Here is a 273,976-nt window from a genome sequence, read left to right on the forward strand (position 1 = left end):
GGGCACAATTTGTATTTAATTATCAGACATCTAAACTTTTATGTGATAATTACTTTCTGCTTTCTGCCCAAAGTTTACAGAAGGGGAAAACTTAAGTTTTCTGTTTCATTCATGTGATGCTGAGAAACCAAGATGGAGGCTCTTGCCTTGTCCTCAGAACCTGTGTAAAGCTAAGGATCAGGGCACTGGTTAGATCCCACACAAAAGGCTCTCAAATGTTCTGAGATGTAACCAGAAAAATACCCTGTTAACATTTTTTGACTGCCCAGATGGCCTGGAAAAGGAATGGGTTCCTAAGTTAACAACCCCTTTGTGTTCCAACGATTTTCTAAAAGATCTGGAAACCTGTCTGTCCCAAGCCTCCAGAGGACAGACACTCCAGTTTTGTTTTCCTTTTTGCAGTTTGGCTAATTACTAGAGGAGAACTAAATGCTCCAGGAGAAACTAGGTATAGATTTGGACTTAAAGGGCAATTAATGGGAATAGTTTGTCCTTCCTACTCGGCAGTCAGGCCCGTTTTTCTTTTTCCTAAGTTGGTGCAGGAGAGGAAAAGCAACCAGGAAATGGGAAAGAACTAAAAATGTTTATACAATCAAAACAATGTAGAATGTGATGCAGCATGTAGACTACTGTCCTAGTTCCTGTTCTGCCATGGGCTTGCTGAGTAACTCCTGCAAGTTACTTCTCTGAGTTTCAGTTTCTTCTTTTGTAAATTCAACAGTTTGGATGATATCATCTTCCAATTTTACCAGTACACACTCCTTCTTGAAGCTTATGCTATACACTTATTCAAAGCCTAGTGCTAGGAGCTGTATTTCTTCATTCAAATTACACTCGGTTATTTCAGGCACAACATATAAATCAATTACTTGGATTTAATAACAGGGTTAAAGCAAATACACTACAACTTTTATTTGTCCTTTTGGAATGTTTCATCTTCACATGCCCCTAGTGGTTAAACAATTGATTTGGCCTGTTAAGGAAATACCAGTTTCTCAACTTTGTAAGGCTGACAACTTGGCTTCTGATGTGAGGTTACTCGAACTAAATAAAATGTCATTCTTAAACACTAACAATTTTCCACTCACTCCTCCTTCCTTCACCCCTGAGGTTACTGGGAATGTTTTTCATTAACGTGACAATCATTAGTCAACCCATCTAATCAAATACGAATCAGTCTTAAAAACAATGGACTTAAATAGGTTCATTATGGAAAACGAAATTCAATGACAAATATCCTTATGAAGAACTTTGTAAAGCTCACAGGACCAAACACCTAGATCTCGGAGTGTGTGTGTGTGTGTGTGTGTGTGTGTGAGGGGGTTGGATAATTGGACTAAAACCAAAGAATGAAGCACTTGGCCCCGTCAGTGGGAAGCGGGGTTGGAAAACACAGAAAAGCTGGCGTCCAGAGCAGGCAACTGCGTTGGATTTTAAGTTGTACCCCTTACCCAAACCCAGGCTCTGCCTCTCGACACCATGCGACGCTTCTCCACACCCCTCCGACTTGCCAGTGTATCTGAGACTATTCTAGACAGAGATTAAGTTCGTCCTTGGCCCCTAACGTGCTGGAAACAAGTCGGTCAGGCCAGGTGTCGAGTTGGGAAGCGGCCCAAGTCGTGGGAGCTCTGGGTGTCAGGGCTGGTGAAGGTTTATGGGGCGCCTCGGCAAAGACGCGGGAACAGAGTGTTGTGTCGTGTGGCTCTACTTTAGCGAAGATTCCTCGAGCTGACTTCTAGGAGGCGGACACTCCTCCATGCCTTCCCACTTAGCCTGGCCGCAGGCATGGACTGCAGGTGCCCGCAGCACAAAGGCCCAGAGCTAAGAACGGACGATGCAGATTCTGAAGCACTGCTGGGACCCGCATCAGAACTCAACCCAAGCTCTACCAAGTCTGGTGGCGAGATAATTACTGCACTGTTGGTGGTGACATTACACTTGGAATGTTTCACATAAGTCCTTAGGGCCTCTCTGGTTCTGGGCCTCTTCCACTCCAGAGGCTCCAGTTTCAAGGAAAGCTCCTCTACGAAACTGGAAACTCACTGGTAAGTAGAAGAAACGCGGCGGGACTGCAATCCCCACAAGCCGTGGCGGGACCTCAGCATCCGGGACACCGACTGCAAGGATCCCTGGGTATTGTGGTCCATTCCTTTGGCAGCAACCCTCTGCCGACGGTAAAATTCCAGCCGAACCGAGGACCACAACTCCCAGCAACCCTTGCTGCCGTGCGGGGGGTCTTCACGTTCTCGTGGCGCGGCGCAGGCGCACTCGGTCTTCGGCGCGGACCGCGCAGACTGAATAATAAAAGGGGAGCGGCGAAGAGGCAGGAAGACAGGACCATGTCGAAGGGCCCCGGGCCCGGCGGCTCCGCAGCTTCCTCGGCGCCCCCGGCCGCTACCGCTCAGGTGCTGCAGGCACAGCCCGAGAAACCGCAGCACTACACGTACGTAGAGCCCCCCCCCGCCGCGCGCGCACGCCTGACGTCAGCGGCCAGCGTGAGTCACGCGCGCAGGGAGAGCGCGAGGCGGCCTCTCCCTCCCCCCTTCCTCCTCCGGCCCGGCCCAGACCGGTTCCAACCTGCTGGGGCCGGTCCCAACTGCCTCCCAACTGCCACCAACCCCTGGCCGGGCCGTGGGGCGGGAAAGCCGGGCCCGGCCGCTGAGTGGGGAAGGCGGGAGCGCGAGCGTGCGGAGAGCGCACATCTCAGGCCAGGCCTGTGAGGCCTAACTGTTCCTCAGACCGTGAAAACCACAGTATCAGGCCCTGGCGGGGCGATAAGCGGCCCCGGCGCGCAGCCGGGATGAGTGCCTCGGGGGCCTGCCCTCGAGCCGCCGCGAAGTCCTGTCAGGCCCCCCCGCGCTCCGAGCCCGGGAGCCCTTTTGTGTCCCCGAAGCCCCGTATGTCGGTGGAGGCCCCCCTCTGGCTGGGAACTTGCTGGGACAGCGGGCCCGGCCTGAGTCGGGGACCCCGAGGGCGATGGGGTCCGCGGGGGTCCCGTAGACGGAAACGCCCTCCCCGGGACTCCGCGCGCGTCGGAGTGCGGGTCCCCGGCGCCGCCGCCTCGTGTTCTCTGGAGGCGCGTTAAGGGACCACCTAGCGCTGGGGCCCTGGGGGGGGCGGCAGGCTCAGAGGCCTGCCCTCCTCCTCAGCAGTGTTGGTCCCCGTCCCGCCCCCACCCCCCACGCTCTTCGAGCGCCTCGCGTCCGCTCGGGGCTCCCAGGTGCTGTGCGTGTTTAGAAGGAACCCCAGGTGGACCTGAGGCTTGCCCCCCGGTCCTGCCGCCCGGTGAGCCGAGAGCAGGAAGCCTCCTCTGGTGGAGTAGAAGGAACTAAAACTAGACAGGAGGAGCTCCCGGTTGTCACTCACCGAAGTAAGCCCCGTTGGGAAGCTGTTCTGGGATTGGGGGACACGGCTTTTAGGAAGCGCATTGGTTTCTTTGTGAGATTCCCTGCCATTGGTTGAAGGAACTTGAAGCTTTTTTTCTGGGCTACAGCCTGCCTCGTGTTAACTATTCCTCTTCTATTGTGGCCACTGCTTTGCGGGTCCTTTTCTCACCTGAAGGTCTTTCTGCCATCCTTCCCTCGGTTTTGGTGAAATGATCTCACCTCAGAGGACACTGTGAGGAGTCCCGTCAGTTGCACGATGTGGTGAAGCAGCAGTATGGGTTTTGATGGGAAAGTCTGCCAACTGCCCGTAATTGGGACTTCTTTATGATCTCTGGTTGCTCAGCTCATATTTTTCACAGTGAGATACGTAGAACACTTTGGCTCATGTGTCAGCGACCTCTGTATGTCGTGCTGTCATCGAGTAGACCGTGGAATCTGTATGAGAAGGGTTCTCTTGCCATTTCGAACTGACAGATGAAGCAAGTCGACATCCATGTAAATGTTAAAATCTGAGTTTTTGTGCTGTTGATGCTCATTTGTTCAAAATCTGTCTTTCCATTGCTTGTGGGGTAAGTGCAGAGTAATCAGTCTTGGCTCTGGAGGTGGCTTAGTAATCAACAGAAGTAGAGGGAATGAATGCCCAAGCTTGATTGGGTGATTGGAGGTTGTAGGTGTTCCCATCTTTTTATTTCCTGTTAAGTGTTCATTTGCGTATATGTTTGTTTTTATCCAAAAATCAGAGATAGGCATCCGTTATCTTCCTTGGTAGATTTATGGGCATTCGGAAGCTGTGATGTTTTTGGAAAACTTTATTCCCTGGTCATCCCTGCTCTTAGGAACAGGGAGTTTGAAGATACAGATGATGGCACCTGTATACTTAATGGCACTTTTTTTTTTTTTTAAGGTGAACTCATTTGTTACCTTTGGGGGTTAGACCACAGGAATATTTTTATTTTGATTTTAATATTTACTTTAAAATTTTGAGCTGGTTAGCATTTTTAAAAATTCTCCCTTCTGAATTTCCAGAATTTGTACCAGTCTGAATATGGCTTTATATTTTGCATTGATCCCATTGTGAAATACAGATATGGACCCCCCTCTTTTTTTAATGTCTGTATTTTTTTTATCTGTTATTATTTTTTTTACTTTTTAAGATTTGTATATAAATCACATTTTGTGTATTTTTGGGGCCTGATATTATTTGAGATTATGAGATATGCAGTAATCTTTGCCATAATCCAAAAATCTGTTAAAATTGAGTGCCACTCGGGGCACCTGGCTGGCTCAGTCAGAAGAACATCTGACTCTTGATCTTGAGGTTATGAGTTTGAGCCCCACGTATGCTGTAGAGATTACTTAAACAGGAATTTTTAAAATTGGATGGCACTCATCATAATGGCAGACAATCCACCAAAAACAAATAATTGCCTTTCCATAAGCTTGCCTTCTTGCCCCACAAATAAAGTCCTAGAGTTTGAGCTCTTTTTTTTCTTAAACCAAGAGGATTATTCATAACATAGCTTGAAGGATATTTTTTTTTCTAAACTCATGAATAATCTTGCTTTAAGAAAAACTTTGAAATAATCCTTTCAGCAAATTGGTGTAGTAGACACTTGTGCTAGACCTGAGGAATCCCAACTGTTTAGAAAATGGCTATATTCAAATTTCTTCTGTTGTTCAGCTCCAAGTATTTGATTAGCATGTAGTAAAATGATAATATGCATGTATTAGTCCTCCTCCAGTACAAGAACCACCTGACATCTTGCTAGGTAATTTGTCCTTTTATTTGACAAAGATAGAAATTAATCCACTTGTAAGTCCATCCACTTATAAGTCCATCTTATATATCGTATTAGAAGAGTTTTAGAAAAACAGACTTAAGAACAGGAAATTTTGGAGTAATTACATTCAAAAATGTATGTACGAATTTAGCTGATTGGACTTTTTACTATATAACAATTATTTTGTTAAAAATATATAGTTGAAAGGTCACCAAAAAAACCTAGTTTCTGCCTCATTATTTTGATCCTATAAGAGGATGTAAGCCTTAAAGACGTCAGATCATTTTTGGATTCCTTCGCCTGCAGTTGATTCTCAGACTTCTTAATGCTCTTGAGGTAAAGGAAAATGAATTCCAGTTTAGTGAAGGTTTTTTGGAGTTTTCTGGCCACTGGGTGATTTCTTATGGGTAGACAGAGAATAAGTGTTTTATAGCCTCATCTAGCCAAGTGTCATTTTTTAAAATTTAGGTCTGTTCCCTGGGCTTCTCTAAACAGGGATATTGTAGCAATTCTTCCATAGACAACTATTTGGAGGCAAGTTTGTTAATTTGTACATTGTATAAATGTCATGAACTTTACTTGATTGCATCTGACTGTGTTTTGGAAAATCCAGGAAATTAAACTGTATTTAAGTCATTATTGCAAATTGCAATAAAATTGTAAATACGTTATTAGAGTACAACTTGTTGCACAACAGAAGTCACTGGAAGTGTTGCTAAGCAACCTCAACAAGCATGAGTTAAATTACCAATAAATATTTCTAGATCTTGTTTACTTGTTTATCAAGTAGAACTAATTTCTTACAGCACAAAAATTAAGAGCTCGTGGTCTTCAGTCAAGCCCACAAAATCCCCATTAATAATTAAGTGCCCATGCTAAAGGTAGAGTCAAGCATAGCACCTAGTTGATATTTGCTATGAAAGTAATGATTAAAGTGAAGATTTGCTTAATGGTTAAGTTTTTTTGTTTTAATCCAGCTATGTTAGATACTAAAGAAGGCTTCCCCACAATCCATTTGCATCTGCTTTGACTGGTGGTTTCTATCAACCTACAAAGACTGACTTATTGGTGAGGGCAGCTGGACAACTCTGAGAGCAACTTAGAGAAATCCATCTTGGGCACACTCTATAAAGGAGCTCCTTCTCTGGAAATAGCACCCCAGATAAGTGCACAAAAGCAAGACACCCTCGTGGACCTACTTCCTCCCGCTTTCAACACCCTGATGCCTGAAGGTGAGGTCTCCTTCCTGTGTGTCTTAGAAGCCATGAGCTCACTTAGGTAATGAGAGCCCTGCAGCAGCCTGAGCACTACACATCTGCAGGCTTTCCTGCCAGACCTTTGCTTAAAGGTTATTTTTCTTGTTAGGAGAGGGTCTAGGTCACAAGAATGATAAAAGTTACATTACTTTAAATACTGGACTGGTGTAGGGATTGTTTTCCCAAATGGGGCAATATTTACTTAATGATTAAGTTTTTCATTTTGTTGTTGTTGTTTTTTTTTTTTAATCCAGCTATGCTTGATACTAAAGGAGGTTTTCCCACATTTGCATCTTCTATATTTTGAAATTGCAACTATGGAAAGTTATGGCTAATCCTAGTAGATTGTCTTCCCTTCTTTTAACATCTTGGATGAATTTGGGGCACACTAATGTGTTAAGTGAAGATGGATATTGAATGTAAGTTTCTCTGCCATTCTTAGCCAATATAAAAAAATTACATTAGTGTAATTGCTAAAATGCCAAGAATTTGGATTCAGTATCCTTCTGGACAATGTAGCTTTCTTGTTTTCTTACCATATAGATACTGTGTAGATTCACCCCAGCCAGCCATCTTAAAATACCTGCATGGGCCACAGAGATATCTGCGGAGAAAGTATGGGTAAAATCAGTGCATATGATAATAGGTATGGGGTTTATTTTTGGGGTGATGGAAATGTTCTGGAATTAGATAGTGGTGATAATTCTACAACATTGGTGAATATACTAAGAACCACTGAGACGTACACTTTAAAATGGTGAAATTTTTATGTTGTGTAAATTACATCTTGATTATTTTTTTAAAAGCATTAAAAAAATCAGTGTATAACAGTCTATCAGACTCATGTGGCCTTTCAGGGATTGGCAGCATCATTTGGTTATGGGAAAGCCTACAGTTTGTGAAAAGCTCATTGGTGCCGCTTTTCTAGCCTTCTCAATGGCTTGGTCCCTGTGTATCCATTCTAGGTGAATACCCCCATGTTCTAGGTCTGTGGAGATGCTTTTGAGATAAGAACTGAATACTCAGCAAGTTTGAGATTCCCTAGTTGTTGGTAGTTGTACTTCAAATAGTCTCTGAATTGACAGCCATTATAAGGAACAAGCACATTTTTTCCCAGTGCCTTTGTAAAATTGAATTGAGCTTCCTAGGGTGGGTGGGGGATAGAGGGTTGCTGTTCTGCTGAAATGTAATGAATCCCATTCTCAGTTATTTTATGGTGGTTTTAATGTTCACATTGGCATTTCTTTAAGGACAGGCCATGTGTTTTAGGCATTTTAAATTATATCAATGGCTATAATATTTTAGTACAAGTAATCACAAATTTTTTATTTCTATACAATCCCTCAACTTTCACCCCTTTTTTCTTTGCCAGTGTGTAGAATTTGACAGCAGTATCAAGAGCTGATGAGGAAGAGAAGATGGAAAGGAGTCTAGCGACTTAAAAATCTCATAGCGTTCTCTGTGAGGTGACCTTTTTCCTGTTGGGGGCTCAACTTATTTAGGAGATAAAGAAGATATTCAGGCCTGTGATAGTGTCATTATGTCATATCTGAGCTTATTGAAATGTTTCATCCCTTATATAACAGTTTGCTTTTTGTGTTAAGTCGACTCATTTGTTTCCTACTAGTATTTGAAACACATGTGGCCACAGTAAGTCTTGACAAGTTGACTTCTAATGAGGAGGGGAACGGCCGGTGTGCCCACTTTCCTGTGAAATTTTAGCCTTGTCACAAAACTACCCCCACTGAGGAGAGGTAGTTATGTTTAGGAAAGAAGAGGTTGGGAAAAAACCTTTGGCCTGGTGTTTTGAGACTTAACAGTTTAAATATAGTTTTTATATGTAAGTTTTTATTAATTCTGGTAAGAACATTATATTTTTGACATTTACTGCTTAGAGGTACCAAGTATTTGGTAGCCCACCACATTAGGATTTGTGTAAATCAATCTATCCAAATATAACATAAATTAGAAGCCTATACTTGTATTTTTTATTTTAAAAAACTCCAAAACTTAAATTTTATAATTGAACTAAGAGTATTTCATAATGAATATTAAATTTTCAGTAAAGCATGTTAAAGTTAACATTTCTGTTTTTTATTTTTAGTAACTCATTTTGTGGTTGTTGTAATTATGGCCTGTTAAAAACTCCCTGACATATCTTGAACAGCTTTTAGAGAGTCACGTATGCTTATTTGCTATTCCTCTTGTTTTTCTTTTTAGCTCAATTAAGAAAAGCATAGTTAACAGTCAGCATGATGTTTAAGAGTACTGACTCCAGGGCCAGACTGATTGAGTTTGAAGCCCAGCTCTGCCACTTACTAGCTGTGGGACCTTAGGCAAGTGACTTTACTCTTTGTATGTCAGTTTCCTCAGGATACCCATGGTACCTGCCCTGTGGAGTTGTTATGAGGTCTAAATGAGTTAGTATCTGTAAAGTGCTTAAAATAGTGCATGGTATTTAGTACAGTGTAAGTACCACTCTTACCAATATCTGAATAAGGCCCACTTACTGCTTTCAGTTTCATTGCTGCCCTCCTTCAACAGCTTTAACCAGATGCCTTCCTTAGCTACGTCTGTACTAAAGCAGATTTTTCAGTTCCAAGGCACATGTGGGTCAGTGTTGTCTGCAGAGAGCATATTCCTCTCCTCCATATCCATTCAAATTTTACTTCAGTTGCCATTCTTCTAGTAGTCTCTGTCAGACTACCTGTATCTTACATGATGGATAAGTTCTAAATGGAACAGATCTGCTTTTATGGGGCCAAAGACTCTGTTTTACAGAAAACCATATACAAAGTAACACATCAGTTCAAACTTACATACTAAAACATTCCTCAAATTGTTTTTTTTTTTTTCAAGCCAGCTGTTTATAGGAAAACTGAATCAAGTCAAGGTGTTACCTAATTTAGGGAAGAATGAACCAGGGTTTTCAGTGCTTGTCACATATATTCTCCACAATTGTGATGTGAGTGAACCTTCCATGAATTTTTTCTCCTGTTTAACTAGTTCCAGAATTCTTAGGGCAAGGGTGTGATCCTGGAAAAAAGGAATCAGGGGGACATGTAGGACTAGCTGCCAATATTGTATCATTGGCTCTTGTTAATTCTCCTGGCTGGGATGGAGTCAGACCTTGCCCAGTAGAGTGGGCTCCAATCATTTACCCATCAGGGCTCCTCTCCCTGAAAGCATTTGCTCTCAAAGTGCCTGTAGGACTTACACACTGTGAGTTCCTATGTATGTTTCTGTGTGTTAGAACAGTTTTATTGAATCCAGGAGGTTCATACTGGCTGTAAAATCCTACTGTATGTGCTCTGGCTAAAAGTCAGTTATAGGGATCCCTGGGTGGCGCGGCGGTTTGGCGCCTGCCTTTGGCCCGGGGCGCGATCCTGGAGACCCGGGATCGAGTCCCACGTCGGGCTCCCGGTGCATGGAGCCTGCTTCTCCCTCTGCCTGTGTCTCTGCCTCTCTCTATCTCTCTGTGACTATCATAAATAAATAAAAATTGGAAAAAAAATAAAAATAAAAAAAAAATAAAAGTCAGTTATAGAATCAAAGTCTGCCTTAAATGTTCAGACACACTCAAATCCATTAGACACTTTAATGCATAATACTGAATAATACTATGAATAATACTATCTGAGCTTGCTTTTTTGCCAGAGAGAATGTCATAAGTCAGGATCAATTGAAATTTGAGAACCAAATCTCCATAGCTCTATGGTGCTTTTTCAGAATTGTTCAAATATTTGCTAACAAATTTTAGCTTTATTTGGTTTTGTTTTTTATTTTTTTTATTTTTTATTATTTATTTATTTATTTATTTATTTTTTTGGTTTTGTTTTTTAAAAGACATTTTCTGTAAATAAAAATTTTAAGAGGGAGTAGATTGCCTTAGTAGCTCAGTCAGTTGAGTGTCAGACTCTTGGTTTCAGCTCAGGTTGTGATCTCAAGATCATGAGATCAAGCCCAGCATTGGGCTCCACCCTCAGCACGGAGTCTGCTTTTTCTAGTTTACATGAGTCTCTCTCTCCCTCCCCCTCTACTCCTCTCCCTCCTCTCTTTTTCTCAAATAAATAAAACCTTAAAAGCCATTTTCTAGTAACTCTCACTAATGTGGTTACTGTTACACAGTTGTATGGTTTCTGGGTTATGTTTGGTATCAAAACAGAATGTGTATTTATATCGTTATATAAAATCTAGAACTAATAATTTGTATTTGTTCTTCAAAAATTAGGAAAGATTTTCAGCAAATTGTAAGAAGTATATATATATATATTTAAAGTATATATAAATATATATATATATTTTAAGAGTTTATTCATGAGAGAGAGGCAGAGACACAGATAGAGGGAGAAGCAGGCTTCATCCAGGGAGCCTGATGTGGGACTCCATCTCAGGACTCCAGGATCATGCCCTGGGCAAAAGGCAGGCGCTAAACTGCAGAGCTACATAGGGATCCCCTTAAAAATGATTTTGAAAAGCCATAATCTATGATTTCTGTGGCTCAGTTTTTTTCTAGGAGTTGTATATGGGTAGATTAAATATATATATATATATATATTTTTAAGATTTATTTATTTATTCGTGAGAAACATAGAGGCAGAGAGAGAAGCAGGCTCCATGCAGGGAGCCCGATGTGGGACTCGATTCTGGGACTCCAGGATCAGTGCCAGCTGAAGGCAGGCACTCAACTGCTGAACTGCCCAGGCATCCCATGTATGGGTAGGTTATTTTATTTTATTTTTTTTAAGATTTTATTTATTCATGAGAGACAGAGAGAGGCAGGGACAGGCAGAGGGAGGAAAAGCAGGCCCCGCGCAGGGACTCTGGGATCATGTCCTGAGCTGAAGGCAGGCGCTCAACTGCTGAGCCACCCAGGTGTCCCAGCATGACTCTTGATGTTGGAGTCCTGAGATCAAGCCCCACATTAGGAATAGAGCTTACTTTATTTTTTTTTTAAGATTTTATTTATTTATTCATAGAGACAGAGACAGAGAGAGAGAGAGAGAGAGAGAGAGAGAGAGAGGCAGAGACACAGGCAGAGGGAGAAGCAGGCTCCATGCAGAGAGCCTGACGTGGGACTCGATGCTGGGTCTCCAGGATCATGCCCTGGGCTGCAGGCGGCGCTAAACCGCTGCGCCACCGGGGCTGCCCTAGAGCTTACTTTATTATTATTTTTTTTTAAATTTTTTTTTATTTATTTATGATAGAGAGAGGCAGAGACACAGGCAGAGGGAGAAGCAGGCTCCATGCACCGGGAGCCCGACGTGGGATTCGATCCCGGGTCTCCAGGATTGCGCCCTGGGCCAAAGGCAGGCGCCAAACCACTGCGCCACCCAGGGATCCCTAGAGCTTACTTTAAAAAAAAAAAAAATTGGAAAAAAAAAAAAAATTGGAAGAACAAGACCTTTTTTTTTTTTTTTTCATTTTAATTCTGTATTCTGTTTCCATGGTAAAGCTTATACATTGCTTGAAAAAGATGAAATTCGGTTTTTATGAGACTAGCTGTAATAAAGATGAATATTTGTGACTTATTAGAGATGCAGACATATCACATTTTCCTTGTGCAGCTTGTGAACAGTGATTTGACTGGCCAGGAGAAGCAGCAGGCTCCCCAGGAGCAGGTGCTTCCTCGCGGCCTTCCAGGGTCATGGTCTCCGTGTTGGGGGGGAAGAGGGTATCTGAGTTTCTTCAGTTGGCTCAGTCTCTTGCCTATTGTCCCCTTTTGTTGGGCTCACATGTTGCTGTTCACTTTGTGTGTTGGGATTCATCACATCTTTAACAAATCTGGTGTTGCAGCACCATCTCTTCTGTTGTTTTTCCAGAGGCCGTCACTGTATTGCTTATTTGCCTGTTTACTCTAACCATTCTGCATATGTGTCCAAATGAGGTTTTACAAATCATAAACTGGATGACATTCTAATAGTTATGAACTTTAAAAAAATATTTACCACAGTTCACTTAACTTTAAAGGAACTCTTTTGGCTTATTAACATCTTTAATTTTGCATCAGTATAGATACCCTGTCAAATTGTCATTAATATTGTGGATTTCTTTCCCAATAAAAATTTTTTAACTCTAAAAGTAATCACAATTCAGTAAAGAAAAGTCTAGATAACCTCTAAAATCAATCATATTAAAAAAATAATAAAATCAATCATATTAGATGTATTTTCTCTTATAGTTTTTTTCCCCCTCTCCATTTATAGTCTGGTGACATGCATCCATGATTTTTCTTGATAAATCCTTAGTTTGTACTCAGTTTTTGCCAAATAGTCATCATAATACACCTTAGTTTTTGGAAGAAACAGAAAAAGGAATTTAATACATTTCTAGCAATCTGTATACATTCCCAGGAATGATAGAGCAAGCCTGGTTGTTTTTCTAGTCTGTGTGTGAGTCTGATCTCAAAATTAGTGTTCAGGGTGAGGAACAAGGCTGGGCAGACATTATGGGGAAGATAGCTAGAGAAGCTACTGGATTATTAATTGCCAGGAGAAGCATGTAAATCAGAGGTTGGAATTGTTTCTCTGTTTTGCTGGATTAGTTTTCAATTAGCAATATTTGCGCCTCGGATAAACCTCATTGGCTACGATACTGCCACTGCGCAAAGCTGTTTTGCTGGATTAGTATATAGCTGCTATGGACCGGATTTGTACCACTTGTGACGCTTTATGCCTTTGCTTTTTCTTGTACAGACCTATTTTGAATACCTGCTATGAGCCTGTTCTTGCAGAGGTACAGAAATGTGTAGAGATGGCTACATACAAAGCAGTTGAAATCAACTGCGGTAGGGACTCTCTGGGCTGTATTTATATCTTGTAGTGGAAACATGGAAGGAGGGTGATTAACACCAGTGGGCTGGGACGGGGAATCCTCATGCAGAGAAGCCAAAAGGGGGAAAAAAAAAGCCAAAAGGGTGATCCAGACACCAGGAGCAATATGATCAAAAGTGTAGAGATGTGAGGGGAGGATTATGGTATGTTGTGGAATACCAGCTTTTCAGAGCAAAATGCAGCCTGCCTGCCTTTGTATGGCCTGTAAGCTAAGAATGGCTTTTACTTTTTTTTTTTTTTTTGCTTTTACATTTTTATTAGTTGAAAAAGAATCAGTAATATTTGATGACACATGAAAATTATATGAAATTCACATTTCAGCATCTATAAATAAAACTTTAATGGACCCCTTTCCTCGTTGGTTTACATATTTTCTGTAGCTGTTTTTGCACTATAACTGTAGGATTCTGTAGTTGTGACAGAGACCATATGTGGCATTCTCCTCACTCGGCATTGCTGTTCAATGTACTACAAATGGCAAGGACACCGTACAACGTGACGGTGTTTCCAGTGCTGTGTGGGTCAGCATATCATAATGTTTTATTTATTATTTTATTATCAGTGCCTACTGATCATGTCAGAACAAGTGAGGAAGAGGAAAAATGGACTTAGAATGTCATGTTTTTAGGGCACAGTAGAGTGTGCATTCTTTTGTTATCAAATTAGTTGGCAAAGCTATCCTTAGTAAGAGCTGTGCTGAGAGGACCCATCGACATTACCAGACTAAATAGTTGCCACGATAGTCCCAGCACATAGGAAGGGAAGTCTTAAAGGGACTGTTTCATCACAGCAGAATTTCTTCACAAAAAGGAAAATGAGGCTACTACTGGAGTAAGTTTCCCAAGTGGCTCATCAATTAGCTGAACAAGGAAAGCTTTTTACTGATACAATGCCGAAGAAATGTGTCGAGAGCAAACAAACTTGTTTAAAAGTGTTAGCCTTTTGGCAAGAACAACTTCTCAAAATGTAGAAGTCCTTGGGAGGAATAGCAGTAGTCAAAACACTAGGCAGATGAATTCATGTGGTTTTCCTTGGCTCTTGATGAGTCAACAGATGCCAGTGTTACTGTTGGTTTCTTCACAGAATCAATCCCTCGTTTGAAGTGACTGAAGAATTAGCATTAACGAATAGTCTACTTAAAACAATGACAGCTGAGAATGTTTTCAAAAACGTTTAAGAAAAGATCAGTACAGGGATCCCTGGGTGGCGCAGCGGTTTGGCCTGCCTTTGGCCCAGGGCGGGATCCTGGAGACCCGAGATCGGATCCCACATCGGGCTCCCGATGCATGGAGCCTGCTTCTCCCTCTGCCTGTGTCTCTGCCTCTCTCTCTCTCTCTCTCTCTCTGTGTGTGACTATCATAAATAAATTTTAAAAAAATCAGTACAACCTGAAGTGTGATCTGCTAATATCTGTTACAGGTGATGGTGGTAAGAATATATATGGAACAGAAAAAATTTAACTGGACAAATTTATAAAGCTTGTGAAAATGTAAGGTATTTAAAGCCTGTGGTTATTCATTATATCCTTCATCAGCAGGTACTTTGCAGAAAAATATTTGAATCTATCATGTTACTGAACTGTTAGAATCAGCACTGAACTTCACTCCCTCTTGTGGACTTCACGATGATAATCAATTCCAAGAATTTTTGTTAGAGAAGCTGAATATTCTGGCATGCCCTAGTACATAATAATTTGACAACTTACCGGTGATAAAGTTTTCTTGTAATTTTCTGAGTTTAGGACTGATGTTGAAATTTTTCTGAACGAGAAGAATCATCATTCTCAACCACTATTACTGAATGCTGAATAGCTTTGGAAATTGGCCTTTGCTGCAGGCTTGATAAAGTTTCTTAATGACTTTAGCCTAAAATTACAAGGCAGACAGCTTCTTTGCAAACCTTAAATTGTAGTAAAGTCATTTTGACAACTGATGTTTGAATCATAAGTCATGTCAAGCTATCTTATGTACTTCTTTTTGTACTGTCAAAAGTTAAAGACAAAATCTCCATTCCTACACAAAGTTACTGTGGATATGATCTCTAAATACAGACTATGGTTCTAGCAGTGATACTGCTGTTTGATGTGAATGGAAAAGAAATTTCCTTATTTCAAAATCCATTTGTGCAACTAAGGAGTTTACACCAAACCTTTGATTGGAAGTGATTAAAAGGCAACTATCAAGACTCTAATAGAATTGTATAAATGTCTTCTAAGAGAAGAATGTGTTCAATTAAAATCATGCTTGTGGAATGATAACAGTATTTGGCGCAGTACCTATCTATGTGAAAAGATGTTTTCAGAGATGAAATATGTAAAATCTTATTACAGAATCTGCATATTAACAGGTGAACATTTGTAACCAATTTGATGAAAGGGACCTTACTTTGCAAATGTGATCCCACCCCCTAAATCTGATCTAATCTATTAGTAGAACCTCTACAAAAAATGTAGCTAATTACCAGATTTTGAATTTCATCAATTGAAAAATGTGGAAGTTTGTTTTCTCTCTTGTTATATAAGTACATATTCTCAATTTGGCCTCTTAGCCCTGAAAGTCTAAAATACTTATTGACTGGTCCTTTACAGGAAGTCTGGTTGTTGTGGGAGGGAGCAGGTTAGTGACAACAGGGCAGGTAGAGTCAGAGTAGAGGCACTGGGGGTCTAGATGTGGATTAGAACACCAGCTCTCTTCTCCCCATTGCCTCTAAACTTACATAGTTCTTCTGTCACCTCTGATACTTTTCTGTTTATTGAGTTTTGTTTAAATTCTCCTCACACTTCTCCCTGGAAGAGAGTGAAACACCCAAACTGATAGGTCTATTAAGTGAGACAACTTGGAATAGGATTTAAAGTTTAGCTGGAAATTGAACTGGTAGCAGTTTAGCATGTGATTTAACACCTCCTTTGGGGTGATGTAACTTACTGAATTTATTGTTAATCTCTTATATACTCTCACAATTAGTGGGGCAGCTAATTTAATTTAGATTTCCAATAGCTTGCTTTTTGCTGTTAGGATTTTAGAAAATATTTGGGCATCTGGGTGGTTAAGCGTCTGCCTTCGGCTCAAGTCACAAGCCTGGGGTCCTGGGATCAAGCCCCACAGCCTGCTTCTCCCTTTGCTGCTCCCCCCTGTGCTCTCTCTTTCTCGAATAAATTCTTTAAAAAAAATTGGAAAATAAAAATAATCCAGTAAATATTGAAAGTATCATTTGATTTTTTAAAAAATGGTTGCATATATTTGATTCTAAGTTTTTAGAGAAAAGTATTAATAGTCGTGTAAGTGGCTTAGCAACATGATACATTATATCTGTGTAAAAATACCAAGAAAATTTACCGAAGGCTAACATTATTAGTGATGGGATTAAGAGTAATTTTGCTCTTTTCTCCATTTTCCAAGATTTTTACAAGTGGGATCGTGACTTTTATAATAATCTTTTACATTTATAAATAAACCATTGCTAGGATAATTAATGTGATGTCCTGAAAAGGAGTGAAAGGTAGCTTTGACTTAAGCTTAGCAGTGGGGCAGACATGGAGGCGCTGCTTAGTTAAAGGTGAAGCTCTGAGCAGTTGTGTGTCCCTCTAGGTTTTGTCATCCTTCTATAGGTTGAAGGCGTGGCTTTCTTTGACAGAGCTCTTATCTAGGGCTTGTGTGGTTTCTGGACTCATTCTGGCCATAGTAACTCACTGAGGCCTCACAGTTTGAAACTTGCATGTTACTGGGTTTTACCCTTGAGTGCCGGTATTCCTGGGAGATGAGAGTGTGAAGAATTTAGCTGTGTGGCCCTTGTGCCCTCCCAGAGCTTAGAGCGGGGAGTGAGCAATTGGTATGTCTTCCCTCCTTGGTTAGATCCCACCTGAGAGTTTGGTTGAATTAAAGAGTGAGTTTCAACCTATTTAATTTCATAGATCTTGTACTTTGAAAGCCTTAAGATGAAGAGAGGGGATCCCTGGGTGGCTCAGTGGTTTAGCGCCTGCCTTTGGCCCAGAGCACGATCCTGGAGTCCCGGGATCGAGTCCCACATCAGGCTCCCTGCATGGGGCCTGCTTCTCCCTCTGCCTGTGTCTCTGCCTCTTTCTCTCTGTGCATCTGTCATGAATAAATAAATAAAATCTTAAAAAAAAAAAAAAAAAGATGAAGAGATGGATTGGAGCTTAACAGTGACAGTTGTGTATTTCCACTGAAAATGTTTTATTTCAATTCATGAAAAAATAAAAGTGATTTCTAAGTGGTTTTCTCCTTGCCTCCTGGGCACTGCATTGCCTTTTAGCATAGGGTCAAAATTGGAGAGGGAGAATGGAACATTCTGAACAAACATTTTGGTTCCTAGGAAGCAGATGGTACAGTTCCATTCATGACTTTAGCAAAAGGTTAGAAATTTCTCTCCTCTGATTGTAGTTGATTGGAAGTGGGCTCTCTGTGTAAATTTGGTCACTCAGCCCCTTCTCTTATGAGGCTTTTCTGCAGGACATTCTGCCCTATCTCCTAAATTACAGGTTTCCAATAGTGTAGTACTTTTCACAAGGGAATAGGGATTAGCTTTCACCTCTCAATGCTCTGCCTGCTGGTGGCATCATGAAGCTGTTGGTATTGCTTTGTGGGTTTTGCCTTTTCTGTGACTTCATTTCTTATATTCATTCAAACTGTACTTGATTCTTGCTTGCTGTCAAGGATTATATAATCTAGTAGAGAAAGTAGAGGAAAATGTACAGATTATTAACATGCATTGCAGGGTAGTAAAGGCTAAAAAAATATCTAGAGAATGTGCTGGCAAAACTTAGAGATTACAACTTTTAGCTGGGGACAAGGCCAGAACGGGGAGGGTAGGTGGAAGTCAAGGAAGGCAACATGGAGGTGATGGCATTAGATTTATTACCATTGAATTCCGCCTTGAAAGATTTCTACAGGTAAGGAAGGGGACATAAAGAGATGGAAGTTAAAGATCTTTTTGCAAGACACCAAGGACTCCGGTTTTAGTAGCTGGAATGGAGAGTAATCAAGGGAAATAAAGCTGGAAGAAATCTATTGGGCCAGATGTATAGGGCCTGGCTTCATGCCAGGCTGGAGAGTTGTTTATCTGGAGCCACTGGGGGAAGCTAAAGACTTTAAAGAAAGTGAGAATTAAATTTGGGCTTAAGGAAGAATAATGAGTGCTGTTAGGATAAGTTGGACAGGGGAGAGGCTGGAAGCAAAGAGACTGGTTTATTAAAAGATACCAAGTCCCTGGCCTACAACTTAAAATGAGATAATTTGTTGCCTTGTGTCTGTCTTCTGTGGCATTCCTGCCAGCCAGAGCCCTTCTGGAGCCCTGGTATTTGCGTGTGGCACTGGGGACATGGCTGCCCCAAGCCAGCAGGCCAAGAGGATAGACTATGCCCAAAGTCAGGGTGACCGTGTCTTAGAGCTCTTCCTCTGGCTGCCTCCTGGTTTTTCACTGAGGCACTGATACCAAGCAGACAGGTACCACTCAGGGTTGGCAGATTTAGCAAACAAAAATGGTGCCAGTTAGATTGGGATTTCAAATAATTGGATACATTTTTATTATCATTATGCCCCATGAAATATTGGTTTATCCGAAATTCCAGTTTAACTAGGTGTCTGTCCCATGTTTATTTTTTTTTTAAAGAATTCTTTTTTTTTATTTTTTATTTTTTATTTATGTTAGTCACAGAGAGAGAGAGAGAGAGAGAGAGAGAGAGAGAGGCAGAGACACAGGCAGAGGGAGAAGCAGGCTCCGTGCACCGGGAGCCTGATGTGGGATTCGATCCCGGGTCTCCAGGATCACGCCCTGGGCCAAAGGCAGGCGCCAAACCGCTGTACCACCCAGGGATCCCCTCTGTCCCATGTTTAATCTGACAATCCTAACCACTCTTCTCAGCTCCTGGCCCTGGATTCTGCTTTTTCCTCTCCCATATTCCACCTCTTACTTCCTGAGTTAATCTCCTATTGTGGAGTATGGAGTATGGATAGAGTATGGCACTGCCCAGGAGGGATCAGCCTAGTAGTTGGGAGGATGGGTGTCCCAACTGAGTGCCAGGGTTTGGGACATGTGTGCAACATGAGGTACAGCTTTCTGTCTAACCAGACAGGAATAAAGACTTGCTATTCTGGTGCCAAAAGGGACAAGAGAACATCAGGCCCTCGGGAGACTTCCAGGTTTCTCTCCAGTGTCTCAGAATGTACCTGGGACTCAGTCCCTGCAATTTGGCTCCTCCTGCACCTCACCTTATCCTCATTTCCCGTTTCTAATTCCTTTCCGCCCCACTCATATCCCGCAAAGGTACTTGGAGCTCTTGGACGCAGACATACTCTTTCAAAGCTCATACTTAGTCCTTTGCCTAAAAACATCCTTCCCACATTCTTCACTCACCAGCACCTCCCCGTTTCCCTTCCTCTGTCCCAGCCTGGGCCCCCTGCTCTGGGTTCCCAAGGAACTCTCAGCAAACCTCCCTTGTAACCTTTTCCACACTTGGTTGATTATGCCTGTTATTTCTATGTTTCTCCCATGAAAATATGGACTTCCAAGGGCAAGGACCTGCTTCATTAGGGTCCTCAGTGCCTACTACCACCACGCCTTCACCTAGAAGGTGCTCAAATACGTGCTGAATGAACAGATTCTGTTCGGAAGTTTATTGCCCCTTAAACCGTTACTTGTGTTCCTCAGGGAGCACCCAGCTCCAGCTTCCTCTGGCCCATTACGTACACCTGGATACTTCTCTACACTTCAAGGTGGAGAGGATTCTTCAGCACTTTTTTATTAGCATTAAAGAAAACCTGTCTGGAAAGTATTAGCCCTCAACCTACCTATCCCTATACCTTCCATATGCTCAGACTAATAAGGCCTCAAGTATCCTGGCATGAGCCAGATCTTCTCACCTTTGTCTCATGCCTTCTAGCTTCAGGTGCTGCTCCAAGCCGGGACAGTTACTTCAGGTCAGGTGGTAGTTCTCTCCCTGTCCCCTTCTGTACACAATCTTCTGTGACTTCTGGAACCATCCTCATTCCTGGCATCAAATGTCCTCTGTCAAGCCATTTTTCCCTGCATTGTTAGGGCTTAAGGGAATGAGTAAAGAAAACTGCTGCCTGCCTGTCCCCACTGTGCAGGGGCTCCCAAGTCTAGGATACCCTTCACCTGGATACGTAGAGTGAGCAAAAACACAGATGGTGTGTTCTTTAAGGGGGTAAGTGGGTCTTGGGCCCTCCCCTGGGTGGTGCATGGGAGAGTGCTGTGTTGGAGTGTCTTGGATATTAAATGCAGAGGAGAGGGACAAAGGTTGGGAGGAAGCCAAAAGCACAGTGCCCCCAAATCCCCAGGTTAGCCAGGACATAAACAGCCCCAGCTTTTGCAGGTATGCAGTTGCAGGTACGCAGAGACTGCTGGGGGCAGGCAAGGCTGGGAAGGAGAGTCTCTTCAGATGCTTCTGTAAAAGGAGCTCCTTTCTAAGAAAGGCACTAACCTGTGTAGTGCTAGGAAGTGTCTCTGAGAGGAGGTAAGCAGACAAGATAACGGTATTCTGATTAGTAGTTTAGAGGAACACCTTGTGACTTGGGCTTTCAGTTCCAAAGCAGTAGCCTCTCTAGCCCTCAGCCTGGAGCCCCAACCCTGCTTCTGGGACAGGTGAGACCCCTAGGGGATTGGCAGGCAAACCTGGGCAGCAGAGGACCCCACAGGGAGCTTGGGAGAGGCTCCTCATGCTCTTGTTTGCAGCCCTTTGTCTGCAATCAGTGGTTTGGTGTGGGAAACCACAAAGCGGGCTCAGAGAACTAAGCCACTGGTTAAGCCCTCCAACGGCTGCCATGGCAGACAGCTGACTGCTGTGGTCTGTGGTTCCTGCTCTTCAGGCTGGCTTGGGATCTGGGTACTAGGAAGGGTCTGGACGCTAAGGTCTATCCTTAGCTCTGGGCCTCTTCTGTCCTAATGGAACTGGCACCCCAGAGTAGGGCCCTCAGAAGACTTGGTGCCTAACTTCTTGCTAAGAAGCAAGGGGCTTAAGTCTCTGCTCCTGGCCCACCCTACGTGGGGGCTCTCCCTGCAGGTACCTGAAGGAATTCCGCACGGAGCAGTGCCCCCTCTTTGTACAACACAAATGCACTCAGCACCGGCCCTACACCTGCTTCCACTGGCATTTCGTGAACCAGCGACGTCGCCGGTCCATCCGCCGTCGGGACGGCACCTTCAACTACAGCCCCGACGTCTACTGCACCAAGTACGACGAGGCCACAGGCCTCTGCCCGGAGGGCGACGAGTGAGTGCCCTGCCCCTCAGTCTACCCTCAGAGGAGCCTCCTATCTTCTGGGTCAGATGCTCTCAGAATAGGCTGGGTAGATTCTAACAAGCTAGCTAAAAGCTACTTTCAGGGGCAACTGCTACAGCCTGGCCTGCTTTCCTGTGGCCTGGACTTGGGCTCAGACCCCACCATCCTCGAGAGTTGGGGGGGGGGGGCTTCTTTACCCACTTTGGGGAAACTCTGCACAGGATTTTCTTCTAAATAGAAAAGAAAAGGCAAACCTGGGGACATCGTTGGGAGGGAGCATTTGCTGACCCTGCTTGTTTGAACTGTGCAGAGGTGGTAATGGGAAACCCTGCTAGAGGCCTGTGGGTATAGCTCACTGAGCCATCTCTGCATGTGCACTTCTCCCAGACGTCCAAGACTTGTCGTCCCCACTGCCCCAGCCTGATAAATACGCCAGGGGCGTGAGGGGGTACCCATGCTTTGAGCAGGCCCTTGCTCTGTGGACCTCTGCAGATCCAGGCAGCACTTGCTCTCTCAGAAGTGTGCTCCCTCTGGAGCTTCAAGTCAGCCCAGGGCCCTGGCCAGGTAGCCTTTGAGAGGACTTGCTGAGCAGGCTGAAGTAGGAATCCTGGCCCCTGTTGGGCTCCCGTCCAGCCACAGCATCCAACAGATGGTGGGAGGGTGGTTTTGTTCCCACAGCAGGGCCCTTCGCTGCTGGCCTTAGCGCACTATCCACGCACTGTCCCAGTCCTGGAGAAAGCCTTCAATGGGGAGGGCAGGGCAGGGGCTGATTGCCCAGGCTACAGGAGCAAGGTGAGTGACCCCTCCCTCATCCCAATGTTTCAGGTGCCCATTCCTGCACAGGACCACAGGGGACACTGAGCGCAGGTACCACCTGCGCTACTACAAAACTGGAATCTGTATCCATGAGACAGACTCAAAAGGCAACTGCACCAAAAACGGCCTGCACTGCGCTTTTGCCCACGGGCCCCATGACCTCCGTTCCCCTGTCTACGACATCAGGTGGGCTGATGGCTGTGGGCCAGGTGGGGACCTGGCTGCTGACACGGTGACTGCCATAGATGGGGTGCAGGGGCTGGTACTCTGCTTCTCACCTCATGCCCCGGCCCCACTTTCTGTCCTCTCCTATCCTCTCAGAGAGCTCCAGGCGATGGAGGCCTTGCAGAACGGCCAGACCACAGTAGAGGGCAGCATAGAGGGCCAGACGGCTGGGGCTGCAAGCCACGCCATGATAGAAAAAATCCTCAGTGAGGAGCCACGGTGGCAAGGTAAAGGTGGCCCCACAAATGGCCATGCTTCCCTCCTGCTAGCTGTGTCCTCTCTCCACTCCTGCCCATAGCTACCCTAAGGATTTGGCTCACCACCACCTACTGCATTCTCTAGCCAGAGCCACCACTTCTTCATCCCAGCTTTCTTCCAACCACAGCCCTTTCGTCTGGGGGCACTTCTGGCAAGTTTCCCCAGACACACCTTGCCCTGCTCTGATCAGTCCAGGTGCTCCCCAACTTCCTCAGGGGGCTTTCCCACAAGCGTACTTAGGTATGTTTATATACACCTGCGCTTGACCCTCCTGAGTTGCCCTGTGTTACCCTGTGAGCCTAGTGAGGGACAGTGTTTTGATTCTCTTGGGTCTCAGTCTTGGTGTTGGCACGTGAGGAGGTGGCCTGAGCTCCTGGACTCCTTCCTAAGTGGCTTCTTCTGCCCTACCTGCCTGACCCTTGCCTCTGACCCCTCTGTGTAGAGACCGCTTATGTGCTGGGGAACTATAAGACGGAGCCATGCAAGAAGCCCCCGAGGTTGTGCCGCCAGGGCTATGCCTGTCCCTACTACCACAACAGCAAGGACCGGCGGCGGAGCCCCCGGAAACACAAATACAGGTCCTTTGGCCCAGGCAGGCCAGTCATGGGAGGGAGGGGTGGGAAGGAATGGATCATGGTGGGGGCTGCTTCTAGTGTGCTCGCAGGGAGGCAGGGAAGCCAGCCCTGGGGATTATAGGGTTGTAGGGCCCAGGTACAAAGGGAGGGGATGGTCAGCATAGCTGAATGACGGGGAGTCCTCTGGGATCCTCCCCTGGCATGAAATGAGGATCTTGGGTCAGATGATTTCTAAGGCCCCTCCAGTTCTGATCCTCAGGGGTGACTGCTGGGGCAAGCCATTGTACGGGAAGTATGGTTTGGCTGTTGTGGGGCTGCAAAGTGCTTGGTGTGAGGACCTGGTGGAAGGGGACAGAATGTGTTCTTGCTGATACAGCCACGCTGCTCCACAGAAGCAGAGTCTAGCTTCTGGCCCCAGTAAGGCTCTCGCTCAGCAGCTCATCTTTTCTCTTTGTGAGCCTGGCCCTGTGAAGCAGGGAGACCAAAGAGGGCCCTGTACAGGCACCTAGTTGGCATTTCCCAGCTCCTACTCTCTCCCTCTCCTATATCCCTCTGACCCCACCATGTAATTGGACCAGGTCATCTCCGTGTCCCAACGTAAAACATGGGGATGAGTGGGGAGACCCTGGCAAGTGTGAGAACGGAGATGCCTGCCAGTACTGTCACACCCGCACGGAGCAGCAGTTCCACCCAGAGGTGGGTGTTGGAGCAGGGGCTGGGGCCCTATGAGTTCTGTGGGTGGCTTAACATGCCCTTTTTGGGAAGCAAGGAAGAAGTAAAGGAAGGCCTGGGCAGATGTGGGCAGAACTGACATTGACACTGTTCTGGAAGAGGCCCCCACCCAGGCAGTGCCTAAAGAAGCCCTGTACCCTAATTTGGTCACTTGCCTGGTTCTGAGCCCATAGTCATTGAGCAGCCCCCTGCTCCCAATTTTGTATCTCCCTGGCCTCCTGACAGGGAAGATATGGACTGGGCATAGTGACCTGGCCATTCTGGGCTTTGTAAAGCACACTCATGGTGCTTACAATCCAGTGACCTCAGGATTTAAAAAATAAGAGAGCCCTTTTTTTGTGTTTCAGATCAGAGTTGATGGTACCTGCAACCTCTCTATTGTATTTTCCCAGCCCACTGGCCCTATGCTGTAGCCTTGGGCCACGTCAGTGATCTAAGATCTGGTATAGGGTATAAAGAGACACATGCTGTCCTGACCTATGGGACCATGGAGGCTAGGACATCTTGAGATAGACATATGGACAGAGGTCACCTTATGTGGGTTACAGATAGCAGGATGGAAAGTTAGACATAGATCCCAACCCAAGGTGCCCCCTGGTGGGTGGGTGCTGCCTGTGATCTTGACTTTCTTAATGCCCAAAGGGGCATTTAGAGGTCATAGCCCTGGACAAGACCCTGAGTGGAGTAACAGCATCGAAAAGATCCCTTGTGAGGGCCAAAGGACTGGTTGAATCTGTGACTCCAGAAGGGAGGGTGTCCTTGGCATGGGGGTGGCCCTATCTGCTTCAGGAGTTTGAATAAGAAGTGAATACATAGAGACTTAGGGAAATGATGTGGAATTGGGAGGAGAAATAGTTACTAAACTCATCCTTTCATGTTGAAGGCCTGCCTGTCCCTCTCTGCCTAAGCTTGACCTGCCTCTGTTCTGCCCTCCAGATCTATAAATCCACCAAGTGCAACGACATGCAGCAGTCAGGCAGCTGTCCCCGAGGACCTTTCTGCGCCTTCGCCCACGTAGAACGTATGCTATTTCCATTGCCCTCTCCACCCTCCTCCCCTCACCCTCTGCTCAGGCTCAGTCAGAGGAGTGACCTCTCATTTGCCAGCCAGCAGCAGGCTCTGTCCTCACTGGAAGTTCCAGTCCCCCCCTGCATATACCCCCTGGAACTGGCCTCAAAGCCCTGGAGCTTCCAAGGTCCTGAGACAGAGAGCAGGACCCTAGTCAGGCACTCACAGGCCCAGGCAGGGTGAGGCACCCTCCCAGAGCCAAGTAGGCAGATCTCAGCAGCCACACCATGCTACATCCATGACCGACATCACTAATAGAACACGGTGTTCCATCCTGCTGAGAGCAGAGCTGTTCCATGAAAATGTACTGCAGCCCTCCTTATGTCATTTTTTTTTTTTTAAAGATTGTATCTATTTATTCATGAGAGAGAAAGAGAGAGGCAGAGACACAGGCAGAGAGAGAAGCAGGCTCTATGCAGGGAGCCCAACGTGGCACTCGATCCCGGGTCTCTAGGATCACGCCCTGGGCCGAAGGTGGTGCTAAACCGCTGAGCCACCCGGGCTGCCCTCCTTATGTCATTTTAGACTTTATAGTAACCATGTATAGTAAGTAACCATGTTAAAAAAGGCTAAATTTTTACAGTATATTTTTAGTTAATTCAGTATAAAATATCATTTCAAAAATAGTATAAAAATCTATATTTTACTTTTTTATCCCCCCAGACTAAGTCTTTGAAATTTGTTGTACACTTGAATTAGGTACAGCACGTTTCAGTTCCAACCAGCCCCTCGTAGCTGCATGTGGCTCATAGCTGCTGTGTCAGACAGCGTGGCTGTCAGTGCTTCCACTGCACTCCAGACCACCACTGCCCATCTCAGAGATGGGGATCGAGTTAAAACCTGTGGCCACCACAAGCCACTGCTCTGATTGTCCTTCACCTCTTTTCAGGGCCAGGCCTTACCTCTGAGATTAGAGTGAAAAGTACACTGAGGGCCCTTAGAGTGGGGAGTGTATTCTTGGCACGGAGGTCATCCCCAGCCAGGGGCAGCTGGGCCACATGGAGGAGTAATTAATGGCTCAGGCTTTGGAGTAGTTCAGATCCCAGGTCTCCTGTTTCCTAGCTCCAACACCTAGGGAGACTAACCTTACCTCTCTGAGCCCCAGTTTCCTTACCAGTAGAATGTAGACTACAATATTTTGTATCTTCTAGTCATTGTGAAGATTCACAGTTAATATAAATTGCCTGGCACAAAGTAAGTGCACAGTATGTAATATTAACAAAAGGAAGGTAGGAGCCTTCCCTTTGTGCACGGGGGGTGCATGCTCTCCTTAGAAAAAGACCCAGATGTGTTTTTGGAGGGATAGAGCTGACACAGGAGCCTGCTGACACCCTGACCCTGTCTCTTGCAGAGCCACCCCTCAGTGACGATCTACAGCCTTCCTCAACCGTGTCAAGCCCCACTCAGCCGGGTCCTGTCTTGTACATGCCATCTGCTGCCGGAGACTCGGTGCCCGTGAGCCCTTCCAGCCCGCATGCCCCTGACCTCAGCACTGTACGTGCCCGTCCAGGGAGTGGGTGGGCTCCAGCTAGCCAGGAGTTCAGTGCCTGCCTCTGAGTCCCCCAGTTCCCTCACAGCCAGTGCTTGGGCCCTCATATTTTGCTTCAGGCCAAAGGGTTCTGCCCTTTCTGCCTCCGGGTTTTTCTGTCAAAATCTGCTTGGGGCGGGTTGGGGAGTAAACCCAGAGCCTGCATTGGTCAGCCTGGGTACAGCTGGTAGAAGGGACACGAGCCTTCTGCCACACACCCCCCCCCCCCCCCCCCCGGTCATTTCCTCATGAGGTTCGGGGTCTCTGCATGGTAGTTGCTGCCCATTGGCAGATGAAAATAGAACTGAGCCCTGTTGAAGACTTTTCCTGAGGAAGGGATGGAGGATGGGCTGTGCCGCAGCCCACATTTTGCACACCAAGCTACTCCCTTTCTTTTCTGCAGCTCCTCTGTAGAAACAGCAATCTAGGAAGCCCATCTAATCTCTGCGGCTCCCCCCCGGGCTCCATCAGGAAGCCCCCAAACCTGGAAGGCATTGTCTTCCCTGGGGAGTCTGGCCTCGCCCCTGGCAGCTATAAGAAGGCTCCTGGCTTTGAGAGGGAAGACCAGGTGGGAGCTGAGTACCTGAAAAATTTTAAATGCCAGGTAAGGGCTGCAAGGGGAACCTCAGTGAGGTTAGCCTTCTCCCTGCATGGGACAGGAGGAGCCCTGGAGGGCAATCTTGCCCCAGCTTTGGGGAGGGAACATGATTGGGAGCTAGGAAGCCCTGTCATAGCCTCTTCGACACTAAGCAGAGTGAGTGAGGCTATCCGGATTTTACAAATGAAGACAGGAAGGTTAGCATGGCCAGGCACCTCTGTCACAGAGACTATCTCAGTCTTCTGACGCCATAGCCAGTCTTTTCCCTGCCCTATGCTGCCTTGATGGAGTGACAGGGCCTTGGGGAGCAGGACAGAGAATCTCTAATTGTACTTACCTGAGGCTTGGAGTCCCCAGTGGGGAGAGAACGGCTCCCTTGGTTCCTAGGGTAGGTAAAGGAGTAGGGGTGGAGAGGGAGTCCAGTGTGTGTGTTTGGAGGGGAATCGTGGGACACATGCCTTCAGCCTCAGTGGGCCATGGCAGGTGGGTGGTTTGGGAGGACTCCTGGACTCCCAAGCATCACATTGATTTTTTGCTCCCTGACTTCTCTTTCTCTCAGGCCAAGTTAAAACCCCACTCACTAGAGCCCAGGAGTCAAGAGCAGCCTCTCCTTCAGCCCAAACAGGTATACAGCTCTCAGCCCCCTTCCTTCCCTTCTGGTACTAGCTATGGACAGGATAGGCCCAGAATCTCAGGCTTCAGGGAGTGGGGCCACTGCTTTCCCCACAAACTGAGGGCAGGACTAAAGTGTGGTCCCAGCTCCAAATCCAGAGAGAGTGGGGTCAGGCCCTGGAACCCCTTACCTCCTGGACTCAGTCATCAGTCAAAAAATATATATTTCTTGAGCACCTATACTCTGCTCAGCACTGGACTGACTTCTCCCTTCCCTACTGCAGGACTTCAGGGTGAGTGGGCCCTGCAGCCTGCAAGCCACAGCTCTCCAACTCCAGCCTCTCAACAAGGTGTCAAGAGGGTGGGGTCCTGTCTGGGGATGGGGTTATCTGTATGAGAGCTGGGATGCACCATTTCCCTCTGCCCCTCCTCCCAGCCTCCATCTCCAGCTGCTGGCCATGGCCTCCATAAGCAGGCATCCCATTGCCTCTCCTCCTCTCTCGTTGCAGGACATGCTGGGCATCCTTCCCGTGGGCAGCCCCCTGACCTCAAGCATCTCTTCTAGTATCACCTCCAGCCTGGCAGCTACTCCTCCTAGCCCTGCCGGCACCAGCAGCGTCCCTGGCATGAATGCAAATGCTCTGCCCTTCTATCCCACCAGCGATACGGTAGAGTCAGTCATAGGTAATTAGGCCATTTCTGTTGCCAAGTCCAGGACTGGACCTGTAGTTAGAGAAACTAGGTCTCTGGAGTGAGATTCAAACCAGTGTACTTATCACCTGTCAGTTTATCTTGGGAGAGTCAGAGGGTGGGCACTCTGAGCCCTTTGAGCTAAAGGGAAAATGAGCCCAAAGTGTAGCGCCAGGATTACCCCTTATAGCAAAGTAGCCCTCCAGTTTGCTCTGTTGTGCAAATTAGAAAGAGATCCCTCTTCCTCTGGACAAGTGTAGTCTCATTCCATGGCATAGGTCATTCAGGCCTCACTCATTCTCTCAAGTGAACAACCTGCCCAACTGTCCTCAAGAGTTCCTGGTTATTAGAAGCCACTGTCTCTTTCAGCGGCCATTTATGGGTGCCACTTCGTGCCAGATTGTGTTTTAAGCACTGGGATATTAAGAGATGGAGACAGAGTGTTCCTGCCCTCAGGGAGGGACTTTGTTCCCAATCTCGCAGTCTAGTTCAGCAGAGGGCAGTGGATATTTGTTGAGCACCTACTACGTACACTACCCCCTGAGGGCTGAGAGACTTGCTTTTCCCTAGAGAACTCGGGGATGAGACATGAGCTGTAACAAAAGGAGACAAGATAAGATCTCCATCAGATTCAGAGACCCTGCATTGGGTCCCCCGGAAGTATCAGTGAAGGCTTCGGAAAAGAGAGCCATTTGAGCTGGACTTGGCAAGGCAGACAGTGCAGGGCATCTGTGTTGGCAGAGGAGCAGCCCAACAGGCAGAGGCTTGAGAGCATGGGTCTAGTGGGACTGAGCATGAAGAGGAGGCAGTAGAGGGCAGGTGGGTCCTGGAGGCAAGACCTGGAACCTCAGGTTTGTGTGGTCCCTTGGGAGGCAAGGAGGCTCATACCCCAATCTCTCTATCCTCAGAGTCTGCCTTGGATGACTTGGACCTGAACGAGTTTGGGGTGGCTGCCCTAGAGAAGACTTTCGATAACAGCACGGTGCCCCACCCAGGCAGCATCACAATTGGTACTGGGCAGTGGGCGGGCAGTGCATGAGGGCGGGCTCCTAGGGGTCCAGCCTGGCCGGGGGAGGTGGGTGGTGGTGGTGGTGGTGGTACAGATGAGCTGTCCCCTGCCCCGTGTAGCTTGCCCTGCCCTCACTGGGCCCTCTGGGGCCTCTCTTACAGGTGGCAGTTTGCTGCAGAGCTCTGCACCCGTGAACATCCCTGGCTCCTTGGGCAGTTCTGCTTCCTTCCACTCAGCATCCCCATCCCCTCCTGTCAGCCTGTCCTCACATTTCCTGCAGCAGCCCCAGGGCCACCTGAGCCAGTCGGAAAACACATTTTTGGGGACCTCAGCATCACATGGATCTTTGGGTAAGAGGGGTTTTATGTCTCTGAGATCTGGGGCAAAATCTGGGCTTTTCGAAAGTGCATCTGGCCATAGCCAGATGCAATGCAGAGTAGAAGCTGAAGTAAGGGGCTCATGGCTTAGAGGTGGGTCGGGCTCTCTCTCAGGTTTCCCTTAGCTGGGTAAGCCTAGACAAGCAATTTAGCCTCTCTTAGTTTTCTCTGCTTGAAGTTTGTGTAATGGCAGCATCCTCTTTGTAAGACAGTGGTGAGGCTTAAACGGAGTGACAAGAGTGAAGTGTTGGGCACAGGGGCCAGTGTGTAGTGGCCTCAGGCACAGGGGCCTAGGTGCCAGTTCTTCCTGTCACCTTGAACTCTGCACGGGGGACTCAAAACAGCCAGCTTCACAAGAGGTGAAAGGAAGGATCTGAACAGGCTCAGGGTTGCCCAGCTGTAACTCCAAAGGCTGTTTGCTGTACACAGAGTTAGAATGGTGTGGATTGTGGGTTCCAGAGGGCACATCAAATCCTAGTTAGAAGCAGGGTGTGGAGAGCCACAGGCTCCACCAGCTCAGGCAGGGTACCCTCTCATGGGCGGCCACTGTGAATATTCACTGACGTAACACTTGGGCCCAGCCTGCCACCTCTCAAACAGCAGCTGCTCTGCTTAGTCCATCCCCCAACCAGAAGCTGTTGGGAGGAGGTCAGGAGTAACCTCCCCCCAGGGTTCTGGGGTTCCTGGTCACACTGAGCCTAAGCCTCTGAGCCTTTGACATTCTGACCAGGTTTGGGAGCTCCCTAATCTCACTCGAGATTTCTTAGCATCTTTCCAGTTTTGAAGGTGGCCATTGCCTTTTTATGTTGATTTTTGTCAGCTTCAGATGCTTTCTGTTACATTTGTCTGACTTGCTCATGTTCTGGAAGCGTCTTGACCCTAGACCTTCTTACTGACCCCACATTCATTCCTTCTCTATGTAGTTACTGAGCAGAAGCTTTTAGATACACTGTGAGTTCAACAGGTCCAGCTGGCAGGGAGGGAGGCAGAGGTGCACAGACATTAGAGCATACTTAGGGACTGTCACTCTTGTGTGGAGTCAGAGGCCTGGGTTTGTGATTCAGAATAATAGAGGTCATCTGACCTGGAGATGATCAGGAGAGGAAGTGGCTCTCTTCCAAGAGAGGAAATGCCACCTGAATTGTGGAGGAGAGGTCCATGGGAAGAGCTTGTTGCTGGGATGGTGTTATATTGGTTCTGAATTCCCATCTCTGAGACCGGGCTTGTAGGCTCATAGATAGCGCACATCTCAGGCTCTCCACACAGGATGACGTCTCTCATACTTCAGGTGCACTTGTATTGCTTGGAAGGTTCTGGAATATCCTGGCTGGATTAGTTGGGAAGGGAATGAGAAAGAAATTATTAGAATAATAAGTGTGGGGCAGCAGTTCAGTGCCGCCTTCAGCCCAGGGTGTGATCCTGGAGACCCAGGATCGAGTCCCACATCGGGCTCCCTATGTGGAGCCTGCTTCTCCCACTGCCATGTCTCTGTCTCTCTCTGTGTGTGTCTCATGAATAAATAAGTAAAATATTTAAAAAAAGAAAGACTGAGCAAGTGCATGGTTGGAGGAGCATGCAGCTTAGCTCATCAAAAAGTGTAAGCCCTTGGAGTCAGATATCCTGACTGTATATTGGCTCCACTATTTACTGTTTGTGTGATTTTTTTTTTTTTAAGATTTATTTATTTATTAGAGAGAGAGAGAGCGCATGCATGTGAGTGAGTGTGTGGAGAAGGGGCAGAGGGAGAAACTCAAGCCGCCTGACATAGGGCTCGATTCACATGACCCTGAGATCACGACCTGAGCCAAAACCAAGAGTTGGAACCCCAACCGACTGAGCCACCCAGGCGCCCCTACTGTTTGTGTGATTCTTAGCAACACGTTTTATCTGTTTCCTTAGCATAAAACAAGGGGAATGAACCCAGGGCTCCCTGAACTCCTCTTGTTCCAGCTGTACCTCCATCTGAAGCTCTAGCCTGCATTTTGCCCCTGACTCTCCTCCCAAGCCTTACAGCAGGTGCAAGAAGGTGCTCCTCCCTCTAGGCTGAAAGTTAGCTCATAGTCACAAATTGCTCTCTCTACAGATTGCTTTCCTGCAGTACTTCTGAAGCCCCTGAATCACCCTGTGAGGCAAGTGATGGCAACCTCACTTTTCAGATGAGGATGCTAAGCCTCAGAAGCTAAGTGCCAAATTTAAAAAAAAATATTTTTTGTTAAGATTTATTTATTTATTCATGAGAGAGAGAGGCAGAGACCTAGGCAGAAAGAGAAGCAGGCTTCCTGCAGGAAGTCCAATGGGGGACTTGATCCCCAGATCTGAGCCAAAGGCAGATGCTCAGCCGCTGAGCCACCCAGCCATCCCTAAGTGCCAAATGTTGAGTGGCAGGTCGTGCTTGGGTAGGTCTGATGCATCTTTGGGCCCTACATACCTGGGAGAGGCCCCAGCCTGACATGGCAGAAGCCTTACACAGCTAGCCCCTTGAAGCCGCCAAACAAAAGTGGACAGGACCATGGCCTGGGCCCAGGCCTGAAAGCCCTCCAGAGCTCTCACATTCCTCCCTTTCCTGAGGCAGGTCTGAACGGGATGAATAGCAGCATCTGGGAGCATTTTGCCTCTGGTAGCTTCTCCCCAGGCACTTCCCCTGCCTTCCTGTCAGGGCCAGGGGCTGCTGAGCTGGCCCGGCTGCGGCAAGAGCTCGAAGAAGCTAATGGCACCATCAAGCAGTGGGAGGAGTCCTGGAAGCAAGCTAAGCAGGTACTGGGTCGCCATAGCCACTCGCCTTCCCAGGGTCTGGGTGGCATGCAGCCTGAGCCTGTCTCAGACAGAGCAGGCACAGGGGTGCAAGGGTGGGGGGGTCCTAGAGGACAGAGCAGAAACTCTCACTCTCTTCTCCTGTGGAAACACTCGCTTTGCCAGTCATGACCCTGGGGAGCCTAGTGTCCCCAGCCCAGAATTCCCACTGAGTTGCTTATTTGATTTGGTTCCACAGCACTGCTGGCCTTTCCTCAGAAGCCCTGACTCTCCAGGGCTCCAGGTCCAAGGTTCTAGGTTCTGAGATGGCTCCTCTGGCCAGGTGCAGCCTGGCTGCTCCTGCAGGTGCTGGCCAGCAGCACATGCAGCTCTGCCAGGTGCTGCCCTGCTGTGTTGGGCTCAGCCCTATTCCCTGCCTAGAGAGTCTCTGGCAGGTCCTGAAATCTCTCTTCTCTGCAGGCAGTGTCCGCCTCCTCCCTCCCCAGGCAGCTGACCCAGCTCCCGAGCAGCCCCTGCAGCCACAAGTGGCCCACACAGGCTCCCAGAGAGGCACTTGCAGGGGGGACCGGGGGCAGGGGGCCATCACGATGAGGTGCTGTGTGTTGGGCCCACAGGCTTGTGATGCCTGGAAGAAGGAGGCAGAGGAGGCCGGTGAGCGGGCCAGTGCAGCAGGTGCCGAGTGCGAGCTGGCCCGGGAGCAGCGGGATGCACTGGAGGGTCAGGTTAAGAAGCTACAGGAAGAGCTGGAGCGGCTTCACTCGGGTCCGGACCCGCAGGCCCTACCCACCTTCTCTGACCTGGAGGCCCTCTCGCTCTCTACCCTTTACTCCCTCCAGAAGCAGCTGCGGGCCCACCTGGAGCAAGTGGACAAGGTCAGCCTGGGAGGTTAAGGGAGTGCTGGGTGGGGGTATAGAGTAGCCTCAGCCAGTACTTGGGCTCTGCTGGGTCCATACTGCTCCAGGGACAGCCACCCTCCTGAGAGCCTCTACCTACCTGCTGGACTGACACAAGATCCTGCCCTCCTAGAGGTGGGCATAGTGGAGATGGAGAGGCGTCAGTGCCCCCTGCCCCCCACAGTTCTGGGTTGGGCTGACCCAAGCTGCATCACTAGGCCTGGGCCTTCAGTGGCATCGAAGTGCTTCTCCTCTGAGCTCTGCACATACCAGTAGGCATTCCAGAACAGTTAGGTCCCCAGGGCTACTTTGTCTGCATTCTTAGGTGCCCGGCTGGATGTCTGGGGAGCATGGCACAGTAGAAAGTGCGTTCTTTCCTTCACTGGGCATTTGCAGCCAGGCCCCACTGTTCTCTTTTGGGGACCAAGGGACACTGTTAGATCAAATGAAGCAGGGGCAGAGGCTTTGTGAGAGGAAGAGTCTGTCAGGGTAGGAGCCTGTGGAGTCACCCTGGCCCTCTGTTCTCCCCAGGGGGGCCAGAAGCAGACCTTGAGAGTCTTGAGGGCAACAGCCTGAACTCCAGCTCTCACTTGCTTGCCTGGGTCCTGCGAGCATGCTGCTGAACTCTGTGCCTTAGTTTTCTCATGCCAGGGGGACTGAAGTGAATGTTGAGAGAGCTGCTGGCTCCAGTGCTGGGCCAGGCCAGTGATCACGGTATCCCCTCCCACCGCAGGCCGTGTTCCACATGCAGTCGGTGAAATGCCTTAAGTGTCAGGAGCAGAACCGAGCGGTGCTGCCGTGCCAACACGCCGTGCTGTGTGAGCTCTGTGCCGAGGGCAGCGAGTGCCCCGTCTGCCAGCCCAGCCGGGCCCACACCCTCCAGTCGTGACCCTGCAGGCCCGGCCCCGGCCTGGCTCAGATCTTCTTACCTAGGACTTTTTAAAGTATATATATATATGTATGTATGTATGTATGTATGTATGTATATGTATATGATTCTGTATATGTATACATTTCTGTACGTGTGCAGGTATGCGTGGGCAGCAGTGTGTGAACAGTGTCTGTGTGTATATCTGTACATAGATATAGACACACACTTTAAAACAGACTTACCAAGCACTTTTTAAAAGAAACTATTTTGCAGCCCTCCCCTTGCCCACTCTCTCCTTTTCCATTGCAGAGACAAAGTCCCTTCATTGCCCACCGGCCTTTTGGCAGGGGATGTGTTTCTGTCTCTTTTTAATGTAGGAAAACTAACTAGTTTTAACTTCTTCCTGGGGCCCAAGCAGAAAGCTGGAAGGGGCCAAGGGGAGGGACCCAGCCTTCAGGGCAGGCCCTGTTCACTGCACCTCCCCAGGCCAGGGTGAGAGCCAGGGATGTGGACATCCCGGGAACAGACCTGCTTCCCAGTTGTGAGGCTTGAGGAGGTGGCTGTGCTGGGGTCTAAGCTGGCCTAGCTCCTAGGTTTACCAAATGTATATTTAGTCTGGGGCTGGCAGGCCAAAGCTGCAGAGGCCAGCCCCACTCCCAACCCTGGGCCCTTGAAGCTCCTGGAGGGGGCAAGGCCTGGGTGTTCTACCCCTCAGGTTCCTGAGGCCAGGGGTCCGCCTCAGTCCCCTCCCTCCGGGCCCCCAGAGCAGCCTCCCTGGCCCCAGGACCCCCAACCAGACTGGCACTGCCCTCTTCCTAACCCCCCAGCTGCTGTCAGCTTCCCCCCTTTCCCCTCCCTCCCTCTGGCAGCTAGCAAGGCAATGGGTGGGGAGGAGCTGCAGACTGAGGACCAAGGTGGGGCTTAAGCCCTGCCCTCCTCATGGGAGGGGCTCCGTATGCATTCCTTGGTGCTCTCTGAGTGCAGCTGACGTCCTGCCCTTTGGAGCGGACGCCTGTATACATGTGTGTGCGTGCCTGTCCAATGTATATTGTGTCTTAGCTTCCATTTTAAAAATTGTTCTGTACAGAAAGATGCAGCGGGGGCGGGAGGGCAGAGCAGGTGGAGGGAAGCCACCCTGCTCCCAGCGCTGGGGGTCTGGGGATGGGAGCAAGAGGGCTGTGAAGGGTCTGGCCTGGCCCAGGCTCCCCCTTGGGCTCAGCACGAAAGGGCTTTCAATGAATTAAGTGAAAACTTTTTTTTACAAAAATGCAAAAATCAACAAAGCTCCAAACCTATTGGAAATAAAATATGAACTTACAGTGGTAGCCTGTTTACATGGGGGGTGAGGGAGAATAGGGCTCCAAGTAAGGGCCTCTGAAAGACTTGGGTGAGCCAGCTTGGCCCTCCCAGCCTAGGCCCCAGCCCACCTGGGCCATGGAAAGAGCTTGTGTCCCCACCCAAGCTGTGGCTAGGCGGCTAAAGCCACCTTCAAGCCCCCAGGTGGCTCCAGGCCCCTACACAGAGCTCAAGTGCTCTCTGACTCAGGCCTGCTGGCACCTTTAGTCTTGGACACAGACCTCCTAGGGCTTGGGACTCTGCTGGGACCCATTTACTTGTTTTTCCAAAGTTGTTTCCCAGAGAAACAGACTTACTGCCCTCTCATAAAGGCACTAGAAGGAAGGAGGAAGGTCTCCACCTTTGAGCCACCTCCTTCAGCTGCTCTTACCCGGCTTAATAGGTAGCTGTGAGAAAATGCCCCGAGTGGGCTCTGTATGGGGCTCAGGTTCAGAAACTGAAAGGAGCCTTGGAGATGATCTCGTCTGACGCCTTCCCCTGTCGCACTTGGGCAGGCTCAGAGGGCCAGCTAGAATGACAACCTGGCCTTGGGCTCTGTGACTCTCAATACAGGGGTCACCCCCCCCCCCCCCCCCCGCCAATCCAGGCAAGGCCGGGACCCTGCTCCTTTAAGCCTTAGAACAGCCACTCAGCCTGCACTCCTGGGAGACCCACACTCCTGGTGTTCCCCCCTTGGAGTGCCAGGCAACACCCACAAACTGCCATGCCTAGAAATGTTTGAAGCCCTGCTTGTGCATCAGTTACACACCACCTGCTTTGTAACATGGGGAGATGACGGGGGGGGGGGGGGGGGCAGGCCACAGGTGGGGGCAGCTCAAGGTCTCCCGGGGGCTGAGGAGGCAGTTGGCATGGCCTGATTGTGATCTTCTGGGCCCTGATGCAGGCCAACAGTACAGTTCCTTACAGGACACTGACATGTTTTTGGTTTTTTATTTTTGTTAAGAAAGTTCCTAAGTGGCAGGTACTGTCCCAGGGAGGAGGTGTCCTCAGTAGACATGGCTGGCCAAGCTGTCTTTTCTGCTTCTGCCCCTCCATGCCAGCCGCATTCCCTGCCAGCTTTCACCTCTTCAGAGCCAGAAGGTCCTTGGCTCTAGGCTCCTTAGCCAGGGTACTGGCAGCTGCCCCAGGAGAGGAGCCAGGCTCCCTTCATTAGAGCTGCCGCCCTCCCCACCAGGGCAGCTGTAGCCTCGTCTTTGGCAGGGTCCCCTCCCTCCCCCAGGAGGCTTTGTGCTGTAGCCCTAGCCCCAGTGAACCAAGGTAGGGGTGCTAAAGGATAGGCCCAAGGGAGCCGAGCCCCCACCCCAGTGACTGGAATAGATATGCCGGAAACAGATGGCTGAGAGGTCTCTGCCAGAGCAGCTTCTAGAGGGAAGCAGGGGTGAGAGCTGCAGACAGCTGCCCCCTCCACCTGGTGCTGGGGTTTGGTAGAGAATGCTGAGGGCAGAAAGGAGGGAATATAAATACTAATGGGGCCCCTGCACCAGCACCACGGGCCCCTGCTCTGGCAGGAGGGCCAGAGATGATCTTTGTGCTGGGCCTTCCACACACTGGGGTTCCCCAGACTTGTGGGGTCCTTCTGGGCTACGCTATGGTGGAGAGAACCCAGAGCTCTCAGGAAAGCCCGTCCCTACTGGGCACCCAACCCCAACCCCATCTTTAACCTCCACTGCTACCGCCCTGGCCTTGGGGCATGCTGGGAGGCCTGCTTGGCTCGCTGCCGCCGCAGCCTCACAAACACCTGGGCCTCCCGATCACCCTTTCGGCTCTCCAACAGCTGCAGGATGGGATCCCCTGTGAAGAGAGGCGTGTTGGGGGGTCAGGCTGCAGCAGGAGGAGACAGTGCCCCATTCTCCAGCCATCCTGGAAACTGGAAACGAGTGGACACACACCAGCCAAGCTCACAAGACAGCCTGACGGTTAAGACAAGACACCTCACTGTCTTTGGCATGACTGCTCTGGCACAGACACTGACCCCATTTGCACTGGAAGAGGCTGAGGCGCATCTCAGGTTGCAACCATTACCTAGACCTGAGACTAGCTAGTTAACCTCATTGTGCCTCAGTTTACTCATCTGTAAGATAGGAATAATAGTACCTGCCATGGTTGGTGGTTGTAGGATTGGGAGTTAACGTGTCAAGTGTTTAAGAGTGGCCTTGGATAAGTACTCAGACATGTGACCTATTATTATCCGGCCCAGAGAATGTTTGGCCTGTGCCCCCCAGGCGGAGACCCAGTCTCTCCCCAGGTAAACTGGTGACCTGCCCCCCACTGAAGAGAGCCACACCACACATGGCCTAACAAATTTCACTGGTCTCTGCATTAGACTGAGATCTACTCAGCAACACAAGCCACCACACTGACTCCACTGGCTTCTGCATCCAAGAAGGGATTTCTCTGATCTCAACTTCATTCACTTCCCTAGGGGCCACCGGCTTTCGTGGGCTGCCCCTTCCCTGCACCCCAGTGCTGGGCCAGGCCCTGCACCCGAAGCCCCACTGCCCTGGGGCTCAGGCCTACCGTTGAGTGCGGGGTAGGTGAGGGGCAGGCGGATCTGAGGCACCTCGCCAGGCTCCTTGGTCCCAGTCAGGCCTGGCACCGAGCATAGGGGCAGAAAGGCCTCCCCTTCCAAGTCGTCAGCCCCCAGCGTGTCATGGTCCAGCACCGTGAGCAGGAGGCACGCTCCGTCCTTCTGGCACGGCTCAGCAGGCACCAGGCTGAGGGGGACAGAGTGGGGCTCAGCTGCCTGCCCCCTACATGGTCACTGTCACCCACCCCCATGCACGGTTCACTGCTGGTCCTAGAGGACGGGCCACGGCTGATGGCAGGTGGGGATTAGGATCGCCGTCAGTGCTCAGTGGGCATGTGCTACGTCGGACGCCTCCTCTGACTGGCCTGCTACTTTAAACCAAGACCCTCCTGTCTTGGGGAACAGAGGACCTCGGGAACAGGCTCGTTCCTGGAAGCAAGCCTCTAAGTCCTACAGGTGGACTTCCTGTCCCCGGTCCTACTCCTCCTCCTGGGTCCCTGCAAGCCCCTGTTCCAGGTGCCCCTTGGCCTCAGGTGGGAGGAGCAGGTCTGAAGGAAGTCCAGGGCTGGGGAAGGGTGGCAAGGGTAGGCACCCACTCACAATTCAAACGTCTCATCAAACAGAGGGTGAAGCTCCTTCTTGTGCCTCTGGGTCTCCCGGGGGGCCAGCTCGGGGAACTCGTGCCTGGGCTCCAAGGTCAGCTGGACGAAGGGGTCGCTGGAGCCTGGCAAGTGGGCAGGTGACGGGGCCAAGGCTCTCCCAGCTCCCGGCCCCTAGTTCCCGGCGCCTGCGGCTGTGCCCTGCTGGCAGCACCGCCCCCTCCTGGCAGCGTGAGGGAAGCGCAGCCTGCGCTCCAGGGAGGGGGCGGCCTGCACTCACCATTGGAGTCCAGGGGCAGCAGGCTGGAGGCGCTGAGCAGTTCCACCCGCAGCTTCTGCTCCGAGGCGCGGTAGGAGGCCTTGACCGTGACAGCCCCCAGCTCCTCGGAGGCGGTTTCTGCCTGCGGGGGGTGGGGGGCGCACGTGGGCAGTGTGGGGCAGGGTGGGGGGCTCCAGGGGCGCCCGGAGTGACTGCGGGGAAGGGGCCTCACCTGCTGCTGGATGCGGCTGCAGTAGTACTTCTGGATGAGCTCCCGGCTGGAAGCTGCCTGCAGCTCCAGGTCCCTCTGCAGAGCCTGCGAACAGGCATAGCCGAGCAGTCCCGCGAACTGCCGTTCTCCACCGCAGCCCGGGGCCGCCCTTCCCCTTCGGGAACACGCAGCCCAGAGGGTTTGATTCAGCCAACAGCAATTTGATACAGAAAGCACCGGGTGCCCCGGATGCTCACCTGGGGAACGCACCCTCAGGACGGCAGGCCTGCCCCGGCACGGACGCGATGGCCCTCGAGGGTGGCCACCCTTACCATGGCACGGCCACCCCCTCACCGTGCCTGAAGAGCCTTATGTTTGGTTTAATGCTCTGCCGTTGCTGTCTTTAAATTTTTAATAATTTTTGGAAAAGGGGCCCACATTTTCTTTTTGTGCTGGGCCCTGTAAATTATGTAGCTAATACGGGACACAGGACACAGAAAGGCGGGCTCCCCCCACCCCACCAGCTCACCAAAGACCCCCACCTGGAAGGTGACTGTGTGCAGCGCCGCAGGTGGCAGGCCGCAGCCCTCCGCATAGAAGCAGATCTCCAGATTCTAGGGGATGAGACATCCAAGGTGACCCCACCGGGGTTATTATTTGTCATCTCCCACTAGGGTTTTTATTTGTTGTCACTGCTCTTATTACCTGCAACGCAATCTTCAGTCTGCTAGAGGCAAGGGGGCAGCTCCGCTGGGAGGCAGCCACATCCACCAGCACGGTGAGCGTGTGGGTCCAGAGCAGGGTCAGAAGGCTGGGGTGAGGGCAGAGGGATGCCAGTCACAGGACAGGAGGATGGAAGAGGAGGAAGCAGAGACACTCCTGAGAAAGGGGCCCAGCCCCACCCCCAGGTCCTCCCTACCCCACCCTCCACTTCCACCTGTTACTCAGGTAAGGCTGGGACCAGGGCTGTAGGCAGGAGTGTAGGGAGGGAGGGCTGGTCTCCTGAAGGAAGCAGGACAAGGAGGGGGGCAGATGGGGCCAGTCCCAAGCAATGTGTCTCACAACCTAGCAAAGAATCTTCCTCAGTAGGATTATCAAACCCCAACAAACAAGGTGCGGTGGGGAGGCTGGTCCCCCAGTGACCGAATCCTGATTCAATATGGGATTGGCCAGAAGGAATAGGATTTCAACATGGATAAGCACCTACTCTCCTGGGGAGAAAAAGGTAGCGACCTACTACCTGAAATAACTGAAATTTCACATGTCAAAGTAGAGTCAGGCAGTTAAGTACAAAAAGAAAAAAAAACAGCTGAATTGTGTAAGTAAGAATAAGGAAGGTCATTCGAAAGGTAGTTCATGTGTTCAGCATATCTGAGTGCTGATTACGCACCAGGCAATATTCTAACGCCTTTTGAGACAGCAGTGAGTCGAGTCCCTATAATGGAGGTTTAACTGTGTTAGCTGAACAAACGGCATGTTGTGGCCTGAGAAATAAGGACGCTGGGCTCCCTCGGGCCCCGCTGCGCCCCTGGGAGTGGACCTCCAGGGGGAGGGGCAGCAGCCTCAGAGCCCAGATCCCCGGGGAGGACCCACGGTCATCATTCTGCCGCTTGTCACCGACCACTTCCTTTGCACAGGCGCTGGGCTCGGCACCCCATGTGACTCACTTGGTCCTCGTAAGAGGTCAGAACAATGATCATCTGCATGGAAAACTTGAGTAATCTGCTCCATCGGCCCACCGAGCAGCAGCAAAGCTACAGTCTGAATCCAGGTGGGCCAAAGCCCACACCTTTGAGTTCTAGTCCTGCGCCCGGTGTGCTGGGCCCCTGCTTTAAGAGAGAGCCTAACTAGAAGTTCCTTTGGGTCCTGAGACAGGAACACCAGTGGCCTGTGATGTTAGGAGAGTAGAACTGCAGTCGGCAAAGCCCCACAGATAGCCCAGGGCTAAGGGAGAAAGGATTGGCAGCTTTCTGCTCAGCCTAAAGGGAAATGGGCAGGTGTGTGAGGTAGTGAGCTCCCCGTCCCTAGGAGTGAGCATTTAAGCAGAGGCCGGTTGCCTCCTCCCCTGAAAATGGATGCTGAGGCCGGGAAGGAGGGGCAGGTGGAAGGGAAGGGCGCCACAGGGCAGGAGGCTGCTGCAGACCTGCTGAAGTTCTCCTGCACCAAGTTGGTATTCATGTAGCAGAGCTTCACCTCCAGAAACTTCATCAGAGGCAGAATGGCCTGCGGAGAGCGGTGGGCGGCAGTCTGGCTCTGGCCCCTTCCCATGGCCCCACCCGGAAGAGGAGACAGGGCCGGAGCTTTTGCCTGCTCCCTTCAGAACGTGTGCCAGAGCTGAGCCCTGCCTGTGGTCGGCCCCGGCCTCCCGGCTCCTCCGTAGCCCCCACTGCCAGGCCCCTGCTGTGCGCCCCCCTAGAAATCCTCAGGGCTCCTCTCTGGCTCCCTTTAGGTCTCGTCTCAGCGGTCACCCTCCGGGGAAGGCCTTCGCTAGCCACTATCTAAAACTATCTTAAAAAAAAAACTACAGGGATGCCTGGGTGACTCAGTGATTGAGCGTCTTCCTTCGGCTCAGGGCGTGATCCCGGTTAGGGGTTCGAGTCCCACATCGGGTTCTCTGTGAGGAGCCTGCTTCTCTCTCTGTCTATGTCTCTGCCTCTCTCTCTCTGTGTCTCTCGTGAATAAATAAATAAATAAATCTTAAAAAAAATACAATAGATACAAATATTTTCATTTTCTCTGGTTCTTACTACCTAGCATGCGCCTGGGCGCACACACAGGTGGAGTGGTCCTCACGCTATGGTTCTAGCTCTCCGCCTCCCCTGCCAGCACGTAAGCTCTAGGAAGGCAGGGGGTTCTGTGAGTTTCGCTGGTTGATCCATACACCCCAGGCCAAGCCCTCCCCCACCGCAGTCCCTTCGGCTGCTGGGAGAGCCAGGGGAATGGCCCACGCTGCCCCCTTGCGTCCAAGGAGGAAACTGAGGTTCAGGAGGGGACATTTCCTGCTGAGTCTGGGAGACTTATCTCTGCCACCCTAAGCCCCTTTGGCAAAAGTGAGCAGGGAGGGCCACTCACATCCTCAGGCAGGACAGACTCCTTGACGTCCACGAGTTTCTGGATGTGCTTGGCAATGCCCGCCTCCAGCTGGGGACACAAAACAGTGTGGGGGATGGCCAGGGCATGAGTCCCAGGGACAGGGTGAGGTCACCTGGAGGCTGATTTAGGTTCAGGAAGGGGCAGGGGCTGGACATCAGCCCAGGTCCTGCTGAGGATGCTTCAGACCGAAGATGGGGGGCAGGGGGAGGTCACTGTGAATTGCACAAGGTACCTGCTTAGCCAGAGTGCGGACGCCAGTGCGGATCTCATGGCCCAGCCCAGCCAGCGCGCCCTGCAGCTGGGCGTGCAGCGTGTTCTGCAGCTGCCCCTGCTCCAGCACAGCCCCTACTCGCTGCTCCACGGCCTCCCACGCCAGCTGGGTGGGCAGCCTGCCGATCACCAGCCGCAGCTGCTCCATGTCATTCACCACCACGCACAGCTGAAGGCAGGCATGGGCACAGGGACGCAGAGTGTCATGAGCTTGCCGGGACTGGCCCTCCCTGTGCCCACTCAGGCCCAACATCCAGGTCTGGCCCTTACCATGTTGGCGGCCTGGCCCTGGTCCTTCTGGCCTGCGGAGAGCTCACGGGCCCGGGCCTTTATAAGGCTGCAGTACACCAGAGCCAGCCGGCAGGTATCCTGGGGTGGGGAGAGGATGATCAAGGTGGGGGGAGCCCCAGGGGAGGCTGATGCGGGGAGCCACGGAAATCTCAGTGACTTGGGGGTTTAAGACCTAGGCCTTTGGAGGTTGCTAGGGCAAGAGCTTGGGAGAAAAAGGGTAAGTCAAATGAAGCTGTCCTGGAAAGGTGGGGGAAGACCCATGAAGACCCTGCACCTCCACAAACTTGACAGTGATCATGAAGGCCTCCTCCGGGTCGGGCCAGTCCAGCTGCCGGGCAGTGTGGCTGATCTGGGCGAAGCAGGTGGACAGGTCCACGGCTGACGTGCTGTGCTTGGTCAGCTCACCCAGGGGCACCAGCTAGGGCATGGGGGAGCATGCGGATAGGAGGCCTCAGGGCTTGCCAATTAGTCTCCTCCCTCCCCAACTTCCTTCCGCAGGCATTCAGAGCTACCACCAGCAAGTGGGGGTGGGCAGGGGACTCAAGGGGTACACGCAAGGCTCCACCCAGCCCCCCAGGCTGCAAAGATCAGAGTCTGTAAAGGAAAGCCACAGTCTAAACCAAGGATATCAGGAGGCAGTGTTTTACACACAACGGGCCTCAAGGGCTGGTCACCAGCATTGGTGAGTCCTAGAGGTGCAAACAGAGCCCCGAACCCCGCCCCGTCTCAGGCCCCGCCCCCACCTCGTCCATCTGCACGGCGCGCTGCACCCTCGCCAAGGCCACATTGTAAGTCTTCTGCAACCAGGAGGGGATGGCGGGCTGGAACCAGCGGTGAAAGCCATCCAGGGCCTGGACACCATCTCTGGAGAGAGTGGGGGCTCAGCCTGGGGGGTGCCGGGGCCAGCACAGACCCTCCGTGCCCCCTTCTCTCGAGCTGAAGGCCCACTGCCCACCTCTCTGCGGGGGCCGGACCCAGCTGGCAGAGCTCCTTGAGGCTGACATAGAGCTGGAATAGACTCTCGCCCATCTCTGGGGACACAGGGTTGCCCGCCACCACCGCCGTGTGGTCCTGCACCCTCTTGGCCACCTGCAGGGGGAAGGCGTGGGGACAGGGTTCCAGAGCCAGGGGAGAGGGCAAAGGCCCAGGGAGAGACTCACCAGCCACTGCAGCTCCAGGAAAGCCATGGAGAAGAGGTCGACCTTGAGGGTACTGGAAGGAAGGCAACGGGTGTGACCTGGTGGCCCACACAGGGGTCCTTCTGGTCCCGTTCTGAGCCCCTGCCGTGACCTCCCAACCCTGCCACCTGCTCACTTCTGGAAGATCTTGTTCCATGTGTGCTGGCACTGGCGTAGGTCGACTATGATGTCCTGCACCAGGCTCAGCAGGGCCTGGCCTGCCTCCAGCATGCCCTGGCAGGGACAGAGGGGCACTGAGCAGGGCTGCAGGGAGCAAGCACCCCGCCCCCCGTGCTGCCCAAGCCCCCTCACCTGCACCATGGGCTGGTGGTGCTGCTGCTTCAGGTGGAACCACTCGACGGTGCCAGTCTGCAGGCAGAGGGGCGTGAGCAGGGAGCGCTGCCAGGCTCAGGCACCTGCCCTCCTCGTCCCCCCCCCACCCCTGGGTGAGTCCCGTACCTTCAGCGCTTCGGTCACCAGGTGGGGCAGTGGGGCGCTGTCCTGGCACAGTTCTCCAAAGGCCTTCATCTTGCACATCTGTACGAGGACCCTGTGGAGACAGACAGCTGTGTCCAGGATGCCTCTACTCCTGGCCCTGGCAGGTGCCCCGGTTGTTCCCTGACCCCACCGAGGAAGGGGGAGGGCTAGTCGCCAACCTGAGAAGAGACTGCAGCCGGGCTGGGGAGTCGGACACAGACAGGGGGAAAACAGACCGGAACCTCCGGATGAGGGAGAGGCCGTAGGCCAGCAGGTTGCTGAACGAGGTGGCCAGCTCCTCCAGCTGCGGGCCGGACAGAGTGGGGAGCAGCGTGAGGGGCCCCGCGCGGCCTTCCTGCTCCCCGAGCCCCGCCCGCCCAACACCGCTCCTCACTCCGCAGCCCGCTGCCCACCTGTTCCGCCTTGAGCCGGCCCTGGATCCACTGGTACTCGATGCTGGTGATGGGGTGCAGGAGGCAGCTGCTCGGGAACTCCAGGCTCTGGTACAGACGACTGTAGGCCAGCCACTGCCTGCGGCACACGGGGGGCCCTCAGCCCAGCCCGGTGGGGCCTCTCCCTTCCCGCTAGCTCACCGGTCCTGGGGGGGACAGCAAGACGCCCCGCCCCGCAGGCCGCCCGTGGACCCCCATCACCCTCGTCAAGGTGCTTTTCAGACATGTAAATGAATCATCTACCTCTCAAATTGGGGGATATTTGTGATTTGAAAATTTAGGATTTCTTGCTCCTTTTGAAAAATCAGATGTGCAGACTGGAGCCTTCAAGCGCACGGGCAAACATCCACTGGGACTCCCCTTTAGACAGTTCAGGGGACATTTGAAGATGGTGACGACCAAGAGGAGATGAGACCCGAGTGGGACCATGACGGAGGACGGGGGAGAGAGCAGCCTGGCTGCCCCTGGCACATGGCAGTGGGCCCTCACTGTGGGTACCTGCTCCTGCGTCCAGCACTTCCCCCTCCCCCCAACAATCTGGGGACACCCACCTGCCCATGGTCCTACAGGCCTCGTCCTCCCAGCCTCTGTCCACCCCCCACTCAATGCCAAGTGTCAGCCGTGGCCCAGGGCAGCGTCTGCTCTCATTCCACCTGGTATGACCCCAGCTGTGTGCCCCTCACCTGAGACACATCCCCACAACCTATTACAGCCCTGGGGACATGACGGGCCCTCGACACAGGTTTGCTAATGCGGCACACTAATCTGTTGACCCCACAGCAATGGAGCTGAGGAGGAAGGCTGCCGTCTGGTCTGCGGCAGGGGTAGCAAGTTCAGAGGCACAGGAGGTCTCAGAGGGTGTCGGGGGGGGCCTCTGAGCCCATGGCAGCTGTGAGGGGCTGGGGAGGCCATGCGCTCTGCCGTGACCAGCTGCAGCCCAGCAAAACGACAGCGCTTAGGGTACACGGGAAGCTGGGGGTGCGAGTCTGTATGGACAATCTCCAGATTTTTAAAAGTTGGCAACTGACTCAAAACTTAAAACACACAGTTAGGGCCAAACAGAAATCTCTCAAGGGTTAGGGGGTTTGGCGTGCCAGCTTCTAGGAGGACAGGCAGGGAGGGAGAGGCTAGAGCCCCCCCAAACCCCCCACGACCCAGGCAACCCTCCCAGGGGCACTCACGCCATGGACTGGTGGAAGTCGGACAGGTCCTTCTGCGTTGCGTGGAGAAAGAGGATGGTGGCAGCCTGGGGACTCAGCGACCCATCCCAGGAGGTACTCCCTGCCTGAGGGGGCAGGAAGAAGGGTGTCAGGACCTGGCAGGCAGGCCCTGTGCCCCCTCCCCACCCCCCAGCCCTGGGAGGCCAGTACCTGGTGCTGGGTGACCTCATGGGACACAAGCTGCTGGAGCAGGTGAAGATGCACCGAGTAGCTGGGCTGGGAGCGGCTGGCCACAGTGGCTCTCTGTGACAGGGCCAGCGTGGCCGTGAGGAGACGACCCCATCCCCGGCATGGCCCATCCACCTGGCCCAGGCAGGCCGCTGGAAGACCCCTGGTCCTGGGCCCAGGCCTACCCGCTTGTGGATGAGCTGGAACTGGAGGTGGCACTGGCCCCGGTCTGGGTAGGTTTCCGTGCGCGGCTCCAGAGGGTACCACTGATCCTCCCGGCAGCGCAGATCCTGGCAGGCCAGGAGGGCAGAGAGGCAATGGGAGGCAGACCCCAGGCTCTGCTTGGTGTGGACCCAAAACCCCTCCCTTGAGCCCCTCACGAACCCGTTTCCTGACCCCACTCACCTGTAGCCTCACAACCACATTCCCCAGAAAATCGTCCTGGCCTTTGTCCTTCCGCGCCTCCTTAAAGATCCTGTTCAGGGCAGGGGCCGTGAGACGGATGGGGCAAGGCACGGGGGTCAGGCTGGGGTCTGTCCCCTTCCCACGGCCCTGGGGCCTGGCCAGAGCCTGCAGCCCAGCAAGCGACCCGCAGGCATGGGAAGGGCAGGAAGCGCCCACGTTCACCTCCGCAGCCCATGCAGGTCTGTGAGCTCCCCGAGCTTCTGTCTGACGGACTCCACGGTGTCCAGGTCCCTGGGGGCGTGGGGGGGCAAGGTTGGAGCAGGAGATGGAGAGGGGGTCCTGGGCGCCCTCGGCGGGGGAGGATCTGCCAGGCTCCGCTCCCCCCTTCTCTCTCTGGCCCCAACGGGTAGGGCAGGCCCCTCACCACATGTCCAGATGGAAGCTCGAGTTGCTTATGTTCTCAAACTCCCTACAGGGAGAAAAGGACGTGGCTGTGACCAGAGCCTGTCCCCTGTCCCCCAAAGCTCCCGCCCCCACTAATCCACTGTCCAGTCTGAGCCCCTCCTTGCAAACTCCCCTCCCTCCCCTTAGGTAAGGCTTGGGCCCACCGCCCACCATCAACCCAGCCGTGCCCAACCCTCCACCGCCTGCCAGCACAGGGTGTTTGTGCCACGGCTCTGTCCCGTCTGGCCTCCTCTGTGTCCCTGGCCTAGTGAGCAGGCCCCTCCTCCGGTCCCCTGAGCCAGGAAGTCCCGTTGAGCTCATGGAAGGGACAGGGGCTGGGGCAAGGGCCACGTACAGAATGAAGGTCTCCTCCCAGACGGGGTTGAGGGTCTGGGTGATGACCTGGGTGCGGTGGGTCTGCTCCTCGGGGATCGTGTGCCTCACCACAGCCTTCTGCCGATGCCGGGACCCAGGGCTGCCCTCTGGCGCACCCACCCCCTGCTCAATTCCCAGCAGGCAGTAGGGGTCACTGAATCCTGAGGAGGAGGGGAAGGACAAGCCTCAGGGTGTAGGCTGGGCTCCCTCATCACCCCAGTCTCAGGGGCAGAGACCCTCCCCAACCCAGACTCGAAGGGCCTGGGACCAGCTGCACCAGGGTGAGCCCCAGGGGACATCTGGGAGATGGGAGTCCCAGCTGAATTCTGGACAGACTAACGGAGGGAAGGAGGACTGGGAAGAAGGCTCTCGGGGCCCCTGCCCCCCCATACTCACCACTGACATCTTTGCCCAGAATGCCCTTGGCTTGTTTCACTGTTGCCTTCAGACAAAATATTGGCTTCTAGAAGGATGGAAGGGTCAACCTGAGTCCCAGAGGGAGCTGGGCTTCTCAGCCCCTGTCCTAGCCTAGGATGGTCCCGGACCAGGGTTACCTCAAGTTTCTGGACCTGCTGCAGCATCTGCTGGTGCTCCTCGGGTCCCATATGGAAGGCCTGGGGGGTAGGAGTAGAGAAGCTGGGGGCACAGGGCAGGGGTGACTGGGCGGGCAAGAGAGAGAGGACTCCCGGGTCCGGGCTGCAGGACGGCGGGCGGAGGGCGGGCTGGACTCACCTCCTGCAGGTACTGCAGCAGCTCGGAGGCCTCCCGCACATGGTTGGGCTCAGGCTGCCCCAGGCGGTGCAGGATGGTGTAGAGAGTTTCCTCATAGAGCAGGGCCCGCTGAGACACAGCAGGAGCAGGGTCACCTCAGGAAGCCCTGTCTGCCCACAGCAAGGGGAGCCCCACTGGCCACCCCAGCACCAACACTGCACACCCAAAGCTGGGACGAGGCGCCCGCAATGTGCAGGGGGTGCAGGGTTTAAGACCCGGATGTGCCCCCCCCGCTGCTGCTGCCATCAGCCTTGGCCAGTAGCCCAGGAGTGTGTCCCTGTGCCCCCCCGCCGCTCCCATTCTTACCTCCTCCGGGGAGAGGTGATGGGATGGCGGCTCGATCTGGGGAGAAAGGTGAAAAGACAAGGTGTCCCCGAGGCCTGGAGCAGGCCTCAGGCCGCAGAAACGGCTCCTCACGGAGCAGGCCACGCCGGGGCGCGGGGCCCCCTACTTCCCGGCCCCCCAGCCCCCAGTGCTGCGCACCTGTTCCCACAGCAGGCCTCCTGGGAGTCCAGCCCCCGGGCCGCCTTGCCCGTGCCCTGGCCCGCCGTGGCTGAGGTCCATGGGCGCTCAGCGGCCCCAGCAGCCTGAGCTCTCGACACCCGCGGCCCCAACCTCCCTTCCTTCCCCAGAGGAAGCAGCGCTGCTTATCGGGCCGCCACGCTCCGCACCCCAGCGGAAGTGAGGCCCAGCAGTGGAGGTGGGAGACGGGGGGTCATGCCAAGCCGGCCTGGGGGCTGCTCGGCCGACCCCAGGCAGCGCAGCGGCGGGGACACTCGCAGGCTGATGGAGCCAGCGCCCCTGGGGCCGGAAGACCGGAGGGCAGGAGGCCCCTCCACAGGGGGCTCAGAGAGGCTGGGACCCCAGCCCTGAGACCCCGAAGGGCCCCGAGCTCACGTGGCCGACCTCGGCCTGCCAGCCAGGAGGCCCTGCCGGGAGCGGCCCGGGTCCTCCAGCCCAGCGCGCCCCGAGCCGCGGAGCCGCGCAGCCCCACCCTGGCCGCTCTCTCCTCGCCGAGGTCACTCCTACCTCCTGAGCGGGTCGGCCCAGGGGATCCTGCAGATCTCTGACCCTGCGGCGCCTTATCTTGATGGCCTGGCGTAAGAGGGGAGGGCGCCGCTGGGGGTGGGAGAGGAGTGTCGCCATGGTGGCCGCTCTGCCCTGCCCTGCCCTGCCCTGCCGGAGCTGCCTCGGGGGAAGATAGCGAAGCCACAGGATTATGCAAAGAGCACCGGTGCCACCCTGCGCCGGCGAGGGGTGGGGGCGGGCAGGTGGGGGGTTCCGGTCAGGGTTTCACCACCCCGAGGCCTGCACCTTCCTCCCTCCCTGGCTGGGATCCTGGGAGGAACTAAACCGGGCTGGAGGCAGGTGGACACAGTGGGCGGGCCCGGCCCCTCCACACCCTCCCCCAGAGGCCCGGGGTGGGGTGGGGTGTGTGTGGGGGGTGTCTGGTGCTCCCCAGCAGGGGGCGTCAGGGCCAGCCGGGCTGCCACCCTGCCCCATTGTGTGCACCCAGCTGGGCCAGGGACTGAGGGGGCCGCCCTGGGTGTGTGTGGGGCCTCTCACCCAGACTTCCCTGAATGGACCCCAGACCTAGGATGGAGGTGGGCAGGGCACAGGGTGGGGCTCCAGAGAGGCATCTCCCTAGCAGGCAGCCGGCTGCTCAGCCGGCTCCACCCCACGGGTGACATTCCACCAAGGTGACGGGGCCAAGCCACGCTGGGCTGGGTGGAGCCGGCCCCGCGGCCCCCGCCCCCACAAGGACGGTCAGGAGGTGCTCCCTTCAAGTGCCCTTGTAGGGGGCTGGCCAAGGCCAAGGGCTCCTGGGAGGGGCTGGCAGCCAGGACAGGAGAGGGACCCAGTCCAGCGCTTTCTCAGAGCCCCAGGCCCACTGAGGCCAGGCCCAGGCTCTCCTTCAGGCCAGGGCCCAGGGAGTGCAGGCCTGGGCATGGGCTCTGGCGGTTTCGTGGAGGTTCACAGGAGCAGCCACGCGCTGGAGGGACTGCCTGGCACGTTCCTCCTGCAGACACTGGGCCAGGGCCGCTCTTCCCCGGGGTGGGGAGCACAGCAGCCCAGCAGCCCGGCGCCTGCCTCCAGGGTCTCCCGCCCAGGGCAGCTGGTTGCTGCTGCCGCCCAGGCTCCAGGGGACCCCATGGGTGGGCCAAACTGCTGAGTCATCAGCACAGACTAGAGCCACGAGCCGCGGGAGGCCTTAGTGTGGGAACCAGGGGCCTCTCCAGCTCCTCCATTTGTCCCTAAGGGGCCCCCCTCAGGGCCCTTAGCAGTGAGACCTTTTTCCCCAGAGTTCACATTGGTCACCACACAGAGGCAAAAAGGGTCCAGTCACTTCGTTTTTACTACTTCACATTTTCAGCAAACAAATAAAGGTGCAAACAGGGTTTATTTCACATTAATATATTAACTGTTTTTTTTTTTTTTTTTTTTCAAATAAATAGGGAATTCTCTTTTAAATAACCATCTCCTCCCTTCTCGGCCAGTCCAGAAGCAAATGAAAGCAAATTTTAGTGCATCCAGGGGGCATATCACCAATTATGCATGAAGCTTAAATGGACAAGGGCAGGGGGAGGGGCTGGTGAGGAGGTCACGGACAGCACACACAGGCTCAGGCCAGGCCCCAGGGGTCAGCACCCAGCAGCCCCAACACAGCATGATGGAATGAACATGCATTCTCCAGTTCCAGTCTGAGAAGCCCCTTCTAGAGGGAGAAGAGAGAAGGCCAAGGGAAACAAAAACCAAAAATGGAGGGAAGCAGTGGGCTCCCTCCCCATCACAGCAGTCTGGCTGGATGCCGCCCACCTTCTAGAAGCTCAAGTTAAAGCTCCAAAAGTCAAAGTGGTGGCAACAGAGGACCAAGGACAGAACAGGGAGGGGAAGGTGAGTGTGACCGGGCTGGAAGCTGGCTGGGATTGGAATGTGGGCCGAGAGTCCGATGAGAACGTGGCCTTCCACAGGTAGGTACAGACCAGAGTGGAGGGAAGGTGAGAGGGGCCCCACAGGGCCCCCAGGAAGACACAAGGCTGGTCTGAGGGAGTTCACAAGGCTGAGTATAAAGTGGATTCCAAAACGAGGGAGCTGGACTGTGGTAGAGGAGGTGGCCAGAGAGTCCCTCCGTGGGCAGAAGCTACTAGAGCAGGACAGGAACGAGGTGGATGCCTGCGCTCCTGAGCAGAGCCCCGGAGATGGTGAGAGGAGAGCGCATCCGAGCGGCACCCTGGGCTCTGAGCTTGAAAAGCGGGAGGCACGGCTCCCAAGTCAAGGGGTGCCCCCCCTTCCCTCAACACCAGTCTCTGGGAAGTATTTTATAATCAGACCTGGAGGAAGAACAGGGCCCCATTCCATCACCCTTCTAGCCCCAGTGTCAGCCCCCAGGAGAAGGGAAGGGGAGAGTGATGAGGGGTGGGAGGCAGGGGCGGGAGGGGTCTACTGCGTCTTCTTATCTTCTGGGGGGTAGTAGGGAGGTGGTGGAGGCTGGTTCTGAGGAAGGAAAAAAGATCCCATTAGAAGGTTCACGACAAGACAAGGTCTCCCTGTCCCAAACCCCTGAGAGCTGTTGGCCCGCCCCCGGCCCGGCTCACCGTGGGCATGTAGACATTGTGTGGGTTGCCCGGGTTGTAATAGGCGCTGGCAGCCGCTTCTGCAGCCTTGGCTTCAGCTGTGAGAGCAAACACACTCGGGGTGAGCCCCAGCGACAAGCCCTCCCCTCTTCCAGCTGCCCCTGGAGCCGGTGCTACTGGGTCCCTTCCAGTTCCTTTACCCACTTCTCCCCACCTGATCCTCCGCACAATCCCACCATGTGGTACTGCCACTATCTGATCGTGGATGATGAGATGACATAGGGAGATCTTCTCCGCCCCAGGGCCCACAGCTAGTGGCAGGGGGAGGGGTGGGGGGGGAAGGACGACTGGAATCTAGATCTTCACCAGCAGCCACCACACTGCCAATCCCCTGGACTAGTCCAAGCCCAGGGGTCATTCACCATTCAGGGCTCCCGGCCAATCTCTAGCCATTTGCTGAGCTCTCCATGCAGCCATGGAGAGGAGAGAGCTGGCCCCCCAGGGCTGCTAGCAGCCCAGGGTCTCACCTGCTGGAGTGGAGGGGACATCAGGGCCGCTGACCGGAGGCTCCATGGGCCCAGGGTAGGGCGGCGGTGGAGGCTGCACATATCCCATGGCCCCATCCATCATGGGAGGTCCTGGATAGAACTCTGCTCCACAAGAGAGATAGACCCAGTGAGCAGCCTAGCCCCCAGCTCCCTCAGCTGGCACCTCCCGGGCCTCTCCAGCTCCTCCATTTGTCCTGAAGCAGCTCAAAGAACAAGTCTCCCCTCTACAAACCCCTGGCCTGGCCGGGGGTGGGGGTGGGGGGGTGGTAGGGGTAGGGGTGGTTAGTGGGAGGGGGGTAAAGGGGGCGGGCAGCAAAGGACACACTCACCAGGTGGGGGCGGTGGATAGGGGTAGCCAGGAGGGCAGGGGTACATTCCATTGGCGACTGGCGGGGGAAAGACATAGGCCCCGCTGGGCGTGTAAGAATACCCATAGGCTCCATTGGGGGCTTCACCTCGGGAGGCTATAAGTACAAGGGGAGAGAGAAGTGAGTGTCATCTACCGAGGGGAGCTGCAGGGTCCCGGGAATGTGCGCAGCAGACATGCCTTACTCCGTCCCATTCCATTCCCCACCCACGCTTGAGCCAGCCTCTTGAACAGAGAGGAAGTGAGGGATCTGGATGAGAAAAGAGGTCAGAGCCAGGGTAGGGTAGGGTAGGGCCAGGGCAGGGGAGGACAGATGGACAGAGAGAAAGAGGGGGGCTCAGGGACGGGGGACTAGGAGCTGGAGTAAGGCTGGGGACAACATGAGGATGTCTGCTGAACACAACCCTTGGTGATTTAAACTCCCTAATGGTTGCTTAACGGTTGGGTTTCTTGTTTGTTTTTATAAGGCCACAGTAAAACGTCTCGGAGTCCAAAGAGCTGTGTCAAGATGTCCTATCCAGGCTCCAGACAGGGTAACCCAGCCTCTGAGATACAGGCCACAGTGACAAGCTAAGGACAAGCTTCCTTCCCAATTCCCAGCCTCGGTCGGCCCGGGGCCCAGAGACTTAGCTTAGTAACAAAAAGTAAACAAACTCAAATGAACAAACTAAAACCCACAGGTTTCCAATATATGTTTTCACCCTGCACTTTCAGAGCCGGGATACCTTGAGATGCCACCTGTAGCATCCGCTGTCCAAACTCGATGGCGCCCCCTGCCGTAAAGGTCAACTTGTATGACGCAGCGCCTTCCCAGCCACCTGGGAGGGGAACAGGGCATTAACGGCTCAGGAAAAAACACAGATTACACCTGAAGAGATGGCTCTGTTCCCTACAGGTCTCCTTCCAGTGCCCGTGGGGAGAGGGCTGGCTCTGCAGTGCCTGCCTTCCCGCCGGGCTGCTTCTGGTGCGCCGCCCACACAGCATGTGCCCGCTGCCGGCTGGCCTGCCTTCTGCTCCTGCCTGCTTCACTCTCTGGAACAGGGGGCTTTTCTTTCTTGGAACTTGTTATCCCACCCCCAGCCGTATAAGTTCCTCAGCAAGAGCCTCCCACTCATCAATGAGGCAGCTTCCCCAGAGCAGGTTCCCTCAGCAACAAGTGACATTGAAGTTCAGAGCATCTCTCTCCTCCCCAGGGGCCTAAGGATGGGCCCCCCGCTCCTCCAGCCTGGCTTCTGCCAAAGGGAACCATGAGTCTCTAGAGAACAAGGCCACCTGGCTGGGTGGAAGGGGGAGGCCAAGTTTAACACAGAGGTCTCTGGCGTCTGCAGAAGAGCCTGCTGCCAAGCAGGGCCTCTCCAGGAGGCAGAGGGGCTACTGGCTCTTCCTGGCTCTAGAGAAGACCATTCCCAAGGGACTCCTGAGTGGCTCAGTGGTTGAGCGTCTGCCTTCGGCTCGGCGTGATCCCAGGGTCCCAGGATCGGGTCCGACATTCGTTTCCCCACACAGGGCCTGCTTCTCCCTCTGCCTGTGTCTCTGCCTCTCTCTCTGTATCTCTCATGAATAAATAAATCAAATCCTTTTTTTTTGTGTTTTATTTTAAAGATTTCATCTATTCATGAGAGACACAGAAAGAGAGAGAGGGAGAGGCAGAGACACAGGCAGAGGGAGAAACAGGCTCCATGCAGGGAGCCCGACATGGGACTCGATCCCAGGGCTCCGGGATCACGTCCTGAGCCAAAGACAAAATGCTCAACCGCTGAGCCACCCAGGCATCCCAAATAAATAAAATCTTAAAAAAAAAAAAAAAAGACCACTTCTGAGAACCTGACACAGTCATTTCCCATACCTAGAATGTGAACGTGCTCCCCGGTTACGGTAAGCATTTATTTTTCAGTCATTTGGCTGATTTCACTCTGAAAAGGTGACATGAGCTGCTTTTAATGTCAGGATTTCCTAGCTCTTGTCATCCAAAAACCCACCCCTGCTGACCAGCTCGCAGCCCAGGGTTGGGTCCTGGAAGCCAATCCAGAGCCAGGAGGAAGAGGATGTCTCCGAGACAGTAGAGGTGTGCCTCAGCACCTCCCTGGGAGCCCATCTGTGGCCCTGAGCCCCCTTCACCCACCTCCTGCTTCAGCTTTCACTGTTCCCTTGATGTAGTTTGCACCAAACACAGGCTGCTTGATCTCACAGTCCTTCATCAGATAAAATGGCATCATGAAGGACTGCATGGCATCCTTTCCTTTGGACAGAAAGATAACCTGCACGGAGACAGGAAGAGAGCCTTCAGTGGCCACACCACGGCCAGCCCGCTCAATTATCACTTCCCAGCAGCCCCAGGGCGCTCTCTGCACCAGACACTTCCGGAGAGCTCTGCAAGTGAGAGGGCCTACGTGCAGCCTGGCTGGAGAGGCTGAACGTGGGTATTCACGAGACAAACACGCCACTCACAGGTCACATGAGAGGGACAGGCTGCTCTGCCGTTTACGTGGTGGCTGTGGTACGCAAGTGAGGGGAGCTGTAAAGCTAGGGCAGAGGGGCAGGGAGGCAGGGTAGGGCAGTGCTGACTTCCAGAAGGGGGCGGGGAGGCATAGCCTGAGCTTCACAGAATAGAGTGAAGGAGAGTTAGGGGGTGTTGGGTCCCAGGAGAAGGGGGCTGCCCAAACTGCAAGTCTCCCAGCCTGCACTTGGAAAACTATGTTTTAAACCCTTCAATCTGTTGACTGAAGATGCCACCAGAAAAGGGGTTTTGAGGCTCCCTTGTCTCTAAGTTGCGGTGATGAAAACCTTAAAGATATGCCGCTCTCTTCCAACCATCTTTAAATCTAACTCTTGGGGCGTCTGGGTGGCTCAGTGGTGGAGCGTCTGCCTTCGGCTCAGGGTGTGATCCCGGGGTCCTGGGATCGAGTCCCATATGGGGCTCCCCGCAGGGAGCCTGCTTCTCCCTCTGCCTCTTTGTCTCTCATGAATAAATAAATAAAATCTTAAAAAAAAAAATCTAACTTTTGGTAGCTACAAGCAGTGAACCTTTTCTAAGAATGGCCATTTGTCTTTCTCTGGAAGACTCTCAGTCGGCCTGGCTCAGTCTCAGGCAAGGCCCATCCTGCAGTTGGGCACTTCTCGCTCTGCAGGGCTGTGCTGGGCTTTCCGCCCAGACTGGAGGCTCCGGCCATGCTACTGTGTCCTGTTTTCCGTACTTGTCACTCTGGATGTGTACAAAGGCCTTGTGGGCCCTTTCTGCTCTTACAGAAATCAAGGTACAACAGCCCCCTGCTGCTCCAGGCTCCAGTCACCCCAGCTGCTGCACACAACAACATAGATTTTACAGCAGTAGTTGCAGAATTTGCATGGATTCAATGCCCAGGGGTCGAGTCAGCTGCCCAGAGAGTCTGCTGATTCTAGAACCTGGGAGCACATGACAGAAACATGGGGAATGAGGAACTAATGTTCACCAGGTTCAGAGGCCACTGGACCCATAAGGCTGAGGCTGACATAAGACTCACATCGGCCTCCAGGAACCATGGGCTTGCAAACCCACCATCACTGTGCAACTCACCCGGTAAGGAGTAAGGTAGACGGTGCCTTTCTTGGTCCCTTTGAAGGCCTCAGGCACGTTCTTCATGTCATTGAATGTAAGTTCCACATGGTCATAGGACATCAGGATGCTGTGATGAGAAACGAGAACAGGCCGTGATGAGCCAGCTGGGAGCCATGACCTGCCTACACCAGGGACTAGACCCCCCATCCCCGAGATATGCAGGCGTCCAGCACGTCGTGTCTCAAAGTTGTTTTGATGTTGCTGCAAGGGAACTATTAATACGTCCTCAAAATAGAGGAGCAAGGCGGGGTCCTCAGAATTTCCCCAAGCCCCACATATACCCCCTCCTCTCAAGGGACAACAGCAGAAGAGCCCAGGCGGAGGGCTTTAAAGCCATTAACACCATAATCCCTCAAATCAGGTTAGATTACCTGGGTTGACTCTCCCATTTTCTTCTGAGTCCCTATAATGTGTGTCTGTTTTCATTGGCTTATTAGTACTGACCCATAAACCCTCTAAGATAGGACTCTACACATTACCAAAGGGCTCATTTCTCACTTCTTTAAACCGGGGCTTCCTGAACTGGGTCTACATGGGTGGGAGTCCATGAAATGATGGTGTACATGCGTTTTTCTGGAAGAATCTGTGGCTTTCGTCACTCTCATAGGGATTCATCACTTGAAAAGTAAGACTATCTTACACGTGAAATTTTAAACGCTAATTTAAACTCCAATCGCCATACAATTTTTTCCAGAAACAAGGCGGAAACATTTTCTAAAACAAGGCACACTATTATTTAGCAGCACAGAGCCCGAAGCCAGGTAGGCGGTCCACCAGGACAGATACATTCTTGTCCCACAAAGTCCCACTGAGAAAGAAAGAAAAATAGTCCCAGGAGATGTTACCAAATGGCATCGAAAGTGTTTTTCCAGGCCTAGGACTGGCTCGCACTCAAGAGACTACAAAATGGGAACAATGTGAGGTTTCTCCGATTAGAAGATAACAGAGTCCAAGTTCACATGGTTCCATTTGTCTTCCTCCTCCCAAATATCACAACTTTCTTCACTGGGGAGGGTAAGTGGGAAAGAGGACTGGTACCAGGGAAGAGAAGTACAGCTCAGAGGGGCACCAAGGTGGCTCAGCTGGTTAAGTGGCAGACCCTCGGTCTCTGCTCAGGTCATGATCTCAGGGTTCTTATGGGACTCTGAGCTCAGCCCCGAGCCTGCTTGTGGATTCCCTCTTTCTCTCCCCGTCTGATCCTCCGGCTGCGCTTGCACGGACTCTCTCTAAAATAAATAAACTTTGACAGAGAGCTCGCGCATAAATAGGCGGAGCAGCAGGCAGAGGGAGAGGGAGAAGGAGAAGCAGGCTCCCTGCTGAACAGGGAACCTGATCCGGCCTTGATCCCAGGACCTTGGATCATGACCTGAGCCCAATGCAGATGCTTAACTGACTGAGCCACCCAGGTGTCCCTAAAACAAATAAATCTTAAAAACAAATAGAGTTAAGAGGTACAGCTCAGAGAAAAAGAGCTCACTACCAGGAACAGGCTGGGCCGGCAGACCCTGAGCAGGGAAGATGGAGGGAACGTCAGCACTCTGAAGCCGGGGGCACCCCTGGCTTTCTCCTGACTCATCAAGCATTCCTGGGTGCTGGCTCTGGCAGCCTACAAGGCTCTGATCCCACTGAGTCTCTTCCAGGGACTCAGACTCCTCGTAAGCACCTCCCGCCTTCAAGAGAATTTCAGCGTCAGCCTAGCTGAACCGAGGCTGGATGGTCTAATTCCCGGCGCCCAAGGAGCAAGAGAGAAGCCACAGAGAAGTTCAGAGACCAGAGCAAAGAGGACAGAACTGACGGGCGGGGGGTGGAGGGAGGTGAGGGAGGGGGTGAGGGGTATGGAGAGAGGCCGGGAGACCTCTGCTCAGGGAAGTGAGCCAAGTCAACAGGCACTGGAGAGAAAGACGCAAGGACAGACATTGTGCCAGGAAATGTGTTCGCCATTTGACAAACATTATCTATCTAACTGCACCTCTGGGCCTCAGTTTCTCATCTGGAAACTCGGCAGTTCTGGAATATACCGGAAGGCTACGTACTGGTAGTCAAGCCTTTTGACTTTATTTATTTTAAACAGAATTAAGATTTTTCATGAGAGACACACAGAGAGAGAGAGGCAGAGACACAGGCAGAGGGAGAAGCAGGCTCGATGGGAGACTCGATCCCGGGACCCCAGGATCACGCCCTGGGCTGAAGGTGGCGCTAAACCGCTGAGCCACCGGGGCTGCCCGCCTTTTGACTTTAAAGACGCCTTTCCTGGAATCCCATCTGTGTCATATACATCCCTGTGATCTCCGGCAAGTCACCTAACCTCTCCGTGCCTCAGTTTCCCTGCATGTAAACCGTGCAGACCAGCATGGTCTAAGCGCTGCGCCGCACTTACACGTTAAGGCAGAAGAGCACAGCCTGGCGCGTAGGAACGTAGTAAACACTCAGTAAGTAGCAATTATTTTTGTCTAAGGCTCTTCCCGTCCCGTGAAGTCATCGACTCTGGGAAGGGGGCTCAAGAGCGACCCCGGGGCCCACCTGTCTGCCCAGCCGCCGCCCCCCCGCGCCAGCCCACAGCTAACCGCGACGTCCCAGCCGCTCCGCCGACCCACCCTCGGCCTCCGGCCCCGCCTCCAGCCGTTACCCCCCCCCCCCGCACCCCGTCAGTTTACCTTCACCGGTTCATCCCCGGCCGCCCACCGCCCACGCCCTCCCCCCCATCGTTTTTCCAGGATCCTTCCGCCGTGTTTTCACCTCTCGGTGTTGTTGACGATCACTCCGCCGCCCTCCGAGTGGTTCTTGTTGAGCGCCATAGTCTCTCGGAAAAGGGTCCCGAGACTCTCAACGCAGTGCGCCTGCGCCCCTCCACGGCCCGCCCCTAGTGGCGTCGTTCGTATTAGAGCCAGCCAATCACAGCTCTTGTGCGGAGCCTGGCCCAACCACCTGATCTCGAGCGTCACGTGGTAATAGTTTACTCACTCCCCCCTCCCCCCTCCCGTTTCGCCTGCATCACAAACAAGCTGAAGACTACAATTCCCAGAAGGCCATGCTCCCTCAATCGGCTTTTCTCTACGTTAGCGGAAGGATGCACTCTGGAACTTGTAGTCTTCCAGGCCGTAGGCCTGGATTGACCGCCCCAGTTGCATAACTAATCGGCCTGCGCGTTACGCACAGCCCTTCCTGTCTTCCAAGGGAACGGAATAAACAGTTGGACACGTCACAGGAGTATTACTCGGAAAGGCCTTGAGCACAAAAGTGCATACTCACAGAATGAGGGGGCGGCGGTGGGAATCTAAACCGGGTGTGGGGAATGCTGAGCAGTCACTTGCTAGCGCATCTTTATTTGTGAAACACTGAGTCTATACGACTTTGCCCCTGATCCGGGTGGTCACTGTAGCCGTGTAGATGAGCGCAAGACCCGGGTCCAGGATGGGGCGGGCTGCCAGAGCATCCCTGTCGTGAAGTCAGACTCGGACCCTCGGAGTTTGGGGGTGAGATTGTCCGGTGGCCCGACCTGACCCCTGCACCAAAGACCAGGGTCCGGTGGCGAGCGCCTCTACCTTCAGCCGCCTCCACCGCAGGCCTTGCGGTGGCGCTGCTCCCTCTAGAACGTTCTGGCTTCGGTCAGGCCCGCCCGGGAGCTTTCGGGCTGTAAGATGTCAAGACTCACAGTCATTGAAAGGACCTAGGAGCCCGGACAAGGCAAGTCCGGCAGCCGCATTATGTGGCTTATGAAATACAGCTGAGTCATTTCAGCTTGGGACCCAGCACTGGGCGGCGCCCTTGGGCAGCTGTAGTAATTATGTATCTCCACGTCCGAGGTAGTTCTTTTTTTATTATTTTTATTTTTTAATTTATTCATGAGAGACAGAGAGAGACAGGCAGGTTCCCTGCGGGGAGCCTGATACCGGGACTCGATCCCAGGACCCCGGGGATCAAGACCTGAGCCAAAGGCACATACTCAGCCACTGAACCACCCAGGAGCCCCTGAGGTGGATCTTTCAGGGGAGGAAAGAAGGTGTCACTCCCCACGTGGTGGTGCTGGTGCATCATTAATCTTAAAGGATCGAGTTTAAGCAGAACAGCTGATTCCCTGACACACGTGATGGCCAACCTGGGGACCCACCTGCCTGACTTCTCTTTTAGAGTTTCCTAAGTGAGGGATCAACACCCAGAAAAGATGAGACATGTAACAGCCTTCTGGGAAGTCTTAAGCACAAGCAGGTGGGACCTTGCAGGACGAGTGCAATAAATTACTGCACGATGGACGTGATCTGCTCCAGTAGTTAAATTAATTTTGGCTCCCAAAGTCTATGAGGCTTTTTTTTTTTTTAATGAAGGCAAATTCCATGTGCAGATACAGAAGGATTGCCAGTTAAGTTCAAACAGGTGTATAAATATGCTTCCGGGAAAAAAAAAAAAAAAAAAAAAAAAAAACTTTTGCCTAGGGGGCGCCTGGGTGGTGCAATTGGTTCAGGGTCTGCCTTCCGCTCCAGTCATGATCCCAGGACCTGGGTTCTAGCCCCACATCCAGCTCCCTGCTCAGCAGGCAGTCTTTCTCTCTCTCTCTGCCTCTGACTGCTGTTCCCCCTGCTTGGGCTCCCTGTGTCAATTTTTTTTTTTTAAAAGAAGAAACTTTGCTTGTATTAACATTAGGATCTAGATCTAGATCTAAAATTTCTAGAAAGAGCCACCAGGCATTGTTTTGGGCATTATCTCACTGAGGCATGTGTCTGGGAATTAGGGTGGGCTGGTGACTCTGTGTATTATATATTTCCTTGTACTGTTTGATTGTTTACTGTACACATGCTAAATATTAATAACACATTACAAAAGAAAGCGAAAATCCACCCAGTAAAGGTTATGCAAGAATAATTGCTTAGAGGACCATAAAAGGGAAGGTGGGGACTCAGTCCAGTCCCACCCCACCCCTTTGCAGAACTCTGTCGGTGGCAGAGGCAATTGAAGGTTTTGTGGGTCTTACAGCTTTTGGAGGCCTTGTTAAGAGCTAATATACACAATCATGAAAACACAGTATACACAGCTGTGGCCTGATGTAGGCCTCCTGACATGAGAGGAAATGTGTTGAAGAGGAAGTCAGAGTGAAGAGCTAGACGGCTTAGCTGGTTTCAGCTTCCATGTCTGACTTTTGCAAATTGAATAAAAACCTATGACTATGGAGACGCCTGGGTGGTCAGTGGTTGGGCACCTGCCTTTGGCTCAAGGCGTGATCCCCTGGTCCCAGGATTGAGTCCCACATCGGGCTCCCTGCATGGAGCCTGCTTCCCCCTCTGCCTGTGTCTCTGCCTCTCTCTGTATGTCTCCCATGAATGAATAAATAAAATCTTAAAAACAAACAAACAAAAGAAACCTATGACTATGGAGCACTTGGCTGGCTCAGTAGAGCATGCAACTCTTGGTCTCGAGGTTGTTGAGTTTGAGCCCCACGGTGGGTGTGGAGATTACTTAAAAATAAAATCTTTAAAAAGAAATGAAATATTTAAAAATAAATAAAAATTTAGGACCATGTGAACACATTGTTAGTCACTCCCAGCTGTGAAGGGGGCCAGGTGGTTTCCAGGACCCACACTGAGGGGCTCAAGGGCAGTTCCTTGGTGAACCCAGGCAGTGACAAAGTGCCCCAACTGAGCCCAGGTCTCAGACCTCAGACCCCAGGCCTTGGAGCTGCGCAGGCTCTGAGTGTTTCCAGAAATGATCACTTTTCGCTGAGCTGTAATCGTTCCTATTCTCCAGAGGGAAGCTTCTTGAGTGGTGCACTAAGCAGGAGCCAGAGTGTGCCTGAGATACTGCTCCCTTCACTGCAGGCCACCCAGGTGTGGTTGGGGTGACTGGGCCCCTGGCCCCTGGGCCCTGGACCAGTCACCTCTGAAGCCCCAGGAAGCATCATGTATTTTCCCCAGTGAGCAGAGCAAATATCATCTGTACCGAACAAATAATAATTTCCTATGTGTGCCACAACATTAAAAAGATTAGGAAGCAGTTTACCAGATGGTGGCTTTTTATTAACCTTGACCACAGTAAGAAATACATTTTATGTCAAGACTGGGTGTACCCAGGGGTGTATTTCTAAGTGCAACTGAAAAAAGGAAAGACCTGGGGTGCCTGGTGGCTCAGTTGGTTAGGTGACTGCCTTCCCCTCAGGTCATGATATGGGGTCCTGGGATTGAGCCCCACGGTGGGCTTCCTGCCCCTCACCCTGCTCATGCTCTCTCTGTGTCTCAAATAAATAAATAAAATCTACGGACGCCTGGGTGGCTCAGCAGTTGGGCATCTGCCTTTGGCTCTGGATATGATCCTGGGATCTGGGGTTGAGTCCCACGTCGGGCTCCTTGCAGGGAGCCTGCTTCTCGCTCTGCCTGTATCTCTGCCTCTCTGTGTGTGTCTCATGAATAATCAATAAAATATTTTGAAAAAAAATCTAAAAAAGGAAAGAAAGAAAACCCCTGTCCCAGAAGAAAGGCTGAGGGAGGGTGGGTGGGGGTGGGTGGGATGGGAGGAGGAGGGAAGGGAGCATAGGAGTTGAGGCTAGCACACTCCCCTCCCCTCCCCCAGCCCCGCCCTGGGAGTAGGGGGGGGGACACCTGCCTTCACCCAACTCCTGCAGCTGGTACCTGTCATGTTTAGGTTTCCCAGATCAGCCCCTGAAGGGCTGTATCTGTGCTTCCTGTGTGTGGCAGAGCCGTTGAGCAGGTACTACCCTTTCTCTGCCCTTCCCGAGGTGGCCGAGGTGGCCGCGGTGGCCGTGGTGGCCGAGGTGGCCGACTCAAAGACTGTGAGGCATCTTCCCATCTCTTAGCCAAGAGGGCAGGGGAGTCTTTGTTCCCAGGGCGGCCTCCGGGCTCCCTGTCCCCAGCGCGGCTGAGCCCACCGAGGGCGGCTGGGGCTGCGCGTGCTGGAGGCCTGGCCCGGTGCTTCCTGGAGCCGGGGGCAGGGGCAGGGTTTGGGGGATTCTCCTGCGGTAGCGCCCCTGCCCCACCCCCATGGAGCAATCCCAGGAGGTGGGGTGTGGCTGCTGGGAGTAGGGGGGCCGACGCCAAGAACTGTGGTTTGGGGTGCTGTGAAAGGGGCCAGTCAGGAGACCGAAACCACAGCAGCTCTGGGGCCAGGGAGCATTTACTGTAAGGAATTAAAATAGGTATAAAGCTACGGCAACAACGGAAAAGGTGAAATCTCCCCGAAGACTTCCAGTGATGGGGGGAGCGGGCAGACCCCCAGGCTGGGGCTCCTTCTCCTCCTCCGGCCCCGCGGGCCGTCTCCCACCGCTGCTGGTGGAGCCTGGCGGGGAGCAGCCGCCGAGCACAAGTGGGGCCCCTGGACCCCAGCATCCTGAAGCCACATGTAGAGGGTGAGTGTTACCGGTTGAATTATGTCCTCCCCCAATTCATATGTTGACATCTTAACCCCTAGTACCTCAGAACTGACCTGAAATGGTTGTGGGGTTGTAGATGTAACTAGTAGAGGTGAAGTCATCAGGGGGGCCCTATCCAATATGACTGATGTCCTTATAAAAAGGGGAGATTTGGGGCATCTGGGTGGCTCAGTGGTTGAGTGGCTGCCTTCGGCTCAGGTCGTGGGCCCGGGATCCTGGGATCGAGTCCTACATCGGGCTCCCTGCAGGGAGCCTGCTTCTCCCTCTGCTTTTTTCTGTGTGTCTCATGAATAAATAAATTTTTTAAAAGAGGAAATATGGACACAGGCCCACTGGGCGAAGGCCATGTGAAGATGAAGGCAGAGATCTACAAGCCAAGGATTGCCAAATGTCCTCAGCAAACCGCCAGAAGCTAAGGGGCTGGTACAGATTCTCCCCCACAGCCTCAGAAGGACATAAATCTGCCAAGACCTTCATTTCCAACTCTGGCTTTCAGAACCCCGAGACAATAGTTTCTGTTGCCTAAGCCACCTACTTTGCAGTCCTTCGTTATGACGGCTCTAGCGGACCACGACAGTGGGTTTGGGGCAGAAAGACAACAGTTTGGCGCGATCCCCAGACCCTGCTTGGCCCAGGGGAGAGAAGGCTCGCCATACAAGGACCACCTGCAGCTCAGACAATGGGCATCTCGGCAGCTGCCATTCTGGAAAGAAGATTCCCAACCCACGGAGCAGCTCTCCTGTCTGGTGGCACCGTGTAAACCCCAGATCACTGTCTACCAAGGAGAAGGACCACTGTCGCCCCCTCCGAACATGCCTGAGGTCAAATATCTTACCCTCCTGGCAAAGGGCAGCTCATAATCAAATTTTATTTGATTTAGGAAGAACAGCGACATTTTTTGTACCTGAGTGTTACAGAACACATTCATGCTTGACGACACCAGGTTTTTTCCAATCGGCGAGTTGTCCTCTTTCCAATAAGCCAGTGGAGAAAAGAAAACTCTTGGTGACTTTCACTTTTCGGCCATCTGCCTGGTCGGGTGGCCTGCGTCGTTGGAGTGGCAGATGCCACGTAAGGCGTCGGTGATGTGGACGTGAGCTATTTGGGGACAGGTCATTTTGACTGGGTATGTCGGTAACGGGTATTCCTTGCTTCTCCATCAGGAGGCTGAGCCAGGGCACGTCTGGGGCTATTTCTGGTTGCTATGGAGATGAGCCCCACCCCAGGTTCCCAGTCCAGACCTCCCAGTTCAATGTCCCCGGAGGCAGCTGCAATGGCCTGTTGTGAGCAATCCCTACTGCAGGAGTGTTTACGCAAACCTCCGCTGTCTGTTTCCATTTCTGTGCCTCCCAAACCCCAGAAAGCCAGAAAAACATGGGCGTCACCTCTGAAGGTATCCCTGGTCCAGCACTGAGAAGCCACACCTGGGGGCACCCCTCTGATGGGGGAGAACCCAGGGAGAAGAGAGACCAGGAGAGGCTGTCATGGATGTGGGCCCCCTCCCAGATTTTCTGGATGCTCCTTCCCAGCAGGGGGATGAGGTAGGGGGAGGGCTCCTTTCCTTCTTCCTGGAGAGATGCAAGTTGGGGCATCCTTAATCCTTCTCCCCTTTTCCCTCTTTTCACCTAAATTACAGAGTGACTTGAGACTTTCAGGTCCGCTTGTACTGTTTTCCCCATGTGACATCCTGCCATGGCTTCCCATTGCTCCGAGGAAAAGTCCAGAATCCTGACCAGCCTCTGCCCTGCCAGATCTGGCTCATTCACCCACTTCATGCTCTTCCCTACCCTCCCGCCTGGGATGGGAGTGCTCTGGCCTGGCTCACACCACCCTATTTGTCCTTGGCCAGCAGACTCAGCCTCCAGGAGGTCACCCTGGAAATGCCCCTCCCTGGTCCTAGTAGGGCGCCTTCTCCCAGCCACTGTCCTCTTCTTTTCTTTCTTTCTTTTTTTTTTCTTCTGACTCTGAAAATGTGGGTTTTGTCTTGTTTGGTTTGGTTAGAGGGGAGGGGAGGCAAAACTTTTCCTCTACTTTCTTGGGGTCTCTGTGGGACCTGAGAATTAAGTCAACCTAAGCAGACAGATTTTCCTTTCACATGTACCCAGGAGCCTTCACAGGAAAAAGAAGACCCCCCAAAACTTAGGCCTAAGTGCATCTACATGAGGCTGCACAGAGAGAGGAGTAATTGTGGAGAAGAAGGCTCACGGAAGTTGTTTTAAGGAGGCCCGTTTGTACAGATGTCTCTAGGCCTCAACATCCCCTCCCCGGTGATTAGAATGTTCTTTTCCTCTGAGTGCAGGGAGGCTATCTTTCACGTGGGAGTTTTATCTCCTCTCGTCAGGAAGCAAAGGGGAGGCCAGAACACCCTTCCTGCATCTGTTGTCTTTCAAAGTCTCTCTAGCACACATACTCTGAACCCCTCAGTGGTAAGAGCATAATGTAAAATGTACTGTTTTGGGGCACCTGGCTGGCTCAGAAGGTAGAGCATGTGACTTTTGATCTTGGGGTCGTGAGTTTGACCCCCACGTTGGGGATAGAGTTTACTTAAAAGAAATTTACTGTTTCAATATTTATTTGAGAGACACAGAGAGAGCAGGAGCAGAGGGAGAGGCAGAGGAAGACAGAGGAGCAGACTCCCCACTGAGCAGGGAGCCTGACTCGGGGGTCAGTCCCAGGACTGATCATGACCTGAGCTGAAGGCAGACGCTTCGCCGACTGAGCCCCCCAGGCACCCCCATTTAAGGATACAGTTTGGTGGCATTACGCACATTGTCGTGCAGCATCACCACCATCCATCTCCAGATCTTTGTCATCATCCCAAACTGACCCTCTGTCCCCGCTAAACGCTAACTCCCTACCTCCCTTCTTTCCCCAGCGGCTGGGACCCACCACCCTACTTCTGTCTCTGAATTTGCCTGGTGTGGGAACCTCATATAAGTAGAAGCAGGCAAAATTCCTTTTGAATTTGACTTATTTCACTTAGTGTAATGTCTTCCGGGACCATCCATGTGGTAGCAGGTGTCAGTGTTTCTTTCCTTTTGAAGGCTGCGTAATATTCCATTCTATCATAAATACCACCCTGAGTTTATCCATTTATCCATCGATGGACATTTGAGTTGCTTCTACCCTCTGGCTACTGTGAATAACTGAGAGGAACCTGGGTGTGGAAGGATCTGGTCAAGTCCCTGTGTTCCGTGCTTTGGGGTATCTCCTGAAGACGGAGTTGAGGCCCTTGTTTAGTGCCTCATTGCAGCAACAGTTATCGTGTAGCCCTTTGTGAGGTTCCCAAGAAGCCGGGGCATCCCTGTTTAGGTCACTCACCCCGTATCCCTAGCACTGAGCACAGCGCACCACACTGAACAAATATGGTAAAATGAGTGAGCCAAAGTTTCTAATCTTTGCAAGTGAGATGTAATGTAGTGTCCTGGCAAATGTGAAGTTTGGGCTCATCTTGGCGCCTGAAGAACATCTCTGGGGTTCCCTCAGAGGTTTGACAAATCTTCCAAGAGTATTGATTTTACTCAGTTATCCCAGGGAAGAATAATAGCAACAACACTTAATGAAGGCTTGCTCTGTGCCCGGACTTGTGCCAATGACTTTGCCTCAATTCTCTCCTTCCATCTTCAAAATAATGCTATGCAGGTCCGCTCTTATCCTGTTTTTTTTTTTTTTTTAAGATTTTATTTATTCATAGAGACAGAGAGAGGCAGAGGCACAGGCAGAGGGAGAAGCAGGCTCCATGCAGGGAGCCCGACGTGGGACTCGATCCCCGGTCTCCAGGATCAGGCCCTGGGCCAAAGGCAGTGCTAAACCGCTGAGCTACCGGGGCTGCCCTTATCCTGTTTTACAAGTGAGGAATCCCAGATTCCAAACCTGCCCAAAGCCTCTGGTTAGGAAATGGCAGAAGGAAAATTTTGAGCTAAAACTTTCTGATTCCAAAACTCATGCCCCAAAAACATTATCCACGCTGAAGCAGAAAAGCATTGCTTTTTTTTTTTTTTACTTTTTTTTTTTTTTTTTTTGCTTTTTATATTAAAGCAAAACAGGAGATCTTTTGGAGTAAAATTCAAAATTTGAATGTCTTTTCTTTATTTTTTTAAAGATTTTATTTCTTTATTCATGAGAGACAGAGGCAGAGATACAGGCAGAGGGAGAAGCAGGCTCCATGCAGGGAGCCCGACCTGGGACTCGATCCCAGGTCTCCAGGATCATGCCTTGGGCCGAAGGCGGCGCTAAACCGCTGAGCCCCCCGGGCCGCCCCTCTCCTGCAGTTTCTATGCATCTTCTGGAAGATGTGACTGTGTTGCCAGGAGGTGACCTCTGTTCTCCGTTTTGCATGGTAGCATTGAATGAATGTGTGTGCTGTGTGTGGGGCGGGATGGGACACACACCCGCAGCTAGATGCTCCATCTCCCCCGCTGCAGAAACCCTAGCACCAGCCCAGCAGGGACCATCTGCAAGCCTCAGCCCCTGTCTTCCTGGCCAGCCCTCCCACTTAGCTACAGTCTGGGACGAGGGGAGTGTGAAGGGAGGCACGCTGTGAGTGTGTGCCTTGGGAGGGGACAGCAGAGGAGGCTGAGGACAGGATGGTCAGCCTCTTTCCTCCTGGAGTGAGTGTGTGTGTGTGTGTGGGGGGGGTGCAAATGCAAACCCGTGAGGATACAGGACCCTGGCTGCCAAGACAGAGCAGTGCTTAAGGCCCTGCTCAGTCCCTTGTTTGGAACTCTGCAGCTCATTTTCCCACAGAAACAAAGCTCCAGTGGAGGTTGGCTCCCAGCCTGGCCCCAAGGAGCCAGATTCAGCTAATAGCAACAGCCTCAGAAGACCCTTCACACTCTCTGCTCTCCATCATTGTGGGTGAGCAGCGGGGGCTCTGGGGGGGGGGTGGTTCTGGCGAGGGCTTGGAGACCACAGGCCCTCGGAGCAGCTCTGCCAAGGGCTCTGGTGGCCGTGGGAACTGGGGTGGGGCCGAGGGCGGTTCTTACACTTGTATGCAACAGTGCTGGGAAGCAGGGTGTGTGTGTGTGTGTGTGTGTGTGTGTGTGTGTGTGTGTGTGTTAGACATTTCTAAGCACAGGGCATACCTAAGCCATGGAACATGGAGCTGGTATCCTGGACTGGGTGGCCTGGGGCAGCTCATGTCCATGTGCCTCAGTTTCTTCATCTGGAAATTATAGCGGTAGAAGGTTTGGACTAGACTGAGGGTTTTCTAACATTTTTTCTTATAAACAGTTTCTCTTTTTGCGAGCAATCTGGATGAAGCATGTACCATCTGCTCTGAGTAAAGTGTCGGTAGGGGCAGTGAAGGGCTGCCCCCCCCCCACAGCTGGTTGCTACTCCTGCTCTGCCCATCTGCCATGCCTCAGTGTACCTTCTTGATGCTTGAGATCTTCTCCGAGCCTCTCTCACACGTGCTCCCTCCCACTCCAGCATCATTCCAGAGTCACAGCGGAAGTGCAGGGCTGCAGATGACACTCCAGACTAGAGATAACACTGAAACCTGGAGTCGGGCCCAGACAGCCCCTCACTAGCTGTGCAGCCCGGCCGAGCCAGTCTCCTGCTCTGAGCAGTAAAGTTGTCAGTGCAGGGATTTGGCATGATGATGCATAAGGTTCCATGAGTTCTGGAAGATGGGCATCACTCTGCAAGTGGCAGGGACTGCTGGCTGCAGCCTTGGCGAGTTGGCCCAAATTCCACCCAGGCAGCACCAGTCCCATGCAGCAGTCCCTCCGTCTAGCTCACGTTCCGGGACAGGCCAGGGCCCTGCAGAGTCAGGGCCCCGAGAGTGAGCGAGTGTTCTTTGCAAAGGGAACATGTGGGGTGGGCTCCCTGAGTGGAGCCTGCTCCACTCAGGGAGCCCGACAGGGAGCCCGACAACTGCAAGTTGGAGGAGAAAGAGCTGAGCAGGGGGTGTAGTGGTGGCAAGGGCTCTGTGAAAGGTCGGAGGCTTGCAACAGGTGAGGGGGCTCTAGCAACCCCCATTGGTCCATGTTTCTGCTGATGACAGGAGCAGCCTTCCCCATTCTGGTGAGCTGGGGACCCTGGCTGCCAAGGAAACCGTGTTGAAAACACAAAGCACCAAGAGCAAAGAGGCCCCACCCGGAAAAACAACATCCTGGCTACTGGGCAAAAGCAGAGCTCCGAAGGAGGGGCTATTTTTAGCTGCTGAGCCAGGGCAGGACTTGTATGGCCTTGCTGTCTGGCTGCATAACTCACCCATTGTCCCGTCTGACCTTGGACTCCTGCCTGAGGAGCCTCTGTCTGTGCCAGTCTGGCGGGCATGGACCCTTTCTAGGGGGCACCTGGGCCCCAGAGAACCCAGGGAGGAGGGACTGGCCTGGAAACACGCTCCTGGTGTGGCCTCCCTGTGGGCGGTGGGCATCCTGGATTGGGCTGAGGGCTGTGGGGCAGTGGGGGGCCCTGGGCCTTCCTGGGAGAAAAGCAAAGGCTCTACTGGGGTGCAAGCCTGGGTCTCCCCAGAGTAGAGCTGTGTTCCAGCTGCAAGGCTGAGTGTGGGGGCACTGAAGGGGATTCTGGAGGAGGACACAGACCCCTTTATTGGAGGCATTCTTACCTCCAGCCACATCCTGGGGCCTTCTGGGCCGCAGCCCACCCCGACTGAGAAGGGGTGTGTGTGTGTGTATGAAAGCAGCTGTAGCTCTCAAACTTTCTTTCTTCTTTTTTAGATTTTATTTATTTATTCATGAGAGAGACACAGAGAGAGAGAGAGGCAGAGACATAGGCAGAGGGAGAAGCAGGCTCCACTCAGGGAGCCCAATGTGGGACTCGATCCCAGGACTCCAGGATCACGCCCTGGGCCGAAGGCAGGTGCCCAACCGCTGAGCCACCCAGGCATCCCATCTCTGAAACTTTCTTGCCCACACCCAGGAGTGGTGCCCTGCTCCTGGGGGGTATGTGCTCTGCATTTAGCCCTGGGCACAAACCCCAGAAGGCAGGTCTAGAACCGGGCTGTGGCATCAAGGATGAAAATAGCTCATGGGAACGGGCCACGAAACAAACACTCAAGCAGCCGGAAGGACTGGGGGGCTTGGCCCCCTCTGGAGAAGCCACCTCTAGCAGCCCCTGCCCAGAACCAGGAGAAGGGCTGCCCCAAAGGGCAGGCAGCTCTTTTCAGCCCCTCCTTCTGGGCCAGGGCTCCCCACCCCCCACTTTCCCCCCCAGGAATCCTGGGACCTCCTGCCTTTCAAGATCAGCTCTCCAAAGATGAGAATTCCTGATGGGTGGAGAGAAGGATAGAAAAAGGAGTTATTCATTCAACAAATATTTATTCAGCACCTACTATGTGCCAGGCACTGTCCCAGGAACCTGGGAAAGGAGGGACTGGGTAGCCTGGATCTGTCCCCGCTCTGGCTTTCTCTCCCAGAAATAAGGCCTACAGGGGGACAGGGTCTAAGGGGCATTTCAAGGGGTCTGGGGGACGCCCCTTGAGAGGTGGAAGGCCCAGGAGGCCTCCAGGAATGAGAAGCCTGGGGAGGTGGGGGACTCCACAGTGCCGTTCCCTGGGGTCAAGATGGGGGTGTGCAGAGAAGCTAGCTTCCCAGGAGCAGAAACACTGCAGGAGGCCCCATGCCCTCCGGCATCACCTCCTCTTCAGCACAGATATGCAGGACTTCTTGAGAGGCCCGATCTGCAGGTGGGCGTCCACACTCTCCAGGAAGAAAGCAGGCTTGAGCCTGCGAGTGAAGAGTCCTGCAAAATGGCCATCCAGGCGGCTCTGGAAGGGGTCGATGGAGGAGGCCAGGGTGCTGCTCCGGCGGGCCCTGGAGGCCTTCAACCTCCGAAGCAGGTTCATCTTGCCGTCCCGCACGGCGTAGAAGGCCAGGGCTCGGTCAGCATATTCTAGGCAGATCCCGACGGTGGGCGAGAAGGGCTGGGGCAGGGGCGCCTCGAGCCCGTGGAACCAGACGGAGAAGCTCCGTCCATTCCACTGCAGGCAGCAGGAATGGGCGTTGCGGCCCAGCCGGCCCCGATCGTAGGGCTCTTGCGGGGAGAAGTCTTCGGCCATGACCCCCACGCTGACCCAGCCGTCAATGATCTCTACCTCCCAGTAGTAGGTGCCCCGGTCCAGGGCGCCCTCACCCAGCACCTGCTCGCAGTGGGTGAAGCGGGTGGGTGACTCAGGGTAGTTGATGGGACACAGCACCCTCTTTACACCTTTGGTCCCAAACAGCTGCAAGTACTTGTCTGCCGTGTCGCTGTCCAGGTCCACGATGTAGGCGACTGCTCCGGGGGACAGGAGAGAGACATGGGGCTCAGGGTTGGGGGCAGGTGGGATAGCCTCTCCGCCAGATGACCACCTCCCTCAACACAGCCCCCCACCCCCCGCCTTCGTGACCAGCATGACTCAGCCCCCCTGGAGAGCACCCAGTGAGCTGACCCAGTTCCCCCCAGAAAGAATGGGGTGGGAGGGGAAGGAGGGAATCCAAGCCTTTGTGCAGTAGGGCCCAGCCCAGCAGCCTCTGGAGGGCCTGGTGCGGGCAGAGGGAGAGCCCAGGCGTCCACTTACACTTGAGGAAGTAATCCCTGGGAGCCTCACTCTCCACGTTGTTGGTGCTATCGGGGTCTTGGGACTCGGCATCTGCTGCAGAAGAGACAGGGGAGGGGTTCGCTCCAGCTGCCCGTGGCTGGGCAGGGATGCAAGGTGCTTCTCCCCTGAGCCTGTGACCAAAATCCCTCTCCTCCTGCATCCTCCCGGCCAATACCTGGGCACAGGCACACACCCAAATATGGGACTCCGTCCTCACATGCAAGCCTGGTCCTTGGGTTCTGCCCCTGCTCCACCCCCTCCCCGCCCAGCCCCTCTGAAACTCAAGGGCAGGGCAGGAGGGGCTCCCTTGACCCCCTGATCCTTTGGGCTGTGGCCGCAGGGGCCGGATCGGTGGCTTTGCTCGCCAGTAGGAGTTGGGGCCCACCCTGTGCCAGGCACACAGTTTCCATCTTCTACTCCTGAACGGGTGCCAGGCCTGGGGCCCTGTGTGGGGAGCCTGGGGAAGGGTGAGTCACTTGGGGGGCACCCACCTTCCGTGCCCAACTTCTGCAGCTCGTCTTCATCACCGCCCAACCCCCGCAGCTGCTCCCACTGGCTGGCACAGGCCGCCGTCAGCACATCTCTCACCGCTCGCACGGCTTGGGAGGATTTTGTGAAGCTGAGCTCCCTTGGGGGGCCGGGCCCAGGGCCGCACCCCTCCTCCAGGGCCAGCCTCAATGCCAGGAGCTCCTGTGCCAGAGAAATGACTAGTGAGGCCTTGCTGGTTCCAGCTCCTTGGGCTGCGGGGGGAGCCCTGTGGGACTATGGCACAGCCCTGGAGCCCAGGCAGCCCCGCCTGCCCTCCCCACTCCTTGCCTGACCCCCTCCCGTGCCCTCTCTGGCCCAGGAGAGCTGTTCTTACCTGCAGGAAGCTGACCGAGTCGGCCTCGGGGACCTGACTGAGGTTGTGGCGGGCCCGGCTCAGCCTACTGCGCTGTTCCTCCTGGCGCCGCAGGTCACCCTGGGAGCGGCCCAGCATGGTGGCCTCCCCCTCCTCGATGAAGCCCAGCACCTCTGTCTGGAAGCCCTGCAGGATGGCCGCAGCCTCGGTGAACAGTCGGCTCACCTTCTCCCGCTCTGCCAAGGCTGCGCTCTGCTCGGGACGACACAGGGGACAAGGATGAGGGCAAGAGCAGTGTGATTCTGGCCCCATCCTTCCCACCTTGCCCTCTTGCGGGGATAGAGGGACCAGCCCCGGCTGTCCTGGATCTATGTGCCAGGTCAGAGGAGCCGCTCATGCTCAGCGGGACCAGACAGTGCCCTGCGCACAGGCCTCTTTGGAGAGGACCATAGCGTGCTACCAGCTCATTGCCAGGAGCCTGCTGCAGGACTGCACGGGGACGGGGTCAGCGTGGGGTCCAACCTTGATGAGGGCCACCGTGCGCCGGGACAGTGCAATGCCAGCGCCCAGCTCATCCATGCGATCCTCCACGGCACTCAGGACTTTGGATTGGTCCGCCTGTGGGTGATACCCTTAATCAGCATGGGGCCTGGCAGTGGCCACAGCCCTACTCTGGGCTACCAGGCCTCACCAAGGGGGAGAAGAGGGATGACCCGGGAGTGGTATGTGTGCACAGGTGGGACTGGGAGTGGCCATGACATCCCATAATATGCCAGAGGTGCTTGGAGCCCAGGTGGGTGCCATTCCCAAATGTCTGGGGAGAGCACAGGCTGGGCAGGTTTGTGGGCTCTGTGCCTCGACTCTCTGACCAATGGGCAAGCACAGGGCCATCCCTGCTCCTCAATGTCGCTGAACTCGCTGGAGAACTTCCTTCAGTGAGGACGAGGCAGAGAGAGTGGGGTAGGTGCTACACAGAGGGCATTCAGCTGTCTCGGGGATCACTGTCCCCCAAGAGTCTGTATCCCCATTCCAGGCCTGAAAAATGGGGATTCCGGGCAAATCCCCTGGGTCTTATGAGTCACTGCTCCAGGCAGGAGAGACGGAAAATCCCAAGGCCAGAGGCGCCAAGACTGGGCTGGAGGCCAAAGGAAACTGGGGGTGGAGGTGGTTGACGGCCTGAGAGCACATGCTCCCTCCCCGGCCCCGGAACAGCTGGACAAGAGCGGTCTGTATGCTAGGTCCACCCTCTGCCACACTCCTGTCGCCTGCCACACCCATCTAAACCCGATGCCTCAGCCCAGGCCAAATGTGACCTGGGACCGCCAAGAACCCGGCCCAGCGCTAGGCGGAGGAGAGGCCAGAATCAGCAGGCGGGGACCCCGCCGGCCCGGACCCCCGCGGTCCTGACTGCTCCCTGTCACTGGACCGGGCTTCAGGCCCCTGCTTGCCCTTCCAGTCCTTCTCGCGTTCCCTCTGGGCTCCTCCAACCCCCATTCCCAACTCGAGCAGAACGTCCCACAGCGAGTGGATGGATGGGTGACATTGTCAGTATTGGAAAGGACGCCAAAGGGCCAGGTTAGAGGGCATTAGGGCCCTACCAGGGAAGGGCAGGGGGCTGGATCCATGGTCCCCCCACCCCCGCTCGGCCCTCGCCCGCCCTGGCACCCCCCGCCCGCCCCCGCTGCCTGCGCCCACCTCCTGGAGCGCGCGCTCCTGCTCCAGCGGCACGAGTTCGTGGCCCCGGTGCTCCTGGGCGGCGCAGGCCTCGCACAGGCACACGCGCTCGGCGCGGCAGTAGCGCTCGAGCGGCCGCAGGTGGCGCGGGCACAGGCTCTCCTCCAGCCGGCGCAGCGGCGGCACCAGGCGGTGTCCGCGCAGCGCGGGGCTGCGGTCGTGCGGGCCCAGGTGCGCGGGGCAGAAGGAGGCGAGGCAGGACAGGCAGGACAGCGCGGCGGGCAGGGCGGCGCCCTCGGGGCACGCGTCGCAGCGCACGGGCTCTTCGCCGCCGGGCCAGGGCTCGGGCGCGCAGGGAGCCGAGGGCTCCGGGGCGCTGGGCGGCGCGCTGGGCGGCGTGGGCTCCGGGGCCGGGGCCGGGCCGGGCCCGGGCGCGGAGCCCGAGCCCGAGCCCTGGCGGAGCTGCAGCAGCTCGGACAGCGTGTGGTTCTTGCGGAGCTGCAGGCCGTCGGGGAAGGGCTCCTGGCACAGCGGGCAGCGGGCCGCGCCTCCGGGCCCGCCGGTGCCACCCGCGCCGCGGTGCGGCCAGAGCGCGCCCAGGCAGGCCAGGCAGAAGTTGTGGCCGCAGGGCAGCGTCACCGGCTCCCGGAGCGGCTCCAGGCAGATGGGGCAGCCGAAGGGCCCGCTGCCGTCCATAGCTCCGCGGCCGCCCGGGCGCCGCCTGCTCTGCGCCCGCCCAGGGAGGGCCCCGGCCCGCGCGCTGCGGCCCCGCCCCCGGGACCCCGGCCAAGGGCCCAGCCCCCTTCCGTCCCCCGCTCGGCCCGCCCCCGGGGCCCGGGACACCGGCCCCAGCCCAGGCTGCGCGCGCGGCCCCGGCCCCGTGTGACCCCGAGGGGCCCCCGGACGACCGTGCCTCCCGGCCCAAGGGGAGGGCGGCACACGGGGAGTGCACCCCCCGGCACCCCCCCGGCACCCCTCATCCCCCCTCAAGGCCGCCCCCGGCTCCAGACCTCCCCGCCGCCCTTGTTAGCCAAGTTCCTGAGCTGTTGAGAATGAACCGCTGCTGTGCGCTTGTTTTTGCCCCTTAGCGACTCTATTTACCCCTGTGGGGAACTCGGGCTTTTCTAAACTTGAAACGGGAAGTCGATGTCACCCTCCCAGTCCCTTGTCTGAGATAATTCAGTTTCCCTCCAGGACCCCGGGGCGCAGGCACTTGTGTCTGGGGCTTGAGGTGTGGGGTTCCCGAGCGGAGGCATTTAAGGCTTGTCCAGCCATGCACTTAATAATGTTGTTTTTTAAAAAATGGCAACAAAATAAAGTAGTATTGGCTTATAACCCAAAGTATAAAATAAACACCCGTGAGTGCATACTGATGTAAATAAATGACTGGGTAAATAAACAAAGGAGCACAGAATCTCCCATTCAGAAGAATTCAAAGTAACTGTTATACATACTCCTAGATGGCCCAGTTTCCTACTTCTTAAACGTGGGCTGCGCACAGTGACTTTCTTCCAAAGGGAGCTAAAGAATCACTTTATAGGGATGCCTGCGTGGCTCAGCAGTTGAGTGTCGTGTGCCAGGATTGAGTCCCACATCGGGCTCTGGGCGGGGAGCCTGCTTCTCCCTCTGCCTCTCTCTCTGTGTCTCTCATGAATAAATAAATAAAATCTTAAAGAAAAAAAAAAAAAAAGAATCACTTTATAGTGGTGAAGCCTGGCAAGCAGGACCTCAGCCAAGTGATCAAGGTCACTGTCAATAGTGATAAGTCATGTTGACACTAAGCACCCTGTATAGGATGGTCTTCCTCTCCAAAACCCATAGCCCAGTCTAATCATGATTAAAACATCACACAAATCCCAGTGGAGGGACAGTCTACAAAATACCTGGCCAATACTCCTCAAAACCTTCAAAAAAAAAAAAAAAATGGCCACACACACACACACACACACACACACACACATACACACAAATAGTAGGGGGTCAAGTCTGAGAAACTGTCCCAGCCATGAAGAGCCTCAGTAGATGTGATGAGTAATGTTATATGTGTTCTGGATGCATTTCTGAGACAGAAAAGACATTAAGGAAAAACTAGTAGGGAGATTTGAATAAATTATGGACTGTAGTTAATGTATCAATACTGGCTCTTAATTGTGACAAATGCATCATAATTATGTAAGATGTTAACAAAAGAAGAAGTTAGGAGGGAGGTATCTGGGAACTCTGAGTTATCTTTGCAAATTTTTTGTACATTTACAATTATTCTAAAATTAAAAGTTCCTTAAAAAAAAGGTCCCCCCCCCAGACCTCCTGCTGGCAAGAGTCCAAAGAGGAAGGAATAAAAGGGTGAGGAGGGGTGTTCCATCCATAAGTGGGGCTTAACCTTTCTCATCACACCGGAGCTCCTCTCAAAGCCTGGTGCAGCCTTTTCCAAAGTTATGCTTTCAAATGTACAAAACAAAATGTGCAAGATTCCATGGAGACTGATTATACTGAAATACAGGTACAAAATATTAAGAAAATAAATTTGTGATAGAGTTGTATGTATTTATTTTTTTGAAAAAAAATTAAAAGACGGTATGTATTTATTTGACACAGAGAGAGAGAGAGAGAGAGAGCACAAGCAGGGGGAGGTGCAGGCAGAGGGAGAGGGAGAAGCAGGCTCGCTGATGAGCAGGGAGCTAGACAACATGGGGCTTGATCCCAGGACCCTGGGATCATGACCTGAGCCGGAGACAGATGCTTAATTGACTGAGCCACCTAGATGCCCCATATGTATTTCTTTAACCCAATAAATAACAAATACTGATGGAGGCTAATAATGTATTTTTGAAATAGTGATAAACATAAGTGATATTTGAGTTACTCTGTCGCCACATAACGTGCTATGAAAATATCTGTAATTTCTGTTGGTGACAAGTCACAGAATTGCTAACTCCTCCGTAGTGTGTTCTTTCCATTTGTAATAGAAAGAAATGTTAAATTTCAGTTTAGAGAACAGTGAAAATACAGAGAATTTTCTCATCAAGACCCCCAGCTTAAGAATGTTTAATTTAGGGGCACCTGGGTGGCTCAGTAGTTGAGCGTCTGCCTTTGGATCAGGTCCTGGGATCGAGTCCCACATCAGGCTCCCCGCTGGGAGCCTCCTTTTCCCTCTGCCTATGTCTCTGCCTCTCTCTCTGGGTCTCTCATGAATAAATACATAAAATCTTTAAAAAACTGTCTAATTTAGAAAGATGCTATGCAGAGCTGCCTTATGTCTTTCCTGGAAGGAGGGAAGAAAACTAAGGTCTGTGTAATATTAAATGAGGGGTGCAATCCTGGGGGACTCACGGGAAGGGAGGGCGGATCATGGAGGCCTGTGTGGAGGAGGTGGCATCTGAGCTGGGCTTTCATGCGTTGCTAGGACTCAGGCGTGCAGAAACTAAGGCGGGAACAGATCTTGCAGCAGAGGAGTAGCAGGGGTACCGGCCTGGGTGTGCCCAGTTTGGCAGGAAGACGGGTAATGAGTTCCATACGTTGGTTTCCACAGGGATCACTTCTTGATCATGACTGTCCCTTGTTTGCCAAGACCCAGGAACAGTTTGGAGGCTCAGACATCAGCACCACCCTGCTGCCCGGCTGCAAGCCAGGCTGCCCGGTCTTGCGGAGACCACAGACCAGCCTGGTTCTGGAGGGGTGAGGGGTGCCACTTGGGTTAGGGAGTGTTCATAGGTGCCGGCCGACCTTCTGCTCCCACCCCAGAGCACCCCAGGGTGCATGCTTAGGAAGAGCCGCTTCCCTAGGAAAGCTCAGAGATGTGATTTGTCAAGACAGTGGTGTTTTAATACTTCATTTCCATTATCAGAGCTTTAAGGTTGCCTGACATGTTAATTCTTTATGGAATGAATTGGCTCCTGAGGGGGAAAGGTAATGGGTGTTTTTGACGTCGGCAGGAACATGCTCACACCCGTATCTCACTCTGCCCCTGCAAGAACTATGTCATGAAGGATGGGAAATGGAATTCCAACCGGTTGTGCATTTTGCCAGAGGTCACACAGCTCATCCTGTGGAGGGGGGAGAATTTAAACCCAGAAAAGTGTGACCTGAGAATAATCCTAAATCTCATATATGAACTTGTCTACATGGCTGGAGTATTCATTGAAAGGGGAAAAAAAGAAAGGCAAAACTGAAACAAAAGTGGGGATCCCTGGGTGGCTCAGTGGTTTAGTGCCTGCCTTCAGTTCAGGGCGTGATCCTGGAGTCCCGGGATCGAGTCCCACATCCGGCTCCCGGCATGGAGCCTGCTTCTCCCTCTCCCTCTGCCTGTGTCTCTGCCTCTCTCTCTCTCTGTCTTTCATGAATAAATAAATAAAATCTTAAAAAAAAAACTGAAACAAAAGTAAGCAAAAGCAGTCCAGAAATGGGAGTAATGAGCAAGCCATTCCCAGCCTCGCTTACATCTATGAAATTGAAATGGGATCCAAGCCAGGTTCCACAGTAGCACTGAATGGTTTCGATATATATATATTTTTTATCTATTTTTTTTAGTAACCTCTACACCAAACGTGGGGCTAATGCATGACCCCAAGATCAAGAGTTGAATGCTCTTCTGACTAACCAGCCAGGCACCTCATTTTGACCTACTTAAAAGTTTTTTTTTTTATTTGTATTCATTTCAAAATAATTGAGTTTACAAAGTAAACAATTTAATGAGGTTTATAACAGAGCTGGCAGTTGCGTGTCCCACCTACTCATGAGGCCTGCTCCCGCGACCACCAGTTTCAACTCTTAACCATTTCTTTCTTTTTTAAAGATTTTATTTATTTATTCATGAGAGACAGAGGAGAGAGAGAGAGAGAGAGAGAGGGAGAGGAGAGAGGCAGAGACACAGGCAGAGGGAGAAGCAGCCTCCATGCAGGGAGACCGATGTGGGACTCAATCCCTGGTCTCCAGGATCATGCCCTGGGCTGAAGTTGGCACTAGACCACTGAGCCACCCAGGCTGCCTTCTTAACTATTTCTTTTGGCATTTACTTCCTCATCCGTAAACCCTGTGCTCATAAACCTTGAACATGTGTGGGGATGTTTATGCTGGAGTTTCTGGAGACTTCAATTCTCTATCACTTCTCTTCTGTGTTGATTACTTGTTGCTTGGGTCCCAGGTCTTCCTTCCCCTTCAATGAATTTACTTCTTTACTTTGGAAGAGCACATCTTCTGGGGGATTCCTGAGGATGGATGTGAAAATGCCCACAAAAGTAATTTTTCAGGCTCCAACACCAACTGGCAGTTGGGCTGGGTATGGAATTCTCGAATGAGAATCCCTTGCCTGGGATCCCTGGGTGGTGCAGCGGTTTGGGGCCTGCCTTTGGCCCAGGGCGTGATCCTGGAGACCCGGGATCGAATCCCACGTCGGGCTCCCGGTGCATGGAGCCTGCTTCTCCCTCTGCCTGTGTCTCTGCCTCTCTCTCTATCTCTCTGTGACTATCACAAGTAAATAAAAATTTAAAAAAATTAAAAAAAAAAAAAAAAGAGAATCCCTTGCCTTCAGGAAGCCTGACTCCACTGTCTTCTAGCTTCCAGGCCCATGGTACTTGAAGCCACACCTACAGCACCATGCTGCTCCCTCCATCCCTTCCTGCCTGGGGAACTCAAGCCTTCAACCCAACCCCCTCATCTCCCTGGACATCTAAGTCCCATATCTTTTAACATCTCTCTTGTCCCTCTGCCCTGCCTTATCCTGCCTGTGTGCCCATCGTCCTGATTCTGCCTCAGAGAAGCTCAGATCTAGAGCGGCGAGGCAGATATACCGGAAACACCTACAGGCTAATCTAGTGTCCTGCCCTTACAAATGTTACACCCCAAAGTCCATGCTCTTTTTCCCTCTTCCCAGTGTGTTTTTCCCACGGAGGAGACAGACTTCTGTCAGAGTCAGGTGGATCTGGGGCATTTCATTTGAAGCAGCTCTCCAACAGATTTGCAAAGGGTTGCCCCACACCTACTTGAAAAACAATCTACAAAAAGGGCAGTAGCATCTCACCACATGTAGATAAAGATGAAGGGTCACAATAAGGAACACTCCCACAGAACAACACGGAAAGGACTAACAATCTGATAAAAGGTAGTATCATAGAATAAAGACCCCAAACCTTTCCCACCACAGAAGCAGAAGGGGGCTGTTCTTCCTTTCTCTCCCCCTTTCAGAGCATGGGCACAGCCAATGGGACATGGACACGTATGGGGCTTTGGGATGGCAGGAGGTTGGTTGTGGTGGTGATGGTTAGACTCTACATGAGGACAGCCATCGATGCCAGCTGCTGGGCCAGCCCCATCCTGATTCCTCCCCTGCTGGGTCTCTCAGCAACTGTCAACCCACCTGCCCAGCAGTTCTCCCCATCTGGCTGTTTGGTGCCAGAGCCCCTGCCCCATGTTTGCAGAGTCCCCAACTTAGGAGTCTTCTTAGAAGCTCTTTGCCCAGGGTGTACTGGTCAGAGGCCTGGCCCCACCCTTGAACAGGGAGCTAGCTGGGGAGGTAGCTGCAGGATTGAATGTGGGGGGCTGGCACCAGGTTACAATATGGGAAAGAGATATATTTTTCACAAATACAAAAAAAATCTATATTTTAAAATATTTATTTATTTATTCATGAGAGACACACAGAGAAGCAGAGACACAGACAGAGGGAGAAACAGGCTCCATGCAGGGAGCCTGATGTGGGACCCGATCCTGGATCCCAGGATTATACCCTGAGCTGAAGGCAGACGCTACACGCAGGTGTCCCTACAAAAATATTTTGTGTTTTTCTGGAGTATGTGTTTTTGCATGTGTCATCCTTTAAAAAATTTGTTGTTTATGAAAACATAAAAAATAAAGAATTTATTGTAAAATAATTATTCCTGAGTATATAAAGCATATATGTACAGCATAAATAGTTATAAGGCCAACATCCTTGTAACCACCACCCAGGTCAAGAAGTTGAATCTTTTTAAAGATTTTATTTATTTATTCATGAGAGACGCAGAGAGAGAAACAGGCTCCATGCAGGGAGCCTGACCTGGGACTCGATCCCGGGTCTCCAGGATCACACCCTGGGCTGAAGGCAGTGCTAAACCACTGAGCCACTTGGGCTGCCCAAGAAGTGGAATGTTTTAAGTAACAAAATTACAGTTGCCTTAGGTCCCAGCAGCACCAGTTCCAGAAACACAAATGCCTGTCCAGGGATCTTCAGGAAAGTACCTCCTGAGTAGCAAAAACAAAGGAAGCCAGCACTGTCCTGGCACCTGCACTCATCACTGCATTTAATCCCCACACCCTGGGTAGGGGTGACAGGGGCTGAGGCTGTGTCCAGCTAAGCTGGCTGGTGGGGGTGGGGTGGGGAAGAGTCCGCCTGACTCAAGGTTGCTTCATTTTGGCCATTTGTATAAAAATAAAATCTTCAAGTGCTCATCATTATTATTTTTAAAGATTTTATTTATTTAAGGGGGTAGGGGCAGAGGGAGAGGAAGAGATCTTAAGCAGACCCCTCACTGAGCGTGGACCCCATAGGGCTCCATCTCATGACCCTGAGATCACGACCTGAGCAGAAACCAAGAGTCAGACGCTCAACCAACTGCACCACCCAGGTGCCCCTCATTTTTTTTCGGTTGAGGAACTCCGCTGGGAATTCCGCCTACATATGTAGCCATGGATATGGCCAAAGCTTCCTGCTCAAAAATATGCATTGCGGTGACATTTTTACAGCCCCAAATAAAACAACTGGAATGTTCGATATGAAATCTTTCATGAGCAAAAACAGCACACTGGGACGAGCATCTCTGGCTCTTCCAAAAGTTTGCGGCGCTGCCACTGTGCCTTACAAAAGACCTACAATCGTACCTCTTTTCATGAAGCAGAAGAAACTTGAAACCACACCAATATAGGTCTTTTATAAAAGCTAAGTGGCAGAACTTGAACTTTTGGAAAGTGGAAGATGCCCGTAGTGGGGAAATAAATTCTAACAGTCCTTGGGAAGACTGTTTATATTGCAGTGGTGCAGGAAAATATATTAATCCCGTGAGAAATGGCTATGCTAGATAACAGAATGCGAAAAACACAAGTGTTTATAAAATGCAATCACAAAGATGTATAAGAGACTAAGGTGTATCAAATTGTTAAGAAAAAAAAAGAGGGAGAAAAGAGATAAAGATCACTTTTCTCTAGGTTTCTTCCAGAATCGCTTGTGCTTTGGGCCCTCTCGCCTCCCGCCAAATGCCTATGATCTACGTCATCTGCATGGGAGGCAAGCGGCTGCGGGGTGTTTGCATGGCAGCGTGGGTGAGGCCCCAACTGCACAAGCTCTCCTGCAGCCCCAGGAGCCCACAGGCGCTGCACCCACCTCGAGGCCCAGGCAGCGCCGAGAAGTGCGCTCTCCTCAGGCAGGGTCCTCATTTTAGTCCCTTCCTAGTCCCCGTGCCCTTCCATGATGTTGGAAAAAGTGAACTCCATTTTGGGGGCATCCTCCCAATCTCTCTTTCCAAGTGGCCCGGCCTCCTTCTGAGTCAATCTTGTGGCCAAAAGCTGGTCCCATTATAGCTGTGGCCTCAGGCCCCCAAGCTAGGGGCTGGGCAGCTCTTGGTCACACAAGCACGGTGGCACCTGTTCCTGGCCCAGAGCTTCATCCTGTGCTTTCCTCCGCTGGGCTCGAGGCCTCTTCCTGGAGCTCTGGAGGGAGCTTGGCCTGAGGCCGATGGCACAGGGTCAGGGTTCTACCCTCCAGGAGCCAGAAGACAGGGTAGAGGGGCTGGGTGAAGATGGCATGGAAGGTATGCAGAGGCTGGGCCTTGGGTTCCAGGCTGTAGAAGGTGAGGCAGCCAGAGGCCAGGTCCAAATCCATGCCCAGGAGCCGCCCTGACACTCCTGGGAGGTGCTGGGCCTCCCCGTTATGCCAAGCCTGCACCCTGTCCTCCTGAACACAGAGCCCCCAGGAGCTTGGCCCACGCCCAATGTTGTCTGTGTGGGGACCCTGCTTGCGCCGCGTCAGTTCTGGATAGGCGACGCCCAGGGTCACTGAGTGGTTAGATGCATGCACCTCCCAGTAGTGTCGCCCGCTCTGGAAGCTCTGGGCACACTGCACCTGCCAGAGCTCGAAGCTGCTTGGCCCGGCCAGGTCCCGGGGCTTGTGGCGGTGCTTTACCTGCTGGTCCTGCCGAGACAAGTAGAGGTGGCGATTGGCGCTGTCTGGATCGAAGGTCAGATTTCGATAATCTGTCAGGACAGAGGGACGGAGGTGAGCAGGTGGACACCTGTGCATGTCCACCATCTTGCCCCCAGAGGGAGAGATAGCAACTGAAGCTCCAGCAGGGCCAAGCCACACACTTGGGTGTACAGCAAGCAGACCAAGCACCAGATGTCACCACAGCAGGTAGCCTGCAAGGGGGACCTCTTCCGTTTACCTCATTTCAAAGATGAAGAAACAGGCTTCCCAAAATAACCTAACTTCGTAACAAGTGGAAGAAGCATAAGCGATCCCAGGTTTTCGTGCCCAGAATCTCCTTACCCCCGTATCGGCTCCACGTGTAAGAGGCTTACATCTTGTGACAGATGTGCGGGGAGGGGGGGCCAGGCCAGATCCCAGGAAGGGCAGGACAGTCCCAGCACACGCCCCCCGCGCCCCCAGGTACACACAGAGAGCCACACAGACCTGTGCAAATGCTCACACGCACACATAGACACACGAACGCACAATGCACACATGCGTATGCGCACGCACACATGCCAGTCTTCTTACTCTGCCAGAGTTTCCTCCTCAGTGGACACACTGGGCTTGGGACTGGTGCCAGGGGACCTGGGGCCTCTAGGAGACAAAGAAGTCTTAGGGCAGTGATGGGGACCAGAGCTCATGGGGGCAGAGTCCTGATCCTGTTCCCATGGGCCGTGGGAGGGCCGGCTGGGCCCGAGGGGTAGGGAGGGATCGGGGTGAGCCTTACCCACGGGGCCCAAATTGGCGGCCTCTGCTGGTGCCCTGCGGGGGCCCCCCTCATCTAGCAGGAGGCCACACAGCCGGCTCAGAGACTCCTTCAGGCTGGCCAGCCGCTGCTCTCCGTCCCACCGCAGAGGAGTCAGAGGCCTGAGAGGCTCCGGGGGTGCCAGGAGCTGGGATTCCTGGGCCCCAGGGACAGCCACAGTGAGCTTTTGGGCAAGGTGCCGGGATGCCATCCCCCGACCTGCTGTCCTGGGGCCTGGTACCTGGAGGAAGGTCCGGTCATCCAAGTGTTCCAGGACGTGTCGGACCCTGTGGTCATAACGAGACAGGGCTTCCAGGTGGCCCCGCAGTTGTTGTTCTGTATCCTGGGCCTGCGCTAGGGCCTGTGTCTTGGCCGCCTTGATGTCCTCCAGGGCCAGGGCCTGTCGCATCTCCAGGGCCTGGAGCAGGCAGCTGAACTTGCCAGAGATGGCGGAGGCCAGGGTATGGGCTGAGCTCTGAGTGGGTGATGGAGTTGCCTCGGGTGGTCAGGGCCAAGGCTGCCCTTGGACTGAGGGGTGGGGATGTGGGGAGCAGGGGCCCCTGTGACCTTCCCCCCCAACTCTGCTCAGTCCATCTCTCCCTGCTGCCAGGAGGCATTTTCTTTTTTTCTTTTTTTTTTTTTTAATTTATTTATGATAGTCACACAGAGAGAGAGAGAGAGAGAGAGAGGCAGAGACACAGGCAGAGGGAGAAGCAGGCTCCATGCACCGGAAGCCCGACGTGGGACTCGATCCCGGGTCTCCAGGATCGCGCTCTGGGCCAAAGGTAGGCGCCAAACCGCTGCGCCACCCAGGGATCCCCCAGGAGGCATTTTCAAGGCAGCTCACACCTCCTACCCAGCGTCCCAGGGACCCACTGCTGGCTGCCTGAAGGACACAGCATGAGGATGTAGTGGGGGTCAAACAGGCCTCGTACCTGGATCTGGCTGCTTTGCCGCTGCAGTTCCTCTAGCTGGCTCTCGGCCTGGGTGGCCTGCTGCTGGGTGACCTCCAACATGGCTCTCAGCTGGGCCTGTGGTGCCCACCAGGGAACAAGTGACAAGAGGGGACTGGGAATGGCTGTGAAGTCCTCCCCTCCATCAACAAACACCTGCAGATGTGGGACATCCCCCTCCTTGTGCCACCCCAGGCAAAAGGCTGACCAGTGGACCAGCCCACAGAACAGTGGCCTTGGTCTGAGCCTCGGGGTGAACTGGGTCAGAGTCCCAGGGAGACCCAGACAAAGCCCATTCCTAACCTGGAGCAGGGCGGTACACAGGCAGAGCAGAGGCCTGGGGCTTTAAACCTGACCTCCAGTTCATCTTGCAGGCTGAAGAACCTGGGGCACAGCACCCACCATCTCTGGGCTATAAACCCACCCCAGGGCAGCCCCGGTGGCCAAGTGGTTTAGTGCCACCTTCAGCCGGGGGTGTGATCCTGGAGACCTGGGATTGAGACCCACATCGGGCTCCCTGCACAGAGCCTGCTTCTCCCTCTACCTGTCTCTCTCTGTCATGAATAAATAAAATTTTAAAAAAATCTTAAAAAAAAAACAAAACAACCCACCCCACACTACCCCCAGCCAATAAACGGTGGAAGCAGTACTTCTGGCTTAGGCAGCCTTGCAGCGAAGGGGCAACAACTCAAAGCACCAAAGCTATTTGACCAGCGGACAGTGTAGTACGTGTGTCTGCATGGGTGGGTTCTTCCAAATACCCAGTCAGGCCTCAGCCCCAGCTCTGGGCATGGGGTAGAAGAGGGCACCCATATTTGTGACTCCTCTGGTACCCATGAGGGTCACAATGTTGTGCTTTCATGGGAGCAGGGCAAAGCATCATTCCCTGCCCCTGGTCAAGAGCCTGCCTTGCTTCTGCTTCTTCCAGCTGCACTTGACAAGGAGATCAAGGGCCATCGTGATCCCCACTTTACAGATGAGAAAACAAGACAGAGAAACGGACAATCTGGCCAAAGGCATCAGATCTTCCAAAGCTCAATTCCTGTGTCTTTGCCCAGGACCCAAGGCCTCAGTGTTGTACAACGTGCCACACCCAGGACGCGCTCTGCTGGTTCCATCTGACTGTCCCCCAGGATGGCCAGGGGTCCTCTCACACCCCATAGAACTTCACCCCGCTCTAGGGGAACATGAGCTCCTTCGGTGTGCACGTGCCATCTGCCTGTGCCACCTGCCACTCCCTCCCTCCTGCTGCTGTCACCTGCGGGCCGGCACTGCACTTTCATGCTCAGCCTCAGCACTAACAACTCATCCTCAGTCTCTGACTTCTGAAGCCACGATGGTATCCTCCAACATTGGCTCCGGACTCCCTGACCTCCTCACCCGCAGAACCTTCACTCCATTTCAGCCACTCAGGCCTGGGGTCTCACCTTGGGCCTGTCACCAGCTCCGAAATCTCTACTCCAAGCACCTGTTTGTCCTCTTACTCGGGAATACAACAAACGTCCCAAAGCCTTCTCCTGCTTAAGCAGCCCGCCCCAGCCCAGGCGCCGAGAGACAGGGCGGGGCACCCCGGGTCACCTCGCGCTCCCGACGCTCGACGTCCAGCAGCGCCCGCTCGTGGAGGCGACACTCGTTCACGGTGCACGCGCTGCAAACGCAGAGACCCTCTGTGCGACAGAAGAGGTCGAGTGGCCGCCCATGTCGGGGGCAGCGCGCGCCCGGGCCGGGGCCAGGGGCCGGGGCGGCGCCGGGGGTCGCGGCAGGGTCGGAGCCGGGGGCCGGGACGGCCCGGGCGCGCATCACCTCGAGCACGGCGCTGAGCGCCACATTTCGGCGCAGCTCGGCGACGTCGGGGAAGGGCTCCCGGCACTCGGGGCACGCCTTGTCGCAGCGGCCCCCCCAGTCCCGGATGCAAGCCCTGCAGAAGTTGTGGCCGCAGGGCAGCGTCACCGGCTCCTGGAAGAGCCCCAGGCAGATGGAGCAGGTGAGCTTGTCCTCTAGCCCGTGCGCGGCCATGGCGGCAGCGGCACCTCAGGGCGCGCGGGGCGGGGCCTCCGAAGGTGGGCGGCGCGGGGCACGGCGCGGGGGCGGGGCCTGCGGGAGGAGGGGGCGGGGCGGGGCCTCCGAAGGTGGGCGGCGCGGGGCACGGCGCGGGGGCGGGGCCTGCGGGAGGAGGGCGGTGCAGGGGCGGTGCCTCTAAACGCGGGCGGGTCGCGACCTGCGGGAGAAGGCGGGGCGGGGCGCCTCCGGGAGCGGGCGGGGGCACGAGGCGTCGGGGTGGCGGGGAGCAGCGTGGGCCCGCCTAGCGGAGGAGAGCAGCTGTTGCCTCTCCCCCACCCGCGCCTGGGCCCTTGCCGCGCGTGCTTGCTCCCCTCTGCCCAGGCTCTGAGCCGTCTCATGCCACCCCAGGATGGGGGTTTGAGGTCCGGGTAGTCCCTGTGGCCCCGCTCTGGGAGCTCCATCCCGCTTCTCGAAACCCTCATTAAGCAGCTCCCTTGCAGGGGTGCGGCCCCCGCCTCCAGGGACGGGAACCTTTGGGAACCCCTTCTGGGCCCCTCATCCGTAACCTGGATAACAGGAGCTACTTCCCAGGGTTTGCGCCTGTCAGTAAGAGCACTGAGCACAGAGCTCATGTTCCCTATACGCTCCGGACCCGAGGTTCTCCGCTGCCCTTTTCTTGAGCTGTTTCAGGCATTTGCCATATTGGAGTGTTTCCTTTCTGTAGGCTACCAAATTTTGGTTCTTTTAAAGTAAGCTGTGTTCGGGGACGCCCGGGTGGCTCAGCAATTAAGCGTCTGCCTTTGGCTTAGGGAGCGATCCTGGAGTTCCCGGATCAAGTCCCACATCAGGCTTCCTGCATGGAGCCTTGCTTCTCCCTCTGTCTATGTCTCTGCCTCTCTCATGAATAAATAAAATCTTAAAAAAAAAAAAAAAAAACTAGAAAAAGCACATAAAAAAAAAAAAAGTAAACTGTTCTGGTCACCAACACAGAGACCAATCAACGGTTTTCATACCCCCCTTTACTGAAAGCCCAAAGCGACATTCAGCTGTTCTTGGAATCTTCTCCGTGTGGGCCCCCTGCTGGGGAGTTCCTTGTTTGCAGGAGGGAGCTCTTCTGGAAGCCCGGGATCCTCTGTCGCACCTGCCCTGGGGCAGTGTGCTCATCGGACTGAGCAGATGTAAGGCTAATTTTCCTAACCAACCTGTCCTAATTTTGAGGCAGAGTGCCCTCTCACTGCAATGCAGCATTCAGTCTTCTGTGTTGTAGTATGGGAAGCTCCTCTTCATGGGAAAGGAAGGTCTCCTTTTGACTGGTTAGGTAGAGGACAAATCAAACTCCTAGGATCCAGCAAGGGTGCAGGGGATTTCTGGGCCCCAAGGAGAGGTGTGCCCAGAGGTCTGAGACCTGCTTCTCATTCAAAGCATCCCAGCCAGATGCCAGGAGCCTGCCACCATGCTGTGAATTCCCAGTAAGGGGCCAATGCTCATGGGTGGCAAAAGCTCTTTCTAGAGACATATGGGAGCAGCCAAGCCCCACTGCCTTTCTTCTGTATCCATCTACAGCCATTTGATCCCAGGGCTCAATATTCTCTAGAGGCAGAACTGAGGTGGGAGGCAGGGTTCTTTCCATCCATGAAGCATTACAGATTCATCGTGGGGTTGGAGCATTTCCAGAACACAGACCCAGACCAGCTACAGAAAAAAATCTTTTTTTTTTTTTTTTTGAAAAAAATCATCTTTATTCACATGTCCCATCCCTGCCACTATCCTCAGAGAGCTCTCTTCATTTCCAAAGCCTGGGCCTGAGAAGGCCACAAAGGGGCTGCCTCAGGCAGGCGCTAGAGCCCAGAGCGTGGCCCAGTAGAGTAGTCTTTATTGTTCCTGCTGGTGGAGCCTGAGAGGCTCAGTCCACTTTGAGGTGGGTGGCACTCTGGCCACTCAGTAGATGCCGTAGGTGGGTTCGTGACTGTCCCTATACCGGTCCAGGTAGCGCAGGGGCTGCCGGTGGGGGAAGCGCTTCTGTTTGGGGTGGTAAGAGGGTGGCCGCACAAACTCAAACACGGGCTCCTGCATGTCTGTAGGAAGAGGGGGTATGGGTGTGAACTGCTGCTGGCCTGCGACTGCCCAGCCACCCACCCAAGGAATGGCATGCCTCCCAGGGGCACTTCTCCCTGGCACGTCAGGAGAGTTCTGTGAGCTCAGGCCAGCCGCCCCTGCCCTGTCTCCCAGCCCACTCTGGCCTTACCCAGAAGCTGGTGGAAGATGTGGGTCACTGAATCATCCCAGCGACACTGGAAAAAGGCCAGCCCAGCTGGTGTCATGGCTTCCTGGTGCTTCTTGTAGAAATCAAAAGTGCGGAAGGTCCGCTGGGCCAGCTGGTAGCTATAAGATGAGGACGTTTTAAGAGCAAAGAATGAGACATCAGAGCCCCACACCCCTCCTCCAGCCCCATAGGCAATCCTGAGAAGCCCCTTAGGATCTGCCTAGCATAACTCCCTCGGCCCGTCTCAAGCTGAAGTTAAGAGACAGGAGAACTGAGCACAACAGACCATTCCTGGGGAGGTGGCCTGAGAGGGCAGAGGAAATGTGTATGGGGGCTACAAGGCTGAGGGGGCATATATTACCAGGGTGAGGGCCGGGTGTCCTCAGAGAAGTCAATTGGCTTATCCTGCTTAAAGAGCAGGAAGGCAAAGCGGTGGAAGCCGGAACCTCGGGCAGGGAAAGGGGGCATGTAGGGACAAGTCTCCTGTCCTTCAGCCACACTGTTGCCTGGGATGTTCGTTCTGGTGGGAGGAAAAGTGTCCATGAATTATCACTCAAGGAAGGTGGCAGCAGAAACATTCCCATCCACATTTTCCCTAGATATTGATACCACTCCCTGGGAGGACAAACCCTAAAATGATCTTCATTCAATAGTCAAGCAGGAGGCATGGCTCTGTGAACCCTCGGATAGACTACAAACTTATGAAGGGAACAGTAGGGGCTCAGAGGCTGAGAATGGGGGTCCTAGAAATGGTCAGGAAGAGAGTAAGGTCTAGCAGCCTGTTTACCAGGCCATGGGGAGCTGGTGGGGTCACCACAGCTATTCAGGCTACAAAGCCATACCACTTGGGCTGCATCTCTCTTTACTGAAGGTTCTGGGGTCTGTCAAGGAGTGTTTGCCAATCCCCGACACTACGATGGCCACTGTACCTGCCCTAGATAGAACTCTCTGTGGGGGTCCTGCTGCACAGATTGCTAACTGCAGTTGACTAAAAATGATGGAAACCAACCTCCCAGTCACTGGCTCCAATTACCTAGAAGCTCTAAAGCTAGGGTTAGCTGCCTGACCTCTGCCCCCCTGGCTCCAGAGCCAAAGGCCACAGAGAAAACAAAAGTAGCCCAGCATGGGCAGTCCCAGCTGCTAGAGGCCTCCACCGTCCTTTTCCTATCTATACTGTCATAGAGCCCCTCAGGGTGGCTAAGGCATGGGGTGGCATCACCCTAGTTTTATAGATTAGGAAATGAATTTCCAGAGACCAAGAGGCCTGTGGGAACAGCTAAACCCTACTGCCTGGTTTTTCTTCCAGACCTGTCTTCAGCCAGTGGATCACAGGCCTCTTGACAGCATCAGGAAGCAGAGGTGAGGGGCTGCCCCCTGGGGTGGGAGGTTAATCAAAAGTTTCATAGTTAATCCACAGTGGAGCCGAGACTGAAATTCTGGTGCAGCCCTCTCCAGGATACCAAGGCCTCTTTTTTCTTTTCTTTTAAGGATTTTATTTATTTATTCATGAGAGAGAGAGAGAGAGAGAGAGGTGCAGAGACATAGGCAGAGGAAGAAGCAGGCTTCATGCAGGGAGCTCGACATGGTACTCAATCCCGGGTCTCGAGGATCACACCCTGGGCTGAAGGTGGCGCTAAACCGCTGGACCACTGGGGCTGCCCCCAAGGCCTCCTCACATGCCTCTGACCTCTTTCCCCATCCCAGGTACTTACACCAGCCAGTGGACGTATTCAGCATCTGGCTCCAGCAAGTGTCCATCTGCACACAAACAGACCCTAGTAACTGCCGGGCCCTGCTGCCCTTCCAGCCTGGCTCCACCCCTGGCTCCCCAGAGCCCTGGCTCCTGGGAGGTGAGGGAGGTAGGAGGCCTGGTGAGCCCTAGGTACCTACCCAAGTTGGTGAGCAGCAGTGTCCACATGGAGGCCTTGTCTGCCTCATAGGTCACCTCCGGGGCCTGGGCAGCCTGGTGGGGAAACAACATGAAAGGTGTCACCCCCATCAGGGACAGAAAAGCTGCTGGAAATAGGCCTTCTTTCTGGAGGACAGGAGTCTGAGGGAGCTTTGGAGAAGGGAGAACCCACCCTGATCCAAATGTCCCTGACAGTCCTTTGAGGGGCAGGTCAGCAAAAAGAAGCTTATAGAAAGATCTCTGCAGAGTTGCCTAGCCAGCTCTCTATCTGAACCATGAGGTGGCCCTCACATCAATGGACAGGGGCTAGGAGGGCACTCTGATTACAACGGGGTAGTGGCAGGAGTGTGCCAAGATGGAGCTTCTTTTCCCTTCCTCTCATATTCCTTCCTAATTATCATGGTGGAGTTTAGCAGGAAATCCAAAGGGAGAGAAGACAGAGAAGAACAAAACCCCAAATGAGCCTACATGGATGCCAGGCTTGTGCCCTTAACCACCATAAAAACCTCCTCTGTGTTTCAAGGAGTTGTCTGTGGTCCTGTGGTGGGATGTGTCTGTAAACACAGCGCAGGGAGGGGCTTGCATAAGCAGTTACCTCTGCTGGAGTGACCTCATTGCCGTGGTACACGGGCATCAAGTCATCCTCACCCACAGCATAGGCCACATGCAGGGGGACTCGGGGCACGAAGGTGGCACCATGGAACAGATCTCTATAGAGGCCGTAGTATTCAGCCAGACGCTGCTTGTGGTAGGGGCCACAGGTCTTTTCCCACTCGGCCCGCACAGCCTCCATCGGGATGCGTGCTGGTAAGGAATGATGCCCGTTAGGATGCTGGGGTGGGGCAAGGACACAGTAGGGGGGGGGGCCTCTGCCCTGGGAGGGCTTACCTGTGCCAAGGCGGGCAGCGCGTTCCTCCTCTGAGTTGGCCCGCAGCTCCCGAAGGACCCGTTTCCGCTCCAGCAGCTGTTGGGTCCGGCAGACCTTGGGTGGGGGCAGCCCAATGTCAACCTTGTCTTTGGGATCTGGGGAGGAAAGTTATGTTGGGAGAAAGTGGGATCAAGTCTCAGCTGCCTGTCCTTACTTAGTCCTTGCACTTGCCCAAGCTCTGCTGCTGGTAAAGCCTACCCTTCAATTCACAAAACTAGATCATACTATGCAGTCTGCTTCACAGTTGCTAAGCAAATTGGATTTGACTGGAGATTGCATTTTCTGATCCCTAAACCAGGCCACAATGTCTAGGTCATGGGAAATAGCTGAAGCTAGAAAGACTTAAAGAAGCACTTCTCATACTTTAATGGACACACCATGTAAATCACCTGGGAAATTTGTTAAAATTCAGATTCTGAATCAGCAGGTCAGTGTGGGGCCTGAGATTCTGCATTCCTAACAAGCTCCTAGGTAATGCCTGTGCTGCCAGTCTCAGAACACACTTTGAGTATCAAGGCCCACGAAGACTTTCGATCCGATACTTTTTTCCATTTACATCAGACAGTAATAATAAGTAAGGTGTGTGGAACCTTCATCAGAGATGGGATTTGCCTAAAAAAATCCAATGGACTGCGATCTTTAAAACAACAATTTTTTGACACAGACACAATTATTTTAATTTACACTGAGGAAACTGAAGCTTAGGCAAGTCACTCTGAGGGAAACTGGAGGACTTTGCTTTTTGCTCCTTTTCCTGCTGTGTGCGTGTTTTTAAATAAACTCTATGCCCAACATGGAGCTTGAAATCATAACCCTGATCCAGATCCCAAGTTGCATGTTCTGGGGATCCCTGGGTGGCTCAGTGGTTTAGCGCCTGCCTTCGGCCCAGGGCGTGATCCTGAAGACCCAGGATCGAGTCCCACGTCGGGCTCCCTGCATGGAACCTGCTTCTCCCTCTGCCTATGTCTCAGCCTCTCTCTCTCTGTGTCTCTCATGAACGAATAAATAAAAATCTTAAAAAAAAAAAAAAAAGAGTTGCATGTTCTAACAACTAAGCCAGTCACACACCCCTTTCTGTTAACTATTTTTTGCTAGGGCCCATACCCCCAACTTACAGATGCCTCTTAATATCCCTTCTAAGTAACAAGGAATTGATGACTCCTTTAGAATACAGAGCATCTAGGGAAGAAGCGGGTGAGAATGACTAGACGAAGCCACCCTATATGTGTTCCAGACCACCAGTTCTAGACACCTCAACGCCAAGATCCCTTGGCTCCAAGGAATAACATTTGGGCCCTCACCTTTGTTCTAACTTGTTTCTGGATGGCTGAGGACATGTGCACTGGGCCGCAATCCTCAGTATTTACTGAATACTGAATACTGAATTACTCAGGCCCCAAGCAAAGAGGAGACTCCCTCCTTTCCTTTCTGAATCTCCCAGACACTCTGTCCGTACCTGCACTCTTTCTATTCTTTTTTCTTTCTTTCTATACTTTCAAAAAACTCTGCTTTCATCTTCTGCTGGCTCAAGTTTGATTTTTATCCCTCTGAGCATTAGGGATCCTTGCCTAGGTGCCTGGACCTGGCCTGCCAGCGTCAACTCCTAAGATGCCCTGCCTGTGTCCTCAACGATCATAAAACTGCCTCCGTAAATGCTTTCCAGAAGGATGTACTTAGAAATAGGTTGCTCAAGGGCAGGATCCCCGAGTCCCTCTGCCCAGAGCTTTCAATTTCATTCAGGAAAGAACTGCACACCTACGCGCCAAGCACTACGTGGGGGCAAGGGTCAAACGGCGGTCCAGACAGGTAAGACCCCCGTCCTTAGGGATCCAATCTGGGGAGGGGGCCGGTGAAAAGTGAGTCAGGACAGGGTGTGGCCAGGGCTACACACGGCATTCGAGGAGCCCAGAGGGCCCTTCTAACACGGAGTGGGGGTAAGGGAGTGGGGAGAGGTCTGGAAGGGGTTTTAGGAGTATAGATAAGCTGGAACTCTAACAGCGGGGGAAGGGAGTCTTCCAAGTAGAAGAACCAAAAAGGTGTGAAAATCCCTGGTGGGGCTAAAGAGCCCAGGGCGCGCACGTGGGCGCCGGCGCCCCTCCCCCCGCCCCCGCCCCCGCCCCCGAGTCGCGAGGCCGCCGCCCACAGCGCCCGCCCCGGTCGCCCCGCACCTGACTCCTCCCGGAAATGCTCCCGGTAGGTCCGCCACCAGTGCGGGGCCCGCGCCTCCTGCTCCGCCCGGCGCCGGTAGCGGTCGAAGCTGCGGTATTTCTCCAGCCGCTCCAAATTGCTCACATCGATGTCCTCGTTGGGCATCGGCCCCAGAGGGGCGGTCCGGCGGCTCAGCGCGGCTGCGGGCAGACAGCAGGACGTGAGGCCCCGGGCGGACCCTGGGTCGAGCCCCGGGGTCGAGCCCCGGGGTCCGGGCCATACGGGGACCTCCAAGGCCCCCCCCGCCCTCACCCGAGGTGCTGAGGCCCCGCCACCTCCGGCTTCCATACAGCGCGGCTCGCCACCAGGGCGCCGCCATCTTCCCTCAGGACGGCTGCCCCTCCGCCGCGGCCGCCACCTAGGACCCCGCAGAGGTGGCCGCAGCAGCGCCTGAGCGCACTGCGGAGGCCCCGCCCCCAGATTTGCGTCCTACGCGCCCCGCCCCCACCCGGGCCCCAGATTCCTCCCTCCCGGGCGGCGAGAGGCGGAGGCAGCGGGCTCCGGAAGGCCGGGGGGTGGGGGGCCTGGCCGCCGCGGGCCCCCAGGGGGCGGCATACCCCACAGCCTGCCCCTCTGCGGCGACACGCAGGGCCTCGAGGCCCCGGCGGCAGGCTGGCCGATGACCTGGTGGCTCGGGTTTCTCCGATGTCCTTGCTTTTGAGAAGCGCTTGTTCTCTCACTGCCCTAGAACGCTCCAAGAACGGGCTCACTTGGAATTGGGCTGTTTGAGAGGCCTGGACGGATTCCAGCGTGTATCACGGAAGCAAATCCCGAGCACGGACGACCCACCAAGCGGACGTGATGCCCCCCCCACCCGTGCCTTTTCTCATTGGTACTTTCCGCCCATACTTCTCTCTGTACAGCTGAATTGAGCAATTGAGCATCTGGGTTGTGACCTTGACAAGTTTTTTTCTTATTTTGAAGGGAAAAGGAGCAGCAAACCAGCTGTAGCCCTGTCTGTGGCCTGGGGTCAAAGCTGACCTAAGGGGAGCAGTGAGCTCCTTGTCACACCTGAATGCCAGGGGGCAGTGATCGGGGCAGCTGTCGCACTGAGGAAAGTATCAGTGTAACCCCGCGGCTGTGGGGCGTCTCTCCCTGGCTGCTTCATAGGCACTGCTGTCCAGTCACACCACCCAGTTGCCCAGCCGGAAACCTGGGGTTCCCCTTCAACATGTCTCCCTTCCTGACCTTCCATGCCAGGCATCAGGTCCTGTGGGGTCACAGTCTCCTGACACCCCCCCGCCCCTAGTGCATTCACTCTGCAGCCACAGTGAGGCTTCTAAAGTGCAAACATGGGTGCCTGCCTGGTGGCTCAGCAGGTTAGGCATCTGCCTTGGGCTCAAGTCATGGGGTCCTGGGATAGAGCCCCGCATTGGGCTCCCTGCTCCAAGGGGTGTCTGCTTCTCCCTCTGCCCCTTCCCCCACTCGTTCTAATAAATAAAAATTTTTTTTAAGATTTTATTTATTCATGAGAGAGAGAGAGAGAGGCAGAGACACAGGCAGAGGGAGAAGCAGGCTCCCTGCAGGAAGCCCGATGTGGAACTTGATCCAGGGGCTCCAGGATCACACCCTGAGCTGAATGAAGGCAGACACTCAACCGGTGAGCCACCCAGGCGTCCCTAAATAAATAAAATCTTAAAAAAAATAAAGCACACACATAGTGTCTTACTGTGTAGAACAGTGAGTGCATACTCACTGCCCTGAAGGTGAGGCCCTACAGACCTGCTTTCTAATTCCACACTCATTTCTCTGTTTTGAAGGCCAAGCTCGCCCCTGTGGGTCTCCCTGCAGGCTGATCCTATCTATCAGGGGACTAAGTCAATGCCCGTGCTTACAGCTCTGCCGCTCTTTACACAGGTGACAAGTTATTTAGGTGTCTGTGGGGAGAAGGACCCAATTCTGAGCTTCATGAGGTTTCTCCCGGAATGGGACGTGGGACAATGAGACACTGATGCTTCCCTCCTCAGTGTAGGCACCATCCCGAGCAGCAGCTTGGAGATCTCGTACCTCATGATAGCACTTTGTGCAGCGTGCTCTTCTAGAAGGAGACAGTGGAATGAGGTGGCTGAGCGCCTAGGGCTTTGGAATCTGCTCAAGGAGAAGGCTCTGCTATTTGCTGTCACATAGGGCAGATGATTTAATCTCCCTGAGCCTCTGTCCCTTCCTGGGTGAGGTAGGGCTCGTCGTCATACCCTCCTCCTGGTTGTGAGACAGCCAGTGAGGGTATAGACTCAGGAAGGTCCCAGCACCAGCCAGCTTTAGAGCAAGTAACAGCGCTAGAGAGTGAACACTACTAAGAAATAAGTATAAACCCTCGGGAGTCATGGCAAATTGTAACAATTCAGTCATTAGGAATATAGCAGTTTAATGGGTCCAAGGTGAAGGCTAGAACTTGTTGGTAAATGAAGATCCTTCTAAAGGCTGTTCTGAAGGAGGAGAGAAACTGCGCCTGCTGATACCCTCTCAGCCTTGTCCTCCTCTGCCCTTTGTCCTCCAGTGGAAGGTAACCAGTCACTGGCTGAGGGAAGCCGCTTCAAGAGTAACCATGGTCATGCTAGTGGAGTCCATCTGTCTCGGGTTTGCTGGAACAAGCCTCCGCCCCCCTCCTGGCGCCCCTGCAGGGAAAAGTGCAAAGGTGCCTTCCTAGGGGTGGGCAGCCTGGATTAGGCCCCGTGGGGTTCCCCATACAGTCTACTCTCCTGGGGCAGGGGCCCTCACTCCCTTGTCTTTGTTCCCATCTGCTGTGGCCTCATATCAGGTGAACAGGACAGAGAGGCCTCTCTCTGGTCCCTCCCCACACCCTAAGTCAGTCTCAGTCCTGCCTCCAGGAAGCCCTAATCACAAGAAGTGACAGGCCAGTGTTCGTGCGGGGCTGGTCAGGGCCTCAGGCAGCTGGGAATGAGGCAGGGAGTTTATGCCAGTCAACCTGAGAGCACAAGATGGCACGGGAAAACCTGGCTGGGCACGGTGCCCTTCCTGCCCCCACCATACCGCCCGCCTCCTTGGTCAGGAGCATAGAAGGCACTTCAAAACATGTGCTGACTCTATGTCCCAGTTAGGGAGGAGAGCCTGTGCTGTCTCTCTTGGCCTCTCAGGATGGAGGGCAGGAGCAGCATCTCTCAAGAAGACCCCCTGCCTCAGAAGAGGCTCAGGTGAGAATATCCCCAAACCCTCTGCCTGCTGAGGAGGGGAGGGGTCCACAGGGCCATCAGACCCTCGGATCTGAGCTGGGAGTCTGGGGGATGGATCTGAGCTGGGATGTTGGAGAACGAAGCTGTGGCTGGTAGTTTCCTGGGGCTGAGACACTCTCAGCATCACATCTCCCCAGAGGCCACTGCTCCTTAGGCCCTAGAGGCTGGAGCATGCAGGAGGCACTTGCACCCTGTCCCCAGGAGGAACTGGAATCAGGCCCTGTGCGCTGTAGAGCTTTCCTCGGGCACCCCCTCCTCGGGGCCAGCAGCCAGTCGGCTGGTGGGAGAGCCTTGCAGGGTTGGAGGCCTCTGCTGAGGAGCCAGTGGCACCCTTCAGGCTGAATGGGATGTCATGTTGTAGGAGGCTTTTTTCAGGGTCTCCAGGAAGAACTGTTCATTCTCCAAGAAGTCACGGTCCTGGAAAGGCACACCTGGGTGAGCAGTCACCCCTGGCCCCCTCCTGTACCCACTTCTGTGAACAGGGATGCTGGCTCATAAGACCCCTTACTCTGGGCCCCCCTCTGCACTTACTCCTGCAATGAAGTGAGACCCCTATCGGCGCATGACTTCACCATAGCATTGGAGACCATACATTGGAGACCATAGCATTACCTGCCTATAGGGCTGGTGGGGGATTGGGGGGAGGCTGGCACCACACTGACAGCTTCCAGCACGGAGCCTGGAATGGAGCCTGGAATGCAGGAAGTGCTCCGTAAATGAAGCTATTATTTGGGTCGCAGGGCTACCGTGAGGTTCAGTCAAGATGGATGGGTGCAAGCTGCGGCCCACAGAACCAGGCCTGGAGGACAGGTCTCAGTTGGCTCACTGGGAAATCTGCACTATTATCCTGGGGTGGTCCTTCCTGCCTCCCGCCAGTGTGGGCAGAGGAGCCCGGGGCCCAGGCAGTGTGGGCGGCTCAGGCTGGGACTGGCTTCTGCTCGGGACACTCACCTGCTCTGCTGTGTGCTTTAGCAGCACCAGCTTGGCGTGGAGATGTGAGGGGCCCAGGCCGGTGGGTGGCTGGATGCCCTGGGGGACGGTGGGAGTGGGGGCCACGATGGCTGCAAAGGTCAAGGAGAAAGTCAGGGGCTGTGGCGTCAGTGGGACAGCAGAACAGCTGCAGCTTCCTCCCCACAGCCTTCTCACTACCATGGGTGGCAACCACTGTGCCGACCTTCTGGGCGCTTCCACCAACTCTTAAAAGCCTTTGAAAATGCTCATGGGATCTTACCTGGCAAGTCCAATTCTAGGAATTTATTCAAGGGAAATAATCAGGCACAGGTATAGGGGTGTATGTACCAACATTTCCACTGGGGTGTTTATCTTAGTGACAAAAAACCACTCAGTAGGGAATCAATAAAAGCATGGAACATAATGGACAATGATGCTGATTAAGAATTACGGTTAAATGCTTCGTTACAGATGGGAAAACCTGTTTGATACGTAAATTTCTGAATGAAAAAAATCAAGGTAGAAAACATGAGATGATCTCAGGTTTTTTTTTTTTTTAATCTCAGTTTTTTTTTTTTTTTTTTTAAATACACACGCTGCATAGAATGCTAAGCACCAACACGTTAAAAGTGGTTTTCTCTAGAGAGTGAGGTCGAGAGTGACACTTTACAAAGCAGCTTTCCTCTCCCTTATCTCTTAGTCGGGTTTCCCTAAGGAACACGCGTGACTCGGTGTAACAAGGGACCAGAGAGTAGACTCTCACAGCCCCTAACTGCAGTGGAGGGGAGCCACCCCTGGCACTGCCCCCATCAGGCCAGCCCGGCCCACATCCCATCCTTGTCCTTGGAAAGCTACTTACCACTCAGGCAGGAGGCTGCAGGGCCCTGGGCCTTGGGGAGGAGCACCATGGGGCTGGAGGGCAGGTCCTGTCGGATGCGGTCCAGCCGCAGCCTCTGGTGAGCCAGACTCAGATGCTCCTGTCCCCAACCCCAGAGAGGAGGATGTGGCTGTGGGGGCGGGCAACTGGGGGAGGTTGTGGGGGTGGCGGGAGCTGGGAAGAGCCTTGCCTGGTGCATGTGTTGCTCCTGCTGTCGTAGGTGCTCCTGCTGCTGCTGTACCAGCTGCAGTCGAGCCTGCTGCTGCTGCTGCACCTGCCGGGCCTCACACAAGGCCCGCTGCCCCTCCTCGAACTTCTCTGAGGCGACCTGCAGAGAGGTTGCAGTGTCAGCTGGGCTGGCTGGGGTGGGTGCCCGGTCATGTGTGCCCTCTGCCCCCCAAGCCGAGCTGCCTGGCACCTGGCTCATGCTCTCCACCTCCTCAGCGCGGAGCCTGGTGCGCAGGGCAGCAGTGCTGACCCTCTCCTTCTCCAGCCGCAGCTCCTGTCGCTCCCGCTCCAGGGCTTCCCTCTCGGCTGCCAGCTGCTCCTCCTTGGCTCGGAGCTCACTGGCCCTGATCTTTAGCTCAGCTTGCTCCTGGAGAGACAGCGAAGACTTGGCTGCAGTCTCCCCTCCAAAAGCAAACCACTCCCCCCTGCCTCAACTGGCCTACCCTGCCTTGGTTCCGTGGCTCCGATCCACCCTGACTCGGGGGGTGGGGGGAATGAGGCAAGGGGTCCAAGGATGGGTCAGGGAGTTGGGGACCGAGCCTCAGGGCTGCCCCTCACCCGACGCTCAACTCCTCTAAACCCCAGCTTCCTCATTTCTAGAATATCTAAGTCAGAGAATGTGATGACGATTGAATGAGAGCACGTGTATAAAGCACTAGGACAATCAAAGAAGTTATCATTATATGATTCTTGTTTTCATTTCTATACTCTTGTTATCTCTAGACTCTTTACTAAGCAAACGCATCGTGATGGAGGAGCAGCAAGAGCCAGGGAAGGAAAGGGCAGGGCTGCTGAACACCCCGCTGCCCTGGAGGCTCTGGGCCCTACCTTGGCCAGGCTGATGAGGGTGCCCTCCCGCTGGGTGTCCACCTGCAGTGCCCTCTCTGCCTCACGCTCGGCCCGTTCCTTACTCAGCTTTTGCTGTGCATAGAATTCGGCCCACTCGGCTGCAAGGCGCCGCCGCTCTTCCCCACACTTGTGCATGACAGACTTCTGCTCCTCCAGCAAGGCGCTCTGGGACAAGGAGGTGAGGTCACACAGTGAGCAGCTTTAGGCTTACGGCAGGGGTCACACGTGGCTGCACTCACCTTGGCCTTCTCCAGCTCCTCCCGCTCCATGGCGATCTGCTGGACCATGACCTTCCTCTGCTCTTCCAGAGCGCGCTGCGTGGACTCAACTCTGGACTGCTCGGCATTCACCCGCCATCGCTCCTGGGGGCCAGGTGAGGGCTAAGGATGCATGTGTCCTCGAAGCTCCACCTGCACCCTCTGCGCCCCGGTCAGGTCTGACTATGCCCTGGGGAGCTGGGCCAACCCGCCCGCCTCTCCCACACTGGGCCACAAAAGCCTCCAGAGAGGTACGGAAGGAGAGGTGCTGAGCAGGGCTGCCAGGGCCCAGCCACTGGGGAGGAAGTGCCTCAAGGTTCTAGTGGTGCAGAAATAGCCCTCACAGGGCCGGAGCACAGCCACGGACGGCCCCACTCCCCAGAGTGCCAGCTATTGCACTCTGCCTGCCTGTCTCCCGTCCACCAAGCAGGCAAGTGTGCCAGGGCAGGTGTGACACAGTGTATGCCAGGGGACTAGGGGACACACAAGCATGGCCCGAGACAGGGGCCTAAATAGTTACCAAATAACTGAGTATGTATGGTTCATGAAACAAACACACCAGGTCAGTATGTCTATGGGAGGGATGGGAGGTCCCCAGTGGCTATCTCTGGCTAGTGGGTAATTTTAATTTGCTCCTTTGTTGCTAATCATATTTTAATTTTTTCAATATAATGTATCACGTTATAATCTAGTACAAAGGAAAGAAAAGGAATGACTTTTTTAGAGAATGGTGCTTGCTCTTCTATACAAAAGATATACAGGACTTGAAACGTGCAGCTCTTAGAGCTCAGCAGACATTGGCTTCGGGGGATGGATGAACGTGACAGACCCAGGCAAGGTGGGGAGGACGCGTGGAAAGGAGAGCCCTGGCGGCACCCCTGGGGTGCTGGGGAGACAGGCCCTGCCGGCAGGAGGATGGCCCACCTGCTCCAGTAGCCGGCTCTGCTCGTTCAGGCGCGCCTCCATCTTCCCGATGACCTCCTGGAACCGGCTCCGCTCCTCCTCCATGTCCCGCTGCTGCTGGCCCAGCCTCTCCTGCAGCACTGGGGGGGCCATGGGGCACTCAGCACCCACCCACTGTTCTAGTGCGATGGGGGTGCAGGGGCAGGACCTGGGGCCCACCCGGTACCTCGGAGCTGCTGGTCATGTTGCCGGAGCCCGAGCTCCCGTTCCTGGGTGGTGGTGAGGTGCGAGGCCTCCACGCGGGAGGAGAGCTCGTGCAGGCTGCTGGAGAACTTCTCCATCTGCTCGATGATGCCGTTCAGGGATCTGGGTGGGTGCGGGTACTGGGTCAGCCTGGCCCTGGGCCGTGGGTCTGCCCCTCGGGTGGGCAGGGCCTGGATGCCGCACATACCGCGTGTGGGAGGTGGCGCTGGTGACCGCGTCGATCTCGCAGTCCTTCAGCAGCTTCATCCGCTGCAGCTGCTCCTCGTGGTCCTTGCGCATCTCCAGGATGGAGGCCCTGAGAGCAGTGGGGGGCGGCGCAGTGAGCATGTATGCAGAGCCGTGCCAGAGGGCTCAGCCATCAGCGCTCCTGGCGTCTCTCCTCCTCCTCCCTCTCTCCTCCAGGCACTGCCTCTGCTTCCTTGGCTCCTCATCCTTATGTGTCTTGGGGCCTCAATGTCACATCCACTCTAACGGGGAAACTCCTTCTGTTATTTAGCAAAGGATGTTTTACACAGTAGGAAAGACGGGTGTGTGGACAGCCTCTTCTGTCTGGCCAATCCGGGAAGTGTTAAAAAATCTGCTCTGCACACATCGACTGGCTCCCTTATGTACCTGTTCTTAGTTCCATTCTCATCTAGAAAGGCAATCAGATGGACTCACCAAGCGCAAAAGTGCAAACCCTTTCCAAGGTCGATCTAGTCACTAGACTGGAGAGCGTCAGTGGGTAAAGGACTTGACCTGTGTTGAGTTAGGTCCTTGAGATGCCGGGATTAACCTAAACAGCCAGGGACCCCTGCCCTGCTGTTGGAGGAGTATGGGCCCTCCACTCAAAGGGGGGTGGGTGGGTTAGTGTGCTTGGCCTTCGTCCTCACATGGAAGGGAAGGGGTCACGCCTCAGTTGCTGAGCCACGGCTTGGGGGGTCTCCGGGTAACGGACTTCCTCTGGCCATCCTCCAAACCAGCTCCCCCTGCCTGCCTGCCCTGGGGCTCGCCCTCACCGCTGCAGCTCCCGAAGCCGCTCCATCTCCTGGTCCTTCTCTTGCATGGCAGCCGCCAAGCGACGCTGGTGCTGGGCTGTGAGCTCGGCGTGGGCTTGCTCAGCTTCTTGGCAGTGAGACAGATACCGGGCTGACAGCTCCTCATGCTCCCTCCGTAGCCGCTCTTCCCGTTGCTGGTATGATGTTTCTAGCACCTTTATTCGGCTTCTGCCAACAAAACACAGTTGTAGGGCTCAGAGGGTGAGTGAGGTGAGATACCTAAAGAGCCTCTCGGAGCACGTTGGCTAGGGCAGGCCCTGAGGCCTGGGAAACCCAGATGGGAGGAGTTGGGGGGTACCTGTGAGCACTCTCGATGAGCTCTAGGTCAGCCTGGTGCCGCTGCTGCAAGCTCTCCAGCAGCAGCTGGTGCTGCGCCCGCTCTAGCTCAAGCTTCCGCACCTGGAGACGGTGGGAGGGTGGCAAGGGGGGCTCCCTGGGGAAGCCTTCGGGCCCTCAGAGGGAGACCTTCCCGTCTCAGCTTTGCACCCCAGCCCGGGGCTCCTCTGCCCTTCACCTGGGCCTCCAGCTCTGCCAGCCGGGCCTGACTCTGCAGAAGGTCAGCCTGGAGCTCAGTAGTGCCACTCTGAAGCTGCACCTGTGCGGCCAGGAGCTGTCTCTGGTATTCTGTGCCTGGCAACAGGCTCTGCACCAGGGCCTCCGGGAGCAGAGGCTGCAGGAGAGGGTGGGAGATGTCCCAGGGGACAGGGACTCAGCGAAGCTCAGCTACCTTTGGCCCTTAGCTCACTGGACCTCCCAGGCCCTGCACCTGACCTGTGGCTGCAGATGGGGACAGAGACGTGACACCAAGAGGCCAAGGACGAGGCCTTGGAGTCATGCAACTGTTGTACCTCCCCACTGAGTCTGGTTAGAATGAGTCTCCACTCCCCCCTCAGAACATCTTCCCAGCAGGTGTTCCAGATCCCTGGACCAGCCGCAGAGCCCCAGCAGCATCTCAGCTGTGACAGTAGTGTCCTCCTGCCAGGCCTCCAGACCAAATGTTGGGTGCTACTCTGCTTCCTGCAGGTTGCCCACCCCCTACCACCTCCAAAGGTGCTTCTGGGTTCCTGGGGATATGTCTCTGTGGCCTCCTCACTGCTGGGCTCAGGCGTGACTGGCTACCTTCCACAGCTGGCAAACAGTGGACAGCAAGTATGGAGGCAGCTTTCTAGACAGAATGACGGGACATCTGCAGCCCTACTTTCTGACCATTCCTGGCTCCATGCTCCCCTGTGGATGCCACCTCTAATTCCCTCCCAGAGTTGATAAATTACTATGACTCTGCCGGAGAATGGCAAGGCTAGAAGTTGAGGGAAGTGCTGGGGGAAGTGCTGTCAGATATCCTGACACATGACTCCCCGTAGGCTATTGGGTCAAACTATAGCTGTTGCCTCTGAGCACGGGAGATTTGCTCCATGGGCCTGAGGCCCATTCCTGTCTGTCCACCCTGCCTACCTGGGTGGGCAGAGAAGGCCCTTTGGGCTCCTGGGACCTCGGGAGACCAGCTGCGGGCTCTGAAAATCAACGACAGAGAAATGAGCAGGAGGCCCGAAGAGCACCTCTTGTGTGTTTGGGAGTCCAGCTCTACTCACCTTCCAGGACCCCAAAGGAAGCTCAAAGTGCCTCTTCCCCACCCAGAGGTAAAGCATCAAACAAAGTAGGAAACAAACCAGCACTGGAGAGGTCTCCAAGGGCTGTTCCCTTCTTTGGGTCACCTACAGGGAGGGTCGAGGCAGCCCGGTTCCAAGTCACAGGGGACCTAAGGACACAGAGATTTGGGGAGTCAGTGGTGGCAAGGTGAATAGCCTCCTGTGAGGAACACAGGCAGAAAAGAGGAGGGTTGGCATGGGCAGGAAAGGAAAACAGGTACAGGTAGTTGACTGGAAAGGCCTGGTGGCTGGCTGTTCACTAAGAGTGAGGTCTTGGTTGGGTAAAGGGAGATGGGGCCCGGCTTTAGGTCCCCATAGTCATGGGCCCGACACAAGGTATCAAATACCATATACCAAACTGATCAGGTCAGAGCCCAGCACAGCTGCCCATCATCTCTAAGGAAGGAGGCCCACGCAGGCCCAACCCCGCCTCTCACCCCGAGGTGGTGGGCCTTGTAGGTGGCTTCTGTGCTGTTGTTCCTGAGGGCTCTCCAGTGGCTGCCTGCTCGAACTCCTGCGCGCTGGTAACAGGTTGGCTGAGGAAGTAAATGTTAAAGCAAAGGTAGCAGAAGGTTCAGGTCGGGCTCACCATAGCTGGGTGGGGACAAGGCCTGAGCATGAAGTTGCTCACCATTCCTCCCCTCAGCCTGTTCCCATCATCCCGTCCTGGGACTTCTCCTCCCAAGTTTGAACCCCTGGCCTTCCAGTACCCACCAGGGCACAGTGGAGGGGCACTGACCATCTGCTGACAGCCCAAGGAATGACAATCCACACCTTACAGATACCAGAATTCAGTTCAAGGCCTTGTTCTGGCCCACATAGCTTTGCTGAGTTAGACTGGGGCTCTGCTCACTCTCCTGCCAGGTCCAGTTCCCTCTGGATTCTTTTCTCCAGTCCGTGGTTTCCACCACGGACTCTCAGGGCCAAAGGGAAGCCTTCCACTTAGTTTCAGATGGAGGTCAACACTACCCTCCTCATTCACACCACCCTTGGGGCTGGGTGATGTCCCTGGCCTATCACACAATTGCCTACTTCACCTCTTTCTCGCTCTGGCCACCTGGCATCTTGCCACTTCCTCTGAACAATCCCAGTCTTTCTAGTCCCTTTTGCCCTCTTACCCTCAGAGGCCACTTGGTGTCCTGCCCCACAGGATTGCCTCACAGTGGTTTTCCCTAGGAGTTGCCTCTTAGCCACTGTCTTCTCTAATACTCCCCCAAAGCATGAGCATGTGTCATGTACTGTAGGTAGCTCAGGCCAGCAGAGGCACCAATAATTTGGGTGCTGGGTCTTTTGTGACCCCAAGGGCACTGTGGGCAAGGCCCTTGCTCTAAGGCACCAGGATGACTGTGCTTCATCACATAAGGGTGCCCTCTGTCCCCGGCTGATCAAGTCAGCCCTTGTCCACATGACATTCAGGGTTGTCTACAGCCTCCAGATCCCCTCCTGTCTGCACCTGGGCCAGGGTGGGGAGCCAGACACTCTCTGTCCAGAGAGGTAGAGAGGCATAGCTAAGAGGCGGTATAGGCTGGCACTCCTAAATGAGGCATGGAGATGGCCCCTCATGTTCTGGCCTTGCCCTCCCTGCCCTAGATAGCAGCCCCAACCCGTACCTGCTGGCAGGGGGGCTGCCTCCTGCCCCCACCAGATTCTGGCCTTTAGAGGCCTCACTGTGTTCCTCTCTGGCCAGATCCTGGGACTTCTTCCGAGACAAGGCATGACTCAGCCAATCCTCTTCCTCTTTCTCCTCAGAAGCTCCCAGATTGGAGGCCTGACTGGCTTTGGCAAGGATATCTGCACCCCCAGTTGGTAGCTTGGCCCCCGAAGAAGAGGAGGGCAGTCCAGGGGAGGTAGAGTGCCGGCCTGGGGCAGAGTGCTGAGTCTTGGGAGGGAGCACAGAGGATGTGGAGAGTGCTGAGCCTCCCTTCTGCGCCTCTGCCTCTCCGGTGGGAGAGGGAGGGAGCAGGTCCTCATCCTTGAGGCCCAACCAGTCAGCTCCTCCCTTCTTAGGGTGGATGGGGCTGGAGGCCGCTAGGGTGCTCTGTTTTGAGCCTGGTTCTCCCTTGGGGTCTGCGCCACCTTCTTCTAGGAACCTACTTTAAGATAGAGAGGAGGGGGGTCTAAGGCAGGGCAAAGAGGCCTTCCAAACATCCCCCTGACCAGCCTCTCCCTCCACTGCTTGGGGTGACTACGAGGCCCGCACTAAGGAGTCAGAGGTGCCCAGGGCTCTGCGCAGCCAGCCTGACACCCAGCGAGCACAGTGCCCACACCAGCTCGGGCGGCAGAGCAGCGGCCAGCAAACACAGGCACCTTGAATTCCACCACGTGAACAGGTGACCATCCTATCCGTAGCTAACAGCACCGAATTACAACCACGGGTGCGCACGCCCAGAGAAAAATCAGTTGGATCGAGTAGTTTTAGGTTTTCTATCAACAGTGTTACCTGTTTATTTAGCTGCTATCTAGAAGTGCTGCTGGCCACTGGCCGCAGGTTCCAAGGTGCAAGAACACACCAGGACTGGAACAAATGCCAATGTGCATGTAGGGTTATTGAGATAGAAAGGCTGATAAGGCCAACATGGCATAATATCAACAACCGCAGATTCTGGGCCAAGGGCTGGAGGGAGTTCTTTGCACCATCCTTACAACTTTTCTATCGGCTTGAAACTATTTCCAAATATTGACTGGGAGAAAAACTCCCAACTTCAGAAAATCCTATCCGCTAACCTGATGTTTTGCTGCACTCAGGGATGAGCCCGCCAGCAGGCACCATGCTGGATCCCAGGCCCATTCCTGGGGAACATGGTGCGGAGAAGCCACTGAAGGCTCATGGTCTCGCTACACTGGGACCCAACATTCCTCAGGGAGATCGGCTGACCTCTGCAGCTTAGGGCTTTAGGGGTTCCCAGTGGGGCTGGGGCTACCTCCCCCTTTTCCTTCCAAGGTGGCTGGAAGGAAATCAGCCTGGAAGGGCAGGACTGTGCCACCACCCTCCTCCTGCACCTGCACCACCCTTAGGCCCCATATGTGTGGTTCCCAAACAAACTGTCGGCAGGATGGGGATGGGGAGGCTGGGGCACCTCTTCCTTCCTGGTGGGCACGCGCCTCCCAAGGCCAGCCTCCCTGCAGGCCCCGCTTACCTGACCGACTGCCGGCGACACTGCCGGCCCTCACAGGAGCCCACGGTGGGCTGGTAGTCCCCGAAGGTGAAGTCTTCATCACTCCAGGGATCTTCTTTGTCTGTAAAGGAAGAATCCCATGATCAAGAGCAAGGGAGTCAGACTTGTGGCTGTAGAACTCTGTTGAAAAAACCCAAACTGGTAGCTTGATGTGTCAGCACGTAAATAAAGGTGAAGCTGCTCTGGGGGAAGCAGGGGTGCCATGCTGGTGGGAGCTCGATGTTTTAGGACCCAGCACTCTGGGCATCATCTGGGAGCTGTGAAAAATGCCCTGGTGGGGTCCTGCCCCAGACATCCTGTAGATGAGGCCTGGGGAGCTGTGTGTGCCATGAGAACGATTCTCAACAGATGGCCCGTGGGCTGACACTTTGAGAAACGCCGGTCTAGAGTGACCTTTTTCAAACTGTGACCTACCAGCCGGTCAAGAAACCAATTTATTGAGTCACAACCAATGTTTTTAAAAATCCAACAGCACATAAATACAAAGTAACAGAATATCGAACATGGTAATTATCGTTTTGTGACACTTTTATCTCAGTTGCGATAATGTGTGTTGTGATGTAAGCTTATTTATTAGGGGTTCTGGTAGAAACGTGGTCTGGGAGCCCCTCACCTCACCTCCCCTGCCCTGCAAGCTTCCTCACCCTGTGGCCTCTGGTACTTCTTGTCCAGCCTGAATTCTCTACGCTCCCCAGTACCTGGGCGGGCCAGGAGTTTGGTGGCAGTGCCCAGACCCAGCAGCTCATCCAGCCTGGAGCGAGCAGAACGGGGCCCTTCCCTGCAGGAGGGACACACACAGGTACATGTGAACGGCAGGTGCTCCTGCGGGGCCTCACTGTGCCCGCCCTCTAGCTCTTCCCTGGACCTGGAGCAGCTGTATGGCCAGGTTTCTTCACCCATAAGGACCCTTACTGGTCGCCCATCTGCCTCCTGTCTGCCGTGGGGCTGTCTGCAAACCCCAGGGTGGCCATGACATCATCCTCCTCATCAAATAGCACTTCTTCTCTCTTTCGGACCGGGGTGTCCCCGGGAGTTAGAGGCATAGATGGACCTAGAAGACAGAACACCAGGCGCAATGCCCACAGCCCACAATGCCCTCAACTGTGGTGTCTAAACGGGTGGGGTTTGGGGGGGTGCTTCTCCGAGACCCGGACCCCTGGCTGTGGCAGCAGGAAGCACACATGTCTGGTCTGCCCACAGGACTGGACTCCCCCCGCCCCACCCCCTGTTCTGAGACACTGGGAATCTCTTGGTCAGGGATCTGGGACTTGTAGTACCTGCCGGGTTGAGTCTCTGGTTGTGCCAACTGCATCTGCCCAGAACGAATGACATGCTCATCCTCCCTACCTTGACCTCTGACTGGGGCTGGGCTCTTTTCAGAAGCCACTTTACTCGCTGCCCCAGGTGGCTTCTTGGTGATCCCTTCCTCATCATCAGAGAGAAGTCCCGCCAAGGGGTCTTCCAAGTCTCAGGGCCAAAAGGGAAAGCACAGGTCAGACTGCATACTTTGGTCAGGAAAACAAGCCCTGTGTGGTCCAGTGGAGATTTCTAGCTACTCGAATACATGAACAGGCAACTGAGCATCGAGAGGACACAGAGCAGCCTTGGCAAGGAGACAGGGAGCCGGAGAGCGGCCCTGGGCCTGCCTATGGGCCTCCAGACTCTGCTGTCTGCACAGCCTTCTGGAAATGTCCATCAGGCATCAGAAGTGAAGTAAAACATTCATGTATTTGGAAGAGGGAAGGGAATTCTTATAGCTTATAAATTGGCTTCAAAGTTCCTACAAATAAGGGGATCCCTGGGTGGCTCAGCGATTTAGCGCCTCCCTTTGGCCCAGGGCGCGATCCTGGAGTCCCGGGATCGAGTCTCGTGTGGGGCTCCCAGCATGGAGCCTGCTTGTTCCTCTGCCTGTGTCTCTGCCTCTCTCTCTCTCTCTCTCTATCATAAATGGATAAATAAATCTTAAAAAAATAAAATTAAAAAAAAAAAAAAACAGAGTTCCTACAAATAAGTTACCCAAATCTCCCCGCCAACACATCAGTCCCTCTATGAATTCCTGAGGAGCTAAACTGGTGGCACCAGATGTCTGTTCCTCCTCTGACACACATGGCAACCTGACCTTGGGCAAGCAAGTGAGCATTACCCAGGCTCCTCCACCCTCAAAACTAAAGTGTCCCAGAAGCATGACGGTTGGGCCTGTGGTACCTTTGAAGGAAAACTTTCTGTTCTGATGCCCAAAGTTGTTGGGAGAGGGAGGGGGCTTCTTGGCAGGAGTGGCATCACCTGCAAGAAGCAAACAGAAGGCAAGGTCACGGGCCTGGGCCTCTCCCAGCTAAGGTCCTGCCACACCATGACTGAGACCCTGGAATGGCTTGTGCTTCTCCCTGGGGGGCTGAGAGCTTGTGGCCATGGAGATAGAGGTGGGATGGGTTGACACCTCCCTGGTTCTCACACAGGCTTCTGGCAGGGAAATGTGGTCTGGAGTCTCCTCCTGCCCCCCAGTCACATGTTACTCTAAACACAGTCATGGACTTGGGAGGTCCACAGGCTCCCCCTAAATCCCTCAGTTTAACTCAAAGGGTTTCTCCGGGAGCTGCCATGTGGAGCTTAGAGGAACTGGACCCACACTAGGAAGGGAGGATGCTGTCCCCTCCCCAGTCACAAACTCTCAAATGGCCTCTCCACCCTAGACAGAGAAAACCTGCAGGAATGAGAGCTACCTTCTGACTATTCTCCCTGTCCCCAGAGTGTCCCTGGACTTGACGAACTCTCTCCCACTCACCTTTCTCACTGGCTGTCAATATACTGGCAGGTTTGGGATGACTGGGCAGCTCTTCTTTCCCAGAACCCTTTGCAGCTCTTCTGTTAGAGGTCAGATTAGACTTCTTCAAACCTAATAGATCGGCATCCATGTCATCCAGATCCTGGAAAAGTGGGAGGGAGGGAGACGTCCTTACAGGTGCTCAGCTAGTGATGCTAAACGCCCCTGTGCTCCGAGCAGCCTGGTGGTGATCCTGCCTCCATACTTCACAGGGGACAAATGGGGATTTGGTCTGGGGAACTGATCCTGACAGAGTTACAGAACAAAGTGAGAGGCCAGGCCAAAGCACAAAGTCTCCACTGGCTCAGTCTCAGGTAAGCTCGGATGGCTCCCCAACCATCGCTTACTAGCAGGTTCACTAAAACCTGGTCACCAAAGCTTCTCGCACAGGCTTAGTAGGCAGTGAAGCTCTATGGCGGGAAGAAAACAGCAGGATCCTGGGATTGAAAACTCCCAGAGGGACCGCTGCCGGGCTGCAAGAAGGGTCCAGAACCCAGCCAGTAGAGGAAGGCACCCAGTACAGACTTGCCAAATGCGGATCCTCATCAGGAGATGAGGACTTAGGACGCCTGGCACCTCAGGGGCAGAAGTGTGGAGAACCAAGGGAAATGAGGAGTGGGAAAGACAACTAGACCACAGGGAAACAGAGCGAGCTGGGGGTAGGGGCCTAGCTCATGGTTCTGGAGTGAGACTCAAAGTAACCACCAGCAGCTGAATCAGAGGACTTGAGGGTTGTGGCTGGGGGTGCCAGTGGTTGGGCCCTGGGGGGAAGAGTGATTTCAAGATGAGGTTAGAGAGGCTGAATATGGAGCCAAGAAAGCTCCAACTCTTTAGCCCTCCTTTCCGCCCTAGGGCTGGAAGCAAGCACTCAGCCTCGGCCTGGGACCATGGGTTAACAAAAGGGACGAGAGGCAGGATGTTGGGCAGGAGGGTGCCGCTGGACGGAAGGGCGGGGGGAGCAAAGGTGACCTAAGGTTTCAGACCCCAGCTAGGCCACCTGAGTCCTGGGGGATTAGCTTATAAACCGTACAGAATTTATGTCTTAAAATTCCATTGCCAAGCTTAGCTTGGGGCTTGATCCAAATGAGAGCACAGCTGGACTGAGGGGACTTGGCAGGGGATGTGGAGAGAAACCCAGAAAATGGTTAAGAAGCTACTTTAGAGGAGATAGTCTCTCCTTTCCCCTCGATGGTTGTGGTGGCTTTGAGTGGGAGCCAGCCTCACTGCACTAGGGGCCTGGTGCATGACTGTGTCTCCGGGTGGATGCATCTCTCTACACCAGGAATATGGATTTCTAGCCACAGGGACATGAAGGGTGGCAGCTCGTGGATGAGTGCCACTCTTGACTACGAAGAGCCCAGAAACACAAATTGTAAAGGGGAAAATGTGGGGGAGAAGAATGCTTGACACAGAGCATTCCTGCCACCCGCCCCTGCTCCCAGAACTATGCAAGCTGGGTCAGTACCTTCAGAGTCTGGAGCAAGTTCTGTGGGTCTGCATCTGAGACGTCAGACACCTATGTCCACGGGAGGGTAAGAACACGTTAGCTGAGGCCCAACAAAGCTCAGGGCTCTAGCTCCTGTTACCTTGCTACCAGGAGGGCAGACGGCAGCTCAGCCAGTGAGGCACAAGGAGGAGGTCCTGCCTTCATCTGGGACTTAAGTATCATCAGAAGTCAAAGCTACCACGCATAGAGACCCAGAAAGCGCTGCCATCTTCTGCCCCTCTTAACCAGAAAGGACCCTTCCATCATAGGCCATCGCTATGCCGCCATCACTGGATGGCAGGGGAGCTGATTACCAGCACAGTACCAGGGGACACATGAGGCTCTAACACTTGCTGGGGGCTCTACTTTCTAGCTCATCTCATTGGCAGGAAGGAAAAGCACATGGAGTCCACTTTGGGTCCACTTGGCAGCCCTTGGGTATTATTTTAAGAACACTGGCTTTGCAGAGACTTCTAAACCTTTGTTGTGAGCAACCTCCCAGCTACCACCCCCATTTCATTGTTTCTGGGGATAAGCAGAGGGCAGGAAGGAAGGTGGACCAGGCTCACCTCAGCATCAAGTCCCGTCAGGCCTGGGGTGGTGCTGAAGGCATAGTCTTCCAGGAGGGACCTATGAAGAGGCACAATTGGCACCCACCTGCACCCTGGGGGCACTGATTCCAAAAAAGGAAGGTGGCTTAGAGCCCAGCGAACCTGGGAGACTTCTCCAGGGAAATGGGACAGAGTTGTTCGAAGGAATGTCACAGGACGCCTAATGCAGAGATTTTCAATTTTCTAAAGCAGTAAAGCCCCGTGAAAAACAATCTGTTTAACACTTATGGTGATCACAGCATAACTATAGACCTATCCAATTACTGTGTGGTACGCTTAAGACCACCTTAATGCTGGATGTCAACTGTATTTCAAAAAAAGAGAATAGCCACAAGATGGAAAAACAATTGCTAAAAACAACAGACCAGAGAGTAAAACAGAACTGCACTGGCCAAGGTGAAAGTGGGGAGTCGGAGAGCTCACAAAACCGCCTCTTATCTCTCAACTGTCAGGAGCACTTTAGAAGAACAATCTGAGGGGCACCTGGGTGGCTCCGTTTGTTAAGTGTCTGCCTTCAGCCCAGGTATGATCCTGAGGTCCTGGGATTAAGCCCTGCCTGCGTTGGTTCCTGCTAGGTTCCTTCGCTCTGCTACTCATGCTGTCTCTCTTTCTCTCTCACAAAAAAAGAAGTTAAAAAAAATCTTAAAAAAAGAGAACGATCAGAAAGCCACCAATCTAGGCCAATCCTCTTAATCTGAGGATAAGAACATCAAGGCTCAGAGAGGTTCAGGAATCACCCAAGATCACACAGTGAGCAGTGGATGTAGGACCAGCAGCCAGGACTTCTGACCCCTGGTCAGTTCTCTTTCCACCCCTCAGGTTCCTTCACAGGCCAGGAACGGAGGGAAGGGAAGAAGAACCAGCGAGAGAAACAGGGAGCACAAGAGGAAATTGGGGGTGCGGAGGCAAGAGCATTTGGGCTGAAGGGGTCACAGTCACCCAGGCCAGTCTTGTTCTTACTTCGTTCTAGCCCTGGAAGAAGGGAGAGCCTGGGCTATGCCTTGGGCATCTCGGGAACGTGAAGCCAGTTTAACAGGCTCCTCTGGTAGTGTCACTGGAAAAAAAAAGAAAACAGAAATGATGCCATTTGGCTAGCGAACTGGAGGCAGATGAAAAGGACTGAAATTCCCCACCAAGCTCTTTAAGAAACATCTCCAGCTGGGGCCAAACAAAGGGCCCAACCCCATGAAGCACTTCCATCACCCAAAGCTCTCAGTTGGAACCCAAGGCTTTGGCTCCGTGAGTTCTTCGGGGCCAGGCGGGATTGGGTGGGTGGGTATCCTCAGCCTGGCTGTCCCCAGTGAGCTCTCTACAACCCGGAAGCCCCCTCCTCAATACAGCAGACGTGGACACAGAGCGTAAAGGACTAGTGTCCAGAACATATGAAACTCTTACAACTCAACAGTAAAAGGATAACTCAGCTTAAAAAAGGATCTGAATAGATCTTTCTCCAAAGAAGAGACACAAATGGCTGATAAACCCATGAAAAAGATGCTCAGCATCATTAGTCATTAGGGAAATGCACAACAAAACTGCAATGAGAGGGGAAGGGGGGTAGAGGGATGGGGTCACTGGGTGTGGGTGTTAAGGAGGCCACGTGATGGAATGAGTGCTGGGTGTTAAATAAGACTGATGAATCACTGATCTCTACCTCAGAAACTAATAACACACTACATGTTAACTAATTAAATTTAATTTTGAGAAAAAAAAAAGGGCTACCATGAGATGCAACTGTCTACGCACCAGGATGGGCATAATCAAAAAGACAGGAAATTAGCAAGTGTTCGCAGGGATGTGGAGAAACTGGAACCCTCATCCACTGTGGGCGGGAATGCAAAATGGTACAGTTGCTGTGGAAAATAGCCTGGTGGTGCCTCAAAAAGTTAGACACAGAGTTACCATATAGGTAATTCCATTCCTCACCATCCCCCCAGAACTGAAAACATACGGCCACACAAAAACGTGGACCTGGTTGTTCCTAAGAGCATCATTCATAACAGTCTGGCCCAAATGTGGAAACCACTCAGGTGTCTACCACCTGATGAGTGGATCAGCAAAACATGGTCCATCCCCACACCGGAACAGCGTCCAGTCATAGGAAGGAAGGAAGGAAGGAACGGCACAGCGTGGATGATGGGAACACACCACAGTGAGTGACTGAGGCCAGATGCAAAAGCCACGTAGTACATAATTCCATCTTACACAACACGTCTACAACAGGCAAACACACGGGAAGCAGAGGGAGGAAGTGGCTGTCTAGGGTTGGGGGAGGGGAGAATAGGAGTCACTGCTAATGGGCTCAGAGTTTTCTTAGGGAGTGATGAAACTGTTCTGGAATTAGACTGTGGTGATAGTTGTGTAACTTCGTGAACATACTAAAAGCCAGCAAACTGTACACTTGAAAAGAGTGAATTTTGTGTGAATTAGATTTCAATAAAAAAAGAAAGAAAGAAGGGCACAAGGGTGGCTCAGCTGGTTAAGCGTTTGACTCTTGATTTAGGTTCAGGTCATGACCTTGGGGTCATGAGCTGGAGTCCTGAGTCAGGCTCTGCATTCACTGGGAGGTCTACTAGGGATTCTCTCTCTGCTTCTCCGCCCCCCCTCAAATAAATAAATAAATCTTAAAAAAAAAAAAGAACAAGCCTAATTCAGGGGATTCTGGAGAAGGGGCACTTACGCTCATCCCCTAAGAGGTCACTGAGGACATCATCAATGGAGCCTGGAACAGAAAAGGAACTGTCAAGACTTTAGGAAGAAGGAAGAATGTCCTTAACATGCCTCACGTCTTGAGACCTCATCCCAATTCCAGACTCCTCAACATTAGAGCGCTCAGATGCTGGGACTGGGGCCCCGTTTTCTCTTCAGTGGCCACGACACATTTCCCAGCTCTCTGGCAACAGATCATAATACCTTGTTGAAAGACCCCAGGGTAGAAATTGAAGATAACTTTCTCAAAGGATGATGGTGAGGATCTTCAGGACAGCCTACATTCTACGGGCCAACATGACAGTCTTCCAGACTCTGAATAAAGCCCCATGTACTTCTTTGGGAAAAGTGTCCAACACTACTAGGCATACACAAGCTTCTTTCACACCAATGGCTTCCTCGTGTCCTTTCATCTGAGACTTCTCCCTGCCCCAGAATGGGTCTGGAGGTACATCTCCTTGGCCACTTTCCAAAGGGGGCCCGTGGGGGAAACCCAAAGTACAAGTACTAAATTATTCTTGCATCCAGCTTAAACCTTATTTAAGCTTAAACCTTATTTAAGTCTTTATTAGCCTTAACACCAACCACGTACTTCTGGCTACAGAGCCCGACAAAGACTTTTTCTCCAAGCCCCAGCCCTATTTCTGGATTTCTCTGAGGGCCAATAGGCAGCACAGGGAGTTCCCTAGAAGATCTAAGCTTCCTGTGCAATCATGGGGAAACCGACAAGACTCACATCAAAAACATTTAGATACAGACATGTCTAGTTATTTTTGGATGAAAGGTTGGGAATTATTTTTGGGTTACGGGTGATGTTCCATTTTTCCACTCACCTTTCAATCCCTTCTTGGTCTTTGGTGCCTAAAATTGGAAAAACAAATCACATTAACAAAATCAAAGCAGTGAATGTGGCTGAAACCGAGAATACGGAATAAATTGTTTTGCCTTTTGCCAAGTCGCCAGAGGAAAAGGAGAACCAATGGCATTTAGAGACAGAAGCTCTTTATACTTTCCCAGGGTTTCTGAGAATAGATTCATTCAGACCATGGAAACAGCCACCACTAATCAGCAATGGATGCCACTGTTGGTGCCATCCGGTAGGCAGAAGTCTCTCCTCTTCCCTGATTTCCAGATGCCACATGCAAACCCTCCTGGGTAGGATGTAACATGACTGGGTAGATTTTTTTCCCCTCTTCTGTATCCCTGACTTCTCAACACCAGCAAGAGACACTTAAAAATGCTTCTGGCTGGCCATTCGGAGGCTCAGAAGGCTTGCTCATCTCTTAATAAGTTTGGTATCAATTCTACCTCCCATCATTCTTCTCTGGGGACCATATCCTGGTCCTTGTCACCCAGCCCCTAAAGTGCTCCACACAGTTGAGATCTTGGAGGTGGAAGTAGAGGGGAGAGTGTGCATTCTGCCTACCATCTCGAGGCTATGGGAGCTGCTTGTAGCTTGTTCACAGCGCTGTCCAGCTCATTTGAATTCTGCCCACATCAGGCTCATCCTCACTAACGAAGAAAATTCAACTGGGTGCTTAAAAGTGATGTCGCTTTAACAGTGCTTGCGTCCAAGGCCCATCAAGGCTTCTCTGACTCTACCCATTCAAGAGGTTAAAATCTAGTTCCATCAATAAAAATTCCTTATAGGGAAAAAAAGCTACTTAGATGAGAAGCAACGTGCTCTGGGTGACCTAGTGAGCTTTCTGAGCCCTGGAGATTACTCACATAGAATGCAGGGGTCCCCATCTCTTCCCCTGAAAGAGGATGCAGGAGATGGTAGGTACCCATCTGAGAAAGGAGGTGGGTGCCTGGCACTATTGGCCAATACCCATTCCCAGGCAACACCCATGACTACATTTGTGCATTCAGCACAAAGAGTGGACGTGAGCACTGGTTACTCCTTGACACTATTCACAGACTGTGGAAATTTTTCCCTTCACGTTAACTGCAAATCCGACTTAATCCATTAACAGCCAAGTGTTTCACTCCGAGTGTCACTCTCTCCTTCCCTCACCTGGGCATTACCAAGACCCACCTTCCCAAGCCTTGGAAGAAAGGAGTCAGAGGGGATCATCTCTATTTGTCTGGCGTTGCAGGTCCTGTTAATAGAATGCAAAATTCATCTGGGATTACTGTGCACTGGCCACTCCGGATGTTTGTGTTTCTCTTTCTTTGTAAAGGCAATTTTCACGACCTGCGCCAAACACGTTTTGTCTTCTAGCACATCATAGCTTCTGCCTCTCCAGGGGATTCCGTCCTGGAGTCCCAGGACGGGGGAATCTCTGAGAAGTCTGCAAAGGCCAAAGTGCCACAAAGTACCATCGCGTCATCGCACCTGCAGAGCCAACTCCGTGCCAGGCATTTAAAGATCCCTAACAAGGGCCCCGCCGAATCACCCACTCGGGCCGGAGACTCCGCGCCCCTCCCTGCGCCACCCGCTCCGCACGCCCGTCCCAGCTCAACCCCGACGCGGCCTACTGTCTTCCCGGCCCCTGAAACCCCCCGGGTTACGCGCCATTCCCCGCGGAGGCGCAGCCGCTGGGACCTGTCCCAGCCATCGCCGCTGGTCGAGACCCCCCTCGAGCCCAGCTCGCACCGGCCGGCCTCCCGCCCCGGAGCCCCGCGGACGCCAACCTCTCACTGGCCGGACTGGAAGAGAAAGGCCAGGCGCGAGGCATCCTGGGAGTTGTAGTCCTCTGTCCGTTCACTAGCCGGGGCTTAGGGAACAGGGGACGCCGAGATAAACTACATTTCCCAGAGTGCCGCGCCACGGCCGTTAGTGGAGGCCAGGCCTCTGTCCGTGGCCCCGCGCGTTGCTAGGAGCCGCCGCTACGCCGCTTGGGAAGGAGGGTGTCCGACTCCCGAGTTGTTCGGCTTGCTCCTCTCGGCCTCCTGGGGGACTGCTGGGGACCTGTGTTCCAGGACCTCCTCTGAGAGCTGACTCGTGGCCGGGTGGAGGGCATGAGAAATGTATGAAGATTGGGAAATTGACGTGTGAAACTAACGAACAATTATGCATGGGTCCCACAGCCCAAAGTTTAGGTAGCTGTGACCTATAGGCTCAGTTGTGAAAAAGTTGCGGAGCCAAAACATAACCCAACACTGCCACCCAATAAAGGCACCCAACGCGCTGTGTGTTAATTACAAGGTTTTATTAAGGATTTTTTTTTTTCTTTCAGTTTTACAAGGGAAAAGGAAGGTAGTGGTTTGGCTTACCCGCAGCCCAAGCCAAGCAGGGACCAGCCAAGTTCTGGGCCCGTGCACCTCCACTGACAGGTCCAGCCAGGGATGGGTAACAATACATGCTTAATGCAACTTGTCAGGTAGGAACAGAACGCAAACCCTAACATTAAAAGGGAAAAAGCAAGTAATTATACACTCTGAAGAATACAATTTCCTTGAATCCACAGCAATTGGAAATAAAAGGGTGTTTACAAAGTGGTCAGCTGTCTGAACACGTGGAAGATGTTTGCTACCTAAACTATGACATAGTCAACAGTATTGTAGCAAAACAACCTATTTTGGTTCAGAATTCTTAAAATCACTCCCAATTTTTCGTGATCTTCCTAAGATAATCAATGGCTCAAATTTAAAGCAAAATAATAAAAAAACACCCTGGAATCTAGCAATTTGCAGGTCTGCAACAGCTAACACCTGGTAACATGTCTCTGTTTAGGATCATGGAGCACAGTAATAGTGAGAATTTAGTGTACATAGTTAAAAGTTTATTGATATTTTAAGATAAAAAAATCATTTTAGCCATTTACAGTGTGACTTGGTTGACTCCTCCAAGAACGTAGTAGTAAATACTTAACTGCAATGATCTCTGCAATATTTCATGAAAACGATCAGAATCTTTATCCAAGTAAGGAGAATCGACAAAAGACTCTTGGTCTCAGAATTCATTTCCTGGTACTGCTTGAAGGCATGTAACCCCAGGCATACTTCCTACATTTATAAAGATTAGCAGGTGTGCACACCTGCACCTAATCTTTTCCTTCCTAATATGATGGATGGAAAGGGCTCAGAAAGGGTCGGGAGGGACTGTGAGCCTCAACCACCTAAACAATTTCCGTTCCTCATGAATTTGAATGGGTCATATTTCCCCAGCCAAAGTCCTGCACTGAAGAAAATCCAAAAATTACGATCTAGCATGTTTAGGAAATATAAAATGCCTCCAGGTATATAAAAGCTGAAATTACAGGCAGGGAGTCCTTGGAAAGCATGTGAATATAGTTAATGTTGCAATTAAGCCAATGTTCTGAAGATAAGCTGATGTTTAGCACTGCTATGTTCTTAAGAACATGAAAAGCCCCAGAGGCCAAATTTGGAACCAACTGTGCTTTGAAACCACTAATGTCCAAACACTGAAATACTCCTCAGAATATATCTAGTAGAGCATAAAGTAGAGTTCCAAACACTTCAGAAGGAATCAACCTTCATCCAACACAAAGCAAAATCCTGTTAAACTTCAAAATTCCAATTTTGAGTTCTGTTCATACTACTTTTTTTTTTTAAAGGCTTCTGTCAATATCTAATAGAAAAAAAATCTCATCAATTATCTTAGCATTTATCATTTTAGAGGAGTAGGTTGAAATTTTGTACTTTTTGTGAGAATGGCTCACAAAAGAACCAAGCTTTTCTGGAGCAGAGACCTGGCTTCTTTGGGAGAGCAAACTGGATCTGCTGCTTCCTTTAAGAGCTGCAGAGCTGCCACCAGGTACGCACTCCCGCGCTGGTGAGAGCACGCTTTGTTTTTTGTGTCACCTCCACCCAATAACCTCATAAATCTGTACCTTAAAATTCCTCATAACTTGAACTTGTTTAATCATGTGGCATTCTCTTTCCCTCACAATAGTACAAATTAGGGAGGTTTTACTGTTACAGTACAAGACAAAAATTCAAAGGTTAATTAAAACTAGTATCAAGTATCAGATTTCGCTTTTAAATAAAACTCAAGGTGCTGGACGGAAGGTGGCTCTGTAGTGCCTACAACTTACTCAAACCTGCCTAGATAGATCCCAGATCCATGCAGCTGGATTAGGTGGGTGTTAGTTCAAACACTCTCAGATCTCAACTACAGATGTTAATCTGTGAATAAACTAATTCACTAATTTTGAAGCAATTCTACATATAACACGTCAATTATTAAGCAATTTCCTCTCCATTACTTCCCAGAATCTGAACTATCATCAAGATATATCCCAAAGAAATGAACAGAGTGCTTATTACTTCAATCTTAAAACAATTCCCAGTCAACTCTCTCGGTGGAGATTAAGGTTTGTCAACAGATAGTATTTCTGCAGGCCATCAAAATCTCCTATTACTGGTTCCACTGGGATAGATTTTGTCAGGTCCCAAGGTAGAAATGACATTTCCCCTGAATTTTACTACATTCTCAAGACTGATTCTAGAACTGGTTTTACGAGGCAAATGTCACAGTTATTAACAGGTTAAAAAAAGAAAGTCAAGTAATGTTTTTACATCAATTTTAAGAAAAAACTTCATTAAGTAGTCCATGTTTAACCTTTTAAGTGTAAATGATTGTGTAAATTAGATTCCAGCTCAAAGGACAATGTCAGTTCAGATGAAGCTCCTGGAAACAAACTGAAAATAAAGCCAATGTACAGTAAGAAAGAGATTCTTTTTTTTTTTTTTTTTTTTTAAGAAAGAGATTCTGTGGAACTTGCATTTATCCATTAGCCATAGTTTTGATGATTACATTGATTCGATGACTCATATCCAAAAATCAGGTTTGGTTTGTCAAAGGAGTTTTCTGTGGTTATTCCTGGGCAGAAGAGGTGGCCAGAGGAATGCTTCTATCTTTGTACTGCCAGACACTGTGACCTCCCAGCACTGTAATGGCTTATGCCAAATGACAGAATATAGAAAATCTGGATTGTTCCAGGATATCCAGTTGATATGGACATTCCACAGTCATAGTAACTGCACTGAGAGAGCTCTCCCTATATTCATTCTACTGTGAAGGAACTGTGACCCTTTCTTCTCCTTTCTTAGCATCTCTTTCAGGACAGAGAAAGGGGGAGGGAGAAGAATCACCACTGATGGAGGAGCCATCAGTTGCCAAAAGTCAAATGCGGAAATAATTTTGCTTCTTGCCCCTTCCCAAGAAGTTTGGGACAAAGTGATCTGTTGTGCTACTACACTGCCGATTTAGGGCTCCCTCAAGTTCCCTCGAGTGGAAGATTAATTCCTAATTACTCGGGACAGTGATCCTATGCTAGACCCATGCTGAAAAGATGCTGGAAAGATGCTACAGTGAATAGTTAGGTGGAAACAGGTTGGCAAAGAGGGGCAAGCAGGCGGAAGTCGTGTCAATGGTTCAGGCACAGATTCACTCACACTAGGTTTCCTTATTAGTCTATTTCCCCAAATCCCTTCTCTTCAGTCCTGCTTCTTAGCCAGGGCCCATGGCAGGAGCGGTAGAACATTGAGGAGAAAAGGTGGGAAGGGCTCTACCCCACTTAAAAAATACCTTTGCTTAAAAACACTTATAGATCCAGTGATTAGCAATTAAGTGAAAATAATTAACTACTCAGTAGTTAAATTCTACAAATTATCAAAAGTCATGGCCTACTGGGATCAGCAGCACTACAAATGGAAGTCATGCTGCATTTCTTAAAGCTCTTTCTGATGCTTGACAGGTCTCTTGCAGTGTTAATTGCACTTAAAACACATCTGTTTTTTTTTTTCATTTAATCTCTGAAATCTGTTCATTTTTGTCTTCATTTATAAAAAGAGGAAAGGGCTCAATTTATCATTTGCTCTATAGCTTTCTGAATTTGGTAAAGATTCCAAGCAGATTTGTGTAGCAAGTGTAAGGGGCTCCAGCTGTTTCTGGAGCAAATGAAACTTGTCACCATGACCCTTCAGAGCTTGGACTGCAGTGGCTTTAGGTGCTTGTAATAAGATTCATGGACCTGCAAGCAAGAGAGAGAGAAAGAATTATTAATGAGGAGCCTGCAGTGTAAATTAGCATATATATTTTTTAAGATTTTATTTATTCATGAGAGACACAGAGAGAGAGGCAGAGACACAGGCAGAGGGAGAAGTGGACTCCCTGCAGGGAGACTGATGAAGGACTTGATCCCAGGACACCAGGATCACAACCTGAGCCAAAGGCAGACACTCACCACTGAGGTGCCCATAAACTAGCATACTGTTAACCAAGAAGGTACCCGGACCTTATTTGGATTGTGATTCAAAAAACTGAAGGGGCAAAAAATAAAATGGAGTCAATTGGGGAATCTGGACACTGGGTAGTTCATGATATTATTTTTCATTAGTTTAGGTGGGGTAAGGACACCATGGTTATGTTTTCAAAAAAAGTTCTTATCTTTTAGAGATACATACTGAAATGCCTATGGATAAAGTCATCTGATATCTTAGATTTGTTTTACAATGATCCCCAGCGCGACAGTGGGTGGGGGTGGTGGTACGGGGTGTTCAGATGAAACACAATGGCCATGAGTAGACAGGCGGTCACTGAAGTGTGAGAGAGGGGTGTATTACAGTATTCTAGTTTTGTATATGTGTGAACATGTCCAACAGTTATTAAATGGTCAAGGAAATGAAAGACCTGTGTACTGTGGGAACAACCCAGCTCCCTTCTGAATCTGTTACTCAAATAAAGTGTTCAAAAAAGCCACAAGAGGTTCCAAAGCTTTCCCAGAGGAGTCAACTCTGAGATCCTTCCTGCCTTAATATTTAAGTGAAGAATTTCAAAAGGTGGAAAGACACAATTTTTTTGTACCTCTGCTTTGTTCAGTGGAGACTTCTTGGCCCACTCAAACAAATGTTCGTACACATTCCCATCATACCGGCCAAGCACAGAGCCGAGTGTCACATCCTTAAAATCAAATGCATCAACCAAAGCAACAGCATCTGGACGAACTGCAGTCAGCAACTCCTTTATGCGCTGATTTACTTGGGTAATTTGGGATTCCGTCATGATGCTTCCCTAGAAGAGATAAAACAAGCAAATGTACATGCGTACATGCAGAAGGACATGTAGAAAGATGTGCGTGCACACAAATATCATGTAGACGATGGCTTTTGATGGCTTTTCTACCACAAAAAAAGGACCTGAATTCAAAAGTACTCACCTGAAGAAAATCCCCTGCCTTCTGACTGATTCCATACAGACAATACAAGAGACATAAATTCCTTAGGACAGTGTGGATGGATTTATCTTGAATTTTGAGGAGTTTTTCTGAAAAGAGCTTAACTACCACATAGTGGCAATGTGCCTAGATAAAAAAAGAAACAGTAGAGTGAGAGAACCTTTGAAAAGATGCACCGCCGAGCAATAAGGGTTTCTGTAGTAAGAAAATGGGTTGGGGGCCAGGGTGAGGGATGGAGCCAGAGAGGGGGAAGGCGAGAGAGGGTGAGTGGGTTATCACGGACCTCGCTTGCTTGAACAAGGTCAACAGAAGTGAGGTTCCAGGCTACCTCCTTGCTTTCTCTGCGAATCACTTCATTTTGAAGGTTTTTTGCAGCAATTTCTACTAATCTGTCAAGAAATGAAAGAAAACTGGAGCTTGCAGGAAACACTGAGCAGTGCTCAGGCCTCCCGCTCTTCCATCAGGGTCCCAGTCTCCCAGAGGTCCCCAGCTGCTGGGTCCCAGCTCTCCAGGGTGGCCTCACCTGGCTGCTCGAAGTTTATATGCTTCTGTGAGACTGTCAGGGCTGTCAATGTCCACCACAGTCGGCCACACTGCCACCTGCTGCGGCTGGATGCGTTGAGTGGGCAAGTCATTCAAGTAGGACACCATGCCACACACCAACTTCCCTGAGTGCACCTGGTCATAACTTTTCATCAGGAACCTAAAAAATCACCAGTGGACATGCTTTCGGTGACTACGCTTCTCATAAAACAGAGAAATTCTTCCAATGACTTTAAGCATGTAAAAGGTGCTTTGTAATTGCTCTGCTGACCACAAGATAAAATCAATGGGTAAGGATGGGAGGCAAAACTACATCTCTCAGGAACAAATATAACATGAAGAGCAAACATGGGAACAGGAACATTAAAAAACAAAAACAGGGATCCCTGGGTGGCGCAGCGGTTTGGCGCCTTCCTTTGGCCCAGGGCGCGATCCTGGAGACCTGGGATCAAATCCCACGTCGGGCTCCCGGTGCATGGAGCCTGCTTCTCCTCCCTCTGCCTGTGTCTCTGCCTCTCTCTCTCTCTCTCTGTGACTATCATAAATAAAATAAAATAAAATTCTTTATAAAAAAAAACAAAAAACAAAAAACAAAAACAAACAAAAACCCCACCAAACATTGACAGAGAGAGAGAGAGAGAGAGAGAGAGAGAGAGAGAGAATGAGAGCAAGCCAGCGCGCACACATGCATGCAGGTGGGGGAAGGGGGCAGAGAGAGATGGGGGAGAGAGACTCCTAAGCAGACTCCACACTGGGTGGGGAGCCTGATTCAGGGCTTGATCCCAGAACCCTGAGGTCACGATCTGAGCCAAAACCAAGGGTCAGACGCTTAACTGACTGAGCCACCCAGGCGCCCCTCAAATGTTTTTACAACCAATACAGCACGGATCAGATTCTTACCTAGCCGTCTGCAGCATCATGACAGTGTTCTCTCCTTCAAAGGTGCAGGTGGGGGTAAAAGTGACATAGATATTTGGGAGGCCACTGCAGTGAGAGTAGCCATGCCCGCCACAAGCCATCCGGCAAGCTTCGATAGCAGCATTTGTCGTCCAAGAGGTGAAAGCCTTCAGCCCGGCAGTGAGGGCATGGAGCTGGAGGGGAAAGCTCAGGCTGTCAGAGCTGCCACAAACAGCTGTCTTCCTCACCTAACCGTGCCGGTCACTCTCAACATCACTTGGCATGTGTGCAAACTGAAACTCGGTCATCTCAATGGCCTGAATTAATACTGTTCTGACCCTCCCTTCCAAACTGTTCCATTTGGCAAAAGAGTCGCCACTTATGTTCCGTTGATAAGCAAACATCCAACGGTACTATGCTTTGAAATTTAAAACAAATCCCACATATCTTCGTATCTGATCCACTTCCAGTTAAACAAATGGCTGTTTCTTTTGAGAATACATGGATTCTTCTCAAGAAATTCCAACGTTTCGTTTTCTCTGGATATTATCCAACAGCAAATATCAAACAGAAGGGTGCCCACAAGCCAATGAGTAGACATACCTCAGGCAGTTCACTCAGATCCCCGTGGCCAATGTCCTCATTAATCCGGTGGTAGGTCTCCTTCATGTACGCACCTACAAACTGGAAGGCATAGGCCGTGGCCAAGAGTGGGAAGAGTTTATACTGCTGGGTCTGGAAATCCAAAATCTGTGGCTCTGCTTCACTAAAGGATATAGGAAAAACAAAAGTAAAAGCTTACATAGAACTTAATATGCACTAGATTCTGGTCTAAATACTTTGACATACTTTCCAGAGGGAAAAACAAGAGATTAAGAAACTGCCTGAGGTCACACAGCAGATACATGGCAGATTCTCAATTGAAATCTAGGCTGTCTGGCTACAGGAAACCATGCTCTCAATCGCCTTGTTGGAAAGAATGTTTGAATTGTGAAATTCCTATCTATCTTAGTCTTTGCAGTACATGACTAAGGAAACTTATCTCCTAGCAACATACAAAAATCAAAGTTAACTTCACAGAAGGAAGGCAATGATAAAAAAATTCTAACACACTAGATGGCTGAAGAAGTTATTTTAACCATAATTTTGGAGAAGACCCAATGCACAGAGTTAACTGTCTGACATCTAAGACATCAGGTCTTACCGATTTCTTTATCCCTTCTATAGGAGTTGAAAAGCTCATCAGGGAGTCCCGTTCAAGTGAAAGGCAGTAAGACTAAACTATGGCTATGAGGACAATAGGGAGTCCTGTTCCATGCCACTTTCACCACCCTCAATTCATAGTTGTCAGGAGCAATTAGGATGTTCAAACTGCCTTTAGTTGTTGTTTTTTTAAAGATTTTATTTATTTAGTCATAAGAGAATACACAGAGAGAGAGGCAGAGACACAGGCAGAGGGAGAAGCAGGCTCCCTGTGAGGAGCCTGATGCAGAACTCGATTCCAAGACCCTGGAATCACGACTTGAGCCAAAGGCAGACACTCAACCACTGAGCCACCAGGTGTCCCTGCCTTTAGTGTTCTAAACATTTCATTTATAGAGCTCAAGAAATATTGCTGTTTTTCTTAGAAGGTTAAAAAACAATATGGCTACCCTCATCTTTCTACTTAAGAAAAGGAAGTTTTGGGATCCCTGGGTGGCGCAGCGGTTTGGTGCCTGCCTTTGGCCCAGGGCGCAATCCTGGAGACCCGGGATCGAATCCCACATCAGGCTCCCGGTGCATGGAGCCTGCTTCTCCCTCTGCCTGTGTCTCTGCCTCTCTCTCTCTCTCTCTGTATGACTATCATAAATAAATAAAAAAAAAAAAAAAAAAAAAAAAAAAAAAAGGACATATATTCTTTGGAAAAAAAAAAAAAAGAAAAGGAAGTTTTGTTTCTAAGTAGCAGACCCAGCACACTGCCACCTTAGCTAAGTTTGAATGGGCAATGAGCATTCACTAGATCACATTTGGGAATTTTGATATTTGAATGGGGTCAAAGGTAGGTCTTCAGCACTGAGCCCATCTCAGATGCCACCCTTACCCTGGCTTGATTTCAGACTGGTGCCTCACAGCACTGTATCGGATGGCGATGGTGCAAGCCTTGGACAGAGATCGAGCAGCTTCTCCTACGAGGAAGGACCTGACAAACACCATGGTCCCGTAGGTCAGCTTGTTACTCACGGGTTTCACGTACGTCCCATCAGGCTTTACCTGGACAAAGAACACGGGACTGATACTTCCTTCTGTGAAACCCGAGAGGCAGTCTGAGATCATGATTCTCAAAGGATGGTTCCCAGGATGGCAGCATGTCCTGGGAACTTGCTTGAAATACGAGATCTCAGTCCCCACCCTGATCTACTTTCAATGACCCTCCAGGTGATTCTGACACATGTTCAAGTTTGAGACCCACTGGTTTAGCAAACTAGAATACATTCCTCCTACCTGCCAAATGCTTCTGATTTCACTGGCGTTAATGAAAGAAGCATCAAAAATAAAAATATGTTACTACCTTCTAAAAGAACAGACCCTTCCAACCTTGTGGTTATTTAGAACTGCCAAAACCCTGTTTGACACCTCTGCTCCTCTCAATATATCTGGGCATACCTGGGCATACTTCATCAGCATGTTTTCTCTGGGAATACGATAATTGTCCATCTTCAGGTAGCCGTTATCCATCTCATCATAGCCAAATTTGGGGCCAATATCTCCAACGGTAATACCTACCACAGATGAAAGGAAAGTCACAAGATGTTTATGCTCTGCAATTCCTGGCTTGCCCTGGCCTCTTTCATCGTGTGCTATACTTCTTGCAGAAGAAAGTGATCGGTTTGGTTTTTCATCTCAACATCAGACAAACAATTCTAACCTGGCAAAGGTTTATGGGTCCCAATTTCACGAATAGGTACGATGAAGGCATGTAATCCATAGCATTTCCCCTTAGTGATGAGCTGGGCAAGAACTATTGCATGATTTGAAGTCTTTCCAACTGTAACATCAAAGAGAACAGGAGAGAGAAGTGAGCAAACTCTCTTATAGTTTCAAAGGACAGAAATAAAAGATGGGGAAAAACTGTATGTTAAATACTGGCCTTCATCAATAAAGTATAGCCAAGAGGCTTATGACAGCACCACATCCAGTTTTCAGAAAGAAATTCACGTAAGCTGATAGTCATCAAAATTTATTGGATTTGGCAAAGTAATCCTCCGTTTTATGTTTATATAAGCTTTTATACAAATTTTGAGATATTATTGACCTATAATATTTATATGTTTAAGGTATACAGCTTGCTGATTTGATAGTAATTCTTCATTTTTAGAAAGACTTTACTAAAAAAAAAAAAGACTTTACTTTCTTTTCCACTTATTTCTTATTTGGTCACATAAAAAATTTTTTCAGATAACCACAAGAATCTTAATTTTTTTTTCTTTCTTAATAAAGTGCTTTCCAAAACAGTGGCCACTAGCCACATGTGGCTATTTACATTTAAATTACTTATAACCACACAGAGAGCACAGCTTTAAAGCTGCTTTAAATGGTGACTAAGGAAACTGTAGTAATGATGGGAATGTTCAGATTGAAAAATTAAGAAAAGAGTTAGACAGCCGTCCTTTCTGTGCCTTGTAAATGGAGGAAGGTCTCCCACATGCACTGTAAGAGACTGGGAACAGCTGAGAAGAGTCTAAGACTTCAGAAGTTTTTCTTTATTTCAAAATTATATTCTCATATAAGCTCTACATTCTAAACACAATCTTGTAATGACTCCAATGAACATCCAATAAATGCTAAAAAAAAAAAAAAAATTCACATACGTCCACCAGGCCACCACTTGATGGAGGTCACAGTAGGACTGTTGAGAATGAACTCTTGAGTTTCAGGGTCGTAAGTGGCTGTGGTTTCCAAACCTCGGAGATGAGTTCCTAAGGAAATAAGTTACATTCACATTGGATAAAATATGGGTAAAATTCTCCTGCCCTGTCCTTTCAGCTCTAGTATCTCAGAGAACAACAAACCCTAATGACAATAAGACACTGGTAGATAAGCTACAAATAGTTGATAACCAAGATACATAATTCCCTATACTTTTTTTTTTTTTTTTTTAAGTAAACTCTACACCCAACACGAGGCTGGAACTCTTGACCCCAATATCAAGAGTTACATGCTCTACCTGCTAAGCCATCCAGGTGCTCCGTAACTTCCTGTACTTAAACCAGACAGTTCCTATCATGGTGAAAATATAAATGTCAAGCATATTCTATTTCTATACTTGAATTACTACACCTCTATTTAGATCAACCGAAAAAAAATTGTAAAGGCTATTCAGAATCGTATTTTCACAAGATCATATGATATGAATGTAACAGGGAAGTTAACTGCCCTTTTAAATTAACATCCCTACGTATGCCAATTTCAACTCATGTATGGTGTCCACCACACCAGTTCAACATTCCGGACTTCTCTACTTACAAAGATTAAGATAAGAGATAATAGAAAGAGACTCCAGCCAAAGTTCCTATAAATTAAGGACCTACTTCAGGGTGATTGGTAGAATGGAAAACAAGACTTTATTTATTTATTTTTAAGATTTTATTTATTCATGTGAGAGAGAGAGAAGGGCGGGGGGGGCAGAGACAGGCAGAGGGAGAAGCAGGCTTCCTGAAGGGAGCCCGACGTGGGACTCAATCCCGGGACTCTAGGATCACGTCCTGGGCCGAGGGCAGGCGCTCAACTGCTGAGCCACCCAGGGATTCCCAGAAAACAAGACTTTAAAAAAATATAACGACTATGGGGAAAAAAGACCTGGAACAATGACTTTGATTTCTAAAGGTCTGAGGATAAGGTCTGGTTACACCCTGCGATTTCCAACGCCAGGCCTTAACTTCGACCCTGGCTGGTTCATGACTGCAACTAGGAAGAGTTCCCAGTGTCATATGTTTACTGGAGATGGACAAAGATTCATGCTTTCAATCCTAATACAAACGTGCCAAAATTATTTGAAAAACAGTTACAGAAAAATTTTCTAAGTGACACTCCCTCTAGGAATACTATCCTGAAGCAAATGCTGAGAACCTTTTCCCAAACACATAGATAATGCCAGGACTCATAAACACTTAAAACTTTGAAACATTTAGAAACTTCCAAGTTGAGTAACAGAAATGGTCACTTCACGTGTGATCCACAACCTTCTCCATTATAAGAGGAGCATCAGGAACCAAACATTTTCAACAAAGAAGTTTTTATAGGAAAAGTAACAGAGTAACAGAACAGATAATGACAAAATGTTTGCAGATGCACAATGGAACCAAACAGCACCCCACTCTGGGTCTTGTGAAAATCCTGTAAAATATGGCTAAGCACCAAGAGCCAAATTAGCTATAAAATCAAGATAAAGTTGCACAGAACATGAGAATGTGGCAAATACACATTTGATCTCTTTTTCTGAAACCTCCAAGTAGGAAAAGAGAAGACAGAATGAGATGAACAGTGAACAGAGATACCAATTCAGACCGGCTAACACTGCCGGATAGCCACTGCCTCCAAAACCAACTGTCTGGAAGAACGGCTTAATTTATTTTTCATAATTTTTGGCCAAGCTACCTTCAGGACTTAAAGGAATTTATTCAACCAAGGCACAAAAAAGGTCAAGGTATGAAATGCTCATATTATGGTTATATAAGCCACTAATTTCCCTCAAGCAAGTCAAAGAGCACTTGTACTATCAATCTGGGTTTCTTCTGGGATTTGTGCAAGTTTGTTAAGGTATCTGTAGCAAAGGTAATCAGTAACAAAGAAAAAAAGGTGGGTTCAGGTTCTACCCGCACACAAATTCTATACAACTCCAATGAACCTGAAAAACCACTTGGTAAAGAAATCCTGATTTGTAATTCTTGAACTACTCAGGGGGAACCGTGAAAGAGAATCAGCATTATCTCTGTGACAACATAATGTTTCATTTCCACTGACCAAAGCAATGTCTTCACCAAGACCTGTATGTGTGAAGAACCCGGCCTTTGCAGAAAGACCACACACAGTATGTGGATGTGCTGTTGCTAACACATGGTGGGCTCTCCACATCTGCTAAGCCTGCGGGGACCCGCCCAACCCAGAAGGTAGACCGAATGCACCGTACCATGGCCCATCTCTGTCTGGGCATAAGTGCCAATGATCTCCAAGTTCCAGGCAGGCATGAAGAAGCGCTCCTGCTGCTCTGCGGTTGCCTGGTGAAGTAAAGTAGGCAAGAACATGCCCAAGTGGAGATCCAGAGGCTCAGGCCGCCCTCGGTGCACAAAACTTCGGAGAAACACCAAGGATGGGTATTTGAGAGAAGAGTCATCAGGTGTGAGATAATCACCAATGTGAACAGAGTAAGGGGAAGGAGAAAAAAAATCTGTAAGTATGAAGCAACTGGGTGGACTTTATAATGGGTGGGAGCACTGCCCCTTTCTGTATTACTTGAATAAACTCTTGGCAAATTTCGTTTTTCTTAAGTGGGTGAGAGAAGTTTTTTTTTTTTAGGCTACTCAGCTTTCAAGCCATCAATCTTGGTGAGGATTGGCTCCCAATTCCAAAGCCCGTGCAGCACCAACATGCAAGTCAGGCAGAGGAGTCCAGCCTTGCAATTAAATCAAAGGAAATTAGAAAATCGGAAGAGGTTGTACGGAATGGAGAATTTAAGTTGTACAATGATTTACTCTGGTTTGAGGAAGTCAGACAGGAGAACTCTATTCTCTCAGGCTGACAATATGTTCCCCTAGATGAAAGGCTTTCCTAGATGCAATTTCAATAATGCTTCTAGGCTGGAATCCTTCCGGTTTGTCCATAAAACATCCAGCATAGATCCACATTTCTTACATAAATCTGTTCTTTTTTTGAAAAATCTGGTTATTTCTTTCAGATTCATCACAAATAACCAGCCATGCCCTACTGAAACAATTTAATACAAAAACTGACAGTGCTCCTCACCCAATAATTAATTTCAGAATTAAAAAAGATACGCAATTTCTAGTAAAGACCATAATAATAATTACACGTAACAGATTCATGCATAACAAGCCAATTATATGGGAATTATCACTAATGATAATAAACATCTTAGTTTTAGTAATTCTGAATCCTTTTATTTATTTACTACTGAGCTGGCCAGGTGCCCCTGAATCCACTTTCTAAAGTCATTCTTTTCCATTTAGAATTTGCAGATCCCTAGACTTCCGTGTGAATTTATTTCCAATAGGAAACTGATATGTTTTCATTATCTTTCCACATTACTAGCATCCCACTGAACTTCTAGCTCTAGCTTAATCGACTCTATATTGCTCTTATCATTCTCTTTAATGAGCTTAGAAATTTTGCCTATACAACATTTCAGTTTTAAAATCTCACAGTTTGGGGGCACCTGGGTACCTCAGTTAGTTAAGCATCTGCCTTTGGCTCAGGTCAAGATCCCAGGGTCCTGGGATCGAGCCCCCTGCCAGGCTCCCGGCTCAGCAGAGTCTGCTTCTCCCTCACCCTCTGCCCCTCCCCCTTGCTGGTGCCCTCTCTCTCAAATAAATAAAATCTTAAAAAAAATAAATAAGTACAAATAAATAAAATCTCTCAGTTTGTTCAGAAAGTAAGGAGGAAAATAACCAGGGCACACAGCTTAGGCGAGGGCTGATGAGTTATGTCTTCCAGTTGGGTGGTTGTGCTTTCAGTTACATAAAAATTAGACTGTACAACTGACATGCTCATTTTATAAAGAAATCAGGCTGAGGTGAGTTAAGTGCTTTCAGATCAAGAAGATAATGGCAGAACAAGGACAAGAATCCCACTACCTAATCACATTTTCTGGCTGGAGAAATTCTCATAGAAGTGCAACCAGGACTTAGCACCAGAAAGACTTCCCAAAATCAGAGCAGCTATCCTTAGAAGGGGCAAATGGCAATCCCGTAAGATATTAACACTGGTGGAAACTGGGTGAAAGGTCCATGGAACCTCTTTGTGCCATTTCTGCAACTTCCTAGGAATTTACGACCATTTGAAAATAAAAAGTAAAAAAAAAAAAAAAAAAAAAAAAAAATAGTGAAAAATCCTCAGAAAAACACATTCATGTGCTGAGAGAGTACTTTCACTCACAAACAGGAATACCACTGTCTCCAGTTTTTAAAAGAATGGTGCCTAGGAAGAAAAATCCATGTACACCTGGGATCTGAAAGGAGAAGGCTGTTGGAACCAGGACTGAACCCTGTGGCCTGGGACTGAAAGACTATTTCACCTTACTAGAATCCAGAGCCATTCTTGGGGAGGGAAGGGCCTCTCTTGAAGCAGCCCATCGGACTCACAGGAGGGGTCTGCATCAGTGTGCTACATAACAGAATAACATATGCCAAGGTTACCACAAAATACACTGAGTAGGGCAGGGGTAAACTACTCTAATCAGAAACTATTTTGAGACTGAACAATGTTTTTAAGAGAAAAAGGTCTCTTGTGACTAAGATAAGGATTATTCACAAGTGGATGAAATTTAGACACATTACAAGGTGAAAGTGACCTGGATAGTTTTTTTTTACTTAAATCAAGTATTTGTTGCAAAAAGTTGGTTATGCATGATAGAAATCACATGTTATTTTTATTTTTTTTTAAAGATTTTATTTATTTATTCATGAGAGACGGATAGAGAGGCAGAGTCAAAGGCAGTGGGAGAAGCAGGCCCCATGCAGGGAGCCCAATGAGGGACTCGATCCCGGGACTCCAGGATCACGCCCTGGGCCGAAGGCAGGTGCTAAACCCCTGAGCCACCCAGGGATCCCCCATATGTTATTTTTAAATCACTTATTTTAAAATTACAAAACACCAACATTTTACTTTGGTGAAACGCTACAGTTAATTCTTCTAAAACCATAACACCAAAAAGCCTTCCCAGTCTCTTCTTCTACATGACAGAGGGCTGGAAGGGCTGGCAGCCAATGCTGAGGACAAAGTGATTACGTTAATAATACATAAGAAAGGAAGAACTTAAAATAGCATCTTTATGGACAGCATGATTATAATCCTAGGAAATCAACAATAAAATGCCATCAATAATAAATGAATTTAGAAAAGCTGTGGGCTATAAGGGGGGGAGATGCATTATTATCCATTAGGACGCTTAAAGTAGAAACCTCAGTTAAAAGAGAAGCAATTTACAAACCCAATAAAATTTAAATTTGTTAAGTAATTTAGCTCAGGATATTAAAGATTAAATTAGGAAAAAATATCCATAGCTAATAGGAGGATTAAAAGAAGATATATGTAACAGGAAATAAAGTGCTAATTCCAGGTCGAGAAGTCAATCTTTTATAATAATAAAGATAATACCTCCCAAGAAATACAAAGATTTAATGTAACACGGATATGAAATTCTTTTAGGATATAATCTAGAATTTGACAAATTAAGATTGGAATTTGCCTAGAAGAGTAAATACATGAGAATACCAAATACGTAGGTCTTAAAATGTAACAACAGCAGGCTTATCCTATCAGATTTTTAAATAGCTTACAAAGCAACAATGAACCAATGTTCATGACGTTAGGAGAAAAACAAAAGGGACTAATCAATATAATGTATTTTAAGGTTCTAGAAATAAATTGAAATGATTAATAAAACGCTAAGAACCAGAAAGAACTGGAAAAAAACCTATTAGTTAATAAACATAAAAACGGAATGAGATCCATTCATCGTCCTACACTATATAAGTCAAAGCTTTAAACATTAAAAAAAAATGGTAGATTAGAGAATAATAATCCAAGATATAGGGAAAAAATGTAGACCTACTCAGAAGGATGCACTCAATACATAAGACTAAAGCAGTTTTTTTGTCTTTTAAAGATTTTTATTTATTCACAAGAGACAGAGAGAGAGAGGAGGGGTAGAGAACATAGGCAGAAGGGGAAGCAGGCTCTCTGTGGGGAGCCTGATATTGGACTTGATCCCAGGACCCCGGGATCATGACCTGAGCCAAAAGGCTAAAGCGTTTAATAAACAGAAGGCAATAGAAAAAATATCCAAAGGATCACAACATAATCATGTAAGATCAATGTACAGATTCTATTCAATCAACAGAGAAGAACCAAGTTTTATACATAGGAAATACAAATTAGTAAGCCAAGATATCCAAGCTCGTTGGCATTGGAAAATTAATACTTTAACTCTTAGATATATATTAAAGAAGCAAAAAAAAATTTAAAGTAATCACATTGATGGGGCTTATGGAGACACAGTATACTAATAAGTCACCAAATATACCATAAAGTTGTTCTGTTTCAAGAAAAGTCTTAAGCTATGCAATAAAAGCTATAAAGTGTTCATTCCTTTCACTGTATAATTTACTTCTGAGAAAGATATTCCCAAAGTATAACCCCAAAGGACATAGTTTTTGTAAAGAAGTTTATATTGTTACTGATAATAATAGAATATTATTAGAATATCCCCCAAACCCACTGATCATGTTTCACAGGATGTCCAACAGGGAAGAGATTCATTTGGAAGAAAGAGGACAGGAGACAGGGTAGTGAAAATACAGGGGAGAAAGACTAGTGACTTACACAATCACATTTACTATCTATTTTTCAAGTTTCAAAGGAAGAGAGGTGCTTTAGTTCATATTTTGAGTATGGGAAGGTGCAGACGTATTGCACCAATCTTTAAGGATGATAACTGTTGATTATATAAGCTCAATTTTCCTGAATAAACAGCAGAAAACAAGGGAAGGATAATTGCTATAAAGCAGCCAGAACTTGAAGTGATTAATTATCTGTGAAGACTGAACACAGTACCTGCTTTGGGACCCGGTGAAATGTATGGTCAGGAGGATTCTTGCTGGACCACATTCCACAGACGGTCCCTTCAACACCAGAACCCCCGGGGAGAGGGTGCACCCCTCAGCCCAGACCTCTGCCTTTGATGAAGGCTCACAGACCCACAGACCAAGTGTGTCGGGTTTTGTGTGTCTCTACAGACAGGTGAGTGTTCTGAGGAGGGAAGACAGAAAACACATGATGGACACTTCATGCAGGGGACTGAATTTTAAGATTCTTCAGGGTCCTGGAAGGAGCCTGGGCAATACTGTCTTCCTCACTTCTCAGCAGCTACCTAGAGCTGAAAGAGTTACAGCCAATTCCGTCACAACACCTAAGATAATCCTTGTTGGCTGGTTGATGTTCCAAAGTCTATTTAACCGTCAAACTTCCATCTGCACAAGTTGCTCTATTTCCAGTCTCTTTGATGTCGAAGAACTTAGTATTCTACACAAGGCTATACTGTCACAGGATGCAAATTAATCACCAACTGACTGGTGCCCCCGGAAAAGAACAGCAGTGGACAAAGCACAACAAACATCAACAGGAACAGACAAGATTCCAGTGAGAAACAAGACCTAAACTCACAACTCTGTTCTCTAAAATACAGAGATTAAGACAAAGTTGCTTCAAATACAAGAAAACTAACAGATGCAAACTCACCCAGAAAAACATAGGACCTCAGTCCAATTTCTGGGCTCCTCAAACCAGGAACTTCAAGTCCTCGTTTCCTCCTCTCTTTCAAAATTTAGGGCAAATATGTATTTATAACGTCCTTTTTAGAAACAGAAGGGTTAGGCCAGTAAGACATTCATAATAAACCCATTTAGCCTCAGAATAATTTACATCTCTATGCCTCCTATGAATAGCATTGACTGTAAGTCAAATAAATATCACAATGATGCGTGCTTAATATAAGGGTTTTGTACCACAAAGGTATTTCAAGATTACATCTCTCTTTCTCTCTCTCTTCCTCCCCCAGACAGGGAGACCTGTATGAGTGTTATATTACTTTTCTTAGGAAACCTTTCTTCAGGCTGCTTATTTCAGTACTGGCCATCCTGAAGCTAAAGCCTCAGGTGTTTTTGGCAGGGTATTCACAGGACAATATCATAACCAGAATCTGCAGTTTTCATGAGGAATATGATAAAGAACATTTCTCCTTAAACCACTTCACCAACCAAAAAGCACCAAATCAAACACAAACATGAAGTTTTCATGCTCTTCCTCTTCTCCTTATTCATGTAATGGAAGCCTTATGACAAATTAGGGAATGAAACTGGGCAGCTCAAATTCAAAATCCCCAAACCTGCCAATGGCCTTGTCTATGAAAACAAACCTCTTTCATATTAAGACCAAACATAAAACTTTTTGAAAGTAGCCAGCCATTTATAAACAAAAATTTTAAAAGTAGACACCACACCCAGCATGGAGCCCAACACGCTCAACCTTGTGACCCTGAGACCAAGATCTGAGCTAATAATCAGGTTGGACGTTTAACCAACTTAAGTCAGCAGGCGCCTCATTTCTATGAACAATTTAACCAAGAATGACTGGCAACACAAAGTCCAAAAATATGTAAAGAAAAAAGTATAATAGAAAGACTGCTGTAATTAAATGAAGAGAATCATGAATTTTTTTCCAAACAGCCTTATAATCCTGCTAGTAGGCAACGAAAGAAAGAGTAAGACACTTAAATGCTCTCTCTGCCCCCCCCCCTTAAAACCCACTTTAGTTTCATTAAAGCAGAGGGGCAACTTCCAGATATTGCTAAGGCAGTAACACTCTCAAAGCAATTCCAACAGTCTTTTTTTTTATAATTAGACATCAATGTAATATTGCCACATTTTCAATCCCATCTTCCCAAACTGCTCAACCGCCATTAAAATGGGATTATACGCAGCAAGGGTAAAAAGACTTTTAGAAATAACAATGAAGGATGTTTGAGGCTAGAGTCTTGGACTAGTTTATGGGGAAATGACCTATGGGAAAATGAGAAGCTGAATTTTATTTAAGGTTTAACAACTGAAAAACAAAATCCCCAACGTGTAGCAGCAGGAAAAACCAAACACCAAGAGTCATTTATCAATTTAAATCCTAAGGTGGGTTACCCACTGACCCTCAAATGTGGACTAACCGTGGCCCATTTCCGTCTGGGCGTAGGTGCCAATTATCTGGAGTCCTTTGGATGAAAGCAGCCATTTCTCTTGCTGAGCAGTGGTGCCCTGATTCAGCAAGGTAGGAATAAACATGGAGTAATTGAGGCCCACAGGTTCCACAAAATTGACCAAATGAACTCTACAGGAGAGAAAAGAAAAGGATCTCAGCCTTACTCTAGAAACTGCATTCTAGTATCCATTCTTGCCAGACAACCATGGCCCTCAGGATTGAGGCTGGGACAATTTCAACCCTTCTCTCAAGAAACTAAATGTAAAATGTATCATTTTCCCACCTAAAAGGCCAAATCCAGTGGTATCTATCTATCCCCTCCCTGCCCAAGTCATTTCAGGGCCAAAATTCCTCTAATTCTACACTTCATTCAGGAAGCAAATTCTGTTTTAGCCTAAAAATCTCTTGGTTTTTTTGTTTTGTTTTTGTTGGTGTCATCTGTTGGTTGGATTCTTTGGAGTGTGTGTTTGCTTTATTTTCAAGTTTTACTTGTTTTAAAAATCAAAAGGAACTCCATAGAACATTTATTTGTAGAGCTCTTAACAAAGCTTTTGTAATCTTTCCCTATATAACTAAAGCAGACACCCAGGATTGTAAATATATATTCCAGGACCAAACTACAGATCTCTAAAGGTCTTCAGAGGTTACAGATAGGTAAGCGGAAATGTGAGAATATTAAACATTTATCTCGGATGACCTTTGAAATTCACTCCAGATTAAGAGAACTCCAATCATAATGAAATTGTCTTCATTATTTTCTCATAAATCAATCTGCGAAATAGTCGAAATACAAATCACATACAATTGTCAGCTTTAGCTACACTATTCAAAACCTTAACAGGGACCTATTTTGTTCTACCTATCTATATAAAGAGCTTAAAAACACAAAGCAAGTACCACCTAGTAATCTTCACGACTCCTCCAGGAATGAATAGGATGTAGTGTCACCAGTCTGTCTTGATCTGGCCAATGAGCACATTATGAATTCAAAGAAAGAGGGGGAAGGCTGCCAATTCATTGTTGAGGAGGCCCTAAGAACAATCCTACCACCCTTAGGTTGGAAGATCACTTTTCAGGGGTGCTGGGGACCGAAACATCTAAGGAATGCCTGCATCCAAGCTCAGAACATCAAAAATGCCTTTTAACCTGAAGGTTCCATAATTTTACACCAATATCTAATGTCACTTTCTCCTGGGAGAGCAACAGGAAAAAAAGAGGGGTATGAACACAAGAAGTAAGTTAGCTTCCAAGTAACTTGGATTACCAGGAGTTTACTGCTGCTGGACAATAGAGAAGTAACGTTCCACCTCACCAAAGTGGGAGGCAAAAGCTTGATGAGATAGATAAATGTAGACATCCTCAAAGGCAAGAGCACCGCAGCATTCCCTAACAATCATATTTTCCTAAAAGAGGAAAGGAACTTAACAAGAGTTTGTGAGGAAGTGAAGTACTAGTTTAGGTGCCAAAAATGGTGGCAACAAAAGACACTTCTGTTCACCAGAAGGGAAGTGAGGGGGCTGTACGGTTATGTGAAATGATGATATTGACACAATGTAATTCTAGGAAACTCAGAGAGAAAAAAATTCATGACACAAAACAAAGACTGTCAAATGTTTATGTTAATAAACACACTGAGATTCTTTTGAGGATGCCTGAAAATCTACTTCATGAACAAAATCTCAGTGCTTGTTTTTAAATTATGTTTAATCCCTTCTGAAGACCTTTTCAAGGAATCAGCTTTAAAAACCTAAGGAGGATAACAAAAACCATGACTGATACTCACTAGAAGTTTTAATTACTCTTAAGAACATTCTACAATTTGCTTTTCATAGTAAACAATATAGCTAAAAGACAAAAATCACAGGACAGGAGATTAGAAAATCAACTTTTACATTCCCTGAACAGCAAGGTTTTTTTTGCCAAGGACTGGAGAGAGAACAGTTCTTATACTGCTCAAGTTGAGAAATCCCAAAGTATTTCACTAATACTCCATCAACTTCAATATATTCCCATATATAAATTTTGAGAGAAGATAAATAATTGTAAATAAACCCAGTAAATGCTCAAAATCTCCCAGAAGATAAATATTACTATATTTCACCAGTTCTGGTAACATCCCCTCCTCCATCTTAGCATTTAAGAAGTCAGGTGCATTTCACAAGTAACAGGATGTCATAGTTAACTGGCAGCACTTTTTCTTTATTAGTGGTACATGAAACTCAGGTGTGAGTTATAATTGATGGTGGGCTTGGATTCAACGGCATTCAGTAATTGCCAAGACTAATTTTCAATCATTAGTCTCATATCAATTAGTCTCAATCAATTTTCTCTCATGTAAGTTATCTCCCTGTCCTATCCCAGAGACACTATGTTAAAACTCTGTACTCTATATCCCCCAAACAGCAAGGTCTATACCATAAAAAATTATAAAGACTAATAGCTCATGTCCTTTCCTCTTTAACCACCGAAAGGAATCTGCTCTATTTCATTGTGATTTCACTCAACTCTGGTTACATTCTTTGAATCACCATTCATGATGAACTCTAATTCTGGAACACACTGCATCAACCACTTAAAGCAAAACAAAACAAACCCTTCTTTTGGATTGTCTTAAAAAAAACCAAAAAAACAAAAACAAAGAAAACAAAATTTTAGGTTTTTGAAGTTTACCTAAAACGCAACTCGGTAATTCAGAAACACAATCTTCTAGGAGGTGCTCTACACCTCAATATTCCCCAAGCCATGAGTTATAAATTTCAAAAGTGAAAAAGAACATTTGGAAGTTAGTCAGTACTCTGATTTGGGCTACCAAAAGTAAGTAAAATATAATTTTATGACTAAAAGGGAAAGGAATTCTTAGGTCAGTCCTAAGGGCCAGAGTAGAGTATTTTATCCTCAACAGTAGTAACTGGGTCAGACTGAAAATAATTAAGATACCAAACATACTACAGGCAGTAGAATAAAGGAGAATTTTGTCATTACATACAAGGAGAACTTGTAATACGTTCCCTTTTTCTTGGTTCTTGAATACACACCATTCTTATCATTTAATCTCTATTGATGAAAATACTGTAATTCACCTAAAACGTTGATCCCCTCCCCCCAAAAAAAGGAAGTGCCCAGGAATTAATGAGAAGTATAACAGAGGCTACAGGCCAAAGAAATCTTGTACTCAGATCACATTAGTGTTTATTCAGATAAAGGCCAAACAAAACAAAACAAAACAAACAAAAAACCCGGTACTTACTTTTTTCCTAATTAAGAAACAAAAAACAGATGATCTGGAAAAAGTACATACTCTTTTCAGCATTAGGACCAAGGCATGTTTTTAGCAGGTCTCATATGCCCAAGAACCATTGAACGCTGCCACTGGATTCGAGAATGCTGGGTTCTTACAAATACTTCATTCTAAAGTTTCGCTCACATTCTTCATCTGCCCCACAGTGCCCATCCGTTTCAACTCAAGAGCTACACTTTCATAAGGAAACACAACCTGTTATTGCTCCAAAAATACTGTTTGGTCTTCCAGCTAAAAATCGAATTCCGCCCCTAAATTTAGCAAACCACCATGTGACAAAGAGCAAAGTCAATTTTGCAATTTAAAAATCACCCTACATTGAGACACCCGGGCCAATGAAATCGGTACTGATTAGCGAGGACAACTGCAACCTCTCCGTTCATCATCAGCATTCTCCAAACGTCATCCCTTTAAAGGACTTAAAGACCTAAGCAAACACAGTTTTTCACACACACACACACACACCCTTGAAAGTGGGGTGCAAATAAGCAGCCCGAATCTTCCAACGCCGAGCACGATGAAAAGGGGACACCACGGGCTGCGCGTTTAAAATTAAAAAGTTTGGACGTGGGCGCTTGATCTCGGCGAGGGCATACGTACTTTTTAAACCACATGATTTCCTCAGGGTCTGCGATGCCAAAGTCCCTCATTTTCTTCACCATGTTGGCACTCTTCCTGACGGCCACCTCGTAGCGCTGGCTGCGAGTGAGGAAATTCAAGTCCTCGTGCTGGAAGTCTGGGTCATTCAGAATCAGGTTCTCTGGAAGGGAGCGAGAGGGCATCGAGTGGAAGACAGGACTTCAGGGCTCCGTGACACCTTCCCGAAGCCCAGCGGGTTTGTGGAGCGCGGGCCTCGCTCGGGACGGACGCCACCCCGCGCCCCGCCAGAGGCCGGCCCTGGGAGTGGGGGCGGCCTGCGCCCCACAGCGCCCCCACACACACCCCGGATTCCTCCTCCAGCGAGTCCCCGAGCAGCGCTCGGGGAAGGAGGGAGGCCCGGCCCGCCGCCCTCACCGATCTCTCGGCGGCGCCGGGTGTTCTCGGGGCTGCCGTCCAGGACGTGCGTGAGCAGCTCCGGGTTGAAGCTGGCGGCTTCCCGCTCCCTGCGAAGGTCTTGGTTCATGGTGGCGACACGCAGCGACAGCGGCAGAGGAGAGGCAGAGGCGGCTGCGACGACGGGTGTCCGCAGCTCCCAGGCGCGCCCGGCCCTAAGAGTCGCCCCGGGACGCCGCTCGCCCCGCCCTCGCTCGCCCCGCCCCCCGCGAGGCCCCGCCCCTTCTGGTTCCCCGCGGCGCCGGCGTGCGCGCCGTGACCGCGGCCTGCGCGGGACTGAGGCGTCCCCCGCCCACGTCCAGGGGAGCCCCACAGCGACCCCCGGCCGGGGAGGAAACCCCGGAAAACCGCCGGGAAACTGCCCTGGGGAGCGGTGGCGGGCGCGGGGGGAGAAAGCCAGGCGCTCCTGGTAGCCCGCCCCTCCGTCGTCACATGATCGCGCGGGGCGGAAAACGGGGACCCGAGGCCGCCGCGACGCCCTGACAGGTCGGCGAGAAGGTAGGGAAGGGGCGGGACGATGCGGCCGAGGAGGAGTGCGCCTGCGCCGTGGGACTCGCCGGGCCCGCCGCTTCCGGGTTCGCGCGCGGAGACCGTCCGAGGACTGAAGGTCCTTGACTGGGGATTGGGTGGGGGTGGGGGTGGGGTGGGGGTGGGGCGCGACACGGGGAGGTCGAGCCTCTGGACCGCGCGGCGTTGCCCCGGACTGTTGTCGTAGGGTTTCCTCAGATCCTCCCACATTGGACACGGGAAGGAGGACAAAAGTCGCACTGGGATGAGGCCTCCGCTTATCTTTTGTTAAGATAATGGCATCCTTGTTGCCAGAGGAATGGCTTCGGGGAGCTGGGCGTGGGAATGCGGGCCGCCTCCCCGGTCGAGGGTGGGTGTGGACCAGAATGTGACCGAGCCGGCCGTTGAGAGCTCTTGGAATCCCGGCTTTTTTGCTTCCACAGTCGTCGCCGTATCGCCATCGAAGTGACAGATGTCCACGTTTAGGAAACGTAGCCTCGGAGAAATTGTAATGAAAACCGAAAGCTCCCCGTCCTCAGAGGCAGCCACTTTCAACCATTTTTAAAATTCTGATTCCAAAACAACTGCTACACAAAATACATGCTAGCTCTTGATTTGTTCGTTTTTAGTGACCTTTTGACTTCACACCACTGTGATGAAGACCTGAGCACTCTACACCATCTCCTTTAACTTCTCCCTAACTCATCCTTATGACTTATTTATTTTTTTTCACCCTTATGACTTTAAACAGCATACGAATCCACTGTTTTGGAAAACTATGCACTTCATACTCTTATTTATAGCATCAATTTTTAGTAACAGTACTGGGAATGGGGCAAAGTAAGTGAGGCATTCACCTCTGATATAATTTAAGGGAGCACTGGTCAGGATGAATGAAGACAATTCAGTTACTTGAACTTACAGTGAATCAGCATTCACTGATTTTTCCTTTTGCCCCAGATTCCAATATATCAGGGCAAGGCACTGTTACTGATTGTGTTTTTAATACCTCCCTCCCCCGCCCCCCAAGCTTTAAAATATTTAGTTTGGCTACTGTGTTTGGACTGTTGTCCTGGTCCAAAGCCCGCTCTTTAGATACCGCTGACATAACATCATAAGACAAAGGTGGGGTGATTGCTTACTCAGGTAAGGAAAGGCTCTACTTGGCAAAGCTTTGGCAGTGTCTCAGGAGAAAATAAGGCCAGATTTTTTTTTTTTAAATTTTATTTATTTATGATAGTCACACGCAGAGAGAGAGAGAGAGAGGCAGAGACACAGGCAGAGGGAGAAGCAGGCTCCATGCACCGGGAGCCCAATGTGGGATTTGATCCCGGGTCTGCAGGATCGTGCCCTGGGCCAAAGGCAGGCGCCAAACCGCTGCACCACCCAGGGATCCCCTAAGGCCAGAATTTATTAAGAGTTGGAAGTCTGGTCTAAGATGTGTCTGTCAGTCCAGGGTTTGGTAAGAACCCTGTATAACAGTAGAAAATTGGTGGAAACATCAAGGCAAAGGAATTCAGATAATCTCAGTGGGCAAACTGCTGTTGATGATCAAGCCATTTGCCTGGGCTGGACAGTCAAGAAGAGTAACCAAAAGAAAAAAAAAAAAAAAGTGCTAATGAAGGCAGAGGACCACAAAGTCCCGTTAATGGAAGCAGTAAGATGTGGTTTGGGTTCTCTGTGTCCAGGCTAAGTGGGGTGTAGATGGTCTTCATGAGTACATCTATTCAATAAATATTTAATAATGTCCCAGACGCGGTTTTAGGCACGGAGAATACACTGAGGAATAATGCCCTCATGGAGCTGATAGTCTAGTGAGAGACGGGGGCATGAAACAAGTGAACAAATCACACTCTTTGAAATTCTACCATTTAGGAAAATGCAATGAAGAAAATAAATCAAGCTAAGGGGGTAGAGTGACTGGGGTTGGAGAATGCTAATTTAGATAGGGTGGGCAGGGACGGCCTTGCTGAGGAAGAGGAGGATGACCTGGGACCTAAAGGGGGAAAGAGAAACAGTACTGTGACAGTCTGGGGAAGGCTGCTCAAGCCTGAGGAGAAGCAGTGTGCAGGTCCCGAGGGTGAGGAAGCGTGATGGCCAATGAGAGCTGAAAGGTAGGCCAGGTGCAGACCCCTTGTGGCACTGCGGGCCAACACAGAGACTTTCCGTTTTAATAGGAATTTATAATAGGAAGTCTTTAATAGATTTTCAATGGGATCATGTGATCTGATTTACATTTTTAAACTTTTATTTTTTTTCACTTTTAAACATTTTATTGTGGAAATGTTCAAAAGGCTTAAACATGTACGAAGGTAGAAGGAATAATACAAAAAACCCCATCTACTTTTCACCCAGGTCCAAGGATTATCCACTGTACCTCCACCCAGTTCCCCTCCATGTTAATTTTAAGCATATCTGATATCATATTCTTTTTTTTTTTTTAGCGTTTTTTTGTTTGTTTGTTTGTTTGTTTGTTTGTTTGTTATGATAGTCACACACACAGAGAGAGAGAGGCAGAGACACAGGCAGAGGGAGAAGCAGGCTCCATGCAGGGAGCTCGACGTGGGACTCTATCCCAGGTCTCCAGGATCGTGCCCCGGGCCAAAGGCAGGCGCCAAACCACTGCGCCACCCAGGGATCCCTGATATCATATTCATAAGTACTTTTTTTTTTTTCATAAGTACTTTTAGTATATATCTTTAAACAATTTAACACAATCCTAATACCCTTATAACACTTGGGTATATTAACAATTTCTTGTCATTGTAATCAATATTCAAATATTTCATAAAAAATTGTCTGCCATTGGTTTGTTCAAATCAAGGTCCAAACAAAGTCTACCCATTGTAGCTGATAAGAATCTTAATCCTCTTTTTTTTTTTTTTAATCCTCTTTTAATATATAGGTTTCCACTCTATAATTTTTTTCTTCAACTTATTTGTTGAAAAAGCTAGGTCGGGGCACCTGGGTTGCTTGATCAGTTAAGTGTGTGACTCTTGATCTCAGCTCAGGTCTTGACCTCTCAGGGTCCTCAGTTCAAGTCCCATGTTGGTCTTCATGCTGGCTGTGGAGCCTACTTCTAAAGAAAAAAAGAAAAGAAAGAAAGAATTGGGTCATTTTTTTGTATTGAATTTCCCACAATCTGGATTTTGCCATCTCTGTGGTATCTTTAACATGTTTCTCTGTTTCTGTATTTGCTGTAAGCTGTTGGTTTTACCTAGAGACATTGTTAGATTCAGACTGAGGTTCTGGCAGAAAATACTCCCTTCGGCATAGTTTCCATTTTAAAATAGCACTCTAGGGGATCCCTGGGTGGCGCAGCGGTTTGGCGCCTGCCTTTGGCCCAGGGCGCGATCCTGGAGACCCGGGATCGAATCCCACATCGGGCTCCTGGTGCATGGAGCCTGCTTCTTCCTCCGCCTGTGTCTCTGCCTCTCTCTCTCTCTGTGACTATCATAAATAAAAAATAAATAAAAAATGAATTAAAAAAATAAATAAATAAAATAGCACTCTAAAATATCAGGTGGCTCAGCAGTTTAGCATGTCTCATGAATAAATAAATAAAATCTTAAAAAAAAATTAAAAATATCACTCTGGTTGTTACAAGAAAGGGAACAATAGAAGGAAAATAGTGGAAACAAAGAGACCAATTTTGAAGCCGATGAAAGCTTGGACTGGAGTGGCTTGGAGGGAGTGAAGTGCAGCAATTCAGTATGTATTGTGATGTAGAACTAGCGGAAATTCGTGACCAGTCAGATGAGACCATAAGAATAGGGAGGCATCAAGAGTGACTGGTGGGCTTGAGCAGATGGAAGACAGCGGTGCTGTCGTGCTGTCGGGGACAGAGTGGGGGTGACTTGGAGGTCATAGTAGAGCCACAGACCTTGGTTCTGGTAAAACGTCACCCACCTGTGCCTATTGCCTCTCCTTCTCAGGACCCACAGACATGGCCAAAAAGAACAGTAGAACAGCAATTATCAAATAAAGGAAATACAATACTGTTGATACCACACCATAATCTACAAAGCTTTTCATGAATTATAGTTGTCCAACAATGTCCTTTGTCTCCTGCACCCGAGATCCCATCCAAGATCATGAATTATATTTAGTTGTATTAGTTTCCTAGGCTGCTATAACAAAGTACCACAGACTAGGTGTATTAAATACCAGACATTGTGTCATAGTTGGGGGAGGTCTGAAGTCCAGATGTAGACAGCTTTGGATCCTTCTGAGGCTGTGAGGGAGAATCTGCTCCTTGCCTTTCTCTCAGCTTCTGATAGTTTGCTGGCAGTTCTTGGTGTTCCTCAGTTTCTATCCACATCGCTCTGACCCGTCTTCATCTTAATCTCTTTTAGGTGGAGCATCTCGTCTTCTGTGACTGACGTTTGAAGTCAGTAAGCCAGCTCTATAGTGTCCTTCATTTCAAATGTCTGATATCTCTTCATGATTAGATTCAGATTATGTATTTTTTGTAAGAATACCACAAAAACCATGTGTCTGTGTCAGTGCATCATATCCAGTATGACACGAAGGTCATATTTGCTAAGTTCCTTGACTGTGAAGGGGATCATTTTTCTCTTTCTAACTAATAGGTAATCCATAGGCAGATATGTTGAAATCATGTAAATATCCTGTTCCTCATCAGACTGTTACCTAATACGTGTAATATCCATTGATTATTCTTCCCTGAATATCTTTTTACCCTGATGATTGCAAAACTTTTCAATTGTAAAACATTGTAAAACAATCCTTTTATTTGGTAAAATTCATGTAGTTGAGATTATATTTAAAATCTGTGAAAATCCCCACAGGATAAAATCTTTGTGGGGGGGGCATAGTTCACATCGTGTGGTGTAACTTGGGTTTTAATGTTGAAGACTCATTGTGCAATATCAGCTAACAAAGAATTGCAGCTTTAAAAACATTTATGAGTGGCTTCAGGAATGTGCAGAGACAGTGTTGTGCTCCTAGAGAGTAGGGGGGCTTGACACATCTCTTCCATCTAACTATTCCTAACTTTTATCCTGTTATAATAAACTGGTAATCTGTTCTAATTGTGGAATACTAAACATACACAATCAAGATTCTTATCTCCAAGAAAGAAACCCAAAGCTGATAAAAGCTATAATGAACATAGTTACAGGTGTTACTTCCCTGACCTTCAATCTGACCTTCCATTCTACTACAGAAATCTTAGTAATTGCTTCAGAAAAAAAAATGAAAGAAGCAATCAGATCGGGTCACCATCCTTCCTGCATGGTATTTTCAAATTTCCCAGTCATTAAAAAAAAAGGACTATTTCTCTTATTCATAATGTGGACTTTTTCTCCCAAGAGTAGATGTTTTGCCTTGGGGAATGAAAAGGACAAGGCTCTGAAGTACAGGTTATGCCATTACTCAGACTTGTAAAGACAGTGCTTGAAGCCTGGCTAAGCCATAAGAAAAGCCAGTCTTGATAGATCTTCTCAGAAACTTCTTTGAATGTCTGATGATATATGGATAATAATTTACGGAACCAACTGTGTTTATTGTAAATTAACAGAAGTGTTTTAATAAACACATAGTAACTTATGACTGAAAAAAAAAATCAGAGAAGCCTGGGTGGCTCAGTTGGTTAGGCATCTGGCTCTTGGTTTTGGCTCAAGTCATGATCTCCTGGGTCGAGGGATTGAGCCCTGTGTTGGGCTCTGCACTCATAGGGTTGTCGGCTTGATGATTCTCTCCCTCTGCTCTCACCTCCCCCCCCCCAAATAAATAAATATTTTTAAAAATTAATAAAATAAAAAATCCAGACACCTGGTGGCTCATTCAGTTAAGTGTCTGCCTTCAGCTCAGGTCATGATCTCAGGGTCCTGGGATTGAACTCCAAGTTGGGCTCCTTGCTCAGTGGAGAGTCTGCTTCTCCCTCTTGCTCTCCGTCTGCCTCTGCCCCTCGCCCTACTCATGTGCGCTAACTCGCTTTCTCTCAAATAAATATATATATATTTAAAGAACAAATAATCAGTGATGGGGCACCTGGCTGGTTCAGTCAGAAGAGCATGCTAGTCTTGATCTTGAGGTTGTGGGTGTGAGCCCCATGTTGGGTATAGAGATTATTTAAATAAATAAACTTTAAAAAAATCAATGAGTTTGAAATTTGCAAAAGCATATACCCCTCCAAAGAGTCAATTCTGCTGTATGATAATTCAAAAAATAAAATTAATGGTGTAGTTACTTATAGTTTAACTTATAGTATGTGTAGTACTTGAGAGTAGAAAAATTACTTTTTGTTTTTAAGATTTATGGTTAAGATCAGATGGTTAAGCATCTGCCTTCAGCTCAGGTCATGATCTCTGGGTCCTGGGATCGAGCCCCAGGTTGGGCTCCCCGCTCAGTGAGGAATCTGTTTCTCCCTCTGTCTCTGCCTCTCCCCTCCACTCATGCATGTATGCGTGCTCTCTCTCTCTCTCTCTCTCTCTCTCTCAAATGAATAAATAAAACACTTTTAAAAAATAATGAAAAGATGTATTTATTTTAAAGAGGGGTGGAGGGAGGAGCAGAGGGATAGAATCCTCAGGTAAACTCGCCACTGAGCACAACCCAACGCAGGTTTCAATCCCAGAGCCCTGAGATCATGCATGACCCTACCTGAAACCAAGAGTCACACGCTTAACCCACTAAACTGACTAAGCCACTGAGGTGCCCCTAGAAAAATTACTTTTTAAACAAGATTCTAGGGCAGCCCCGGTGGCGCAGCGGTTTAGCCTGCAGCCTGGGGTGTGATCCTGGAGACCCGGGGTCGAGTCCCACGTCAGGCTTCCTGCATGGATCTCGCTTCTCCCTCTGCTGTGTCTCTGCCTCTCTCTCTCTCTCTCTCTCTCTCTCTCTGAATAAATAAATAAATCTTTAAAATAAAATAAAATAAAAAACATTCTAAGGTTTTGCCTTTTTGCTAGATTGAACAGAATTGTCCCCTTTATCCAATACTGGAACCAAACATTTTTCTCTTTTCTTGGCTGATTTTTGGATTTTTGGTTTTAACTTTTTGCTTCTCTCTCTTGCCAAAAATTATTAGGGGGCTCTCTCATTTCTGGGGACAAGAAAGAACAGGTTTACTCCCTGGTCGCAGGGATACCGACCATCTGCACTTAGGGCTATAGGACTGGGCCTTGGCCAATTGCCCTGTGCTGCTGTTCTGTACCCACTGTCTTGAAATGCCCTTTGACCAGTAACACTGCCCAATGACCTTGTTAGAGGATACTAAAGCCAATTGTACAAGGTTCTAGGTGACATTAAGCTGCTGCTGCCTTTTTTTTTTTTTTTAAGTAAGCTCCATGCCCAGCGCAGAGCCCAATGTGGGGGTTGAACTCACGACCCTGAGATCAAGACCTGGGCTGAGATCAAAGGTCAGATACTTAACCAACTGAGCCACCCAGGTGCCCCTAACATTAAACTTGTGCACTAAAGCTGTGTCATCTGGCTTCTGCAAGGGTCTTACTTGGGATGATTTAATTACCATTTTCTGTGTTTCTGTCTTGGTTTATCCCATCGAGCAGCTCAAGCTATCACCCTTGGCCATCCCATTGTCACTGATATCTATTCCAGAATCCCTACTTCTCTAACATTTTCTACATGTGGATCCTCATGTTCTGGAGTGTTCTTTCACACTTACACAGATATACATATTATATGTACATGGCTGCTCCATACCTTTTTTGCTGATGGTCTATCTTGGAGATCTTGCCATATAAGTGCCTACAATGCCTCATCTTAAAAAGCCTGCCAAGTGTCCTATGCATCATTATCATGTGACTTATTTAACCAGTGTTTTCTTATAATTACTAACAAAAGGTCAACCCTAGTCTAACCATGAGTAAAACATCAGACAAACTGAAACTGAAGGTCATTCTACAAAATACCTGAGTAGTACACTTCAAAACTCTCAAGGCCAGGGCAGCCTTAGCAGGGCTAAGCAGGACCCTCCCAGGGTCGAGTCCCCGTCAGGCTCCCTGCATGGAGCCTGCTTCTCCCTCTGTGTTTCTGCCTTTCTCTCTCTCTCATTCTCTGTGTCTCTAATAAATAAATAAAATCTTAAAAAAAAACAAAAACCAAAAACCTCTCAATGCCAAAAAGCAAGGAAAGTCTGAGCAACTGTCACAGCTTGGAGGAATCTAAAGAGACAACTGAATATAATGTGGTAGTCTGGAAGAGACTATGGACCAAAAAGAAGCATCCAGGAAAAAACTAAAGGAATCCAAATGAAGTGTGGTGTTAATAACACATTGATACAGGTTCATTAATTGTGACAAATGTGTCATACTAACATAAGATGTTAATTATAGGGAAAACTGGGTATGATATACCATCTTTACAGGTTTGGTTGCTTTTTTTAGAGGTGGGGAGAGGCAAAGGGAGAGAGAATCTTAAGTAGGCCCCATGCCCAACGGGGAGCCCTATGAGGGGCTTGATCTTACAACCCTGAGATCAACACCTGAGCTGATATCAAGAGTTGAATGCCCAACCGATTGAGCCACCTGGGTACATTTTTTAAATAAACTGTATTTTAGGATAGTTTTAGAGATGCCTGGGTGGCTCAGCAGTTGAGCATCTGCTTTTGGCTCAGGGCATGATCCTGGAGTTCCGGGATCAAACCCGCATTGGGCTCCCGCTTCTCCCTCTGATTGTGTCTCTGCCTCTTTCTCTGTGTCTCTCATGAATAAATAAATAAAATCTTTTTAAAAAATGATAGTTTTAAATTTATTTTTAAAGATCATTTATTTATTTATTAGAGAGAGAGAAAGAGGGAGAGAGAGAGAGCATAAGCAGGGGAAATGGCAGAGGGAGAAACAGACCCCTACTGAGCAGAGAGCCCCATGAAGGGCTCAATCCCAGGACCCTGGGACCATGACCCAAGCCAAAGGCAGATGCTTAATCTACTTAGCTACCCAGGTGCCCTAGATTTGTATTTTAAAAAACTTGCAGGGGCATCTGGATGGCTCAGTCAGTTGAGTGTCCGACTCTTGATTTCAGCTCAGGTCTTGATCTCGAGGTCATGGGTTCATGCCCTGCACTGGGCTCCACACTGGGTGTGGAGCCTCCTAAAAAAGAAAGGAAGACTCCCTTTATGTACAACAATGAAAGAATGCCATAATATATTAAGTGAAAAAAATTAAAATACGGAACACCATATATAGTATAGAGGAAGGAGTTGCGTGTGGTGGCTCAGTCGGTTAAGCATCCTACTCTTGATTTCAGCTCAGATCATGATCTCAGGGTTGTGAGATTGAACCTGGAGTCTGGCTCCATGCTGGGTGTGGAGTCCGCTTGAGATTCTCTCCCTCTGTTCCTCCCCCTATACTGTCTTGTGCTTACTCTCAAATAAATACATAAAGTATTTTTTTTAATTTATAGTATAGGGGGGAAATAAATATCTACTTATCTTTGTTTTTATTTGCATAATGAAACACTGGTTACATAAGAAATGAATAAAAATGGTTTTCTTTAAGGGCCAGGGTTGGCAGACTTTCAACACAGGTCAGATCCAGCTCATTGCATGTTTTCGTAAATAAAGTTTAAGGAACAAGCCTCACACATTTCTTTGTATTCTCTGCGACTGTCTTCATACTGTAATGGCTGCATTGAATAGTTGTGACAGAGATCGTGAGTGACCATGTGCCCTTTTATAGACCCCTCCTCGGAGGATCAGGGTGGGAATGGGTTGCATAGGGATTGGAGTGGGACAACGGTTCTCCCCGTAGATTTTTTTGCAAAGATTTATTTACTTTTTGAAGAGAGAAGCAATGTGAATGCATGGGGGAGGGGCTCAAGGGGCAGAGGGGGAGAGAGAGAGTCTCAAACAGACTCTGTAGAACAGGAAACCTGACATGGGGCTCAATATCATCACCTGAGATCATGACCCAAGCTGAAACCAAGAGTCGCATATCCAACTGACTGTGGCACTCAGGTGCTTTTATCTTTTATATATATATACATATTTTAAGATTTTATTCATGAGAGATGCAGAGAGAGAGGCAGAGACATAGGCAGAGGGAGAAGCAGGCTCCCTGCAGGGAGGCCCCTGCGGGACTTGATCCCAGGACCCTGGGATCCCGACCTGAGCCAAACGCAGGCGCTCAACCACTAAGCCCTCAAAAAATGTTTTTAATATTAAACTACCACTCGCTGGAACTAGCCTTTCAGGTGTTGCTGGTCTTAGGTTCTGTTAACCATAGTCTTGTGTTCTGCTTGGTTTGTCAGGAATCTTCAAAAATCCCTCTCCACTATTTGGGATGCTGCCCAAACCTGGGATCTATTACTTCCCCTGGGAAGTCAGTGCTGGCCAAGTTCCCGATGGGGGCGCGCTGAGAACATTCGGCAGGTGAGAATGGTTTCTTCATCATGTGGTTAGGAGGGTGTTTCAGTGCCTCCCACCCCACCTCCTGCCAGAAAAAAAAAAACAATTAAAATAGTGTTATTATAAGGGTTTTTTTTGTTGTTTAATTTTTAAAGTTTTCTTTGATCAAGTCATCTCTACACCCAACATGGGCTTTGAACTCACGACCCCAAGATCAAGAGTCACATGCTCCCCTGACAGGTAGTCAGGACCCCTTGTCTACTTATTTTTTAAATGCCAAAACATTAATATGTTTCATTGGAAAAAAGTGTAGGCAATCCACAAAGTGTAAAGCAAGCAAGCAAAAATCACCTGGAATCCCACTGTCTGGACAGCCACTGCTAACCTCTGGTGATTAATTTAGACACATTCATGAGTAGTAGGTACATGAATATGTGGATGGGTGTGTGTTCACACAACATTAAGTATAGCATTATCAGGAAAGTGCAAATTAAAGCCATAATGAGATGCTCCTCCTATATGCCCAGTAGAGTGAAGAAACCAAGTGCTGAGGAGGGTTTGGGGCCACTAGAACTCCTGTGCACTCCTGGTGGCAACTAGCTCTTTTGGAAAACAGCCTACAGGTTTTGTTTTTTGTTTTTGTTTTTGTTTCTTATAGCCTACAGTTTTTTAAAAAGCTAACAGGACACCTGGCTGGCTCAGTCCATAGAACATGTGACTCTTGATCTCAGGGTTGTGAGTTCGAGCTCCACTTTGGGTGTAGAGATTACATTAAAAAAATAAAATCTTAAAAAATAAATAAACCAGCCCCCCCCCCCATTACATGTTGTATGGCTCCATTTATGCAAAGGTTTAGAAAATGCAAAAAACATCAATAGTGGGGGGAAAAAAAGCAAGCCAATTGCCTGCAAGGATTGCCTGGGTATGGTGGGTAGGAGTATTACAAAAATGCAAGAGGGAAGTTCTTAGGGTGATTAAAACCATATGTTCATTATTGATTGTTTTGACAGTTTCTCAAGGGTAAACAATGTCAGATGTCAAATTGTGTACCTTAAATATGTATAGTTTATTATATTTCAGTTATATATAAGTAAAAGTGGAAGGGAAGAGCATACGTTCCAGAATGTTAAAAAGGAGGAGGGCAAAAGACTTGAAGAAACACTGCACAAAAGAGGATATATATATATCCTCACCACGTAGCAGTCATACAAAAAGTAAACAATTTTGCATATGACAAAATATATATATTTATATAATATACACACGCACAAAAATGGACAATAAACACATGAAAAGATTCAACATCATTAGTCACAGGGAAATGCAAATTAAAACAGGCCAGGAAGTCAGGGGAAGAGATGTGGAAGGGAAAGAATCCCAGCAACCTAGGAGAACCTCTTTGGCATCAAGAGTTGAAGGTTGCAGGGCACTTGCGGGGGCTCAGGGGGATGGGGTAAATGGGTGATGGGCATTGAGGGCACATGATGAGATGACCACTGAGTGTTATACTATATCTTGGAAAATTGAATTTAAATAAAATATTTAAAAAATAATAATAGGGCACCTGGGTGGCTCAGTTGAACATCTGCCTTCGGCTCAGTTCATGATCCCAGAGTTTTGGGGATCAAATCCTGCACTGGGCTCCCTGCAGGGAGCCTGCTCCTCCCTCTGCCTGTGTCTCTGCCTCTCTCTCTGTGCCTCTCATGAATCAATCAATCAATAATAAATAAAATCTTTAAAAAATAATTATAATGGTGATAAAAATAAAAAAAATAGAATAAAACCACAATGATATGTTATATTCGTGCCCACTAGGATGGCTAAAATTAAAAAGACTGACCATACCAAGTACCAGCCAGGATGTGGAGTAACTAGAACCGTCACACATTGCTGCTGGGAGCATCAAATAGCACAACCATTTTGAAAAACAATTTGGCAATTTCTTTTAGAGTTTAACAGTTTGACCATAACTCTATAGTCCCATTTGGGTATTTCCCCTAGAGAAATGAAAGCATATATCAGCCAAGAGATTTATATGCAAAAGTTCATACCAGTTTATTCATAAGAGCCAAACACTGGAAGCAAACCAAACAAGCTGATGGATGGAGAAACAAATTCTCAATAATAATTACAGCAGGGGCCCTCGGTGGCTCAGTTGTTTAGGTGTCTGCCTCCAGCTCAGGTCATGATCCCAGGGTCCTGAGATGGAGCTCCATCCATGTCAGGCTCCCTGTTCTGTGAGGAGCCTGCTTCTCCCTCTCCCTCTGTTTGCTTTTGTTTTCTATCTCTATCAAATAAATAAATAAAATATTTTTAAAAAGTAGTTCCAATAGGGTGCTACCGAACAAATAAAAGGAATAAACTGCTGATTTACCCAACAGCACAAATGAATCCATAAAACCATTATGCTGAGTGAAAGAAGCTAGACACAAAAGAATATATGCTGTTGTGATCTGATTTATATAAGATGCTTGAGTAGGAAAACTCACCTGTAGAGACCAAAGTCAGTGGTTGCCTGGGGTGGGAGTTGGGGAGGCGGACTTCAGAGTAGTGGCACAAGAGAACTTGTGGGGGTGATGGAATGGGCCAAATCTTAATTAGGGTGCTGGTTATATATCAGTTTATACTTTTGTCACCATTCATGAAACAGGTGCCTTGTGATACATGTAATTCATATCTTCACAATGTAGACTGAAAACAATTTTTTGAACTTGTTGCTGCCATTTTATTTCTCTGATCAGAGGCCCATGGATTTATTGGCCTTCCAGAACCTTTCAAGCTTTTTGAGTTTGTTCTGTTTGCGGACAGAAATGATCGCACTTTCTCTGACCTGCAGGTTGTGCCTCTATGACATGACCCAATCCCGAATGACCCTGCGAGCTCAGCATGGATCTGACGAGCACCAGATCCTGGTCTGCACCAAGCTAGTGGAGCCGTTCCAAGCCCAGGTGGACTCCCTGTACCTTGTCCTTGGGGAACTCGAACACCAAGGTAAACTTGTGGATTTATTTATTTATTTATCAATCAGTCAATCAATCAATCACATGTCCTTTCCACTCTGGGTCCTGGGCCTGCCTTCTGACGCAACAGGAGTCCCTCACTGGGTTTAGCTTCCCTTCCACAGCAGGCCAAAAGTTCAAGGACTCATAGAAAACAGATGTTATCAGGCTCAGTGGACCTGCTCCAGGGAAGTGAGAGGAGAGAGAAACCATGAATTATTGAGGGCCAACCACAAGCCGGGCCTGGTACTACACGGTTTACTTCAGTCTTTTTCAATTTGCACACCAGGTCTTAAACTGAGTCTTATTGTTGCTGTTCCATAGATAAGAAGACCAAGGCAAAGAGGATAGGGCTGGAATAACAGGCCAGGAAGTCAGGGGAAGAGATCTGGAAGGGAACGAATCCCAGCAACCTGGGAGAACCTCTTTAGCATCAAGAGTTGAAGGCTGCAGGGTACCTGGGGGTGCTCAGTGCATAATCTCAGGGTCGTGGGATCGAGCCCCGCATCAGGCTCCCTGCTCAGTGAGGAGTCTGTTTCTGCCCCTCCTTGTGCCACTCCTCCTGCTCATTCTCTCTCTCTCTCTCTCTCTCTCTCTCTCAAATAAATGAATAAAATCTTGGAAAAAAAAAAAGAGTTGAGGGTTGCTCTTTATTTTATTTTATTTTTTTTTAAATTTTTTTTTTATTTATTTATGATAGTCACACACACACAGAGAGAGAGGGGTAGAGACACAGGCAGAGGGAGAAGCAGGCTCCATGCACCAGGAGCCCGATGTGGGATTCGATCCCGGGTCTCCAGGATCACGCCCTGGGCCAAAGGCAGGCGCCAAACTGCTGCGCCACCCAGGGATCCCCGAGGGTTGCTCTTTAAAACCCAGGTACTGGGCAGCTCGGGTGGCTCAGCTGTTTAGCGCCGCCTTCAGTCCAGGGCATTATCCTAGAGACCCAGGATCAAGTCCCACATCGGGCTCCCTGCATGGAGCCTGTTTCTCTCTCTGCCTGTGTCTCTGCCTCTCTCTCTCTCTGTGTCTCTTGTGGATAAATAAATAAAATATAAAAAAAAAAAAAACCAACAACCTAGGTACTCAAATGAATTCTTTGCCTCCCTCTCTGGCCATCCCTATGTCATCTTCCTTTACATAGTTGATATCATACTAAATAATGTATCCGATTATTTAGGCTTCACATTATATTGTAAATATTTCCCCATGTTTTTAAAATTTTGTAGATACAGTGTTTATGGCTATATAATATTTTATAGATTAGATGTATATCAGTTCACACAATCATTGCACGTTTATATTGTTTCTGTTTTTTTGTTCTTAAAAATATACTATACGTTTACTGGTTAAAGACATTATGGTATATTCAGTTAGTAGAATATTATGCAGCCATTAAAATGGTGTAAATTTATATCAGTTGACATGAAAAGATGTTCACAGTATCCTCTTTTTTTTTTTTTTCCTTTGAGAGAGAGTGAAAGAATGTGTGAGTTGGGGGTGGAGGGACAGAAGGAGAGAGAATCCCAGGCAGGTTCCATGCCCAGCACAGAGCCCAGTGCGGGACTCCATCCCACAGCTCTGAGATCTTGACCTGAGCCAAAATCAAGAGTCAGACTCTCAACCAGCTGAGCCACCCAGGCGCCCCGATGTTCACAATATCTTATTAAGAAAAAAAGCAGTTTACAAAACAATATGTATTGTATGATCCCCCCATTTTTTTTAAGATTTTAGTTTTAAGTAATTAATCTCCACACCCAACATGTGATTTGAATTTACAAATCCAAGATTAAGAGTTGCATGCTCTATCAACTGAGCCAACCAGGCACCCCTGATATACATTTTTATGTATATAAAAAAATTAAATTTGAAAGATTACTCACCAAAATGTTAATAATAGTTATTTTTGTACTTTTATTAGCATTTTACAATGAAAATGTATTACTTTTATAGCCGGGGGGGAGGGTGGAAACATTAAAAAAAAATCTATATATCAGGGTGCTGGGTGGCTCAGTTGGCTAAGCATCTGACTCTTGATTTCAGATCAGGTCTTGATCTCAGGGTCATGAGTTCAAGCCCTGAACTGGAGCCTACTTTTTTTTTTTAAGATTTTATTTATTTATTCATGAAAGGCACAGAGAGAGAGAGAGAGAGAGAGGCAGAGACACAGGCAGAGGGAGAAGCAGGCTCCATGCAGGGAGCCTGACGTGGGACTCGATCCCGGGTCTCCAGGATCACGCTCTGGACTGAAGGTGATGCTAAACCGCTGAGCCACCCGGGCTGCCCTGGAGCCTACTTTAAAAAAAAAAAAATATATATATATATATATATATATATATATTTTTTAAATTTATCCACCTCAATTAATATTTTTAATACTTTAATATATATTAAAAATGCTATAAATTAATACCTTCATGCACTTTGTCCATTTTCTGATTATTTCTTCAGGATAGTTTCCTAAAAGTAGAATTGCTCTATTGAAGGATGCAAACATTTATGTTTCTTGCTTTATACCACCAACTTCCTTTCTAAAAGTCATGGGTGGTTTTTAACTCTGGATGAAATGTTATTAGATGGTGCTTACTTTAATTGTCTTTGATTTAATAAAAGTTAATCTTTATTCAGGCTTAAGCCTTTGAACTTGCTTACAGAGTTCCTACCCTCAATATTGAGAGGCAGGAGGAAAGTGGGTGGGAATGGGTACAAAGGGCCTTTGCACAAATGATTTCCATTTTGACTACAGCCCAAGTCACCTGAGGCTTTCTTCTTCTTCTTCTTCTTTTTTTTTTTTTTTTTAAAGATTTTATTTATTCATGAGAGAAACAGAGAATGAGAGAGAGGCAGAGACACAGGCAGAGGAAGAAGCAGGCTCCATGCAGGGAGCCCAATGCGGGACGCGATCCCAGGTCTCCAGGATCAGGCCCTGAGCTGAAGGCAGCGCTAAACCGCTGAGCCACCGGGGCTGCCCCTGAGGCTTTTTTCTGTACCTCCAGCCCTGCAGTGAATCTTGGGAGCTCCTGGGAGCCTGCCGCTCAGTGTCCAGGATGCTAAGGCCCGACTGCAAATACAGAGGTTGAAACAAAGGTGGGACAGCAGGCCAGGAGGAGAACAGGACCTGGAGGGGACATTTAGAATTACTTGTGGGAAGAAAATTAAGAAAAACTTTGTTAAAGTTCAACACATATAATTTTTTAAATTTAATATATTTTTAAAAGATTTTATTTATTCATGAGAGACACACACAGAGAGAGAGAGAGGCAGAGACACAGGCAGAGGGAGAAGCAGGCTCCATGCAGGGAGCCTGATGTGGGACTCTATCCCGGGTCTCCAGGATCATGCCCTGGGTTGAAGGCGGCACTAAATGTCTGAGCCACCTGGGCTGCCCCTAAATTTAATATTTCAAATCAAAGATGCACAAAAGTAGGATGGACCTCCCCGTACCCATCACCCAGATTCAGCAGGGACCCATAGTCTGCTGTTGCCTGCATTTTATTTACTTATTTTGCTGTCCTCCTTTAGAGCAAATCTGACATCATTTCATTTACCCATAAACACCTCATATGCTTCTACCAGTACCACAATCACACCCAACAACATAGCTGTCCTTTGATATAATCTAATCCCATGTCCACGTTCATTCCATTCCCCTCCATCGGTTTTTAAAATTGGTTACTTCAGATCAGGATCCAAAGTCCATTTACTGCATTTGGCTTCCATAACCCAGGTCTCTGTAAGAGTTCTGTCCTCCTCTCTCTCTCTCTCTCTCTCTCTCTCTCTTTTGGCATTTATTAGAGAATTTGGGTCTGAAATTGGCTGATTGCTTCCCCCTGGTTGCATTAAGCCTTCTTTTCCCAGCCTTTTCCTGAATGGATTGGAGTTCAGGGACAGCTCATGGTTGATGAGGAAAAGTTCTTTAGAGAAGAATCCCAGGGCATAAATGCAGGAAATGTCGAAAGGCACCTCCTTAAAAGACCTGATAAAATAATGAATCCAGGCAAGATCGTTATCACTGGCTGCTCCCATCAGGCTATCAGCCCATGAAAACAGGGCAGGAACGCCGCGCAGCAGGGACCAGCCAGCAGCACCGGGACCTGCCTCACAGGCCAGACTCTGCAGAGGCAGATCCATCAGCCGGGAAGGCACAGACAGCGCAGCACCACTCTCTGTCCTTGCCCGCACCCCCCAAACCTGAACCTGAAGGATCGAGCCTCAGGTCAAGCGGCATTCTCTCTGGGCTACTTGATCGCTTCTTATTATTTTCATCACAATCTATGTGTTTTTTCTTTCTTAAAAAAAATTTCTCCGTAAACTTCTAGTTTTTTTTTTTTTTAATTTTTTTTTTAAATTTTTTTTTTATTTATTTATGATAGTCACACACAGAGAGAGAGAGAGAGAGAGAGAGAGAGAGGGAGGCAGAGACACAGGCAGAGGGAGAAGCAGGCTCCATGCACCGGGAGCCCGATATGGGATTCGATCCCGGGTCTCCAGGATCGCGCCCTGGGCCAAAGGCAGGCGCCAAACCGCTGCGCCACCCAGGGATCCCCCTTCTAGTTTTTAAATAAGACATGCTCATCATTTGAAACTAACACACGGAAGGAAAGACAACGATGAGGAGGGAGGGGCAGAGTGTGAGCCGAGCCTGGAGGTGGCTGCTGGTCCCTAGTCTACAGGGTGCCTGCATGGCTGCCTTCACACCTCCTCTGTCTATCTTGTCCTGGTCAGGTCCCAAGTCCCATGGGGCACAAACATCAACTAGACACAGATCTAAGATCTGTTGGGTGGCAAGGTGAGCAGTTCTGAGGACAGCCAGGAGGCCAACTAAAGTCACCTTTCTGAAGCGCCTGGCTGGCTTAGTCATAAGAGCATGTGACTCTTGATCTCGGGGTTGTGCGTTCAAGCCCCATGTTGGGTGTAAAGATTACTTAAATAAATAAAATTATATATAATATATATTATATATAATTATATATTTAAGTAATATATATATATATATATATATATATATATATATATATATATATGTAAAGTCACCTTCCTGAAATTTGTGCACACAACTAGCCAAGGAGGCCAAAGGTGAAGAAATGCCGTACCAGAAATCCACTGGCTCTGACTTGTTCTTTGGGTACCATCCCAGAGCCTGAGGACTTCCTGCCCAGGGCTGAGGGGTGGGGACACAGTCTTCTCTCCATTCTGCTCCAGGGCCCCTGGGAGAATTCTCTCAGTTGCAGATGACCTTGCCCACAGCGAGAGGCTGCCCTGGAGCCCTAGCCATAAATCCCATGAATCCCACCTGCCTGATTTTCCTCCAGCTGACTCCTGTTACCTGCCCCTACAGGCCTTCCTGTTGGGTTGTCGCCTGGAACCTTTGTTCCTGCCTGAAGGGCTCCTCTTTCTGCGCTGGCCTTCCCCAGGACGTGCCTGAAACCTGTTCTCTTTGCCAGGACAGCGATTCCCCTCTGTCCCCATGTGAAGCCTGGTCATCCTCCCAGGGCCCAGAGGCAGGCCCAGCAGCCTGCTGGCTGATAGATCGGCTTTGCCATTCCACCTTTGTCCTCTGCTGCTAACCGGTTCTGCCACTAGGCACCTCTGCCCCACTTCTGCCTCCCATGGCCACGGCCACACCTCTGCCACCTGAGACTGCAGTTGTGACTCTGGGTGCCTCTCTGCTCTTCAGCCCCCACAGGACCTATGCACTCTGGGCTCCTCCTTTTCCTCCCACCTTCTGTCCTGGTCATGGCCTCCTCACTGCCATGGCCACCCCTTTCTTGGAGGAAGTTTCTGGCACTTACCTTCCATCACCAATGCCTGATGAACCCCCAACCTCCGCCCTTGCGGGTCCCGCCTGCCTGCTGCTGATGGAGAAGGTTCCCACGCTCCGTGGGTTCCTAGCATGATGTTAAAGTCTCTTGTCGCACTGGGGCCTCCCGTGTGTCCCCGTCAACCCTGTCCCACAACCCACAAACAGCTGTTTCTGGCATTTGCCTGTCACGGGAGACCCCTACTTCATCACCTCCCTGCTCCTGCTCCTTTCATCAGGTCCAGCAGAGGCCGCAGCAGCTCCTCCTAAAGTCACCTGTGTCCACAACCCCCTGTGGCTTCTTTCTTCTGTCTGGGTGGAGGGCCCTTCCTCAGCCCCTGTGCTGTGACCCACGGCCGGTCCTCCCACAGGGACTTGGCTCTCCCAACTGAGTCCTTAACCAGTTACTGCTGCCTCTTCCCTTTCTGAGTATAAATCACTCAAGCCTCTTCTATATTAAGATAATAACAATAACAGTGTTCTCTTCTGCTCTGTATCCCTACCTCACTCTGGCCCTCCTTCCCTCTTTCCTCCCCACACCTCTGCCCACTGCATGCCCACTACCCTGGTCATTCAGTCCTTCAGTTCTGGGTTCGTTAAACTTGCAAGAAATTCTTCTACAGGACTTCCTAGTCATCTTGTCTGTAAACTCTGTTCTCCCCTCCCTGCAGCATCTCCTCAAATGCTGTTCCTCGCATTCCAGTTTCAAGGGCCTGCGGATGCTCTGACAGGACTGCCCAGTCTGTCCCTTGTGATTATCCTATTTATTAAGGTCACTTCTGTGTTTGATAGTGTTTTTCATCCACAGGGAGAAACAATATGTTCCTCAATATAAATCTAAGATGGAGGGTTTCCCCAGGCTGACGAGAGGAAAGTGCTGATAGGCATCGAGTAAGAAAAGTTCTGTGCAGGGTGCCTGGGTGACGCAGTGGGTTGGACACTGACTCTTAGTTTCGGCTCAGGTCATAATCTTGGGGTCGTGGGATTGAGTCCTACCTGCATCAGGCTCCATGCTCAGTGCTGAGTCCATTTCAGATTCTCTCTCCCTCTCCCTCTGCTTCTCTCTACTCATGCGCACTCTCTCTGTCTCTCAAATAAATAAATAAAATGTTTAAAATAAAATGAATCTAAAAAAAAAGTTCTGCGCAATTAAGTCAGATAACTAAGAACATCTTCATACAGGAAGTTGTTGTGTTTTTTGTAAAGATTTGTTTTATTAGAGAGGGGGCCAGGAGGGGCAGAGGGAGAGGGAGACTCTCAAGCAGACTCCTCTCTAAGTGGGGAGGCTGATGCAGGACTCCAGAAAGAACCAACAGTCTACACTGATGGCTAGATCAGGGTAGTGTCCCACACTCACTGCTCCATAGGCCGTGCAGCCTCTGCAGCCTGGCCCCAGGGCCGACAGAACCTGAGGACACACAGGTAACCTGATTCAGACAAGTTCATCTTCCTGTGTTGGAGACTGGAATCTAGACATTCTGACCCTCTGAATTCTGCCCCCATGCTGTGTTAAACCAAGAAAGTGGTTCTAGGGTGCCTGGCTGGCTCAGTTGGTAGAGTGTGCAACTCTTGATCTCAGGGTCATGCGGTCATAGAGCGTACTTAGAAAAAGGAAAAAAAAGAAGGAAAGAAAGTGGCCTAGACCAGGAGACTAGGAGGAAAGCTAGGCATGACCTATCTAACAAAAGAGCCTATATTTCAAAACCGCATCAAAAGAACACAGGATAATGTCCTAGAGCATTGAATATGTTTGTTGACATGCCCAGAGAGCATAAAGAACATGGATGAAAAAAGAAAAAAAAAAGAAAGAAAGAAAAAAGAAAAGAAATCCAGAGTGCCTGGGTGGCTGAGTCAGTTGAGCATCTCACTATCTCAGCTCAGGTCTTGATCTCAGGGTTGTGAGCTGTTCTCCCCACCCATGTGGAGCCTAGTTAACAAAAAACCTGTTAGGGCAAACCCCAGAAGTCTTTCCAGCTTGATGTCACCTGCATGTTGACAAATCTTTCCATCAAGTCAGCACAGCATGTGCCAGAAGCACCTCCCAGCCCCTCATCCAGGGTGGGTTGACTTGGCCCTACAAGGCCAAACTCCTCCCCCTGGATCCCAATTTCCAATGCCAGTGGGGCCCAGTATGCCAAGGGGGGAAAATGGGATGGGATGGTGATAGAGACCCCTCCTCAACCCCAGGGACTCGGGGCCTACAGAGAAGGTGGCAGGAGGTGTCAATTAAGATGACAAAGAACAGAGGTAGAGGGTGCATCTACCTGGCCCTTCCTCGGTGGAGAAGTGGGACTTCCAGGCCATCCCGTGTTCCAAACAGGTGTGATCACATGCACCAGCCCCACCGTTCTGAAGCCCAAGTAGAGAAAAGTGACCAGTATCTCGCATACCAGCCTTCAGACTCCTCCTGTCAAAGTTCAGGCCTGAGAGCAAGTCCAGGGAAAGAGCTGGAATGCATCTGTAAGGTGTGTGGCTGACACGGGCTCAGTCACTGCTAGTGCCTTGTGCTTGTGTCTTTCAGACGGAGGCTCCGTGGTGAAGGCCCGGGTGCTGACTTGTGTGGAAGGAATGAACCTGCCCTTGTTAGAACAAGCCGTGCGGGAGCAGAGGAGGTACCAGGAAGAGAGGGACAGCAGCCAGTAGCAAATGGCAGTTCCTGGCAACCGCCACCCCCCTCGCCCCCCAACCGGCTCCTGAGGCTGAGCCCACTGGAGACGCCTGAGGAGAGAAGATCCAGGACCTTCCTCAGAATGACACCCTCTGGAGCCAGAGAGCGCCTTTGCTAATTTGGATCATTCCAGACACACCCTCCCCTCACCGGGAGCCCGTGGGAGGCTGAGCTGTGGGGTGCTGGGCGCTGGGCCTCGTGTGGGAATATGGAGGGTTCTGGAAGGTCCTCATGAATAAAGGCCCCAGTGGGGGAGACCTTGTGTTGTGTGCACGTGGTGCAGCGCCGGCCCGGGCCAGGAGGGGGAGCCGCCGAGCAGGAAGCCTGTCTGCAGTGAGGCTCCGGGAGCACAGGGTTTCTGGTGAATTCTGGGCCGGGGTTTGCCGGAGGGGTGCTAGGAGCCTCTGGGAGCCTCCAGGGCCCGGGGGGCCGGCTCAGGATGCAGGGGGGGCGCCCCACCAAAGTTCTGCCTTCAGAGGAGGCCGAGCGCCCCCAGCATTTGGGGCCCAGCCCCTCACCCTGGCCATGCGGCCTGGGGCAGGACCGTGGCTCCAGAAACTCTTCCTGACCCCTGACCCCTGCCTCAGGCTGACTCCGGCCCCTCAGGCCGCCCTCCTGGCTGCCTTCACCCCCAGAGCCTGGGCCCCGCGGGCAGAGGCAGGGGCTCGCTGGGAAGTTTGGGCCCTCCTGCACCCCGTAGCCGGCCCGGGAGGGCTGGGGTGAGGGGGGCAGAGGCGGGCGGCGTGTCCGGGGGCCGGGGGCAGCCGGCCAATGCCCCAGGCGCGCTCTGTTTCCTGGGCAGCTCTGCGGCCATGGATGTGTTCCAGAAGGTAGAGAAGATCGGAGAGGGCACCTATGGGGTGGTGTATAAGGCCAAGAACAAGGAGACGGGGCAGCTTGTGGCCCTCAAGAAGATCAGGCTGGATCTGTGAGTGCCGCCGCCCCCGGAGGCCCCTGCCCCCTCAGGGCTCCACGCCCCCCGCTTGGGAGTGTGCCCGGGTTCCGTGGGTGGCCCCGCCGGGCCACGCTTGCCCAGCGCCCTCGGCGGGTGTGTGCTGAGGAGCTCGGCGCCCCACTGCCGGCGCCCGGGCCCGCTTCCGGGAAGCGCAGCCGCAGGTGACCCCGGGCGGGAGCACCCTGCTCGCTCGGCCTCCACTGCTGCGCCCTCCCGCCCCGCAGGGAAACCGAGGGAGTCCCGAGCACCGCCATCAGGGAGATCTCCCTGCTCAAAGAGCTTAAGCACCCCAACATCGTCAGGTGAGGTGGGGAAGCAGGTGGGGAGGCCGGGCCGCCCGGGCCAGCGGGGGCCGCGTGGTGACCCGTGTCCCCGGTCAGGCTGCTGGACGTGGTGCACAGCGAGAAGAAGCTTTACCTGGTGTTTGAGTTCCTCAGCCAGGACCTGAAGAAGTACATGGACTCGGCGCCGGCCTCCGAGCTGCCCCTGCACCTGGTCAAGGTAGCGAGGGCGGGTGCGGAGGGCCCGGGCGCGCCCACCGGCCGCCGTCGCTCAGGCAGCGTCGCCGCGGCTCGGCAGAGCTACCTCTTCCAGCTGCTGCAGGGGGTGAGCTTCTGCCACTCTCATCGGGTCATCCACCGAGACCTGAAGCCCCAGAACCTGCTCATCAACGAGCTGGGGGCCATCAAGCTGGCCGACTTCGGACTGGCTCGAGCCTTCGGGGTGCCCCTGCGCACCTACACCCACGAGGTACCGCAGGACGGCGGGGCAGGGGCGACAGCTGAGGGGACGTCACCCGAGCACCCGGCCCCCTGAAGGATACCGGCTTCTCGCCCCCACAGGTGGTGACACTCTGGTATCGCGCCCCTGAGATCCTCTTGGGCACCAAGTTCTATTCCACAGCTGTGGACGTCTGGAGCATTGGTTGCATCTTTGCCGAGATGGTAGAGAGAGGGACGGGCATGGCCACAGGGAGGCCGCAGGCAGGGTCCCGCTCGGGGTGGGGAGTGGGACTCTGATTCTCCCTTGAGGGGTGGATTTCTGGGGTGTTTGGGACTGGCTCTGGGACTAAGAAAGCGAGCCTTATTCCAGAAAAGGGCGGGATTCTTCGCCCAGCCCTGGGAAAGACATCTTAACTGGTTTTGGATTCTGTAGGACAAGGGAGTGGGCCCCACACCTTCTCTTCCTCATTTCAGGTGACCCGCAGAGCCCTGTTTCCTGGTGACTCTGAGATTGACCAGCTCTTTCGAATCTTTCGGACCCTGGGGACACCCAGTGAAGCCACGTGGCCAGGGGTCACCCAGCTGCCTGACTATAAGGGCAGTTTCCCCAAGTGGACCAGGAAGGGGCTGGAGGAGATTGTGCCCAGTCTGGAACCAGAGGGCAAGGACCTGCTCATGGTAGGTACAAGTGGGAGGCAGCGCAGGGCGACAAAGCCTGCTACCCCCACGGAAGTGCCTCTTTGTCAGCCAGCCCGTGTGTCACCCCAGCTCCTCCAGAGTCCAGCTGGTCTCTTTTCTGACCCCTGAACACAACTCGCTTGTCCCTGTCCGTGTGTATTGATGGTTCAACCTGGAGGCATCACCCCTGAAAAGTCCAGGGCTCATGTTTCTTTTTAAAATTTTCTTCTAGTTAGCTTTGTTTTTATGCTCTAATAGTTACCTTTAAGATTTTATTTATTTGAGGGCACCCCGCGTGGCTCAGCGGTTTAAGCGCTGCCTTCAGCCCATGGCACGCATGATCCTGGAGACCTGGGATCGAGTCCTGCGTCAGGCTCCCTGCAAGCTCTGCCTGTGTCTCTGCCTCTCTCTCTCTCTCTCTCATGAATAAATAAAATCTTTAAAATAAAATCTTAAAAAAAAAAAGATTTGAGAGTGAGCGAGCACAGGCAGAGGGAGAAGGAGAAGCAGACTCCCCGCTGAGCGGGGAGCCCAACCTGGGGCTCGATCCCATGACCCTGAGATCATGACCTGAGCTGAAGTCAGACCCTTAACTGACTGAGCCACCCAGGCCCCCGATAGTCGCCTTCCTTTGTAAGCTTTCCCAGGCAGGGAGCTTGCCTCCTTCCATAGCAGTTGCTCTTCCCGGGAGGCTGTTCCCTGCTGTCTGGGCCCCTGCCATGGTCTGAGCCCACCTGTCCTGTTGCACATCCTGACCTGTTGGGCTGGCCCAGGCCAGACTGCCCAGGCCTCAGGCAGAGCCATCCATTCTTACCCACAAAGACTCCGAGCCACATCTGTCTCTTTAATCTGGTGTTGGGCCAGAGGAAGGCAGGGCAGTATTTTCATTTTTCCAGAGGCCTGTGTTTATCTACCAGCCCAATGCCAGCAGGATGGCATATACCTCCAGCCACGGCTCTTAGCACCCCATCCTGGCTACTCCCAGGCAAGGGGTCCTTCCACAGCCCAGCTGGGCTTAGGGACTCTGAGTTCCTGTCTCACCCCTGAGAAGTCTGTCTCAACCAGAAGTAGGCTGAGGCTGGGAACCCCAGGTAGGAAGAAGCCAGACGGACTGAGCCTCTGGTCTGCAGGAGACAAGGATGACTTCCAGGCCGGCCTAGAACGAGCTCTTTGTCCCCAGGTTCTGACAGGTCCAGAACGGCTCATGAGCTGGGAAGTAGTAGGTGCATGTGGTTCCTGTTTGAAGGCAGCTGCTCTGGGGCTTGGGACTCACCCCCCTGGGGGCTGAGGGTAACTCCTCTCTGGGCCTGGCCACCCGAAGGCTCAATCTCTTTCCTCTCCTCTTCCTTCCTCCACAGCAACTCCTGCAGTACGACCCCAGCCAGCGGATCTCAGCCAAGGCTGCCCTTGTGCACCCCTACTTCTCATCTGCCGAGACCTCCCCAGCTCCCCACCAGTGTGTGCTGGAGCGTTTCTGCCGATGAGGAGGTGGGAGGCCCTCAGCCTCGGGGCCTCTCTCCAGCTGCCTCCCTTCCCACTTCCCCCAGAAAGAGAACAATCTGGGAGAGAGCAAAACTTTGAGGAATTTGGCATCAGCCTCCAGAGAGCTGAGTTTGGGTGTTAGTTTTGTCAGCAGGTTAGCACGTTCCCGTTCCCGTGATGTTTGTTGGGTTCAACAGGGCCATTTCAAGATAGGGGTAGTTAGTCTGGCTCCCTGGCGCTGGAACAATAGTTACCAAGGCGGGTGGGAAGCCTGCCCTCTGGCAGCGAGGCAGAGCCAGCCCCCGCGCCCCAGCGGAAGGGTGCCCCCTGCTGGTCTTTACGGCTTTAAAATGTTTTGGGAGAAAAGCTGCATTCCAGTTAAGCGTCTGAGTTAAACAGGGAGCACGGCCAGGGAGAGGGAGGATATTTTCCTGATCCCAGCATAGGTCGGGGTGTGTGGCGGGTTCTAAGTAGTTGTCTGTACTCAGGATATGCTTATGTTCGTTTGCCTCTGGTTTTGAAAACAGGAAATAAAAGTGATGCGTTCGTTCCTGAGCTGTCCAGTGTTTTCTTCCTCAAAGGGGGTCACCAGGGACTTGCTGACAAGGGGGAGGTTGACAGAGGGCTGGAGACAGTTCTGGCCCGAAGCGAGAGGCAGTGGGGAGGGGCCGTCTGTGACCTTTCCAGGACCTGCCAACATACCCTCCCCAGAGTCAAGGGAGCCCAAGCCCCTGGGAGCACCTGTTCCCTTGGCAGGGCTGACTGGCATGTCCGCATCCCACCTGGGTGGGGAGGACCCCAGCCACGCTGTACCTCGCGCTCATGGCTCCGACAAATGGATTCCACGTTCCCACACACAAACTAGACGCTGGGCAAATTTGTTTATTGGAAGCACTGGGTGCGGAGGAGGGGAGGAAAAACAGATGTGCCGATCTCTGGGTCTGGGGATGGACTGGGCATCAAAGTTAGGGGAGGGGCCCAACACCAGAAACCTCTGAGTAATATAGCTCTGCCTCAGAGGGAAGACCTGCCCCCTCGGATCAGGCCGCTCTGGGGTGAGGGGTGCCGGTGGCCCACCCTCCCCTGCCCCCACTGCTGGGCCCCGTCAGTGTCAGCGCAGCGAGCGCAGCGCCCCGGGGGAGGCGGAGCGGTAGCAGTGGTACCCCTCCAGCGTGGCTGGGAGCAGCAGCAGGCCGCTCAGGGGGTCTCTCCGACAGCGCCCCATGGCCTCTTTGTAGCTCATCCGCTCCCTGGAGATGGGGTCTGTCAAATCCTTCTCATAGCCGGACTCATCCTGCAGGAGCTGGGCCAGCTCTTCACTGATCATTCCGGAGAGCACGGCCTGAGGGACAGGGATGCGGCCGGTCCTCTTGGGGTCGATGAGTCCCCCGGTCAGGTGCTGGACCTGCAGGTGTGGGAGCACGCTTTCCCGCGGCATCCAGCCCTTCTGCACGGCCTCGCCCACCGACAGCCTCTTCCTGGTGACGGGATCCTCGATGCCGGTGAAGGCCTTCTGCGCGTTAAGCAGCCTCTGCGTCGAGGTGTTCTCGATCAGCCCCCTTTCCATGGCCTTGTGCACGGAGTAGCGCTCCCGGCTGAGGAGGTCCACGATGCCCCCTGTGGCTGCCTGGGCCTCCAGCAGCTTCTGCCCCGTGATGGGGTCCAGCATGTTCTTGGCCATGGCCGTCTTGATGGTGCATTTGTTGTCCGTGGTCGTGTCGTAGATGCCAGCGATGGGGAAGCTGTCATCGCTGAGCCCAAGGGAGCCGCTGGAGAAGAAACCGGAGCCCTGGGCGGCTGGGGAGGCGAGCGGGGACTTGGAGATGATGGAGCCAATGGAGAGCGAGGAGCAGGGCTTGGTCTCCCCGGCCACGAGCAGCGCGAACTCGGAGATGGGCAGCCGGCCGTCCTTGTAGAGGTGGTACTCCTCCTTGGAGATGCGCCGGCAGTGCAGCGCCGCCTCGATGGAGTACTGCTTCCCGCTCTTGCGGTCCAGGAGCACGGACTCCTCGCCGCAGGGGCCCGAGGTGGTGACCTCCTCCCAGTCACACTCGAGCTCCTGGAGCTGGAGGTACTGGCCCCGATCGATGATGCCCTGCTTGTAGGCCTCATACGGGGACATGTCCTTCCCCGTCTCGGGCTCCAAGATGGAGATCTTGGTGGAGAGGTTGGTCTCTCGCGTCTGGGTCTCCTGGTTGAGCTCCTCCCTGCTCACCCTGGCGCGGAGGTCGCGCAGCGTCCGCTCCTTCTCGTGGATCTGGTCCTTCTCGCGGAGGATGGCCGCCTCGAGCTGCGAGAGCTCCTGGCCCCGCTGGGCCGCCTTCTGCCGCTCGCCGTCCGTCCTCTGGCTGAGCAGCTTCGCCTCCTCCTGCAGGTGCAGCGCCCTCTGCTGCTTCCGCCTCTCCAGCTCCCGCAGCTCCTGCCGCAGCTGCCGGTGCTCCTGGTCCGCCTGGGCCCGGGACCTCTGGAGCTCAGCCTCCTCGCGGGCCCGGGTCCTCCTCAGCGCCTCGGCCCCGTCCAGCCGCTGCCGGAGGTGCCGCACCTCCTCCTCCCGGCTCTGCCGGGCCCCGCGCTCCCGGTTGAGCGCCTCCCACGCCCGGGACCGCTCGCCCTCCAGCACCGGGTCCTTCTCTACCCGGATCACTTCCTTGTAGATGGTCTTCTCCTGCGACTTCGTGGTCTGGAGGACGTCGATCTGCACCTGCAGGCTCTTGCACTCCCGATGCAGCTCTGTCACCCGGGACTTCTCCTGCTCCAGGTCCTGCCGCAGGGCTTCTGTGGACTTCTCCAGATCCGGGTCTTTCTCCAGCTTGACCACCTCCTCCATGATGATCTTCTCTTGCACCGCGGGAGGCCGCTGCTCGAGCTCCTGGATCCGCAGGGTCAGCTGCCGCAGCTCCCTCTCCACGGCCAGCTTCTTGGTCCGGTCCTCCTGGAAGCTGAGCAGGCTCTCCTTCTCCTGCACGCCAGCCCGGAGCTGCTGCACCTCCCGCTCCAGCTGCCGCCGCCGGCCCGCCTCCTCGTCCAGGCTCTGGCTCAGCCGGCCGTGGTCCTCTCGGAGCTTCGGGTCCTTCTGGGTGACCACCACCTCCTGCACCACCACCCTCTCCTCGGGCCGCCTCCTCTCCAGCAGCAGGTACCGGTTCTGCAGCTCGGAGACCACGTCCTCGGTGGCCCGCCTCCTCTGGGTGGCTTCTCGAACCTCCTGGCGCAGCCGCTCGGCCTCCTTCTCCAGGACAGGGTCCTTCTCGTGGCGCACCACCTCCTTGTTCACCGTCTTGGTCTCCACCTTGGACCGCTCCCGCCTCCACTCGTCGCGCTCCCCCTGCAGCCGGATGAGCTGCTCCTGGGCCCGCCCGCTGCCGTTGACCAGCTCATTCAGCTGGGCCTTCAGGCGGTCGATCTCCCGCAGCACCTCGGGACTCCTCTCGTGCTTCACCACCTCCTGCGTCACCTGCTTGTACTCCACCGCGGGCTTCTGGGCACGGAGGGCGGCCAGCTCGGGCAGCAGCCCCTCCAGCTCCTTCTCCACGCCGCTCCTCTTGCTGGCGGTGTCCTGCAGCTGGGCCCGGAGCCGCGCCATCTCCTGCTGCGTCTCCGGAGCCACCTGGAAGGTCTCGTGGACGCGCTCCTGGAGCTCCACTTTGGGCTTCTGCTTCTCCACCACGCTGTACTTGCCCCGCAGGTCCTCCAGCTCGCGCGCCAGCGTGGCGTTCCTGCTCCTGGCCTCCTCTAGGAGGTTCCTCAGCCTGGACGCCTCTTCCAGGAGGCCCAGGTCCTGCTCCACCTTCTTCACCTCCTTCACGATCACCTTGGGCTCCACGGCACCGATCGCCCGCTCTAGCTCTTCAATGCGTGCCCGCAGCTTGGCCACGGCCTCTTCAGCCCCCTTCCTCCGCGCAGAGTCCTCCTCCAGCTGCAGCCGGAGGGCCTGGGCTGCCTTAAGCATTTCCAGGTCCTTCTCCACCTTGACCACTTCTTTCACCACGACCCTCTCCTTCACGTTCGGCTCCTTCTGCTCCAGGGCCAGCAGCTCCTTCTTTAGCGCCTCGAGCCGGGCCGAGACGGTGGCATTCTCCCCCCGCAGCTGCAGGATCTCGCTGCTGAGCTGGGCTGCCTGGCTCTCCAGGCCGGGGTCCCTCTCGATCTGGGTTACCTCCTTGGTCAGCAGGTGAGGCTGCATGGCCCTCTTCTTGCTCTCCAGCTGGACGACCTTCTGGGCTGCTGCCTCCAGGTCCGCCTGCAGGCCGGCCCGCTTCTTGCCTTCCTCCTCTACCTGGGACTTCACCCTGGACAGGCTGCTCTCCAGCTGGGGGTCCCGGTAAAACTCCACCACTTCCTTCTCTTCTAGCCTCTCCAAGGGGCGCTGGGTTCTCAGCTGCAGCAGCTGGTTCCGCTGTTCCTCCAGCTGTTGCTGCACCTGGGCCACCCGCTTCCTCTCCTCCTCCAGCTGGGACTTTAGGGCCTCTGACTCCCTCCTTGCTTGGGCTGGGCTCTCAGACCCCTGCTGTGCATCATGGGTCACCTGGACATCCTCACTGAGCTCCTTCTGCAGAGTGAGAGGGAGAAGGGAAGAGTACTGAAAGGGCAGTGGGGGGAAAGGGATGAGCCCCATTTCTACCTCTCCCCACCCCAAGATCAAAGATCCCTCCCTGCTTCCTGACACTTCTGGAAGGTCCCAGGAGTGGGAGCTGCAGTCCTGAGGTGCTTGGATGCAGGTTTTCGAGAGGACGTCTCAGCCCCATGATGTTGGGATGCAAGGCAGTGTTCAGAACGTGCAAACAAGACAGGTCTCCTTTCCAAACCTTTCCCCCTCTCCTCCCATCCAGGCTCCTGGATATGGGCCTATGCTCCATCCCCTAGGGGAGGCTGGGGTATTCCTCTGGGTAGGAGAAAGCTGGTAAGTCCCTTAGCCAGACACTAAAAATCATAGAGGGCTTTCTGTCTCCTGGTCCCCCAGGCATGGAGACGTAGGTGGCCTCTTGCCCACCGTGGTTGGTCCTGAAGCTGAAGACTTTGTGGGGATTTTCTCCTGTCCCACCAGAAGACTGTCCAGTGGCTAAGCTGTGACTGCACTGAATGAATCTCCAGGGCCTGACTCTGAGATGGATACCAGCCTGGAAGAGCTGCTGTGGGGAGCACAGGGGGAGGTGGGGAGCTGCCCTCTTCAGGAGGCAGAGCCTGTCCTGTGGCCACAGGCTGCAGGGCGAGGAGGAAGGGAAGCTGGCCGGGTCAACGAGCAGCCCAGGCCTCCTGGCACAGGGACGGAGGGAGTGTTCTCACCATACCTTCTCCAGCATCCTTCTGGCAAATTCCAGCTGGTGCAGCTGCTGCTGGTGTGCAGCCGCAACCTCAGTATAGGCCTTTGTCAGGCTCTTCTCCTAGAGAGGCCGAAGGGAGGCAGAGGGAGGTCAGGGTCAGCCCCAGCCAGAGCGCCTGCAGAGCTGATGCCAAGGGATACTGAGCCCCACTGGATCCCATCTCACCTGCTCCTGGATGCTCTCCTGCAGGGGAGCCACTCGGGGTCTCTTGGGGGCTGACCCTGCCTGGGTGGTGGTCTCTAGGGAGCAGCGGTAGGTGTCTGCCTGCAACTCATAGTCCTGAACAGGGAGGGGAGGAAAACAGGCTCTCAGTCAGTGGTTGCAGCTGGGTTGGGGAAGCGGGAGGCTGGCAGGAGGGAGGGGAGAGGAAGGAAAGTGCTTACCTGGAGAGCTGCCTGCAGGTCCTGGGAGAGGCGGGATGCCATGGCCCTGTCCTGCTCTCGGCCCTGGATCTCCTGCTGCAGCCTCTGCCGGGGAGGAAGTGAGAGTCAGGGAAGGTCAGTAAACACCACTCACCCAGTGTCTCCTGCAAGGCCTCCAGGGCAGCTGGCACCCCACAGGGGCAAGAGGTCACCTGGGAAACGGCCTTTCCAGGCATGATTCTCTCCGTGAATTCTTCCTTTCTCTCTTTGGGAGAGTCCCTTCCTCCTGCTTAGTGCTCCTCAGACTCCTGTTCTAGCAGGGGGGTTCTCCCGCAGGGCTGCACATCACAACCGCCTAGAGCGCTTGTTCAAGCAGAGATTGAAGGCCCCACCCCAGTGTCTGACTGAGCAGCTCTGGGTTGGGGCCTGAAAATTTGCGTGTCCAAGCATCTCCCTGATGCTGATGCTGCCAGTCCAGGGACCACCTCCTGAGAACCACTGCTCTGTCCCAATTGTTCATAAGCCTGGTTGCCCCTTTTAGTTACTTGGGGAACTTTAAAAGAAAGTACTGATGTTCTGGTCCTGGGTGATTCCAACTTAATCAGTCTGGAGTGGGGTTTGATACAGGGATTTTATTTTATTTTTTAAATTTTATTTATGTATTCATGAGAGACAGAGAGAGAAAAAAAGAGAGAGAGAGAGAGAGAGAGAGAGAGGCAGAGACACAGGCAGAGGGAGAAGCAGGCTCCATGCAGGAAGCCCGATGTAGGACTTGATCCCGGGTCTCCAAGATCACACCATAAGCTGAAGGCAGATGCTCAACTGCTGAGCCACCCAGGCATCCCTGATACAGGGATTTTATTTTATTTTATTTTATTTATTTATTTATTATTTATTTATTTATTTATTTATTTATTTATTTATTTACTTACTTATTTTTGATACAGGGATTTTATTTTTTTATTTTTATTTTTTTTTTTTTTGATACAGGGATTTTAAAAGCCCCCTTGGGCAGCCCAGGTGGCTCAGTGGTTTAGTGCCGCCTTCAGCCCAGGACGTGATCCTGGAGACCTGAGATTGAGTCCCACGTCAGGATCCCTCCATGGAGCCTGCTTCTCCCTCTGCCTGTGTCTCTGCCTCTGTGTCTTTCATGAATAAATAAATAAAATCTTTAAAAAAGAAAAAAGAAAAAAAGCCCCCTGGATGATTCTGATCTGCAGCCAGCACTGAGTCTCTGTCCCAAGCCACCTTACTGACATCACCCCATTACTCTCTCTTGAGACACTGTCATCCTCCTGCAGTCCCAGACCTTTGCCTTCCAGAGCACTCGCCCTGACCCCACGTGTCCTGCCGTGGGCTCCCACAGTGCTGCAGCTTTCCACCAGAGCTCTTAACAGCATCATGGCCTGCGATGCACTGGCCTCCCCCACCAGACTGGGCTGCCTGAGAGCCAGGCTGTACCTGCAGCCTTTGGTTCATTGTCAGTACGTAGCAGGGGATTGTCAATATGAGGAAAGAGATGGGATAGGAGTTGGAACCCTGAGGAGCATAAAGCTCACTGCCCATCTCGGAACAGATGGAGACGGGCTTGCTGTTTCTGAGGGCAAGATAGAGCATTTAGGGTAGTAAGTAGGTGGTGGTGGTTCGAGCTTTGAGGTCTCCTAGAATTCTGGCCACTAGGGGGCCACACACACCCAGGCGGCTGTGCCTACGGGAGGTTCCCTGAGTGGTGAAGTGGCTTGAGGCCCCAACTCTGGAGGGGCCCGACCTGCCCCCAGGTTGCCTGCAGCCTCAGCTCCTCACCTTCTGTGCCTGCAGCTTGTAGGCGAGCTGGCTGGGCCCGTCGCTGGGCCGCACTTCATTGTGGGGCAGGTTTTCCAGCCAGAAGCTCAGATTGTCCAAGCAATTCTTGAACTGCTGGTAGGTGAGGCCAACATCCTGCAACATCTTCTCCCTGCAGGAGGAGGGGGCCCGGAGCAGAGGTGAGCACTGCCCTCTGGGAACAGATGAGGGGTGCACGGAGGAGGCTGGTGGGAGCCTCCCTCCCTGGGCAAGTCAGAAGGCCTGAGTGACCCACCAGAACAATCTGCTAACTCTGGCCTTGTGTCAGAGCTGGGCATTCAGGGATGGACTGGACGTCTCAGCCAGGGATGCAGGTAGGCTCACCCTGGGAGATAGCTACTATTATCACCCCATTTTAGAGTCGAGGAAACTGAGCCTCAGGGAGGTGACGTCACCAGTCTGAGGTCACACAGCTTGGCAACAGTGGCTGCTGTGCACCGTGGGGATGTGCGTTGAGCCCTAATGGCCCTGCCACTCACCGTAGGTCCAGCTGGTCCCCCACAGCGTGGTAGCGGTCGGTAAGGGCCCGGGCCTGGCGCTGCTGGCGAGGCAGGTCTTGGCAGAACTCCTGGAAGTTGTTCTGCAGGGCGCTGCATGCAAGCTCGGTGGCCTTCAGCTCGCGGTGCAGCCCCAGCACACAGGCCTGCTTTTCCAGCAGCTCCCTCCGCAGGCGCTGGGAGAAGAGGGGACACAGCGCCATGCACCCTCGTGGTTCCACACATTCCCATGGGACCCCACCCATCCATGAATGCTTGGCGAGGCTGGGCCCCCTCACCTGTAGCTCGTTGACCCTCTCCTGCAGTGCCCCAGGGCTGGCGGGGATGGGGCCCTCCTGTGCCACAGTGGACTCGAAGCCTCGGATGACCCTGTCCGCGTCCTGGATCTGGCGCTCCAGACCCAGGGCAGCTTTGGCTCTGTCTCAAGGGGGCCTGAGGTCAGGCCCTCTGTCAGCCACACCCCTGCGCGCCACCCAGCGACCCCTTCCCCCATCCCCAGGGCACTCACTTCTCCCCGTAGAGGTTGCAAAGAATCTGCACGTCGCTGTACTTGTTCTTGACACTGTTGAGGGCCACGGGCAGCTGCAGGGCAGCGGCGCCCCCAGGCCGGGCGGACAGCAACGCCTCACACTCCTGCTGGGCTGTTTCTTTCTCTGCTCCCAGGCCCTGCAGCCGCTGGGCTGTGCCCTGGGGTGGGACGGGGCAGGGTCAGAGGTCTCCTTCCTGCCCACGGGGCCTCAGAGAGTGATGGGTGAGTCTGCATGCAGGCCACAGACCCAGGGACAGTCCTGGCTCCAGGAGAGTCCCCACGTGGATGACCTTGGGGCAGTGAGCCTCGCTGAGCCCCAGTCTGCTCATCCGCAGAATGATTGACGGGAAAAGGCAATGTGACCCCATGGGTCATCGTGTCAGCCATGCCTTGCACAGAACATCAGTTCCCTACCCTGTCGCCCCAAGTCAGGCAACAAAACCCCAGTGTGGGGCACTGTCCACATGGGGTGATTCTGCTCCTCATTCACTCATCCGTTCTGTAAGTCGTGGGTGCTGACTCTGTGTGCCACCCACCACCTACCTTCCAGTCTAACTGGGTTTCCTGTGGCCCCTACCCTGACATGGGAGATGTGGTGACTTCAAGACTCAAGGACGTATTTGGGGGCGGCTACGTACAGGTCCAGCCCTCTGTGGGCCACAGAGCCTCGGGAGGAGCTGGTGTCTGTTGAGGCTGCAGTATCACCCTGCCTCCTTCCCATGGGACACCCTCAGAAACTCCCAGTACACCAGATCAGAGACCCAACCTGCAACACGTCCTGCTCTTCCCACCCAGGGCTGGAGCCTCCCAGCCTGGTCCTCTGACCTGGGAAATGTCACCTCTAAAACTATGGGACAGGATGGAGTGGATATAACAAGCTGCACCATAATGTGTAATGACATGACTCAAAAATTTAAAAACCAAACCCAAATGATATACTTGAATAAAAAGCCGGTTGGGAAGGATATAAGCCAGACTGCAACCCCCCAGGTGTGGGGAGGGATGGCTCTCTACTGGGCTTTTGGGATGTTTACACACTACCCCCTCCAGGGAGGTGCCCCCACCTGCCTCCAGGAGAAATCACCCCTGAGACATGCAGGCTTCCTTGCTGCTCTCAGGACTCTCACCAGAACACCTCCCAAGTGTGGGGTACAGGGTCTTTACTCTGGGCCCTGCCCCTCTAGAACCTTCTCTGGCCTTAGTATCCTTCATCCAGATGAGCTGAGTATTATTGTGCCTGTTTTCAGTGAGGAGGAAACCAAGGCCCAGAGAGGTTAAGTGATTTCTCAAGATCACACAGCTGGTCAGCGGAGGACCAAGGGTGGGAACCAGCTTGTCTTGAGCCCTGGACTGTCTGCTCCCTTCCTCTGCCTTGGGTCCCTGCTCCTGCTCCCACACTTGCCCACACTTGCCTTATCCTTAGTTCATACACCCTCAGTGCGGGACTGTTTATCCTCGCTCACCTACCCACCTTATGGCTCTGGATGCGGCCCTCCAGGTCTTCCAGGGGTGTCGTGCGGCTCAGCGGGGTCCGGGCCCAGGCCAGCACTTGCCTCTCTATCTGCTTCAGGTCTCCATCCAGCTGAGTCATCTGTGTCAGGAGCTTCTGGGCCTGTGGGTCTTCTGGGGCTGAGCCAGTGGGAGCTGGGGGCACAGGGGTCATGAGGGGCCAGGGCCTACCTCCCACCTGCTCACATACCTGAGAAAAAAGTGCTTCCCTGAACACGCCCAGAGCATCCTGTGTCCGACTGGAAGGGAGGGGGATGGGCAGGGACAGTGCTCGGGGCTTGCCAGCCCAAGAGATGGAACCCCCAAGCAGAAGTCCCTACTCTGGGGTCACTCCCCGCCCACTACAACCACCCCCCACCTTGGCCAAAGTAGGAATCTACTCCCTCTGTTCCAACAACCCCCCGAGTTCCTGGCCAGCCCACAGTACCCTGCTGGCCGGTCTGTAAGGGCTGCTCAGCACAGGCCGTCAGCTCGCTCTGGACTGTGGCCAATTTCTGCTTCAGGGCCTGCAGCTCCGACGCCAGCCTAGAACGAGGAGGAGGTCAGAGAAGGATGTCTCCCCTCTCTCTCCAAACCTTCCCACCCACCCCAAGAGTCACTGGTCCAGGAGAAGGCCAGGCAGGGCCCGCCGTCTCCCTCCTGCTCCTGAGGATCCCCAGGCAGACCCACTTGGCGGCCCTGGCCACAGCATTAGGGTCCGGAGCTGGGATGCAGAAGCAGGCAGCTGGGGCACGTTTGGTCTCCCCATCTGGGCCCTGAACGACCCAGGTGTGCTGGTCAGTGTTGTCCATCAGCAAATACCGTTCACCCCGCAGCAGCTGCACCTGGGGGGGGGCAGGGAACAGAGATGGGGCAGGGGCAGGGGTGGGCCAGAGGCAGGGCAGGGCTTGGAGGGGGGCAGGGCGGGCGTTGGGTGGGACTGGAGGGGGCAGGGGTGGCGCTGGGTGGGTGAGTCTGTACTTCTCCTGAGTCCCAGTCGCAGATGCTGTCCACGTGCAGCGGCTGCTGGGGTGGGTTTCTGCGCTGCTGCAGAGGGGCCACCTGCTGGCTCTGCCGCTGTAGGTCCCTAATGGTCTTCTCAGTGACAGCCAGATGCTTCTTTTCTGCCTGTGGGATCCCAGGCTTCACTTGAGGCCTGCCCCACCCCACCCCCCATGAAAGCCACAGTCCGGTCTTCACAGAGACAAGTTCTCTAAGTCAGGACAGTGAAAGAAGCCCCTCCAGGGAGCCCAGGACTCTGGAATCTGCTGGTCGGGGTTGGGGGACTGCTCAGCATCACTCAGGCCTCTAGAGAAGGGCCGGAGGGTCAGGGGCTCACCTGCCACATTACAGGTGAGGAAATGGGTCCAGAGTGGGGAAGGGCTTCTGGCAACAGAGCAGCCCCCTCCTGCTGGAGCAGATCCCCTTCTCCTGCCCCCCAGGATTGGCTCTTGGCAGGACTAAGCCCCAGGGAAGGGTGAGGCCCAGACACAGGCCAGCCCCAATCCCTGGCGTGGGATGCAGGTGGCCTGCGGGGTGGGGTGCTCTCACCTCCAGCTGCTGCAGCAGCTCTGTGAGGGCGCCAGGGGGCGCCCCAGGGGCTGGGCTGTACTGGGTGTCCAGGCTGGAGTTCAGCTTCGCCAGGGTTTGGCTCACGGAGTCGGCCTCTTCCTGGAACTGAGGCCGTGGGTAGTTAAGGGCAGAGTCGGGGGCACCCACTGCCCCCCAACCCTGCAAGCCAGCTAAACGCGAATTGCCACCAGCCCCCGCACCGTCAGCTTCTCAGGGCGTGGGGCCTATTTGTACTGGAATGCTCTGCAAATGGGGCATTTTGGGCTCACTGAACGTTTCTTAGTGTTTTAAAAAACACCTTGGCCTCTGTCCTTCCTGCCCAGATGGAGGCGGGGCTCTCCTGCAACCTCCCCGCGGGTGGGTGCCAGGGCTTCGGGGCTGCGCTTCTCCCAGGCCCGGAGCGGAAGCTGGGAGTGTGCTCTAAAGAAACATCCCGCAGTTGGGTGATGTTACGGAATTCCTGTCCATGGGTGAGATGATGGGAGGGTGGTTTCACGGGAAAATCTTTTTTTTTAAAAGGATGGAAAACACTCTGGCTTTTGTCCCTCTCCAACTATATGAAACATCTTGGGGGGAAATTACCAAAAGAAGAAGAGTCCCTGTTGTATATTTTGTCAGTTTCTCAGCCCACTTTTTGTTACTGTCCCTTCCAAGGAGAGTTTCTGGGCATCTCTTCCATCTCCATAAAATCGTGATACCACACATATGCTGTACATCCTTCAGGTGCGTGTGTTTGTGATTTATGCATAAGAAGATTTATGTGATTTACGCATTTTTGCTTTTTTCCCCTTAAGAACCAAGCATCCCTGGGAGCGATACCACCCTGCTGCAAAGGTTTGCGTGACATCATCTTCCCTCTGGGGCCGAGTCACAGTGACACAGCTCTGCCGTTTTTATGAGGTGCCTGTCTCCCTCCCTGTGAAGGTGTCCTGCGCCGTTCTGCAGGTGTCTGTGCCCCGCCCCGGGCCCTGCCTGGCCTCCGCCCTCGGCTCACCCGGTGGTAGGCCTCCACGTGCTGCAGCTGGCTCTCCTGGCAGATGCAGAGGTTTAGAAAGTTCTGCCATTCCATCTTCAGGGCCTCCTGGTGGGTCTGCGGACAGCAGCATGGAGCCCTCGGACCATGCCCGCCCTGACCTCTGCACCCATCCGCTGCCCGCTTGGCCCGCCCTGACCTGGGCCGCGTCTCCCTCTCTGCAGCCTCCCTGGGAGGCTCCCCCCGCCCCCGATCTAGGGAGCAGGTGTCCCTGAGACGATGGGCAGTGTCTGTCCCTCGCACCTGGATGGGCCCCACAGCCGGGTGCCCCAGCTCCACCATGCGCTCCCCGTCATCCTCCAGCTGGTTCACGCTCTGCTCCTGGCTCAGCAGCTCCTGCTGCTTGAAGTGCTGGGGGAGAGTCGGGAGCATGGGCGAGGGGAGGACAGGACGAGGGTGCCCCTGCCTGTACCCTCCAACCCCGCTGTCCCCCACCCACCTCGTACTCCCGCCGCACGCCCTGGGGGTCCACCAGGAGGTCGCTCCAGTCCTGCTGCAGGATGCCCTGCTGCTGCTGGGCCAGGGCACTCAGCTGGCGCGTGCAGCCCTGCAGGTGCGTGTACAGGCTGCCCAGGCTCTGGCCGCGCCACGAGGCTGCCTTCTGTGCTCGGCGATACGTGGGAGGGAGAAGGGGTCGCGAGGGATGCCGTCAGCCTGCGCCCACCAATGCTGCCCACCCCCCGACCCAGCCCCCCGAGGCAGCTGGGCCTCCCCGCTCCCAGCCCCTGCTCACCAGGAGGTCCCGGTATTGGCTCCTGATGGTAGCTGCGTCCTGCCTCGACCAATGGGGTAGGGGTGGGGGGGACACAAAGCAGGCTCAGTGAGAGGCGGGGTGCAGGCCAGATGGCAGCCCACGTTCTGGGACCACGGTGCCCCCCACGCCCATCCCTTGTCCCACACAGGCTCTGATGGAAGACAGTGGGGGTAGGGCTGGAGGGCCAGGCAGGGATGGACGGCACCCACCGGCCCGATGAGGTTCCGGAGCTGCTGCCCGTAGGCCTCAATCTCCTTCTGCAGGATGTTGTGCTCCGCAATCTGCTGCTCCAGCTCTGCCATGCCCGGCCCGTACTGGCCCTCGCAGACCTGCTTCTGCAGAAGACCTGGCCACTCAGCTCAGCCGGAGGGCTGGGATGGCAGCCCTCCCCTGTCCCCCGTGTCCCCGTACAGAGGAGTGGAATTGGTCGCTTGCGCAGAAGCTGCACGAGGCAGCCGAGCAGCCTGGTGAACGGCTGGCAGCCCTCCCTCAGGGACATGCTACTCTCCAGGGGCCCAGGCTGAGGCCTGACTGCAGCCCCTGACTCCTACTGGTCCCCAGAACACAGGGCTCAGCCTGTCAGATGTCCTCCTACTCATCCCTACCTCCTTGCCTCCCCAGCCTCGGCACCTTCTGCCTAGAAACTGCTCACTAGGCTCTGGGACCCTGGGATACCCCCTCTGCCCATGGCCTCCCCACTGTCCCTTCCTTGTCATCACGGCACCCCTTCTGCTATGGCATCAAAGCACAATTCCTCACCTGATGTTCAGGGTGCCCATGACCTGGCTTTGCCTGCCTGCCCAGAAAACCCCACCCTCCACCACACTCCAGGCTGCAGCCTCTGTTTCTTTCTGGAATGTCCTCTCCTCACTATTTCACCCCAGCCTCACTAAGCCCTCCCACCTCTCTGAGGCCTCTTCATATGCCCCTTCCTGCAGGAAGCCTTCCCTGACTGCACTGTCTCCTCTGCTCTCTCTTCCCAGACTTTCCCACGGGTGCAAGCACACCGATAGGCCCCCGATGACACACAGCTCTGTTTTGCTCTCTTGATTGTGCTACGTGTGATTTTGAGCCCCTGGAGGTATCTCCGACACTGGGCATGGCGCTGACCTGTTTCTGCTCCAGCACACGCGCCCAGTCGACCCTGGGCCCCACATCGGGTGGCAGCACTATCTTCTCATACAGGGCGCGGTACTCGGCACACTCGTGGGTCACTCGCTCGTGCAGCTGCTTGATGCTGCCAAGGAGGAGGCCAGCGGGTCAGGGCTGGGCCCGGGGCTCCCCTGGAATCCCAGAGCCTCAGTCCTCATGCCCTGGCCCTGGCCGCCACCCCACTTACTCCTTCTCAATCTCCTCGGCCTGTGGGTGCTTGAGCCGCCGCGCCTTATCCACATCCAGGAAGAGGTCTTTCAGCAGCACCTCAGCCTCCTTCAGGCTGCGCCCCACTTCCTGCCGGTGCTGCAGGGCCTGGCTCTGCTCGCTGTGCAGCCGGTCCTGTGGGTGGGGGACGACACCCCTGCTGCCCATCACTGCTACCTGAGCCCCACCCTGAGTTCCCCAGGCTGCACTGCCAACCTTGGTGCCCAGGCCAGCAGAGGGCCAGACCCAGGGCATCTGTGGGGTGGGTGCAGGGACACAGGGGAGACCCAGGTCCCCTAACCCCTCTACGCCCCCCCCCCCAATTGGGAATCCAGCAGGAAAGGAGAGCTGAGCCCTCTCTCCCACTGTGTTTGGGGAATAACTGGTGAAAGACAAGGGCTGTCTGTCCCAGCGTAAGCATCCCCAGTGGGCACTCCAGGGCTTTAGTGAGCCTCCCCTGCACTCACACCCTGCCGCTTGCCCCTGAGGCCTTACCTGCTGCAGTCTCTTCTGGGTCTCCAGAATGTCCCTCTCTACCTGGTCAGCATTGGCCTGCATGCGGGAGATGAGCAGGGCCAACTCCTGGGTGGCAGCCCTGGGGCGGGGGTGGGGACAGAGCCAGCATGGTTGGAAAAGACCCCTCTGCCCCACCTGAGTGGGATCCCTTGTCTCCCTCTGCCCTGTCCTACCCTCCAGCTAGGCTCGTTGCCCAGGAGGGAGGCGTCTAGGACCTGGGGAGCTCTGGTCTCTCCCTGCAGGAGACTCTGTGAGAAACCCAGCTCTAAAGGTGGAGGAGCGCTGTTCTCAGGTGAGGGTTCAGAAAGTGGGGGCCTCTGGTGATGTCTGGCACCATGGAGCAGGCCAACATCACTGTCCTGGCAGTGAGTTCCCAACCCCACCCAGCTCCTTGCCACTTCCTTAGGAGTGAATCACGGCTCAGCCGCTAATACCCGAGACAGCATGGCTGGGCTTTGGGGAGGGGCAGTTGGGCTGCCTGGGGGCAGGGGAGCAGGAACATGTCCCCCTCCTCAACCTCTTCCCATCCTAGCCCTGTCTCCTCCTGACCACCCTGGGCTTTGCCTGTGCCCGGGCTAACAATCATTTGGAGGAGCTGCATGGCACCAGGGCAGGAGGAAGCCAAGAGATTGTTGGGGCACCCCAAGAGCCCCCAGATTTGGAGATTATGCCCAGATTAGGATCTGACTTGCTCCAGATCAAGTGGTAAGGAACGGAGTATGAACCTGATTTGGCTCCCCAGGGTCCTCTCCATGGGGCATTGCTCTCTGGGGCCTAGAGGGCCAAGTAGACCTAATAAAAGGTGGAGTGGTCCAAGGCTCAGAAGCACAACACCCTATGAAGTTACAGTCCTGGAGAAGGGGAAGGGGAAGACTTCACTGAGCTGGACCCTGAACTAGGGGTCAAAGGATGAGCCACCTCCACTTCACACCCCGTCCAGGCAGAGAGGCAATGCCAGTAAAGACCAGGCTGAAGGAACTCTGTGGCCAAACAGCCTGGGTCTGATCGTTCTCTAGCCCTACTGCTGTGTGGCCTTGGACAAGTTACTTAAACTCTCTGTGCCCAGTTTCTCACTTGCAAAGTGGGGCCTTAATAATCTCTGTATCACAATGCCACCTGCATGGATTAAGAGAATGAATCCATCTAAAGCATCCAGGGCACAGCCTATGCGGAGTTGGCACCCCGGGAATGTTTATTCTGCTAGAATGTAAGTACCACAAAGGCAAGGACCTGTTCGTTCTGTGTAAGGTGGCATCCTCAGTGCCTAGCACAGTCCTGGCACACAGTAGGTTAAATGTAAGTTAAACGAATGGATTGCACACGACGAGAATGGTGTTTGGGGGCTGCAGCTAGAGTCGACCAGGCCTTGTGGACAGAGACGCCAGCTGCCCGGGGCTAGGAAAGCATTGTCCAGGAGCCTGCCTGGGGACAGGGAGCTGTGGGTCCTGACCCCTGGGCGACCTATCCTCAGGCCCGGCCTCCTGGGATGGCTGCTCCCACAGGGAGGAGCACACTCCACCCTGGGCAGGGCCCAGGAGCACCAGGGAGGACAGGTCACTCCAGTGAGAGTCTTAACTGCTGTCTTTCCTGTCTGCCCAGAAGCCCAGCCTCCCTGTCATCGCCCGGATCCGATCCCTATCGGAGTAATGAGCGTTTCATCTCCGCTCCCATCTGCCACCTCCACCCAGCAGAGGCCCAGTGACAGGAAAGAACAAGAGGAAAGCAGCCAAGTCTGTGGACCACAGGGCGGAGAGCCAGGCTGGGTCCGGGAGGGAGCTGGGGGTGCAGAGGGAGGCTCTGAGGATGTCCTGGCCTGCAGGCCCTCCCCGTTCCGCGCAGCACCCTCTCCCCATACCCACCCGGTAAATGAGGCACTCCAACACTGTAACGAAACTCAAGGCCCAAGGGGAGAGCCTTGTGAGGAAATCTGCAGCTTGGACTTGGTATAGCACCACCTCCCTGCAGCAGGTACCCCACCTCCGCCTCTTGGCCACAGTCCTTCTGCCCACCCCGGGCCCAGGTTCCAAGGGTCAGCCCAGCCCAAGCAGAGCCTTGAGGGCAGAGCCACAGGCAGGGAGCCAGGCTCTCCAGTCTCCCAGCCCCTGGCCTGTCCTTACCCAGTGTGTCTCCTGCAGAGCACCCCTACCCATGGCCCTCAGGCCCCCTGGACAGTGTGGGAGTCCCAGGCCAGCCATGGCCTCCTGCCAGGGCTGGAACTCCATCTGGGCATGGAAGAGAGTCCAACGCCACCCCCCCTCCCCCCACCAACCCTTTGGCCTCGAGCACTGGGCTGGTCCTGTACTCTGGGCTGCCATCTCCAGGAGGCTAGAGCACCTGGGCCTGGCCCTACCTGCCCCAGCCCGCTGCCCGAGGCCCCGCTCACCGGCTGTGCTTGCTGGGGGAGCCCTTGGCTGAGGAGCCCTTAGGGGACCCCTTCCCCTGGGAGCCTTTGCTCAGACCCTTGAACATGGTTGTAAAGGCAGGTGCCGGCTCAGGCTGGGCTCGGCTGGTGCAGGCAGGTAGCGGGAAGCAGGCGTGTATCCTTGCTGGCTGCTTGGCTGGGCTCTGGTGAGGTGGGGTGGCCAGGCGCTAGGAAGGCAGTTTCTGGGAGGCCCCTCCCCGCAGGTGAGGCAGCGAGCGAGTGAGCGCGGGCCGGGGCTGCCACGCATGCACCCACACTGCCCACACTCAGCTGCTCCTGCACAACCAGTTTGGGAAGAAAGGGCACAGCCCAGAGGGCGGGGCGCCTGAGCCTGCTCAGCTCCCAGAGAAGGTTTGGACTTGTTACACCCACACACCCAGACGGGGAAATAGCCAGGCCCAGGAGGGACAGGGCTACAGAAAGACAGATGCTTGCACATGCTCAGGGACAGAGGCCCAGCCTCAGAGCTCAGGCTAGGTGTTGATAAACACCTCCAGGCCACACAGCGCGCCCAGTTATCAGGCCTGCCCCCACCCACAGCTCTTGCCCCACCAGAAGAGGTGGGGTGGGCTCCCCACCAGCCCTGGGCATCTGGACTGTGCTCTGTGCTCTCTACCACCACTAAGGGGCAGCCAGGGGGCAGTCACCCCAGACAACTGGCACAAGGCACGTTTTAAAAGTGGGCATCACCCAGTCAACTCCCCAGAGGACAACCCCACAATCCCGCTGCCCGATCTTCCTGGCTGGCTCAGTGTCATCCTGTCTGTGGCTCTGGGGCCAGATGCAGTAGGACATGCATGTCTGGGATCCTCCAAAGAGTCTCAGATCAGCTCCAGAGGGTCTGGGAAACCCCCTGGACCCCTTGCCCAACAATCCCCAGCATTAGCCTCAGTGTAGCTGAGCCTAGGGTCTGGCTAAGCTCTCTGGGAACCCACTGTACTTGGGTTTTCCTGCTTGGGTCTCTTCACTCAGTCTCCTAGAAGGGGCCCCTGATGGCTTAAGTCAGACGGAGGGTGGATAGTGGTGCCACTTTATTGGCCTCTTCCAGGGAGGCCATCTTGGTGGCTGTCTTCCTCCTGCGGCACCCCCCTCTATTTCCAGGCCCTCATTTCACTGGCCTACCTCAAAGAATCCTTCTACAGTTCCAGAGCCACTCCCTGGAACCACCGCAGCATTGGCGGAGGCCGGGCTGGAGTAGCAAAGGGGAGGGATGCAGTTGTGCTGGGTTTGGCGCACGGGGACATCCTGGCAGGTCCAGCTGAGGGTAAAAAACACCTAGAGAAGACATAGGGGTCCCTCTCACTAGAGAGGGCAGGGGGAGAACAGAGACTGGTCATGTGCACTAGTGGGACAGAAGAGGTTTAACTCCCTTTTCCTGTGTCTCATGGACAAGCCACCAAACCTGTCCTGGAGAGGGGACACAGGAGTCACCTGTCCTGGCTGGGGAGAGGCTGGGAGGGGCAGCAGGGATGGGGAGGGCACGAGGGGGCCTTGACAGAATAACAACAGGGAAGCAGAGGGTCTCCAAAGCTGTGCCCCAGGTGGACTGTTGATTGTGAGCTGGATGGAGCCAGAGATGGAAGGCCAGGCCCAGAGGCTACGTGGCCTTGGCCCCGGCCCCTCTCATTATTGCTGGGTGACAATTTTCTTTGAACCACTACTAGCAGGCCTGCAATCAACTGTCCTCAGAAATAGGCCATTGTTTAAATGACTGGTCCTGGGGGCCAGGCCTGAACGCCAGCCTCTAATTTCAAACCAGAGCTCACTTCCTTATCTTTGAGATTGGACAAGTGGTGGCAAAACCCAGGAGAGCCAAGACGGAGGTCGAGGTTATGGCCATCAGCCCACTGTCCTGCCTCCCTGGGAACTCTGGGCCCCTTCCTGGGAGGTGGTGGTCATCGGAGGTAGAGGGCTCAAGGGGAAAAGATGTAGACTCCAGCCCTGGGAGCAGGAGCAGCCAGGGGAGCCCCCCCACACCCAGCCAAGCTGGACAGGGGAGAGGGACGCAGACCTGGCTCCAGATGACAGAAGGCAAAAGGCAGCCATGCTGATTGGAAAGGTTGAGCTTTGTCTCCCGTCTGCAGCAGCTCTCCTGGAAATAAATGAGCACCACAGGAGGCCTGCACACGCCCCAGAGATTAAGGGTAACTGATTCACCGCAAGAAAAACAAGAGCTGAATTCCTGGCGTGACTGTCTAATGCCAAATCAAATCAGCCCCGGCTCCCCAGATAGGGGCTGACATGCAGCCTGCTCTCTGGGATGCTCCTCATCAGATGGCAGTGACTCTGACCCCCAAGACCAAAGCACAAGAGAAAGGACTGGGACAAAGAAAGAAAGATGCAGGGTTTTAAATATGTGAGAAAGACAAGAGTCATTTAGAAGGCCAGGACGGGACACAGCCTCCGTGGAGACCTGCACTGTCCCACACGGCAGCCACAGGAATTCAGCCACTGGATTTCAAAGACTCTGTATGAAAAAAAGGTGTAAAATATCTCAATAATTTTTTACCTTTTCTTAAAAAAAAAGGTGGGGGGACGCCTGGGTAGCTCAGTGGTTGAGCACCTCCCTTTGGCCCAGGGCGTGATCCTGGGGTCCCAGGATCGAGTCCCACATCGAGCTCCCTGCATGGAGCCTGCTTCTCCCTCTGCCTGTGTCTCTCATGAATAAACAAATAAAAATCTTTAAAAAAAAATTTTTTTTTTACCTTGGCCACAATATTTTGGATATACTATGTTAAATGAAATGTGTTTTTAAAAATTAGTTTCATCTGTTGCTTTTTACTTTCTTAAAAAGTGGCTACAATTAGAAAACCTCCAACTGCACATGTGGCTTGCATTTGTGGCTTACGTTAAGTTGACCCTTGAACAACATGGGGGTCAGGGGCACCGACCCCCTGTGCAGTTGAGAATCTCCGTGTAACTTCGGACTCCCCCAAAACTTAACTACTAGCAGCCTACTGTTGACTGGAAGCCTTACCAGTAACAGAAATGGCTGATACATCTCTTGTGTGTGATATGTATACTGTATTCCCACAATGAAGAAAACTAAAGAAAAGATGTCATTAAGAAAATCACAGGGAAGAGAAAATATATTTACAGTACTGGACTGTATTTATATATAATAAGTCCCTTATAAGAGGATCTGCGCAGTACAAGCCCATGTTTTTCAGAGGTTGACTGGACAGTTCTACCAAACAGCTCTGGCCTAGGAGCCCAATTTTCAGCCTTCCCAGGCCTCGCCCTGCCGCATCTCCTCCTTTTGAACCAGGCAGGAAGCCTGGGCCTGGCTTCTGGTCCTGCCCCCAGGGACTCCCCTCACCTGGCACTTTCTTCCTCCTCTGTGGAGAGGTTGAGGTCCGCTGGTCCAGGGTCTCCCCCCAGCATTATGCCAGCTGTGACTTCCCAAATCCCCTAGCCTGGAGGTCGCAGGCAGGCTCACATGTGCCACTCACAGTTCCTGGGGTGGGAGGCCAGAGCAGGAGAGCCACCCGGCTCCCAGTTTCAGGCCGCCACACACGCATGCAGCTAGGCAACAGGGCGGCAGCTTGGATAGCGTGCCAGGGCTTAAGCTACCCACTCTCTCCTCCAGCTCTTGGGCTCCTACAGGGAACATTCTTCTCCCTGCTGCAGCAGATGGTGGCAACTGCTGACTTTGCCCTGGGAGCCATAACCTGCCAAACTCCCATATGCTCCTCAATCAAGACAAGCTTTGCCATCTCCGGAAATTACCCTCTGTACTAAAGCTCTGCCACCAGACCCTTGGAGCCGAGCTGGCTGATAATCTCTCCTGCCTCACACTTCCTTGCCCCACTGAGGAGCCTGGAGAGGATGAGGGCTGGTGAGGAGGGGAGCCAGGGATGAGTCTCCCTTTGTCTGCAGGCGCCAAGAGAGGCAGGGCTGTGGCCCTGGGAACCTACAGGGTGGTCTAGAGGGCTCTCTTCTTGGCTTGAGTGTGCAGGATAAGCCTGATGAAAACAGATGCTGAAGGTCAGCCTGGAGAGAAACAGGAGGTGACCATGGCTGGCCTCACTAGAGCAGAACAGGCAGGAAAAGGGGCTGGTTATTCCAGGCCTCTTATAGGGAGAGTCTAGAGAAAGCCATTCAAACACAAACCAACAAACCAACCCTGCCTGTCAGAAGATCAGGGTCCCACATACTAGATGGCGAGACAGAAAATATGGGGTGACCTCAGGAGTCCTCAAGCCCCAAGTCTGCCTAAGAGAACGAGGTCAAGGCTTGTCCCCTTTAGGACTGACTCCCTCTCCCTAGCCTTGGGCCACAGTGGCCAGATGTGGGACCCTGCATGGAGCAGGGAAAGCGCAGCCTGGAAATCTGCAGCTACCCACTCTCACTGGGGAGCTGCTGGGCCTCCAGGTCTCCCCCGTTGCCCAAGGGCTCTGGGCCCTACCGTGAAGTTCAGGTCTGATGGAGGCGGCTATGCCGTCGTGGTGCTCACAAGCTCAGCAGTGGGAGGGTCACCCTCGCTGTACTGAACCTGCACCAAGCCCCGGTCCCTGGTGTGAGGAAAGAAAAGGTTTATAAAACAAAACAAAAAGCTAATAACAGTCTTCGTAGCTGGGGAGCAACGCTTCCTAATTAGTCTTTGCAGCCAGGAAATTGAAAGCACTCAAGGAAGCTCAGTGGATTCAGCTTGTTGTCCTGGTGATGCCATTTAGACCTAGCAGGGCTTGGCTCAGGGAGGGTGGCAGAAAAAGACCGTGCGGGTGCACCAAGGGAAGGGAGAAGACTGGGTGTCAGTGGAAGGGTCCCCTCACCTCTTGGCCCCCTGGCCCCACCAAGGGGAGGGGGCGGGAGCTGGTCACTGTAGGGCACAGTCAGAGGAGACTTTCCCATGGCTCTGTCCTTGCCAGGCAGGAGCTCCTCCCGTGAGGCCCCGGGCCACAGCCAGGATGCTCGAAGGCACCCATGGGCCAGAGGCCTGCTGGAGGAGAAGCACCATCCACGGGGGGGGGGAGGGAAAGGAGGGAAAGGAAATTCCTACTTAGTGCCCATTAGGTACTAAACCCTTTGCAGGTTTTCCTTCCCACGATCAGAGAAACGGATGCCCCTCCCTTCCACGTGAGGACCCCCACACCCTCTCCACGCCACAGTTAGCCAGAGCTAATGAACACAACAGCTTTCGGGGACCGATTTACCTGCCTGTTGGAACTGTACTGCCTCCTGCCAGAAGACCCCTGGGAAAAGTTCAGCCGGATAGAAGGGATGTGGTTCTTTTCCAAGTGTGAGGAGTCACCGAACCGCAGACTGAGCATGAGGACACGTACTGCAGTTAGCGGAGGTGAAGAAACCATCTGCCGAAAATTGGGCCCAAGAGAAGCCAGGCTCCCCCTCCAACGCAACGAACCTCTGCACAGAGGGTATGGCTGGGGGGAAAGCAGAGCCTCGCCTGCTCGGGGTGTTCTGCAGGTCTTGGCACCAGCACAGAGCGGCTCATCAGACTGCTGGGCTCTGATGGAGCTGCTGAGGCTGTCACAATCCTGCCCTCAAGCAAAAATAAAAACCAAGCCTTAGATTCTGAGATCACAGCTCGAAAAGGTCAAACTAAAGATTCTCATGGGTACGCCATCAGTATTCGTCACCTGAGACTACATTTCTTCTAACTTATACCAACTAGTAACACCGCCAACACTGCAGAGCTGCCCCCCAGCAGGGGCTGTGCCTGCCACTCGTGCGGTCTTGCCTGCGCCCCATGCACCAACACCTAGCAGATCAACAGGCTAGACTCTTCCAGCTGGTGTTGTCAGGATGCAGGCAGCATCCAATCTATCTCTCTGCTTTGGAACATCGATAAATTTTACAGCTAAACCTGGTTTCCGTCTCTTCTGTAGCAACAACTGTCTTAAAAATAAAATTAGAACCAACACATATTGTTGCTATCTTTGGCCGTCTTCCTAGACCTCTGAAAGTTCCAAGCTTGTGAAGGCTGTGGACGGCAATGTGCTGTTTAGAACTCTGTGATCGGCTAGCCCTTGGTATTAATGATGCCAGGTGTGCAGAATCAGTGCTGCCCCAGCAATGACAGTGACCAGGTTGGAGTGCAGCCCCTACCTTCGAAGTCCCTGGTCAACTGGCTCAGCGGGAGAAGAGCCACTGGGGGGTGAGGGGGAGGGGGGGCCACTGCCACCATGGGCTGTCACCTGCCGGCCATGGTGAATGGCTCAGGCAGCCACGAGAAAAAGGAGATGGAACCAAGCCTGGCAATATTTCACTTCCAACGGGGAATCCAAGAATTCTCAGCTTAAACCAGAGAGACAGTACCTCGAAACAGTGCCCATGGAAAGGAGAAAAAAACAACCAGGAAAACTGAGCGGTGTAGGGCCCATCTGGCCCCGACTGCCTCAACGCTGTTTTTCCAAACAGAACTAACAGGGTTAAAGGCCACAAGCTTGGCCAAATTAGGTCTTTCAATCCGATGTTCAGCATTAGCCCCTGGTAACTAAAGTTAGCTTTTCACTACAAATGTTTCTGCAGGTCAAGACCGGCACCACTCAACAAGCAAGAAAACAAACAAAAGCCATCATTAGCACAGCAGCTTTAAGGAATCTTCTAAAACTGCAGAGCCTGAATTAAGCTTCCCCTCCTCTCTGGATCTGGGGAGACAGATGCCTCCTGCAAGGTCCAAACTTACACAAGCATAGCTCATCCCAGGGAGGGATGGGAGCCTCAGCCAGAGGAAGGAGCACAGGAAGCAAAGCAGGTACCTGCCTCCATCCCTTACACCTCAAGACCTCACTCATTCCCCAGGAAGGAAGGACTGTGTGACTGCTGGCATTTAGGTCTGTGAATCTACCCAGCAAAATGTGCCGGCCTGTGGCTCGACTCTGAACCTGCTGCCATGAGAGCTGCCTCCTGGCCCAAGGACCCAATGGGCTCCTGCTTTTGGTGCACTGCCTCCCATGACAGCCTGTTTAATGTCCAGGGATCCTATGTGAGGGGACGTACTAGCTAAGCAGAGACTTCGGCCCTGCCAGGGCTGTCTTCTTATGTAAACACATGCTGTTAATACTAAACATGTCTTGTTACGGCCTCATTGGCTGACCACGGCCACTACTACTCAGAGCAGCCAGGGACACCAGGAGGAAGGGAATTTCTAGTGTGGCCACAAGAAAGGAAAAGCTTAGAAAAGGTCACTCAGAATGACTGACTCCGGATTCTGCCTCTCAACTAACACCAGTACTCTAAAGAGAGCAGGAGGGTGGGCAGGGCCATGAGCAAGACAAAGGGACATCTTCCCACATGAGGGCAGGAGATGCTGGCTCAGACAGGCTGGAGGGCTGCCTGCATGGGGGCCTGAAGTTGGGTCCAAAGAACCTAGTCCATAGCCTGGTGCTACCAAGCTGGGGAGCCGAGAGGAGGGTGAGGAAGAGGATAAAGGGCCCCAGGGCTCCCTCAGCACATTAGGGACACAGCCCCAAGCCTTCGGGACCAAAATCCAAGACCTCATGCTCAGATCATCTCTACTGCATCTTCAAAGGGCGATACAATAAGCCCTGAATTATATGGCGGTGGTAAATTCCTACTTAAAAACAAAATCAGGGGGGATCCCTGGGTGGCTCAACGGTTTAGCACGTGCCTTTGGCCGAGGGCGCGATCCTGGAGTCCCGGGATCGAGTCCCACATCAGGCTCCCGGCATGGAGCCTGCTTCTCCCTCTGCCTGTGTCTCTGCCTCTCTCTATCATAAATAAATAAATCTTTAAAAACAAAACAAAACAAAACAAAATCAGGGATGCCTGGGTGGTTAAAGTCGGTTAAGCATCTGCTTTTGGCTCAGGTCTTGATCCCAGGTCCTGGGACCGAGTCCGTATCGGGCTCTCTGCTCTGCAGGGAACCTACTTCTCCCTCTCCCTCTGACTGCCACTTTCTGCCACTTGTGCTGTCAAATAAAAAAAATCTTTTTAAAAAAAATTCAGGGTGCGCTTGGGTGGCTCAGTAGGTTAAGCATCTGCCTTTGGCTTAGGTCATGATCCCAGCATCCTGGGATTGAGCCCTGAGTCTGGGCTTCTTGCTTGGTGGGGAGATGGCTTCTTCCGCTCCCTCAAATAAATAAACAAAATCAGCTTCCTAAAGCTCTCTGACCCAAAGCAAATCTTGTAGGTAGCAGAGACCACAATCTGAGCATCTAGAGTCCTTGACAACATTCAATTCTAACAAAGAAGTCTGACTTGTCTTCCCGTCTTCTAACTTCCGGCAACCCCTCTGCAGTTCCCTGGAAAATGAGAGGCACAGCCATGGCCACAGTGGGTTCCAGCTTGAAATAATGTTCTCAGATCTTTAACCACCCAGCCTTCCCTTCAAGCTGCTCTAGTCAGCTCCAGGTTTGTGCCACATCGAAGCCAACATTTCCCATGTGGCTCTGCTTTCCTATGGGGAAGTGAGGTTCCATCTCCAAAGGGATTCAGAGGTTTCAGATATATCTCGTCTAAATCACCTTTATTTCTTCTTTCTTTACTGCTTTTGGGACTTCTATTATTGATGCAGTGACAAACAGAAAAGGGTCACTAAGGGAAAAACCTAAAAATGAAACTGGGGGCACCTGGCTGGCTTAGTAGGTAGAGCACGTGACTCTTGATCTCAGGGTCAGGAGTTTGAGACCCATGTCAGGTGTAGAGCTTACTTAAAAAAAAAAAAAAAAAAAAAAAAGGGAAACTGATTTAAATATAATTTATGGCATCTAAATATTTCAGATTTAGAAACTGCCTCTAACAGGTCTTAACTGGCATCAGACACACCTGAGCTGTCGGAAGTCAGGGGACACCTGACAGGACAGGACTGTGTGACAAGGCCCCTAGGAGAGAACTAGGACCAGATGTGTGTGAGGGCATGTAAAAAAATGGGCACAGTCTCCAGCATCTTTGCCTTTTAATATAAGATTTGTTTTCATCATTTCTGAGTGTAACACATTTCTTCTAAAAATAGAGCTCTTTGCTTGTTCTGAAACTTAACTTCCACTTGGAGGTGACAGGGCATAAGGCTGACTGTAGTTGTGGGGTGATGCTGCCAGTGGTTCCTGGTCACAGACTCTTCACGGGACTCTGGATGGATGCTCACAGCGAGGAGGAGTCCATTTCAAATTCGTGATACTGAAGAAACACGACACAGTTCCGAGCTCCCATCTATGCCTGGAGTGGACCCACCCGAGCACGGCTCCCACGGGGCCAGGTGGCAGCGGCCCTTCCCCCAGGAGGTGCGGACAGAGGAATCCCGCACACATCCACCAGAAGACAGCAGGGTCCCCTTTGAGCACACTGGTTAAGAATGTTAAGTGCACAAACACACAAGACATAGGGACGCAGGGCTGAGGATGATACACTCTTGCCCGGGGCCAATGCAGACCTGGATTTAATATCATGGAACTTGCTAGGGTTTTCTCACAATACAGATGAAGAGTGAGAATCTCCCCTTGCCCCCAAGAAGAGCCTGGTTAGCTACGGAATCCAAAGATGCCCTTGATGTATCCAGTGAGGCCACTCTTGGTCTTCTGCTCCAACTTGTCCTCGAGGGGTGGGAAAGCCACATGGTTGAGGGCCAGGTCAAAGAACAAAGGCTTGCAGGGGATAGGCTGGAATCCTGGCGGGAAGTGCACAAGGTTGGCTTGCTTGGTGACGAGAGAAGGGTCCAAGCAGAATGTCTCAAACCGTTCGACCAGAGGCTGGGAGTCAAATCAAAGGGAGGAACCCAAGAGTTAATCACAGATCACCGATGGAACATTCACTACATGCTGAGTACCCAGTTCAGAGCCTACATGCTAGCTCACTTTGATCCCCACAAATCTGCTACGAGGGTGCCTTCACGTCCCCAGCTCATAGCTGAGAGTCACTAAACCTGGAGAGGTTGAGAGAGGCATGGGCCAGGACTAGGGCACAGGTACCCGGGGGGGGGGGGGGGGGTGGTCCCATGCAGAGTTCCTAGCCAGCTGCTCTGTACAGCACGAGTTCCTATGCTCCTTATCTGGGACCATCTAGCTGATACTAAGAAACCTTATACAACCAGCTTTGAGGTTTTGGAGTAAAAGAAGAGAGGCAAGCAGGGTGTTTACTTAGAAATTAGTTTCTCCTTTCTATAACTGAGCATACATCTCCAGGGAGTTATGAATTCTCCTCTTTATTCCTCCAAAGTCCAGACATACCTTGTTGTCCTTGACTTGGGAAGAAGTCTCCGGTTGGTGGGAGTCACTTGCATCTGAAAGTTGCATAGGGATTGGGTAAGAACAGGGACTTAACATGTTACAGTCACAAATGACACCTGTCACACCTATGGGATCTAAATCCCAAGAGCAAAAGCAGCCAACACGTGAGGAGGTTAGCCCTTTCTTTCCTAGGTGAAAGTCTGCTAAGGAGCGCAAACAGATGATAAACCCCAGAAGCTATGCTGTCAGGCCAGTGGAGCCCTGATGGTTGTACAAAAAAACACCGTTAGGGAGAAGGGACCGCGTAACTGGTTCTCTAAGTTCTTCCACACAATTTGACGCCTTCATGTGGCAGAAATTATGACAAAAAACAAAACAAAACAAAACAAAAACACCTTTTGGATGAACCAAAACAGCAATGTAGGGGGCAGGAGAGAAGAGGGATAGCAGCAAAGGAAATTTGGGAACACAGTCAGCAAAAAACAGGCAAGTGGCTCACCCAGGATTGCTGCTGCCTGCAGAGAACACTTTTCTGACCTCACTTGAGTGATGAGCTCTTGCACATCGGGCAGGTCCTGTAACGATTCAGAAAACATGTACTCACGAGCCAGAGCCAGGTCAGATAAGTGTGCCAAGTTAACCTGACTGAGCTAAGTGATCCCACCAGCATCTTCACAGGATTTCAGACTTTATAAACGGTTTACCCTATTAATAAAAAACAAAAAACACTTGGGATGCCTGGCTGGCTTAGTTGGTAGAGCATGTGACTCTTAATCTCAGGGCCGGGAGGACAAGCCCCATGGTGGGTATGGAACCTACTTAAAAACAAAACAAAACAAAAAAGCACAAGCTTGTTTCAGAGGGGAAAGGGTATGCCATGGTTTAAAATAATAACGCCTGGAGACACTAGTGAGGATACCTCTATTGGAAATAAGTATATCACTTGCTACATGCACAATGGGCCAGGCACATTCTGAGCAGTTCACACAATTGCTAATTCCATTTTCGTAACAATCCTGAATTAACCTGTACTCCGCTTTACAGAGGAGGAGACTGAAGCATAGACGGGCCCTGTGGGAGGCTGCAATCTCTTACTTGGCAAAATCGAAAGATCTGAACCCCTCCCGTCTCTGGCCTTAGACTTAGGTCAGACGTGGATTTGTAAATGCCTCTTCCTCCCTCCTGGGACAACCATCCACACAGTCTGCCTTTACATCCTGGGGTCAAAGACACCCCATCATTACGCTGCCGCCATGCTGGTCACACACCCCCTCATCAACACCTTCCTATCTCCACCCTTCCTCGAGGACCTCCTATCTGCACGCCAAGTCTATGGCTCAACAAAACTGCAAGCTCTCTGAAGGCAGAAGCCCGACATGTATGTTACCCCAGAACCTGGTGCCATTCTGAGGTAACAGGCGAACACCCAGAGAGCAGAGGCTCCCGCACTGGCCTGACCAAGGTAATCCTAGCTTCCCTTTCTGAACGGTCTACATGGGACGCCTGGGTGGCTCACTGGTTGAGCATCTACCTTCGGCTCAGGGCATGATCCTGGCGTCCCAGGATTGAGCCCCACATTGGGCTCCCTGCAGGGACCTCTGCCTGTGTCTCTGCCTCTCTATCTCTCATGAATAAATAAAATAAAATCTTAAAAAAAAAAAAAACACAAAAAACAGTCTACGCTAATAAGTAATGTGCCTGGATTCCTTGGACTGGCTGGTGCTTCGATCCTTACATATCACAGCAGTCTGCGGCTTAAAAAGCCAGCTGTCCAATTCAACAAGCAGTAGAATGAACCACACCACCAGGTACTTTCGATCAGTAGGCAAGCTTTAACGTATACCCAAATCTCCTGGGGGGATTGCTAAATCCAGATTTTGACTCAGTGGGCCTGGAGTAGGGCCTGGGAGCCTGTATTTCTCACAAGTTCTCAAACGCTGCTGCTGGTGCAGGCAAACTTTGTGGGGAAAGGCTTCATCAGTGATTCTTGGCGTGGCTGCCTATCACAGTCACTGAGGGGCTTTACAAGATCCCAGTGCATACCCCTGACACCACTGGGATTGGAAGGAACCAGGACCTCTGGGGGTGGGACTCAGATAGTCATCTTTTAAAACTCTTTCCAGGTGACTAGACCATGTAGCTGAGTCTGAGAGCAGTATTTCAGGTTTATTTTAACCACAGGAATGGCTTTCCTTCTTAGTACCCGAGTCCATCTCAGGCCTGGAGCACAGCTCCCGGGCACTCAGGGCTGCACCACACCCTTGGCTGGCGGGCAGAATTGGCCCTGAGGAGGCCTCACCACACAAGCTTCTTGGGCTTGGGGACAAAGACCAGCAGCACACCTTTAAGCTGTTCCTGAAGGCCCCAGCATCCGAATTTACTTCGTTTGCATATTTCAGGACTCGGTCATACAGGACGAGGGCTTCGCTCCACTTCTTCACCAACACATAGGACTGAGCAATGAAAAAACACCTGGCAGAGAAGGGAAAGAACCAGAGAATTCTAGAGCAACAATTACCTGAGACCAAGGCTTTCCTTCAAATTTAGATTTGGAAACAGGTTTCTCAACCTCAGGATCACCGCATGCAAGACCCTGACGTTCTCCATGCCCAGGCTCACCAGGCCACCCTCTCTCTTCCCTATGCCCACAGCTGACTGTGCAGGTCTTACACAGTCCAAGACCCACTGTCTTCTAGTTACTGACTCTCCTGCTCCCAAAAGATGTGGCTGAAGGTGGGACAAGCACAGAGAAGGAACGCTGCCCCGCCCAAAGAGAAATCCCACCCACTGCCCACACATCCAGCCTGCTCACTCAGCTCTGCTCATCTCTTTTTCAAAAACCAAACCCAGAATCTTCTTAATGGAAATTACTCCACTGGGGTCAAAAAAGCCTGAGGGCTGTTGGTCCCTGACGGAAGGGTCCACATGGGCCAGGAGGGAGGCTAACAAGAGTGCAAATGGGGCATACTGGAGTCAGAGAGTGCTGGGGTGTGAGGGCCAGATGGGGGCACGGCAATTACACACACCTATCTTGCTCCACACAGACTACCTCCAAGTTACAAATAACATGATTCATTAAAAACAAAACAAAACAAAACAAAACAAATAAAATGGAGGCTTAGCTTTCGCCTAATTCAGTTCACGTTCCACTTTGGTTTTGTTAACTAACGCCTTGCCTTTTACACTTGTCCCTTTCCCACAGGGAGGAAGGAGGGAAGAGGAGGGAGAAGACCGTTAACATGTGCTCCCCCCTTCCCCGCCCTATCCAAAGAGCAAACGAGGTAGACTAAAAACTCCCTGCCACCACCTTTAGCAAAAGCTTCCTTTGAACATGCTGGGTTGACTGTTCAAGGTAACCACACAGCCAACCCCCAATCTTCTGGAGTCTGGCCCATGCTCCCAGGGCGTACAGAGCCAGTGGGCAGCACAGGAGAGCCCCATCCACCGCATAGGACCTTACCTGTAAGCCTTAAACACCAGAGTCTTGAGGCCTATCTCTTTCTGGAAGGCTCTGTCCTCCTCTAACCCAGGAAGCTGGAGCAACTCCACCAGATTCTGCATGAGAGATACAAGAAAACTCAGGAAGAGCAGGCCTCACATTGGGTCTTTGACAAGAGACCTTATAAAAACACACACAGGCAAAAAGAGAGCCCAGGTCAGAAGTAATGGAAAACTCCAGAGGAGTGGCTTGGCAGCAAATCCACCTAGTGTCACTGCCACCCACTCTCTGCCACCAAAAGCCTGTTTGTCCTTCATGACTCTGCTCACACTTTACCTCCCCCTCCCTCCAAGACTTCTCAGACCAAGTCAGCTATAGGGGATCTCTTGGCTCTGAGCTTTCATTTCAGAGTGGCCCTCTGTGTGGCATCTCCCACAGATGCCTGGATGGGGTGCATGTGTCTCTCAACCTTACTCACTGACCAACTCCCAGCAGCCAAGACAGTGTGGCCTCAGGTCTCAGGAAGTCCCAGGCATGTGGGAGAGGATCTTGCACAGGCGAAGTGCTCAGTGAATACCTGAGGGTTTGCTGGACTCTATACATCAACACATTGAGCTGTGGGGCTCATGCACTGCTGAGCGAGAGCAAGGCCTTCCTTCCTGAGACACTAACAGCTGCTGCTAGTCACAGCCCCTTCACTATGCAAAGCTAAGTCATTCTGGCTTCCCCAGTCCTTGAGGGTCACCTGTAGAATGATGTCATAGAGCCGGATGAGGTCCTGGGGCCGTGGCGAGCGCTTGCTCTCATCTTCTGGCTGCTGCTGTAGTGCTTTCTGCAGCCCCTTAGCCATGTTCTCGTTCCGCCTGATGGCCGTTGACAGCTTGATATAAGTCAGGTAGCTGGAATGTACCACACGTCAGCTCAGGTTATACTCAGGGAAGCTGGCGTTCTGAGAAGAGCACTGGACCACAAGTTGGGACTGACCTAGGGGAAGGGCGTGGGGGCGAGGGCGTGTCACACAGCAGGGCCATTTGACCTGGGTCTTAAGCTCAAGGGGCCCTCAATTCTGGCTGCTATTCGGTGGCAAATCTGCAAGGAACTGCTATGAGATCTTATGATGAAATTTGGTTTTAGCTAGAATTATATCCCTGTTCCTGTCTTAAAGAGCCACAAAGCTACTGACTTTGGAGGTCAATGTTAGTCCTTGAGATGATCCATGGATGGCAAGCCTGTTCCTGGAATAAGGATTTGTTAACTGCCTGGCCCACACTACAAGGATACTGAGCTTGCAGAACAGCTGCTCCTACTCATCCAATGACCTTCTCTTCTCAGAAAATACTTAGGGACAGTCTTGTACTGAACACCTGTATGTACCACAGATGATGCCTGCTAATTTTAACTGTACCACCTGGAAAATCTCTTATAATACTTAAAGATAAAAATACAGTAACAACTGAAAAGTCTGTTTAAAAAGCATTTTGGGAGTCAAGTGTTTAGGGTTCTAGATCTCCATCCTACTCTGGTAGAAGACTGGAGACATCCTTAGGGGAAGATACAGCCTGGAGTTGAAGTCAGGGCTCCACCATAAACACTGGGGATGAAGAGACTGTCAAGTCCCAGGTGTTGGCCCTCTAGCCTTCTCCTACTCGGCTTCTAGAACAGGAGCTGCCGGTACGTTCTGGGGCTCTGACCCACCCAAGGAAAGGCCCTCCAAGATTTTGGAGTCAGGGTCTTGGGTAGAACACCTCTAATGAAGCCACAGCTATGAGCCCTGCACACAAATGCGGAGTTCCCACTACACAAGCCATGTTCTTTAACCGGAGTAGATGTCAATGAATCACCAGCTAAGAAAAACATCTAATAAGACAGAACAGCTCAAAACCAAGGGGAGGAGAAAACAACTTGGAAGAATCAGACTTTGCAGGAAGAAGAAAATTTCAGAAAACCATTATTAATAATCCCCGAGAGGGAAGACTTTCTGGTCATAGCTTAGAATGAGAAACTTTTTTTTTTCTTTTAAATCAATATTCAGGGGCACCTGGGTGGCTCAGCTGGTTAAGTGTCTGCTTTTGGCTCAGGCCATGATCTCAGGATCCTGGGATCCAGCCCCAAGTCAGGCTTCCTGCTCAGCACTCTCTCAAAACAAAAACAAAAACAAAAACAAAAACAAAAACAAAAAAACCTTAATAAAAAAATCAATATTCAAAGAACACACACAAGCCCTTAGAAACTAAAATGGTACACAAAATGAGAAGGCCTGTAAGGAAGTCATCTGGGAGATCAGAAGAGTCAGGGTGGAGAGTGGGAACAGAGGAGGAGTGAGGGCTATCTTGAGAAGTGGTACAAAATACCTAAATCCAAAAATCAGGAAGTAGCAACACAAACGTCATTTGGAGACATAGAGGTAAATGCCAAGAAAATTTGTTTAAAGAATTAAAAGTGGCTACTTCTGAGAAATGGGAAAGAAAGGTCAGGAGATGGATTTTCCTAAAGCTTTTCAGAAAAAAGAGACTCTCCAAGTATTATTCAGAGTGGTGGAGAAATTTAGATACCTCTTTACAAAGTTTTATTAAAATACCAGAGCTACCTGATTCCTACTGTCAATTTATCCAAAAGCTGAACTCTAGTTCCTTTTTTCTTTTTAAAGATTATTTATTTGACAGAGAGCTCATGTGCAAGAGCAGGAGGAGGGGCAGAGAGAGAAGCAGGTTCCCCACTGAACAGAGAGCCCTGACGCAAGGTTTGATCCCAGGACCCTGAGATCATGATTCAAGCCCAAGGCAGATGCCTAACTGACTGAGCCACCCAGGCACCTCTGGGCTCCAGTTCCTAACTGAAATCCAGGATTCTGACAGCTGCTAGATGTGAAGGTGGGAGGAAAGATGCAAGGGCATGGGTGCATCACAATTTGAAGGTTTTCTGAGCCCTATGAAGCTCTCAGGGTCTTTTCAAGGTTAGGAAGTTGGACCTACCCCTGACTGATTCTCTGTGGCTGTTTACTACAAACACAACCCTTAACATCCTGGGCCTCGGCTTTTTCACAGGATGCTTAATAGAGGACATCAAACAGTCCTTCTTGCTCAATACCCCTTGGAGTCATCTGGCATTGAATTTGACATTCATATAATATTGAATTCCCTAAAACAGAATAAGGTACAGAGTGGAGAGGTGTCTGCATAGTTTTGTTTTTACAAAAAAAGGAGGGGTTAAGGGAATGGCTGAAAACAGTGCCAGGTTCACTAAAAAGTTACAAGTAGTAACTAAGCAATGAAGACTTTAAGGTTACATGGAACATGGGGCACAGAATCTGATGAGAAGTGCAGTTTTCCCAAGTCATTTTACTCCTCTCCACAAAGTTCCAAAAATGCTACTCTTCTGGATGAACAGAATAATCCAACCTTTAAAACAAAATTAAACTTGACAAGGTGATTTAAAATGTATATAAAAGAGTAAAGGAAAGAGAAATCTAGCTATGTCTGAGGGAAAACCTGGTGGAGGATGTGCTCCACCAGACATCAAGACTTACTACCAAATCACAGACATTCACTGTCCTGGGCAAGTACAGAAAATAAATGAGCAGAGCAGAAGAGTGTCCAGAAAAGAACATGTGAGGAGAAAATGGGATGCATGCCTGATGGAACTAGCACTGTGGGTGAGTGGGAAAAGGATGGTGTTGTCAGTAAATTGTACTGGAACAATCCATCCTCGTGCAAAAATGTGAAGATCTTACACCGCACTCAAAAACGAAGTCCAAATAGAACAAACCTGAACTGAAATTGAACTTAAATGTAAAAGGGATGACAATATATTCAGAACATAGAGGAGCATAACGTAGGAGCCCAGCACCAGGAGGATAGTGGTTACCTCCAGAAGAGAGAGAAATAACCAGGGTGGGGCCACAGGGACTTCAAAGTTACCGGCTGTATTCTCATTCTTAATGTATAAAATTTAAAATTATTCGTGTAATAGAATAATATACAAATGCAACATACATACTCTTTATTTGCAACATATACACTCTTGTATGATAAAACAGGCATATATACATATTATTTGCTATATAATGAATCAGAAATTAAAACATATCTGAACACTATATATATTCTTTCATTCCAATGATACATTCTACAACAGTGTTAAAAAGTAAAAAAAAATTATAGCCCTTACCTGTGCAGGTATTGAAGGTTAGATACCTTCCCGGACTCCCCGTCAAGGGTGTAATCTCTCTGTTTCTGCAGAAATCAATAAAGGTAAAGATAAGACAGCTGACCCTGTCCTTGGCTCTGACTGCCTCATTCTATGGTGTGGTCCCCAAAGTGCCCTGGACATGGGCATAGGCTCTAGTAAATTAAGGCTCTTGATATATCAAAGACCTCCTGGGCATATTCTAGAACAGCAAGGCCACTCGGTTGTCACGAGCATCTAAAAACTGGACTTAAGTAAGAGGTCCGAGTAATGGCTAGCCAAGCTTCCTACCCACTGCTCCCAGTCTCCAGACCTAAAGCATGAACAGCAGACAGTCCATGGCCCATGGCTCCATTTTAGGGTTTGTGCCTTAGACCCACATCCTGAGATCCAACCCCTTAGGCTGTCAGCTCAGCCTTTTGCAGTTGGCTGAATAATGGCTCCTAAAGATATGTCCTAATTCCAGGACTTATGAAGGTGTTACCTCACATGGTAAGAGATGTGATGAAGGATCTCTTAATTAGCCTGGATTATCCAGGTAGGCCCAGTGTAATTACAGGTTCCTTCTAGGAGGGAGGCAGGAGGGCCAGTGACAGAGAGAAGGTCCTGGGATAGAAGCAGAGGTCAGAGAGGAGTGAAGGTGCTGAGCTGCTGGCTCTGAACATGGAGGAAGGGGACACAAGGCAAGAAGTGTAGACGGTCTCTAGAAGTTGGATATTGCATTCCCTGGCATGCTGGAAATGGCTTTCTCCCTTAGAACTTCCAAAGGAGGGGCACCTGGAGGTGTTCAGTTAAGCATTCGACTCTTGATTTTGGCTCAGGTCATGATCTTAGGGTTGTGGGATCCAGCCCCCCATGGGCTCCACAATTAGCATGGAGTCTGCTTGAGATTCTTTCCCTCTACCTCAACCCCTCCCCCTGCTCAAAGGCTCTTTCTCCCCCTCTAAAATAAATAAAATTAAAACAAAATTTTTTTAAAAGAGAACTTCTACAGGGGCACAGCTCTATGTACTTTTAGATTAACAACCACCCAAAGCTGTAAGAAAATAAATTTGTGGTAATGTTATAGTAGCCACAGGAGAAACTAAGACACCTTGGTATCACCATCTTCATTACACTCTGAGAGGTGTCCCTACAACTGCTATGAGTTCATGGTGAATGATGGAGGGCAGGGCTCTTGTTAAGTGGATGAAGGGAAGTATAGTATATAAGGACAACTTAATGAGAAAAGGAAATGGGACTAAAGCTTAATACTTACGAATGTTTTATACTCAAGGTACCATGGGCAGATGCTAACTACATAGCTGCTTTTTATATGCTTATAATCTTGAAAAAAGCATAAAAAATATAAAATATTTAAAAAGGTAATTCTTGGTTAACTATCAAACAATTATAGCCACAAGTACCAAACATTTATTTATTATTTATTTGTTTGTTTGTTTGTTTATTTATTTATTTTTAGTACCAAATATTTAGAGTGTGGGGTGACACTGGGCTAGGATGGTGCAGGCAAGCTTCTCAGAGATGATGAGCTATGAGCTGGACACTGAACACCAGGTGAGGTTTGGACAGGTGAGGAGGGAGAAGATGGACAAGCCAGGTGTGAGGAGGGAAAGGAGCACAGAAGGAGGGCACCAGAGTGGGAAAGGCATATTAACCAGATGGTGAGTATAGCAGCTTGAGGCAGAGGACCCAGAAGGGAAGAACAAAATATCTGGAAATAGACACCAGCTCACAGAGTTGGAATTGCATTTGCTGGACCAAGGAGCTCTCAAGCAGGGTGCACATGACCTGAAGAGTGTGATACAGGAACAACATTAGAACTTCTGTTTATCGGGATGCCTGGGTGGCTCAGCAGTTGGGTGCCTGCCTTTGGCCCAGGGTGTGGTCCTGGAGTCTTGGGATCAAGTCCCACATCAAGCTCCCTGCATGGAGCCTGTCTCTCTCTGCCTCTCATGAGTAAATAAATAAAATCTTAAAAAAAAAAAAAAAAAAAAGGAACTTCTATTTATCTTATTTCTACTGAATAATTAAGTATACAATTTACAAATAAATGTATAAGAAGTACATGATCAATTTTACTTATGGGGTGATCATGAAAAGTTTGGAGCCCACTCTCTAGACCTGGGAGATGGGGTCCAGAAAGATCCCACTTTTGCTGCTGGAAGGAAAGACCTGGAGAACTGGACCCAGACCAAGATGGGAGAAGCCATCAGATCACTGTGGCAATCTAGGAATAGGACAACAAAAGGCTAATCAGAGGGATGCCTGGGTGGCTCAGTGGTTTAGCACCTGCCTTCAGCCCAGGGTGTGATCCTGGGGACCCAGGATCGAGTCCCACATCGGGATCCCTGCATGAAGCCTGCTTCTCCCTCTGTGTCTCTGCCTCTCTCTCCCTATGTCTCTCATGAATAAGTAAATCTTTTTTTTTTTTTAATTTTTTTTTTAAGATTTTATTTATTTATTCATGATAGTCACACAGAGAGAGACAGAGAGGCAGAGACACAGGCAGAGGGAGAAGCAGGCTCCATGCACCGGGAGCCCGATGTGGGATTCGATCCCAGGTCTCCAGGATCGTGCCCTGGGCCAAAGGCAGGCGCCAAACCGCTGCGCCACCCAGGGATCCCGAATAAGTAAATCTTTAAAAAAAAAAAAAAAAAAAAAAAAAGGCTAATCAGAAACAGGGCAGAGGCGGGAGATGGAAAAGTGGACAATGAAGCCAAAGGGAGAATTAGTAGGGTTTCTGTTGACAGGGAAGAGAGAGAAAAAGACAGTCCTGAGGTTTTCAGCCTGGATGACCAAATGAATTATACTGACATTAGGAAAAGGAAGCACTGGAAACGTCCACCTGGAGCCATGAGTTTGAGACCAAAGGCTTAGCAGGTAAAAAATGAACCCATTAGAAGAACAGGATGGAGAGAAAATTTCTCAACCTAATGGAGTTCAGAGGCTTCTGTCGTTTGTCAGCCCATCACTAGATCTAAAAATACCATGGCTAAGAGTCTGTGCACTCAGACCACTGCCCCCCTCCCCCTTGACCATCCTCCACCCCAAGAATGAGACACACAAACTGAGAAGGACCTAAGCCCAGAGCAAGAGTCGGTGGCCCAGCTGACAGTCCTACCTGATCTGGCTTGAGCTCTTCCCGAACAGCCTGGATGGCGTCCCGACACTCACTGAGCATTGATTCAAACAGACGCTCCTTGGTTTCTTCACTTTCAGCCTAAACAAAGGCAGAATGCAGCACAAAATTTTCCTCTGAGTAAGCCAAAGTATTCTAATGGGAGGAGGGCATAGTGCCTTGATTCTCCCCATTATACACACACACACAAACACACACACATATCCAGCAGAAACACCCCAAATCACAGATTGTTTCAATTGTCAATAGTCTCCACCAGGTTAAGATTTTTCTTATAGTCTTATCCATTGTTCATATGGAAATGGAATTTTATATATACACATGTATGTGTAACTATAAAGTGAACGTACTGAAAAAGAATCCATACAACTGGGACGCCTGGGTAGCTCAATGGTTGAGCATCTGCCTTTGGCTCAGGGCGTGATCCCAGAGTCCTGGGACTGAGTCCCGCATCAGGCTCTCTGCATACAGCCTGCTTCTCTTCCCTCTTCCCGTGTCTCTGCCTCTCTCTCCGTGTCTCTCATGAAAAAATAAATAAAATCTTAAAAAAAAAAAAAATCTGGGGATCCCTGGGTGGCTCAGCCGTTTAGCGCCTGCCTTTGGCCCAGGGTATGATCCTGGAGTCCCGGGATCAAGTCCCTCATCGGGCTTCCTGCATGGAGCCTGCTTCTCCCTCTGCCTCTCTCTCTCTCTCTCTCTCTATCGTGAATTTAAAAAAATAAATAAATCTGTACAATTGATCCGAAACTGTCAAACAACAGATGCTTTAAATTTTTTTCTATCATCGAACTTTCTACCACTTTCCTCCACCATCTCACCTCTGTTCAGGACCTGCACCTGACATCCCTGAACTCTGGCAAATGAGAACAAATGGTCTTTAAGCTCTACTGTGTGCCAGCAGAGTTACTCTTACAAATGTAACCCCAAAGACTTACAGATACTGTCCAAGCAAGTGAGTAATGTTACTAACCAGTATCAAGTCAAAAATATATTTCCTCTAAGTATCATACGAAGCTCCCTGCACCACAGAAATTCTGCACCTAGATATTCCCCGTGGTTATGCTGAGAGATTGACAAGCACTCCATGACAGTCTTTGTACAAATTTAAGGGCGTCGCCAGCTGGGATAAGGGAAAAGTGACTCATTAACTGAGTGCCTGCCGAACCACATTACCATTCTAAAGAATCTGACTGAGCAGGTAGGAGTGGATGAGAGGCAGAAAGGAGATGAACTTGTGTCGCCACCAGACTCACTGTGACATTTTTTTTTTAATTTTTTTTTTTATTTTTTTTTATTTATGATAGTCACAGAGAGAGAGAGAGAGGCAGAGACACAGGCGGAGGGAGAAGCAGGCTCCATGCACCGGGAGCCTGATGTGGGATTCGATCCCGGGTCTCCAGGATCGCGCCCTGGGCCAAAGGCAGGCGCCAAACCGCTGCGCCACCCAGGGATCCCTCACTGTGACATTAAAAGATCAACACTCCATTATTATATTTGACTTTCCACAGAAACATCCAATCTGATCCCTTGACATTCAACTGACCTCGAAGATAGCCCAAAAGAATACACATTACCACCCACTCCTTTAAGTCGTTGGTAGGGGCTTTTTTTGGGGGGGGGGGGAGGGCACCGGGGGGGGGGGGAGGGGGAAGGGGGGGAGGGGCGGCGCGCGCCCCGCCTGCCAGGGGGAGCTTCGCAGCCGGCCGTGGCCCCCCGCCCTTGGTAGGGGCTTAAAGAAAAACCTTTTCTTCTCTTAAGAACTCTTATGTTATTCCTAGTTTCCAATGTTGGGGGAAAAAAAAACACTTCCTTGTAAATTACTCAATATAAATCAAACATACTTTTCTATTTGTATTGACTTTCCTGGTGCTCACTAACTTAGGAAAAAATCAGTGGCACAGTCATTCTTTAAATTTCTAAATTTTTATTTTTTATTTTTTATGATAGTCACACAGAGAGAGAGAGAGAGAGAGAGAGAGAGAGGCAGAGACACAGGCAGAGGGAGAAGCAGGCTCCATGCAGGGAGCCCGACGTGGGACTCCAGGATCGCGCCCTGGGCCAAAGGCAGGTGCCAAACCGCTGCACCACCCAGGGATCCCAATTCTTTAAACTTCTAAAGGCAAACATAGCCACTATTAATTTACTGAAACCACAGCACTGTCCAACAGAACTTTCTGTGATGGGGCACTTGGCTGGCACAATCCAGGGAAACATGTGACTCTTGATCTCCAGGTTGTGAGTCTGGGCCCACGTTCATTGGGTATAGGCATTATATAAAAATAAAATCTTTATTGAGGCGCCATTGGGTGGCTCAGTTGGTTAAGCATCTTAACTTAAGCTCAGCTCATGATCCCAGGGTCCTGGGATGGAGCCCTGCATTGGGCTCCCTGCACAGCAGCAAACCTACTTCTCCCTCTTTTGCCCCCCGTTTTTGTTTGTGCTCACTTTTGCTCTGTCAAATAAAACCTTTTTAAAAAGAATAAAATCTTTATTTAAAAAAAGAACATTCTGTAATGGATGGAAATGCTCTCTAGCTGCACTGTCTAGTACAGCAGTCATCAGCCACAGTTGGCTACTGAGCACTTGAAATTTTCATTAATTCAAGCATAAACAGCCACAGATGTTCAAGCGCAGAGAAACACTTCACATAAAACACTATTAAGCAGCACCTCAAGTTAGCAAGACTGTAATAACTTAGTCAAACTTGATGGCCAAATTTTTTGAAGTACAAATCCTGTGGACTGGGGGAGCCATGTAACAGTTAACAACTGAATAGGACCTGTGAATAGACTTGGCAGCAGGTGCATACACACACTGGAGACACACTGAGCCCGTGAATCAATTTTGATGCCATGCAATCCGGCAGATATGCCACCAACACCATTTTAAGAAGGGTGGGGCTCAGGGCACCTGGGTGGCTCAGTGGTTGAGCATCTGCCTTCAGCTCAGGCCACAATCCTGTGGTCCTGGGATGGAGTCCTGCATCCAGTTCCCCACAGGGAGCCTCCTTCTCCCTCTGTCATAACCTGTCTTTCTGTGTGTCTCATGAATAAAAAAATAAAATCTTAAAAAAAAAAAAGGGGGTGTGGGTCAATGTTTGGGGCAATGGGTATATAAAGTAAAAGAAGAGTAAACTTTATTTCGCCAGCTACACAGGTTCTGCTTTCCTGTAAAGAGAGTGTAGCTCAAAAATAAATAAATAAATAAATAAATAAATAAATAAATAAATAAATAAATAAATCAAAAATGCTAAACCTCTTTACTGCCATGTATTGCTCTCATTCCCTCAGAACAAGGGCATCTTGGCAGCAAGGTACTGAACATAAGTAAACTTTCCCAAGTTTACTTGTTTCCCAAGTAACAAAAGTCTAAGTTATACTGGGCATTTTATAGAAGACTTAAATCACACTGCAGGAAAAAGCCCATCAGAAGGGCAGGGCTTCAGTCACTTGTATTTTCTGCCACCCACACTGCACTGTGACTCAGAGATCACTAATCTGTAGCAGAGCTTCTCAGGAGTCTCTCTGGGCTGGGCAAAATGTCTCCAAACAGAAAGCCAAAAATGTACTTTGCTACTTTCACTCGTATTTATATACATATTTTGGAGGCTAAAATCACCCTGAAAAGACAACAGAACAAGAAATACCTCTCTATATGCAGAGGCAGGATTCCTCAGCATCTACATGCAGACCTCCCAAGTCAGCCATGGAACGAACAAGAATGTGCTCCTAAACTCAAGTAGCAAAACTCTCTGCATAAGAATTTGTGGTCGGCTTGCACCTTTTCCCAGGTGTGCCTAGGAGGCAGAAATCTTAAGCCCAGAAGTAATGTATTACTTGGATCTAAAAAAAAAAAAATTCTAGATCAACTTTTATAAAACTTGGAACACTCCAGGATGTGTTTTGACAGCTTCAAGATCTGTCTCAAGGACATGTACATGTACAGAGGAAAACCAGCTGTTGTGTCCTGAGGTAGAGACCCCCTGCTATTCAAAAGTTTCCAGATTGTTTTCACTTATCTACAAAAATTGCTGGAAGGTGGTGGTATGGCTAAGAGACAGACAAGGCGAGTCTGACCACATTCTCTACCACACTGGTAGGAGAACCAAAGGAATGGGAACTAAGCCTTCCTTCCTAGGGCGACTAAGGTCCAGTAAACAATACATGGAAATCTGGTAAAGGAGAATGCAAACGTCAGGAACAGCGATGTTTTTTGTTTAAAAGAGGACAAATGGGGATCCCTGGGTGGCGCAGCGGTTTAGCGCCTGCCTTTGGCCCAGGGCGCCATCCTGGAGACCTGGGATCGAATCCCACATCCGGCTCCCAGTGCATGGAGCCTGCTTCTCCCTCTGCCTATGTCTCTGCCTCTCTCTCTCTCTCTCTCTCTCTCTGCGTGACTATCATAAATAAGTAAAAAATTTAAAAAAAAAAGAGAGAGGACAAATGGTCTCCCTTTCACTCACACATTAAAATATTAACCATAACCCAAGGATAATACTCATCAAACCTGCCACCTTTTCCAAAAGAGTGGCCTGACAACATCCTCACAATGCAACCACGAGTGACAAGTCAGGTAGAATCAAGTATTAATAAAGCAAAACAGGGCAGCCCGGGTGGCTCAGTGGTTTAGCCCACCACCTTCAGCTCAGGGAGTGATCCTGGAGACCCGGGATCAAGTCCCACATCGGGCTCCCTGCATGGAGCCTGCTTCTCCCTCTGCCTGTGTCTCTGCCTCTCTCTCTCTGTGTCTCTCATGAATAAATAAATAAAATCTTAAAAAAAAAAAAAAAAAAAGCAAAACAGAAACAAATTATAAAGGCAAATTATTTAGCACATGAAGACATAAAGCCTGGCTCAGGAGACCAAGAATTCTGCAACTGGGATTTGGCAGCGGATTAATTCTCTGCTCCAGTCTTTTCGGTCTGACACTTATCTCTCTGAATTATTTCTTCCTTCCATGCTTTTCAGTAAACTGCTGTTCTAGTATTTAAATGTCATAAAACCTCTACAAACAGGCATAAACTAGGTCTACCAAATTCTTGCATCCTAGTTCCCAGAGGGGGGCAATACCCACACCAGCTTGGTTAATATGAAGGGGTACCTGGCTGGCTTATTCGGTGGAGTGTGTGACTCTTGATCTCGTTGTGGGTTCAAGCCCCATGTTGGGTGTAGAGATTACTTAAAAATAAAATCTTTAGGGGCGCCAAGGTGGCTCAGTGTCTGCCTTTGGCTCAGGGTGTGATCCTGGGGTCCCGGGATCGAGTCACACACTGGGCTCCTTGCATGGAGCCTGCTTCTCCCTGTGCCTGTGTCTCTGCCTCTGTGTCTCTCATGAATAAATAAATAAAATCTTAAAAAACAAACAAACAAACAAACAAACCCAAAACTAAGTAATCTCAGGGTCTTGGGTTCAGAGCCCCATGTCAGGCTCCCTGCTAGTGGGGAGTCTGATTCTCCCTCTGCCCCTCCCCAAAGTCATGCTCTCTCCACCCCCTCAAGTAAGTAAATTAAAATCTTTAAAAACAAATAAAATATTTAAGAAGAAAAAAAAGAAACACTGAAATTAAGAACCCTGCATCTCTAAGGCATAGCTCTTGGTTCCCAGGGCAGTTACCAACACCACACAATCAGAACAGGCAAGATGGTGAAGACTTGTGTGATATCCAGCCAAATAATCTGGCAGTGGCACCAAGGGGCACATGGTTCTTCTTGGGATTAACCTCAAATGGCCAAGGGCATTTTCCCTAGTTAATAACCCATGGTTAACTTAATTCAACAGACATTTAATCAGCTATACTGCTAGACCCGACTTCTAAGGATTTAACTAAACTTTATTTCATACTACACTTGAATTATTTTACTTACCAACTAGATTTGATAACTGTGTGTATAGGACGTTAGGCACTGAACTGTTTCAAGGTTAAAACCTTACTGGAATTTCCTACGACTGACACACATTTTGTTTGATCTACATCTTTTATATCTACCACGTTATTTAAAAATCTCATACTCAGAAGCAACCTGAATGCACTGTAAGATCCTTAACAACCAGAGATAACTCTATTCACTGCAATCAACACATTAACTAGGTACTTCACAGGCGTTAACACTGAAATGATAAGGAATATTATATACTTTATGTCAGTAAATTCAACATGTACGTGACATTCCTAAGACAATTCATCCAAAAAACACAAGATGAAACAAAATCTGAGTAGCTCTTTATCTCATAAAGGAATTACCTTTGTTTAAAACAAGCAAAAACAAAATTTAAAAACTTTCCCATAAACATCAAATCATTATGCTGTACACCTGAACTAAGTTTCTGACAATTGTATCCCACCCACCCCTCCTCCACAAAAACCCTTCCTACAAAGAAAACTCCAGGCTCAGTAGTTTCACTGGTGAATTATAACACACATTTGAGAAAGAAAAATACTGTTATTACCTAAACTCTTTTTAGAAACAAGGAAGGAAAATCTCCAAACTTGTTTTATGAGGTGTGTATAACCCTGATACCAAACCCTGAAAAAAGGCATTATAAGAAACTTATAAGCCATGAAAATAGATGCAAAATTCTCAAATATTAGCAAGTGAAATCCAGCTATATATAAAAAGTACAACAATATACCATAACTAAGTGGGGTTATCTCAGGTATACAAATTTAACACAAAGTTAATCAATGTAATTCACCATGTGAGCCTTCAAATACTCTTCCCTCTTCAGCCCTTACTCTCAAACTCAAAAATGTGAAACTGTCATCATATGGCTCCTTCTAAACCTCTGCTTTCTGACATCCTTCACACATGCCACACTGTATCCCATGGAACAGCAAGTACAAACCCATACACCATTCCCAGCGTACCTGACCAAAATTTTCACAGGCACAAGGCAAGCCTGATGTCAGGTTTCCTAATGCCCCTATCTGAGGCGTAGCTACCTTTAGCAGTAAATGCCTGCAGAAGCCGGGGCAAGAAACCTGGGCTACTGATCCTTACCTACCTTCAAAATAAAATCTTGGACCAGGTCTCCATGGAACTAAATAAAACATATCCAGTGTGAAGGACTCTTTTCCTCGTGTGCAGAAGTACTCGTATGTTTTTAAATGTAGTGACTTCAGCAATGTTAGTAAGACAGAAGGTAATGGGCTTAAGTGAATGCTGGAGATCTTCAGAAAATATTAAAACACAAAAATGTATCACCTTCATTACTAAGCCTTTATATTACTTCAAAGAACTACTTATTGAAGGATGGTTTTCTTGATAAGGACCTTAAGTACCATGATAAAACAAAGCATGTGAAGAAAAAACCCAAACTACCAAATACACCGAGATTCTTTTGCTCTCCTTCTATTTCACTTTTTTTGGGCAAGTACTTAATTAACAGAACTTTAAAATAAACATTTTCTGGGGCCTTTGGGTGGCTCAGTCGGTTAAGCATCTGCCTTTAGGTCAGGTCATGATCTGAGGGTCCTGGGATCAAGTCCCACATCCAAGAATCTGGCTCCCTGCTTAGTGGGGAACCGGCTTCTCCCCCTCCCTACTTCGGCACACTCTTTCTCAAATAAATAAAATCTAAAAAACAAAAACAAAAACAAAAACACATTTCTCCATTAAATCAAGACTGAAAATTCTTAGGGCACCTGGGTGGCTCAGTTGGCGAAGAGTCTGCCTTCAGCTCAGGTCATGATCTTGGAGTTCTGGGATCAGGCCCCACATCAGGCTCTCCACTCAGAACAAGTCAGCTTCATCCACTCCCTCTGCCCCTACCCACTGCTCATGCTCTCTCTCTCTCTCTAATCCTAAAAAAATTGAAGGAGCACCTGGGTGCCTTAGTCGGTTGGGTGTCTGCCTTTAGCTCAGGTCATGAATCTCAGGTCCTGGGACTGAGCCCCGCATCAGGCTCCGAGCTCAGCACACAGTCTGTTTCTCTCTCTCCCTCTGCCCCACCCTGCCTTGTTCATGCTAATAAAATGTTAAAAAAAAAAAAATTGAAAAGTCTTAATTTAAATAACTTTATTCAATCAGAAAAAAAGATCAAATATATGTTTTTAGAGGCACCTGGGTGACTCAGTTGGTTAAGCATTCGACTCTTGATTTTGGTTCAGGTCATAATCTCAGGCTCATGAGATCAGGCTCCATACTGGGCTCTAAGCTGGGTGTGGAGCCTGCTTAAGATGTCCCAGGTGGCTCAGTGGCTTAGCACCGCCTTCAGCCCAGGGCATGATCCTGGAGACCCGGGATCAAGTCCCACAACGGGATCCCTGCATGGAGCCTGCTTCTCCCTCTGCCTGTGTCTCTGCCTCTCTCTCTCTGTATCTCTCATGAATAAATAAATAAAATCTTAAAAAAAAAAAAAAAAAAAAAAAGATGTTCTCTCTCCCTCTGCCCCCACCACCCACACTTGTTTTCTCTCTCTCCCTAAAGTAAATAAATCTTTAATATATAAATATATATGATACAGTATAACATACATATGCGTTTCTAAGTCTATGCAGTATTTTCATTTTAGGTAATTTATTCTACAATAGTAATCAAAAATATGGAAAAATCCATCTATAAAATTTTCACTGTTCCATAATTTACATTTACTTAAAACCTGTATAGAATCCAAATGCCAATAGGTGTATTTTGATTAAACAGCATTTAAACAAGTACACTTGCTATTATCTGTATATATTAAAGATAGGTACTAAATAGAATATACTTGACAATATAAACACAAACACTAATGATGAGGTCAGAACACAGAACTAGCAGCAGCTGTACTGAGATGACTGACTCTGAGTACAGCTGACTCTTCAACAATGTGGGGGTTAGGGGCATAGACCCCTGGCACAGCCGAAGATCTGAGTATTAACATCTGACTCCCCAAAAACCTAACTACTAATAGCCTATTGACAGGAAGCCTCACCAATAACAAACAGTTGACGGATGCATACTTTGTGTGTCATGTCTATCATATATACTGTATTCTTTTCTCCCCCCTTTTTGCTTGCCAAAGCCTTTTAACTTTCTTTCATCTTTCCACAAATTCCTAATAAATAAAATAATTAAGATTTGTAGAACTATTCAAAGCATGATCCTGGGACCAACAACCATCATTTGGGAGCTTACAAGAAAAGCAATTTTTTTTTTTTTAAGATTTATTTATTCATGAAAGACACACACACACACACACACACACAGAGAGAGAGAGAGAGAGAGAGAGAGAGAGACATAGGCAAAGGGAGAAGCAGGCTCCATGCAGGAAGCCCAATGTGGGACTCGATCCTGGGACTCCAGGATCATGCCCTGGGCCAAAGGCAGGCGCTAAACTGCTGAGCCACCCAGGGATCCCCAAAAAGCAAATTCTTAGGCTCCAACTCAGACTTACTAAATCAAAATCTCTGGGGAGTGAGGCCTTGAGTTTATGTCCTTTTTATTTTTTTTTAAATCATTTTATTTTTTTTTTTTATCAGTGTACTCTTTTCCCATCTGGCCCACCCACCTCCCTTCTGATACATACTAGATTCTATAATCTATGTTATATACTATATTCTCATAATAAAGTATGCTAGAAGGGAGAAAACATTAAGAAAATCATATGAAAACTACATTCACAGTATTGTATTATCAAAAAATTCCACCTATAAGTGGACCTGCATAGTTCAAACCTGTGCTGTTCAAGAGTCAACTGTATTTTTTTTTAATCTATTCAAGGTTGGAATAACATTGCTGTTTTTTTTTTTGTTTGTTTTAAGTAGGCTCCACCTACAACATAGAGCTTGAACTAACAACCCTGAGATCAAGAGTCACATGTGCCACCAAGAGCCAAGCACCCCAATGTCGCTGGGTTTTTTTCTTGCCAATACAACCAAAATTTGCCCCCCTTTTTTTTTTTTTAAAGATTTTATTTATTTATTCATGAGAGACACAGAAAGAGAGGCAGAGACATAGGCAGAGGGAGAAGCAGGCTCCACGCAGGGAGCCTGATATGGGACTTGATCCCGGGACTCCAGGATCACAACCTGAGCCAAAGGCAGACGCTTAACCATTGAGCCACCCAGGCGTCCCAATTTTGGCCAATCTTAAACTGCTTTAGAAGCAGCAGCTATGGGACACCTGGGTGGCTCAGTGAGTTGGGTGTCCAACTCTTGGTTTCAGTTCAGGTCATGACCTTGGGGTTGTGAGACTGAGCCCCAAGTCAGGCTCCTCATTTAGTGGGGAGTCTGCTTGAGATTTTTCTCTCCCTTTCCCGAGTATGCTTTCTCAATAAATAAATTTTTTTAAAGGGGGGTGGTGGCACCTGGGTGACTTAGTTAAGCATCTGTCTTCGGCTCAGGTCATGGTTCCAGGGTCTTAGGATCCAGCCCCACATAGGGCTCCTTGCTCAGCAGGGAGTCTGCTTGTCCCTCTCCCTCTGTACATTTCCCTGCCCACATACATGTGCTCCTTCCCTCTCTCCCTCTTGCATGTGCATGCTCTCTCTCTCAAATACATAAAACCTATTAAAAAAAAACAAAACACTATGATCTGAAGACTAAGAAGTCAACCCTTAAAATATACTAACAATCAAATTTGAGAGTAATCCCTTTAAAAATGTACACAAAGCTCAACTAGTCATCACATGCCTGAAATGACCTTCAATTTTATTATTTTTATTATTTTTTTAAAGATTCTATTTATTTATTCATGAGACACACACACACACACAGAGGCAGAGACACAGGCAGAGGGAGAAGTAGGCTCCATGCAGGGAGCCCAACGTGGGACTTGATCCTGGGTCTCCAAGATCAGGCCCTGGGCTGAAGGCGGCACTAAACAGCTGAGCTACCAGGGCTGCCCATGACCTTCAATTTTAGAAGCAATGGCTTCACATGCAGTTGTAAAATGCTTTCACTTCAGCTAATTTTGCTCAAGCTGGTTTTACGAATAAGGTAAAAAGATCTCCCCCATATGGGTCTTCATTTTCTAATTATGCATACAAAACAGGAAAAAGATAAATTCAGACAAAACACCACTAAACCTTCTCTTCCCATGTGGGAAACTCCCCTACCCCCACTAATCTACTGAATTGGAGAGGATTCCTTCCCAGGGACTATTTTTCAATTAACATTCTGCTCATTCAGTCTTTCCCAGGGCCCAGGAACTCTGCTTGTGTGTACCATGTATTATAAGATCACATTAATTAAGATTACATTAGCTATTCAGGTAAAATGATCCTGTTACTAGTCTTCCTGATATGTGGAAAAGTTCAAGGAATATGCACTCTTTGGAGTCAAAAGGGTATGGTTTACAGGCAAGCACTCCCTTCTATCAGACATGTATGGCTGTGTACAAGTTATACAGTCTCTCTGAGACCTATTTTCCCATCTGTACAATGAGAGTATCACCCACCCCGTAGGGTTAAAAATGTCAAAACACAAAAGCTTTAAGCAGCGTATCTAGGACATTAAGGAAGACCGTGACCCTCCTTTGTTCATCTCTGTGGTGTTTCTGTCCAGGTAGCCACGGCATATTCTTAAAGTTTGTGAATTGATACGTAAGCCCATGGAAAATCCTTACAACATGATAAGTAAAACAGGATTCAAAAGTGTATTGAGGGGGCAGCCCTGGTGGCGCAGCGGTTTAGTGCCGCCTGCAGCCCAGGGCGTTATCCTGGAGACCCTGGATCAAGTCCCACATCAGGCTCTCTGTATGATGCCTGCTTCTCCCTCTGCCTGTGTCTCTGCCTCTCTCTCTGTCTCTATGAATGGGTGAATGGAATCTTAAAAAAAAAAAAAAAAAAGAAGTGTATTGAGGTATGATCTCAACAAGTGAGAAAATACGTTAACACCCCTTATGACTATGAAGACTAAAAGGAAATCAAGTCTTGTCCTTTTTATCAGCACAATGTAACATCAATGAAAGTATATGGGAAGTGGGACTATCAGCTGATCTCTTAAAAACACTTACCTTTTCTAAACTTTAAGCTAAATAACTTTTTAAAATTAATAAATGTTAATTTTCCTTGTCCTTTAATATATGTGTCTGTGGCCCCATTCCTAAGGAGCCCCCTATTTATCTGCTCCCTGGGCCTCCCCCAACTCTGACTGCAGCCAGAACTCCTGTCCCACTGTCACTGATGGCAGCTCTGATCTTCCACTGCTGAAGTGTCCTCAACCCAGTGTAGCTACTTCAGAACAAGTCACTGAAAAGTTTGGGCGCTTAAAACAACTCATGAGCACAACTAACAAAGAAAGCACTCCCACATACAAATGACTTAGGGTACAACAGCTTACTGTGAAGTGGCAGGAAATGCCCGTGGTTCATGGGGAGGCTGCAGATATGCTCAGCAGCCAGGGGTTTTCCTTAGATGCTTTTCACCTCAAGGAAGAGATCCAAAAAGTGCCTTTGTCACAGTCTACTTTGTACAAACCAAGATTACCCGGATCTCTCATCTTTTGAAACTCAGGTGTTCATACCCATGAACAGGTAACAATTAAGTCAGTAAGCAACATCAAGTAGTACCGCTTTGTATGAACGTTACGTAAATGCCTCATGTCAAACAAGATATTCTGGCTTAGCCAGGCTCTTCTGAAACGGCTCAGGAATAAGGGGGGGCCCCTTTAGGGATAGAAGGCTAGGACAAGAGGTCAGACAGCAACAGTTAAGCTGCTGCACCACCTGCTGGGCCGGACAGGACCCCTTCCATTAAGCCAGCCTCTCACCACTCCCATTTCTATGTCCATGTCGAGGAGTGCCACTGCCAATTTCTTTGCCCTCTAAACGCAACAACTCTTCTATGAGCTCAGCCTTTACAATAATTTGGTGACCAAATCCCAAATAGCATTAAGACGAGTTTTTGTTTTGTGAGAAATGAACACCCATCTATACCTTAAGCACACAAGGACAACTTCAAACATATATGGATGACAGAACGGGCAGCTGCTCCTTACCTGGGCAATGGCTGCTTCGTTATCAGCCAATCCCAACAAAAAGATCCTCACTTTGTCAATCTTCACTGGAACCGTTCTCCCTCTCCATTCCACTTCGCTCATGGTGGCTGCCTGTTTGGCCCGAGTCTGAGTGATCAATGCCTGGAAAATAGATTTCAGAAGTCAAAGCTTTAATTGTTGATGCTGAAAGTGGTCTCTTTCTATAACCAACATATTACACCTTATATACTAGTATATACAAATGGTATTTAAATTCCTCCTTGGTGGGGCACCTGGGTGGCTCAGTGATTGAGCGTCTGCCTTTGGTTCAGGTTGTGATCCTGGAGTCCTGGGATCAAGTCCCACATCAGGCTGCCCTGCATGGAGCCTGCTTCTCCCTCTGCCTATGTCTCTGCCCCGCCCCCCTGCCTCTCATGAATAAGTAAATACAATCTTAAATAAATAAATAAATCCCTCCTTGGTGTATCATTTATCCTAATTTATAGAAATTCAAACATGAAAAGGACATAACAGAAAATTTAAAACAGCGACATTGGGGCACCTGGCTGGTTCAGTGCCCATGTTATTCTTGGCATCGGGGTACTGAGTTCAAGTTGGATGTGGAGACTACTTAAAAAAATAATAAGAAAATTTTTTTAACTTAAAAAAATTAAATAAAAAAAGCAACACTAAGCTTGGTAAGAGTGTGAGAAAAAAACATACTTGTATATATTGCAAGCAGAAATGTGAATCAGGAGAAATTTTTTTTTTTTAAGATTTTATTTATTTATTCATGAGAGACAGAGAGAGAGAGAGAGAGAGAAACATGCAGAGGGAATAGCAAGCTCCATTCAGGAAGCCTGATGTGGGACTTGATCCCAGGACTCTGGGATCATGCCCTGAGCCAAAGGCAGACGCCCAACTGCTAAGCTAACCAGATGTCCTGAATTAAGAGAAATCTAAAGAAATTTATCACTATGAATCAAAAGCTCCCAAAATATTCAATGCCACATTTAAGAACGTATCCTAAGGAAATAACTAAAAATGTGTACAAGAAGGATATTCACGGTAATATTATTTATCACTTAACAACAGCGAAGTGCTCATGTGAAGCCGACTTCAATACAAGAGTACCACATGGCTATCAAGATATGACAGTGTAGGAATATTTACTGAAGTGAAAAAAATACTTGGGATATTGTATTTAAAAAACACATTATTAAACACTATACTAAGATCCCATTTAGAAAATATATGCCTTTTCAGGGTGCCTGGGTGGCTGAGTCGGTTAGGCATCTGACTGTTTTGGCTCAGGTTGTGTGGTCTCAGGGTTGTGGGATTGAGCCCCGAGTCAGGCTCTGCACTCAGCAGGGAGTCTGCTCAGGCTTCTTGCTCCCCTTCTCCCTCTGCCCTTTCCCCCACCTGGGCTCTTTCTCGTTCTAAATAAACCAATAAAATCATACATACACATACACACGTATGTAATGGTTACCTCTGATTTTACCATTTTAGTTCTCCCCCACCTTTTGTATTTCCTTTAATTTGCCTACATTACTTGCTTAGAAAATAAGTGAGATAAAAAATTGAATACTTTACAATATTAAATGAAAAAGTTTTTAATTAAAAATACATGGATATACGGGACATCTGGGTGGGTCAGTTGGCTGAGTCTTTGGCTCAGGTTGTGACCCCAGGGTCCTGGGATGGAGCTCCATATCAGGCTCCCTGTTCAGTGGGGAGTTGGCTCCCCCTCTCCCACTGCCTGCTGCTCCCCCTGCTTGTGTGCTCCATCCCCCAGCCCACCAAATAAATGAGTAAAATCTTAAAAAAAAAACAAAAACAAAAACAAAAAAAACAGGGATAGAAATATACACATATTAATAGTAATTATGCTGAGTATTGAGATTATGGATTACTTCTTTTTCTGGACTTTTTTAAACCAAAGAGTTCACAAAAATGTACAGACTACATTACCTCCAATTTTTCAGCCAGGAGACCCTCAGTGCCTCCAGACCTCAATCTCATCTGCATGAGTTCATTGATAGCTGACTGGTCCCCTGAGAAAGAGAAAGCTATTGAGTGGAAATCCTCAAGGGTCTGGTCTATTCTCTCAAGAACCACTAGATTCAAATCTGAGCTCTTCCCCTTGCAGAAGCAAGTTTTGGTGAACCCCAAGTCCCTTTACAAAGCTCCTGAGGAGTACAGAACTTGGCATGATGGAAACAAAGCAAAGGAACTGCATTCTGTGATTTTAAGCTGGGCTGACTTTGACAGCTCTACTTTTCTCATCAGCCAAAACCCATGCCAAGGATGGAGGCAGGGACAAGGAAAGCGTGAAAGTTAAATAAATCCTCTAGGGCTCTCTGAGATGAACTACCACCAACCCACCCATTTCTGCTCAACTCAGCCTCTGCTCACCAATGTTATATGCACAGTAGCGGATATTAGGCGAGATCTCTTCCACACGTTGGTTGTATAGCACAGCCTGCTCTTCTGTGAAAGCACTGGCTAGTTTCTCATAGATAGTTCTGTGAGGAAAGAAACATTAGCTTTCACAACAGCCTTATTTTAAGAAAATAAAAGGGAACACATCAGCTAAAAACAAAACATGGCACTTTGAGACCCTTCTATCAATTATGAGAATTAGCATGGTTCTAAGGATGAATGAGAATAATCAATATTCCTAAAGGGAATGAAAAATAAATAAATAACTGGAGCTAGCTCCGTTGATTGGGTGTCCAACTCTTGATTTCAGCTCAGGTCATGATCTTGAGGTCATGAGACTGAGCCCCATGTCAGGCTCCTCGCTCAGTAGGGAGTCTGCTTGAGATTCTCTCTCTCCCTCTGTCCTCCCCATTGTGTGCTCTCTCCTGCGTGCACTCTAAGATAAATAAATCTTAAATAAATAATTGTACTTCTCTAGAAACAATCTTATCAGATGATCTGCAGCCTGAATGGAACTACATACAAGTGAAACTGGCCATAGCTTTTGAATCAGACCACTTACTTGCACTTGTTAAAAGCTTCAATCGCAGCTTTCCATTCTTGATGTTCAAAACGCAGCATTCCTGAGAGGTAAGCCATGTAAGCCTGGAAGGGGGGAAGGGAACTACTTCAACATCCAGCCCGCTTTCAGCCCAGGGCCTGTCCTGGAGACACAGGATCGAGTCCCATGCCGGGCTCCCTGCATGGAGCCTGCTCCTCTCCCTCTGCCTGTGTCTCTGCCTCTCTCTCTTCTCCCCCTCTGCCTGTGTCTCTGCCTCTTTCTCTCTCTCTATCATGAATAAATAAGTTAAAAATTCTCAGACGAATGGATAAAGAAGATGTGGTCTATATATACAATGGAATATTACTCAGCCATTAGAAATGAAGAATACCCACCATTTGCTTCGACGTGGATGGAACTGGAGGGTATTATGCTGAGTGAAGTTAAGTCAATCGGAGAAGGACAATCATATGGTTTCACTCATATGGGGAATATAAAAAATAGTGAAAGGGATTATAGGGGAAAGGATAGAAAATGGGAAAAATCAGAGAATGACAAAACATGAGAGACTCTTAACTCTGGGAAACAAACAAGGGGTAGTGGAAGGGGAGGTGGGCGGGGGGATGGGGTGACTGGGTGATGGGCACTGAGGGGGGCACTTGATGGGATGAGCACTGGGTGTTATATGTTGGCAAACTGAACTCCAATAAAAAAATGAAAATAAATAAATTCTCATTTCTCTGAAACTAATAGTACACTATATGTTAATTGAATTTTTTTTAAATTTTCATTTATTTATGATAGTCACACAGAGAGAGAGAGAGAGAGAGAGAGAGAGAGAGAGAGGCAGAGACGTAGGCAGAGGGAGAAGCAGACTCCATGTACTGGGAGCCTGACGTGGGATTCAATCCCGGGTCTCCAGGATCGCACCCTGGGCCAAAGGCAGGCGCTAAACCGCTGTGCCACCCAGGGATCCCTAACTAATTGAATTTAAATAAAATTAAATTTTAAAAAATGCAGAGTCCTGAAAAAAAAAATGTTCCATTTTGTGAACTTCCCAGATCTAAGAGTCAAGCTTTTTATCTTCATTTTCAGAGATGCATGAACTTTTTTTAAAAAGTTAAAGCTGATTATTAAAAACCAGCAGCTCAGGGCACCTGGCTGGTTCAGTTGGTGGAACATGTGACTCTTGATCTTGGGGTCATGAGCTGAAGGCCCACACTGGGCGCAGAAATTACATACATACATACATAAAGTGGGGGGAAGAAAACAACAACAAACCAAGAGCTCAAAAACAAAAGAGAAGCCAACTTTGCCTTGAAAAAGCAAGACCGTGTTATTTCCTCTCCCGTCAATTTATAACATTAAGAAACTGTTCTAAGGAGGGCACGTGATATAATCAGCACTGGATTATGAGACTGATGAATCACTGAACTCTACGACTGAAACTAATTAATACACTATATGTTAACTAAATTTTTTTTAAAAAAAGATTTTATTTATTCATTCATGAGAGACACAGAGAGAAAGAGGCAGAGTCACAGGCAGAGGGAGAAGCAGGCTCCATGCAGGGAGCCCGACATGGGACTCAATCCAGGGTCTCCAGGATCATGCCCTGGGCTGAAGGCGGCACTAAACCGCTAAGCCACCCAGGCTGCCCTGCTAACTGAATTTAAATTTAAAAAAAAAAAAAAAAAAAAAAAAGGAAAGAAAGAAAATGTTTTTTAACCATAAAGTCACGTCTCCAATCTTCGCAATAAAGCAAAGCAGACGTTAAGTCACTGACCTGAGCCTCTAACTTGGTCTTGGCATCCACGCGATTGCTCTCACACAAGCGTTCCAATTCCTCAGCATGCTTCACAGCTTTGCGAAGGCGAGACAACAAGTGGAAACGTTTTCGGGGTTCAGTGTTGGCTTCCTGTTTCAGCTGCATGGCATAGCTCCAGGCTCGTTCAGCATCCATCAGAACCAGAAGCAAATATCTAAATGAGAGAGAACATGATGAACACCAGGAGCATCAGACTCTGATATTCCCTAAGGCACAAGCTTCAGCCTCTCAACTTCTCTCTACGCCCTGCCTGGCTTTCCTCCTCAGAACTACTCTTCTCAAAGTATTGATCATGGCACTTGATCGGTATCTCTGACCAGGCTCCACCTCAAGTTTCTAACCACCTACCAGACACGTCTCACTAAAAACACTGCTACCACCTCAACTTGACAAACCCAGACTTACCCCACCCTAATTTTAGCAAAGAGGCAGTCCAGGCACACAACTGGGCCTCATCTTTGAATAAACGTCACTTCCATCCCAACCCAACTGAAAACTAAGTTCTTAAGAAGCAATGTACTGAAGTGATTAAGAAAAAGGCTCTAGAGTCAGGATTGGAATCTCTGTGTCATCCGTCACTAGCTATGTGATGTTGGACAAAGTACTAACCTTTCTGTGCCTCAATCTCCCATGCAGTAATACATGTAATATACTTAAACCAGAGTTTGGCACTTATTAAGGACCGATTAAATTAGTCACTTTATTGTTATACTGGAGAATCTCTTTTTTTAAATTTTATTTATTCATTCATTCATTCATGAGAGAGAGAGACAGAGACAGAGACACAGGCAGAGGGAGAAGCAGGCTCCATGCAGGGAGCCTGACCTGGGACTTGATCCTGGGTCTCCAGGATCACGTCCAGGGCTGAAGGCAGCACTAGCTGGCTAGCTGGTGCTAAACCACTGAACCACCTGGGCTGCCCACTGGAGAATCTTTTGTGAAACTAATGCCTTAATATTCCTTAAATATCAGCTTAATCTTGTCTCTTCGAAATAAAAGATCCCACTATAAGAGATCCTTCCTAACCTGTTCTCATTAGATTTAACTGATACATCCTGCTGAATCCCACCACGGTCTCTAAGCTCTAGTTTTCTGTGCCTCCATACACCAAGCTCCCAGCCTCTCTACTGCCTGAGCAGCAGCTAACAACCATCCAGAGTATTATAATTCCTAAAGTACATTCAGACACCTAGGCATTATGTTTCCCTCACACAGAATGTTCTTTCCTCTCAGAAATCCCTCAAGGTCCAGCCTCCTCAACACTGGCTTCCTGGTTTCCCAATCAACGCCCCCACCCCCCCCCCCAACCCCCGCCAGGCGCCTGGCTGGCTCAGTCAGAAGAGCATATGACTCTTAATCTCTGGGCTGTGAGTTCGGGCCCCACGCTGGGTATAGAGATTACTTAAAAAAACAAAATAACCAATTTTCAAGACTTCAGAATTCTTTTTTTTTTTTTTTTTTTTAAAGATTGTATTTATTTATTCGTGAGAGACACAGATAGGCAGAGACACAGGCAAAGGGAGAAGCAAACTCCATGCAAGGAGCCCGATGTGGGACTTGAGCCTGGCTCTCCAGGATCACAACCTGGGCTGAAGGCGGCACTAAACCACTGAGCCACCCGGGCTGCCCAAGACTTCAGAATTCTTAAGAGTAAATGACATACAATACAGCAGCTACAGTGCTCCTTGTTTTGAACTTGACTAGTATCTCTCAACAAGATCACAGTCAACCAGGTTCAAGAACTGTGCCTCTCCAACTCTTCTATGTCCAAGATGGTGTCTCGGCTCTGTCCTGTCCTGGCCACATATTTAGATTAGGGGACAGCAAACATTTTTTTGTAAAGAGCTCAACAGTAAACATTTTAGGTTTTATAGGCCATATGGTCTCTGTCACAACTACCCTGCTCCTCTGGCACAAAAACAGCTATAAGCAATACCTAAATAAATGGCTGTGTGATAATAAAACTTTACAAACACGGGGGCGCCTGGGTGGCTCACTGGGTTAAGCATTCAACTCTTGATTTCAGCTCAGGTCATGATCTCAGGGTAGTGAGACAGCCCACAGCAGATCTGCACTAAACGTGGAGCCTGCTTAAGATTCTCCCTATCCCTCTGCTCATCCCCTCCCACCCCCAAATGCGCTCTCACTCAAAACAAAACAAACAAAAAGCACTTTACCAAATCAGATGACAAAAGGACCAATTTGGCCCGCAGGCTGAAATCTGAGGAACTGGCCTAGACACCTCTACTACATGTTGCTTGACAGACTGATCCTTCTGTGAATGCACTGAAACACAAAACTCTCCAGGAGTAATTCACACACAGATTCCATTTAAGATGCATGGATTTAAGTATACACTGAAACTTGCATTCCAGAACCCTCACCAATACCCCATCAGGTCCTAACTGCAGACTCCAGTGTTCAGCACTCCAGCACAGCTCCTGAAAACCTTACTGAACCTCTGTGAGGCTCAGTTTCCTCATCTTGTAACTTAATAGTACACGTGTCTATTCCAGAGAGCTGCAAGAAGCATCAACTGAGACAGAGTTCTGGCACAGCGTCTAATACATAAGTGCTTGATACATGTATTAGCAAGAAGTATTTAACAACTAGCATGGAGCATGCAGTACCTGTTATCAGTCAGAAGATCTTCAGTTACTTTTTTCCCTGTAAATTTGTGTCTGTTCCCCATCTTGAAGTTGAGTGTTTTCCGAAGACGTCTTTGTCTACGGGAACAGTAGCCCCTGAAAGAAAATGACAACTCAGGCAAGCTGACAGTACTTGCAATAGCAGGTTTGATAACAAAGGCCAAAGGTTTGAGGTGTTCTACTTATGGTTTCCACAGACACCACACACCATCTCGCATTTACTGATGCAGGGCAGTATGACTGGTGTTGCCAAAAACACATTTCAAACCTAATCTCAGTGTCAGGGGTCATGGTTGTGGGGACCTTTGGGGAGGAAGGGTTTGTGATTAGAAGGAGCAAAACAGGGACTTCAGGGATGCTGATAAGGTCTGCTGGTTACAGGTTGTGAAAAATTTATCTCTGTCTACTTCTCTGTATATAAATTATACTTCAATAGAATAGTAAAAAAAAATCCTTCAATAAAAAAATATTTTATTCATGAGAGACACACAGAGAGAGGCAGACACACATAGACAGAGGGAGAATCAAGCTCCCTGCTGGGAGCCTGATGTGGGACTCGATCCTAGGACCCCAGGATCACGACCTGAGCCACGGTTGTGAGTTCCAGCCCCACAATGGCATGGAGCTTAATTTAAAAAAAAAGGGGGGGGGGATCCCTAGGTGGCTCAGTGGTTTGCCTCTCTCATGAATAAATTTTTAAAATCTTAAAAAAAAAAAAAAAGAGGGAACAGATAGAGGGCAAAAAGCTGATCGCTGTAATAACTGAGTGATGGATTCATTACAGTAGCTCTACATCTGTTTTTGAAAATTTCCTTATTAAAACAAACAAACAAAAAAAAAACCCAGGTTGTAACAGTCTCCAATTAAAACCTTTTCATGGCTTCCCATCACTCCTACACTATCACCTGCACAAGTTACCAGGGCTTAAGGTACCCTGGTAGTTCAGTCGGTCAAGCATCTGCCTTCAGCTTAGGTCATGACTCTGGGGTCCTGGGATCAAGTCCCAAGTTGGGCTCCCTGCTCAGCCAGGAACCTGCTTCTCCCTCTCTCCCTCTCCCTACTTGTGCTCTCTCTGTCAAATAAATAAAATCTTAAAAAAAAAAAAAAAAAAGTTCATTTTCTACCACTCTCCACCTTGCTCATGCTGCCCCAGCACTGTGGACCCTCTACAACAAGGCTCACTCCTTAGAATCTGTAGTGTTTTCTTTACTAGCACTTTTTAAAGTCCTATAGCCAGTGGTGCCTAGGTGGCTCAGTCAGTTGAGCGTCTGCCTTTGGCTCAGTCATGATCCCTGGCTCCTGGGATCTTGGGATTCAGCTCCATGTTGGGCTCCCTGCTCAACCAGGAATCTACTTTCCCTCTCCTTACTTGCATGCATGCGCATGCTCTCTCAAATAAATATTTTTTAAAAGTTTTTTTTAAATTTTTTTTCATGAGAGACACAGAGAGAGGCAGAGACACAAGCAGACGGAGAAATAAATAAAATCTTAAAAAAAAAAAAAAGTCCAGTAGCCAAAGCCTGTATCTTCAATATGAAATGGATATTTCTGCTTCTAAAATACTGGATTAGGGATCCCTGGGTGGCGCAGTGGTTTGGCGCCTGCCTTTGGCCCAGGGCGTGATCCTGGAGACCCGGGATCGAATCCCACGTCGGGCTCCCGGTGCATGGAGCCTGCTTCTCCCTCTGCCTGTGTCTCTGCCTCTCTCTCTCTCTGTGTGTGTGACTATCATAAATAAATAAAAATTAAAAAAAAAAGATTAAAAAAAAATAAAATAAAATACTGGATTATATTATACAGTAGGCATCTATTTTTAAGAGTTATATTAAATTTGTCTTCCAACTTGAAAGCTGTTACAGAGTTTATCAATAAATTATAATGATATCATAGAAATGCCCCTTATATAGGGTGCCAGGCTGGCTCATTCCGTGGAGCAGGTGGCTCTTGATCTTGGGGTCATGAGTTCAAGCCCCAAGCTGGGCACAGCGCTTACTTTAAAATAAATAAGGAACTGAAAAACTCTGACAATATGGTTAGGATTAACAAAAATTATTACCATAACTGTTTGCTATTTTCAGCAAAAGCCTCCAGTGTACCTGCATATTATGAGGCAAAATGGATAAAACAGTTGGCTTTTATTCATTATGAAATTTTAAATTTGAGAAGAACATTTTAAAGACTCAGTATGGGCAGCCCGGGTGGCTCAGTGGTTTAGCACCGCCTTCAGCCCAGTGCCTGATCCTGGAGTCCCGGGATCAAGTCCCACGTCGGGCTCCCTGCATGGAGCCTACTTCTCCCTCTGCCTGTGTCTCTGCCTCTCTTTCTGTCTCTCGTGAATAAATAAAATCTTAAAAAAAAAAAAAAAAGACTCAATATAAGTTCAGAGTCAAACTTTCCAAGTATAACTGACACAGCAAAATAAGTAGGATATTAACAAAAGCAAACCAAGTTTGAAAATTCCACAATAATTTCCATACATCTTGCACACGATACTAACCTATACCTCTGAAAATCTCCATGCCGCAAACCATGCTGCTGCTGGGATTCCTTAATTATCTGAAGAACTAGAGCCAAGATTAAGGAAAAACTTACAATGGTAAGAATCCAAATAAATCATGAACATACTCCCATTACTCTATATTTGTATCAAACTACAGCACATTCAACATTGCTGAAATACTTAGTACATTAACTACTGAAATCTCTTGTCATCATTTTCAATAGCTATCTTGTCACAGGACATGGCTAACCAAGTAGAAAAACTGTTCCCCCAAACCTGTTACTTTCAAACTAAAAAAGGAGAACATTATTAGCCATTGAGGATTCCTTAAATCAACAGCTTTAAAAAAAAGTTGCTGGATTTTAACTACTGAATAAAGCTGGGGTTGTTCCCACTGATTTACACCAGGACCCAGTATTTTACTCATTGGAGCAGATTCAGGTTTAAAAATGACGTGTACTACTCCTCTATTTGCATAACTTCCTGCATCTGCCAAATCTAACTTTTCTTTAACAGCTGTGATCCTGTATGAGCCTATGGTTAGCGCATGCCAACCAAACGAGGCCACAGCTTGCATAAAAATATTAGTTTTTCTTTTAAAGAAAAAAAAAAAAACCCTGACCAAACTCTTTTTAAGAATCTTAAAAATATTTTAAGATCATGTGCTAAACTTTAGTAAATCCAGGGACCTTTATCTACAATTTGAATTCCCCTCTAAAGTTTCCTCAACGCTCCTCTGCAGACTTATGTTGAAATACTGAACGCTATAAGGACTCTTTCAACAACTAGAAAGGAATAAGAAGGTGTAAGTTTTGTAAAAAAAGAAACCAAAGCGTTCTAATGCCATTTGAAACTATATCTATCACCGGTTCAAAAAGTAAAACTCCAAACCCCTGAAAACAGCATTAAGATGTGAAGCTAAACGTGTTATTTCAGAAATTCAACTACATTCTCTCCATCTGTTATTCATTTCAAAAAGCCACAAACTAGTGTCTCGGGCACTCAGTTGTGATACACTTGGATGTAAACTACAGGCCCATCCCTCCAGGTCAACTGAACAACTCTCCACGAGATAAAATGCCTACAGACCCCTCAAGAAAGCTATACAAGGGGATCCCTGGGTGGCTCAGTGGTTTGGCGCCTGCCTTTGGCCCAGGGCGCGATCCTGGAGTCCCGATTAAGTCCCGCGTCGGGCTCCCTGCAAGGAGCCTGCTTCTCCCTCCTCCTGTGTCTCTGCCTCTCTCTCTCTCTCTCCTCTCTCTGTGTCTATCATAAACAAATAAATAAATAAATCTTTAAAAAAAAAAAGCCACATAAGTGATGTTAAGCTATGCTCCTATTAAAAATGGACAAGCTCTTCCTCAATCCTTGCTCCACTGCCAGAGCATCAAACTGTAATGCTCACTATCCATTCTCCGACGGCTGTTGACAAAAGTATTAAGACAAAATGTCAATACTACAATTGCCCCTCCGCAGTTCAGCGATTCAAGGTGCCAAGAGCGCAGCTCACTGGGGTGGCCACAGTGTCATCCCCGTCACCAGCCCTCCACGCGGGCAAGCGCAGGGAAACTGCAAAACTCTGCCCAATCCGCCCCCCCCCCCCCCGCCCCCGGTGCCGCTTGAGAGAAGAGGACGCTCCCCCAGCCTGGGAGGCGAATGAGAAGCGAGAAAAGACCGATCGAAATACAATACCCTGTAAATGAGTGCCGGAAAGTAAGGGCGAGAGAAACTGCAACCCGAGGCCTCTCCTGCCCGGGCCGTGCCGGGACCCGCCGCCTCTCCCGCCCCCGGCCCTGCACATCGACACGTAGTCATAGCGAGTTAGGCCCGATTACTCTAGGATACTCTCCAAACTCAGGCTATCCCCGAATTCTCTGTTTGCCTTCGACCCAGCTGAAGGCCGTTCGTTTTCCTTATTTTCCTCTCCTCCGGCACCGCGTCCACCGCCACTGCCGCCGCCGCCGCCGCCGCTCCCGCCGCCGCCGCCGCCGCCGCCACCGGGAACCTGTTTCTCGGCAGCCATCTTGCCCCAGCGCCGCAGAGACAGACGGGATAGAGGAGGCGGGACCACGGAGGCGGAAGAGAGCGAGGCCTGCCCCGACGGCCTGACGGGATAGCGGCGGACTCCGCCGCCGACGGCCGGGTCCGCACGCTTAAACCGCTTGTTGGAGTGCGCCTGCGCGTAGGCTCGGGTTCTCGGGTCGCGGTGGGCGAGGCTGAGGGCGCGCTGGGGCACGGGGCCAGAGGTGTTAAGCTCTTTTCCGGGCACCGAGGGCGGAAGACTGGAAGGTGGACCCCCTCTGTCTCCTGCATCCCTGCACGGAGGAGCCTGCTCACGTCCCAAGCGCAGAGGGCGGGGGAGGTTGGCTAAGGAATTTGGGTTTCGGGGTGTCTACGTCCCTGGATACTGGGGAGCTGGGGTTCCCACACTCCCCGAATGAAGCACTCCCCCTGTTAGGGAACCGCGCCTCTGCGCTCTGCTCTGGGGCCCACCCTGAGAAAGCGCTGGCGGGGTCAGGGGTCAGCAAGTGGGGAGGCTCCTGGCCCTGCTGGCGACCTTTGTCCCTGGATTTGGGAGCAAGCAGTCCAGCAGTTCAGGAGGGAGACATGCTCTGCAACATGCGTTGGGAGATGTTGGGCAAATAACTTGGTTTCCCTCTAAATGCTTTCCCTTCTCTGTGAAATGGGGATAACCAATTAAGACAGTTTTTATGAAGATGAAATGAGGCAATTTAGGGGCGGCTAGGTGGCTCCGTAGGTTAAGAGGTCATGATCTCAGGGCCCTGGGATGGATCCTCAGGGAGTCTGCTTCTCCTTCTCCCCCTGCTCTTGTGCTTGCTTTCTCTCTCTCTCTCTCAAATAATCAAAATCTTTTAAGAAAGAAAGGAAAGAAGAAAGAAAGAAAGAAATTAAAGTCTCTACTCAGTATCACTAATCATTAGGGAAATGTAAATCAATCCCGCGATGAACTATCATTTCACATCCATTAGGATGATTACTATATATATATATATATATATATATATATATATATATATATATTTTTTTTTTTTTTTATGATAGTCACAGAGAGAGAGAGAGAGAGAGGCAGAGACACAGGCAGAGGGAGAAGCAGGCTCCATGCACCGGGAGCCTGATGTGGGATTCGATCCCAGGTCTCCAGGATCGCGCCCTGGGCCAAAGGCAGGCGCCAAACCGCTGCGCCACCCAGGGATCCCGATTACTATATTTTTTTATTTCATTTTGGGTGGTTACTATTTTTTTAAATATTTTATTTATTTATTTATTTATTTATTTATTTATTTGAGAGGGAGCCCACAAGTGGGGGGTGGGTGGGCAGAGGGCAAGAGACAGGCCAACTCCCTACTGAGCAAGGACACCACCCCTGCCACAACCGACTCCCCAACCCGGACTCACGGAGCCTGGCTAATCCCAGGGATTGTGACCTCAGCCAAAGTCAGATACTCAATGGACTGAGCCACCCAGGTGCCCCTGGATCATTACTATTTTTATAACAGAAAATGCCATGTATTGGAGAGGATATGGAGAAATCGGAACCTTGGTGTGCTTTTGGTGCAAATGTAAAATGGTACAGCCACTGCAAAAACCAGTATGATGGTTCTTTGGAAAACTGAAGAATTATGATTCCATCTGGTAGTTCCACTTCTGGGTGTATATCCACAAGAATTGAAAGTAGAATCTCTTAAGAGGTATTTGTACATTCATGTTCATAGAAGCATTATTAACAATAGCCAAGAGATGGAAGTAACCCAGTGGTCCTCCAGGAATAAACAAAGTGGTATATCCATACACTGGAATAATATTAAGCCTTAAAAGGGAAGGAAAATCTGGGCACCTGGGTGACTCAGTGGTTGAGCGTGTACCTTTGGCTCAGGTCATGATCATGGAGTCCTGGGATCGAGTCCTGTATCAGGCTCCCCACTGGGAACCTGCTTCTCCCCCTGCCTATGTCTTTGCCTCCCTCTGTATCTCTCATGAATAAATAAGTAAAATCTTTTTTTTAAAAAAAGGAAGGAAATTCTGATACAAGCTTCGACGTGGCTGAAGCTTGAAAATATTGTGCTAAGTTACATAAGCCTATCACAAAGAGACAAATATGGTATGATTCCATTTATATGAGGTATCTAGTGCAAATTCATAGAAAGTACAATGATGGTTACCAGGAGCTGGAGGCAGGCGAAAGGGGAATTATTATTTAATGGATACTGAGTTTTAATTTTGTAGGATTAACAAGTCCTGGAGATTGTTTGCACAACAACATGAATATACTTTTTTTAAAAGATTTATTTATTTTTAGAGAAAGAGAGAGCAGGGAGAGGGGAACAGAGAGGGGGAGAGAGAAAATCTCCAGCAGATTCTCCTCTCAGTGCAGAGCCTGACATGGGGCTTGATCCCAGGAGTGTGAGATCGTGACCTGAGCTGAAACAAAGGGTTGGGCACTCAACCGACTGAGCCACCCAGGCACTCTTGCATATACTTAATATTACTGAATCGTTCGCTTTAACATATCCAAGATGGTAAATTGTATGTTCTGTGTATTTTACCACAATTAAAAACTAAAATAGGTCTCAGGGCACCTGGCTGGCTCAGTGGAGTGTGAGACTCTTGATCTCAGGATTGTGGGTTCAAGCCTCATGTTGGGTGTAGAGATTACTAATAAAATAAAATAAAATGTATTTTAAAAAAATTCTCCCAGGGACGCCTGGGTGGCTAGGCGGTTGAGCATCTGCCTTTGGCTCAGGTCATGATCCTGGGGTCCTGGGATCGAGTCCACATCGGGTTCCCCACAGGGAGCCTGCTTCTCCCTCTGCCTAGGTCTCTGCCTCTCTCTGTGTGTTGTTCATGAATAAATAAATAAAATCTTTAAAAATAAAAATAAGGGCAGCCCCGGTGGCTCAGCGGTTTAGTGCCTACTTTCGGCCCAGGGCGTGATCCTGGAGACCCGGGATCGAGTCCCACGTCGGGTTCCCTGCATGGAGCCTGCTTCTCCCTCTGCCTGTGTCTCTGCCTCTCTTTCTCTCTGTGTGTCTCATGAATAAATAAGTAAAATCTTTAAAAAAATAAAAATAAAATAAAGATGTTACTTTATTAGCTGCTAGTTAAAAAAAAAAAAGTCTCCCAAATGTTCATAAACAAATGAATGGATAAATAGAATTGGTATCACCATACCATGAAATATTATTTGGCCATAAAAAGCAACAAAGTACTTATATATGCTACAAAGCAGACGAATCCTGAAAATACTATGCTAAGTGAATAAAGCCATCCAAAGACCACATATCATGGGAGTCCATTTATATGAAATGTACAGGGGCACCTGGTTGGATCAGTTGGTAGAGCTTGTGACTCTTGATCTCAGGCTCATGGGTTTGAGCCCCATATTGGGTGTAGAGATTACTTAAATAAGTAAATAAACAAATAAAACCTTAAGAAAAATATATTTGAAATGTCCAGAATTAAAAAAAAAAAAGAAATGTCCAGAATTGGCGAATCCGTACAGACAGAAAATGATTGCCTGGGGCTGGGGGTAGGGGTGGAGATTGGAGATTGATGGGTAAAGAAAGGGCAGGAGTTTCTTTGGGGAAGAACGTTCTAAAATTGATTATAGGTGATGGCTGCATAACTCTGAATATATTAAAAACCAAATGCACCCTTTAAGTGGATAAATTGTATGTTATGGGGATTATATTTCACTGAAGATTTTTTTTTTTTTAAAGTAAGTCAGGTGGTTTTGGTCCTCTGGTCAAAACTTTGCAGTGGCTCCTCATTTCACTCAGGCTAGAAGCCATGTTCCTTGCAATGGAAAAAGCCCTCAGTGTTATGCCTGTCACCTCATCTCCTGCCAATCTCCTTCTTGTTCATCAACTCAAGCCATAGGAGCTTCCTTATTTAGGGACACAGGCATACTCTTGCTTTGGAATCTTCGCACTGACTCTTTGGAATGCTCTTCCCCTAGATACTTGCTACTCTAGGTCCCTCATCTCCTTCAAGCCTTTGTTCAAATGTCATCTTCCTAATGAAGTCTATCTGGTCACCTTATTTTTATTATTTTATTTTAGTGCATTTTATTTTATTTTTTTATTTTAGTAGGTTTGATGCCCAGCGGGGAGCCCAATGCAGACCTTGAACTCACCACCCTGATATCAAGACCTGAGCTGAAATCAAGAGTCAGAGCTCAGGATGTCTGGGTGGCTCAGTGGTTGAGCGTCTGCCTTTGGTTCTGGGCATGATCCCAGGGTTCCAGAACCCGAGCCCGGGTTCCACATTGGGCTTCCTGCATGAAGCCTGCTCCTCCCTCTGCCTATGTCTCTGCCTTTCTCTTTCTCTGCGTGTCTCTCATGAATAAATAAATAAAATATTTTTTAAAAATAGATGCTCAGCTGACTGATCCACCCCAGTGACCCTGGCCACCTTATTTTAAATTGCACCATCACCACCCCTATGGTACTCCCAATTCCCTTACCCTGATCTACTTTTCCTGCTAGTATTTATCAATTTGTAATAGGTTAATAACTCACTCGAGGGACGCCTGGGTGGCTCAGCGGTTGGGCGTCTGCCTTCAGCTCCAGGTGTGATCCTGGGGTCTTGGGATCGAGTTCCACATCGGGGTCCCTGCATGGAGCCTGCTTCTCCCTTTGCCTGCATCTCTGCCTCTCTCTGTGTGTCTCTCATGAATAAATAAAATCTTTTAAAAAGTCACTTGAATTTTGTTTATTGTCTGTCTCTTCTGCGAAGAGGAAGTTCATGGGAGGCCTTGATCTTTCTAGAGCTCACCGGTATATACTAAGGACCCAGAACAATGTCTGGAAAGGGGTAGATACTTAATGAATGCTGAATGAATGAATGAATGAATGAATGGCAAGCAACTCATGAACATGAACTGTTGTCTTTTATCCCTGAATAGGCAGGCAGGGCAGGGGTGTGGATAATGTTTCCCTGACCAAGGAGTGGGAGTAGGCTTCAGGGCTGAGATTCTGGGGTGCGGGTGGGAGAAGGAAAAGGAATGTTCCACACTGGGACCCAATGGGCAGGGCAAGGAAAGGTGAAGCAGAGGTCACACTTCAGTGGCAGAAGGTGATGATTTTCAGACCCAGTGATCCAGGAGGGGGGATGTGGATAATCCTACAGAAACAGCAATGATTCCGAGTCACAAGCGCTAGATGCTTAATACATTAAAATCAGAAACAGGGGAGAATCCCTGGGTGGCGCAGTGGTTTAGCGCCTGCCTTTGGCCCGGGGTGCGATCCTGGAGACCCGGGATCAAATCCCACGTCAGGCTCCCAGTGCATGGAGCCTGCTTCTCCCTCTGCCTATGTCTCTGCCTCTCTCTCTCTCTCACTGTGTGCCTATCATAAATAAATAAAAAATAAAATAAAATAAAATCAGAAACAAGTATTTAGGGATGGATTCCTGGGTGGCGCAGCGGTTTGGCGCCTGCCTTTGGCCCAGGGCGCGATCCTGGAGACCCAGGATCAAATCCCACGTTGGGCTCCCAGTGCATGGAACCTGCTTGTGTCTCTGCCTCTCTCTTTCATAAATAAATTAAAAAAAAAAAAGAAAGAAACAAGTATTTAAGTTTTATTGCAACCTAAACACCTTCCTGACCACGCAGGAAAACGCTCCTGGGGCAGGGAACTCTGCTCTTTTGCAGAGCAAAATGTTTTCCCTTTTTGGATATCTAAGGCAAGGAGACAGGACCTTGATTCGCTGAGATTCAACTAACTGGCTTCAGGCCACACATCTCAGTCCATGCTCACTAGAGCCCTCCCAGAAGGTACAGTGATCCCCCGGGGCCAAAGAAACTGAGGCACAGCGCCAAAGGCAGGGACTGGCGCACAGAAGAGGCGCGGAGCAGGCGGCGGGCCGGGCCCTCGCCGGCCGTGGAAAGCCGTGGCCCCTCGGTTCACCTCCGCCCCGGTCACCTCCCCGCCCCGCTTAGCGTCGCCCGGGAATCTTCCGGGGAGGCCGGGCCGCGGGAGAGGGACGCGTGGTCCCAGGGGGGCGCTCCCGGCCGCCCAGACAGGCCCGGGGCGCTGGAGCGCGCTGCCGTCGCCGTCGGCCCGGGTCCCGGGCGGGCCTCCCCAACCCGTCCCCCAGCCCTTCCCCGAGCGCAGGGCCGCGGCGGGGCCCAGCCCACCCCTCCGGCTGCTCGCTCCTCCCCCTGCCCCCCGCGCACCCCCACATCCCGCCCCGGCCGGTCAAGGCTTGCTCCGCCCGCAGCTCGGGCGGCTCGCGCTGGGCGCCGCAGCAGCTGCAACCGCGGGAGCGCCGGGCTCCGCGGAACCCAGACGGCGGCAGGAGCTCGGGCAGCCCCGGGTCGGGGGCGGCATGAACGGCTCGGGCGGCCCCGGGGCCGAGGACGCGAGCGAGGCGGGCGGCAGGGACGGCGGGCAGCCCGAGGCGGTTATCGTGCCCATGCTGTTCGCGCTCATCTTCTTGGTGGGCACCGTGGGCAACGCCCTGGTGCTGGCGGTGCTGCTGCGCGGCGGCCAGGCGGTCAGCACCACCAACCTGTTCATCCTCAACCTGGGCGTGGCCGACCTGTGCTTCATCCTGTGCTGCGTGCCCTTCCAGGCCACCATCTACACCCTGGACGGCTGGGTGTTCGGCTCGCTGCTCTGCAAGGCCGTGCACTTCCTCATCTTCCTCACCATGTACGCCAGCAGCTTCACGCTGGCCGCCGTCTCCCTGGACAGGTGAGCGAGCGCCCTGGCGGGCCCCCGGCGGCGGGGAGCGTCAGGCACCCGGGTGTGGGCTGGAGAAGAGAGCGGGACTCGAGGCTGGAGCAGGGGCGCGCGGAGAGTAGAAAGGGGCGCTCAGTAGGCAAAGGAACCGGGAGAGAGCGACAGACAAGCCGGGCTGGACAAGGGACAAGGGGCGAGAGGAAGGAGATGGGGGACTGCGGCGCCCTCCGTTAGGCGCGCGCTCCGGCTCCCCGCGGCGGACCTCAGCTCTCCAGCGCCGCCGCGCGCGCCTGGCAAAGCGGGCGTTTCCCGCGCACACCGCAATTTCGCGGCTTCGTCCGGCTTGGGTGCCCCTGTGAGGCTGGGACGGGAGGGTTCCTGCGCCCCGCTTACGGATGAGATCGAGTTCAGAGGCGATGTGTTCAGTCTCCCATCCGGTAATCGTGTGCGTCAGGACAGCCAACGGGGTGTCTCCTGGAGACTCAGGCGCCTCCGCCTCGCTGGCCTCGAAGCCACGGTTTGCTCCGCGCAGTCGACTCTGGTGCGGCTGCGGAACGCGGGTCCTTCGCAAGGGCTCACACCAAAGTTCCAGCGAACGCGCGCGCCCCAGGCCCAGGGAGAGGAGAGCGCTGGAGGGTCTCCTCCATCCGCCCCGTTCGGAAGGACACGGGGACGATTCCCGGGGAGGAAATCTGGGTCCAAGTCCAATATCTCCGCGGCCCCTTCCACCCCCACGTCCTCCTGACCCTCCCTGGGCGGGCAGCGAGGTGACCCCCCCCTCCATGTACCTCCCAGTTCCGCCGAGCGCAGTGTGCTGGTGGGACCCACAGAGCGTCGGCTTCCCTAAGCAAGCCCCTCGCGATGTCTCCAGGCTCAAGGAGCCTGGGTCTCAACCTCTCCGGGCACCCTCACTGGTGGGTCATCACAGCCCCCAAGCCGGTTCAACTTTGGGGTGCCCTCCCGGCTGGAGTGTGACTGGGAAGAGCAGATGAGTGGCCTACACGCGCGCCTTCCCTGCCGCGGGGTCCCGCCCCACATCCCAAAGCAGCCGAGAGTGTCTGGGCTGCTCCCGGGCCAGTGCGGTGCCACCGCGCGCTAGGCACCCTCCTGGAGAGAGGGTGAGGGGTTCGAGGGGCAAGGGTCCGGCCCTGCGCCCCGCGAATCCAGCTGCTCACCCGTCCCCCTTCCCGGCCGGCCCCACAGATACCTGGCCATCCGCTACCCGCTGCACTCTCGCGAGCTGCGCACGCCTCGAAACGCGCTGGCTGCCATCGGGCTCATCTGGGGGCTGTCGCTGCTCTTCTCCGGGCCCTACCTGAGTTACTACCGCCAGTCGCAGCTGGCCAACCTGACTGTGTGCCACCCGGCGTGGAGCGCGCCTCGCCGCCGCGCCATGGACCTCTGCACCTTCGTCTTCAGCTACCTGCTGCCCATGCTGGTGCTCGGCCTGACCTACGCGCGCACCCTGCGCTACCTCTGGCGCGCCGTTGACCCGGTGGCCGCGGGCTCCAGCGCCCGGCGCGCCAAGCGCAAGGTGACGCGCATGATCCTCATCGTGGCCGCGCTCTTCTGCCTCTGCTGGATGCCTCACCACGCGCTTATCCTCTGCGTGTGGTTCGGCCGCTTCCCGCTTACGCCTGCCACGTACGCGCTGCGCATCTTCTCGCACCTGGTCTCCTATGCCAACTCCTGTGTCAACCCCATCGTCTACGCGCTCGTCTCCAAGCACTTCCGCAAGGGCTTCCGCAAGATCTGCGCGGGGCTGCTGCGCCGGGCCCCTCGGAGAGCCTCAGGCCGCGTGTGCATCGCGGCGCAGGGCCCCCGCGGCAGCAGCGTGCTCGAGCGCGAGTCCACCGACCTGACGCACGTGAGCGAGGCGGCCGGGGCCTCCGCCCCTGTGCTGGCGCCGCTCAGCAGCCCGGCCTTGAGCCTGGTGCCCGGCCCGTCCTGGCGGGACCGAAATGCCCCCAGTGGCATCCCCACGGTTAATGCGACCTGAGGACACTTAGCGATTATGCTTTTGTGTTAAAGGATTGGAGTCGGAGGGCGAGGGATCAGGGAGGGAATTTCCTGTTAATAAAATACACAAACCTGGATCCCTGGGAGGCTCAGCGGTTTAGCGCCTGCCTTCGGCCCAGGGCCTGATCCTGGTAGTACCCGGATCGAGTCCCGCATCGGGCTCCCTGTACGGAGCCTGCTTCTCCCTTTGCCTGTGTCTCTGCTTCTGTGTGTGTGTGTGTGTGTTGTGGATAAATAAAATCTTTTTTAAAAAAAGATGCAAACCTTTTCATGTGAAATCACGCGCTGTGTGTCCACATATCTCACAGTTATGAGGCTCTGTGATGTGCAGCCTCTGGGACTTCACGGGGGAGCTCTGGATGAATGCGCCCAAGGTGCTCTGCTGAGCCACAGAGAAAGAGAGTGGCCTGCAGCCAAGGCAGCCAAGTTAAAGTCCCCATAGAAATCCCTGACTGGGGAGCACGGGTCAAAGAAGGCTCTCTGCACACGGCCATCCAGAGGCACCTGGCATACATACAAGGCCGCACCAGCAGCCAGCTGTGCCTGCGACAAAGGCAGGCCGAGTGCTTAAGCGAGGTCCGTAAGTCAGGGAGGCGCAGACACTATGTATGTTCGGAGTAATGTTCAAGCACCAGCGAGTGGCAGGTCACTCCCTACTCCCAGCTCTCTGGGACATCTGGAGTGTCTGCAGCCGGATCAGTGCTCACCCACTTTCAGCCTTGGGGCTCCTTCCCTGGCTACAGGCTATAGCTGCCCCGAGTCAGGCCTCCAGCAGCTGGGTTTCCATGAGGCCAGGAAAAGTTGCCCCTCACCCCCACCAGTCCTGCTTCAGGGCACCCAGGAGCGCGTCTAAGGCACTGCTGGGCTGGAGCAGGCGGTGAATCCCATTGCCCTGCCCCAGGTTTGCCCCACTCCTGGGGTTCTTGAGCCTTTCAAGGCTTTTTAATCAGCTCAGTGTTTGAGCAGACGCAGGAAAACTCCAGCATGTATGGATCTCAGGATGTTGAGCGCAGGGCACTTTGGCAAGGGCTTGAATATTTAACCCAGCAGGCACCCGCTACAAGAAAGCAGGGAAGGCCTGTGGCATCTGCTCAGATTGGAAGGACCGAGTTTGGGAAAGGGGTGTGTGTGTTTGTGTGTGTTTGTTGGGGGGGATCTGTACTTGCCTGGTCCACTTGGCAGTCTTTGAATAGGGCTGATTCCAGATGGTGGAAATGAAGCGGGGCCGGGAAGCCTAGGCAGGTGCACAGTGGGCGGGGCTGGGTCCTGGGCTTTTGTCTTCAGGTGTTTGCGGAACCCTGGCTCAGGGCTGAGGGTGAGGGTGGGGTGCCAGCTCCAAGGCCCCAGAGCTCTTGCACAGAGCAGCTGCCTCTGACTAACCACCCAGGCCCCTGGAGAAGCAACTGAAACTGAGGTTGCAGTTTAGGCTGTGCTGCTCCATCCAGCCCTCCATGCAGCCACTGGCGATGGCCCCGCGGCTCCTGCTGCTGCTGCTGGCCTTCCTCAGGCTGGGCACCACGGGGCCCTTGGTCCAGGGCCGGGGCTTTCGCTCGCCAACAGTTGGTAGGTGGAGAAGGTAAAGTCATTAAGCTCTGGGATTTGGCCGCCAGGGCTCCCACCCAAATGACCTTGACCTCTGTCCTTCAGCCTGGCCATCCTTTTTCAACTTCAACCAGCCCCAGGGGGTTCAGGAAACCATCCAGATTCCAAACAATGGCAGCGCGCCCCTGCTCGTGGATGTGCAAGTGTTCGTGTCCAATGTGTTTAATGTGGTAAGTGTCCTCAGGCCAAAGAGAGGGCAGGGCACAGGTGCTGTGCTGGGGATGGGACACCACTCAGCCCCAGCAAGCGGTGGGGGCTCCTGCCTCTTTTGTCCCCCTACGCCCACCCCCAGGTGACACACTGCCCCTCCCTCAGGACATCCTGCGGTACACAGTGTCCTCCATGCTGCTGCTTCGGCTGGTGAGTGTCTGGGGCAGGGGGTGGGGAAGGTGGGACTGGAGACCCTTCTCTTGTCCAGCTCAGAAGTACCAGCCTTCATCAAACTGCCAAGCCAACTGACTTGTAGATACTTGGGAGCGGGAGCCTTAATGCCTTCTTTACGTCCCCAGTCCTGGGTGGATACTCGCCTGGCCTGGAATGCGAGCCTGTACCCACAGCATGCAGTCACACTGCCCTGGGACTCACTCTGGACTCCGGGACTCACTATTCAGGAGGCGTAAGTGAGGAGGGAGATCCTGGGCCAGGAGGTCCTCTTTAGTAACTATGCTCCTCTGGTGGCCCTGCCAGGCCACAGGTACACCCCACTGCCCTGTGCCCCCCTCACCCTTCTGGAACCTGGATGCCAGTAGAGGGCAGCTGGGCTATGCTAGGGTGTCCCCCTCCACCCCCTTCTGAGAAGCAGCCGAGCCTCCAGCTGTGGTATCTCCCTCCTCCACAACAGGCTCTGGGTGGACTGGCAGGACCAGAGCCCGCGGGCCAGAGTGGGCCCTGATGGCCACGTCGACCTGTATTTGGCCCTCACCACGGAGACCAACTGTGACTTTGAGCTCCTCCACTTCCCCAGGGACCAGAGCGACTGCAACCTCAGCTTCTATGCTCTCAGCAACACTGGTGCTGACAGGACAGGAGCTGGAGGCGGGGAGGGGGGAGGTGCAGCCTCTGGCCTCCAGCAGACATGTGACATGGGGGGGCAGCCAGCCTGTGTTCATACCGGGCCACCTCAGGCTTAGGGGAGCTGAAGAGATCCTAGAGCAGAGCGTGCCTCTCACTAGCACTTCCCACTCAAATGGCAGCCCACCTCCAAGCTCTCCCCTGCTCCGGGCTGCGGCCCCCACTGCAGCCGCCCTCAACAGCCAGGGCCAAACGGCAGTGTCTGCACTGCTTTTGTCAAGGCCAGAGGCCAAGGTTGCTGCAGCCTACTCCCGGAAGCATCCTAAAGGTGTAACCATCCAGTAAATATCCCATAGACCCATGGGGGATATCCAGCTTGGCCCAGAACCCCCCACCCTTGCCTCACATCCCTGCCCTCTAGGAAATACTACAGCAGCTGCCCCCTGAGGCTAATACTGCAGGCATGAGATATACTGGGGGATGCATCCATAACCACACCCCCCTCTGAGAAGTGGTGCCACATGCATTTAGTTTCACAATGAAAATTCACCTGTGAACCTGAGGTGGCCCTTCCCCCAGCTGGAGGGAATGTGGGGTGTGGCACAGAGCATGCTAACTTCCTGGTCTGCCCCCAGCCACCATCAGAAGTCTCCATCAGCCCTGGGCACCTGGCTAGTCCCTGCCACTCACTCCCAAGAGAGAGTCAGGACCAGGGGGACCTTTTTCCTGCTTCACCACTCTCCCCTGCCCCCTTCCAGTGCTAGAGCTGGAGTTCCGGGCCCATGCAGTGAACGAGATTGTGAGTGTCAAGAGGGAATATGTAGTTTGGGGTCTGGAGACCCAAATCCCTCCCCGGCAGCTGGTGCCCTGCTTCCAGGTGACGGTGAGTCAGGACATGGGACATGGCATACACAGGGCTGGCGAGGGCATGAAGCATGTGGCAGAGGCCACGGGGCCACCCTTCAGCAGTTCTGGCCCCTGATGCCTTCCCACAAAGCCCCAACTTTCTCCCTTCCAGTTGCGCCTGCAGAACACAGCGCTGAAGGCCATCATAGCCCTGCTGGTACCTGGGGAGGCGCTGCTGTTAGCGGACATGTGCGGGGGGCTGCTGCCCCTCCGGGCCACCGAGCGCATTGCCTACAAGGTGACCCTGCTGCTGGGCTATCTGGTCTTCCACTCCTCCCTGGTGCAGGCACTGCCCAGCTCCTCCTCCTGCAACCCGCTGCTCAGTAAGTCATGCGTCCCTCACCCAGCCCTGGGAGGGGGCAGGGGCATGTTCTGCTCATCTCTCTGGGCACCGGGGGATGCAGGCCTGGCCCTGACCCCACACACCCTCCTGCCCCGCCAGTTTACTACTTCACCGTGCTACTGCTGCTACTCTTCATCAGCACCATGGAGACCGTGCTGCTGGCTGCACTGCAGGCCCGGGGCCACCTCAGGGCCAGAAGCAGCCCCATCCCAAACCCAGGAGGGGAGCAGCAAGATCATGGGGACCTGGGGCCGCATCCTGAAGGTGGGCAGGGAACCCTTGCTGGGGCAGGGGTAGAGGGAGGCATAAGTCTAGGAGCAGCTTTGACAGGGGCAGAGCTGGCAGACTGTGCACTTAGGGCTGACGCTGGGGATCACGAGGTTATTTAGAGGCTCCAGGCACTCACTCTGCTAGCTCCGCTGTCCCTGGGCTCCTCCGTGCCTGCCCTTGGAAGACGCAGGTATGGAGCAGGGAGCAACGGCAGCTTCCCTAAGGGCCCAGGTGACTTCAAACTCCCTGAGATAACAAGGGTGCTTGTTATCGGAGCTTCTCTACAAGGGCTTCTTCAGCTCAAGATGGCCTGGAATGGGCCAGACTGAAACATTCAGCAGTTGTGAATCTAAGGAAGGGAGAGATCCAGGCTGACAGCCCCCAGGGTTCAGCCTCCTGCTCTGGGCCAGCATGTTGGGGGAGCCCTGAAAAACAGCTCCTTTCCCTGCCTCTTCCCCCACCAGAAGCTCCCGGAGTGAAGGAGTCAAGGAGCTGGGCTGAGGCTGCCGACCACATCTTCTTCCTGGTGTACGTGGTGGGGGTAGTGTGTAGCCAATTCTTCTTCATTGGATTCTGGATGTGGGCGACATGCAAGTCTGACCCAGCTCCTGGTGAGGCCATACCCCATGGCGGGCAGCCCAGGCTGTAACGGGCCAAGGCCTAGAGCTGTAGCCCAGGGAGGAGGGCCATGACAGGGTCTCTGGAGAGAGGAGGAGGGAGGACGACTCTCTTCCCTAAGCCAGAGGATCCCAGGCCACCCTGAGTTCTCCCTTAGTGACAGCATGCACGCAGAGCATGAAATAAACCCATCACCCAGGTGTCGTGCACATGTGCCTCGAGGGTCTGTCTTCACTGAGCTCAGCTACTCCTCATCCTGCGCAGGTGGGGCGGCCACTCTGCACCCACCCCCACTATGCTCCTGAACTTCTCACCACTGTGTACCAGTCATCTGGTCCCCATTTCTGTGCAACTACTGCTGCCTGACCCTAGGCCCCGAGAGATGAGCCTGGACAGGCCACACAGGGTGGCCAGAGCTTCTCAGGATTCCTTTTGCGGTGTGCTGGACCCCAGAGGGCACGTGCAGAGGGCACTCCTGCTCCAGCCACCTGAGGGATGCCTGGGAGGCAGAACACCCCCGATTTTCAGGACTGTGGGTGACGGGGACTACGTTTTCTGCATAAATCCATGAGCAGGTCAATCCTGCTAGCTTTTTCTCCGCGCTCTCTGGCTGTGCTGTGGCCTGCCCCCTGGACCCTACCCACACTTCGGGGCTAAAACAGGCGGTCCCCACCCGCAGCTCTGAGCTGGGCCGGAGGCAGGCTATTTCCCCTCCTGCTCTTATACACACGAGGCAGCTGTGGGCTCAAGCCCTTTGTCCTCCTTCTCTGTCCTTTCCTGTCTAGAAGCCATCATGTGGCCCATGCAGCCTGAGGGTCATGAAACCTAAGGTGGGAAGGAGCCCCAGTATTCTGGGAGAGTGCTGGTCAGGGGTGGGGGTGGGTTCCAGGAAGAAGTGCAGACCAGGACTCAGGGGGGGGGGGGGGGGCTGCTCAGGGACAGCTCTGGGCTGGACAAGGGGTGGAAAAAGTTCCCTGTCCCAAAGGATGTCAAACTCACCAGGCCCAGAGTTAACACTGGTTTATCTGTCCAATAACAGGGCTGACCGGGCAGTACCAGGCAGGGAGAGCAGCAGGCTCAGGCAGAGGTGTCAAAGAGGCGATCGATCATGTCGCCCACCTGCTCCACGCGGTACTTGATGTACTTCTCAGGGTTCTTGGTGAACGGCACGCTGCCATACCTGCCCAGGCACTGAGGTCAGGGGCAGCCTGGCCAGCCCCCCAGCTCCACTGCAGCCTAAGGTGCTCCTGACAGGCTGCCCCTGAGAGATGTCCCTTTCTGGCCCCACAGCAAAGCCCACGGCCCTGGGTCTGCCACCCACACCCTCACGCCCCTCTGTGTGTTCCTGTAGAAGAGAAGAGCAGAGACCCAGCAGGGGAAGCACGGGGCCCAGGGCTGGGAAGGTGGAGACAAAGGGCTCACCTGTGCAGAAAGGCCCCGTACGTCTCCCTGACGATGTTTTTCTGAGCTTGGCGAATCTTGTCTCTCTGCTCCATGTCAGGAATAGCCCAGGCCTTCTGGATCTTGCACAATTCTTCGAGGCCATCATTGAAACCCTGGCCACCAAAAAAGTGGAAATGGGAGTGACCCAAAGATAAAGACTATGGGTCCGTGTCCCTGCAATAGCAGCAGGAAGCAGTGGAGGTGGTGGGGGGGGGGGGGGGGTGAGCAGGGAAGACCCCAACTCACCTTGAAACGCTCTTTGATCATCTGTCGCTCCTTGTCCCTCAGCTGGGGGTGGCGAGAGAGGGCAGAGAAAGTGTTCCTCAGAGCAGATCTGCCCTGCCACTGGCTCCTTCCCCAAACACCCAAGCCTGGGCCTGGCCCTTCTTCTGGATACCATCATGGCCACAGGCAGGCATCGTTTGCTCATCCCAGCAGGATGCTTGTCCATTTTTTTTCCCCAGAGACATGACACAAAGTATCACATCTGCTAGACACCCCTTCCCAGCCCAGGCCTTCCGCCCACCTTGACTCCGGGTTGGAATACAGGTAGATTCTTCTCAGAGATGTAGTCAGTCACCTTTAACCAGCTGTCAGGTGGGGAGAGAGGCAGAAGGCAGAGGAGGGACAGCCTCAGGCTGCTGCCTCTTTCCAGGGGCTGGTTTGTGTTGTTTTTTAAATCTACTAGGGGAGGGGAGGTCAACGATCCATGGGGGTCAGAACTCAGCAGAGCACAGTGAGATTTCTCCTTGGGAAAAGAAAATGTTCAAGCTGCTGGCTTTTAAAATTAAGAACAGGAAACAACATTCAATAAATTGAACAAATAACTAGCAGCTATGCCTCACATCGATCTCCTGGAGAATAAAGATGGAGAAGCAGATGAGGAAGAAAGAAGCAGAAGACAGACAAAGCAAGGAGGAGGGAGACCACTTACAGGAAGAAACACACAAACCAAGGAGAAACAGGGGCAAGGAGCAGAGGGAGCCCTGGGGGCGAGGAACAGAAGGAGCTCTGAAGGACGGGTGAGGAGCAGTGGGAGCACTACAGAGCGAGGCTCAGGAAGTTTGAGTGTTCTTACAACCTTGCTCTTTGCTTGGCCTCACATCCCCACACCTCTGATACACAGTTTTTTGAATCTTTTTAGCCTGCACCCTTGACACACCACCCTCTAGAGAGGCTGGCCATAGCAGCCCCTAGGGAACAGGTGGTGGTAGGGAGGGGCTTCCCCTCCACCTGGTCAGTGTGGTGAAACAGCAAGGGGAGCACTGAGTCCATAGGGGAGCAGTTCCCCATTCCTGACCCCACTCGTAATGAGGTTTGGACAGGAAGAGTGAGTGAAGGACACAAGCATGGAAGTAATGGGGGGGAGGCACGGTGGAGGCCCACCTCCGCTGGTAGGTCTGGATCTGCTGCTCAATGTGCTCCCGGTAGGAGCGTTCAGCAGTCTTCTGGGTCACAGCCACCAGCTGGATCAGCTCAGACCTGGGGCGGGGGTAAGGAGGGAGCAGAGGAGGGCCGCATTGGCTCTTGGGGCCCAAGGGTAGCGAGCCTCCGCAGCAGCACCAGCGGGAGGCCTGCCTTATGCCTGTGCCCCAGGTCCTAGGACTCCAGGGGGTCAAGGGCTGCCCTCCCCACCTGGCCAGGCAGAGGGTGCAGGCAGCCCTGGGAGGGAGGCAGGCAGGAGGGCAGGCAGAAGGGAGGGAGGCAGTGTGGGAGGACAGGCAGGGGGGCAGGTAGGCGCAGGCCCCTGCAGCCACTCACTTCTCCAGGGCCTTGAGGATGTAGTTGTAGTTGTTGTGCAGAAAGATGGCGCTCAGAGCTGGGTCCTCATACACTTTGGACTTGCTCAGGAGGTTCAGCTGCAGGTTGCCCAGGACTTTACCTGCACAGGGAGGGTGTGGCTACATCCACGGGCAGTCTGACTTAAATGACCTAGTCCTGTCCCAAGAGCCTTGTCCTTCCCAACTCCAGACTCCACAAGCCTCAGGAGCCCTCTGCCCACAGCCCAGCTCAGCCCCTAAACTGGAAGTTAGGCTGCGATTCCAAAGGTGAGGCACGGGGAGGCTCAGGAGAGCACTGGGAATAGCAGGAGGGCACAGAGGAAGGAAGGGAAACGCCAGTGGAGGTGGGCAGGTGGGCGCGGGGGGCTGCCGGCCAGCCAGAGAGCACTCACAGATATACGTGCTTAGCAGGCGCTTGCTGAACTCGGAGCTGTAGCTGGTGGCTGAAGAGCTGGTCTCTGGGAGAGGAGAGGCCTGTCACTGCAGCCATGGCAGCAGCCAGGACCCTCTCTGGCCTTCCCTCAGCCCCTGGAGCAGCTGTGGAAACTTTGGGGTGGGGAGTGGGGCCCTGAGCCTTCCTCAGGCAGACTGGACGCAGAACGGGGAAGGGGTTGGGTTGGTCTGCTGAGCTGCCAAGCTCCCACCTGCTGCAGGAGCACCCCCTGGGCAGCCTCTTCCTGGAGCCCAGGGCAAGCCCCTCTATGGTGATAGGTGGCAGGATTAATGAGCTGGCCCATGATCAGCAGGAAGGCTGGGGGCACAGGAGTAGGACACCCCTTGCCCCCCAACCCCAACTAACGCAAGGTGCTCTCTATAAGGTCCACTTATCCCATTTGTGAACAGCAGGGTCTCAGAGTGGGCTCCCCATAGCCTTTCCCCTTTCTCCCCCACTTCCCACAACCTCCTCTACCGGGCCCCTCCGGACAAACAGAAGGCCAAGGAGGTGGGGGGGAGTATATGGGGAGGGAGGGGGCAGGCACTAGGCTAGCCTGGAGGGTGCAGCCAGCCCTGCTGGGAGCTGAGAGAGTTGGGAGCGCCCCAGAGAAACCCACGTCCCCTCTGATCCCCGCTCCCAACAGGTCCTGAGTCTGTCTGGGTGCCTCTGTCCCTAAGGAATCTCACCCATGGGGTTTCAGAGGGGTAGGATGGGGCTGTAGAGCCCTGCTGCTTACCTCGGGGGTCTAAAGGAATATTGTATGTGTCCCCAAGAACTACGGAGTGAAAGGCAGTGCACTCAGAGGGGAAGGGGAGACAAAGAAGGGAGAAAGACGCAAAGTGCAAACACAGGTTAGCAACCGTGTCCCCGAGCAAGCAGACCCCTCCCCGTGACAGCCAGAACACAGACAGCAGGACACACCCAGGCTGCGCCCCGGAAGGTGAGGGAGCACGCAGCGAAGTGGGGATCTAGAGAACCGCAGGCCAGAGGCCGCTCCTGGCTCCCTCGCCCCCAAAATGGAGGGAGGGGGAGGGCCCGGGGGCCCCAACAAGTTGGGTTGGGTCTTGGTGCTCAGAAATGCCAACCTCCTTCCATGCCAACCTCCCCAGCTCCAATGCCAGGGCAGCAGTCAGTGGGAAGACACCCGGCTGGCCCTGAGGCGCCAGCCCACGGAACGGTCAGCTGTGTGAGACTAATCGGGAGGACAGGCGAACCCAAGAGCAGATGGAGAAATGCGGAAGGAGGGGCGAGGCAGGCAGGGCATCTTCGAACCAGGGAGTGCCACTCTCCAGAGCGAGGACGGTGGAAGGAGCGAGAAGGGAGGGAGGTCGGGTCAGGAAAGGCACAGTCAAACCCCACTTCACAGAGCCGGAGGAAATCTCTCCCAGAGGTGGCCAGTAACCCTGTGTCTCCAGACAAGAGGGAGGAGTGGGGTATGGGGAGGGGGCCCCACTGGGAGGTGCCAAGTACCTTGGGAGGCCAGCATCGCCCCGGCTGTCTCTTGGAAGTCCAGGAGTTGCTGTAGAAAGAGGATGGCCTGTGTGGGGAGAAAACAGGTCCAGGGAAAAGGTCAAGGGCAGGACCTTAGGGTCAGATCACCTCCCAAACACACCCCCTCGGACCGTTTCAGGGCAAGTGCAGGGCCTGGGGTCTGCCAAGGGAAGAGTGGTTGCAAGCTTCCTGCCCTGAATGATCCAGTCTACTGGAGACATGAAATACTTTGCCATCCATCCTGCCACAAGCTCTGGGCCAGGATGGGTCCCTCCCCTCCCCAGGCAACCCGGGGCAGCACCTACATTGCTTGTGAGCTCATGCACGGTGCCATCCTTGGGCATGTTGTATTCCTTGTCTGGATCATTCTGTGGAAAAAACAGTCCCAACTTCCTGAACCTGCTTCCAAGGCCTTGTGCTCCACCCCGGGGCCCAGGCAGTCTGCACCCGATGCCACCTCCTGGAAGAGAGGTGTTGGGGTGCCCCTCAGGCACACAGGTGAGAGATGGGACAGGAAAAATGGGGCAGCAGCCTCACCCCTCAGAGGCTCTGGAGCCCCCTGGGTATTGACTAGCAGCACAGCCAGCCTCCCAAGGGCTCTCTGGGTGGCCTGGTTTCCGCAGGAGCCCCTGAGGCAGGCCCCTGGGGGTCCTGCCCACAGTTCTAGGGCCGCAGATGGAGAGGGAGAGCACCTTGATGTTGTCGGCAAAGTCCTCCAATGCCTTGGCTCCAACTGTCTCCATGGAGGTGATGAGGCCGGGCAGCTTGTTCTTGGTGCTGGCAGCTGTACCCTAAGGACGCACATGGCTGCAGAGCTGAGCCTGGCTCCCCTCCAGCTGCCTCCCTGCCCCTCACTGCAGGGCTCCCCCTCCTGTTCGGCTACCCTATGAGTGTGTGCCTACATCTGGGGCCCCGTGTAGAAGCTGCTTCCGTTCACCTTCTGACCGGAGGCGTGAAGGCAGAGAAGCTGCACCCCTTGGGAGGCCATGCCAGGCAGCACAATTCCTCCTCCCTGTGTCCCCGGGTCTTCCTACCCACATACCTGGAGCACCTGGTCAAACTCGGGCTTCGTCTGCTTGAGGTGCCGCAGGATGGGGAAGACAGTGAGTACGGCAGAGAAGTCGTGTCGGATGATGGCCTTGCGGGCAGCAGACACGATGTTCTCCCCTTCGAGCATCAGCCCGTCCAGTGCATCCTGGGAGAGCATGGCAAGGATGCGGCTCACAGGGGGACAGAGGGGTACGAGTGGCTTCCCAGGGGCCTCTGCCTCAGCAAGGGGCAGCAATGGGGAGGAATCCCCGCCCGCCTACACACACACACAGTGGAGGTGGTGGCTCTAGTTGAAGGCTACAGGACAACAGGTCTGTCCCAAACATGAGCTTCTGTGGTGGCAGCTTCTGCTGGGGCATCTGGTCAGGACCCAGGAGCAGGGTGGGGGCGGGGCAGCACCTGGATCAGAGAGTCAAATGTCTTTTTCTGATGGTGCTCAGGGATGACGTCCATCAGCAGCTGGTACTCGCTCTGGGCCAACTTGACGAAGGCACTGACACAGTGAATGTAGGCGTCGGTCTCCACGTCCAGCGTGTCGTCTCTCCCTGGAGGGACAGCAGTGCCCCTGAGCTGCTGGCCTACGGGAAGCCGCTCTCCCTGCTGGGTCTCCCCAGCTCCTGGCCTGTAGCTCGGGCCGGCAGGAGATGGGGAGGAGGAGGACTATTCTGGCAGAAAGCTGAGAGGATTCCAGCAGGCCTGACTGTTTCAAAAGGAAAAACAGGGCTGAATCCAGCCTTTGTCCTGGCTTCATTTTCAGCTCTGCTGGACAGTGTTTACGTCCCAGAGCATCAGCTACTAAAGGTGGTAGGGAGATCGATGAGGGGATAAAGAGGGAAGAGCCCTAAATCGGCTTCCTAGCCACGGTATGCCTGACCCCAGGACTTAGGATTCTGAACTGCACCAGAAAGAGGGTGGCCAGGGTGGGCGAGAGGCAGTGCCTGCCTCAAGGGCCGGGCACTGTGGTCACCCATCTGAGAAAATGCTAGGTCACTGAGGGCAGTTCTCAGCCCCACCAGACCTTCTGGAATGTCTAAGAAGGCAGTGGTGGGCTATGGCCTATGAGGCTAGCTGGCACAGGGTCACACTCTGAGAAGAGGCAATGTGAGTCCCAGAAAGGGAGGGCTCCTGGCTGGTCAGCTGGCTCAAAAGGAGACCGGGACCCACTAGTGGAGGCTGGGGCAGGGGGCACCCGCAGGCAACCTGGTCCCATAAGCAAAGGAACGGGCTCCGAGTCAGAGCTTTAGAGCTGTTGGTGGAGTCAGATGTCAGGGCTCCCTGCCCGCCAGGGAGCCGCCGTCCAAGTAGCGGCGACTTCTCCCCTTGGCCCAGGCCCTGAGAGCCAGGCATACACTCCCATCTGGAGAGAGACAAGGAGACCTAGTGCCCAAAAGAGAGACTTGAGAGAGAGAGAGGCAAACAGGCCTGGCTCATCCTCAGAGCGGAGCCCTCCGGGGACTGTTGCCAAGGCAGCGGCGGCTGCCCTCGGGCTGGGCTGCGGTACTCACCAGCCAGCGGCCCGTGCTTGTCGTTCAGGGCCTCGGACAGGTGCTTAACTCGGAAATCATGCTCGTGACCTAGCAAGACGTCGGCCGCACAGACACAAGCAGCGTTTATCCAGGGGCCGGGTGGGCTGCCCCTCGGGGCCGGGGAAGAAGCCCTCAACCTCCAGGAGGGGATGTGAGATGGGGGTGTGAGAAGGGCCCTGGGAGGGGGCTCTGAGGCCCTCCTCTGCCTCGGACCACCTTGGGAACAGCCATTTCAAGCCTGACTCGCAGTGTCCCAGACCGTCCTTGGGAGCTGGTTCTCCAAGCCCAAGGCCAAGAGAAAGCCTGCGGGACGACCAAGGAGGGTTCTGGAGAGTTTCTGGCAGCTCCAGAGGATCTGATGCTCGGCCCCAGGGGGTTTACCCACCTCACCATATTTGGGGAGAGACCCAGTTAGAGTAATGTCACTGCTCAGTGAAACGGGACAGCCTCCTTTTGTTCCCCAGGGTTATTCTTTGGAAGGAGGGTCAGGTCCACCAGGGCAGGGCTGTCCCTCCTCTGATAGGAGATAAGGAGGGACCCGGCCTACAGGCTGCCCATCCCCTTTGTGGCACACCGGAGGCCTAGGCCGGCTTGGTCCTGCCACTGCTGGTCTGAGCGTGAAAGGGCTGCCCATGACAAAGAACTTTCTCTGAGTTCAAATAGAAGACAAGGACAGAGACGGGGAGGGAGGGAGTAGGAAGCCTCAGGGAGGGCAGAGCTGCCGTCAGCCCCAGGACCAGGCCGAGGCCACGACACCTGCCCCTGTGGCCATCTGGAACGAGCAGCACCAGGGACCTGCTGTTCCCACCCCTGCTCCCCTCTCAGGAACTCTCCCACGGCCCTCCTGGGGGCTTGGAGGCTCTGCCCTGCCACGAGAGTGGACACATGGTGGAGGAGGAGGGAACAGGAGAACACAGGGTGATTACCTTCCAGAGGAATGAGGTTAGAGCCCCCCTTTTTCCCATCTAGACCATGCTGGGAATACTGTTTCAGAAGGTTCTGAGCCTTACGGATCGTCCCTGTCACCAGAGCCACACAGAGAGGAGACAAGAAGACCTAGGAAATGAGTGAGAGAAAACAGCAGCAGGCCTCCACCTGCCCCCCCGAGCCCCGGCCCTGGCCCCCCAACAGTGAGCATGCCCACACGCCATCTCTCCAGCAGGCCCCTTCCAGGACCCCCGGAGGCGCTGCAGATGGACAGGAGGGAACGGGCCCAGGTCATGCCCCACACGGGGCTCCTGATTCTGCTACTGACCCTCGTTGCTCTGGATTTGAGTTCTCTTTAGGAAGTGCAGCAGGTGAAGGAGATGAGATGGGCAAAGATCCATCGGGAGAAGCCAAAAATAAAAGACACCACTGAGTGGCAGTTAAGGCCGAACAGACCAGGGCTCAGGACGGAGGTGCTGGTGACGAAGCTCTCCCACCTGGAGAGCACAGCCAGGTTGGCGGAGTCTGGGGACCCCCTGGCCCGGCCCCGAAACGCCAGGCAGGGTTCCCCGGGCATGCTCAGTGTTGGGACGTGGACAAATGGAGGAGGTCAACAGAACGCAGAACCCGGGAGTTGGTGAGACGGGACTGAGCTTCTTGGGAGAGCGGTGCCTGAGACAGAAGGCCTGGAGACCCTGAGGCAGCCTGGCCCCACGCACCAAAGCGACCCGAACCCCCAAAGCAATCGGAACAAACTCAAAAGCTCGGTTGGGGTTAACAGAAGCCACCACACAGAGCCGGAGGAGGCAGGATAGTAGAGAGGGGGGCATGCTCCCGGCATGGGGGAAAAAAACAACAGTTAGTATCACGAGTGAAATCAACACAAACAAAACCACAGCGCCTACAGCCCCCGGGGTCAGCCACCTCGGTGGGAACGAGACCTTGCAGGGCAGAAAATGGGGGATATAAAATAGTATTTAAAATAGCCGAGGACAGCTGCCTTGTTGATAAAATGTATTGGGAGCAGGGAGGAGGCCCCACGTGTAACCCTGGTTCGTCTCCCCTGGAGACTCCTGTGTCCCCGCAGCTGTCTCTGAACACAGTGAGGCTGTCCGAGTCCTGGCAGCACCCCAAAAAATTGGGGCGGGGAGGGGCAAGATCTGTGACAGCTCCTTGTTCTGTTTGGACCACGTGACAATTAGCTACTAATGACCAAGTTCAGGGCCCAGGCTCAGCATCTGTCTCCTGTGTTCTCCCCATTCAGCCAGCGGTCCTGCTAATGAGCAAATCGGATTCCTGCCCCACAGCCCCAGCACACGGGCCTGGGGAAGGCTGGCTGGCGTGGACATGGGTGACAAATGCTGATGGGGTGGCCGCCAAACCCATCAGGTGCCCAGTGACCACAGACGCTGACATTGGGATTAGATTACTGGTCCACTGAGGCCTCGCTGCTCCCCACCTCCGAGCCAGGAGCGGATGTGCCAGGGGCCTGGCTCCCTGGTTCTCTAACATCAGCCCTGATGCACTGGCTGCTGACAGCTCTTGAGACTCTGCAGAGACCAGGGATCCTCACAGCCTGAGTCTTCCTCTAGAACCCACGAGCCAAGGACAGATGAGACCCCCTGTGAGCCCCGCCATGGCCAGCCAACACTCTGGGGGCAGTGCAGACCAGTCGGGGGCCCCCTGTGGGCCTGTCAGAGAAGAGATGGGAAAGAGGGCACAGGCCAGCTGAGGCAGGCTGCTTCACAGCCTCATGGAGGAAGACTGCCCCGCCCAAAGCACAGAGGCATAGGAACAGACCTACTGTGTGCCGGCAGCTGTGGCCCAGCAGGCTGGCTCAGCACAGTCACTATTGGGAGCAGGTTTTCTAGGTGACAGCCAGGATACCCACGCTGGAGGAAGGAGGTGGTGTGTCTCTGCTGGGGCCCCCAAGGGCAGCCTCTACGCTACCATTTCTCCAAACCCCAACTAAAGGCCTGAGTGGGAGCAGGTGCTTGCTGAGGGGCACAGGGAAGAGACACTTAAACACAACCTGCTATCACGAGGGACAGGTCCCACAGGCTACAGTGGGCAGTGTACACAGTGTACACAGCTCAGCAGTGTCAGCTATGGTGGCAGCAGCCCCTTACTTGTGACATCCTAGCCTCTCCTGCAGCTGAGGACAACAGCTCCTCAGTAGCCCAAGACAGCCACGCTCGCCAGGCCGTGGCTGACACACAAGGACATTTCCCCCGGAGCACAGAGCCTTAGCGGGCAGACAGGGCCCTGCTAGGTGCTTTCTGTCCTGCGTACCTACAGTTGGGGTCACCATGAGGACCAGCTCTGGACGGGCCGACACTGCTAACCCCAAGGTGGCTGAAAGTAATGCAGGTCCCATGCAGCCTCCTTGCTGGGGCTTAAAGGGCCGGGATGGGGGGCTCACCTGGCCTCTTGAGGGGCTTCTTGGTGGGCGTGTCTTTCCTCTTATTGGGGATAGCAGGGGAGTAGGGAACCCCAGAGGAGGAACTACTCTTCCGGAAATGCTCCTTCAGGCCCTTGATGGAGCGGTCTAGCTGGCTGGAGCGAATCTGGTAGTAGACATTCATGAAATCTGAGGAGAAAGGGGATGACAGAGCTATGGCAGCTGGGGTCCCTGCCTCTGCCTTGCTAGGGGAACCTCACTTTCCCCTCTAGGTGCCGGGTGCAGAGCGGGAGTAGAGCCCACTATTTCAGTTGCTAACTCATGCCTAGCATCTGCTATGGCTCCCAGCCACCCACATACCCTGGTCCCAAATCAAGTCGTCTTAAAGGGAAAATACCCCTCAATAGAATGGCTAATTAAGTTTTGAAGGTAAAGTTCTTTTAAATAAAAGAAATACATAAAAAATTAGAGGATGCCTGGGTGGCTCAGTCGGTTGCGTGTGCGACTCTTGGTTTTAGCTCAGGGTTGTGAGACTGAGCCCCACGTTAGGCTCCGCACTCAATGGGGAGTCTGCTTAACACTCTCTCCTTCTGCTCCTTCCCACTGCATGCATGCTCTCTCTCTGTTTGGACACTTCTGTTTGGACACTTCTACCTGATAGTCACATCTTTGAGAAAACAGCCAAAGAACTCCCTATGTAAGAAAAGCAATCCATACAAGTATGCTCACTGCAGCACTGTTTATCAATACTGGAAAACTGGAGAATCCAAAAATGCAAATGAACAAGGACACACTACATTTCCGCAGTTCCCATCCAATGCGTCTCTAGGAGCCCCATGAAAAAAACGGGCCAAAACACAGGGGCTCTGGCTGAAGGCCGCTGAGGGGTCTGGAGGCTGTCTGATGGCCTCCCTCTTCTCCCAAGGGAGCCCCTAAAACTGCCGTGGACGCATTCATAGCTGTCACATAAGCTGTAGGTTTATTGCTCATATATCATTTCGTATTGAACTTCTACTTATTAAAAAACACCCAGGTAGATTAAAGAAATAAAGGGGAGAAAAGCCCACTTGGTCTGGCCCTGCCCCCCGAGGTCCTCTCACCTTGGTTGCGGCCGTATTCCACCAGCCAGCGGGAAATGCGGATCACGTCCTGGAGCACTCCCTCGGGCAGGTGCTCCAGGGGTACCTCCTCCTGGACCTCCAGCTCATCTTCGCCACTGATCAGATCCAGGATGAGCACAGGGGACACGACCTTACTGTGCCTGGTCATCAGGCTGCGGAACTCGGACTCCAGCGACTCCTTCCCCCGCTCGAATAGCAGCTTCTGCAGGGAGGACGGGAGGAAGGAAGCGAGAGGGTCCAGGGCTGCTTCAGCATTCAGCTGGCCCCTCCTCTGCCCTCATATCCTTTAACCCAGAGAAGAAACACCAGGAAGCCCTCCTTGCTTATGTCTTTGCCTCACATTCTCTTAAAATGTATGTTCACAGGTGCAACTCAAAGTGCTTCACAAATACCAGCCGATGAACATCCCACTGAGCCATTAATCTGTCTTCTTGTTAGGAAAGGGTTTGCAAAAGAAAAAAATAGACAAATCGGGAGATCCCTGGGTGGCTCAGTGGTTTAGCGCCTGCCTTCGGCCCAGGGCATGATTCTGGAGTCCCGGAATCGGGTCCCACATTGGGCTCCCTGCATGGAGCCTGCTTCTCCCTCTGCCTGTGTCTCTGCTTCTGTGTGTGTGTGTGTGTGTGTGTGTGTGATGAATAAATAAATAAAATTAAAAAAAAATAGACAAATCGAACCATGTCAAGTGAAAAACTTTTGTTCAGTGAATGACACCATCAAAAAAGTGAAAAGATGACCTAACGGATGAGAGAAAACACTCACAAATTATCTATCTGGTAAGAAGCAGGTAGCCAGAACATACAAGAGAAGGGAAAACATCTGTCCACACAAAACAGGATCCGTGAGGATTCATAGCAACATTATTTGTAATCGCCAAAAAGTGCAGTGTCCATCAAGTGGTGCATGTGGTCCATCCACACAATTCGACATGCTCAGCCATAGCAAGGAATGAAGCACTGACACACATCACCATGTGCCTAAACCTTCAAAACATTATGCTCAAGGGCACCTGGGGGGCTCAGTCAATGAAGTGTCTGCCTTCGGCTCAGGTCATGATCTGGGGTCCTGGGATCGAGTCCAGCACTGGGCTCCCTGTGCTCGGTGCTTCTCCCTCTCCTCCTCCCTACTCATGCTCTCTCTCTCTCTCTCTCAAATGAATAAATAAAATCTTTTAAAAAACACATTATGGTAGGTCAAAGAAGGTGGACACAAAAGGTCACACATTACATGATACCATTCACAGGAGAAGCCCAGAATGGACAAATCTGGAGAAACAGAGTAGACCATGGACTAGCAGGGGCACGTGACTGGGGAGAAGAGCAGAGGGGAGTGGCTGCCAGTAGGTTCAGGGCTCTTGTTTGGGTAATGGAAGTGTTCTCAAATTGGTTCCAGTGTTGTCGTGCAACTCCATGATTATACTAGAACCACTGAATTGCATCCTTTAAATGAGCAATTGTTATGGTATGTGAATTATATTTCAATAAATAATTATATCTCAATAAAGATATTTCAAACACGAGAGAGGAAGGAGTTGGACCATCTCTGATTGAACGAGGAGGACATCCTCTTGAGACCTCTGGCTCACGTGTTCTGTATTCTGTCTCCACCCTAGCCCCATGCCCAAGTTCTAGTATAGCTCTTCACTCTACAATCCAAACTTAGCAATGAGCCCCAAAACAAAGTTGTCCAGTCCCTGACACCCCAATTGCAAGACAGGCCCTCCACCCATGTGCTGCAGTGCACTGATGACACTGGTGTGTCCCCATTGGTGACTGGTGTTCCAAGGTACTGATCCTGCCAATCCTCCAGGCAAGGAGAAAGGACCTTGGGTGGCCAGAAACCACTGGCTGGTTACCAGTTCACCCCAGTGTGACATACGAATGTCCTCACTTCCATCACAAACCCCGATGGGAGAAATGTTGGGAAGTACTGCTCTAAGCAAAAGCTTTCTGGGTTTGAGAAAGGCCAGGTTCCCATCTGCGTATCTCACTTACTTCCTGTTTTGGGCAAGACGCATACTTGGGGTGAGAACTGTAGTGCCAACAGGAAGGTGTGCTGGGTGACTGGGTCTGAGTTGACCCTTCCTCTACTGTTCTTCCCGCTTTGGGAGGTCTGAGGCTCTGCTCCTACCACTTCTCGGGTCTGCATTCTCCCCTTTTCCTGGTGCCTTGAGACAACCTCACTTTCTAGCCTTACCCCATTCTGCTCTGGTCACCTGCTAACTCTAATACTTAAACACAAAGTTGTAAAACAAAGAAATCAAACATGAAAGCACGAATGCAGGTTCTGAGAACAACCAAATTCATAGAGATATAAAGGAGAATGATGCTTGCCAGGGGCTGGGGAAAAGGTGGAATGGGAGTTAAATGTTTAGTGGGCAAAAGTTTCATTCTGGGAAGATGGAAGGAGTTCTGGAGATGGATGGGGGTGGCAGGTGTACAACGTGAATGTACTTAATGCCACTGCTCACTTAAAAATGATTAAAATGGCAAATTTTATATTATGTATTTTGTACCACAACAGAAAAAAACACAAATGAATGTATAAAGCTCAAATATGAAATTTATATTGGATGTGTAATTTAGTTTAAATTATAAAAACATAATAAAAATATGTATCTATAATTTCAAAGGCAGAAGTCTTCATGCCTGCAGTATGCATACCGCATTGCCTACAACTGTTTCTTCTACTAGGTTCTCCTTTAAGCTGGCCCTGTGTCCCTCATGAGACCAGGGCAGGGCCTGGTGTCCCCAAACCTCCCACATTCACCCACGGGCCTCTCACCACTTTGTTGAGCTCTGGACTGTCTGGGCTATTGTCCTGGAAATACTCCACAGCCTTCTGAATCTTGGCCATGCTCCCCAGGTACTCTTCCAGCCTGCCTGTAGGGCTGTGAAGGCAAAGAGCTGCATCAGCCTGGGCAGATGGAAGATGAAGAAGAAGGACCAAGAGAATGGAATCTAGAAGGGAAGAGAATTAACACAACGGATTCTGGGCTCAAATATATTCAAAAGCCTAGCGTTGTCACTGGCCCAAGAGGTGTTGGCAACGTGACCCTCTGGCCCTAGCTCACCCCTCCCTGATGATTTTCTCAGTGTCACTGGCCACATGGTAGTAGCTGATGACATGGTCCAGGCAGGACAGAGTCTTCTCAACATTCTCCTGCAGCCGCTGCAGGTTCTCAGTCTGCTTGTGCACAGGGATGATGGAGTTCTCTAGCTTCATAAGGCGACTTTCAAAGGATGACAGGATAGACACCTGCAGGGGGACAGCCCAGTCTCAGGACTTGGGGTTGTCCCAGGACTGCTTCCACCCACCCACAAGCTCTTCGACATCTGCAGCCTTTCCTCTGGTTTTCTAGATAATAATTCGTCCATGAGGGGAGGGAGACGGTGTCCTTGTTCACCACTGTATCCCCAGCACTTACCATGTGCACAGCACAAAGGAGGTGGTCCAAGTAAAGTGGAGGAAGTTTGACTTGAAGGCAAGCCACACAGCAAATGGAACTCATTCTAAGATAACCACCCAGGATAGCTTCCCTTCCACCCTTTGAAGCTAAATCTCAACTTCACTTCTCTTGGAAGCTTTCCTAGCCTGAACAAGAAGTAGTTTCATACAGAGTCGCCTCAAATGCATTGCTAGTACCTTCAAAACCCTCTCTCTCTCTCGGCCAATCTCATTAGATAAGGACTAAGACTTGATGATTGTATTCCTGGGCACATACCCAGTTTGCAACTACTCAATTTGAGCTTTTCCAGTCTCCTCTAGAAATAAGAAAGGAAATTCCTATTTGCTGAGCACCTGTTATTGACCAAGTACTATGCAAGATGCACTCCCAAACATTGGCTCCTATGACCTTCACAGCCACACCGGGAGTTGGCATCGCTGCTTCTAGTAGGTGAGTTAACTGAAGCTCAGAGTTACCTACCTGTCAGGAGCCACACACAAATACAGGGAGAGGCGAGGACCAGATCCCAGCTCTGTTTGATTTCAAAGCTCCTTCGACCCCTAAAGCCCTCTGAGGTGAAGGCTGAGTTTTCTCTGCCCTTAGTCATCGCAAAATCTCAGGCCACTCCTGCCCTCTGGTCATCACCCGAGGTGAGGATGGCGCACGACCGGTACCCAGCCCACCTAAGTCAGTGTCGCTAAGGGTTTGTGTTAGGAGATAAGGAAGAATGGAGAGCCTGTGCAGAAAGCGGAAAGTCTGCACCAGCAGGGGCTGCGGCATCCTCAGTGATGGGGCAGAAAAGGCCAAGGGAGCTAGGTAAGAGACACCCTACACATTACCAGCATCGCGACCCGGGTTCGAACCCCCGGGCCTTACGCAAAAACGGCCTGTCCGCCCCTCCCACCCGAGGGGTTACTCACCATGTTTTTGGTGAGCTGGTCGCTCTTCTCCAGGCTGTCTCGGATGAAGGACAGCGTCTCCTCCTCCTGGGGGAAGCGGAGGTGAGCGGACCACAAGAAGCCCGAGGCTAAAGAACACCGCGTCTCACCCCGCGGCCTCGCCCCCAACGCCCCAACAGAGGGTGCTCCCTCCCAACCCTGCCTCCTCCCAGAGCAGATGCCCTGGCCCGGACCTTGGTGCCTTCCCTCACCTGCTCCCCAGCCTCACCTGCTTCAGCTTGTCCTCGATCTCCCGCCGCCGGGCGGACGCCTCCTGCGGGGGGATCATCGTCTCGGCCCAGAGGCTCCCACCGCCCTGTGCCTTGTCTCTCTGTGTGCCCTCTCGGCTCCCGTCCCGGCCACACCCACTTCCGCCTTTGGCCCCACCCAGTGGCGCGCTAGTCGTGCCATATTGGGAGTGGCAGGCGGAACTGGATAACGGATCTGGGCAAGTGGCCATCTTGGGTGTGGCAAGTGCGGGTTCCCTGTATTGTCAGAGAAGGTTCGCAAGTAGCTGGACGGCTGGAGCTCACTTGCGGTCTCCGTGTGAAGACTCGCCCATTTGACAAAGGCTGCTGGGGAAGGACACAAGCTTATTTCACTAGATCGCATTTTGTGTCCAGGCGCGGATGTCGCGTTCCCCGCAGGCCGCAGCACAGAGCGTGGCACAGAGTGGGCCCCGAACACGTGGCCACTTGATGAACCAGGGGCTTGTGCTGTCGCTTCTTCCTTTGGGCCTGCATTAAGCAAAAGCATGGAGGGGCCTCGTGTGCAAGCCCCGAGCTGGGGGCTGGGGACAGAGTGGTGGCCCAAGGCCCTGGTGGCAACCATAACCATAAACCTGGCGTGTGTGGAGCCCAGCCAGATTCCTGGGGCTGCAGAGTCCTTGGAGCATCCATCCCCGGGAGCCTTGGAGCTTGCTGTCCAAGCCTCACCCTAGGGCGTCTGTTTTGGAGAGAGCTGTGTGGTTTTATTTGTTGGGAGTGAGAACCTGGCTGCTGGTGAGGTGTCTTCTGCTGGAAGCTTACCTAGATCTGGAAAAGGTGCAAGAGGAAGGCTGAAAGTTCTCAAACCTGTCTGAGGGATTGGGGCCCAGCTCGGTAACTACTGTCAGTTAAAGAGAGATGGTCGCCTGTCTGCAGGGATTCAGACACACGGGGAGCATTTCTCATAGAGGCTTTGGGGCAATGAAAGGTTTGGAGGGCCAGCAAGGTCCTTTCTCCAGAATTCGGAAACATTCTAAGTCCTCTGCCCCGAGGCTACTCTAACCACAACTCCAGGGGAGATGCTCCTGGATCAAGGTTCTTGCAAACCTGGATGTTCTGCTCTCACAAGACCGAGCTCCTGCAAAAACCTAAATGCCACTCCCTCCTCCATCTCTTCCCTGCCTACTCTGCCTCTGGTCCTGGTCCTTGGGGAGGTAAATAGCTGTGTGGCTGTCCTCAGGTCCTCTATGTATCTGGCATCTAAGCAGAAGGGGATAGACAACAAGGCGTGACCTGGTGTGTGAGGATATTTCGGGATACTAAACCATAGTGTTCCCCCCAGGACTCCCCACACCCAAGAGGAGGAAGAAAGGGGACCCAGAGCCTGGAGAGGGATTGGGCAGCTCTCCTGCTGGGGCAGGACAGTTTCAGATCTGGTGGGTGGCCACGAAAGTGGTATTGAAGGAAACCACCAAGAAGTGCAGCCCTGTGGCAGATGGAGGAGATAAAAAGGCAGAGTCATTGCGGAAGGGCACCTGCGATGATTTCACCGAGGAGGTCCTTGTGCAGTCCTGAGAACTAAGTAAAGGGGAAAGTTTATTTTATTTTTTTAAAGATTTTATTTGTTTATTTATTCATGAGAGACACACAGAGAGAGAGATAGAGAGGCCGAGACACGGGCAGAGGGAGAATCAGGCTCCATGCAGGGAGCCCGACATGGGACTCAACCCCGGGTCTCCAGGATCACACCCTGGGCCAAAGGCAGTGCTAAACCACTGAGCCACCCAGGCTGCCCAAGGGGAAAGTTTAAAACAGGTGCCACAGTACAGAATGAGGGCCCGGAGGGCTACGGCGGGAAGGACTTTGGACTTGGTAGAGCAGCCCAGAGAGCCCCCTTCAGCACCTACATCTCTGAACAGCACCAAGCCCAGGGTAGATGCTCAAAGAAAAATATTGATAATGTCTTGCTCTGTAAGTCTTAGGATCCCTATGATCATGAACAAATACTTTGGACTCGGCACAATATCATGGCATTTTTGCAAATACACTACATATCTGTGTGCTTTTCTGTATTTTCCCAAATCTCTTTTACTAAGTGTAATCTGGTAGCCAGCTATCCGGTATTGAGAGCCTTCTGTTTGTCTATCTCTGTTACAAACACCATCCTTCCTCCTTATCTTGTCTAATCCTCACAATAAACTTACAAGTCAGGCACAGCTGTTGTCTCCCTGCTGCAGATGAGGAAGCTCAGGCTCAGAGGGGCCAGGTGCACTAAGTCAACACAGCTGGCTGGGAGAGGGTACAGCTGAGGCTGCTCCCCTCGTCCCCATGCTGGGTAGCTCAGGAGTGGTGTTTGTTGCTATGCAAAGCTACCAATCTGATTTTCAAGAAAATCTGTTGCAAAAAGCAGGTTATATTTATGACAACCATATCTAGTAAAAGGCAAACAGAATGAAAGATGAGTTTAAATTGTTCACAACCCAATGTCAGGCATGTGTTGACAAGTAGACACTGATTCAGTAGAAGCCGTACTTCCCCAGCCGGTACTCAGAACAAGCTGCTTTAGCAAAAGGAGCAAGTGGTGTTTCAGTTACAGCCTCAGACACCTTGCTTTTAATTTGGAAACTTGTGTGGAACCAGAAGTGGCAATCATAGGCAGGCCCCCCACTGCCCGCTCACAGAGATTCTCTTTCCAGAGGAAAGGAGGGTGGAAGAGCTCTCTCTCCCAGCAGCAGGTTCGTTAGTTTCGTAGCTTCCTAATTCCAGACTTTGTATTCTTCCTGAGGAACCAGGTATATAAATCCTCCAGATGAATGTTTCCTGGCCCAGGAACAATACTGGCATTGTATATGCCAGGACATATACAGCTGGGATTACAGCCATTGGAAATATGGGCGATGCACTGCAAAAAAGGAAAACACAAAATACTAAAATGGTAAGTAGAGTAGATATGGATGATTCAGTTTCTCTAGTTTCTAAAGATAATGAGTTTAAATTACCTTTCCATTAAAACACTTCTAAGGAAGCAAATTGTCCTTTTTTCAGTAATGATAAAAAATAGCCTGTCTTGCTCATTTAGAAACCATCAGCCATCAACAGTGCCATCTGAAAGAGTGGTCAGGAGGCTGTTTTTTCTTTTCTTTTCTTTGAAATCCTCTCAGATATAAATTGAGACAAAGGACCAAGGTGTCCAGAGCCCAGGGGTGGGCAGCCTTTCATGTCCTTTCTTACAAGGAAGAGGGTGCACAGGAAATGGTTAACATGCTTTGAAATACCTGTGAGCTCAAACCTGCAGTTTGGTTTTAAAACTATTTTCCAAATGTAATTCTTATTCAAGGTTAAAAATTCAAATGGTAAGGAGGGTATAAGATGAAAAACAGAAGATGCCCTCTTCCTCCTAAGCCCCAAGCTCCTTTGTCCCAAACATAAACAGTTACTACTTTCCCAGTGCGTTTGTACAAATCCAAACACATTATACACAGAATACGCTCTTGTTTTTTATTTTTATTATTATTTTTAATTAATTAATTTATTTGAGGGAGAGAGGGCAGGAGAGTACACAAGCAAGAGAGGAGGGGCAGAGGGAAAGCCGATTCCCTGCTGAGCAGAGCTCCATCCCAGGATCCCTGCTGGGATCATGATCTGAGCTGAAGGCTGATGCTTAACTGACTGAGCCACTCAGGCACCCCTATTAAAGAAATTTAATCAACAATTATTAAAATCCCAAAACGGAAAGTACCAACTCCAGATGATTTTACTGATAAATTCTACCAAAGATTTAGGGAAGAAATGATACCAATTCTCTACACTCCCTTTGGAAATGGAAGCAGAAAAAAAAAAAAGGAAATGGAAGCAGAGAAGATACTTATAAATCTATTCCCTGTGGGATCCCTGGGGAGCTCAGCGGTTGGGCGCCTGCCTTCAGCTCAGGTCCTGATCCTGGGATCCAGGATCGAGTCACACATTGGGCTCCCTGCATGGAGCCCGCTTCTCCCTCTGTCTGTGTCTCTGCCTCTGTCTCTCTCTCAGTCTGTGTCTCTCATGAATAAATAAGAAAATCTTAAAATATATATATATATTCCCTGAGATCAATATCACTTTAAAACTAAAACCAGCAAAAGATATTATAAGAAGGAAAAACTGCTGACCAATCTAGATGCAGAAATACTCAAATATTAGCAAATCTAATCCAACAATGTCTAAAAAGAATTATACACCATGGAATGATTATACAAGTGAGATTTATTCCAAGTATGAAAGGCTGGTTCAATATTTGAAAGTCAATTAAGGTAATCAATTACATTTCAATAAGCAAAAGAGGAAAATTATATGATCATACCAAAAGATGCAAAAAAAAAAAAAAAAAGCATTTGACAAAATCCAACATCCATTCGTGACAACAATTTTCATCAAAAACCAGGAATAAAGAATAACTCCTTCCACTTAATTAAAACATCCTTAATAAAAACAACAATAAAAACTTACAGCTAACATCATTACCTAGTAGTGAGAAGCTCGACACTTTCACCCTAAGATGGGGAGCTGGGCAAGGCTGTCCACTCTCACCATTGCTCAACATCGCGCTAGAAATCTTAACTCTTGCAAAGAGACAAGGGGAGACATGTGGGAATTCTGTACTTTCTGCACTTTTCCTGTAAACCTAGAAAATTAAATCCTAAAAAAATATATAAAAATTGTAAATAGCATCTCATGTTTAATTTTTCTTCAGTTAAAAGTAAGTTTGGGGGCAGCCCCGGTGGCGCAGTGGTTTAGCGCTGCCTGCAGCCCAGGGCGTGATCCTGGAGACCCTGGATCGAGTCCCACGTAGGGCTTTCTGCATGGGGCCTGCTTCTCCCTCTGCCTGTGTCTCTGCCTCTCTCTCTCTGCCTGTGTCTCTGCCTCTCTCTCTCTCTCTCTGTGTCTCTATGAATAAATACATTTAAAAAAAATCTTAAAAAAAAAAAAAAGTAAGTTTGGGGCAGCCCAGGTGGCTCAGTGGTTTAGTGCCGTCTTCAGCCCAGGGTGTGATCCTGGAGACCGGGGATCAAGTCCCACGTTGGGCTCCCTGCATGGAGCCTGCTTCTCCCTCTGCCTGTGTCTCTGCCCCTCTCTCTGTGTCTCTCATGAATAAATAAAATCTTTAAAAAGAAAAAAGTAAGTTTGAGGGGCACCTGGGTGGCCCAGTCAGTTAAGCATCTGACTTCGGCTCAGGTCATGATCTTGGGGTCCTGTGATTGAGCCCTGCGAGCGGGGAGTCTGCTTGTCCCTCTCCCTCTGCCTTTCCACTTCTCTGGTACTCTCTGTCTCTCAAATACATAAATAAAATCTTTAATTAATTAATTAATTAATTAATTAATGTAAGTTTGAGGGGCATCTGAGTGGCTCAGTTGGTTAAGTGTCTGACTATCCATTTTGGCTCAGGTCATGATCTCAGGGTCATGAGGTCAAGTCCCAAGTTGGGCTGTGCACCAAATATGATAGAGCCTGCTTAGGATTCTCTTTCTCCCTCTGTCCCTCCCTCTCCTCTTAAAAAAAAAAAAAAAGTTTGAGGAAATTAAAAGACATGGGAACATGGTTAATATAATAACTTTATGTGCTGACACAAGGTAACCGCACTTCTAGTGGTGAGCTAATGTACCTAATTGTCCATAGTTATTGGACTGTGTTGTAGTTGTTGGACAAACCTGAAACTAGCATAACATTGCATGTCAGCAATATCTGACTTAAGAAAAGTAAGTTTGAGTATCTCTCTTGTTTATTGGCTATACTAGTTTTGCAGAATCCTTTGTATATTAAAGAAATTTGGGATGCCTGTGTCGCTCAACGGTTGAGCATCTGCCTTTGGATCAGGTAGTGATCCCGGGGTCCTGGGATCGAGTCTCACATCAGGCTCCCTGTGGGGAGCCTGCTTCTTCCTCTCTGTCTCTCTCTCTCTCTATATATATATATGTTAGATCATAAAAATAAAAATATATTAAATATTTATATTTATATAGATTATATATAATATAAATATATATTATATATATTTATTAAATAATATATATATTATATATATATTTATGTTAGATCATTGAGCCATCTGGATTTTTCCCCAGATGGATAACCAATGGTCCCAATACTATTTCTTCAATAATTCATGATTCAATCATTAGTTTGAAATGGTACCTATATTATAAATAAGTTCCACATATATTTAAACCTATTTGGGGGGAGTATATTCTTTTCCACTGAACTGCTTTTACCTATTTCAGTACCAGCATCAGACCAGTTAAAGTAACATGACTCTTACTGTTTAATACATGTAATGTTTCATATTTCTTTCTTGGTTCTCAAGAAAACTTCCTAGATATTCTGTTTTGTTTTGTTTTTCAGGTGAGCTTTAAAATGATTTCACAATTGCAAATTGAATGTCCCCTGAGTAAACTGGTTTGAAGTCAGGTCTTCAAAGAGGCTGGGACCTTGCCCACTTGAGGGCTAGAGGCAAAGTGTGACTTCAGAAAGGGAGTCTGGAAAGCTGGACCAGAGTCTTCCTGGTGGAGCCTGTGAAGTAAGTGGCCAGCAGAGAGCAGGACTCACTGCCAGGAAGAGCCTCCCAGGCCAGAGCTAGAGCTGAGGAGTGGCCAGGCCCCAGGAAGCCCTGCTGAGGGCAGATCAAAGGCAGGCAAGATGCAACCGATCTTCACAGTTGAGTGACAAAAGCCAGAGGGAAGCTGGGCCTCCGGGGCTGATGGTGTCAGGTAGGTGACAGGAAGGCCTGCACTGGCTTTCTAACAGGCTGCCTCCCCAACGCCCAGCTTTGGTCTGACACAGAGACAAATCTATGATGAGCAAATAAATAAATGCATGATGGCTAAATGCAGAAGGACAAAGGAGGAGCAGGGGCAGGAGCAAGGAGAGACTACCACGGCAGTAAATTAAGCCCATGAGTACGTGTCTCAGAGAGGGGAATCAAGGGGAAAGAAATTGGGGCGCCTGTTGAGGCACCTGTGAACCTCTCTGCCCTGAGAATCACAGCAACATACTTACAAGGAGCAGAAACGTGAGCAGAGACGTGGCTGATAAGAATCGCTACCCTCTCCTGCCTTTCTCTGGATCCACCCCAGCCTCCCACCCCGCCTTGTCACCTTACCCAGAGCAGGTCCCAGGAGAGGTCTGTGGAGCAGATGGGAGTCTGGCTTTGGACACATCTTCCCAAAGGAGTGTGTTCCATGAGGCATCTGACTCCTGGTGAAATCCCAGCCGGTGCCACCATGGCACAGAGCAGGGAGGGAGAGCCAGGCTGTGAGGTGACATGGGCCTGGCCTTTTCCCAGGCCTGCCAGCCACTAGCTGTGCTGCTTCAGCTAAGGAAAGGCCCTGCTGACTAACTTGCCACAGGAACTAAGTGACACAGCATATAGAAAGAGCCTGGCATATAGGAGGTGCTCAAGCAATGCTCAGCAGTGCCCACCCCAGATTTCCACTGGCCTTTCTGGCTATACATGGGGACTGTTAGGAGTTACGTAGGTGTCTGCAGCTACCACTGCTTAGAAATGTGTTCTAAATCTCAATAAAGCTAGGGGGAAAAAAGAAAAATGTTTTGAGTTCCAAACTGTTGGTCTATCCAGAACCTTTGGAACCCCCTACTTCCTTTTGTCTGCCCCAAACCAGTCCTGAGTCCCTGACCAGCACCCAGAGCAGCCCAGTTGGCGCCATCCAGTGAGGCCATTCAAGAGCAAGGAAACAAAATCAATCAGGTCGTGAGTGCCAAACATTGGATAGGTTGTTTTTAAAGAGCAGGAGCCACAAGGTGCTGGCTAAGGGGACGTGTGAGTGACATTTCCCCACACTTACAGGCCAGGAAGTCGGCCTGCGGTATGAGTATTACCATGTGCCTAGCACCATGCTGAGCCTTTATATGGTTACTCCTGGGCTCCTCATAACAACCTGTGTGTGCATGGGGGAGAAGTGGTAATGAGTGCCCTCAGGGAAGGGGAAGTGTCTAGAAGGGCCAGAAGTGTCTAGAAGGTGCCAGACCCAGGCCTGGAAGGAGACCCTCCATTTTGTCTCTCAAAACGTTATAGACGGGCTCACACAGAAACATGGGAATGACCTTCCTGGGCCCAGCTGGATGCTCCAGGGCCATGACCACAGTCCCACATCTTGGAGGCCTTAAGAGCCAGGGCTACTGGGGAGGAGCCTGAAGAAGTCAGTTTGGCCAGGAGCCTTTTAGATCCCAAAGGGGGCAGGTGGGTCAAGGGGCACCCAGCTATTACCCTGCTGCTGGCCATACACAAGCCACAGCCCCTGTGTTGTCCCTGGGCCTGGGGAACTTCGGTGGCCAGGACACCGGAAAGCCCTGGCCACTGGCCACAGGCTCTGACACTGGCCACCAGGCAAGAGGCCTGTGATCCACTGTGTGGATCTGGAGGACGACCAACACTTGAGGGAAATTTCCTATTAGCTTTTCAAACTCTCTAGCTCCCAGTCAGCCCAGCTTGGAGAAGGCGGGGATTTGCTTCTGCTCCCAGGGTGGAGGCCTGGCAGGAGGCCAGCTGGGGAGGCCAGTCCCCAAAGGCCAGGGTCAGGGGGCCACTCCTGACTCAACTCCCCGTTTCTGCCCTGCCACGACTCTGTCTCTCTCACGCCCTTCTCTCCCCTGCATGCCAGACCACAGACTTCCAGCAGGTCCCTGAGGAGGTTCTATGGACAAATGGGTGAAGAACCTGAAGAGACGGGCCTTGGCTCCTCGGAGCAACATCTGCCCCTTTCCCGCCAGCTCCCCTGCGGCATCTTCAGTCTCAAGGGCCTTCTGCTTTCCAGAACCCTGTGAGCCGGGCCGCTGGGGGGCGCCCCCCGCCTCAGGAGTTGCACCCCTGCCCCCGACCGGTAGGGGGTGCTGGGGGGGCCAGCGCCGGGTCTCTCCCACCCCAGGCCGGGCGCACAGGGGGCCGCGAGGGGGCGCCCGACACCCGCGGGCCTCTCGGCGGCCCCGGCGGCTGGAAGCTGCGAGAAAGTCCCGGGGGTGCAAAGAAAGGAAGAGAGCAGCGAGGGCAGGTGGATGGTGGAACCGGGCGGGGGTGGGGGCGGAAAGGGGCTGAAAAGAGCAACGCGGGGACGAGAAGAAAGCCCGCAGGGGAGGGAGACTCGGGAGGCCCGGGGTGGGGGCCGAGCCCGGCGGCCAGGGCGGCTGCTGCGATGTGGGGGGCGCCCCCACCCCGTCGCCTAGACCCGCCCGCGGAGGGGGTCCGGGCCAGCGGGCGCCGTGACGTCAGCCGCGGGCACCCCCTGCATTTCGGTCCCGCGGCTCCTGGCAACCGAGGACGCCGCGGCCGGGCTGCCCTGCGCGGAGGCTCCGGGCGACACCCCCAAGCCCCGGAGCGCCCCCGTCCCTCCTGCACCCAGCCGCGCCCCGGATGCGCCCCCGCCCCCGCCCCCGCGGGCCCGCGCGCTCCCGCAGCCCGCGCCAGGAAGGCCGGGCTCCCCGGGGGCCCCCCAGGCCCTGAACGTGACTCAGCGCTTTCCGCCGCCTTCTCGGCCGCCCGCGGGCTCCTGAGAGCCGAGTCCCCAGCCGGGTGATGGGCGGGGGCCCGGGAGGAGCCCCACTCGTGCCCCCCGCAGGCAGGGGGCGGCGTCCGGGCGGCAGGTGCGGGCCCCGGTGCACTGAGCCCTGAGCCGGGCGCTGGCCGCGACCTCCCTTAGGCTCCTCAGTGCGCCTTACCTGCAGGCGCCGCGCACCTTTCGGTCCTCAGCAGGGGGCAGGGCTGGGCTGGAGGCGAGGCCTGGGGGTCCTGAGCCGCCTCCTCCTGGCTCCGCACTGTCTTCCCAGCTCAGAGTTCTAGCTGCTGGATCTAGCTCTGCTGCTGCTAAGTCACTGGGAAAATTGGGGTGCGCCCTGCCCGCCCCCCCATCGTTTCTGCTACACTCTGTTGAGCACACACCATGTGCCGTCCGGACCCTGGCAGGTGCCGTGGACAACGTGGCACTGCCTCTGCGCTCCTGGAGCTCCCCACCCAGCAGGAGAGGCACACACATCGCCAACGTGATAAAGAGGCACTGGGGTCGCAGTGAATGGAGAGGTGACAAATGTCCAATTGGGTCCCCTAGCTAACGGAACCTAAGAGAATCTGTGCTGACATCCTCAGACCTATTCCACTTTGTGTGCCTCAGTTTCCTCACCTGTAGATGACACTAGGAGGCTCCTAAAGTGTCCTGCAGACTAAAAGCCCCTGCCTCCATGACTGAGGGCCATTCCAGCTGCCCCCAGCCTCCCACAGAGAGGGCAAACAGACCAGCTTGACCCTCCACCCCTGGCCCCCCACCCCAGGAGTCTGGGCCTGCAGATCCCTCAGACCACACCCGAAGCCTAGGTTTGCCAGAGGCCCAGCCAGCGGGTGTGGTGGCCTCCCAGAGCTCAGGACCCAGCCCAAGACCTTCCCCAACAAATCTGAACTCCAGGCAGCAGCCAGGAGCACCCAGGTGGCAGTCTATGCTGGGAGCAGGGGAGAGACATGAGTGTGACGTAGGAAGTGGACAGAACTCCTAACACTTGTCCTGACTTGAGTCATGCGTCAGGTTGCTGAGGTGAAGCAGGGAAAAGGATTGTGTTGGAGGTTATCCCCCAAACTGAGTTCTCCATCCACCAGATAAAAGGGCTGGGGTTGGGGCCCATGGGTGGCTCAGTGGTTGAGCATCTGCCTTTGGCTCAGGGTGTGATCCCAGGGTCCTGGGATTGAGTCCCACATTGGGCTCCCCGCGGGGGGCCTGCTTCTCCCTCTGCCTGTGTCTCTGCCTTTCTGTGTCTCTCATGAATAAATAAATAAGATTTT

General features: G+C 51.1%; 14 protein-coding genes, 1 long non-coding RNA gene and 1 pseudogene across 55 annotated transcripts; 5 read left to right on the forward strand and 11 right to left on the reverse strand.

Annotated features, from left to right (window-relative positions):
- The first annotated feature begins 2,278 nt into the window (after positions 1 to 2,278).
- UNK (unk zinc finger) lies at positions 2,279 to 35,835 on the forward strand. 5 transcript variants are annotated; one of them, XM_041724668.1, is made up of 18 exons: positions 2,314 to 2,443; positions 6,145 to 6,399; positions 6,678 to 6,842; positions 21,295 to 21,504; positions 22,339 to 22,515; positions 22,651 to 22,781; positions 23,255 to 23,390; positions 23,966 to 24,083; positions 25,056 to 25,140; positions 26,539 to 26,681; positions 27,119 to 27,319; positions 27,873 to 27,938; positions 28,435 to 28,609; positions 29,524 to 29,625; positions 29,786 to 29,974; positions 32,574 to 32,755; positions 33,367 to 33,624; positions 34,379 to 35,835. In XM_041724668.1, coding segments are annotated over exons 3-18 (2,331 nt in total). In that variant the 5' UTR covers positions 2,314 to 2,443; positions 6,145 to 6,399; positions 6,678 to 6,840; the 3' UTR covers positions 34,535 to 35,835. The 5 variants fall into 5 exon arrangements, with proteins under 5 accessions (XP_041580601.1, XP_041580602.1, XP_041580603.1 ...); XM_041724669.1 differs by lacking the exon at positions 2,314 to 2,443 and adding an exon at positions 2,450 to 3,955; XM_041724670.1 differs by lacking the exon at positions 2,314 to 2,443 and adding an exon at positions 2,450 to 3,370.
- Positions 12,887 to 13,035, reverse strand: LOC121474395 (annotated as a pseudogene).
- A 955-nt stretch (positions 35,836 to 36,790) lies between the features above and the next one.
- UNC13D (unc-13 homolog D) lies at positions 36,791 to 49,975 on the reverse strand. 2 transcript variants are annotated; one of them, XM_041723811.1, is made up of 32 exons: positions 49,642 to 49,975; positions 48,919 to 48,954; positions 48,574 to 48,681; positions 48,396 to 48,455; positions 48,238 to 48,304; positions 47,822 to 48,002; positions 47,447 to 47,491; positions 47,245 to 47,313; positions 47,023 to 47,092; positions 46,803 to 46,907; positions 46,600 to 46,692; positions 46,411 to 46,514; positions 45,191 to 45,308; positions 44,957 to 45,081; positions 44,760 to 44,850; positions 44,613 to 44,669; positions 44,437 to 44,534; positions 44,283 to 44,334; positions 44,078 to 44,211; positions 43,866 to 43,986; positions 43,397 to 43,540; positions 43,102 to 43,200; positions 42,794 to 43,000; positions 42,541 to 42,609; positions 41,612 to 41,691; positions 40,174 to 40,279; positions 40,011 to 40,082; positions 39,490 to 39,573; positions 39,279 to 39,399; positions 39,000 to 39,123; positions 38,390 to 38,586; positions 36,791 to 37,663 (listed from the first exon to the last, which is right to left on the reverse strand). In XM_041723811.1, the coding sequence occupies exons 1-32, from the start codon at positions 49,756 to 49,758 to the stop codon at positions 37,542 to 37,544; spliced, it is 3,276 nt and encodes a 1,091-aa protein (XP_041579745.1). In that variant the 5' UTR covers positions 49,759 to 49,975; the 3' UTR covers positions 36,791 to 37,541. The 2 variants fall into 2 exon arrangements, with proteins under 2 accessions (XP_041579745.1, XP_041579746.1); XM_041723812.1 differs by lacking the exon at positions 49,642 to 49,975 and adding an exon at positions 49,096 to 49,591.
- A 975-nt stretch (positions 49,976 to 50,950) lies between these two features.
- On the reverse strand, positions 50,951 to 59,550 carry WBP2 (WW domain binding protein 2). The gene is made up of 8 exons (XM_041726933.1): positions 59,434 to 59,550; positions 56,656 to 56,764; positions 55,225 to 55,360; positions 53,828 to 53,920; positions 53,065 to 53,199; positions 52,715 to 52,837; positions 52,209 to 52,285; positions 50,951 to 52,107 (listed from the first exon to the last, which is right to left on the reverse strand). Exons 1-8 carry the CDS (start codon positions 59,490 to 59,492, stop codon positions 52,054 to 52,056), a joined length of 786 nt encoding a protein of 261 aa, XP_041582867.1. The 5' UTR covers positions 59,493 to 59,550; the 3' UTR covers positions 50,951 to 52,053.
- Positions 59,551 to 70,806: 11,256 nt separating this feature from the next.
- Positions 70,807 to 76,120, reverse strand: TRIM47 (tripartite motif containing 47). Of its 2 annotated transcripts, none has more exons than XM_041727204.1 (6): positions 75,154 to 76,120; positions 73,981 to 74,076; positions 73,480 to 73,710; positions 73,109 to 73,307; positions 72,597 to 72,668; positions 70,807 to 72,310 (listed from the first exon to the last, which is right to left on the reverse strand). In XM_041727204.1, the coding sequence occupies exons 1-6, from the start codon at positions 75,826 to 75,828 to the stop codon at positions 71,670 to 71,672; spliced, it is 1,914 nt and encodes a 637-aa protein (XP_041583138.1). In that variant the 5' UTR covers positions 75,829 to 76,120; the 3' UTR covers positions 70,807 to 71,669. The 2 variants fall into 2 exon arrangements, with proteins under 2 accessions (XP_041583138.1, XP_041583137.1); XM_041727203.1 differs by having other exon boundaries at positions 72,597 to 72,671; positions 75,154 to 76,118.
- Positions 76,121 to 81,795: 5,675 nt separating this feature from the next.
- TRIM65 (tripartite motif containing 65) lies at positions 81,796 to 88,073 on the reverse strand. Of its 2 annotated transcripts, XM_041726219.1 has the most exons (6): positions 87,623 to 88,073; positions 86,027 to 86,122; positions 85,333 to 85,566; positions 85,074 to 85,248; positions 84,875 to 84,940; positions 81,796 to 84,351 (listed from the first exon to the last, which is right to left on the reverse strand). In XM_041726219.1, exons 1-6 carry the CDS (start codon positions 88,058 to 88,060, stop codon positions 83,762 to 83,764), a joined length of 1,599 nt encoding a protein of 532 aa, XP_041582153.1. In that variant the 5' UTR covers positions 88,061 to 88,073; the 3' UTR covers positions 81,796 to 83,761. The 2 variants fall into 2 exon arrangements, with proteins under 2 accessions (XP_041582153.1, XP_041582152.1); XM_041726218.1 differs by having other exon boundaries at positions 85,074 to 85,566.
- Positions 88,074 to 89,752: 1,679 nt separating this feature from the next.
- On the reverse strand, positions 89,753 to 95,766 carry MRPL38 (mitochondrial ribosomal protein L38). The gene is made up of 9 exons (XM_041726220.1): positions 95,606 to 95,766; positions 95,314 to 95,493; positions 93,106 to 93,240; positions 92,813 to 93,021; positions 92,199 to 92,271; positions 92,021 to 92,066; positions 90,670 to 90,828; positions 90,291 to 90,427; positions 89,753 to 90,120 (listed from the first exon to the last, which is right to left on the reverse strand). Exons 1-9 carry the CDS (start codon positions 95,670 to 95,672, stop codon positions 89,984 to 89,986), a joined length of 1,143 nt encoding a protein of 380 aa, XP_041582154.1. The 5' UTR covers positions 95,673 to 95,766; the 3' UTR covers positions 89,753 to 89,983.
- LOC121473655 lies at positions 91,087 to 96,766 on the forward strand. The gene is made up of 4 exons (XR_005983185.1): positions 91,087 to 91,667; positions 94,886 to 94,951; positions 96,042 to 96,185; positions 96,278 to 96,766. It is a non-coding gene; the product is annotated as an uncharacterized LOC121473655 (long non-coding RNA).
- Positions 96,767 to 97,698: 932 nt separating this feature from the next.
- Positions 97,699 to 118,986, reverse strand: FBF1 (Fas binding factor 1). 5 transcript variants are annotated; one of them, XM_041726603.1, is made up of 30 exons: positions 118,554 to 118,986; positions 118,395 to 118,458; positions 117,190 to 117,217; positions 116,328 to 116,369; positions 114,611 to 114,704; positions 113,609 to 113,669; positions 113,019 to 113,069; positions 111,515 to 111,656; positions 110,938 to 111,015; positions 110,080 to 110,199; positions 109,645 to 109,783; positions 109,377 to 109,510; positions 108,694 to 108,793; positions 107,167 to 107,649; positions 105,994 to 106,092; positions 105,578 to 105,666; positions 105,363 to 105,421; positions 104,425 to 104,580; positions 104,209 to 104,309; positions 103,872 to 104,078; positions 103,061 to 103,168; positions 102,836 to 102,975; positions 102,631 to 102,749; positions 101,689 to 101,811; positions 101,429 to 101,614; positions 100,791 to 100,967; positions 100,563 to 100,700; positions 100,355 to 100,472; positions 99,496 to 99,605; positions 97,699 to 98,961 (listed from the first exon to the last, which is right to left on the reverse strand). In XM_041726603.1, the coding sequence occupies exons 2-30, from the start codon at positions 118,431 to 118,433 to the stop codon at positions 98,878 to 98,880; spliced, it is 3,525 nt and encodes a 1,174-aa protein (XP_041582537.1). In that variant the 5' UTR covers positions 118,434 to 118,458; positions 118,554 to 118,986; the 3' UTR covers positions 97,699 to 98,877. The 5 variants fall into 5 exon arrangements, with proteins under 5 accessions (XP_041582537.1, XP_041582538.1, XP_041582539.1 ...); XM_041726604.1 differs by having other exon boundaries at positions 107,167 to 107,646; positions 118,554 to 118,978; XM_041726605.1 differs by having other exon boundaries at positions 97,699 to 97,968; positions 118,554 to 118,978.
- Positions 118,987 to 119,494: 508 nt separating this feature from the next.
- On the reverse strand, positions 119,495 to 143,525 carry ACOX1 (acyl-CoA oxidase 1). 4 transcript variants are annotated; one of them, XM_041726610.1, is made up of 14 exons: positions 143,273 to 143,525; positions 142,859 to 143,018; positions 132,110 to 132,270; positions 129,792 to 129,899; positions 128,849 to 128,968; positions 128,587 to 128,702; positions 128,024 to 128,193; positions 126,547 to 126,709; positions 125,947 to 126,137; positions 125,027 to 125,206; positions 124,787 to 124,892; positions 124,486 to 124,629; positions 124,134 to 124,340; positions 119,495 to 123,300 (listed from the first exon to the last, which is right to left on the reverse strand). In XM_041726610.1, the coding sequence occupies exons 1-14, from the start codon at positions 143,379 to 143,381 to the stop codon at positions 123,250 to 123,252; spliced, it is 1,986 nt and encodes a 661-aa protein (XP_041582544.1). In that variant the 5' UTR covers positions 143,382 to 143,525; the 3' UTR covers positions 119,495 to 123,249. The 4 variants fall into 4 exon arrangements, with proteins under 4 accessions (XP_041582544.1, XP_041582543.1, XP_041582546.1 ...); XM_041726609.1 differs by lacking the exon at positions 132,110 to 132,270 and adding an exon at positions 138,929 to 139,089; XM_041726612.1 differs by lacking the exon at positions 143,273 to 143,525 and adding an exon at positions 138,929 to 139,089 and having other exon boundaries at positions 142,859 to 142,997.
- Positions 143,526 to 143,669: 144 nt separating this feature from the next.
- Positions 143,670 to 170,003, forward strand: CDK3 (cyclin dependent kinase 3). Of its 10 annotated transcripts, none has more exons than XM_041726622.1 (11): positions 143,670 to 143,809; positions 154,055 to 154,175; positions 156,988 to 157,142; positions 165,472 to 165,562; positions 166,421 to 166,546; positions 166,798 to 166,875; positions 166,954 to 167,074; positions 167,153 to 167,323; positions 167,416 to 167,517; positions 167,770 to 167,973; positions 169,332 to 170,003. In XM_041726622.1, the coding sequence occupies exons 2-11, from the start codon at positions 154,087 to 154,089 to the stop codon at positions 169,455 to 169,457; spliced, it is 1,263 nt and encodes a 420-aa protein (XP_041582556.1). In that variant the 5' UTR covers positions 143,670 to 143,809; positions 154,055 to 154,086; the 3' UTR covers positions 169,458 to 170,003. The 10 variants fall into 10 exon arrangements, with proteins under 10 accessions (XP_041582556.1, XP_041582547.1, XP_041582552.1 ...); XM_041726618.1 differs by adding an exon at positions 148,174 to 148,212 and having other exon boundaries at positions 143,673 to 143,809; positions 166,954 to 167,323; XM_041726616.1 differs by adding an exon at positions 148,174 to 148,208 and having other exon boundaries at positions 143,673 to 143,809; positions 166,954 to 167,323.
- Positions 170,004 to 170,317: 314 nt separating this feature from the next.
- On the reverse strand, positions 170,318 to 194,142 carry EVPL (envoplakin). 8 transcript variants are annotated; one of them, XM_041726579.1, is made up of 28 exons: positions 192,516 to 194,142; positions 192,307 to 192,415; positions 191,926 to 192,089; positions 190,470 to 191,664; positions 189,162 to 189,298; positions 188,273 to 188,452; positions 187,112 to 187,293; positions 184,708 to 184,807; positions 184,193 to 184,347; positions 183,964 to 184,090; positions 183,063 to 183,188; positions 182,833 to 182,871; positions 182,539 to 182,700; positions 182,343 to 182,450; positions 182,061 to 182,156; positions 181,046 to 181,171; positions 180,476 to 180,622; positions 180,185 to 180,339; positions 179,943 to 180,040; positions 179,478 to 179,650; positions 177,986 to 178,164; positions 177,756 to 177,894; positions 177,460 to 177,653; positions 176,942 to 177,092; positions 175,160 to 175,243; positions 174,942 to 175,055; positions 174,744 to 174,836; positions 170,318 to 174,004 (listed from the first exon to the last, which is right to left on the reverse strand). In XM_041726579.1, the coding sequence occupies exons 7-28, from the start codon at positions 187,195 to 187,197 to the stop codon at positions 170,567 to 170,569; spliced, it is 6,090 nt and encodes a 2,029-aa protein (XP_041582513.1). In that variant the 5' UTR covers positions 187,198 to 187,293; positions 188,273 to 188,452; positions 189,162 to 189,298; positions 190,470 to 191,664; positions 191,926 to 192,089; positions 192,307 to 192,415; positions 192,516 to 194,142; the 3' UTR covers positions 170,318 to 170,566. The 8 variants fall into 8 exon arrangements, with proteins under 8 accessions (XP_041582513.1, XP_041582514.1, XP_041582512.1 ...); XM_041726580.1 differs by lacking the exon at positions 192,516 to 194,142 and having other exon boundaries at positions 188,273 to 188,425; positions 191,926 to 192,092; positions 192,307 to 192,322; XM_041726578.1 differs by lacking the exon at positions 192,516 to 194,142 and having other exon boundaries at positions 191,926 to 192,092; positions 192,307 to 192,322.
- Positions 194,143 to 196,014: 1,872 nt separating this feature from the next.
- On the reverse strand, positions 196,015 to 232,956 carry SRP68 (signal recognition particle 68). The gene is made up of 16 exons (XM_041726264.1): positions 232,770 to 232,956; positions 230,922 to 230,988; positions 228,407 to 228,520; positions 225,735 to 225,930; positions 223,970 to 224,052; positions 223,381 to 223,490; positions 222,937 to 223,019; positions 220,984 to 221,124; positions 208,047 to 208,145; positions 204,905 to 204,969; positions 201,483 to 201,636; positions 200,759 to 200,853; positions 199,641 to 199,770; positions 197,798 to 197,873; positions 197,299 to 197,351; positions 196,015 to 196,821 (listed from the first exon to the last, which is right to left on the reverse strand). The coding sequence occupies exons 1-16, from the start codon at positions 232,945 to 232,947 to the stop codon at positions 196,594 to 196,596; spliced, it is 1,872 nt and encodes a 623-aa protein (XP_041582198.1). The 5' UTR covers positions 232,948 to 232,956; the 3' UTR covers positions 196,015 to 196,593.
- Positions 232,957 to 239,273: 6,317 nt separating this feature from the next.
- GALR2 (galanin receptor 2) lies at positions 239,274 to 241,753 on the forward strand. Its single transcript, XM_041726524.1, has 2 exons — positions 239,274 to 239,641; positions 240,833 to 241,753. The coding sequence occupies exons 1-2, from the start codon at positions 239,274 to 239,276 to the stop codon at positions 241,626 to 241,628; spliced, it is 1,164 nt and encodes a 387-aa protein (XP_041582458.1). The 3' UTR covers positions 241,629 to 241,753.
- Positions 241,754 to 243,114: 1,361 nt separating this feature from the next.
- ZACN (zinc activated ion channel) lies at positions 243,115 to 247,221 on the forward strand. The gene is made up of 9 exons (XM_041726857.1): positions 243,115 to 243,184; positions 243,239 to 243,420; positions 243,566 to 243,610; positions 243,760 to 243,866; positions 244,092 to 244,261; positions 245,020 to 245,144; positions 245,280 to 245,490; positions 245,610 to 245,774; positions 246,245 to 247,221. Exons 1-9 carry the CDS (start codon positions 243,115 to 243,117, stop codon positions 246,427 to 246,429), a joined length of 1,260 nt encoding a protein of 419 aa, XP_041582791.1. The 3' UTR covers positions 246,430 to 247,221.
- Positions 247,222 to 247,403: 182 nt separating this feature from the next.
- On the reverse strand, positions 247,404 to 263,307 carry EXOC7 (exocyst complex component 7). 11 transcript variants are annotated; one of them, XM_041726205.1, is made up of 22 exons: positions 263,190 to 263,307; positions 262,943 to 263,008; positions 261,648 to 261,832; positions 261,359 to 261,464; positions 258,554 to 258,776; positions 257,475 to 257,642; positions 255,052 to 255,144; positions 254,105 to 254,173; positions 252,999 to 253,144; positions 252,592 to 252,744; positions 252,242 to 252,340; positions 251,855 to 251,917; positions 251,529 to 251,595; positions 251,144 to 251,344; positions 250,795 to 250,833; positions 250,015 to 250,080; positions 249,603 to 249,723; positions 249,228 to 249,323; positions 248,368 to 248,431; positions 248,088 to 248,129; positions 247,821 to 247,954; positions 247,404 to 247,578 (listed from the first exon to the last, which is right to left on the reverse strand). In XM_041726205.1, the coding sequence occupies exons 1-22, from the start codon at positions 263,247 to 263,249 to the stop codon at positions 247,476 to 247,478; spliced, it is 2,364 nt and encodes a 787-aa protein (XP_041582139.1). In that variant the 5' UTR covers positions 263,250 to 263,307; the 3' UTR covers positions 247,404 to 247,475. The 11 variants fall into 11 exon arrangements, with proteins under 11 accessions (XP_041582139.1, XP_041582141.1, XP_041582140.1 ...); XM_041726207.1 differs by lacking the exon at positions 255,052 to 255,144; XM_041726206.1 differs by lacking the exon at positions 254,105 to 254,173.
- Between the last annotated feature and the right edge of the window lie 10,669 nt (positions 263,308 to 273,976).

The sequence above is a fragment of the Vulpes lagopus genome, chromosome 12, assembly GCF_018345385.1.
Source record: "Vulpes lagopus strain Blue_001 chromosome 12, ASM1834538v1, whole genome shotgun sequence".
NCBI classification, from domain to species: Eukaryota; Metazoa; Chordata; class Mammalia; order Carnivora; family Canidae; genus Vulpes; species Vulpes lagopus.

What these genes read in the sequence shown, in the direction of transcription:
- SRP68 (XM_041726264.1), bottom strand. Translation starts at nt 232,947, where the DNA reads ATGGCTGCCGAGAAACAGGTTCCCGGTGGCGGCGGCGGCGGCGGCGGC. An exon ending in TCCTGGCTGAAAAATTGGAG is followed by an intron (nt 221,125 to 222,936) that starts GTAATGTAGTCT and finishes TCTATTTTCCAG; the next exon opens with GCATTGATCACTCAGACTCG. An exon ending in CCCAAGTCAAGGACAACAAG is followed by an intron (nt 196,822 to 197,298) that starts GTATGTCTGGAC and finishes TTTGACTCCCAG; the next exon opens with CCTCTGGTCGAACGGTTTGA.
- TRIM47 (XM_041727203.1), bottom strand. Translation starts at nt 75,828, where the DNA reads ATGGACGGCAGCGGGCCCTTCGGCTGCCCCATCTGCCTGGAGCCGCTC. An exon ending in GCACGGTGGCCCTCATCAAG is followed by an intron (nt 73,711 to 73,980) that starts GTTGGACCCCAC and finishes CGTCCCGAGCAG; the next exon opens with AGCGCAGCCTTGGCAGAGCG. An exon ending in CAGGGATTACTTCCTCAAGT is followed by an intron (nt 72,311 to 72,596) that starts GTAAGTGGACGC and finishes CCCCCGGAGCAG; the next exon opens with TCGCCTACATCGTGGACCTG.
- EVPL (XM_041726579.1), bottom strand. Translation starts at nt 187,197, where the DNA reads ATGTTCAAGGGTCTGAGCAAAGGCTCCCAGGGGAAGGGGTCCCCTAAG. An exon ending in ACAAGCTGCAGGCACAGAAG is followed by an intron (nt 175,244 to 176,941) that starts GTGAGGAGCTGA and finishes CCTCCCCGGCAG; the next exon opens with AGGCTGCAGCAGGAGATCCA. An exon ending in AGGAGAGCATCCAGGAGCAG is followed by an intron (nt 174,837 to 174,941) that starts GTGAGATGGGAT and finishes CGGCCTCTCTAG; the next exon opens with GAGAAGAGCCTGACAAAGGC.
- UNK (XM_041724666.1), top strand. Translation starts at nt 6,902, where the DNA reads ATGCCAAGAATTTGGATTCAGTATCCTTCTGGACAATGTAGCTTTCTT. An exon ending in CTCTGCCCGGAGGGCGACGA is followed by an intron (nt 21,505 to 22,338) that starts GTGAGTGCCCTG and finishes CCAATGTTTCAG; the next exon opens with GTGCCCATTCCTGCACAGGA. An exon ending in AGCATCACATGGATCTTTGG is followed by an intron (nt 29,975 to 32,573) that starts GTAAGAGGGGTT and finishes TTCCTGAGGCAG; the next exon opens with GTCTGAACGGGATGAATAGC.
- TRIM65 (XM_041726218.1), bottom strand. Translation starts at nt 88,060, where the DNA reads ATGGCCGCGCACGGGCTAGAGGACAAGCTCACCTGCTCCATCTGCCTG. An exon ending in GGCAAAGCAGCCAGATCCAG is followed by an intron (nt 85,567 to 86,026) that starts GTACGAGGCCTG and finishes TCACCCACTCAG; the next exon opens with AGCTCAGCCCATACCCTGGC. An exon ending in CGCCAATTTGGGCCCCGTGG is followed by an intron (nt 84,941 to 85,073) that starts GTAAGGCTCACC and finishes TTTGTCTCCTAG; the next exon opens with AGGCCCCAGGTCCCCTGGCA.
- ZACN (XM_041726857.1), top strand. Translation starts at nt 243,115, where the DNA reads ATGGCCCCGCGGCTCCTGCTGCTGCTGCTGGCCTTCCTCAGGCTGGGC. An exon ending in CTATGCTCTCAGCAACACTG is followed by an intron (nt 244,262 to 245,019) that starts GTGCTGACAGGA and finishes GCCCCCTTCCAG; the next exon opens with TGCTAGAGCTGGAGTTCCGG. An exon ending in CTCCTGCAACCCGCTGCTCA is followed by an intron (nt 245,491 to 245,609) that starts GTAAGTCATGCG and finishes CTGCCCCGCCAG; the next exon opens with TTTACTACTTCACCGTGCTA.
- ACOX1 (XM_041726610.1), bottom strand. Translation starts at nt 143,381, where the DNA reads ATGAACCAAGACCTTCGCAGGGAGCGGGAAGCCGCCAGCTTCAACCCG. An exon ending in GAAATCATGTGGTTTAAAAA is followed by an intron (nt 132,271 to 142,858) that starts GTACGTATGCCC and finishes GTTTCTCCGAAG; the next exon opens with TTTTGTGCACCGAGGGCGGC. An exon ending in ATCTGAGTGAACTGCCTGAG is followed by an intron (nt 126,138 to 126,546) that starts GTATGTCTACTC and finishes TTTCCCCTCCAG; the next exon opens with CTCCATGCCCTCACTGCCGG.
- FBF1 (XM_041726603.1), bottom strand. Translation starts at nt 118,433, where the DNA reads ATGATCCCCTCTGACTCCTTTCTTCCAAGGCTTGGGAAG. An exon ending in ACAAGGCCCACCACCTCGGG is followed by an intron (nt 105,667 to 105,993) that starts GTGAGAGGCGGG and finishes CTGTGTCCTTAG; the next exon opens with GTCCCCTGTGACTTGGAACC. An exon ending in TAAAGCACACAGCAGAGCAG is followed by an intron (nt 98,962 to 99,495) that starts GTGAGTGTCCCG and finishes GTGCCTTTCCAG; the next exon opens with GACCGTGACTTCTTGGAGAA.
- MRPL38 (XM_041726220.1), bottom strand. Translation starts at nt 95,672, where the DNA reads ATGGCGGCGCCCTGGTGGCGAGCCGCGCTGTATGGAAGCCGGAGGTGG. An exon ending in GCGGGGCCTCAGCACCTCGG is followed by an intron (nt 95,494 to 95,605) that starts GTGAGGGCGGGG and finishes GTCTGCCCGCAG; the next exon opens with CCGCGCTGAGCCGCCGGACC. An exon ending in CGCTGCCCGCCTTGGCACAG is followed by an intron (nt 93,022 to 93,105) that starts GTAAGCCCTCCC and finishes ATTCCTTACCAG; the next exon opens with CACGCATCCCGATGGAGGCT.
- CDK3 (XM_041726613.1), top strand. Translation starts at nt 154,087, where the DNA reads ATGCTGCCCAAACCTGGGATCTATTACTTCCCCTGGGAAGTCAGTGCT. An exon ending in TGGGGAACTCGAACACCAAG is followed by an intron (nt 157,143 to 165,471) that starts GTAAACTTGTGG and finishes TGTGTCTTTCAG; the next exon opens with ACGGAGGCTCCGTGGTGAAG. An exon ending in AAGCACCCCAACATCGTCAG is followed by an intron (nt 166,876 to 166,953) that starts GTGAGGTGGGGA and finishes GTCCCCGGTCAG; the next exon opens with GCTGCTGGACGTGGTGCACA.
- WBP2 (XM_041726933.1), bottom strand. Translation starts at nt 59,492, where the DNA reads ATGGCGCTCAACAAGAACCACTCGGAGGGCGGCGGAGTGATCGTCAAC. An exon ending in GCTACAGGTGGCATCTCAAG is followed by an intron (nt 53,200 to 53,827) that starts GTATCCCGGCTC and finishes TTGTACTTATAG; the next exon opens with CCTCCCGAGGTGAAGCCCCC. An exon ending in CTATCCACCGCCCCCACCTG is followed by an intron (nt 52,838 to 53,064) that starts GTGAGTGTGTCC and finishes CTTGTGGAGCAG; the next exon opens with AGTTCTATCCAGGACCTCCC.
- UNC13D (XM_041723811.1), bottom strand. Translation starts at nt 49,758, where the DNA reads ATGGCGACACTCCTCTCCCACCCCCAGCGGCGCCCTCCCCTCTTACGC. An exon ending in AGGGCCAGGCCGCCAACATG is followed by an intron (nt 43,001 to 43,101) that starts GTAAGGGCCAGA and finishes GCCTGCCTTCAG; the next exon opens with CTGTGCGTGGTGGTGAATGA. An exon ending in AGTCTGTCCTGCCTGAGGAT is followed by an intron (nt 41,692 to 42,540) that starts GTGAGTGGCCCT and finishes CGCTCTCCGCAG; the next exon opens with GCCATTCTGCCTCTGATGAA.
- GALR2 (XM_041726524.1), top strand. Translation starts at nt 239,274, where the DNA reads ATGAACGGCTCGGGCGGCCCCGGGGCCGAGGACGCGAGCGAGGCGGGC. An exon ending in GCCGCCGTCTCCCTGGACAG is followed by an intron (nt 239,642 to 240,832) that starts GTGAGCGAGCGC and finishes CCGGCCCCACAG; the next exon opens with ATACCTGGCCATCCGCTACC.
- EXOC7 (XM_041726205.1), bottom strand. Translation starts at nt 263,249, where the DNA reads ATGATCCCCCCGCAGGAGGCGTCCGCCCGGCGGCGGGAGATCGAGGAC. An exon ending in GGAATACGGCCGCAACCAAG is followed by an intron (nt 257,643 to 258,553) that starts GTGAGAGGACCT and finishes CTTTCTCCTCAG; the next exon opens with ATTTCATGAATGTCTACTAC. An exon ending in TGATCAAAGAGCGTTTCAAG is followed by an intron (nt 247,955 to 248,087) that starts GTGAGTTGGGGT and finishes TTTGGTGGCCAG; the next exon opens with GGTTTCAATGATGGCCTCGA.